Here is a 254,355-nt window from a genome sequence, read left to right as displayed (position 1 = left end):
GTGGTCCTCAAGTTCCTGATATTGCATTTAAAAAAAAAAAAAAAAAAAAAAAAAAAAAAAAAAAAAAAAAAAAACAATATGAAAAAATTCGAGCACAAAAAAAAAAAAAAAAGGCTTTACATGGCTCACGGATTGCAATGTTTTCAGAAAAAAAAATATTTTTCACAAGAATATCTGAATTAATGAAATTAAATTGCAACCATCTGATCAATTTTTTTGCATTAGTGTTTGTGAAAATTCAAATTAAAGCGAAATATAACGAACTGAGAAACTACTATAAATTAAAAATAAAAAAAAAACGATTAATACAAAAAGGACTAGTGATACACATGAAATAATTGCAGAGTTTTAACTTTAATAATTTGTTTACCTGGGGAATGTCCATTTATAAATCTAATTTTTTTCAAAAATATTTTTTGGATATTTCAACAAATCATACAAAATTTATAAATAGGTAAAAATTTATATGTAAAAAAATATATTTTTTTTTCTCAAAATATCTGATGTGTGATACACAATAATCTTTCAATCAATAAACATAATTGAAACGAAATTTCAATTACAAAATGATTTTCCAAAATAAAAGAAGCTGCAAACATGCAGTAAAAATTATGCAACTACTGGTGAACAGCGAAAGCTGACTTTTATTCAGCTTTTGTGTGTGTTAAAATTTTTTCAATAAAGAATTTTCTTAAATCTCCAACTTGCATTAATTTAGTAAATGCAAAAACTAAGTTTACAAAATTAACAAAATAATTAAAAAGGAAATAAAAATATAAAATGAATTTACTTAATGATTAACTAACCAGGTATGATCACCAAAATTTTATGCTCGGCTACAAATATTGAAAAAAAAAAAAAAAAAAAAAAAAAAAACCGTCTTCGTGATGTTCGAAACATTTCCTGACTTATTATCGTTTAAAAATTCCTGATTTTTGTATTCTATCGATGTCTTAAACGTTCTTACTTAAGTCAATTTTATTTTATAACAGCTTCATTAGATGAAGGCACTGATCAAAGTCAGTGATAATTTTTACGATTCTCTTGAATTGACTCAGATGTAAATGAGAATCGAATGGGAGCAGCAAAATTGGAAGTCTGCAAGTCCTCAACTACACAGTTAGACATATTAGAAGGTTTTGAAATGATGCTACACACAAAATTATAAATGAAAATAGAAAGATCTAATCAAGAAAAACGAGCGAGATCTTTTGAAAGCGGATGCATTCCGATCTTGAAACATGTGAAAAATTGGAAACTATGCGTAAAATTGAGAAGCGGCTGACGCGTAACTTATTTATTATTACACCTTATCTATAGAGTTCAACAACTATGCTGCCATGCTCAGAGCCGAATTAAGCTCCACGCTGCCCCTAGACAGATTTGATACCTGCCCCCCATCCCGCTTAAAATTAAAAACTTTTTTTAAATATGTTAGCTGAAGCTTCCTGATGTAGTGATTTTAAAATTCAAGCTTATGATAAATGATCAAGTTTAATTACTTTACTCAGACCATTCTTGCTAATACTAATGAATACTGATCCCGTGAACCCAAAATATAACCACCATTTTGTCACCCTCAATACCCCCGTTTTGAAAATTGCCTTCTCCCCCCGTTTTTGACACTCATAGCCATTATTTTTATTTGGAGAAAACAAGAACATTATATTTATGACTAATGTTCTTTTCAGGGGCAAAGGACGTGCTCCGTTCAGAAACATAAACATTCGGAGCAAGTTGGGAGACTCGTGGAGATACTTCTCCCTTAAATATTTTTTTAAATCATCAAAAGAAAAAAAAATTTTTTTTCTACAGGTTTGTTTTACAAATGTCCGAAAATCCCCATGTTCGTCTCATCGACCTCTCCGAATTATTTATATTTATTGAAGTTACGCTCGCATACATAATTAAGATTGCTAACGCAATTCAATATGCCTATTATTTAGTATTACTGTATACTTGTGAGGATGCACCGCTCCAATTACTTATCAGTTATAGTGATAAAGTTTAATAAATATGAAAATAATCTCAAAAATAAATAAAAAAATAAATAAAATAAAAAATACTGACATGTTATGAACAAGGATAGTAGAAAAAAAGTGATTAAAATTTTCCCACCCCTAAAAAACTGGCACCCTAGGCAGCTGCCTACTCTTCCTATTTGGAAATTCGGCTCTGGCCATGTTAAGGGTGCTCTTCACTGCGAGTCTGAAAGCTTCAGATCCAATGTTAACTTACGGGGAAAGTTGGATGGTTTTTTTTTTTTTACAAATTCCTTTGAAGTTTTCGGGTCAATTTTTTTCTGAGTATTTTTCAAGCATATGTCTGTGTCTTCTAGTTTTTACTTTTTTGATATGTCCATTCTCCGATTTTTTAAAATTCGAGAAAAAATGAATTTCTTCGAAAACGAGGTACTGTTGGACATTTCACTCTGTAAAAAATCTGAAAATCGTGCTATCGAAATTTTAAGAACATCTCAACACGCAAAACATTTCAAGCTCTCTTGTGAGACTTTGTTCGAAATAATGCGACCATTTCTTTAAAAAAATATCGGGGGTTCTAAGTACTGAAATTTTTTTCAAAAAAACGTTCTCTTTCTGCATTCGCCCCGCCTCCAATAGTAACCTCCCTTTTTTGATGGGTGTGTGCTAATGGGCTGTAAGATTTATTACCCTTTCATTAGCTCCCCTCAATGACCTTCGCTGGACGTTCGTTTCTTCTCCTTCGGGTCTTCAATCCGCGTAAATTCGCGACGCTACTGAGAGCGTAGCACCCTCCCTCAGCACTTTGATTGATGACCAGCGATAAGGTTCCCGCAGCTTATATTCAATCATTTCAAACGGCTTTTTGGTGTAACTTTTTGAGCGCTTGGTCACTGTTAGTGTCGCAAGTGGAGCTTGTCGGGGAGAGAGTTTCCTTTTAAAAACAGCTTATCTTTCTACACCAAACGCGCGACAAGCAACGACAGTAATGTCCACCGAGCTAATTTTTGACACCGAAAAATTTGCCTGTGCTGATTCTTATGTAAAATGACAATCTGAATCCAAATATGACCATCGTATCAAATGCAAACATGTAGGTAATAAACGGGAACTTAAACCTGAAACTATTAACAGGTGTTCCGCTGTTTCGTCTCAATTATTAGAAGCCAAGTGGTTATCAATCATGGCCGCTGCCTGCAAAACTACTCTAAATATCTTACCTCTAAGTCCGAGTAAGGTTCCAGAAGTCAAATTCAAGAAAGCCAAAATCACTCCAGCAGTCGAAAATATTAGCGTCACCAGTAAAATATTTTTTATAACTCACAAATCCAAAAATAAAAACAAAAATAAAATCAGTAATCTACAACATTTTCTCACGGTTATTTCATAAGCTTGAACAGTTATACGGTTTCAAGTGAAGCAAAATGTTTATTGGTCAAACTTAAGCAAATGTTTTTAACAAGATTGTAAGGGAAATTATTATCGAAAAGCTAATTTTTAAGCAATGAAATTTCTTGATCGAAAGCTGACTGTGTTATTAAATACTTTTGATTCTGATAGCTTGAGAAACAATAATACCTCTAAAAAACTCTTACAAAGGCAAGATAAAAAATCTTGTTCGAATTGGAATTTAAGACTTTTATCATAAGTCGTAGTATAGCATAAGGCAACAAACACTTTTAACGGGATGAAATTAACCACTAAATATATGATAATTGGGATATTGGAGGGCAATATATTATTTTATTTTGAATTTTAATTACAAAATTCAAACAATGATTGAACATTTGAAAAACTAAACAAACTAAAGTTGACGTGTTTCGGGATTTTTCAGAAATACTGTTTATAGGGCTAAATCTTCCCTCGTAGTCTTACCCTATCGCGGGGCTAGTTGCCTATGATCAATTCCATGTGAGAGAAATCACCTTCTTGACATAACCATTTCCGATTTTAATCAAGTTTGGCATGAAGGACACATATGACAAGATAAGTAATCCTGCCAATTTTTTTATTTCTATTTTGAAAATTGTTCAAAAGTGTGTCCTTACAAATGAATGTAACTTCTCTACTAATTATAGTAGAATTAAAATTCAAAAACCATTGGAAAGCTAAAAATAGAGCTTTCTCTTTATATGTTATGACTTTCTTATGATAGATTTAATTTTCAAGGTCATTCACTGTGACGGGGTAAAATTTCAAGGGATGGTTTACCCCTCAAAGAGTATTTTCAGTAAAACCATGAAACACGTCAACTTTAGTTTGTTTAGTAGTTTGCAAAATTTCAATCATTATTTGAATTTTTGTAGCTAAAATTTAAAATAAAATACAATAAATAAGATAAAATACAATAACAAAGGGTACAATATTCCAGTTGGATAATAGAGATATTGTATCCTCCAATGTTAAGGGGTAAATTTTACCCCGCTTTAAGTGTTAATTACCGATTAAAAGAAAATATGTGTTCAATATTTTTAAGTGTTCTATCAATGTGCGAAGTTTATTCAGATCGCGCGCGGTGATTCACGCTTGGGTAGGGTTACTTGTAAGTTCAAAAAAGTTTTAAAAATTAATATACATATATAATGACTTATGTTGCAGATACATAAGTCATTAATGTATCTCCGACAAAGAGGCGAAGAAGCCGGATATTCAATCGAAAACTTTTTTTCGCAGTACAACAGAAATTTTTTTGCCAATGTAGAGTTAAAATTAGCTCCCCTTGGCGTATCATTAATTTGTAGAAAGCATAAACTACCATTTTTGAAAAAAAAAAATATTAACGACACAAAATTTGAAAAAGATTAAGAAAAGAAACCTTATTCAAATTAAAGGGAATCATTGAGTTTTGAATCGCTGAATGAGTGCGCATCATATTCGTAGATAAACGAGAAAATTATGACCGTATCTCGTAGATTTCTTTCGTGGTATTGTTAAGCACTGCATTATCATGACTTTCAAAACACTTTTTATTTTTATTTGATATAGTCCAGTCAATGAACACATTGTACGTGCATTGGAATATGCGATAATTTTTGACTTAAGAATATTGTTAGGGGTAGTTAGTAAGTAAACATACCAAAAGTCCCCGACCCTGGGGGGGGGGGGTGAGCTAAAGGCGAGAGGGAGGGGGGAAGCAATGTTTTTTTTTTAAATATATGTCGGAAACGGTGGAAAAAATGCGTTCAAAATAAAAGTTCAAGCTAAATAAAGTTCCTATAGAACTGTTTCTACACATACTTGTCAAATTTCCAATAACTGTCAGGGTGTATGTTGTGAAAAATAGATGATTTTCGGAGAAATTCTCTCTTTTTGTCAGACATTTGCTTTTAGTGCCGCCCATGATCCGTATTCATAAAAATTGTCAACGACAAAGTTGTAGAGCTTTAAATTCCCTTCAATTTAATATGCTATTTTGTTACATTTTATTCAACCAAGAGTTATAGAATTTCTAACACGCACCTTCATGGCAAAAAAAAAAAAAAAAAAAAAAAATGGAACACTTGCCATTCACAAATTTCTAACTGACTTGAAAGGATCGCGCAGTTCCTCTTTCCTCAATGAATTCGACAATCCTGATTGACAGTGAAGAAGCATTTGTGGATTACTACAGCACAAATGATGTCACGTTTCCAGGGGGAGGGGGGTTCGTGAAATTGTGAGCTTGTGACAAGGGGGAAGGAAAGATTAAGAAGAAGAGTGACATCACAAGCATTTTTCAATACGAATATGTTTATGAAAAATAGCTTGTATAACGTACTTTGTGACAAAGGTGGCGAGCAGGGGGGAGGGGTCTTGAAATAAAATTGGACATCATTTATAGACAGCCCTTTACCAAGAAATCGGACGAAGCCTTCAGGATAACGTATATGCAGTATGAATTAGTGGACTGAGTGAGCGCAGAAGTCAGCTCTATATACTATTTAAGGACACTAATAACGACGTTGATTTAATTAAATTTGAATTTGTTGTAGCTGAGGATAAATAGCCTACAAAATTGTTTGGCAAAAAGAGACGACTGTATAAACCGACCATGTGGACATCAATGCCGGTTAGAAAATTGAAACAACGGTCAAACAAGAAGGTTTCTCTCCAACTTTCATAACAACAGTCAGCTGACAAATCCGCTAATGATGAAGCTGTAGAAAAAAGAGACAAATTAGCTTTAGGTGATGCTGATGTTGATATTGCGAAAACAGCTATCATCAGATGGAAAAGTTCTTCGGTGGTTATTATTTGAGAGGAAGTCCTCCTAGTTGTTCTCTTGATAGCCAAATCCTCAACTGATCACAACATTCTGCTGATGAAATCAGGAAGAGGAACTTAAGAATTGCAGTGTATCTTGTAAAAGGTTTGTCAAAATGTACCAGAAATCAAAATTCATGCAACATATATCTAAGGTATATATCAACAGTTCTTCTCCCCCTGAATCCATTGAGGCTGCTGGAGTCATATGGGTCATTCCATGTCAAGTGATCCAAAGTTTTTTCCCTCACCTTTTTGTATTTCTTTGAAATTTGGCTCATCGATTGTACCCTTTGAGGTAATCAAAAGTCCAAATTTTTAGATTCTTATCTCTATTATTTTTTTTATTTATAACACTTTGATTTTTCGAAAAACCCGCTTTTTTCATAGATGCTTGAACATAAAATGGACGATAACTCAGCACCATATATAGATAGAAAGATTTGGTAAAAAGCATTTTAAAGTACATTAGTTGCTGTTTAATGGGATATGCAACATGACTAATTTCAAAAAATTTTTAATTTAAAAAAAATAAAATTTAAATTTTAAATTTATATTTCTCAGAAAAGGTATAATGAATTTTTTTTAAAAAATTCTAAAAAATTTGTGTGCATTTTATCTTCATTTGTGCAAAGTTTCAAGTTGGGATCTCAATGGGATCATATTTTTATGAATTTTTAAATAAAATTTGACTTATAAAATAATGACGTTTTTCAGATTCTAACTAGTTAAATATGGGGTTCTTTTACTGGGGATGGTCTAGTAAGTAGTAATTGATCATGACTATGCTTGAAATGAACTGACATGACTTTGTAGATTAGTACCCCCCCCCCCCCCTCCGCCACACAACCACTTTTTATCTTTTTTTTTCAAAACTGTGTTTAAAAAAAAAGCCGGCACGTAAGAGTTATAACCATAATAAACTGGGACGCACGCAGCTAAACATCAGTAGTGATTAAAGCTTATAAATGGGGGGGGGGGGGGGGTCATAAAAACTAAAAGTCAGAAAAACTGAAGAGAACCACTCATTTGCAGCTTTTTTTCTTTCGGAAAGTGGAACGGTAGGGGGAGAGGGGGGGGGGCAATCTGGAATGAAACATAATAACAAAGAAAGTTATGCTCAAATTAGCAAAATTTGTTTGATCTATAACTGCTTTTAATATATGTATAAATAGATCTCGCTGCATTGCTCTCGTTTACAAGTGAAATAAAAAGAAAACTAGCATTAAAGAAAAGAAAAAAACAGCTGCACTGCAAATGTTGTAGAAAGACAGTTTTATGCGGACAGACATGTGACCTGATACTTAGATTTATTTTTAGTTTAGTGTAAAAAGAATGAAACAACATGGGGGGAAACACTCCTATTTTGCTGTGATTTTGGGGCAAACTATTTCTTTCCTCCATCCAAAATTGTAAGTTGGTGCAGGGGTAAGGGACGAAATGAATCATAACTTTCCTTATCAGATAGTGAAATAATCAAGTACACTTTGTGAAGTTCGGATTGAAAAAGAAAGGCTTGGTCTGAAAAAAAAGCATCAGGTAAAGCGTGATAATAGTATAGTGTTAATCGTATGTGTGAGTAAGTGAGGGGGGGGGGGTAATGTACTTTGTCTTGCTTTAAAGAAGAACATTTACCAGCTTTTAATATGTTTTCTATTCATTTTGTTTTATTTTACTCATTTATTTATTTTTTACATTTTGAAAATAGTTTTGAAAAAAAAATAATAAAAGTGGTGGCCCGGTGGGGGGGGGGGTCTTTTTCTTACTTTAAAGATGAACATTTACCAATGTTTAATAAGTTTACAATTCATTTTGGTTTTTTATTCATTTATTTATTTTTTACATTTTGAAAATAGTTTTGAAAAAAAATAAATAAAAGTGGCGGTGCGGGGGGGGGGGGGGGTGCTTGCAAATTTACCAATTCACGTCGGCTCATTTCAAGCATAGTTATGATCAATTACTACTTACTAGACCATCCCCAGTGAGAGAACCCCATTTTTAACTAGTTAGAATCTGAAAAATGTCATTATTTCATAAGTCAAATTTTATTTAAAAATTCATAAAAATATGATCCCATTGAGATCCCAACTTGAAACTTTGCACAAATAAAGATAAAATACACATAAATTTTTGAGAATTTTTAAAAAAAAATTCATTATACCTTTTTTGAGAAATTTAAATTTAAAATTTAAATTTCATTTTTTAAAAATTAAATTTTTTAAAAATTAGTCATGTTGCATATCCCATTAAACAGCAACTAATGTACTTTAAAATGCTTTTTACCAAATCTTTCTATCTATATTTGGTGCTGAGTTATCGTCCATTTTATGTTCAAGCATCCATGAAAAAAAGCGGGTTTTTCGAAAAATCAAAGTGTCATAAATAAAAAAATAATAGAGATAAAAATCTAAAAATTTGGACTTTTGATTACCTCAAAGGGTACAATCGATGAGCCAAATTTCAAAGAAATACAAAAGGGTGAGGGAAAAAATTTCCCAAATTTTGGATCACTTGACATGGAATGACCCATATGTATCTTTCATGGTATAGTGCTCCAGCCACAGAAAAGTCCCTCAACGTTCCGCTACAAATTATTTATTAAAGTAACTGCAGTAATAAAGACTGATCTCTAACTCTCTCGTACCACCAGGTTCAACTGTAGCCAGGAACCTAATGGTGAAGCACTGGATTTTGGTTTGGGAAACGAGAAATGACCAACTCGTGTCGAAGCTCTCGAAATAGGATATGTTGCTCCTGACGAAATCTTAAAGATGATTTTGACCGATGCACGAAAGGATGTGACACCAGAAGGTCACTTGAAGAAAATCATTGTTAAACTACTCTGCCGCATGCTTGCATTGAAATAGCAGTTGCAGCAACGGAATTAAAATATTTATCGAGGACGAAGGAGACGATGATGACATCAATACATTACCAATTTTTTAGAACAACTTTTCCTCTGCTGGTGGACATAAATGAGCTTCGACTTTTCCGCTTCAGAATAAAACCAAGACGTCCCCTTAAAGGATGATATTTTCATTTTCTAATTACTGTCAGTCCATATTCCATACAATCACTTTCAAAATATCAGTTGATTAGTGATAATGTAATATAAACTATAATTACAAAGAGGTGCTGCGTGTCAATTACATTTTCCTTATTTCTATTATTATTCATTATCATGCTATAGCGTCACATATTCATTTCAATAAGAATAATGAAATTGAGTGTACTTGTTAGAATTTAGTTTTTCATTGCATGTCAGCGGAGTGTCGCGGTGATTGGGCATTGGCTTCGTATTTCTTTGGTCAGGTTTGAATCCGCAGTTCAAGTGTTCAGCTGGTGGGTTTTTGAGACACAGAAAACCGTTAGGATCCATGTCACATGAATGCAGCATATTACAGTTCCCTTGAGTACCTGTTTGGCATAGACACTCTGAGACAAAAAGAATGAGGCAATTTTTTCTCTCTCCAAAATTATTGGTTTTCAAGAATGTATACCAAAAAAACATCGGAAATGTGACATACGAGTATATGTATAAAAACAATTAAACTATAAATTTAGTTAACTTTTACTTTTATTCGGAACACATTTTTTCTGACGTTTCCGCGAAAAAATCGAAAACTACAAAAATTGGCTTCCCCCTTCCCACCTTTTACTCCCCTTCTCCCCAGGGTCAGGAGCTTTCGGAATGTTTACCTACTAATTACTTGAAACAAGTTTCTTACTGCGGAAGTGCTGACTTTCTGCATTTCCTCAGTGTTCTTTTGTTAAATAATGCCATATGTATGGAGCTAATTCATATCGCATATACGTAATTGGGCAAATCGTCTGATTTCTTAGTAAGAGGCTGTCTATAAATGAGGTTACACTTTTTTTCAACATTTTTGACCCCCTCCACTTTAGACAAAACACTTTTCACAAGCTACTTTTCATCAACATATTTTTAGCGAAAGGATCGCGCACTTCCTCTTTCCTCACTTTTAAATTTGTGAATGGCAAATGTTGCATTTTTTTTTTTTTTTTTTTTTTTTTTTTTTGCCATGAAGGTGCGTGTTTGAAATTCTATAACTCTTAATTGGTTGAATAAAATGTAGCAAAGTAGAATATCAAATTGAAAGAAATTTAAAGCTCTACAACTTTGTCGCTGAAATTTTTTATGAATACTGATCCTGGGGGAACCTAAAAACAAATGTTTCACAAAAAGAGAGATTTTCGCCGAAAATCATCGATTTTTCATAACATATACCCTTAAATTAATGGAAATTTGACAAATATATGTGCAGAAACGGTTCTATAGAAACCTTATTTAGCTTGTATTTTTATTTTTAACGCATTTTTCCCCACTGTTTCCGGCATATATTTAAAACCCCTAAAATTTGCTTCCCCCTCTCCCTCCCGCCTTTAGCTCACCCCCCTCCAGGGTCGGGGACTTTTAGTGTGTTTACTTACTAACTATCCTGAACAATATTTTGAAGTCAAAAATTTTCGCATATTCCATGCACGCTACACCCTTCTTGTGAGAACTCATTAACGTGACCAATAAAGAGACGAATTTAACTAACAAATCAGAATTGAAACATATTCAAAAAATTAAGCCTCTCCAAAGCGTCTGAAGGACTCGCAATTCTGAATCCTTTCATCTATTTTTTTTAATCTTAATTATATGCACTGTAGGGTCGACTAGTTTCTTTCAAGGCGAAAAAGTTGAAAACTTTGGTTCTGTTTAAATGTGTAAGGGTTTGGCCGCGAGTAATTAATACACGACAATAAGTACATTAAATATTTAGCTACAAAAAAGAAGGGAAAAAAAAAAAACTAGTGCATGATTTACACACATTTAAATTCTAAAGAAAAGATAGTGTACCACCAGTAGCCTCTTTCAGTCACGACTATATTTCGTACATCCAGTTCCATACCGCGATAAGTGTAAAATTTTATTTTATGGCGATATTGCAGTGCTAAACATTTTGCACTTTGAAATGAATTGCAGTTAAACTTGGTTAAGTTTAATATATGTACAAAATTATTAAGTTTTATTGTATTTCATATCAAAGTCCAACGTGTTATCACTGCAATACCACCAAAAAATAAAAATTTGAGCTTATGGCGGTATTGAGCTGGATGTGCGATTTATAGCATTTACAAGTGTTACAGCCCGATTTTGAGTAGGTTGTGTGTTATGACTACTTTATAGAAATTGATCAGGGAAGGGAGGGGGGGGGGGTCAAGTGTACATATTTTGACTCTTTGGAAGCTTTCACCGGTAGCATTACTCAATTGGAAAAAATGGCTCTGAGCTTAATTCTTTATCTCAGCAGAATAATAAATACAAATATAACTACTGTATTAAATCCAAAATGCAAAATTTCGGTAAAAATTACAAAAGTATTCAATTTTAGAACAGTGGGAAGATAATTACTTTAAAGACTCTCATAGGGGCTAGGTAAAGGAGCAAAACTTGGTTAAGTTTTAATCTCAACATTTGGCGATAATGAAATGCAAAAACAAGAAAGTACTGAATTATTCTGCGAGTTGGAACTTTTCTAAGATGCTTTATCATTTTTTAAAAGCTGTTAACATCTATTATCACGTTTTTAAATCAGAACAAATATTAATTGCTTAAAAATGAGACGAAACCAAGCAAAATCATATGGAGGGTCATTGTCATTCCATGGATAAGCTACCATTTTGTCCGAAGTAGCAACTAGTATATTTATATAACAAATTTTGCTGCTTAAGAAATCACAAACCTATGTGTGATTTCTTAAGCAAAAAATTTCTTCTTTACCTTGTAAAATTATTATTGCAAACTGAAATACATTAGCTGTCACGTGCGGAATAAAATGGTCGCTTTTCAGCGCAATGGCCATAAAGCAAAAGTTTTTAATCGAAGATTTGACAGTTTCGACGAATACTTTGTGAAGAAGAAAACTGCCCTTCCAAACATCTAGCACTTTGCCATGTTGCCATTACGCGACAAGGGAAAATATGAATTATCGATTTCAGATAATTCATTTAACAGACGTGATTTTATCTTTTTGAATCGCTTAATGTATATCTAGTGGAAATTTCCGAAAGATTTGCGAACGGGAAGAGCTAATCGAGGGTAAAATTTTTAAATAACCTCCTTAAAAAAAAAAAACTTTGAATGATTTTTTTTCAGTAACAGTTTAATCTTAATTGAGTAATAATTAAATGTTGATAGAAATTTTTTGAAATTATTGCAGGAAATTCTGAGAAATTGCTCTGACGTAAAAACGCCATTTCTGCTTCTTCACGGCACTATGGATAAAGTTTGTCACGTATCTGGCGCAACGGAGTTGTTTGAAAATACTAGTACCGAAGACAAGTCCTTGAAGGTATGTCAAAAACTCCTTATCGTTTTACTGCAAAAAATGTAGTACGTGCACTTTGAGACACTTGATTAAAAAAAAATACTGCTATAAATTTAACTTCAGAATACAAACTTAAAAGATTAAAATTTTCGTTGTACTAGAAGAAATGTGTAGTGCTCAGTGACAAAATATACATTCCTTTTAGTTTTAAGTAGGCTTTATTCAAAACCGTTTAAGGACCGGGATAACAACAAAAATTCATCAAAACTCCTCAAGGACGGGAGTAACAGCAACAAAAATTCAGTCGCTGGTGCTCTGCCAATGCGCACTGCTTTTTATATTTCACATTTGCATAAAGTGCGCAGTCTCAAGCATTGAGCAACAGGTTTATTGCCACTTCGTGTCTGAATTCGGCATTTAAGCTATATTTGGGTACATAGGAATTGGACATGATGTGAATTCATGTTGTCAGCAATTATAGACTCGTACTTTGCAAGCTATAATTTGACTTTTTTGGTCATAGTATGACTATTTTTAACGCTTCAATTATCTTAATAAATTTGAATTAAACTGAGAGAGATGTATTTCCTTTATGTAAAAATTCTCATGAGATTGTATTCACAAAAAAAGTAAGCTTTGGAATATTAGCTGAATGATGAGTTTCATATTTTACACGTTTCCAATGACATTATTGTTGAAAGAATGAACACAAGTTTAATGTTTTGTCGCCACACTATCCTATTGCTTTGTTGAAAATGTGTCCTAAAATGAAATTTGATTCTATTGAAAAAAAAAGCCTTCAACTTTTAACAGATATTTTCAAGTTCATGATATATAAAAACCGTTAACGGTTAATGCTGCTGTCTGCAGGTAAAGTAACTGCAGATTTTCCATTTAAAAAAATTTTTTTTGTCTTCTATTTTACGTTAGCTTTACTGTACAAGATTGCTTGTTTGGTACCCGCTGAAAAAAAAAAATGCGAAAAAAAAAAACGTCTAGTTGCAACATTTCACTAGTGTTAGTATTGAATCCAAAACGCTTTTCTTCAAATATCTCAAAAACTCATTTCTGCAGGTACTGCCATTTCTTGCCCACGACAAAATAAGTAGGGGAATGTGAGGCAAAGTGAAATGGTTAAGATGACTGAGTTTTTTCAAAATGAACAAATCGGATATTTGTTTTGAAAATTACCGTGCATAAAGAATGAACATTGTATTTTATAATAAAACTTGCACTGAAACAGTATTTTTTATTTTTGGCAGTAAATTTGAGTCTTAAAATTAAGTGGAAAATTTTCACTTTTCTTTTCATGGGGCAAAGTGAAAAATAAAATATTTTTCTAAATGAAATATTTTCTATTAAATTATAAAACATATTTTTGATCAAAAGAATCAGTAAATAAAAGGCTGAATGAATAATTGAAGAGAGAATGAAACAATAAACGAATAATTAAACGAATAAATCAATTATTATATGAAAAAATAAATGAGCGAGTAAAAGAATAAATGAATAAGAAAATAAGTAAATGAATGAATAAATAAGTGAATTACTAAATGAAGGAATGTAAATGAATTAACTAATAAATGAAAACGTAAGTGATTTACATAAATGATTGAGTGAGTAATGAAATAAACTATTTCACTTTGCTCCATCCTCTTTCCCCCGTATGTACTTGATTAATTGTAAAATTTATTTAAAATATTAACTAAATTAATACTGCATTGAATATTAGGAGATCTCCATAACTATTGAAAACGTAAATAACAAGAACTTTCTCATTTTATAGTAACAAAAATGATTTTTGACTAACAACAAAATATTACAATATGAGTATTAATTTTTTGAAATTGCCTGTATTACCAAAAGCTTTGATCTTGGGCGGTATTTTTTCCCTGACTAGAATAAACTACATACGGTACTACATAGTTAAAATGATACCAGATAGGTGGAGCTAAAAGCAGATTAAATATTTCACCATTTCACTTTGCCCCGCTATTTCACTTTGCCCCATGTTCCCCTATTGATATTTTAAAATAAAGCTGAGTTCATCCTTTCGTTTAAAATATTAGTTTCGTAAGTTAGTATACATTCGTATTAGAGTATAGAAGTTTGATAAAAAAAGCCATTGATACCCGATAATGTTTTTTTTTTAATGCTTTATCACAGAAATTTGGGGTTGTGTTAAAAAAGCCTGAAATTTAAATTCATTTTAAACAACTAAATAAAAAAATAAGCTAATGGCATTTCAATAGTCCGAGAACGTAATTTTATCCGTGATGTTAGTTTTAATATTTTCTTTTTCGACAAATTGTACACACATGAATTTTTGCTCCACTTGCAATAATCATTTTTGAATATCTTGCTACTGATTTTGCATTCCAATATTTTTTAATTTTAGAATTTTTAAAATTGTTTTTCAGTTATATCCAAAAGCATATCACTGTCTCTTACATGAACCTGATGAAATCGCTAATGATGTATATTACCAAACTGTACATATATCATTAGCTCCAGTTGTAATAATTGTTTTTGAATCTTTTGCTACTAATTTTGCATTCTAATATGTTTTAATTTTATAATTTTTAAAATTGTTTTTCAGTTATATCCAAACGGATATCACTGTCTTTTGCATGAACCTGATGAAATCGCTAATGATGTATTTCACCGAACTGTACAATGGCTGGATTCAAGAGTGCAGTGACGGATGGTGGAAACTTAGCTGGCGTCGTCTTTTATTAATGATCATTTGGAACATTTGAATTATATTCATAGTAATGCATCGATTGTTACCTATTTTTACACTTCATGATATGTTGTCCCACTTGTATTTTTTTAATAAATATTTTTTTTTTACTAAATGTTTTCTGTATTTGTCATTAGTTTTTTACATTCTAGTATAAGAAACAGTAAGGTGTTGAGAACACTGATAGCTTTTTAAAGGGTTGCTGTAGAAAATGCAACCTGTATACTCTAAATTTTTTAACTTAAGATTTTTAAAAATTGTTTTCCATTTATATCCAAATGGGTATCACTGTCTCTTGCATGAGCCTGATGAAATCAGGCTAACGTTTAGTTTTTCATTTTAATTATTTTCTTATAAAAATACAAAAAAACATTGATTTCTTTTGTTATCAGTTCACAAACAGTATCTATATGAATAAAGTAATGATTTAGCTAAAAAAGGAGGTTACGTTTTTCCAATTCTCTTAGTGAAATTGATAGCAAAAAAATATTTATTCTGAGGCAAAAAAAAAAAAAGCAATTTAGGATTTTTGAACAACTCTCAACACTTTTTTAGGATTAAAATTTTCTTCAAATCATTATGCAATATTTTTTCCTTTCTGAACCTGGCAGGTCCCCTCTTCGTTCATTTAAAGGTGACGGTGAGTCCTTTTCTCTATTCTGAATCGCTTTTCAAAATAGTCATTTCACGATGAGCCATAATAAACAGTGCATGTAAACATTTTTTTTCAAAATTTGTAATCGAGATTACAAGATGAAATTTTAATTACAGTTTGACTTATAGCGATTTTGATCACATCAAAACTTAGAGAATCAAAATTTAAGATTAGAATTACATGGATTTAAATTATTATGATCATGATTATGATTAAGCAAAAAACGAAAGTACGGTTGATTACGACAACGATATTGCGATAACTCTAAGCCTGTTGTGTGTATGGACAGAGATATAGCGAGTTTTTTTTTTTTTTTCAAAAGCATGAAAAACAATCCTTGACACTTTTTGTTTTTATTTTTCTAACAGGGCTGCGGTAGAGGCACTGCATTTTGGTTTTTGCAGACCTAGTGCGATCCTCCGGCATGGCAACCACTCTTTCACGTGGCATCACATTCGATGGGATGCAACTGCCACGAGAATTTTGACGTCCAGTTTCCCCACTAGGTGGAGGCACCTGGGCTGTTTTTAATGCGAAACAGCATTAGGAATTAATTTTTGCCAAGAGATATAGGGTCTGGTGGGGGAAAGTGGTCAATGGGGTAAAGTGGTCATACGTCAAATAAATGGCTATAGCTTGAAAATAAATGCTTGAATGAATGTGAACATTTTATCTAAGGGTAAGGCAGTTTAAAACTACATTTTGAATACAAAATTTTACAACTGGCAGAATTTTTTCTGATAAAAATAAATATTTTGTGTGAATATGAAACTTTTTACAATCGAAACACCTCGTTTAACTTCCTTGGGGAAATTTTGTTTGTTTGAATTATTAACAGATTGACTGCACAGGAAGCTTCTACATGTCTCAAGAACTCGTACACATTAATAGTTAACTGAATCTGTTTTGGATATTTTTTTAGAACAATTTAAGTAAGATGGGGGTAAAGTGGTCATAATATTAGGCTTGACAAATATTGTTCTTCTACAATCACTTAATCTTTAAGCATAAGGCAGATATAAATTAAGTATTAATTTTACATAATATGCCTTGTTTTTATAGTAAACAGGGTTAAATATACGAGTATATACGTATACATACGCATATACTCGTATATGCGAGTATACATACGCATATACTCGTATATGCGAGTATACAGGAGTATAATACTCGTATATTCGTGTAGGCACGTATATATACGTCTTCAGATAAATGCACCATAAAACACATATGGGTATCTACAAGTATTTTTTATCTATACGGATATACATTCGACTCTATACGTATATACCCGCTTATACTCGTATATCTACAAACATTTATATATACTCAGGTAGACGCGTATATACGCGTACGTACGCGAGTGGACACTTACATACAAGCATAAGATATACATGTATACAGGGTAAGGTTAAACTCTTGGGGAAATTATTAAAAGGTGTTAGACGGGAGGATAAGAAGCAAGACTCATAAGAAACATATGGTCGCAAACACAACGATGACGCGCTACATGCACGAAGAGCCAGAAACTAATGGATACAAAACAGGTCACAAATTTATTACACAAAGACAATTTTACACAACATTTTTTAGGTCTTAAGAAAGTTCTAAAGCGTTTGATGAAATTTGCGGCCTGCAGCTGTAATACATGTGTCGCAACCACAAAGCACTCTCTGTTGCAATAACGAGACTTTTGAAACGAGACTTTTGAATTTTTTTTTTTCATCAGTCGCTGCGCCTTTGTTGCGAAGCGTGTATTAGATATACAACAGTCCGTAACTTTTAACAACTGTTCTAAATGCTTCTCAAAAACTAAAATGCTGAGTAAAATCACCATTGTGTAACAAATTTGTGACCTGTTTTGAATTCATCAGTTTCTGGCTATGTGTGCATGTAGCGCGTCAGCGACTATAAATTCCTTAAGATTCTTTGCTTCTTATCCTCAACTCTCACATCACTTAGATTTTTGCCCTAGAGCTTGGATTTCTGCTGTAAGCATACATGTATATTAGCGGATATACTCATGGATACATACATGTACTGGTGTATACACGTAAATGTGCGTATACGCGTCTATACAGGTATATAATCGTGTTTACACGTAAACATGCGTATATACTCGTGCTTCCATTTATACATACGTGAGTAAACACGTACAAACACGATTCGTATCCACGAATTAACTCGTGTATAAACGTATATTTATGTATATACACTTATACATGCGTTTATACGTCTACTACACACGTATATGCTCAGGTATGCACGTATATACTTGAGATACATGTGCATACACGCATATGATGTTCGTTTATACGCGTATATACACGTGTAAACACGTATACACTTCTGAAGGTAATCACGTATGCATGCTTAAATATTTTCAGTAAGTTACCGCCCTATAGCCAGGGCTAAGGCAGAAATGCATAAAATACACCGCCAGCTCAGTCACTCCATCCGGGGACTGCAGTTTCTTGCTTATTAGCACTCATCAGCCCGGAATAGAGAGTAATTGAGCTGGAAGTGGAAAACCACTTAAGGGAGCCAAGAGAGCCATACAAACTGGTAGCTAATATAGAAAAAGCACTGACCAGACGAGTGACTGAAGTCCACTTTCAGCTCAGTTACTTCCTATTCCAGACTGATGAGTGCTAATAAGCACGAAACTGCAGTCTTCGGATGGAATGACTGAGCTGGCGGTGTATTTTATGCTTATATACTCGTGTATACACGTATATACTTGAGTAGGCACGCTCATGCATGTATCTGATGTATACATGTGTGTACTCGTGCATGAACATGTTTACACGACACGTATATACTCGTGTATACCCCAGTGGCGGCTCGTGCCTTAATTTAGTGGGTGGGCCCGCAGTTATGTTTATGGGTCATTCTTCAAAAAGTGTAACTTTTCTGTCACATGGCTTTTACATTAAAAACTTTAGGGAACAATTAATTTAACAATGATTTTTAATTTCATCAAAAATATATCTATTTAAACCTGCCAACAATTTTTTAATAATATTTTTATTTTAGAAAATTTTTGGTTCACAACATGTGAATTCTCACCTTCGTGGCATGTCACACACCTTGTGTGACTGTTTTTGTTTTTTAATAATTTATTTAAAAGCAGTGATGTTCCCATCAATTTACTGAGGGTATACTCCACGTACACAAATTGTGAACATTTTCATAGTATGTCATAATATGAAAATTTATGATTTTTTTTTAATTTTATTTATGAGTAAAATAATTGGAACTTAGTTGGGCCAATGTTTATGGTTACTTCTAGAAGGTGACACTTTCATGTGAGAATGGAAAAAAAAAAAAGAAAACAAAAGGTTTCGAAATTGAAAAATATTTGCGTTCAAAAGTAAAGTTTTCCGGAGAATGACCCTTATATGTTTACACAGATAAAATGATGAAAACAATGGTTAGTGAACTAATGCTGAGGAACATAAAATGATATTTAAATCAGTTAATACAAACTTCAGACAGCCCTTCAAAATTATACCACTTGATTTAATACATCCAAACCTGTTTTTGTGCGGTGGATAGGGACCTCATAAAAACAAATTGTTCGTTTTAAAGATAACTTCGTTCATTTTAAAAACGCTTTGTCTGTTTCATAAATAATTTGACAATGGAGTCCCAATCTGATTGAAATTTTCACATACCGAGGAAAAAAAAAATAATGTACTAAAAGAAAGACCGCACAAGAACAGGTTTGTGTGTACATAGATTATACAGGGTGTTCCGTTTTAACCGACAAGACCTTCTTTTTTGCAACCGTTTGTCCAAGATGCATACTTCTAATTGCAAAAATGTTCAAAATTAGGTACAAGGTTAAGGAATTGAAAGTTTGAAGCAAAAGTAAAAATGAGCCAAATGATACAAAATTTAACTTTTTATACGGGCCCTAGGTTCTCCAACTTATATTCAGGGAAGTCATCACCATTAAAATATAATTCCAACACAAAACGTTTGACATTAGTACGACCAATGTTCACCGAGATATGAAACGCAGCGTTTCGTGACTTACACCACTTCATACTCACTGTCAATAACACCTTTAGGGGGAAAATACTGGGCCGATCCTAGGGTGTCGGCCGCCCGTGTGCAAAGACCTAATGTGCCGCCCCTGAAGAGCAATTTGTATGTTTTGATTATTACTTAACGCCCATATAAATCTTTCTTCAAATTTCTGTATCAAGTTCTAATTAAAAAAACGAAAAACAGAAGGATGAATTTATGTAAAAAGTTAGACCTCCTTAGGTACAATTAATGTCTTTGAAGAAAGTAATAGGTACCGAAATTTACTAGTCGTAAAAACGCATTTTATAGTCTGTAAATACATACGAAAAATTATATACGAAATTGGCGTATGAAAAATAGCTGTAATTAATCTTTGGTTGTGCTTGGTTGCAAGGACAAAAGAGTCGGGAACATTTAAGGTCCATGGAGAAATTTTCAATATTGACGTCAAAAATCGCAATTTTAGGAAATTTTTCGAGACTTGAGTTTAAAGTAATGTTGGAATTCTTTCCTGAAATTCTTTCAAAATTGATGTGAAATTGCAACTATTTTTTGTGACCTTAGTTTAGGAAGGATCGGTGCTATTACCGAAAATTTTCTGAAACAGTAGTTTTAAACACGCAATTTCGGGTTATCTTTGTTGAAATTGCTGGAGGGAGGAAGATTCGGTCGTCTCCTATCGAAAGTTTTCGAAATTGAAGTTTAAAACGCAAATTTAGGCTGTCTTTGGTGACGTTACACCCCGTTTGCACTGCGAGCTAAGCGCGCTCAACCCATCAATGCACTTACGTATTCACCAAATTCCAAGCCACGCTTACTCTTTTGAACACTAGGTGGCAGGGCTGCACGGGGTCACTCAAAACTTCCGGCGGAAGTCTTATTTGTATTGCTTCTTACGACGAATTGCTCTGTTTACGTATCTGTAATTTGATTGAATTTTTTAAATTAATCATGAATTTCAAAGGCGCAAAATTTTCGTAAAAAGAGAGGATGTTGTTCTGCTTTCGGGTACAGCATGAGGACAGGAGCAAATAAGATGTCAGAAATAAAGATGTTCAAATTTCTGAAGGTCCTGATCGTCGAATCAAAGCCAATGCTTTAAAGCGAAAGGATTGAATCTTAATGAATATTATGTAGTAAACACACTTTGTGCGAGGTATTTACGAGCTGGAAACATTCACCTTAATTTCATCAGCTTTGTATTTTTACTGTAATGTGTGAAGATCTATATTGATCTATATTAAATTGATTATTAGAAAAACTCAACCTGAACAATTTTTTATTTGCTTCCTGCAAAGCTGAAAGTTTCCAGTGTTTTGAAGGGTTTCAAACAGTTTGATTTGTGTGATTAAAATAAAGAACCACTATTCATTACCTCATGAGAAAAAAACTTCCCATAGCTCGAACTATCAATAACTCGAACCATTTAGCCCGACTCTTTGGACTTCGAGTTATTGACGGTACTTTAATATTAGGCGCTCTAATTGTAAACAAATTTAGATATTCGACAATCGGTAAACAAACTCATTAATTAAAGTTATAGTATAGTATCATAGTACAGCTATTGGTATTACATTCAAAGCAATTTTAACGCAGGAGAAAGCACTCGGAGTAAATTTAAATTTTGTTATCTTTCAATTTTTTTTATGCCTATCAATCTTGCTACAGAAGCAAGTTGATTAAACAAAAAAAAAAAAAAGTGATGAACAAATATGTAATAAAATATATTAAATATCAAACCTGAAAATTAGGTAGCAACTGTAATAAGTGTGTGTGAACTGAAAAGCTACAACAGGAGAATTGATTGAATATGACACCAAAACTCCCTGTCATAGCCATTCTGTGTGAACACTGCAGAAAAGCTTCCATCTTTGAAAAAATAGCTTCAACTTAAGAATAGGAATTACAATTCACAACGTACTTGCAATCCAGTAGATTTGTGATTCTTGAAAGCAGACTTTGTATCAACTTTATTTCTGTTTAGGAGGTATTCATAAATGCTTATCATTGAAATCGCGGTAATGATCGACAAACGAAGACTCGTTTTTTTTTTTTTTTTTTTTTTCTTATTTCTGTATTTAAAGGATCAGGAAAATCAGATCCGTTGATCGACAATTTTTGAGAATAGCAAAGCCTATTATACTCATTTCATGCATTAAAATACGCAAAAGACATGATTCTACTTAGAACTGAAAGAAAACAAAAGTGCCTGAACACTGTAAACATCAATCGTTAGTAATAGATTCGCCAACCATATACTAAAGGATCGGTAAGGTCACAGCCATTGAAAGATAATTTTTAACAATAACTAAGTTTGTCTTTCTTATTTAATGCATTGAAGTACGCAGAAAACATTATTCTGCTTTTTAAAGAAGCACAACAAAATCGCTTTCGCTATGAACACCTATCTCTAGCAATGGAGATTGGCGCTTAACCGGAAATAAGACTCGCTACTTCCGGTCTACGTCAGTGGTTTGTTTGTTTATTTAGGATATTTGGTGAATACCAGCCAACACTGGCTTGTTTCTAAACCATGACGTCATCGTTACTATTGTGGGTTGCCGTAAAAGTTCGGATCGTCTGCTCTCAAAGCAAATACTTGGTTTGCTAAAATAAGTTTTTATCTCTTCATGCGGGCTTTTTTTTTATTTGTTTCATCGCCGATAGTTTTAGTAAATAATGTTTGAAAAAAAGGACTTTATTTTGATACATTTTTTTTTTGTTCCGTATGCTATTTTTTAACTTCTTTCCTTTTTTCAATAAAAATCTTGTCATTGTTCTTTCAAGTAAAAAAAGGTGCTAAATTTTAACTGCATAAAAATTGTCTTTTTTGTCTTCATTTGTTTGGTTATTAATTTTTCCCTATGCAGATTCAAAATAATGCCTTATGAAAAATGGCTTTTATAATTTAGTTCCATGATTTTTTTTTCACCTCGTTTGTGCGCAGAAATGCAGAAGAAATTTATTGAATTTAAAATTTTCCTAAAAAAGTGCTATTAATGTAGGTTTAATTAACTAAAGACTAACAGCTGAAGTAAATTAATTTTATATCAATTTTATAATAACAAAAAGGCTTTTTTTCCCACAGAATACATTTAGAAATCTGCTGCCCCCCTCCCCCCCCACACATAACTTTTGAGTGAATAGTCAGATTTGAACAAACTTTCTGTTTGAATAATTTCAGCGAGCACACCTCATTTCCAGATTTTACTTTTTGATTTGAAATATATTTTGTTCCATTTTTTATGCATCAAAGGAATGTAACATTAGCCTCTAAGGGAAAATTTAAGGCAAAGATAAATCCCTAACTTAAAGGTGAATTTGCTTCAAACAAACAGTTGGAAAAAGTTCTTGGTGATGAACATGTATATAGACAAGGTATTTGTCAATTTAACTATTTTAAAAGTATTTTTTGAACAACAGAAAATTTTTTAACATTCAGAATGACCGAAAACATTATTTTTTATCACCTAAAAAAATTAGGGGGGGGGGGATTTGTGCAGAGATTTTGAATACATTCTCAATTTTTGGTATCAAGGAATAGATAAAAAAGCTATCACTAACATTGAAATGCCATATCTCGTAGACCTGAATATTGACACAAGAGATAAACATGACTGAACCAAAATGAAAGGAATATGAAATGCAAATGGTTTTACTAATGCTGCGGAATTGAAGGGAAATGCCTAGCTACCAATTCTGACTCCTGTACTATACAATTAGTCGTAATCCGACTCCCCAGCTGTGGCAGAAATTCATTACTTCCATCTTTTTTTTTTTTTTTTTACTTCATAAGTTAATTTATTATATTTTCCCTATTCAGATTAAAAATGTACATTATGAAAAATTGTTTGAATAATTTATTTCTATGATTTTCTTTCTCCATGCATGTACAAAGAAATGCTAGAGAAAATTTTAGGGCCTCCAACTCCGACTCCTGCACCCCCAAAATTAGTCGTACTCCCACTCTGCAGCTTCGGCAGAAATTCCATATTTTCATCCCTTTTGTCTTACTTTATTGAGTACCGGTACTGGCACGGCTTTGCCAGTAGTAGAAAAATAAAAGGTGGTTTGGTTTGCCTGTATATTTACAAATAATGGATGATGAATTTCTCGCCAATTTGCTGTGTTTATTTGCTCTCAAATGTTACGGTTCCATGTTATGATAAATTGGAAATTTATTTGTCCAGGTTATGATAATTTCCTTGGTAAAATATTCTTAACATTGGAATAGTAAAAGAACAAAATGGAATTTTCGAAAAATTTCTTCGAGGTGCTCACCCCTATGCTACAAACTAATTCTGCGCCAAATTTCATAAAAATCAGCCGAGCGGTCTAGGCGCTATGCGCGTAACAGACGTACAGAGATCCAGAGACAGACACAGACTTTCATCTTTATTATTAGTAAAAGATTATTTTTTCCCTATTCAGGTCAAAAATTTTACAAAATGAAAAAGTTTAAATTACTAATTCAATGATTTTCTTTCTCCATGCTTGTACACAGAATTTTTTGAAAACATTTTAGGTCCTCTGACTCCTGTATCCCAAAACTAATTGTACTCCGACACCAGTACGTAGTGTTTTCAACTCTAATACTACCCTAATATTAATATCTGTACCTCAGGTCAGAACAACGTAAGTCATATAATTGTAACTTTAGAGGCGAGAGGAAAAACTTTTGTCTGCTGCATGCAAAAGATTGAACATGCGCTCAACACAGACACAAATGCCTGCATACACACACACGAACTCCTACACACACAGCACTGCATACACAACACGCACACACATGCATACATACACATATACACGCACCCACATACATGCGCCTACACAAACACACACGCGCATTCATACACACACACGCTCGTGATTGCGAAAAACATAATTTGAATTCAAGATGCCAAAAATTCAAATTAATATAATTTTTTTCTAGAATTGCATTTACATGGCTCGATGCGGAATGAATAGGATTCTACGTACAATATAATAATGAACGAATTGAAAATCACAATTTTTGGACTTACATCAGTCTGGCTCTGAGGTACAGGTATTATGGAAGAGGTATGGAAAGTGTTCACATATGCAGGAAGATGTTATATTCACAAGTACCCCATCTTATCTACCTTACAGCTGACTTTCAAAAGAAGTTGATTCAATTTAAAAAGTTGTGTCATAAATTCACTTGCATGTTCATAGAATGGTTTGCAACAGCTAAGTTTAGCTCCGTAATTAGTTTAAAATATGTTTTTACAAGGAAAGGACATATTGGTAAAATTATATACAACACCCGCTAAAACAAAGATTATGTCACCAAGAGTAGGACTGGTACTGTCATATTTTGAGAATTTTAAATATTTTTTGCTTGAGGTTATCTTAGTAAAACATGCCATGTACACATGTGACCCATGTTCAAATGTGCCCCTTTTTCCCCTACATAGTCATAAAAAATGCAAATTAACATCTAAAATACATCATTAAGAGTTGTGCTAAAAATGTTTATTTTTTAAAAAAGAAATTAATAAACTCATAATTAAAAAATCAACTTTAAGAAATCTTACTGTGTTCAAAAAATTCAGGTAGAGTCTTAAAAAAATGCAAATTATTATCTTAACTACTAAAGGCAAAACTTGATGAAGGAAACATGAAAAGTTATTACATCATCCCATTTAATTGAAAATTTTCCATTAAACCCCACTTCATACCGGATAATCCCCCCATATCAATATCAGATTAACTGCTGGATATCCTGCAAAAATCTGTCAGATATCCCGTACGGTGTGGGCTGGCTGGATCAGATACCGGATTGTTAAAAAAAAAAAATAGCCGGAAACCGAATAGTTCCCAAATAATTGGTGCAACATTGTTAACATATTCGCAAAGTAATGACATGAACAGCAAGTACACCAAATTGAATAACAATGTTTATTTTAAATATAAAAACTATAGCAAATGTTCCAATCATGCTTTACTCAGGTAAAGAACTATTCGTTAAAAAAATAGCATAAACTATAATAAAAGAACAGAATAAAAAAAATACTATGAAATCGTAATAAAAATTGGTAGAGGGAATACATTTCTAGGTTTTTCAAAGTAATGATGCTTGGGTTCAAATCTTCATTTCTTCTTGGTTAAATGCAATGAATTCTCTTCAAATGGGAAAAACTTGTTTTTTTTTTCTTGAATTAAAACATAGCCATCACCAACTGATCTATTACAATTGTAAATGCCTCAGTGACTTGTGGTTTTCTTCAATTACTTTGGCACCGGAACTCAAAGGATGAAAAGATTAACCAGCAAGTTAACCAATATGACAGATAATTTAATTTATTTAACCTGTCAATATCGACAAACCAGCTAGCGTTTAATGGTAAGATTTCACTGAAAGGTCTTTCTCATATCCTTCTTCATTCGATTGCACAGATGAATGGCTGAAAGGGATCCTTGTAACTGAGAAGCAAAAATTATGTACAGCTCTCTTACAAAATGATTCAGAAACTCACTTTTAAATCATGATAAAGCAATAACATAGATTAATTATCTAAAACCTCTTTTCTTCGAGTGCATGTGAAACTCTACTACAAAAATGTTCAACAAAACACTAAAAGCAAGACAAAATGATAATCATTTGCAAGCAGGATTAATACTGATTTATTAGCACTGCAAAATGAAAAGTTGTTTTTGAATCTTATGAAATTAAGAATTATATTCTTTCAATTAAATCATTTTTTGAGATCTATACAAAGTCTGCCAATGAATTTCTCACCATTCTAGAACACCTCAAAAACTATTTTACAAACATTTAATATAAAAATTATATATCAAGCATCAGCCTACTTTTTATATGATACTGTTAAATGTAAACAGTTTTACATTTCGCACATACGCACTATGAGAAATAATACGGCAAATAATCAAATTAAGATTATTGTTATTTTTTCCAATAATTTGACAAGGATTCAGTAAAATGTAAACAATCATTTGGCGTCGATATGTACCGGTACTGTCGCCAATGTACCTTTATCCAAAACTACGAATTAATGTAAGAATTAGCCAAATTTACAGGCGAAATTTCAGCACGAACAAAAATAAAACTAAAGGTATCACAGCATTTACGATTTTTCTTTCACGCACTATATCAAGCATATAAATAAACATCGAAAAGGATATCTTTACCGTATGTAAGGAGTATGCATGCTTTCGGCAATCGCTGATTAATCAATTCCTTGAAAATACTCCCTCATTAACCATATCCTATAAATCTTCATGCAGTACAAGGGACTTTTAACATCCCATAGACATTTTTTCTCGCTAATAAAGTCCATTATTTAATAAATTTCTTAGTCTTTTACTTCGGATTCAAGCAGTCAGCCATGTTGGATTTGCCCGTGCACTCAGATGCTTTCCTATTGGTCGAAAGACCAACTCTACCCAACTTTATTGCTCGGAAGCTATAATCTTGGACTAAAGGCGGACAATAGAAATGATGACGTCTCACTTGGCCGAAGCATCTGAGGTATATTGGACTAGTCCGGTATTGGAGGGAATCGGGTGAAAAGTTGCATCGTGTGATAAGCGCTTTACTTTAAAAGCCGTTTGCACTAGAGAACGCACTTAAAGTTTAACTGCAAACCCAGGGAGGCTAAAAGAAGGAGCCTCATCTCCTTTGGCAGCGGGGCGAAAAAGTGACCGGATTATTCCATCGCCAATGGTGGCGCTAGTGGTCCATCTCTCGCAGTTCGCTCGCCTGATTTAACCGACCCCGAGTATTCGACTGGGTGGATGCCGGCAGTTAGCTAGTTTGGGGCCATTGATACGAAAAATTTGTTGGAACTCAATAATATCGCGCGGTCAGCACGATGGACCTAAAATTACTTTCTTTCTTATATTTGTTCTAGAATTTAGACATTAATTCTGTGTGTCCTCGATCTTCTTTCTCCTTAGTTCTTTTACTCCAATTAATTTATGCAGTAACTTCGATCAACCCTCTCCCCCCGCTCCCCCATAAATTTTGCATGATATAAGCTCATTTAAAATTAAATATTTCACAGTAATATGTGCAATAATATTTAGTTTCTTTTTTTGTTTACTTCTGCTGAAAAAGCCGTTTCCCCCCCCCCTTTTTTTTCTGGTGGATTAATCTTTAAAAACGATAAGAAAAAAAAATAATTAATACTTTGAACATTGAAAAAAAACTGCTTTTTCGTTAGTTAATTGTGAACAATTAAAAAAGAATCTTACAAGAAAGTGCTATTTAATTCAAGCGTTAATCTAGTTTATTGCTTATATTTATCAAGCTAAGTTTCGTTTTCACTTACCATAATTACTTGGTTCTTTTATTCCAATATTTGGTTCTGTTACACCGAGTTTCTTTATCCTGCACCACCCCCACACACACAAATTTCGTGCGATATTAGCTCATATAACTTAATATAGTTCACTGTATTATGTGCACCAATATTTAGTTTCGTTTTTGTTTAATTAATTACTTTTGCTGAAATAACTTTTTTTCTTTTTATTTCGTTGGATTTATCTTTAAAAACGATTAGAAAAAATATTAACACTCTGTATATTGAGGAAAAAAAAATTGTTTATCGTTAGTTATTAGTGAACAATTACAAATAATGTTACAAGAAAGTGCTATTTATTACAAGCGTTGATCTAGTTTATAGCTTATATTTATCACATTGTGTTTCGTTTTCACTTACCATAGTTACTTTCTTTCTCCTCCTCCCATACATAAATTTCGTGTGATATAAGCTTACATAAAACTTTATGTATTACGTTTAGATTGAAATTGTTGCTCTGCTCTGGATTTAAGTGAAATTTGAAGAAAAAAAAAGCAAAACATAAATATTTTGATGAAAATTATAAGTTAAACAGTTCAATCTTAATTTCAATTGAATTCTCTACATGAGTGCGTTATTGAGTTTTTCTACTACAGTGGAGTTTCTATTATTCAAGTTAAGCATATGTGAAATTTAATAAATAAGAAGAAAAAGGACATGGAAATATAACTAGAAGGAAACAAAATTAGTGATTTAAATTCCAAAACTTTAGTTGTTCATTGCTACTCTCTTTCTATTTTTTTAAATGAATAACTTTAAAATCAAGTCTTCTCGCTTACTCTTAAAATTAAATGCATAGTACTCAGAAAAATTATGAAAACCGGATCGTAATTTACGGGTTTTATTGGGAGAAAATGTTTTCAAAAGCCAGCTAAAATCATTTTTAGTTTCATGGCAAATGAGCAGAACAGCCATATCAAAAACAATATACAAAATAGAACACAAAATTGCACAACACATAACAAGAATGAATGCTCGCTAAAGTCGTAGCAGAAATACAAATTAAACACATCGAATGCAAAATATGCCAAAAACCTAGGGTGGAGTAAAGTATTCTATGCTTCTTTGAACAGCTTTCATGGCGAAAGTAGTTTAATACCTCCAAATATACAGGTGATAGTTTTTAAAACACACTTGTTTACAATGCTTCGCTACGAGCGAAAAGATATAAGTAGTGCGAGAGAGTAATGATACTCTAGCGGCCTCTGGCGGAAGTGGAATTTTGTTGCCAAACTGCTAACATGGAGATTCGTCTCCTTCCTTTTACTCCCTGGTCTTGTTGAGCGGCTTCCCAGTGTCGCTCAACTGAAGCGGCTTTGAGATGCGCTAAGTGAATGCGCAGTATGTTAGCTGAAAACTAAGCGGCTTAATTCCGCCAGTGCAAACGGGGTGTTAGGGGTTCTGGCATCTTTCCTCCGGTAATTTATCGGCACTATTGTTTCAAAAACACATTTTTGTCTCGATTTTGACACGATAGGGTAAAAGGGAAAATATTCCGAACTGAAATATTTTTTGGAATTAAAATCAATTTTAGGTTATTTTTGTGAAGGAAGGATTTTGGGCATCTAATCTCATCATCATTGGGGATTTTGGCTAAAAAAGCACAATTTTGTGCTATCTTTAGTGACGTTAAGGAAACCGGGAAGCTTCAGCGGGATCTTTCTGAATATTTTTCGATATTAATATCTGAAAAATACAACTAAACACTTTTCTCCACCTCACCTCGGCGATTGATGGAGGATGCCAGATGCCCTAGCGACGTGAAAATTTACGTAAGCCATCCAGAATTTTTTAGAAATAGAAGTCCCAAAATCATATTTTAGGCATTGTTTGATAACGATGGGACAAAGAGTGAGCGGGGGTTCAGTGTGCCCTCAAGAATTGTTTTTTGAAACTGATGTCAATTTCAGACTAGTTTAGGCAGGAAGGGTTTGGTAACTCCACGGAACCGTCTAAAAACGAAATTTTGAGCTATAGTGATTACGTTGGAGAAAAGGGGATCCGGGGCATTTCCCCCAAAGTTCTTCGAAACTGATGATTGAAAAACGCAACTTTAGTTTGTTTTTGAATACGTTAAGTGTGAGAAGGGGTGGGATCGGGGGCCTCTCTAGAGACGCTAATTCAGACTATCTTTGGTAGTAATGTTAGGAAATGGATTTCAGGGCAAACCATCACTCAGGGGTTTTACCGCAAACATTTCGAAAAATACCATTGAACAATTTTTGATGACGTTAGGGAGGGCTGTCTCCAGAAAAGACATTTTGGAGCCATCCTTTTTAGGCTATGTTTGATTACATTAAGGAAGAAAGGGTGAATAAGAGACTTAATTGGATCCTTAAAATCCGTGGTTCAACCAGCGAGATTTTCCAAAATGAAAGTCCTGAAAACGCAGTTTGAAGCCTTCTTTAGTCTCGTCAAGGCATCCTTTTGGATCTTCGTTTAGGAGCTACACTTAAAATTCGTAACCCGGGGCAAAGGCCCTGTCCTCCTACCTGATCTGAAACCGGAAAGTTCATTCGTGATTTTAATTAGAAAAAATTGCTGTAAAGGGGGGAAAATTAAAAATTTTAGTTCGTTGATTATATATGTTTGACTCTCAGGGGAGTCGCAATTTTCCATTGTCTCTCCTCTCTAGTCTCCACGCATCCACGACTGCTGAACACAGAATTTGTTAAGAAGACAAAACAACGTTAGATGAAGCACAAATTTGCAAATTACAGCAGACACGTGTTTCGGCGTTACAGGGAACGCCTTTTTCAATGCAAAAAATAATGAGCTTATGGATGAAAAGACATCCGACAGAAGCCAATCTTTTGTCGGATGTCTTTTCATCCATAAGCTCATTATTTTTTTCTTCTGTCGGATGTCTTTTCATCCATAAGCTCATTATTTTTTGCATTGAAAAAGGCGTTCCCTGTAACGCCGAAACACGTGTCTGCTGTAATTTGCAAATTTGTGCTTCATCTAACGTTGTTTTGTCTTCTTTACTGTTTAGCACAAAAGTATTTATTTATCTTACAGAATTTGTTGTTTGAAATACTTGCGAGAGTATCCTATCAGCATAATTTTTTTTTTACACAAAAAATGTCTTCATTGTTTAGGGTCAACAAAAACTTGGGAGGCTAGGTGAAGCATTAGTGGCCTTTAGAAGGCACCCTTTCATGCTTCGGGGGGGGGGAGGGATTTTTGTCATTGCCCCTCCCCTGTATCCATGCCTGATTACCAGTTCTGTCACAAATTTTGCAACTAAATGAAGCATGTGTTTAAAGAGTTGATATTTATGGATAATGGAGCAACACAATGTGCTTTAAACATTCCATTTTCTTAATATGCCATTCCGTTGGAAAATTGGCACTTACTTTGATAATTATAAAATTGGCACTTACTTTGATAATTGAACATTTAAAATTCAGCACATTTACTCGACTTATTATGTTATCTTGTGAGAAATTCTTGAGGAATTTTGCTTGATTAAAAGAACTATATGATGCGGCCTGAGACCGCCCCTTGCTTTGGCCTCCCTTGTGCTGTCCACACTCTGCACACCTGCTAGGATCGGCCCTGGGAAAATATAACAGTTTACAAAGGCTTAAAATTTTTGTGTGAATAGAGTGGTTTTTCAAATTGATTAATGTTTTGCAATGTTTTCGCGTATCACATTTGCATTTGTTTTTAAATAGCATTGAAAAACATAAATACTTTGTTTTTTTACTTTGACAACCTATCATTCTTCTGAAAGGAAGATAAGTTCCTATCTCAACTTGTATCTGGTCCCTTAAAACTTTAAACTCGAATATCTCCTTGAGTTTTGGTCGCATAAATGTCAAATTTTTTGTGTCAGTAATATATTTCAATGGGGATTATTTCCCTAAATATAAGCTAGGGGACCTAGGGCCCGTATAAAAAGTTATTTTTATTTTTTGACTCTTTTTTTTTTTTTTTTTTTCGCTTTAAACTTTTAGTATCTTAACTCTGCACCTGATTTTGAACATTTTTGCAATTGGAAGTATGCATCTTGGACAAACGGTTGCGAAAAAGAAGGTCTTGTTGGTTAAAACGGAACACCCCTGATTATTTTATATGAAACACTCGGCTTCCCTTAAACGATCAAATTAATAATAATATTAACAGCAGTAATAATATGTTGTAATAAAAATATTAATCTCATCAACTGTGCCATCCCCCTCCTTCCAAGAGGGGTGACACACCGTGAAACATTAAGGAACCAGACTCTCAAAAAAGAGAAAGACCCCTTACCACTAAAAACACCCCCGTAAAAAATGGTCTTGCTAGGTGAATTAAATTATTTTCAGGACAGGCATAAAAAGGTATTTAACAATATTTAAAAAATACTTTAATTACAGTATAAGCATCTTGACTTAATAATTCAAGCAACCTTAAAATTAAAACATGGATGACTGACAAATCGCGTCTAAAAGGTCCGTCCGAACAACAACAAAAGTAAGTAAATAAAATAAATAAACAGAATATTTCTATTGCTGCATTTTTTACTTATCGACTTTCAAATTTAACTTATGTTTTATCATCATTATTAAATAATAATTTTGAGTAAGAGTGGTTGAAAAATTAATTACGGTCACACATATACCCTTGACAAAACATTTAATCGACTAGTTATAGGCACATTAGCTAGAAAGGATCTTAAATATTTTAATAATTGTCAAAACTATACATATATGATAGAAAAAAAAGCAAAAGGTACGTACCAATAGAACTGCGATCTGATGAAAAACAGTAATGTCATTTCTCTCTCGACTTTTTTTGACACGCGGACCTGCAAAAGCTTTCCAAAAAAATTCACGCGGACCTGTGCTGTTTTTTTGTTAACTTGTAAAAAAAATGTTCGCGAACCGTTGGAAACTAGTGAAAAAAAAATTACGAACGGCTGAAGTTTTTTCCCCTTCCCTTTTTTACAAAGTATAATAAATGAATAAGTAAATACATAAATAAAGCTCTATTAAATAACTGTTACCCAAATATTTAAATGTTAAAACAAGAAGTGACTTTGATAAAAAAAATGGACACAATTTTTAAAAAAAGCTGCTGAGAAATCATAAAATTATGAAAATTAATCTCAAAACTGACGTAAAAGATTAAGTGATGTATAATATTATCATTAGGTATGATGGAGTTTTCTTTCTTTTCTTTTTTTTGCGTGGATGACCAAAAATTCTGAAGACCAGTCTTTTTTTTTTTTTTCTGCCGGTGCGTCAGACCACCGGGCTGCTCCACTATTCGAAAAGAAAGTCTTTACACCGAAATTTTGAGAATAAGCATCTCTAACCCCAAAAACAACAAATAACTGAAAATATTACGTATGCGTTGTAAAAGAAATGCACGGAATCTCATGAAACCGGCAATCTCCTTGCCCCTATAGTAATAGCTGTTGATGAGGGAAAAAAAAAAAAAACAGAAGCGGAACGGTATGATAAAAGTTTTCCCTGACACATGGGCAGGGAGCAGCCGATTCTCTGCCCTTTTACATGTTATTCTATTGAGCGAAGTTGCTAGATTCTTCCCCTCTGACCTCCAAACCGCTCTTGGTTGGTATTATTAGACATCTACGATTTCGTTCGGGCTCGACGAAATTTGCCCACTCTTGAGTTGCAATGAAATCCTTCGGGTGTTTATCACCCACCGTTTTTCGCTTTCTGATTCAGTCATTGCGATTGGCTAAGGGCAGAGGCGTGGCTCTTGGTTTCGGGGGCAGCTTCAAGCGAGCCCGCAGCTCCCAAAGCTATGCACAGCGCTAAAATTAATGGGATTTAAAAACTTTCTGGTTATGTTTAGAGATATGCGGGGAGGAGGGGCCTAGATGTTTGAAATCAGTTGTTCGCCTTACTTTTTGATTTTTTTAAACTGAAACACAAAAAGTTATTTTTGTTAATAATGTATTTTATTAATTACAACTTTTTTGGGTGAGCCGGGCCCACCCTGCCATAGCGACGAGCCGCCCCTGGTATACCCGCATATACCGTGCATATACTTGTAACTGTAAAAATAACCGAAATATACAAGTATTATGGTTATTTGTAACGGTTTTGCATCTAGTTTTAACTATGACCACTTTACCCCATGCTATGACCATTTTCCCCCTCCCCATGGGGTAAAGTGGCCATTAATACGTAGTTAAATGAAAGTGTTATAAAGCTACTTAAATCAATATTGTTTTTCCTGAAATTCAATGTACCGTGTTCTTTAATAATGCAATGTAAAATAACAACAGAAAAAGTTGAAGTGTTTGAAGAATTTAATGTATTTATCATCCACCTAAGCTAAAAACCTACGATTTTATGACCACTTTACCCCACCAGACCCTACTCTCCATGCCAAACGAGTATCGTGGACACTTTTTTCAAGAGTGAAATTCATTTTAGGGGAGTGAAATGTTCGAAATCAGCGTTAGTGATCAATTGTATAAGACAGAAATCGTTCAAAGGATTAAGTGGAAGGTAGCAGGGAAAAGAGATGTATGTCCTTTTTTTCAAAACATACACCATGTCTAACAAATTAACATTCGAAAATTCCAAATTACTTTTCTTCTATTCTCCACGATGAAATTTCTTGCAGCAACAAGCGTGAAAATACGCCGGGCTAATCTTTTAAGGCGTATTTTCCATTTTTAACGTGTGAAATACTCTTGTATAATTGTTTAAAATACCTCTATATAATAGAGGAAGTTGAGGCAAGTGAAATGGTAAAGTTTTTGAATCAGTACCCATCGACATCTATCTGGTAATGTTATTAAATATAGAGTTAATTCCTATCAAAAAATATAGTTATCTCTGAACATCAAGGAATATAATAATACGAGCCATTTTCAAAGTTTGATGTTCACATTGTAATATTTTCCGGTACATCAAAAATGATTTTTGCTACTACAAAATTTAAAAAAATAATTATTAAATAAAAGCAAAAAACCCGACTGCGTAAAAATCAAAAAGGAAAAAATATAAGCCCAGTAGTTTAGATTTTTATGAAGTACACTCCTGTTTGTGAAAATTGCAACACCACGAAGGACTTACGCAAGTGAGCTGAAAATTGCAGGAAATGTAAAGTAAGGCAGATATGCAAATGATTAGAATTGCAGCCCGGCAGCGCATGCGTATGCTGAGCAGCGCCCTCTGAACGGCGGATTGAACCGAATATAAATAGACGGCTGTAGCGAGGCGTGTATGATTATCGGTGTTTATATGCTAGAGTAAATGTTAACTGAATCTTTACTATGCCTCTTCGACGAAACAAAGCGAAATTTGAGCAAATTTCGGAGTATGAACGGGGCAGAGTTGCGGCCTTCGTGAAGCTGGATTGTCTTATCGTGCAGTGGTTGCTAGTGTGCAGCGTAACAGCAGCACAATCATGCGTGTTTGGAAGTAGTGGACGGACGACGGTCGGACAGCTCGGAAATCCGGGAGTGGACCACGAAATGTGACGTCAGCTCGCGATGAGAGACACCTGGTGCGTATGGCGCTGACGAACCGCACAGCTTCTTCCAGACAATTGACAGCACAGTGATGGTGTTTCATTGTGCGCTTCATCGATAGTGAAGTTGCAACCTATTAAATGTTCATATTTTGGCTATTGGATATTGTTAATTGACCCTCAAAACTAAAAAATTCACCATCGCCGAATTTTAAAACACCGTGATTGATTTTTAATACATTTTTAAATATTCACGCGCAAAAGTGCGCTTTTCTGAAACGTCACGAGCTTACGTCAAAGGGCATTAATGGGCAGCCTTCCGCCGAAGATCCCTTGTTTTCGCTAGGGACATTTTGAGCGCGCTGATATATTTATTTTTTTAGAAATTCAATAATCCTTTTGAACACACTATGGAGGCCGGATTTGTTAAAGCACAATCTAAATATTTTTCCTCTAGTAACATCAATGATGATATTCGAATATTTCTGAGAGGATGAGAGGTTTAATGTTCCAGAAACGCAAGGAGTTAAATGCGAGGAGACAAGCCTTTTACGTTTCATCTTCGAAGTCGAATGCACGTTCTTCGGTTTCTCCCCTATCGGAAGAGCGCATGATGTCACTTCCTATGCCATTTGACGTCACAAGCGCTTGAACTTTGAAAATTAATTTAAAAAATACTACTTATCGTACCGCAAAATTTTTTTCACCTATGATGTTCATACATGTTACTCTATCATATAAAAATAAAATTGAAAATTCGAAAACTTCCCTATTCGGAGACGTCTGCTGCAGCGTGGCTTGCGCGCTAGGATTCCTTTATACAGGTTTCCTCTCACGCAAAACCATCGTCACCTGCGGCTACAATGGGCCATTGTGCATAGGAGCTGGTTAGCTGATTGGCAGCAGGTCGTCTTTGCTGACGAATCCCGCTTCAATTTGTGGCACCATGATGGCCGAATTCGTGTCAGGCGCTATGCCGGTGAACGGCACATTCCGGAGTGCATTATAGAACGCCACAGTGGACGAACACCCGGAGTTATGGTCTGGGGTGCCACAGCATATCACGGACGATCACAATTGCTGCGAATTGTAGCCAATTTGAACAGTACCTGATACATAAACGTAGTTTTACAGCCCCAAGCTATTCCTTTCCTGCAAGGATTGCCAGGGGTTGTATTCCAGCAGGATAATGCCCGTCCACATGTCGCCAGGACTGTCAAATCCTACCTAGATTCGCGGCAGGTACAGCTTCTTCCTTGGCCTGCATATTTCCCGGATATGTCACCGATTGAACATGTGTGGGATTTCGTTGGGCGGTGTCTCGCTCGTGATCCTCGTCCTGTTGCTTCGACAGACAAACTTTGGTTGAGCATACAAACAATATGGAATACTCTTTCGCTGGCAGATATTTAAACTTTGTTTCACTTCATGCCGAGTCGTGTAGCAGCTCTTATTGCGGCGCGTGGTGGCCACACAAAATACTAATTTCTATCTCTTTTTGTTGTTTGTTTGGTTTGAAAATGTAATTATTTATCTGTACCATTACCACTGAAATGTGTATTAAATTTCATTTAACTATGATGCTTCCTTCATGGTGTTGCAAGTTTCACAAACAGGAGCAGGGTCGGATTTAGAGGAGGGCAGGCGGGGTTACTGCTCCGGGGCCCCCACATTCAATTTTTTACAGAATATCCTAACTTTCACGGGTCGAAAATATCGGATATATACATATATATATCTCAAAACATTTGGATATATATCAAAGTATCGGATATTTTCGAAAATATGATGATCTTTTCGAACGCTGATTAGGGGCCTCCACTCCTTCGTTGCCCCGGGGCCTCCACACTTCCAAATCCGGCCCTGAACAGTAGTGTATTACTGAATAACTACTGCATTGAAATAGTTTTATAATCGATACACACATAAGACAAATCATAAAATCAAAAGCAGATTGGAAGGATCAACAGTCGGGGCCCATTCAAAATCTTTGCGGTTCCTTGATTGGTCAAAAAAGAATGATCCCCGACTGTTGATCCTTCTATTTTGCTCTTGAATTTATGATTATGTTGTTGCTTCGGTTTACCCTTTCTTTAAAACAACTTTTTTTTCCTTTATCAGAACACGGTAACTTTAAATGCACTGATAACCTTTTGCATAAGTTTGAGATTTAACACATTTTTTAAAATCAAATTCTCATATGGATATTAGGTATCATTGAAACAAAATGACAAACAAATAAAGATTTTTAAGAAATCCTTTCAATCATAAATAGGTCTTTGAGCTTATTAATAGTCCTTGAAAAGTCTTTTCAATCATTGATAATGCTTACTAATAAAAAAAATAATTCCTAATGACAAGAATCAAAATAAATTTAAACCTATTAACATACTTTGTCAATTCGCATACGTGCCCTTCAGATCTCACTCGCTAACGTCATAATATCTTCAAAAATAATGATTTTTCAAAACTTCATAACTCGGCCAATTTTAGTCGTAGAAGAGTGATTTTTTTAGTTATAAATGTTAGTGTTCCGGAATGATTTACTAAATATCATTGCTAGGACTGGGGGACTGTATAAAAAGTTAAATTTTGTAACTTTTTCAAAATTTGAAATTTTGACAAAAATTTCATGAATTTCGAGTCCTTGCGCAATTTAAAGATTTTTTCAAAATGAAACTACGCGCTTATCTCTAACGGTTTAGGAATTAGCTATTTGTCCAATTTTAGGGTGGACACCCTGTATATGTATAAAAAAAAGAATAAAAGTAAAAAAAAGGATCCCCCTCCTTTTTTTTCTTTTATTCTTTTTTTTTCCCGGAGTGGAACACTTGGAAATTTTTTTTTTCGTAAAAAAAAAAAAAAAAAAAAAAAAAAAACCCCGCAGTGTTAAACAACTAAAAATTTGCATTCTAATGTTTGAGGATTTGAATTTATGAAAATTTATTTGATTTTATGTCATCTAGGGGGCAATTATTCCAATAATTCTTCAAACTTAAAAAAATAAACAAGTAAACAAAATAAAGTGAAACAAAGGAAAATAAAATATTATATTTACGTACTATAATTTAATCTCACTTCAGTATCGTATTTTCCAAAGACAGCAGAAAAATGTGTCTCTCATATATAAAACTTTATTGAAAAGCTTTTTCGAATTATATTGGAACGAAGAAAACGTTTCTTTGTAAAAAAAGCATTTCTCTCATCTTTCACATTTTTTTTTCGTTTGATTTATTTCAAGACAAATATCTTACTTGGCTCAATAGCCAAATGGTGCCTATCTACAAAATAGATTATCCTATTCCTGTCAATTACATGAGCACCATCAATTCCTACCAGGCTTTTTCATCAATCACAATCATGCGAGAACAGAAAAGTAGGAATTTATTGCGAAAATTCTGAAGAAAGCACATTTTCGATGTGAATCTGGATCTTGCTCCTTGCTCACATTTTGTGTCTTGATGTGTAACATTTTATTCCCGAACTTCTTTTGCAGAACTGAAAAATATAAGGATTTAAAAAAGGAATAGGAACTGATAGATAAACCATCGTAGAGGAATTCCATGACATGATTTCTTGCAGTTAAAACGTTCTGAAACAGTAATTATTATTATAAGTAAGTTTCGACAATTCTCGGGCTCTAATTCACCCGGGCGGCCAAGAAAAAATCTTGGCTACTATTTTTCTGAGAACGAGAGTTATAATAACTCTTGAAGTTGTTTTAAAGCTCTAAAAACAGTGATATTTTACAAGTCAAATAATATTGACACTTGTAAAATTTTGTGTTCAACATTTTCTATTTTTTTTCGAATAAAATATTATTAACATCCGATATCTGTGTAAAATTTTGTTTAATAAAACTGAAAAGCAAAAAATAATAAACCATTTTAATTAAACCTTAATAACTAAGTTCTTAAACTGATGTAAGTATACCTAAGTATATATTTTTGTAATAATTTAGAGTTTTTAATTAACCTTAATAACTCAGTTCTTAAATTAATGTAAGTATACCTAAGTAGTTTTGAGTCGGTGCCAAACAAGCAAATTAATTATTTTTGTAAAGCGTGAGGCGCAGCGGTGGCGTATGGCGACACGCCCCTTCGCCGGAAAATGCCGAGCGTTCACGAAGTTAAACCCGAACGTCGTCGAGTGGTCTCGAAGAAGCACGTGTCGAGTATTTGGCTGCTACTGAGCTTTTGCCTCATATACAACAGTCAAAATGTTTATATCACTGTTCATCATACTGAAGAAGGATTTCTCATCTTGTTAAAAGCTCAAATAAATGGTTTTGTGGGTCATAGTATTATTCAGCGTAAGTATGGCATAACAACTGTAGCCGTTAATTGCATACATGATCCTGAAGATTTTTCTCACTGGTTGTTTGCCTCTCTCGTACGAGGTCCCAAAGGTTTCAAAGCTCCAACGAGAGGTACTTTTTGTTGTATACGATCTACTAGTATTCATGATTTAATGATGGCGTGTGGAGGGAGCATTTTTTGAAACATTTATGTTTATCGCCGGACATTTCACATTACATTGCTAATTTTATTTGGTTATTTCTTTAAATTTAGGTAATTTAGGGATCTTTGTTTATTTATTGTTTGGCACCGACTCAAAACTACTTAGGTATACTTATATTAATTTAAGAACTGAGTTATTAAGGTTAATTAAAAACTCTAAATTATTACAAAAATATATACTTAGGTATACTTACATCAGTTTAAGAACTTAGTTATTAAGGTTTAATTAAAATGGTTTATTATTTTTTGCTTTTCAGTTTTTTCGGCGGTTCAATTTTTTTGTTAAAAAGTTTTTATTTTATAATTTTTTGTGGCTATAAGCTACTAATGTGGCTATAATCTGTATGCTTATATTTTTGATTACTTTTAAAATAGCTACCTACCTTACTTTAGCTATTAACACACACACACACACACATATATATATATATATATATATATATATATATATATATATATATATATATATATATATATATATATATAATCGTATTTTAACAATTATCTGTTGTGTTACATAAATAATTTTAAAAAAGCAGGCTTTATATACTAACATAGGTAGGCCTACAAAAAATGCTGCTCGGATGAGGAAAAGATGTTTAGAAGAATCTATTAATGAGAAAGAAAAGAGGTTGGAAGCAAACAGAAAGAGAATTACATTAACACGTTCACAGGAGAGTTTAGGTCAGCGCGAGGAAAGACTGTCCAGAATGAGAAGCTACAATAACGATAGGTTATTGCAAGAAAGTGATAAGCAGCGCGCTCGTCGTTTAGATATGATAAGAGAGCGACTTTCAAATGAGAGTGAAGAGCAACGCGCTCATCGTTTAGATCTGATAAGAGAGCGACTTTCAAATGAGAGTGAAGAGCAACGCGCTCATCGTTTAGATCTGATAAGAGAGCGAGTTTCAAATGAAATTGAGGACGAACGTATGCTGCGTTTGGATGCTGCTCGTAACCGTTCAGCAATGGTAGTACTTCACGAATCTTCCGAGGAGAGAACTAATCGTCTGAGCGCCATGCGACAAGCAGCTCGCGATCGAAGAAACCAGTGTAACGCAGAAAACTTTAAGAAATCAATTAATGTTTATGCTGACTTGTCGTGTTCAATATGCAAAAAAAATTTGTATCCTCAGCAACGTAGGAAATTGCAAACTAAAAATTTAGGCTCTATTTTGCCTAACGAACTGGTAGCTTTAGGTAATATAATTACTTGTTCACGATGCTCAAACAATATTAAAAAACATAAAACTCCACCCCAGGCCTATTGGAACAAAATGTCGGTAGCTGCAATACCTACAGAAATTGATGAGTTATCGGAAATTTAGAAACGTTTTATTTGCAGAGTTGTGCCATTTCTTAAAATAATAAAAGTTCAAAATCGTTTGAGCCAAGACTGGTGCAAAGGGCAGGCAATCCTTTTTGCTCAGGATGTGGTCGAGCTGGCGGAGCAACTTCCGCTTGAACCTAATCAAACTGGATTAGTGCTCGTAGTAGAAAGTCGTGAAAATTTAGAACATTCTAGGGAGTTTCAAATTGATATAGGTAAACTTCAAGTGGCATTGCAGTGGCTCTTAAAGAATAATGCACTGTATAAAGATGTTCGTGTGCATTTTCCTACTGTGATCGATATTTCTACGATAACACAAATTGCTGACGAATTTGCATTTTGTCATCTATTGTACGTTAGCTTTGTTGTACAAACTAACTTATTTGGTTTCCGCTGAAAAAAATATATAACTCCAACATTTTCTTATTGTTAGTACTACCAGGGGCGGCATTTCACCATTTCATTTGGGGGGTCGAGTTTCTTAAATATGTATAACCCCAAAGCAAAACCAAACACACATTAGCTAACAAGAAGTTGTCATAAAATCGGTTTAGTATGAATAAAATTAGTGTTTAGAAACAATTAAAATATTGATTCATTGATTAAAAAGTTATCATACAAAACACCTCGCTACTAAAGTTTTTACACCTTTTGGAAAAGTTATAATGCATGATTTTGGGAATTTGGAAGAGCAGGGAATCGTGTTACTAATCTATCAGTTCCCAGTGTCGTGCTGTTTTTCCATTTCAGCTAAATGGAAAAGTTTTTTTTTTTTCCCTTTGTGCTTCGAAAATATTTCTCTAACCTCCTGAGACAAAAAAAAAATCTCTTTCTACTACTCTACTAGCTGAATAGCTGAGCTGATTGTAATAGTTAAAAAATAATTGAAGTAACACAAAGTTATGTATGAAAACACTTTTTATATCTTTCTCTTCAAAAACACCCAGGCTGCTTCAAAAACTGTGAGGGGCTTAAACTTTTCATCATTGAATAATCTAGTCATGTCGGCGCTCTCAACTTCAATGAGATATCATATGCCTCCAGCTCTGTTATTCACTATTCCAGACTTATGAGTCCGTAACAAGGACGAAACTGCAGTCTCTGAATTGAAAACCATTCTGTCGGTATATTGCTTGTAATTTTTCTTACCTCATGCTAAAAATTTTACTCACAGTTGAAACATTTTACTTTTCGTTTTCAAAATCCAATCCAAATAACCATAATCCTAGCCAACCATACAGAAAAATAATTATCATCAAATCTTGTGTTAATTTCATTCGAAACTGAATCTATTACTTCATACAAAATATTCAAAAATTAATGTTAGACTTCACATCATCATGTGGATTTTTGTCACTTTTTTTTTTTTTTCGCCTGTTTAAAATTGGCTCGGAGGAAGATTTTTTTTTAAATTTCACGATTGATTGAAATATACATCTATAAAAAATCTATTTTCAGTTTCAATTGTAGGTTGAACTATGGTAGTATGGTGCACAGATCAATTGTAGATTGAACTGTGGTTTGAATAGTCGAGTAGTGGATTGAAGATATAGATTTTGATAGAGTAAAACATTTTTCAAAAACCTTTTCCCGATGCAAATAAATTGGATAAAAATTCAAACGAAGTCATACATGCTAAAGGGCTTGAGCTTTTCACCATTGAAAGAATCGTTTTGCAATAATTCTTCCAGTCGTCAAATCACTACTTTGAAATTATAGAGAGATATTTTTATCGTTTTAACTCTTGAAGATTATCTTGTGTCACTCCGCGATTGCATAATTATAGAGCCCCATAAAAGGTATTTGGTTGATATGTCTTTTTTAGAGACGTACCGAGTAGCACTTTGGCCGAGTAGCCGAGTACCGAGTACTCGGCCTTTCATTACTCGGCCGAGTATCGAGTTACCGAGTACTCGGCCTTTCACTACTCGGCCGAGTTACCAAGTACCAATTATGTTTTAAGAAGAACCACCGACACACATGTGATGAATTTTGAACTTATTGGAATAGTTGTATAGACCTCTTTGTCCATATAACAGATTTTAAAACTAAATTCCTGCTGAAATTTAATCACGCATTATTTAAAAAATTTTGTTTTTTGTCAAAAATTTTACAAAAGAATTGTTTTTAAAATTAAAAATAAATAAATAAAAGGTATGATTAATCAAGTTGGAATTAAAACAAATTATACCAATCTATTATAGTTCTAGTCCGCCAAACATAAATAATTTTTAAAAGCAAATAAAACAAATGTGCAGGAACACTGCAGACACGTGTTTCTGCATTACAAGGAACGTCTTTTTCAGCGCATAAAATGTGAGCTAAAGAATGTAAAGACATTCGACAGAAGAATCCGACTTTTGGCGGATGCCTTTAAATCCACGAGCTCACATTTTGTGCATTGAAAAAGGAATTCCTTGTATTGCTAAAACACGTGTCAGCACTGCTTTTAACATTGTTTTACTTCCAATTATTTTTTAAGCAAAGGTATTTTTATATTTCTTATAACTAATTTTTGTTTGTAGCAAAAATCCATTTTTAATATAAAAATTCCATATTTTCTACACTTACTTTTTTTGCACAATTTTTAATAAATAAGTTTTATTAACTTTGGGGACATTAAAATAAAGACTAATTCCATTGAAGCATTACAAACTTCATTATTCTCAAAATTTAAATTTGACTTGTAAATGATTGCAGAAAATAATATATGCTTGCGCTTTTTTATAAATTTTAATATCTGTCTTGGACAATATTCAATTTTTTGCAACTACTCGGTATTGGCCGAGTATCTGATCAAAATTGGGCCGAGTACCGAGTACTCGGCAAATTGGCCGAGTAGGCCGAGTACCGAGTAGTTACCGAGTACTCGGTACGTCTCTAGTCTTTTTTATTCAATAATCACATGCATTTTTAAGAAGTTTCTATGAATGCATTATAATGTATTGAGCAGCTGAAATGTGTTTCTAGCAGAAGAAAGCGATGAACACTCATTAAATAAATATACACTTAAAAAATGAGCGTAAAAGTGAATGTAAAATATCAATGAATTTTCTTGTGAAAACCATGCTGCCACACCACTTTTCATGAGCCTCTCATATTGGGCATACCATCGTTACACTGGGCATACAAGTGTGAAATATTTAGCCTATTTGAGGCAATGCCTTCTTTAGTTAAAATTAACCATGGTTCTCTATCAGTCTTCTATGTTCTGAAAAAGCCGAAAATACTTCATGAATTTCTAAGTCATCATCCAAATACCGAAAAACACTTTTTCTAGTCTGAGAATGTGTCGAGTTTCATCAAATAATTGCTGAGAACCAGCGAGATTTCCTTTAATGAACATTGATTCCCGACTTACATAAATTGAATTCACCCATTTTCTATCATTCTGCTCAAAAAATTTGGGGGTGCGACCGCCCCCTCTTGACCCCCCTATTTGCCGCCCCTGAGTACTACTGAATCCAACACACATTTCTTCAAATATCTCGAAAACTCATTTCTGCAGATACTGCCGCTTACCTGCCCACGGCAGTACACACGAGAGACATACAGGTCTAAAGCTCATTCATTGTGAGCTTTTTTTTTTTTGTAATACCCAACTCAGAATCAAAAAATCTTGGAGTAAACAACTAATCACCCCCTCTCCCCCCACTTAGGGTAGGAATTTTTCCCTCAAATTTATAGGGGAATTACTTCAGGCTATATCCTTTCTAATGAAAAAAGAATATTCAAAATCGGACTATTCTGTAAAAAGTTATGTGTGGTCATACATTAAAAAATATATATATACGTGTCGACTTGAGAACCTCCTCCGTTTTTTCGTCGGTTAAAAATATTATGTCACCATCACTAAACTTCGCCCTATTTTTTCATACAAATCCTGAATATAAAAAATGTTTGACGACTGGCACTGAAAACTAACCCTAATCACAAGTACCAGAGATTGAGAGGTCTACACTGCCGTGTGCAAGTAAAGGGCTATAACTGCAATTTTATCTTTTTTTTTTTTTTTTTTTTTTGCATTTTGTCATCATTGTTTGTACGTTAGCTTTGTTGTACAAATTAACTTATTTGGTTTCCGCTAAAAAAATATAATTCCAACATTTCCCAGTTGATAGTACTGAATCCAGCGCACAATTCTTCAAATATCTCGAAAACTCATTTCTGCAGATACTGTCGTTTACCTGCTCAAGAGAGTACACACGAGATACATACAAGTCTGCATCTCATTCATCGTGAGGGTTTTTTTTTTTTTTTTTGTTATACCCAATTCAGCATCAAAAAATCTTAGAGTGAATTACTAATCGCCCCCCTTTCCCCACCCTTAGGGAAGGATTTTTTCCCTCAAATTTATATAGGAACAACTTCAGGCTATACCCTTTCCAATAAAAAAAAGAATATTCTAAATCGGACTATTCTGTAAAAAGTTATGTGTGGTCATATATAAAAAAATCTGTGAGTGAACAACAAATCTCCCCCTTTTCCCACCCTTAGGGTAAAAATTTTTTCTCCAAATTTATATGAGACCAACTTCAGGGTATAACCTTTCCAATAAAAAAAGAATTATCAAAATCGGACTATTTTGTAAAAAGTTATGTGTGGTCATACATTAAAAATCTGTGAGTGAACAACAAATCAACCCCCTTTTACCACCCTTAGGGTAGGAATTTTTTTTCAAAATTTTTATGAGACCACCTTCGGGGTATACCCTTTCCAATAAAAAAAGAATTATCAAAATCAGACTGTTCTGTAAAAAGTTATGGGTGGTCATACATTTAAAAAAAAAAATATATACGTGTCGAATTGAGAACCTCCTCCGTTTTTTCGTCGGTTAAAAATAGTATATCACCATCACTAAACTTCGCCCTATTTTTTCATACAAATCCTGAATATAAAAAAATGTTTGACGACTGGCACTGAAAACTAACCCTAATCACAAGTACCAGAGATTGAGAGGTCTACACTACCGTGTGCAGGTAAAGGGCTATAACTGCAATTTTATCTTTTTTTTTTTTTGCATTTTGTCATCATTGTTTGTACGTTAGCTTTGTTGTACAAACTAACTTATTTGTTTTCCGCTAAAAAAAAATATAATTCCAACATTTCCCAGTTGATAGTACTGAATCCAGCGCACAATTCTTCAAATATCTCGAAAACTCATTTCTGCAGATACTGTCGTTTACCTGCTCAAGACAGTACACACGAGAGACATACAAGTCTGCATCTCATTCATCGTGAGTTTTTTTTTTTTTTTGTTATACCCAATTCAGCATCAAAAAATCTTAGAGTGAACTACTAATCGCCCCCCTTTCCCCGCCCTTAGGGTAGGATTTTTCCCCTCAAATTTATATAGGAACAACTTCAGGCTATACCCTTTCCAATAAAAAAAAGAATATTCTAAATCGGACTATTCTGTAAAAAGTTATGTGTGGTCATATATAAAAAAATTTGTGAGTGAACAACAAATCTCCCCCTTTTCCCACCCTTAGGATAGGAATTTTTTCTTCAAACTTATATGAGACCAACTTCAGGGTATAACCTTTCCAATAAAAAAAGAATTATCAAAATCGGACTATTTTGTAAAAAGTTATGTGTGGTCATACATTAAAAATCTGTGAGTGAACAACAAATCAACCCCCTTTTCCCACCCTTAGGGTAAGATTTTTTTTTCAAAATTTTTATGGGACCACCTTCGGGGTATACCCTTTCCAATAAAAAAAGAATTATCAAAATCAGACTGTTCTGTAAAAAGTTATGCGTGGTCATACATTAAAAAAAAAAAAAATATACGTGTCGAATTGAGAACCTCCTCCGTTTTTTCGTCGGTTAAAAATTAAGTTACTTTGTAGAAATTTCATTTAGAATTGAAAAATTTAGTTATTTAGTCTCAATCCAAGTTCAGAAAATTTTCGATTTTCAAGAAAACAGATTAGTGCCCACACATTTATACAGTTGTAGTAGGACATCTATATCTTTCAAATCATTCTTAACAAGTTTTAAATAGTAATAACAATAATAATTATGCATTGTATATATGAGGCAGTGAGAAGCAAATATATGTTAAGTGCCAAAATTTAAAAAAAAAATGGATATAATTAGTACACATTGTAGGAGAACCTCTCCTATGTTTTAAGGCAAGAGATGGTACCAGTAGCTCTGGTCGATGCAGCTATACAGCATGATTTCCAAAAAAAAAAAAAAAATCAATAAAACCCTACCTGGGATCTGAACTTTAAACGCGTTTACCCTTTAAAAAGTACTTACTTTCTTTTGCTTCTCACTGCCTCATATGCTTTTTTTCTTCTTCGAATTTTTTAAATACATAAGGTTTTGAAAGAAATTTGCCGTTAGCATAGTTCAGGGTAAGGACTTTTCCCCTCCTTTAGTGTTTAATTTGTCAAGCGCCAAAAATGTTTTATAGGAAACAAAGATTTTGCACTTTTGTCGAACTCTGATTATGAGCATAAAATTAGTGTTATTGTGCATAAAAAGCGCAGGCCTCAGTTTGCACAATAAAAATTCAGATTTTATTTCCAACTAGTATGGGTGTAGTCAGAAGAAAAGCTATGTAACGCACGAAAAAAAAATCGTTTTTTTTTTAAACTCACGCAATTGCAAATTTTACGAGCAAAAACTTGGGGTAAAAATAGACAAATAAAAAAATAAAAACAGGAATAAAAATAGTTGAAGCAAATTTATCATATAAATGCACGCATCTGTTTGAAATATGAGTGAAAAATGAAATTAAATAAAAAAAAGAAAAAAGTTGTGCAACGGAAAAAAGAACTTTTTTTTTTCGCTTTTAAACGAAAAGCGGAACGGTTTTCTGCTTTCCCACTTGAAAATGAACTCAAAAGTTCTCAAATAGGATAGAGACAGTTACATACAATCAATTATGTTATATTTGACTCATTGGATATAACAATTTTGATGCATTATGGGGTCATTCCATGTCAACTCACACATCTAAAAAGTGAGTGCTCACGGATTATAACAATATTTTGCACGTACATACTCATTTACTAAGTGGTACCAAAAAACCATTTTAACCCTCTAGTTGTTGTAATTTTTTATGTAGGGGAGGGTGGCCCAAAGCAGGTAGGTCGTCCAAAGCGGGTAGGCCTTCGTATGCCCCCCCTCCATGGTGTGTTAGCGGCGAAGAATACGTATGTCGTGTTAACTGAACACCCCCGAGTTATTATCAGTCCCAGCGAAGCAGCAGTGAAGCAGCATGGCGCAACCGGGCTGCATATAAGCTACCTTTACTCCTGTTCGGTCATAGGAAAATTTCAGGTCCTCTTATTGGCTTATTCGATTGTCAATCAAAGCTTCAAAGTGTGACGTACTGCAATGTTGCTAGTCCTCTCTCGCAGTGTTTCATGTTTGTAATCTGTTAAATACGAATAAGCACTTGCAAATGAGATCTTTAATTGAATGTTGCTGAAAAGAGCAGCATTATTATTCCAATGAACTTCATCCTTTGCAAAACAAATGAAAGCTTTTATTAAGAAGCTATGCTTCGAAATAAAAATAGGTGGCGCCATCTTTAAGCAAAAAATGTATGTTTTACGACATCGTTTTAATTTAAATCGAAGTTATTTTTAAAATAATTCTCACGATAAATCATTTTGCTGATGGAAAAGCAAATTCCGCAATTCTTCATATTCTAAATGATATTTAATGCAATTTAAACAGCTCTTCTTAAAGAAATGATTACCATTTAAGTTAATAATAAATACTTCTAGAGAATAATTTAATACATAATAATTTCTAATATAATTTTCTCTTGTGCCAGTTTATTTCCAGCTAATTTCTATTGAATATGAGTTAGCATCCTAGAATAAGACTTCCAATTGAATATTGAGCGAGTCTGGCGAACATATCCTTCTTTTCTCATATTAGTTTCATAACTCATAAAATAAAACAATGCCCTGCTTAAAAAAAACTTGTAAAATACATAATTAAACGAATAAATAGCGTTATCTTTAAGCAAAAAATGACGCTTTTGAAGAAGGTACTATTGTAGTTTAATTAAGCTCATTTATCAACTAATTCTTAATGTAAGTGTTTTAAATTAAGCAGCGAATTCCTTATCTTTTAATATTCTTCATAATATTTAAAGTTATGTAAAAAGGAATAGGTAATTTAAACCTTTGAATGAAATAATTGAAAATAACATTAAAAAGCAATGTTTCTTAATGTAAAATTATATATATGTTATTTCAAGTCAAATCACTTTCAAGTCAAACTTTCAGAAATCGCACCCTTTGACACCTTAAATTCATTTATTATTTTGAAAAAAATTTATCACGCACAGTTGATAAGGGAAATTCAAGAGAATTTCACGCAGTTTCATTTACTATTTAACTTAAAAAAATTTGGGAAAGAAAAGTTTCACAAAATTCTAAAACTTGAAAACTCAACCATTTTTGAGACAATTTTTAAAATTTTGAAATCAATATATGACTTTTAATGTATTGTAATAAATACAACTAAATATTTCAGACTGGGCCCATGAAGAGATCAGCAGCTGCTAAATATTTTCAGCAAAATTAGCAAAAAAGTTTTCCTTTTTTTGCTGTACTGCTGATACCGACCTTCGTGGTTTCATGAATAGTTCTGAAACAATTTAAATGTAATCATTCAAATACATTAAATATCATACATTGATTGAAAATTTTTTAAAATATTAAAAAAATTGAATTTAAAATCTTGTGAAAATATTTCTTTTTTTTTGAAAGTGTCGAAACTTAAGTTGTCTTTGAAACAAGCTGATTTACAACTCTGTGTTTCTCGTAGAGCTTGAGAAGTTGAAAATTAGGGTGAGCACACTTTCATAATTTGCATTATTTTCCTAGATGTACATATTTTATCAATAAAAGTGTTTGTGTGTGTGTGTGTGTTACAAAACTTCTTTGGTTCTGAATCGTTTTGCAACTGTTTTATGAAAATGTAATTTCTCTTCATATGATGTGGAAGAATTATTACTTTAATAACACTATGGCTTTCTAGTCCAGTCACATGTACTTGAAAACCAACAGGGAACTAATCATAATTTATTCATATTGAACTCACAAAAAAAATAAAGTAAATATTGTAAAACAGATGTACATAATCTATCAGCCAGATACAATGTGAAACAATAGATATAGCAATGAGAAAGAAAAGTTATACGATAAATAATTTATTTACTGGCACAAGAGCAAATTATATTAGAAATTAGCATGTATAAAATTATTCAAAATAAGTATTTGTTATTAACTTAAATGGTAATCATTTCTTTAAGAAGAGCTGTTTAAATTGCATTAAATATCAGTTAGAATATGAAAAATTGCGGAATTTGCTTTTCTATCACTAAAATAATTTATCGTGAGAATTATTTTAAAAATAACTTCGATTTAAATTAAAACAATGTCGTAAAACATACATTTTTTGCTTAAAGATGGCGCCACCTATTTTTATTTCGAAGCATAGCTTCTCAATAAAAGCTTTCATTTGTTTTGCAAAGGATGAAATTGACTGGAATAATAATGCTGTTTTTGTCAGCAACATTCAATTAAAGATCTCATTTGCAAATGCTTATTCGTATTTAACAGATTACAAACATGAAACACTGCGAGAGAGGACTAGCAACATTGCAGTACGTCACAGCTTTGAAGCTTTGATTGACACTCGAATAAGCCAATGAGAGGGCCTGAAATTTTCCTATGACCGAACAGGAGTAAAAGTAGCTTATATGCAACCGGGCTTAAAATAAAAAAATGGTACATTAAAAAAAATGAAGTTTTGTAACTTGTGATTAGTCGAAGACCAGCTTATTTTTTATTGTCAATAATATTAACTTATTTTGACACTATTCACCTATAAACAACGGTGGTCATTCCGTTTTTTTTTAAATTATTAATTTCAGGTTATAATTATTGAAATAAAAAACGTGCCTTTGGGCAAAGCGGGTCGGGCAAAGCGGATATAGGATTTAATCATATGGGGAATTCCAGGAAAAAGGAGACATGACACTTGAATTAAAAAATTAATACTCTGACACTTGACATATACCATTCCCTTCAGAAATAAATGAATTTCTTGAATCTTAACCTGTTTTTTCCAAATAGTTTGATGACTTTCAGAAAAATCAAGCGCAAAATCAAGTTTTTTCCTTATGTTTTTACAGAGCAAAAAATCTCTGTTTTGTTACATCCTGTAATTTGAATAAACTCATTATCAGCAAATAATATTGAGATTAACTTTTATCTTTTGACTGTCTAGTTAAACTTTTTGGTAAGTAATTTCAAATTTCTTTTATTTCAACCATGAAATAGGACCATTAATGAGGTGACAATTTGATGTTCTTCTGTTACCGAAATACTATATCTCAATTAGTTTACCAAAACCTATGAGGTATAGAAACTAATGTTTTTTTTTATGCAAAGCAGAATTTTGTCCCTTGTCAAGGAGGAATAGTTAAAATTTCAATAGATATTTAATTTATATGGTTTTTATTGGTAACGGAAGGACAAAAAAATAAGGTAACGGAAGAACATTTATCTATAAGCTGATACAAGGTAATATTTAAGAATGCTAGTAGAGAACAAACTATTGTTTAAAGTTAGTAGTCACATTTAAAACATATATAAGTAGTATTTGAACAAAAATTACAAGTGCCTTTATTTAAAAAATAAAATTTTATTTAATTTTTTAAAAAAATATTTTGTGATTTTATTTCTTCTATTTTATGTGATGAAAATCATGAAAATTACACTTAAAAATTCCTAAGCATGTGAAAATCATTTTGTATGACATGTTTGTGATATGACAAGCCAATTCAAGCAGAAACAATTGCTTACAAATTTGAAATTTATGTTTGAACAATACAATATTGAAACTGCTTTCAGATTTGTTGCCACAACAAGTCACATGAAAGGACTGTTGAGATCACTGATTTAACTGTTAAACGTACTAAGAAGATATCAGTAAATTCAGAGATCAACTTTCACAAAGATGGAGTAATATAGTAATATCCACTCTCATCCTGACACACAAAATATGCACTATTTAAACCCTGTAACAAGTTATGTTATTGAATATAGTAAGTACTCCAAACAATCTACTTCAACAAATCGAAGGAGATTTCACTTCAAAGGCAGGGACAGAGGACAGTTATAAATAATGTTAAAAAAGAAGATACAGCTGAATCAAAAACACCAAATCATAAAGGATATGCCAAATGATTGATTAACGTTTGGAGACGTTTTGTTAGTTGGATGGAAGGGAAAGAAACTAACAAAGGGCAATATTGGACAGGTACTTCATATAGAAGATAAAGGAGTGAAAAAAAGCTTGTTTGAGAATGCATAATAATGTGGGAATGATCTTTGTAATTAATGAGAAAGAAGATTTTAAGTTCGATGGATTCTGATAAAATTATTGAGTATTTAAAGAATTCAGAATTGTAACATATGGTTCATTAATTAGATATCATTGTTTCAGACTGCTGTATTAACTGAATAAATGTGTTTTAGTTCAAATTTACCAAGTTTAATTGCTTTGAACTTCTTGTCCTTCCGCTACAATTAACAAATGCATAATTTATTTGCTTAAAATAATTATTTTTTAAAACTAAAGGTGAAATGGTTATGACTGAACACTCCCGTACACTGTTAAAACTACAAGTTGCATTCGGCACCTTTCAGGGATGAAACGCTTGTTCACCAGCGGCACCTAATACGGAGCCGAAATGGCACCTCTAACTAGGGTGAAAAACAGGCACCTTTTAAAAAACAGGCAGCCGGGGTGAAAAGAATGAACCTTCGGAGAGAGAAATGGCACCCTTACTGTAGATCCTCTTCCCCCCTCCCCCGTATTGTGTGTGTTTTTGAATACAGTTGTGTAATATTTTTTTTAAATAGTTTTGTTTTGATTCATGATATTCTACGTTTTGGACACTTTTCACATTGCATGAATTCAGTACTGGAAATGCTTAAAACTTGTAATTACAGCATTTGATCATATTTCAGAGTTTTCAACATAGTTAAGAAGTGCTCATTGCTTTAATTCATCTGATCGGGCTCTAACTCAATGTTTCTCAACCTCTTTTGACCCACGGGTCAGTAAAAGCAAATGAAAAACATTGCGGACCTGTGAAATTTTATCCTTTTCTTAAAAATAAATAAAATAAATAATAATAATTATAATAACTCTTGGGCAGTTAAAAACCTGTGAAAAAATCCTGCGTTTCGGTTAATTTTTTTTCTTACAAAGTAACATTAAAAATGAACAAAACAGTAAATATCTACCTACTTTACTTGGTATCAAAGAGTTGTCACAAATATATTTAAAGTTAAAGACGAGTAATTATTTCAATAATCATAGTTAAGTTAATGATCGTTTATGAGAAATAACCGCACCGAAAGTAAAGTGTAGAGGTACTTATGTATTATTTACATAAAGAGTCAAAAATATTCTGGGATATTAAAGTTACGGAAAAACAAAATCATTTCTCAAACGTTCACAATTTCAATCAAAATAACAATAAAATAAAATGTGCATGAAATTTTTCGACAGTTTAAAAACCTAAAGTAATTCCTAACGCTATCGAAATATTAACCGCTAACAGGAAATGAATCAAATACTTGAATGAAAAAGCAAAAACAGACGGAGAGAGATTTCTTTTTTATTTTTTGCGCTTGCTGTTTTGTAGTAATCTACGAAGCACAAGAATCATTTTTATTTAGGTTCTGTTGATTATTGATAATCTTATTGCGGTTATTATTTTGGTGATTAAATGCTGCTTATCGAGTATTCAAGAAAATAATGATAGATATATTTAGTAGCGTTTTGAATGATGGAAATTTCACGACAGTAACGGTAAACTGAAACTAAACAACTAACGGTACTACGGTATCATAACGGACTAACGGTAACTGAAAAGCAGTAAACGTACTTTTAACTATGTTTGAAAGCCCTAAAAGCTACAAAGTGATCAAACGCTGTAATTACTTGTTATTTTTAAGAATTATCCTAGAAAAGTTGAGATTTAATCCAATAGTGTACTTCATTCAATGTAAAATACATAGAAGCCACGCATAGATGCAACCTATCATTCGTCCGCCATATTGAAGTGGTTTAATGGTGAATGTATGCCGGAAGCGCCAGCAATTCATTTTGCGATTGTCTGCTGTATTCGCACCCCTGTTCTATTTCCTGGCCAGAATGGCACCCTTGGACGCCATACTTTTACCTTAGGGGGAATATATTCACGTGTCTGGAAACCCTGGTTATAACAGTGTATGTGCTCTAATTTTTATACAATTTTCCCTTTTATAGTTTAGCTGAACTTTTGGGGAGAACATGATAGCGTGAAAATCATGTCCCAAAAATGTTCTTCCGTTACCGTTATTTAAATTTAATTTATAAAAAAGTTACTAACGAAAAATTCTTGGCTTTGGCTTTTTTAGCAACTTACTATGATGTGTATAAAAGTTCATGCATCAGTTTTTGAAAAAATATATATTTTTATATGCTCACAGACAGAAATTCATCGATTTTTTTTTTTTGTTAAAAACCGTCCTTCCGTTACCGCTGGAATTCACCATATATTTATTTAAAATTTCGTGACTCGTGTGCTGACTCGTGTGTAGATTTTCTCTTTCAATAGGATAAGTATAACTTTAAAAAAGTTATTTTTTAGGATGGAAATTATTTAGTCTATTAATTAACTCAGTTATTTCTTTGTTTTATAAACAAATGTACTGTTTACGAATGTACTGTACTACAACAGTTGGATAAGTACAACAGTTTTATATTTTTTATATAATCGCATGTAGCTAGTCAGGTATTTTAATCATTTAGGTGTAACTTCATATTTGATTGGGAAATGTACCAAACCACAATTAGTTGAGCTTATCCGCTTTGGGCTGAATAGTAGGGCAAAGCGGGTTTTTCACATGTTTGTTAGTAGGGGAAAAAAGAGAGTTCATCTGCAGGAGGATGATTTGAAGATCAGCTCTTCCTCCCAACTCACTCCGCATCCCCCATTGCGCCTCCCAACTCTTCCTCCTGCTATCACCTCCGGACTCGTAGAAGGTTACGAAGGTTTGGTTTCGTTTTCGGAACATTTTTGCGCCTTTTTTCTCGCGTTTTCGGACTTTGCCGTTTTACCATGAAAGATTACGGTGATATTTTCGCGCGTTTTGTCGTTTTCCCCGCGTTTTTGGACTTCTTCGTTTTACCGTGAAAGGCTACGGTGGTATTTTCCCAAGTTTTTGGACTTTGTCGTTTTTCACCAAAGGGTCATTTCACGGTATTTTTTGACATTTATGTAAAGTCCGTAACGTGACCTTTTTTTGCCATAACTTTCAAATTTAGTATTTCATTTGCAAATTATTTTAATTTGAGTTGGTGAATTGGTAGGAAAAGCTCAAAATAAAATAATATGCTAATCAAACAGTAAATTAAAATGTTATGGCAAAAAAAAAAAAAAAGGTCACGTTACGGACTCGACATAAATGTCTAAACTACCGTGAAATAACCCAAAAATAAATTTTTGTTTTAAGTTGATGCTCCCACCATCTAGCCGGGACCGCCGCGAATCTTTAGAGAGTAGGGGAGAAAATGTTGTGGGCCTGGGCCAAACCGGTTGAACGCCATCTTTACTAGAGCTAAGCGATGGGAATTTTCTTTCGTCCAGTATAGCACCACGTGTATTTCTTGTGATTTTCAATTTGCCTATCGGCCAAATTTTGATAAAATTATCACGTCGTCCATTTGATTTTTTTAAATGCCATAAGCTTTGCATTTTTAAACATTTTTTTGGATTTATGTATCTTTTATTTTTAATTTATTTGCCTTACTTTCAAGAAATATTGTACTTTTAAGCGAAATGATAAGTGCACGATAAATTGATTGAAATTCAAGGTAAGTGAATCAAATTGTTTTGAATGTTTTATATTTTCTTAGGTCCTCATCTTTTTATTTTTAGCGTATGAGGATAATTTGATTTAATGTTTTAATGAAATTGTAAATGGTTGAAGTATTTGTGTTTAAGAACTGTCTTGATTAAGCCTGCAGCATTTATATCAGAATACGTCTTCATATAAAGTAATTGAAATCCTTTCAAAATTTAGGAATGAAACCTAATTTTATCAAACAAAATTAAGTAGTAAAAATAATAACATTAAAATTTTTTTTTAACATTAATATTAAAATTCAAATATAGAGACTATAAAACAGCAATATTAAAAGTAATAATAGTATTTTTCTCTCAAGGACATTATGCCTTCATCCTGCTGTGTGCCGGGATGTACTTCCAACTACAAATTAAAGGAAAATGTCAGAGTTTTTAAATTTCCTAATGACAAAAGTCTTCTAGATCAATGGTTAAGAAAAATACCCCGAGAGAATTTTGAACCAGGCCCAAGAAGTGTAGTCTGCATAAACCATTTTAACGAAAACGATATTATTAAGAGTGACACTAAAATAAGATCAGACGGCACCATACAGGAAATTGAGAGAAAAAGATTCAAATTGAAACCAACTGCTGTTCCTATGGTTTTTCCCAATTTGCCATCATATTTATCGACCAAAAATTCTTCTGAAAAAAGGAAAGACCCCGAACAGAGAAGATTGCAACAGAATGCCGTATTAAAAGTTAAAAATGAAAATTTATCAAAAGCAGATGTCATTCCATCATTTGAAGAACTATTAAAGCATGAAGTTATTTTGGGGGAAGATTGGTTTAAATATTCTGATGACAGTAAAATTACTATTTTCAAAATTGAGAGCAACTCACTTCCGTTAAAAGTATTTGTCAGTGTTACAATTTATAACGACCTAAACATTGATTTATTTATTAAAGATGAAAAAATGAATCCCAAGGATATGACCAGTATTTTGAAAATGAATGATAAAAAAAGATTAATATTAACAAGATATTCTGAAATTGATAAGTTAATTGTATATTTTAACAGTATGGAATGTCCTCACACTAAAATAACTCTGGATAAAATTTTGGTGGACTTGGAGAATTTTTTAACTGATGATTCTCCCAAAACTGATGAAGAAATAGAATTTCAAAAAGCGATTGGCTTTCATTACGAGCAAATGAATCTTTTATGCAAAAAGACTAGAAGATATTCTCCTTTCATGCTCGCATGGGCTTTCTCAATTTTCATTAAATCTCCGGTTTGCTACAAAAATTTATATAGTTCAAGTACTTTAGCTCTTCCTCACGAAAGGTATTTAAGAAAAATTTCTTCAGTTTTGAGTTTTGATGGAAGCAAAGATGGATCGGAACATAAGAAATATTTAACAGAAAAATGTAAAAAATTAGAAGAAAGAGAGCGCACTGTAAATTTGCTATTAGATGAAATTATTGTTAGACCTCATGTAAATTTTCGCTCGAATACCATAAGTGGATTAAGTACAAACAAACAACATCAAAGAGCAACAAGTGTCCAAGCGTTTATGATAACGTCACTAAATTCAAAAAATAAAGATGTCGCCGGGTTATTTCCTGTTAAATTCATTAATACAGATGAATTACTAGATATGACCCAAAAGATGATTCATCTAATTCAAGATTGTGGTTACGTAATTTTATCAGTTATATCAGACAATAACAGAGTCAATCGCAATATGTTTACGTCTCTCTGCGGTGGAGAACTACAAACCTGTTTTCCCAATCCACAGCATGATGGTAAAAAAATATTTGTACTTTTTGATTCTGTGCATATATTGAAATGCATTAGAAACAACTGGCTGAACCAGAAAACGCCAGAAAATACATTCATGTTTCCCTCATTTAATGATGATACTGTGCTACGAAGTGCATCGTTGGGGCATTTAAGATATTTATTTTCTGAAGAAGAAAATTCCTTGATAAAATATGCCCCAAAATTGTCCAGAAAATCTCTATTTCCCTCTAACTTAGAAAGGCAAAATGTTGCCTTATGCCTAAAAGTCTTTGATGAGAGTAATGCGAGTGCTTTAAGAAGATTAAATGATAAAAAATATGAAGGAACAGCAGCATTCGTGGACATAATAGTTAAATGGTGGCGAATCATGAATATAAAGAACACTGCAAAGGGATTTGAAAAGTTTGATGACAATAGTAAGCCTTTTGAATGCTTGTCTGATGAAAGAATAGATTTCTTAAGAAGATTTGTTGAGTGGCTGGAAGTGTGGAAAAACCTGCAAATTAAGGACATCAAGAGCAAGAGAGCAGGCAAATTAACAGAAGAAACATTTTGTTCCTTGATACACACATCAAAAACAATGGTAGAAATTATAATTTATAATTTTACAGTTCTAAAATCTAACTTCGTTTTGACAGGAAAATACCAAACTGATGCATTGGAAGGGAGATTTGGTCAATATCGGCAACTCCATGGTGGAAACTATAATTTAACTATAGAAGAAGTTATAAGAGCAGAGAAGAAACTACGCCTAACCAATATCATCAACTTACATTCCATGAAATATGGATCGTTTCCACTCTCAGAATTCTTACTTGATTTCTCGGAAGAGAAAGATGAAAATGTGGAAGCAGAAATCAATTTTCACGGTGTGGATTTTGCTAACTACACCGAAGAAGAGGAAAATAATATACCCCTTTACATATATATTTCTGGATATGCGGTGTATAAAATTAAAAATCACTTGCAGTGTCACTCTTGTCATACATTTTTAGCCTCAGACAAATTAGTTTTGTTTGATATGACCGACGAAATGACGAAAAATTATCTGCTTGATATTGACAGGGGACGATTAACATATCCTAATCCAGAAATTGTGGAAGTTTTTGTAATTTGTTACAAAATATTCCAGTTTATTTTGAAAGACCTAGAGGAACTATTGTTTTTGCCAAATGTGAAAGGTGTTCTAAAAAGTGCAGTAAAACAAAAGCTTCAAGAATCTGACAGCATGAGTGATGAATGCGAAAGTTGTAATCGTCCTCGATTGGAACTTGTTTTGAAATGCGTTTCTGCCTTTTTGAATATATTCTTAAACAACTACGCGAAGATGAAAAATAACCCAACTCTGAACAGAGGCACGAAGCGTAAGTGCATGATTTTAACATCCAGTGCTGCAGAATAATAGTTTTGATGACAACTTAGCAGAAAAGCGATATGAAGAATTATTGGGAGTTATGAAGAGAGCATTATATTCGTTTGAGAAATGAAAGTCTCAGAAAAACTCATTTGGGGGGGGGGGGGTGAGAGAGCAAAGTCCAACCATACCTCCTCGTGGTGCCTCTCGGGAAACGCTGAATTTTTTTTTTCAGTAGGCAAACATGGCTCTGGCAAGTATTAACATAATTTAAAAAACGCTATTCGAAAGGTTAAAGTGGAATTAAAAATTCAGGTTTTCTGTTCAGAATTACATGTTAAAGTTTTGATTTAATTCTAAGAACACAAAGTTTACAATAACAACCATTGCTAAATATTTAACTTCAGAAATTATTCATAAAACAGCGAAACTTCATTGAAACGCCGCATAACGAAACGTTCAGTTCCATCGCTTAGCGAATCGCCCGTTTTGCGAGGACCAGGCCCACATCATTTTCTCCCCCTACTCTCTAAGATTCGCGGCGGTCCCGATCTAGCCCGATATATTAAAACACTACACCCCATCAACTCTTTTTTTCATTTAGGTCTTAAGCCATTTCATACATTTTGAACTAGGAATATTTTTCGCAATTTAGATTATTTTCCCGCCTTTTGTACTTGGAATATTTTTCGCGATTTTAATCATTTTCATGCATTTTAGAGTTCGAATAGTTTTTTGCATTATGGTCTCAGACTATTTTAACGTCTTTTGATTATTTTTCGTGATTTTTTTTATGAATTTGGATCTTTAACTATTTTTGCGTTTTTTATTTATTTACAAGTGTACCCGACTTTATCATTTTACCGACTTTAACTAATTTCATACATTTAGGAGTTCAATTGTATTTTTATGCATATTTCACTTGAAATATATTTCGAACTTTGATTTTTTCCATGCATTTAGATCTTTATCTTTTTTTTACAACTAAGATTATTTGCGCACTTTTCGAACTTCATAGTATTTTTGACTTCGTTTATTTTCAAGTATTTCGAACTTTATCATTGTTTCATACATTTTTGAACTTAAACGTTTTTTCCTGTCATTTGCCACTTTGACTATTTTTCACTATTTTCAGGTTTAGATTCTATTTATGAGTTGAATTATTTTCAAGTACTCTTAGTCTTTGACTTTTTTTTAAACATTTTAGAGCTTAGTTGTTTTTTCAAACATTTTAGGACTTAGTTGTTTTTTTTTCAACAATCAGTATTGGGAATCTAACCCTTAATTTTTCAAAACATTACCATACATGCCACTTCTTCAATTTTTATACAATCAAATTAATTTCAAAACTTACAATCACTTTACTCTTACTATTCATTACCTCATATAACTAATCACTTTAGTATTAGTATTAATTACCAAATCCCACAAATCAATTTACTGTTAGCATTAATTACCATGTATTTGCATCTTTAACTATTTTCATGTCTTTTATTTATGTACAAGTCCATTCGACTTCATCATTTTTCAGCCTTTAACTATTTTCATACATTTAGGAGTTCAATTGTTTTTATACATATTTGCACTTGAAATATGTTTTGAACCTTGATTTTTTTCATGCATTTCAAACTTTATCATTTCTTGCAAATTAGATTATTTGCGTGCCTTTCGAACTTCATAGTTTTTCTTACTTAGTTTATTTTCAATTATTTCGAACTTTATCATTCTTTCATACATTTTGTACTTTATCGTTTTTTCCCGTCACTAAGCACTTTGATTATTTTTCACTATTTTCGGGCTTTAACTCTATTTATGAGTTATCGTTTTTTTTTTCGCACATTTTAGAACTTAACAATTTTTTCAGAATCAGTGATAGGAATCAAACAATTTTTTATATTGCAAACATTATCCTACAGGCCGTGTCTTCAATTTTCAGCCAACCAATTTAAAAACTTGCAATCAATTTACTTTTAGTATTATGCATCACGTATCACTAATCCATTTACTCATAGTACTAATTTACACGTACCATTAACCGAATTTTAACATATATTTAAAACTACCATCATAATTATTTTCTACACATACAATTTTTTTTTTTACTCAAGATTTATTTAAATGCAACCCATTTACGATTTAGATTTAATTCATCGATTTATCAATTCAAAGTAATTAATTCTGATTACTATTTTTCATAAACATTTTACTTGTTCATTTAATCACGGACTTTATTATTTTCGTACATTTATGCATTAAATTTTCTAAATCAAGTGAATTTAATTATTTTTTCCCATGCTGAAATAAAACACATCACATAAAAGCTTTCATCCCACAAATGAACACTTTCATCATTTTGAATACACGTTTTTGAACAAAAAATTCAATATTAAAATAGTTAAATATCTCTTACGTCTTGCAATCTATACATTTTTTCAATGAAAAAGGGACCTAGTGTGAACTAATCCAACCTGCTTCAGGGACTGAAAGAAAAACACAATTTAATTTTTTTTTGTATAGAAGAGAAAATTCTGGTTATAGTTTTTGCCTCAGGTTTTAGCCTTTTGGAAAAGAGACGTTTACCATCAGCCACAGGTGCTGGCAAACAACAAATCTAATACTTGCAATAGAAAGAGTTTCGTTCTTTATTAGTAACGTGAGACTCGTTATTGTGCCAACTTTCCGAGCATGATTTGTGCGAGGAAAAAGTCTTCTAGCGTAAAAACCAATTACTGTTAGTAAAAAAATTCGAAATATATTTTTCTGGATGTGAAAAATTTCATTTCATTTATTTTCGATATCGCAATATTAAAATTTCCGAATTTAGAAGAAAAATGTTAAAATTTTTACCATTGATATATGGTATACACCATTGATTTCTAAAACCAACGAGTACATACATCATTAGGGCGATTCTCGAAAAAATGTCCCGTGCGTAACGCAAAGTTAATTTTTTCCAGCTAACCAAATCCATAAAAAAATATGCTGTTGGGGAAAAATACATGCTTTAATATACTATCAAAGCATTGCAGTTAATCCCATATTTAATGAATTGTTACATGAATAAAATAAAAATTTTAGCTTTACGCACGAGACATTTTGTCGAGAATCGCCCATTAATGCTTTGCAAGTATTGTCGTATTTGAGATTGAAATACAGTTGAACTCTGTTGATATGAAATGTCAAAAATCCATGCATTTATTCGTATTAGCCGTTATTCGTAACAACCGTGAATAAACGAAAAAATGCTTAATTCTATTTAAATTTTTTTACTACTAATACATTCAGGAAAAAAAACACTTATTTCTTTAAAAGAATGTGTTAGAAAAATATATAAAAAATGAAGCTGATAATCGGCAATCGCGGAATAGGTTGTAATCCACAATGGAATATGAACAGTTTTATCTCCAAGTAAATTGAAATGCCCACAGGTAAACATATGTACGGGCTTCGTTTTTTTTGTGCTAAATATTTAATATTTTCTTCTCGACACACAATAGAACTTCTATTATCCAACAAAATGATGAATAATTTCTCAAAAAGAGAGTTACAGTATTCAACCACGAACATTTTAAGCAAAAAGAGGTCAAAAATTTTTGTTAGTCTTATCTGATACTCTCAATTTCATGTATACGTATTATACGTGAAATTTTTCATGTAATTAGATAGCAAATCAAACTGGACGAACAAAACGTCCGTTTAAGCCGTGATTTCGTAATAAAGGTGATCGTATTAAGTGAGTTCAACTGTAATTAAATGTAGTATTGAGTAAAACCTTGATTTTATACGATGCTTTTTTTTATATAGAGTTATGTCGCTTCTGTTGCTGAGGGGCTTATGTGATGCCTGCATTAAAAATTTCTTAGTATTGTTTAGTCTTGTAAGTTTTTTTTCTTGCCGATCCACTGATTAGAACAAGCTACAGAACTTTAAATTTTGACAGTTAACAGAGTTATATAATTCGGAAAAAATATTTACTGTACAATTTTAACTGAACAGTATAGGTCAGTGATTTTCAACCATTTCACCACTGAGGACCACTTGTACCTTTCAGAATCCTTGGCGGACCACATAGATATTATTAATATAAAAAACAAAATAAAAAGACATAGATAGCGCCAAATTAACACGTTAATTAACCCTTGATCTTGCTTCTCACTTGAAAGTTTCTCAATATTTGGCTCAAAAGAAGTTAACGCCAGTCTCATAGGAGCATTCAAATTTAGCAACCTATTTCTGTGTTTATTCTTGATGAAACATAATGTTGAAAATGCTGCCTCACAGAGATAAGTGGAATGAAAAGGAAAAAGAGGTTCCAAAGCTTTTTCACTGAGCAGTGGACTTTTATCATGTAATCCTATCCAAAAATCTGTAACATTTTCCCAGTGATATTTTATCACTTTTAAATGATCATTGGATGAAATTTCAATAAGCTGTTCATTTTCCTGAATAGACAGATTATTATCGTGGGTAGCTAAAAAGGATCAAGCTTTAGTTGCATCTACGATACATGGTAAAACTAATTTTTCACCATCAGTAAAGGGTTTTTTGGTTTTTACGATTTTAAGTGAAAGTTGATACGACGCCTTCAAAGTAGCTTTATCATAAGTTGAGTATGATTTAAGGACATATTTTGACGATTTTAGTTCGGTCTCCTTCCGCTTAAAGAAATCTACATGGTTTCCGGCAAAATCTTTATGCTTTGTTTCAAAGTGTCTAGTTAATTTTGCCGGCTTCATTGCCTCATTACTTAAAACCTCCGCACAAATTACACATTGAGGCAACTAGACACCAAATTCTTCAATGAATGTAAATCCAAATGCTATGTAGTCGGGACTGTACTTACGGTTAGCAGCCTTTCTTTTAGGACCACTTTCAGTTAATATTGCGCTATCCCTGGCAATATTACTGGCAGAATATCCTGCTTTAGCGTTCTCACTGTCTTGTTAATAAAAACCTGAAAGTTTCATCTGTTTGCTCATTTTAGTAAACTACAATCACCAAGCAAAAGACACGCACGCTCGTCACTTGACAGTTGAGTCAGCACTGAGTCACTGAGCAGTGACGCGATCAAAGGCACCAGGTTCAGGCGCGTTTGGTTGTTCGGTCACCACAATACTGCAAACGTTTTGAGTTAAAAAAATCGGCAGACGCATTAATTTACGTCTCCAAACCATTTATTAACTATATATTGCAGTATCTTTTACGAAGAACCGACTTTTTCTGTATTTCAGAAAAAACTTTATTATTTGACATAAAATTCTGTAATTTAGCACAAAATCGATGATTAATGGGGGAGAGAAATTTAAAATAAAGCAGTAGTATGTACACTACAGCATTATTATAGCACTTAACAGTATAGATATAGTAAATATATTTATAATTTAAAAAATGAAGAAGGTTTATGCAAAGCAATCAGAATGTTATCAGAATGTATTTTATCAACGTACATATGTAAAATGAAAAAAAAAAAAAGTTAAGAATCGGAGCGGTTATTTGTATAAACTAAGGCAAAGCGTTGTTTAAACTAATACAGTGGGTGAACTTCCGCTTTCAGTGATGCTAAAGGGATGAAAGTCCATTCGCAAAACCAATATTTAGTGTCAACGAAGCCCATTCTAACTCTCCGCCGCTCTTTCCTGAAAAATTTCATGTTGCAGGCGAGTAATTTGTGTCCTCACTAAAAAAATTCATTACTCATGAAAAACTCGCGTTATAGCCATTTCGCGTAAGTCGGATCGCGTTGTAGCGGGATCCGACTGTACGTATATGTTTCATGTTGAAGAGTTTTTCGATGAAACAAGATGCTTGTTCTGCATTTCTCAATCGTGTTCATATTTGCCCCAGGCTTGTTCACATGTGCCCCCTATAGGGACATATGTGAATAATTGAAGACATTTTTTGAAAATTCCATAAAGAAAAAAAATAGTTTTTTTAAAAAGTCCAAAAAAAAAATCCAGGGTGCAAAGAAAAGACTATTAAATCATAGGGACACTTTTGCTCTGAGAAATGGATAATATTTTTTGAGAATTTAAGAAATGAAAAAAAAAAAAAGAAAGAAGTCCTCATTTGTCCCATTTTTCCCTAATAGATTTACAATTGAATAGACATCATACACACACAAATAAATCTCTTTAAATTTTTAGTTTAAAGACCTTTTCAAAACATGTTTCAGAAAATATATAGAAGAAAATTCTCTATATCATGTATGGATTCTATATTTCTTTTCCAGTGGCGGATCATGGGATTGTGAGGCCCCAGGCGCAGCCTGATCCCGAGGCCCTCACAACAAAAACAATAGTCTTACTAATATTAACAATGCAGGACATCATAACTTTTTTTTTTTTTTTTGGATAAACGAACAAGCATGGGGGGGGGGCAGTTACATTCTTATTTAAAAGAGGAAAAAAACATTTCTGACAAAAAAAAACACACACACACACACACACACACATTACAGTGAAAAATTTTGCCTCCTATATTTGTTCGTAATTTAGTCAATACAGGGGGAGAGATTCTCTGAGCCCCGCTTTCTGGCATTTACAGGTGTCGGAGTAGTGATTTCAAAAATTTTAAGACACAATTTTGATAAAAGCTTAGTAATTATTTGGACAACAAATTTCAAGTTTTTTTTTTTTTTTGTCTTAAACGCAATTTATAAGCTTGATTTTCGCATTGGATGATAAAACGTTTCAAATTCAATCTTGAAAATTACAATACAATGCATTCAATCTTTTATTCTTTAACACAGTGACCAGTATGAAGTAAAAATACATGTACATATGTCCAATTGTTGCTGAAAAAATGTCCTTAATAAGAAGGGATTAAAAGTAGAGTGCAAGGTGCAAGTCCAAAATTTGTTGCATACTTTTATTTTATCAGATAATCTGATACTTTTTAGTATCTCAGAATCATCAAAAATATCCCTGTAAATTCCAGATAAATCATTTAAAGATGCAAATGAATAATTGTTTTTTATGACAACTAAAACTATAAGAAAACCTCCGCTTACGAAATTTTATCTTGGAGTGAATTCGAAATAAAAACTTTGGATTGCTTCATCATAACCAATTTGTTTTCAGTAAAAGACAACGAACATAGAATTTAAAATGCAGCTTAATTTTTCAAGCTACTTGTCAACCTCTTATGTCTCGCCGCATCAACATGAGACAGTACCTGTGAAAATAAAATGCTTTAAATTCATCCCTTTCTGCATGGCACCATGTGCTAATTTTGCATCTATTTCTGCCTGCTTTTTCAACCACAAGAAGGAGAATTTTGTTTCCCATGGCATTTTAATAAAACAAATTACTATTTACATTTTAAAAACGAAGTTAGTGACTAAATTTAAAAATTATATGTGCAAGAAATTATGCAAACACTGAACAGAAACACAAAGCAAACTGACTCTTTGTATTGGAAGAACAAGCTAATGCTCAGACTACAACGCAAGATAAGCACTATAAAAATAAATATTACTTCCCAGTACACCTGGGGACAAACCATTTAGCTTTAGTTTTAAATATACTTTTTGAACCAAGTGCTTACATTTGAGTTCTTATTTTATTTTATAGCTTTTTTGTAGAAAAGGAATGACTGCAAGATTTAGAAAGTATAGATAAAACAGTTTTATATTGAGCATCTTTTTTTTTTTGTGAACTGCATCTCCCCCCCCCCTGCCTTTCTTTAGAAAAAAAGTAGCAGCAGCAAAGATTTTTCCCTCTTTCTTTAAAAAAATTTTTCTTAAGGTCTACGAAGTTAATTTTGGCCTAAAATACAGGCATATCATCATGAAAAGTTTCATTTTTCTACACAAGTTGGGAATATAGTGTGAGGACAAAACTCGAAATTTTAGAACAATTCCTACCCCTGTGCATTTAGCAAAATCCCAGCTTTCTCCAGTTTTCCAATGCAAGTATAATTTAGTGTTGCTATCAGAAAAAAGTCCAAGGAGGGTGAGGCATTTAGCAGAAAAAAAAAAAAGAGAAAACTTCTGATCTGCTAAAGAAAGGGGGGTTCGGGGGTTCTCCCCCGGAAAAATTTTGAAACTTGAAGGTTTAAAAACGCCATTTTAGACTTTCTTTGCTGATGTTTGGGAACAAAAAGATGCAGTTGTCTCAGCGGAAAATAGTAGAAATTGAAGAATTAAAAACACGATTATAGGCCATTTAACGTCAGGGGTAAGGGATGGAGCCCAGGGAATGCCCCCAATCATATATTAAAAAAAAATAGATCGAAATCACTTCTTTGCCCCTCCCCCCTTCCCAATTTCGAAATTGAAGTTTCAAAAACGTAATTGCAGACAAAATTTACAGGATAAAAAATTTTACGGGAAAGAGGTGCTGGGCTCTTCCGTGAACATTTTTTTTTCAAAACAGTGGTCCTAAAAACTTCAGTAATATTTTATATTCAGGGGCTATACCATTTAATTATTTTCTAATTGTAGTTTTAAAAACTTAATTTTTTATGATATTAAAGTAAAAGTCTGTTCGGGGACCCTTGCTCGAGTATTTTCTGAAATTCAGAGTTCATCGCCTTCGGAGCCCCCCGGATGGTAATCCTAAGGCGTACGCTAAGAAATGGGGTGATGAGGAGAAAAGTATGAGTTTGCGAACAACTATGATAAATCCAAGTGAAACTCTTTCTCTCATATTTTTACTTTTCCTGAAATATTTATATACTTCTGAAATTCAAAATTCATAATTTAATTTCCTTTAAGGCTTGAAAATCCTGATTCTTTGGAAGTTTTCAAGCAAATCTTAAAGCCTGTGTTTTTTTTCCTATAATCATTATCATTTTTTTTTCCTGTAATCATTATCATTTTTTTTTTTCTTTTTCCTTTTTTTTTTTTTTTTTTTGAAGTATTGAAACATACTCTTTAGCACAGGGCAAATATTAATGTACACTCCTAAAAATAAAACTGAAACATTTCAATAGTTGGGGAGAACCTAACCTGGCAGCATTAAGAAAGCTACGCAGATCTTAATTATTGCATTACGACCCTATCACGTTAGGTTTGCCCCAACTAGTTTTTATATAAAACGTTTGTCTTTAATAAGTAAATCAATCTTAATGAAGTTGAAATTGTAAAATATATTACAAACAAGTGGCACCAGTGAAAGAAGGAGAACACTCAAAATCAACTACTTTCGCTGCAAAGGCATTTAAAATTTTTATAGTAATTTTATAAAGCGTATTTGTAATGAATTGACAAATGGTCCTTTTCTCTGCAATGGAAATATAATTTAAAGAAGAATTAACAGTATATTCTTTTTTTCAAAAGCAATACCTTTATACCACTTTAGTTGTAGCCTATTATATTTCAAAATTTATCATTTAACACCAAGATTGCAGCATAATTCAAAAAATTAAATAGTTATTAAAACATATTAAACTCATCTCGAAAGGAATGGCATTGTCGTTGAATGAAGATACAGAGCAAAAGCACGTTCACGAGCACGATTGAATCAAAACAGCGAATAACATAGGTTCTTCGTTCTTCCTTCAAAAAAAAAAGAAAAAATTCTCGCCTTATTCAAATTACTTATTTAGTTAAATACGTCATAAAACTATCTTGTTACAGGTTGGTCACTGGCTGGTGGGAAAGTGGGAAACTTAGCAAAAAGTAAAGAAAGAAAACACAGCTGTGCCCGGCGTGTGAAAACGACTTCGATCTGGACCCCCCACAGATCTGTCTCTTCTCCCTTCAGTATTCTAGATAAGGAAAGGCAATATAATTGTTCGTCAAGAAAAGTGACCATTCCAAGGTCGAGTTTTACATCCCATGTTGTAAATCCTGCTGTCTGCTCCCCCTTATTTAGATAAACACTGACTCGGGCATAATCGCACAAATGACGACTGGTATATTTTGAGGACTGATATCCCAGTAAGCAAAATATCTTGCCTCAGTATTGCATAAAGGTTGACATGCAAGAAAAATCATCTTGCATTAATGCTGTCTCAATATTGTTATGTTACTCCATTTATGCTGTCAGCAGGCTGCCACAATATTGACTGACAAGGCGAATGCAGCATAATATCAGGAAAATATCAAGGTAGGCTGCTTTTGTAATATTGCATACGTATTGATATGACAGGATAATATCAAGATGTTGTCATGGCAGCATGAAATCAAGGTCTAGGCAAGATTATCTTGCTTTTGTAATCTTGCATAAGTATTGATATGACAGGATAATATCAAGATGTTGTCATGTCAGCATGAAATCAAGGTCTAGGCAAGATGATCTTGCTTTTGTAATATTGCATATGTACTGATATGACAGGAAAATGTCAGGATACATTGACATGATTGTATGAAATCAGCACGTTTGCAAGGTGTTTTATCCATTTATTTATTTGTTTTTCACTTTAAACTCGAGAATTAAATTTCATTCTTTAATTATTTCTGTTATTCTTCAAGATAGTTTTCTAGCCTAAGAATATTTTCAAAACTGACATCTGATCTGAAATTCATATAAAGGTATTAATATTACTCGCAATTTAATTTAAAAAATGAATGTTTCTTCGTTTTGCGTAATACTTGACTTATTTTTTAAACTCATGCTTCTAATTGTATTATAAAGACATAAAATGCCCAGTTAGGAATAATTGCGGAAGTTTTTATAGCACATTTAAGAGTAAAGATAGCAAAATAATAAATAAATAAATACAATAAAGTACATTTTCAAGTGGATGTCAGCATTGAAAATATCCCATGGACAAAACATATGAATTTATCTTAAAGAATAACATAAATAACCATTGAATAAAATTAATCTTACGTGATATTGAAGTGATAATACGAAGTTCTGGGCTTCATGTCCTTTGTTTCAAAGTCTAGGGACGAAAAAAGTTATTTTCGGCCATTTCTAACATTGATCGCACATCGTCTGCAATATGACTTGTTTAGTACCATATTAATAAACAAATGCAGTTATCCGTCATTCCATAAGCTTTTCCTAAAACAATACTATTCCACACTAATAACTAAGCAACCAACTTAACGAAGCCTAAAGAATGCAACGCCACGTGCAGCTCCTCTGAACCGACTGAATCGCAGGTCGAAGCAGGAACATGTGCCAGCAATGCGAGGGACGCTGGGTAGAAAACTGTGCGCATGCGCAAGTATCAACGAAGGTCCACCTGTTCTATTGTGTACTAATTACCTTGACGGCGACAGCATGAAATCAATATCATCTTGACGGCGTCAACATGTATGCAATGTTGTTATTTTAAGGTAATATCAATATTGATATTTTAAGATTAATGCAATGTTGCATACGTGTTGTTAGTGTAATATTGCATTTTAATCTTTATGCAAGCTTTATGCAGTATGAAACACGTCAATATTGACGCCGTCAGTATAATATCAAGATCTGTCAAGGTTGATGCAAGAAATTTTGCTAGTAGGGATAATACTGACACAAAAATGACGACTGGTTATCATTTGTTTGGGAGGGGGGGGTGCCTCACCCTTCTCGACACTTCCTAACTATATGACTACTCCAATTAAAGCAAATATCATCATGTGTATATCAATAGTGCTTTTCTAAAACAAGATGCATACTCCTTACTCAGACGATGCCGACTGGTAACTGGTCAAAGACCTACTTGAAACGGGAAAAGTTCTTCTAGGAAGCAGGCCCGGATCTATAAATTTTGGGGGCCCCTGCAAAAACTCTGTAGGCCACCCCAGAGACCAGCAGTGTACATTCGTACCGTTAATAAGAACTTAGTGCTAGTTTTTTAATTAATTTATTTATTTATTAATTTTTGTTTCAATTTCTTGGGACGTTGGGCCCTTTTAGGTCGTGTCCCCCCCTCTGCACTGCGGGGTGTGCGGGTACGCAGATCCGAGCCTGCTAGCAAGACTAACTGTGCATTTCATCAGAATAATTTTGTCGAGCATTTACAACACAATTTTATGCTGAAATTTTGAGAAGAAAGAGGAAAATCCAAACTCCAGGGAATATCCAAACAAAGGCACCTGAAGCCAGGGGCCCCCTAAGCCTAAGGGGGCCGTATTGGAAGCAATCAGTCCGCACCTAAAATTCATGATTAAATATCAATTTTCATGAGTTTTGAGCATTTTCCACATAAAATTATTGCTGTCAGCGGCAAATCCTCAAAACAAAAAATTTTGGTTTTGAGGATAGGCCACTTCGCAGCTCCGAGGCCCCCTGCTTTTCTGGAGGCCCCAGCTATCGCCTCATGCGCCTGTGCGGTGATCCGCCACTGTTCTTTTCAGCTTGCATGGTCTTTCTTAATTATCTCTGAAAATATGTCGTTTGTTTGCGTTTTATCCGGCATTTGAAAGATTCCGCATGATGTAAATTATCTGACATCATTTTTCGGGGACAAAGATTATTTTCCCCTTAAGCAGATTCTTCCGAAGTGAATCCTTATTAATGGTGTTTTCGACATTAATGCAGATAAGCATGATGCAATAAGAATTTTTCTGCTGAAATTGTTTCGCTATTTAATAGTTGATTCAATGCCTCAAATGTTATAAAGTGAAGCTGAAAACTGATGTAAAGGCATAAATTATGTGTAATTTACGTATATGTGGATGCGTATTCAGTAGAGGAACTTTAACTTTTTCTTCAGAAGTCTTGTTAGATTAAATTTTAGTCTGTTATTCAGATTTCTAAACAATGTGTTTTGAAAGGAAACTTTTCAAAGAAAAGACTTCCTTTAAGTTATTTTTTAGCAAGCTTTAAGGATATAGTTCGACTATCTTTTTTTTCTTTACAGTTCTTTGATTCGATAATCAGATTTTTATTGCATAACGATACATAAAAGAATTTTCAAAACATTTTACTAGCTAATCAAGCTGACTGTATTATTTTATAAGCAAAACCTTCAAATCTATCCAGATATTCCTCATGATATAACACTAAAAGACTGCCAGTTGTACAGAAACATTCACGAAATCTTTAAAACTGCTGTTAGTTTTATTCTATCGTAAAAATGCTTCTCACTTATTTGGGGGGGGGGGGGAAAGAGCGCGAGAAAGAGAGCTCGAGAGCGAGAGCGAGAAAAGAGAGAGAGTGAGAAGAGAGAGGGGGGAGGGAGGGAGAGAGAGAGAGGGGGGATCTGGCTAAAACACATATCATTCTAATTACAGAATTGAGTACAGTAAAACTTACAAAAAGTTTTGTTTTCAACTGATAATCAGTAATTTCTTTCCTGAAATAACTAGACAGGAATTCTTGTTTGATGGAATCTTGGTAATTATCTGTAAGTATCTCGACCAGACGATTTCAATTCGTTCGTGTGGGGTTTTTCTTAGCGAGGAAATCCCGGAATGAGTATTTAATCATACCTTCACTATTGCACTTAATGCTTGATTAGTCCTTTACTCTATCTTTAACCATTTGAGATTTTCTCTCGGGAGGAAAACTTTAATTTTGATTTATATAGCTTCTCTTCTCTCACGAAAACTTTCATCTAAATCTTCATCGACGGTACGGTTAGGTGAGTTTTCGCATTTAACCGGCAATTTACATTTCTAGAGCATAGATATATCTCAAGTAAATTGATGCACGTTGGGGAGTATTCTTGCATTCATGTTCACTTGCGTTAGAAAAGATTAACTCTTACTACTTCCGTCTCGCAAATTTATTTCAAATTTTCAAGTAATGTTTTCGACACACTTCAATGCCTAGACAAGCATAAGAACATTTAAAGTATGAATTTCAGTCGACTTAATAGTTATGCTCCTAAAAATTAATGTTTTCTCTTTTGTGAGCAAATTCAGCTGAAGAAAAGATAAATACCTTCGATTTGAAAAGCAAATGTAAATAAAATCAACAAAGAAACCAGGGGTTCGTTTTTATGGAAGTTGTTACTTGTCATGTGTATGCGAACTGAGAAAAAGGAAAAGAATTAATTATACTACTGCAGTGGCGCGGGACTTCCAGAACTAACTCCTCTCAGAGCCCTTGCTTTCAAAATACAGTTTAACTCGGATAATACGCTTCGTAACAACCTTGAATAAATAAAATTTCAAAAACTATGAAAATATGCATATCGACATTAAAAAAGTAATTTCTTTTTTATTTTTACTAATTCATACATTGTAGTCCAATTGCATTGAGAAAAATTTACCTTACTTCCCAAAATTTAACTATTTTGGGGGAAAACCCCTCCATTCTGCTTAGTTGTTTTTTAGGCTTACATTTCGCCCATTCACATTCTCGACTTAAAACTCCTAGTGCCATTTGCATATCGGCATTTTCTGGCCGAATCTCATAAAATTGTACTAAAGTGGTACAACAGTTCGCAATGAATGACACAATTTTATTTCAAAGCAAATTGAAATGCCCTCATGTAAACAGATGTATGGGCTATATTTTCAACATTAATTTTTTCTACAAACTTCTCGATACCTATTGGGTTTTCAACCACCAGATAAAATGCTGAATAATTTCTGGAAAAAGAATTGATATTCAATCGGGAACGAGTGACCAGCTTAGAATTTTTTTTTTTCACCTCAGACGAACGTATTGTGCACGAAATTTTGCTCGTAATAAAATCGCAAACCAAACTTTACTTACAAAACGTTTGTTTAAACTGTAATTTTGTATTAACCGTGGTCGTATTAAGAGAGATCAACCGTATATTACCAATCCTAATATGGTAATTCATTTATCTGTCAGAACTGTCATAACAACCCCTCTCCTCCAGACAATCAATTCAGGCTGTGTTAGTGTACTCTTTTATACTATAACAACCATTTCCATTATTAGGAATTCGTGAGCATAAGGGTCAAGAATTGTGTGTTCTGTTTCTTGAAAAAATAGTGGGAACCCTACGTAGCTCATAGCGGGACGGAGTGATAATAATTCTCAAAAACTATGTTAAATGGATTTACAATGCGAAAATCTATTCACAATCGACGTGAACGCTTTAAATGAACCGTATAAAAAGTACAAAAATAGTATTCCGTCTGTTACGCATTATTCGGTGTCCGCGCGTACCATTCAACGCCGTTTACAGTAGAAGGAAGTGTCCGCAACGCGTCTATTGCTTCGTTTACCTTTAAATGAAATCCACAGACGTTGGCGCCGCCAACGGCGCGATGAACGACGGGCATGGAAAACGGAATGCAACGACATTGTGTTTACTGACGAATTCCGCTTCTGCCTGCAACAACACGATGACCATATTTGAGTTTGGAGACACCGTGGTTTGCCGGTACACTGAACAGCCAGCGCTACATCTCTTAGGTGTTGAAGCCCATGTTACCATACATTCAGCGCTTGCCATAAAAAATATTTCAGCAGGATAATGCGCGACCACACGCGTTACGCAATGTTCAAGAGTTCTTCTTTACCCATCAGATTGAATAGCTTCCTTGGCGTGCTTGTTCTCCCAATCTATCGCCAATGGTTAACGGGTGATCCATGCCTGTACAACGACTGTCCCATGACACGCCACCCGCTGCTACATCAGATCAACTTTGGCAATATGTGGAAAAAAGGTGGACTACAATACTCCTAGCATACATCAAAAGTCTCTTTGCCGAGGCGTGTGGCAGTGTTCATAGCCAACAATGGCGGCTACACTAACTACTATAATTTTGTCATCATCCACACGTCACAAGAGGTTGTAATTTTAATCGTTTGACCTTTACACAACATGTTATCAGCGAAATAAATTTAACTGTGCTCTGCTCATTCTTGGTGTTGAATTTGTGTGGCCAGCAGTATGTATATATATCTATGTGTGTGTACATATAGAAAGAGTACACGGGCTTACTCCGGGGCAAAATTGGTAATTTTAGCTTTGCTAGAATTGTAAATGCGTGTATGTGTACTTAAATGAAAATTAAATAACATTAATTTCGTACTTCAATAATTACATTTTTTAGCTTGAAACTTTTTATAATGTAACTTCATTTTTTAAAAAGTGTCGAGACAAATATTTTTTTAAAGAAAATGATAGTTATAAGCTGCTTGCGGAAGACCTAAATATAATTTCACTTGGATAGTTTTTTGGCGGTACATGTTTTTATATTAAGGCCACTGTTTATCAACTTGAAGTTTTGAATTTTTAAAACACGTTTTTTTTTTCGATACACCCTGAATGTAGTTTCTATAATACTCGATTTCTATGAGATTTGTAGCATCCACAGCAATTTCAGGCTTTTAGAATTTTAAATTGATAAACTCAAATAACTTGGGAAATTTTATTTTATATCATTGAAAAATGAAAAATATTTTTTAAAATTCTTCAACGACCAGAATAATATTATTAAATTTGTTTTGTTCAAGTTGTAACAAATATTTATCATGGATATCTTGAAATATTTTGGTGATCATTTCTTAGATTTTCTTTCTATTTTTAAAAGTCAAAACGAGATTTATTTGAAATAATGTTTAGTAATTTCTTTTACTAATATAATAACATTGAAAAACTTCGGATTTCTGGGCAATAAACTCATAGAATGTTTACTGAATTTTCAAAAATTCCTAAGCTCTCATTTTGAGGAACACATGATCAAAACAGAGCAATTTTGTCAAATACGCTTATCAGATTTAATAAAAAAGGATTGTAGAAAATTCCTTTTTCTCAGATTTCCAACATGATAAAAATAAACATTAGAAACACAGTTCCTAAAAGCTAAAAATAGCAATTTCTACTTATGATGCCCAAATTTTATTGAAAGAAAAAATATTTTATACTGTTTCCTCGAAAAATAGGCGTTCTCGACAAATTTATTTCCATGACAATATCACTTCATTCACAATTGGACTTTTTCGACAAATGACTGCTTCAAAGCAGTTTATTTTTGAAAAGCTAAAATTAACTTCAGATATTACATTAGAAATGATCCGAAGTCATCGAATCAAAACCTAGTTAAGTAGTTTCTCAGTGTACTCTTTTCATTTATTTCAAAAAAAAAAAAAAAAAAAATAAAATAAAATAAAATAAAAAAAATAAAAAATGAAATAAAAAAAATTTTTCCTGGTTCGTCTAAAATACGGCAGATTTGATGACAATTCTTGTTGCAGTTTTGATTCCGAGGAATATTGATTTAGAAGTTATCAGGAGAATCGATTGAGAATTTATTAGAAATTTTACTGCATTAGAAATGCACCGAAGTCATTAAAATTAAAAACATAATTAAGTAATTTTAATGTACTTCTTTATTTACGTCAAAAATGTCTATTTCTTCCAGGTTCGTCTAAAGTACGGCAGATTTGATGACAATTCTTGTATTTTTGATTCCGAGGAATACAGATTTAGAATTTCTTGTTTGAGACTTAGGAAAATCTTCATTCAGAAATGGGAAAATTTTACATTTTGATGCAGGAAGCATTCTCTAATTACACTGTGCGGGAGAAAACCTCCCTTCAAAATGCTTCTGACATTTCGTTGGCTGATTATTATGTAAAATGTGTCCCTGAATCCGAATATGACCTCCGTTCCCTCCCTGTACGTACCATTTCTTTTTAAAAAGGGCCCCCAAGTTTTTTTTTTCAATTTTTCTTATTTTCAGAGCAATTATTTTTTTGGAGGTCAAAGGAGCTTTATATTAACTGCTAACATAGTTTTGGCGAGCAAGAGAGCTTCAAAGTTCAAGATCACGGACAGCGATAGCAAAAGGGGGAACTTGTGGGGTGTACTCCCCAAAATATTATAAAAACCACGAAAAAAGATCTTTTTATTCTGCTTTTTACTTCCTTTTACAAAAAAGGAAGTATAGTATTCGCAAAAAAATTTTCACTCAAAAATCGGCCTTAATTTCCATTTTGCTCACCCCCAAATGAATGTTTAGTTTTTTTTTCAACCCGACCACACGTACATATGTACCCAAGAACGTACAGACGCCCGAAATATCCATTTTGAAGTTTCCCGAGTTAATTACAACGAGTTTTCTCGTGACGTCTGTATGTACGTATGCATGTGCGTATGTGTGTCGCATAACTCAAGAACGGTATGTCCTAGAAAGTTGAAATTTGGTATGTAGACTCCTAGTGGGATCTAGTGCACCTCCTTTTTTGGTTGCATTCGGGTGTTTCTAAAGGCGTCTTTTGCACTTTTTTGGGGGGAATTCATTGTTAATTTCGATGTAAACTCAAGTGGTGTTACAATTTGACGGACACTAGCGATATATCGTTAGTCTTTTGTTCGCCAAGTTTTGTCGCCAACTTGGCGACAAATTTGGCGATTTAAAAAAAAAAAAATTTTTTTTTTTTAATCTGGTTTCAATGTGGCCATTGTTGGTGATATTTAGAGAGTTAGAGAGAGAATCACATTAAAATTTCAATTATAGGGAAATAACATTAAATTGGTGTAAAAGGAAGTCATGTGATGCACACATCAGCTCGTTTAAAAAGGATGTTTCAAAAAAAAAAAACGCGCCCCCCCCATGTCCAAAAAAATTTTCGCGATGTAAAAAAAAATATATATATATAAAAAAAAATTAAAAAAAAAACTATTTTGTGAATGTCGCACGTTGCATACGAGTTGAATCGCAGGTCTTCATTCAAAAAGACATTCTTCTGGCTGATTCTTATGTAAAATGACCCCTTGTTTAAAAATACGACCACCTCCCCCCCATAACGCCCCCTTTGTAGAACCCGCCTCCTCTAATTCAGAGCCATTTCTTTTAATTTGGAGGGCGAAAAGAGCATTACAATAACCGTAAACATTGTTCTGAATGTCTAGAGAAGTGCAAAGCTCAAAATCGTCTGCATATGTAGCAAAAAAGAAAACTTGGGGGACCCCCCCCCAAACACACTGTGCAGTAAAAAAAGTATCCACCTCCCAAATGATCTCCCTAAGTCTCCCTTTTTTTTTTTTATCAGTGTTCATGATTTTGAAGATTGAGCCTTTCTTGCCGTCCAAAACAATGTTAGCTGTTAATATAATGCTCTTTAGTCCCCGAAAGTAAAATAATAGATCTAAAACTAAGGAAAATTTAAAAAAAGGGGGAGGGGCTTTTCTACGAAAATCGTACGTGCAAGGAAAAAACGGATTATATTCGGATTCAGGGGGGGTCAATTTGCAGAAGAATCAGCCGGAATAGCTTCAGATGCATTTGAGTGCTTAGGGGTGGAAGGTGGGTTCCCCATTTGGAAGGGGTCACCCAAGTTTTCTTTTTTGCTACATATGCACAAGATTTTGAGCTTTGCACTCCTCTAGTCATTCAGAATAATGTTTACGGTTATTGTAATGCTCTTTTCCCCCTCCAAATTAAAAAAATGGCTCTGAATCAAAAGAGGTTTTAAAAAAGGGGGCGGGATGGGGGGAAAGGTGGTCATATTTGGAAACAAGGTGTCATTTTACATAAGAATCAGCCAGAAGAATATCTTTTTGAATGAAGACCTGCGATTCAACTCGTATGCAACGTGCGGCACATTCACAATATATTTTTTAAATTTTTTTTTACATCGCGAAATTTTTTTTGGACATGGGAGTCATAGAAGCGAGTCTTAAACTCTCATTCTGCACCGAATTTTTTTTTAAACATTCTTTTAAAAAAGCAGAATAAAAAGATCGTTTTTCGTGATTTTTATAATATATTTTTTTTTTTTTTGGGGGGGGGGGGTATACCCCCCAAGTCCCCCCGTTTGCTATCTGTGTCCATGATTTTGAACTTTGAACCTCTCTTGCCGCCAAAATTATGTTAGCAGTTAATATAAAAAAAATTATGTTAGCACTTAATATAAAACTCCTTTAACCTCCAAAAAATATAATTACTCTGAAACTAAGGAAAATTAAAAAGAACTTGCGGGGCTTAAAAAAAAATTGGTACTTAAAGGGTGCGGGACGGAGGTCATATTCAGATTCAGGGTGTCATTTTACATAAGAATCAGCCGACGAATTGCTATTTGCTATTTCAAAATTTATTTCAAAATAAATGCAAATGTTATGCCATGATACTCGAAAGCGCACTACAAAACCTCGAACAATTTGAAAAATCACACTATATGCACACATATAATTTTAAACCCTTGTTAACCACTATATTTCCCCCCAAAAGATGTTATTGACGGCGACTGAAAAGTGGAGTAAGTCACAAAACGCTGTGTTTCATATCTCGGTGAATATTGGTCGTACTAATTTCAAACTTTTTGTATTGGAATTATTTTTCAATGGAGATTATTTTCCTAAATAAAAGTTAGGGGACCAGGGGCCCGTATAAAAAGTTAAGTTTTGTATTTTTTGACTCATTTTTATTTTTACTTCAAACGTTCAATATCTTAACCCTGCATCTGATTTTGAACATTTTTGCAACTGGAAGTATACATCTAGAATAACGGTTGCAAAATTAAAGGTCTTGCAGGTTAAAACAGAGCACCCTGTATATAAGAGGGGAGGGAAATAATTCTTTACAATTATCCGGTTCAGACGGGAAAAACATTATTCAGAGTTCCATTATTTTACTCAAATAGTTCCTCCTTGCTTAAGGAGTGAAACGTGAAAAAGTAAGATGTCCCTACTTCCTGGCCATTGACCCTTAAACTTATTTATGGGTCAGCAAAACATGTGTCTATTTTTTCGCAGACCATTTTTCAACTGTAGCTCTGCAATAAAGTAACACAGTTTCATCAAACATATTTTGCATCGGTATTTTATAAATTTATGAGTATTCTGTTAGTTTTTTTTTTTCAGTATCATATTATTGTAAAATTCCTTCTGAAATTATGCAACATTGCGTGGTATATACTGCGTTGGGAAATGAGTTTTCAAGATATTTGAAGAAATGCGTTTTGCATTCAATACTAACAATGGGAAGATGCTGGAATTACTTTTTTTTCAAGCGGAAACCTAATAAGCTAGCTTGTACAATAAAGCTAAAGTACAATCGATGAAAAAATGCAAAAAAATAAAAATAAAATAAAAATAAAAATAAAATTTGCAGTTACTGCCCTTTATCTGCCCAACGCTAAGGTGGCTTCGTTGTAATCTAAAACTATCGATCTTATGGATGAAAAATTTTAGCTGCTAAAAGATTCAATGTATCATAACATTTTCAGAAACAGACGCCAAAAACAGAAGAAATGAAATAAAAGCGTTCATTATTTATTTTTCAAAATTTTTTTATACGTAAGAAGCTGCCGCATCAGCGTTTTTTGACCTCTTAGCCTTCCAGAACCATTTTACAATCTTAATTGTCATTCACCTCACTCTTAAAAAAAAAAAAATCTATAATCATGCATTTTGATTATTTTGACTCTAAATCTAGTTACACTATGACTAAAACTAAAAATCTGCATTACAACTATGAAAAACTTTGTTTCCTAAAATTATATGATTGATTCCCCCAGTTTTCTCTACATAGAAAAGTGGGTTCAACATGCGTGTAAACTCACTTATGCTCATGTCTCCTTTTAAAGTTAGCACGTCTCCCTTCGGGGCGTATCCCAGATGTCCAGAAGCGGGGATATAAGCGTAAAGACATATTAGTGTGAATTTTATAAAATAATGTTATGTATCAACCATTCATTTATGAATAACATTGATGAAGTACTTATAATGAGTCCACTGTCTCAGAATTGGTAAAAGCTATCTAAACTTTCAGATCATAAAGTTATAAAATTTCGTCTTCTCTGGCATAATTTCTTTCACATTTAGAGTTTCAGTCATTTTTACAGCAATATACAGGGCGAGTCTGAACTCTCGGACAAAACTTTAAGGGGTGTTGAAGGGAACGATAGAAGCAAAAATCATGAAAGAACATTGGTCGTGAATGCAATGCTGACGCGCTACATGCACGCAAACCAGAAGTTTATGTATGTAAAACAGGTCACAAATTTATTATACAAAGACGATTTTACACAACATTTTAGTTTTTAAGAAAGGTTTATAGCAGTTAAAAGTTACGGATCGTGTCACTCTAATACACGCGAAGCAACAAAGGATGAAAGTTTGACGAAATGGCTCGATACTGCAACGAGTACTTTGTCATTGCGACGCATGTACCTATTACAGCTGCAGTCGTAAAACTTCAACAAAAGCTTTAAACCTATCTTAAAAAGTAAAACATTTATAAAACCATCTTTGTGTAGTAAATTTGTGACCTGTTTTGCATTTATCAGTGTCTGACTTTGTGTGCATGTAGCGCGTCAGCATTGCGTTTGTGACCATATGTTTCGATATAATTATTACTTCTTATCTTCCTCTCTTACACCTCTTAAAGTTTTTGCCCAAGTGTTTAGACTCATCCTGTATCACTCATTAAGTAATTATCGGTTTTTAGGACAGTTTTTTGTTTCAAAAGATTCATTATTTCACAAATGAGCATCAAAAACTTTTTAACTAGTATAAATAATGCATGGTTTATGTTGCTAACTTTTGTGTTCACATTCTTTTAGCTATGTTTTATGCGATAAAAGAATGGGTAAACATTATACAAATATTTTTAATTGCAATTCATAGCCATAATTACGAAAACAATTCGTTGATAGATATTCTAGACAAGCGTTTTGAATAGTTAAATTGTGACTAATGGTTCAAAGCTGTAGCATTTACAGTCAATATCGCATTCGCTGGCTCCTTCAGACATTTAATATTGAAGATATTTCCAATACAGACACAGCACTTATGTTCGCTTTTTTCAAAACTATATTCTTAGCTAACCGCAATCATGATGCTGATCAAAGTAGAGCAAAGAAAAGAAAGAAAAAACGAACAATGAAATGCGAAACAAAATATCATAACTAAAAGATACATCAAGACAAAGTAATCCCCACATTGCTACAGGAATGATTGATCACCTAACATCACCACGCTTCCACAATTGTGTCATAACAGTAAAGACACCATCAGGACATTCGTTGTTGGATGCATTATGTATGGATCGACCAATAACGGAGTACTTAACTGAGAAACTTGAGCATATGCTCTCAACGGAGAACTAAAGAGCCTAAAAGCTTGCTTTGTTTGTCAAATTTAGCGAGACACCTTTCCTTTACAAACCTCAACAGGAGACTTACAAAGCTTGCTATGATGTGGCTTAAATGATTAGTAAAACATTTGTATTTCTTATTTTCACAATTTCATATTCTGGATTGAATTATTACCACGATGATCAATTTAATTGTATTCTTTTCAATTCAATGGTTGGGAAATTTTTGATATCATAGTTATTAGTTTATTGTAAATCAATGATTAAGTGAGCAATGGGTTCTATTTAGTATTTTTTTTATGACAGACACGTTGGAAAATGTCTTTTATTTGCACTTGAGACATGCAACGTATAAATTAGTTACTAATGCCTTTATACATACGCAAAAAGTTGAAAATGCCTCATCAAACTAAAAGGGTAGTTAAGTCTTGTGTTTTCAAACCAATATGAATGTTGATAAAATTGAAAATTCAACAGTAGACCAACAAAGCTTTGAAAATAAAGGTTTCTACGGAAAATTAAAATATTAAACTTTATCTTCTTACAAAAAAATTAACAAAAAAAAAAAAAAAAAAATTGTATTACATACATTTTCAGTTATAATCCTCTCACTTGTTATTTATTTCTCTAATTACTTTCAACGTATTGAAATTAATGCATAATTGATAAAAAAATGGTTTCAAAAAAACCCTGCAGTCAAAAGGAAACAAAAAGCATTACAATAAAATCTCTATATTAACTCCATAAAATGCGTAATAAAGCAAATATTTTGCTAAATATGGCTATGAGAAATCAAGAACGAATTTACTCGTGGCATTTAAACCAGTAAGCTTTTGGGGGAAGCGGAATATAATAAAAGTAGCCCAGCTTTTCATTGTAGGCTAATGTGTTATTATGCAAGCTACGAAATGCATCCCAAACTGCCGTGATAGATAATTTTTCGGCATTGGTAAATGTTCAAGACATAATAGGTGAAGAATATGTTAAACGATAATATGACAGTGTATCACACATCCCCTAAAACCCAGAAAGTTTTGCTGTAGTTGGGAAGCAGATCTCATTCGACTCCAACAGAATTCGATTGCATCGAATACGATCAATTGTACCTACCAATCGCGCATCCAGGAATTTCCTTTGCCTCACCCAAAAGGGAATTTTTTGCTACTAGTAGATAGAATTCGATCGAATCGAACAAAATAAAGTTGAATGAACCCTAAAATGTGAAACAGAAAAACAAGCAAACGAGCCATTAATTTCTCTTTAAAATAGTTTAGAGAAAAAAGTTCCAAAATGACACCAGTAACACAGTTATAGATGTAAATTGAAGACTTATAAAATACATACTCATTAAGTTCATGAGTAGTATGCGACCAGAGATGCCCTAAATCATTGAAGTATTAATTTTAAACTTAGTTATATAATTAACTTTAGCTCCACTGATACTTGAAATCAAATTAACTCACTACCCGCATAGAGTACCACTTTTGTCCTCCATCTTCAATTGAAATGATCTGTTTGCATTAAACAATTTTAATTAAACTAAACTTCTGATTATTCAAAAATGCGGAAGGACATTTATTTTATGTTTTACTTTATGTAGTATAATTTTTCTTCCAAATTTTTGAAATGACGTATTTAAAAATGTAAAAGATAGCAAAATGTATGAGTATTGAATAATTATCATTTATCATATAAATACTGGCAAATGTCAGCATTTACCAAGCTTTGATCTTTTAACTTGTAAGACCTCTATTTTTGCAACCGTTAGTCGTAGATACATAAATTCAACTGCAAAAATGGTCAGAATAAGGAATATAAGAATAGAATAAGGGAGATGCATAGAGTTTGAAGCAAAAAAGAAAATTAGTGAAAACATAAGAAATCTAATTTTTTATACGCATCCTAGGTCCGCTAGCTTGCTTTTAGGGAAATAATCTCCATTAAAAAAAAAAAAAAAAATTCAAACACAAAAATTTTAAAACATTTGCGACCAAAACCCAAAGAAATATTAGAGTTTGCAGTTTTAAGAGACTATGCAAAAGATGAGATTGGAACTTATCGTCCTTTCAGAATAATGACAGGTTGTCGAAGTAAAAAAACAAAATATTTATATTTTTCATTGCTAATGAAAATAAATGCAAACGCTATGATATGATGCACAAAAACACAGTATAAAACATATAATTTGAAAGAAAAAAAAACACTCTACGCATACACATAATTTTCACCATTGTTAGCCGCTATATTTCCCCACGAAAGGTGTTATTGACTGCGAGTGTAAACTGGTGTCGGTTCAAAAGCATTGCGTTTCATACTTCAGTGAATATTGGTTATACTGATTTAAAACTTTTTTGTACTCGAATTGATTTTTTCTTGCTTTTGATTTCACTAAATGCAATGTAGTGGATTTAGGGATCATATATAAAAAAGTTTCTTATTCTTTTACCAAATTATTTTTTCTCTTCAATCTTTGTACAAGAAAACTTACAAAGTAAAAAAACATTGGTTTATATTACATACATTATCAGTTGTAATCCTCTCATATGTTATTTATTTCCCTAATTAATTCTAACGTATTGAAAACTATGCAAGATTGGTAAAAAAAAGGGTTTCGAAAAAAATCTGCAATCAAAAGGGGGAAAAAACTGCATTACAATAAAAACTCGAAATTAACTTAAATGCGTAATAAAGCAAATATTTAAGCTAATTATGGTTATAAGAAATCAAGGACGTGGTATTTAAACCAGTAGGCTTTGGGGGAAGCGGAATATAATAAAAGTAGCCCAGCTTTTAATTGTAGGCAAATGTGTTATTATACAAGCTGCGGAATGCTTCCCAAACTGCCATGAAAGATAATTTTTCTGCATCGGTAAATGTTCAAGACATAATATGTGAAGAATATGTAAAACGATAATATGACAATGTGTCACACATTCCCTAAGAAATACACACACATATACATACATAACAGGACTAAGTTTTTGTTAATTGATTTGTGTTGCTAATTGTTAACTGGTTTTGTAGACCAGTGTATATGTTGGGTTATTAAATTATTAGTTTAATACATATTTGTTTCGTAGGATCACAGTATTAAGTTATAATCACACTGGAGCACATGGTCATAAATGCAATCCTGAGGCGCTACATGCACACAAAGACAGACGCTGAGGGATGCTGAATAGGTGACAGATATCATGGGTTCCTCCCCTTAGGAGCACAGACACCCCCCTAAATATTGCAAAAGGCCTTGCCGAAAAGCAAGAGTTCCCCAAAAAAGGAGAAAAATGCCCCTCAAAACACCCCCCCTAAAAATTTCAATGGTGCACTCTGCGCAATGACCCCTTCCCCCCATAAGTGGGCACCCCTGCTGATATTGACAATTCTTTACACAAATTCGATTTCACAAATCATTTCAGTTATCAAGCTGTTATTCAAACTTGCGACCTGTAGCTGCAATACACACGTCGCAAAAAGAACTCATTGATTGATGAAAGCTTGCTTAATGGCTGGATTTCAGTACGTTGTCGTTGAGACGCGTGTATTATAACTGTATGCTACAACATTTAGCAACTGCTTTAAATCTTTCTTTGAAACTAAAATGTTGTATAAAATGAAATTTGTGTAATAATTTATCACCATTTGTGACCCGTTTCGGTTCTTTCAGTCTCTGGCTTTATGTACGTACATATGCATTGCGTCCATATTGTGTTGGTAAACATGTGTTCCTGCATGACTTAGGTTTCTTATTTATAATTTATATATCAACACGTTAATTTTCAACAAGATTCTAGAATGAGATATGAAAATGTTTAGCATTTATAATATTATAATATGACCATATATAAATTATTTTTATCATGCATCAGCTAAGGTTAGAACTACTTTTTTTCGATTCGCTATGATCGACATGTAACCATTCTTTCAATCAACCTGATAATTGTCAGCATTTGACAGACACATCTTCTTTTTGCTTTTATTTTTATCACTTTCACATTTCAGCGCAAGTTATTTTTCCGTATTCATTTATTAATTGGTGAAAATGAAACATTTGCATGAAAGATTTACGTTCCGTTAACAAATTTTATCACCTATATAAATTAAATTTTTTAAAATTAGATAAAACTAATTTTGAGCAGGCATCAGCTAAGATTGGTGCATTTTTTTAAATTTAAATCGACGTATTATCAATGTGTCAACCAACACAATAATTTACGCAATTTAGCTTTTGAGAGTGAACTTTTTCAAATTTGTAATAATTTTATCACTTTTCAAATTTCAGCTTTAGTTATTTTTCCCTATACATTCATTAACTGCTGATGACAGTTAAACGTTTACAAGAAACATAAAACACTGTACTTATGTTCTCTTAAAATGTTTATCATACATATAAATTGAAAGCTATTTATGAAACAAAATAATTTTTCTCATTCATTAGCAAAGATTAGAGCAGTTATTTTTTTTTTTTTTTGTTTCATTCTAATCAAAGTTTGATTCAACACAATAATTTACCAAATTTAGCTTTTGACAAATATAACTTTCTTCATTCTTAATCATTTTGATCGTTTTACAAATTTCAGCGTTAGTTATTTTCCCATATAGATTCAACAACTGCTGACGACAGTGAAACGTTTTCACGAAGCGTATAAACACAGTTCTTATGCTATCTTAAAATGTTTATCATATGTATAAAATAAAAGCTATTTATGAAACAAAATCATTTTTCTTATAGCAAAGATTAGAGCAGATATTTTTTTTTTCATTCTAATCGTAACGATAGCGATGTTTCAATAAAAGCAATCATTTCCCAAATTTATTTTTTGATAAATATAGCTTTTTCCATCCAAAATAATTTTGATTGTTTTTCAAATTTCAGCTTCAGTTAATTTCCCCTATACATTCATTAACTGTCACATTAACTTTCACGAAGTGAAAGAACACCGTTCATATGTTCTTTTATATCGTTTATCATCAGTATAAATAAAAAACTATTTTTAAAACAAAAATAGTTTTTCTCATGAATCAGTAAAAATAAGAGCAGTTATTTTTTTTTCATTCTAATCGAAACGATAGCGATGCTTCAACCAATACAATCATTTCCCAAATTTAGCTTTTGATAAATATAATTTTTTCCATCCATAATCATTTTGATCGTTTTTTCAAATTTTAGCTTTAGTTATTTTCCCCTATACATTCATTAACTGCTGACAACAGTGAAACGTTTTCACGAAGCGCAAAAACATCGCATTTAAACCGCTTATCATCTGTACAAATTAAAAACTATTTTTAAAACAAAAATCATTTTTCTCATGAATCAGCAAAGATAAAAGCAACTTTTTTTTTTCCATTTTAAACGAAGCGATAGCTAATTTTCAATCAACACAATAATTTACCGAATTTAGCTTTTGAAAAATATAACTTTTTTTCATTCGTAATCATTTTGAATGTTTTTCAAATTTCAGCTTTAGTTATTTTCCCCTATACATTTATTAACCACTGACGACAATGAAACGTTTTCACGAAGCGTAAAAACACCATTCTTATGTTCTTTTAAACCGTTTATCATCAGTATAAATTAAGAACTATTTATGAAATAAAAACAATTCTCATGAATCAGCAAAAGATTAAAGCAACCTTTTTTTTTGTTTTTGTTTCATTCCAATCAGTGTGTTATCAATGTTCCAACCAACACAATAATTGACAGTTTATCGAAAAAGAAAAAGAGGAGCTATAATAAGATTATCAGGGAGAAATAAACTTTTTCTGCTTGGTTACCTTTTCCTCAGGATTTGAATTTCGGCTAGATCAACTTCGTCACTACCGTGATGTCATTTCCGTCTAGGACCTCCCCTAATTTCGGCTTCTGATTGGTGGCTGAAACTGTAAACAGACTGTAAACGTGGATTCTGCGATGCGCGAGTATCTTTGTGGAACACAGAAAGACGGAGTTTGCAAGTAAACGAAGAGGAAATTCCTCGTGGCTTTCATTTCTCCTCGCGTCTTCTAAGTTCTCTCTTGATGGTTGAACATGACTCCGCACGCTGTCTCCTCCGATGATATCAATAGTTTTTCAGGTACTATAATCAATAAAAAGGGTCATCGATTATTCTGCAAATACTGGGAACCTAAAGAAAATCCTAAGTAAGTTTTTTGTTTGCATTGAATAAAAGTTTATTTTTTAGTTTTAAATGCGGGTTTTTTGATTTCAGATTTTCATGAAGCTGGAATTAATTTTCGTTTCCTTTTTCTATTAATTTTGTGTATTTTGTGAGTTAAATTACTTTACATTAACGATTTTTTCATTTTAAGAAAACATTTTATTCTTCACTGTTATTGATAAATTAACTTCCCTCATAGATTTTTCTTTTCCTTTTTAGTAAGTTATTGACTATCTCTTTTTAGTGAACCTAGACTTACAATCTCGTCTTGCAAGAATGTTTGCTCTTTTCAATGTTTTGGTTTTAATTGAAGAAAAATGTTATCAGTTATTTTTTTAACCTGCGTGAAGAAACAGAAAAATGTTTTGATTGAACTGCGATTTGGAAAACAACATTCATTTTTTCTCTGTTGTCAACTTCGTAAACTTGTTTTTGCTTGTCTTGAAGTAGTTTACGTATTTTAAGTTTATAAGTTATTGATTGTTAAAAATAGCGTACTCTTCAGTGATGCCTTTGTAAACAATAACAAGTCAAGACTTTTCTCGATACATAAAATAATTTGCTTTTTAAAAAGATGTAGACATGACATTTTTTTAATGTAAGGAAACTCTTTTACGCTATCTAATCAGCTTGACAACGTATATTTATGCAGCGAATTTGAAAAAAATTCTGGCGGCGTCCTTTAGGATAGCAAAATATTTTGTTGAAATATATCTTTTAATATATTTTCATGTAAAGGCTGCGAATTTAATTTGCGATTCAAAGGTATCACTGTGAATTTTTAGAAAGAAAAGACGGATGTTAAATATACTAATGTATGCTACATTTCTTTAATGCACTTTAAAATTAAATATTTAGCTATAAATTTTATTAAAAACAAAAAGTTGATTGGAAGTTTGAATTTTTAAATTAAATCCTCTTTTTAATGTTAGAGAAGGTGATGAAAAGTTTTTTGTTAGTCGAATAACTAGTTTTAAAAACTTGTTTTTGGAAACCTTTTTTCTTCTGTAAATGAAAGATGTTCCTAAACTTTTGTCAAACGTAAATAGAATAAATTGAAAAATCTTCTTTAGAGAATTCCTACTTATATCATACATTAAATAAAAAAAGATTTAAAATGTTGAAGGCTCTAGCGAAATAATTTGAATTGATGCAAATCGATCGATGTTAAGAGCAAAAAAATGATACTTTCAATCGATTGTCAATTTTCTAAGTTATTCATTCAATGTACATAAAATTAAATAAAGGGGAAGAGAAATATATGGTTACTTCCGAGACGCTATAAGTAGTATGCAAGTTGTGTTATATTTAACCATCATACTGAAAACCGACTGATGCATTTTCAACCACAATTAACTGAACATCAACGTTTAGCGACATATGTCAGTCATAGAGTAGTTTTAGCGTATGCAATTTAAATTATTTAAATAAAGGTTTTTAAAGAAAATTTTCGTGCTTTAAACTCATTGGAGGTAAGTTTTTTAGGTCACTTTACTTTCATTTCATTTCTCACACTTTAATTGCTGTTTTTCATTCATAAATGAAGTTAAACGAAATGTTAAAAAAAAAAAAAAAAAAAAGGCAAGGAAGCGATTTTACAGAATTTTAAAAACGTTTCTTCATGATAAATATTCATTAATGTTTTTGTTATGAAAGTAGGTCAAATTATTTTTTTAAATGTATTTTAATGAGCATTGATTTTCTTTCTTTGAATGCCATATTTTGAAGACATTTTTTTTAATTTTTACAATATGAATCTAATATTAGCTTTTCTGAAACATTTTTTTAAAATTAATTTGATCTAGCCATAAATTTTATCAGATTATTGCGCATTGGATGAAAATTTTCAACTAAACATTAAACTATTCTAGATCACAGCTATTTGAACTGTTTATATCAGTACCTTAACTCCCTCTCCGTTACTTAAACCAGGTCTTAAATAAAATGGAAGCTGACGGGAGCTCAGCTACTGTACTTCCTTTCAATTCTATGAGAATATTCACATATTCTCATAGTTGTAAACATAATGCATGCTATTTACGTATGAAAATAAGTTTCGAAGACTATAGGGCTCCTACACTTTTTTCGTTAGAAATTAAGCGCTGGCTATAACTATAAATGCAAGTACAGTGAAACCTGTGTAAATTAACCACTTGCGGTGCACTACTTTAGTGGTCAACTTACAGAGGTTGATTTATATGGTAATGGCTAATTCTGTGCCTGATAAAAGCGGTCAACTTAGACAGGTGCTCAACTTACAAGGGTGGTAACTTCACAGGTTTTACTGTAATTCCTCTAGAAAGGTACAATTTCTTGTTAAAGGCTCATAGCAACCTTAAAAAAGCGTTTTCCATTTCTTATATTTTCATTACTTATTTATCACCTTCTAAAAAACAAAATAACAGGTATTTCACAGTGCTAAATAATACTTATTTATATGGAGGCTCAATATTAATACTATAAAATAAAGAGATTTTCACAGGGAATTTTCATTTCACCTTACTCTATCCAGGTTTGGTTACTTTACCCAAGCGTTATGAGATTATCCATAAATGGCGTTAGACATTTTAGCATATTTGAATCCCTTGCCCTTTTACAACAAAGTGTCACATTTCATCTCCCCCCCTTGTCACATGCTATATGCTATATTACATAAGCTTTTGGTAGAAAAAATGCGTGATGTCACACTTCTTATTACTCCCTCCCTCTTCTTTGCACAAAATGACATAGTTTCACTTACCCCTCCCCCTCTTAAATGGACCGTGGACCTTGAAAGATTTTTCTTTTGTTTATTAATTTTGAAATATGAAACTGGGCATAAAAGTTAGTAAGTTTATTAGCATGCAAAATATCAAGCAAAAAAATGCAATATAAAATTTTATTAAAATTAAAAATTTTGAAATTTAAAATAAAAATTTTAAAATGCTCCATGCGACTCAATTTTTGTTCTTTTCTCAAACAATTTGCATTTTATCAAAGAACAGAACACTGCCAAGAACTTTGGGCATCCATTTAAGGATTGGTCAATTTTTAAATGCACAGTATTTTTTTTCGCGTAAAGCAATAGTTTTTGTTGCAAACATTACATAAAAATCAAAACTTTAATATTTTTAAGCAACATAAAATTCTCTTAAACCTTAATGCATACCCAGTTTTATCAAACTACTATCAAAGTATCATATTCTGAAATTTGAAGCATATCGAACAAAAATTAAGTCGCATGGAGCTTTTTTCAATCTGTGTCGCATCGAATTCACCAGTCCGAGATAAATGAAGTTAAAGTCTAATTTCACCTACATTTCATGTTCTTCGTATTTTAATACCTCCCGAAAGATATTTTCACGATGACTAAATATTTGACATTAATACCAATGTAAGAATTTATTGAAACTTAGTTTACAAGTTTCACACTTAGTTTTTCAACTTTGTTTACATGTTTTACAGCCATTTTAATGGAAAATACGCTCTGTTTACTTTTTTTTAAACGCATATAACTTCGCGATAAAACATCAGATCAACAAGAGGTTTTTTCATACGATTCAGAACACTTCATATATTGTTACTTCCACTGAATAAAAAAATCATATTTTTGACCGATTTCAGCTACTTGGAAGGTCTACGGTCCCCTTAAAGCGTGACATCATTTGTGGACGACCCTTGTGGCCCTTATTAAAGATATGGGCATTGTAACTAAGTTTTAAGTGCAAAAATGGAGAAGCCAAGAAGAAGACCAGTTTTTTTAGATGGAGGTCACTTGAAACACTTTGACAGGGAGGAAGAAACGTGAATTTGGCCGTTTCAAGTGGTGATAAAAACTGCGGTTAATTTTTTCTTTTGTGAAACAAGTTTTGGTTACTTTGTCTTTGTTGTTGGTAGTGTTTTACTTTACATTGCAAACGTAAAAAGAAAGAAAGCAAAAATATGTTTGATGAAAAATGAAAGTTTTTTTATAATTTAAAAGAAGCATTTGAAACTATAAACTAATTGAAGTTTCCTCCCTCCAACACTGTGACATACTTTCCATAACAATTGAGAAAATAACGAAGTATATTTGAGATTATTTTGCCTCTAAATAAACCGTTGTTTGGCATCTAGTAGGCACATGAAGTGCAAATACTTTTGCGCATATTTAAATAATTTAAGAGGAAAACATGGCGGATTTGTAATAAATCAAAATGACACCCACAATTCGAACAATAAGGCATATTTTGATGCAAACTAAATTTAGTTCAAACGAAGAAGTTCTAAATCAAAGCAACTGGCACACAAGCGGTCATAAACACAAACCAATTGACGTATACCTAGATAATTCGAACCCTCATCCCAGTGCACTGATCATCAATTTTTTCGAACATGGACATCAACTTGAAACTGCCACTCATACCCATTTTGGTTTAAGTTTTTATATCGAGTATCGACGAAGAAAACCTTTATAAATAGGGTGAATTTGTTGCCTCCAAGACTTGCTCCCCCAAATCCGGCACTCCCACAAATCCTATTCCTTAAGTTTTATACATGACGGTCAAAAACTTTAAAGATGAGTGGTCTATAAGATTTATATCTAATCGACAATTGGATTTTGACATATTGGTTCTTAGATTTTTTACGTTTCAAACTTATCTAGAAACAATTAGGGTAAATTACTAGTTTTGGGCACCGAATCAATAATGGGCAGGTTTGTCTTGTATTATCAATATCAAGTACGTAATCGATATTCCATGAACACCAATAGTAGATTCTCAAAATAGCATCATTCAAGAACACCCCACCACATTTTTTACAAACAAAAGTTTTATGTATGATCGTATTCAATGTTTAAAAGGGAAAAAAAGGCAACTTTCTTTAATTTTTTAAAGGTTTTTTTTTCTTGAAGGATCTGACATTTCTATTTATTGTCAGATCGTAGTTTTATTTGTAAATACTAATTTCTTAGTTTTATTCTATCATATGGGTATATTTTTGCCATTAATAAAGATATTTAAGATCCTTTCAAGCTAATGTGCCTATAACTGGTCAAGTAAAATTAAGGTTTCAGTTACAGGAACATATGACTATAACCATAATTGATTTTTTGACCATTCTTACTCAAAATTATTATTTAGAATTGATGATAAAAAGTAAGCTAAATTTGACTGACGATAAATAAATTTAAAAAAAAACAGTAGAATAGTTTTGTTTGTTTTATTAAATATAACTATTCAACGATATCCATTCTTTCATAAATTTATCAAGATTGATGATTACAAAAATATCTATACAAGGTGAGAACCTGGTCAAGGTTCGTAAAGTTAAATCTTTCTGTTAGTGACCTTTGTGTTGTTAGATATTTGCTTATGAAGTTATTCATATTAATTAGAATAGTAAATGAATATTACGCTTTCGGACCAAAGAGAGAAATTTGTAACATGTTTTTGGACGGAGGAAGTACATGGAAGCATGCATTTTTTTACACACTGAGTATGACGTCAAAATTTTCTCTTAGACGGTAGGGTGGCGTAGAAGTTAGGCGTTGGTATCTTACTCATAAGGTCGGTAGTTGGAACTCTGTGAATTTTCAAGATGAAGAAAGTCGTCAGCGTTCATGTTGCATAATCATGCGACATGTTGAAGCTTCCTAGAGTATAGATTTGGCTTAGGCATTCTCGGTAAAATTGAATGCCTAGTAAAATTTCTCATCGTAAGAAATCGCGAGAACGTCCAAATTATCGTTACAATAGCATACGCTAATTGTGGCGCCACAAACAAGAAGGGTTAAAATCTATTATAATCCTTTTGGAAACCATTTAGAAAATTTTACGTATTTTCTCGATTACCACGGTTCGTTGCGATATAGTTCTTCTGGAATTTTTCCTGTACTCTAAGAGAGAAAAGTCTTACTGGAAAAACTATACTGGACATCAAACTACTGTGTCAAGATCCCGAAAAGAATGCTAGTCAGTGTGCTGCTTTGACTCTTCAAAGCTAATATACGAGAAAACATGAACAAAAATATTCGTTTCTGTCTTGAGCTTGATTAAGGTTACAAAATCATTAGGACGCTGGATGGAATCATATCAGAAAATATGACCTTTTTCAGTCATCTTTTAAAAATTTCAGCACAAGCAGTGAGTGTGAAGGTTAAGTTTTTCATATTAAATTAAAAAAATTCTTGAACTTTATTTAAAACAATTTTATTGCATGAGTTTACTGAAGTATTTAATATGCGAAAAATGTACTTAAAAGTTTGGACTTCAAGGGAAAAAAATCATACGAGATACGATAAAAATTAAATAAAAAGAAATCTTCACGTTTTGAAATTTCCAAAACATTTACTTTCCTCCAATAAATTGAAACAACATGCAGGAAAAATGACCTTTTCCGGCATGTTTTTTTCGTTTCGAAATAATCCAATATACTTGAAAATCAAGCCAATTCACAAATAGAAATGCTCAAAATAATTGAAAACGAAGGAATAAGATTCTAACTCAAAGTAAAAATTTCTGAGAATGGTTTAGATTCCAAATCACTTAAATTACTTTACGAAAAAGTTAGTAACTCTTCAAAAAAGACATGTTTAAAAATTCTGATAAAATTCCTCGAGAGGTCTTTCAATGGAAAATCTTCAACAGAAAAGCAAAGCAGCATACTTTACTTCACTTAATTTGATTTTTATTCGTATTCTCCCTTTCGCTCTATTCAGCTTCAGTAAAACATGTTAAGATAACGAGGAAATTTTAATCAAGAGGTGATTAGTTTTCGTCCTGCTCAACTTCAGTAGTTCTCATTTCAATGTGAAATACCAATTAAACCGAAATTCAAGAGCTTTTATTTTGTTCGGTTTCTAAATAAGCATTTGAACATTTTATAAGTGCTGGGAAAGAATATGTAGAATTAAATTTTGATGCTTTAAATCAGACGTTCTTGATTCAAAAGTTGTTAATTATCAAGTTATTTCATTGTTGTTTGTTCAAATGATAATTCAATGGCCGAACTTCTGATTGTTTTTTTATACTTCAGCGTAGTATTGAATTTTAGACAATGAATTTAACTACTGCATGTATTGATAGTCAAACCTTCAAGTTTGATTATTATGTCAAGGATCCTTAGATATTATTGTTTGCTACATTATAATTTCAAGATGTCTTTTTCTTGAATATACACCTCCACAGAAAAGGTATCAAAACTTTTTTTTTTTTCAAAACCGTCACGAAAGGGTTGGAAATATGTTAAATGTCTCTAGAATCAAATTCGGCAATTTCTAATTTGATTGCGATTTTTTCAAAGAATTTTCTGGCGCTATGAGTACATTCGTAATATCCACTCGAAATAAAATTATATGCTTTGACGATTTTTCCATCAATAATTCATAGAACTTTTTGCTTTATTGGAATGCCCGAGGTTTTCAGATAAATTAAAATACTGGATGTATTTCATAGTCAAACCATCATGCTTGTTAAATATGTTAAAGGTTCTTAGATGTTATTTTCATTTAATAAATTATGACACCTTTTGCTTGAATGAAGGCAAAACTTCCACAGAAAAAGTTTTAAAACATTTTGTTATGAAAGGGTTGGAAATATACGCACAGAGTCATAGAAAAAGACGAATACACTGGGTTGTCAAAAGCGGTTTGTTACACGTATGTAATTAAAAGTCAGTAAGATTTTAATTGTTGATAAAGTACACTATTATTGTAGCTATTAAGCGTTAATATAATCAGAATTTCAGTGAATGAAATTCTTAGACATTTTCATTTTACATGCATGCCATGGTCGATAAGGTCACTTTAAAAAAATCATAAAACATTTTCTGAGAAAAAATACGAGATGCGGTGTATATCCACTTGTTAAGCATTAAAAGGGGTTCGAATGAGCCAATTTTTAGATTTTTAGAAAAATGGGTTTTTTGAGTAAACTCACTTCAAAAATCGTTATTTTTTGAAAATTTTCAAAATTTCAAATTTTATTTCCAAGGCTGTATGCATTTAAGGATTATAATAAAATATGCTATGAAACTACCATATAAGGGCTTCAGATTGCCATCTCCGTTGAGTAAAATTTTTTTTTCATGGAGAAAAAAAAATAAAATTGGTAAAAATGCAGTTTTTTCCCCCACAAAAATAAATTGTTTTCTTTATCAAAAAACCTAACTAAATTTTCAAAAACGATGTCTAGAGGATATTGTAACTACTTAGTTGTAACTACTGTAATTTTTTCAAAAAAAATCGGTCATATGACACTTTTCATACCTGCCTGCCTGATTTCAAATGGAATGACTCTACTTTAAAACATGATAAAAAAATAACCACATTCGTAGTTAGTTTATTTATTACAAGGGGTAATTTTTTTTCTCTCTCAGGAATCGCGAACGTAAATGACTTTCAGTTCGTGAGCAATCTTAAGTGTGCATACATTGTTCAACAATGAAGAAAGGAATTCGACGTCAATTGGGACACAATTAGCTGATTCAGGACTGAGGCTTTAGGAGCTTCATTTTTTATTTAATTTTATGCAATATAATATTAATGTTTGGAACCATTCCAAAATCACTGCGAAGCCACATCCCATATTTGTTCATTCAACCCCCTATTCTATCACCAATGTTAAATAGTTTGATAAATATTCAATTATAATTTGTTTAATCCATTTACATAGGTGTGACATTTTCATGCATATATTTACTATTTATTCTTGGATTAAAAAAAAAAAAAAAAAAACTTTGGCTTTTAGTTGGTATACGGTGTGTCCGAAAAGTCTTTGACCTATTTCAAAAACTAATAGAAAAGCAACAAATTTTCGTAGGAATGTGCGGTTTGTGCTATAATGCTTCACAGACTTATGTGCACCTTATATTGCTTGTACCACATCTAAACGGTACTCATGTTCATCCAATGTCCAAACGGTACAAAAATTGAACTCAGGTAATGAAATGTTGCTTTCTGTTTACTAAAATGATTAAACACCTCACATGACGTTTTGCTTTTCTTTCTGTGATGATACAGTGATTAGTTATTATTACACTTTTATGTTGTTTTTTTCCATTTTTTACGATGTCATGAAAAATTTGTGAACCTGTGATGTATTACGGCGCAAACCACATATTCTTACAACAATTTCTTACTTTTCTATAAATTTTTAAAACGTGTCAAGGACTTTTCGGACACTTATGCTTCGTAACGTAAAGTACAACTTTTCGAAAAGTTTCTTTATACTTAAAAGTTGAAGTTTTAAAATTTCGGGAGTAAAAGAGCAAAAATGTCACATCCGTGAAATGTATTGACCAAATAACTCATTTTTGTGCAAATGGATTGAGTAAATTACTCATTTTTGAGCTCACTTTTAAGAAGCGTTTTCTTAAGAAACCAAGACAGAATGTCATTCATCAAGCCAAGCCACATGACTTTTCGGTCTTTTCCGGTTCTTATTAGATTAAGAAAGTTGAAGGAAGTGACTGGCATTAAACGTCTTTTCAAGAACGAGTGTCCTTGAAATCTATTGTTAATGGATACTTTTAATGGCGTTAATGCATTCAGTCTCACATCTTTATTCGTAAACGTGGAAACGTAGACGTAATTAGTTGCGAGAATTTCTGTGAACATTTTGAACGCTTTTCGAGAGATTAAAACTGTTTTAATGGATTATAAAACTTAATTTTTACAAAAGATTACATGAGAGGGGGAGAGGAAAAAGGGAAAATTTGTGGGTTTTTCCCTTTACCTCTCCACGGCAGAATAAATAACAATAATGTATTATTGTTTCTGAAACTGCAAATTAAGATATTTTAGTTATTTTCTGATGTAGTTTTTATTTTTTGGTGGAAATGATTTAGTATTTTTTGAAAAAGAAAAGAAAACCGTTTTTAATGCTAGTTGGTTTTTGTTAAATAAAAATTAAATACATGCTAGATACCAACTTTCTAAACGTAATATTATGCATAGAAACATTTCAAAACTTTAGACAAGGAACGAAATTGCTGTAGAGTAGAAAACTGCACACATGATTGAAGCTATTAAAGAATGAAAGTGCTGAGAAATAATATCCTTTAGGTGTTACTTCCGACGTCGAGTGCAACAGCGTTGTTTCCAATGTGATGACGTATTCACGGATTGATTTGAAAATGTGAGATTAACGATGGTGACACATTTAGATATATTTTAAAAACATTTACCTTTGATTTCAAAATTAAAATTTTTTAAATATATTTATCATAATTTAAGATTTATCTGTAATTTTGATAGATGTTTTCTGTTCTCGTGTCAGTAAGTTCTAAAATAGCGATATTTCATTTATTCTGCTGTAAATTTTCCGGGTCTGACCCTTCATAAAATTCTAGCTTTTAGCTGCGAAAAGTTTTAAGCTGTAATGGTGTTATCAGTGTAATTAACAAGACTAACTTATTTAGTGGCTTCTATAGTCTATTAAAGTTCATCATTAAACATTTTTTTCTTATAAAAAACCATTAATATAAATTTTTAAAAGTCAATTCCTACTTACATCAACAAAGAAAAATTGTATTTTAGTTACTTTTTATTAAATAATTATAATTATTGTAAATATATGCATAAGATATAATCACAATATTAAGTGGCAAAAAAAAAAAAAGAGCGAATTTCCTTGCAATTTTCCATTTTCCTTTCTATATAAGGTGTTGGACTTTTATGTCACGCTTAATATCTTATTAAAGAGACATTTAATCTTTATAAAACAAAAATTAATTAATTAAATTTAATTGATGAATTCATATTTGAAAAAACCGTGTTAACCTCAAGTGTCATCTACAACAAGTTAAAAAATATATTTGAACTTAAGTGAATGAATAAAAAGTATTTTATTCACGTTTTCAAAATTTGAACAGGATATATAAATATAAATAAGGCGAATGTAAACTAATAGTAGGAATCGAAAAATAAGTTTCTTCTGCTATCTAGAATGACAAGATATTAAAAGTATATTGACAAAGCATTTTCTAGAAAGTAATAACACCATTATTTTGTCAAGATTTGGCAAAAAATTGAGCATCGGAATAATATAAATATCCATTGCAACGGACTTTTTTTTTTCAGTTTTTTTCTGGTTATCGCCCTCTTTTAAGAATTAAAACTTGCTAAAGCTCTCTAACACAAATGAAACTTCATCATGGTCACATTTTATACACCATTTAACTCTAATGGAAAGTTTTAAGTACTATATGCGTCACTTATTATTACATTAAATATCAAACGAAAAGCTCATATGAGGCAGTATAAGAAGCAAAGGGATGTAAGTGGACATTTTCAAGTTTTGAGTAAAACGCGTTTAAAGATAACGACCTAGGCAGGTTTCCACTGAATTTTTTTTCTAGTTCATGCTATACAGCAGCACCTACCAGGGCTATTAGTACTATCTCTTGCCGTAAGACAAGAGGAGAGGTACACCTACCATTTGTACTGGTTATCTCAAAATTTTTAGTTTTGCACTTACATCCCTTTGGTTCTCATTGCTTCATATATTATAAGTTTATATTATCACTGTACACTGATCTTCAGTTACGTAGCTATTATTCTTATTTATTCCAATACCCCCTCTCTCGACTGAGAAGGTTTAAATTTGGATAGAGAGGTGAAAAAATGTAATCTGAAATAACCGGAGACCAACAAAAATTGTAAAAGTTTTTCAGCCAGGAAGAATATTAGGCACCGGAACTAGTTATCCCTCCGTGCTTATAGGGAAATTCAATGTAACACGAGTTCTAAAACATTCTTGCTCTGAAGGAATCAGTGGCCAAAGTATTTTTTAGTCGCCCCGGAAAGCCATTGCGACATTCCAAAGCTAATAAAATATGATAATTGAATCTATATTGCTATTCCAATGCAAATCCAATGTAGCGTATTCAGATTTATTTTATTTTAGACTAAAACCTCGAAAGCATTTGATGAAACATAAAAGAAAAGCAAATCCTTTCGAAATAACAAAATAAATATAAAACAAATACGCGAATACGATAAATAACAAAATTAATGCTCAATAAAAATATAAACAAATAGTCTGAGCGTCCTTATAGTGAAGTTTGATTGCATATAGCTTAAAAAGACACCAAGGATGTTAAATGTTTGCCGGAATCCATGTTCTACGACTTTGAGAGAATGTTTTCTCCATTGAAAGTTTCCCGGCAAAAAATTGTTTCTGAAAGTTTCGCCGAAGCTTCACTGCAAAAGATTTTCTACTGACTCCCCCTCCCTTTACCCAAAGGGTTTAGAAAAGCGAGGAAAAACCTTTCGAGATATCTGCTATATTAGCTTTTCTCGGAATCATTGAAGTGTTGGGAATACAATCCACCTATATATATCAACTGCAAAGAGCCGTATTTCATTTACAGTTGCAACGTCTTGCGGTTTCGAAAAATGTAACAATAATTACAGTGAAATGCAGAGGGAAATTTTTCTAGAAAATCTCAGCATTTTTCGACCAAACCTTGGAAAATTTATTGCACGTAAATGTTTCTACAGCTAATGAAACAAAATGGATATTAAGTAACATTAAATACTCTATAGTAGAATCAGAACTACTTACAGTGGCTCCTGAGAATAATCTTAGAAGGAAAAGGATATGATTTATCGCTATAAATTGGGTACTTTCATTGCTGTTAAAGCATCTGAATCAAGTTTTCCATCACCAGACACACACATGTACAAATACATACATATACTATATCGCTCTACTGGTGAAACTATTGCACATACAAACTGTATTGCAAAAATAGGCCGTGGGGTCTGATCAGTAGGAAGTCGGAATCGTTACCTAAGGGCCACGGGCTTGATCCAAGCCGGTGTAAGATCCTCCGAGGTCGTTAAGGGTGACTGGGGCACGTTAAGTCTGTCGTGGTCACAAAGTCCTCCAAATGAATCAATACCTCTGGAGGGGCTAAACCAGAGAATGCTCGACTTTTGGTCTTTATCAAGCAACCAGTGCTGTATTCAGGGTCCCATCCAACTGGTTAAACCACAAATGCATAGTGTTGGGTACTGGGGACCCTGGAGTGTGGAGTATTACAGAAAATCAACATTATTACACAAAACTTAGTTTCAACTGATTTATTGATTATTTTCAAATGTGTGCAAAGTATTAATGCTATTATGTTTACTGATTGGTTTTTATAGTCTAAAATAATAGTAAAAATAAAATAATAATAAATGTATGGGTGATTCTCAAACTAGGAGACTTTTCAAAAGTAAAATCTTAAAATATTATTAGTGGTAAAAGTTTTTAAATATGAAAAAAAAAAGGATTTGTTAATAAAGTGTCCTCTATACAATAACTGTTGCTAGCAGTGCTAGTTATTTAAAATTTCTTTTAAAAATGATCTTTGTTTTTCATAAACGATTGCCTGACTTAAGTAATAATTAGCTCTTTTGTTCATTTTGTGGCAAATATATTGCTACTCTTTGAAGTAGTAAATGTAGCGCCTAAATGTGCATCAAGATCAAGTTAAAATAATATTTATAAAGGATAGCAGTTAAGTGTTAATAACATTAATACGCATGGACGTCATTAGCATGTCTGTTTTGTCATTGGCATGATCAAAAAGCAAAAAATTTCATGTAAATGACACTATTATTTGTCCAAGCTAAGAATTAATTTCAACTTAAATTTGATTATAAACCAAGCAATAATTACAACACAATATTCTTTTCTATGGCAGTTAAAAATACAAGCGCTGTATGCAAATCAGTCAATTAAAAATTTTTAAATAAAAATTCTTCGCTAAAATTATTATTCATTCTAATGGCATAGAATTGACGTACTCATCTCGTATTTAACTCCTATTCCCAAAATATAGCAGATGCCACAATTTGCAAACTTATCTAAATACCTGTTGCCTAGGAGAAACATGTTTTCCTGTTTATTGTTTATAAAATGAAGTATTGATTTATAACCAGTTGTAGAAGTGTGCACTTCTTTAAAAATGAAACATGTAGGACAATTTTTCATTCTTTTGCTAAGCATTAAAATTTTTCGGTAAAAATTAATTTAGTGAAAAAGTAATTTCTTTAAAATCAAAGCGATTCATTTAGTTCAGAATAATTTGAAGAAAGAATGATATGTTTTTTATCTGAAATATGATTATAAATTTTCAAATGTGTAGACATTATGTAAGACATAGCTGCTGTGGACACCCACGCTAATGCATAACAAACATTTATTCTGTTACTTTAAAGTATATTTAACTCAGAAATGAATATATGTTTCGGTTTAAATAAAAAATAATATTAAATAAAACACAAATGAAGTTTAAAAAAAAAAAAAAACTAGACTACCTGCAGCATTATTTTGAATTTTAAAGGATAAAATTGCTACTCTTTTTTGAGAACAATAGGGGACTTTTGAGGTAAAAATAAGGTAAAAATTTGAAAAACTGTCTTCTATTTTTTTTTTTAAATTCTGATGAGATGCCACAACTGATTCCATCCATTATATGTCATTACGTACAAGTCATGTGAAAACAACTTTGTGTTGGAGAGCGATATATATATATATATATATATATATATATATATATATATATATATATATAGGAATGTGGGACAAAGTAAAATGGTTAAGATGACTGAGATTTTTCAAAATGAACAAATTGAAAATTTGTCTTGAAAACTACAGTACATAAAGAAACAACATTTTAAACCTTCATTGTAAACCAAACATGATAAAACCTTCATTGAAATAGTATTTTTTACTTTTGGCGGTGAATTTTCGCTTTAAAAAAATTTAAAAATTTTCACTTTAATTTTTCATGGAGCAAAGTGAAAAACAAAATATTTTTGTAATGAAATGTTTTCTATTCGATTAAAAAAATATTTTTGATCAAATGAATCAGTAAATAAAAGGTTGAATGAATAAATGAAAAGATGCTGAAAAAAATAAACGAATAATAAAATAAAAAATGAATTACTGTATGAGGAAAAATAAACGAGTGAGTAAAAAAGTGAATGAATAGGAAAATAAGTGAATAAATGAATAAATGAATTACTAAATTAAGGTATTTTAATACAGAAACTAATAAAAAATAAGTAAGAGATTTAATAAATTATTGAAAAATTAAACGAAATTAACTATTTCACTTTGCAACATCCACCTTGCCCCGCATGAACTTGTCTAATTGTACAAACAAGTTAAAATAAAAATAGACTTAATATCAACTAAATAAACGTTGCACCGAATATTAGAAGGTTTTAATTAATATTTAACATGTTAATTACAAGAAATTTATCATTTAATAATACCAAAAATAGTTTTCGACTTACAGCAAAATATTACAACATGAGTAACATTTTTTGAAAATTGCTTGTATTATCATGTTCTATGATTTTCAGAGTTAATTTTTTCTTGACTTGAATAGGTTACATGTGTTACTACATAGTTAAAATATTGCTATATAGGTGGCGCTAAAAGCAGAGTAAATATTTCATCATTTCACTTTGCCCCACATTCCCCTATATATATATATATATATATATATATATATATATATATATATATATATATATATATATATATATATATATATGTAATATGAAAAATCCTTTGCTAGGCCTTTTCCATATTAAGTTCTGTTCACTTATATGTTGACGCGTATGAGTCACAGACATTATTTATTACACACTTAAATGCTTCTCATACCATATATGGCTATGTTCTAGGCTCAGATGAGATTTCCTTTAAAGTACCTACCAGACAATTTTTTTCCCTCTAGACTTAAGCCAGGCTCTGTCTGCAGTGCAAAGCCCAATAATATTTCGTTATTGCAATCTGCTCCTTCTATATAGATCACGTGAGATCACATGATCGAGGGATAATTATCTGTAATCTTTTAATGATATTCCCTATATAAAAATCGTAGCACAACTAAACAAGGTGGTTAGTTAAGAGAAGTTCCTGCTGGTATATTCTATGTAAAAATAAAGATATTGTGAATGTAGCTTTGTCCTCTTCCTACGTGGTAGATTATCACGGCACAACACTGCAACTTGAGAAAATGAAGATTCGTAATAAGAACCGAGCGGCGGTTCTTACAAGCCGGTAGGATGATAAATGAGGGCAGAGCTGTAGCATTTTAAAATTTTACAGCATTGAGTGGTTTGCGTAAGAGGATTTTTTGCTTCAAGACATCGAAACAGTGTCTGTCGGAGTTAACCGCTAACAACATTGAAACCAATTCAGAATATCCGAAGAAAGAAAAAGAAAGTTTTAAGTGCAAGACAGAGACCTGAGACCATTTTAGTGGAACTCCAGCAAAGAATTTTCCGAGTGCTAGCATCTGCTGAGTGTGTGTGTGTGACCCATCCAGTGTGCGAAAGCATCATTAGGATCCACTTGCTGGTGATAAATTGTGCCCCCATATGGTTTACTGTGCTGATCATATGAAAGGGGCCTCGCTCGTTGAAAGTTCGATTTGCAAGGATCTCTTATGTGTTTTTTTTTTCTTTCGTTTAACTAAAATCTTGAGATCAAGCTGGTGATTGAGTTACATTTTTTTTTAGATTTCGGAATATGTTATTTTTACTTTCCTGAAATAGGTATTTTCGTTTATATTGTGATTTCTAGGGAAAGGTTTTCATGATCTCTTTGCATTAATTATGGCTAATATGTATAATATTTATCGGTCAAGCTCTTTAAAAGGCTCATGCCGTTATGGTAGTATTTTGTTTGGTTGCCAAAAATGTTTCATGTAATGTAAATGTGTTTTCGGTTCTGATTTAAAGTAAGATAGTCTCTTTTGTGGTACTATTTTTATATGTCTTTAATTTAGCACTTGTTAGAATTTTACTAAATGATTTGAATATGAATGTGGAAAGTAGAAGAAATGCTTTAAAGTTTGGTGAAATTAGAGATAAAGATATTGCGTAGTGGCAAAACTAGTCAAAACCTTGAAATAGAAAATGACCCAGAAATAGCCCCTTCTAATAAAAATAATTCGAAAATGGAAAACAAAGAGTCAAATCGAAAAGATGCTGAAACTCAAGCTGAGGTACCGCCTGAATTGAACGTAAATAACACAGATGCGGACAGATGCGGAATGCCAAACTGTTACTGAGGAAATGCAAGAACTAAATTTAGCCGGATTTCTGCTTCTGAAAATGAAGCAAAACAAACAAATACGGGTAGCAATCCAGAAATCTTATTGTTTGAGCCAGAGTTGGGAATAAATTTTTCAGCTTGGTTAGCTCATTTTAACCAACAAACGAACCTAAATAAATTAAACGATAGCTGGAAGTTAAAAAAAATTCCGAAATTTATTCGCGGATCCGCCTTAAAAATCTATATTAATCAATGTTTGTGTTGCACTTCTTTTCGCGAGATAATAGACATTTTTGAGGAACATTATTTCACCTCGATGAGTAGTTTCACAGATTTCCAGAACTTAAGATTCTCGGGAAACGCCAAAGAATTATTCTCTTATTTCACTGAAAAAGTAGAACTGGGGAGGAAAATAAATCTCAGTAACAAACATATTCTAGAAGGGCTCTCAGTTGGGTTGCCGCAACAAATTAAATCTTTTCTGCTAATTAAAGACCCGCAAACTCCCACAGAATGGCTTCAAGTGGTCACTAAGATAATTAACGAGGTACCACATGAAATGTCAAAAAATGAATGTAAGACCAAGACACAACAACCAAGTGCTTATAGGGGACCTACCCAATTTTATCAAAACTGGGTACCGCGAAACCAAATGCAAAACAATTTTCGGCAAAACCCTAATTACGCTCACCAAAGTAGAAATAATTTTCCACGAAATAATTTTAGTCAACCACAGAACAAACGTCGCGTTTTAAACCAAAACGAGGAAAAGAACGCCCGTAAAAAACAAAAAACACATTATACACTGGAGCTACCTCCTAATCCTTGTAAATTCTGTGCACGACGAGGAATTATTAACGCATATCATTGGGGATAAACCTGCATAAATAAACCAAATACCTCGACGGTTGAACCATTACTAGAATCCCCGAATAAGGATAAACAATTTAGGGAAGGAGAGGAAAATTCAAATGAAGCATGACAATTACTAGTGCCCGGGTATATAGAAGGCGAAATAATCTACAAAAGTGAAAAGAAATTATATAATGAAAATAAATTATATAATGAAGTGTACACTAAAAATAAAAGAAACTCGAGTTTATTGCAAAATATTTGTTTAAATTTAGATACAGGATCAACCTCAAACATTATTCCTAGTGTGATTGCAAAAACATTAAATGTCTCGATTGAAGAAAAAACAATCGTGAATGTTAAGCAAACCCAGGGAATTCTGACACTTAACCGAACATGCACGCTCCACCTTAAAGTTGGTAATATCGTTAGACCGGTGGAATTTTTTATTCTAGACACCGATTTACCATATGCCATATTAGGTTTAAAGAGTTGCATTCGATTTCATTTAGTCATTGACTGTATGAGACGGGTCGTTATGCAGGATCGGAAAAAACTGATCACTTTTTCTGAGTCCGCGCTAAATGATTTGTCTTTGCACATTTTGCCTGAAATCAAGGTTAAGGACGGTGAAAATAATGATGCTGGAAATGAAAATACTAAATTAAAGAAAAGTAAGCGTAGAAAAAAAGTTAACAAAACTAAAAAAAATTAAAAAAATAAGGAAAATCGAACTGAAAATAGCATAAAAAAGGCAATTAATAGCACCAGTAATCAAGAAGGAGAAAAAAAGAAAATTTGGAGAAGAGAAAAAAATGATTCTCTTCATTTTTCTAAGGTTTCCGTGTTGGATTGCGGGGGTGGAGGCCTACGCTCACGTCAGTCAATCAACGGGGATTCGGAAAACGGAGAAAATGCGGATCTGAAGGAAATGCTCCAAAATTATGACGATATATTTTCGATAAATAAGTATGATGTTGGAACTATTAGAATTGAACCACAACGGGTAAGGTTAACATCCGACTTACCTTACCCGTGGTAAGGTAAGTCGGTGACATTAAGGACATATAAAACGTCCCTTAAACAACAGGAAGAAATTGACAATCAAATTCGAGAATTGTTAAAAGCAAAAATAATAAAAGAGAGCTCAAGTCCTTATAGTGCGCCTGTTACACTAGTTTTTAAAAAAGACGAAAATAAAAAAAGTCGATTATGTATAAACTACAGGAAATTGAACCAAATTACAAAATCAGATGCAGAACCATTGTCCTTAATAGAAACACTCATAGATAAATTAGGAAAAAGCCGATATTTCTCAAAATTAGACATGGCGTCGAGATACTGGCATATACCCGTACATCCCCAAGATACAGAAAAGCTTGCATTTGTCACTAACAGTGGCCTATATGAGTGGAATAAATTACCGTTTGTTTGGAAAAATTCCGGAAGTATTTTCCAGAGAACTCTGCGCCGAATTCTGACAAAACAAAAAATTAAATTTGCAACTAACTATTTTGATGATATAATTATTTTTTCTGAAACTCTTACAGAACATTTAAATCACCTTAAACAAATCTTTGAAATGTGCAGGACAGAAAACATTAAGCTAAAAGCTTCTAAATGCTCTTTTTTACAGACAAAAATTGAATTTTTAGGTTATGAAATTTTTAATGGAATTGTTACCCCAGATAATAGTAATATTGAAGCTATTAAAAAATTGCAACCACCAACCAATGTCAAATCTCTTCAAAGATTTTTGGGGTCAATAAATGTGTATCACAAATTTATAAACAAGTATGCGACTATTAGAAATCCATTAAATCGTTTGCTGAAAAAAGACACAACCTGGCAATGGACAGATGAATGCCAGAAAGCCTTTGAAGTTTTGAAAAATTCATTGATTTGTAAACCTATTTTAAAAATATTTGATCCTAGCAAAGAATGTCATATTTGTGTTGACGCGAGTCAAACTGGTGTGGTAGCAGTACTAAAACAGCCTGATGATTCTGGTACCTTACATCCTATAGCTTTCCATTCCCGCTCTTTAAAGGATTATGATAAAAATTATGGAATTACGGAGCTGGAATGTCTGACTGTAGTCGATTCTTTGAACAAATTTCATCACTATCTTTTTGATCGAAAAATTACCATACATACTGATCACGCCTCGTTAGTTTGGCTCAAAAATGTAAAAAAATTTAAAAGGACGTTTGTTCCGATGGTCCTTGTTATTAAGCATGTATGACTATGATATTAGGTACACGAAAGGTACCAAGAATTTTGAGGCTGATATGCTCTCAAGAGACATACCTAAAAGTAATCTAAAAGAGGAAGATACAGTAACAGTTACTGGAACCTAAGCTTCACATCTACTGCAATTGGAGGAAATTAAAGAGGCTAAAAAAATGACAATTTAATGGGTAATTTCATTGAAATTAATAATATTTTATGCCTGCGCAGAAAGGGTTTTACGAGAATCGTTGTTCCATTCTCCTTAAGATATAAACTACTCAAAACTGTCCATGAAAAAATTGGACATCCTGGAATTCAAAAAACAATTAATTTACTTACGCCTGTTTACTATTGGCAAAATATAACAATAGACATAACTAATTTTAACAAGCATTGTCATACGTGTCAGGTAAATAAGAAACCTCGGCAAAATAGATTTGGCCTGCTACAATCCATGCCTCCGGTTGAAAAAGCATTTTATCTTGTTGCAGTAGATAGTGTGGCTGGTTTCAATTAAAACAATTCCACTAAAAAGTATATGACATTAATCATTGACCATCATTCAAGATATATGTGGTCTTTTGCGTCAAAGTCAATTACTTCTGAAACATACATTAACTTTCTTAAGCAAGTCTTCAGCGTACAAGTGCCTAAAAGTATTTTGAGTGATAAGAATCCGGCATTTACGTCTTCCCATTTTAAGAAGTTTCTAAAGCACAATAAAATTAAGCAATTGCTAACTACAGCACACAGGCCAGAATGTAATGGCAAAGTGGAAAGACTAAACCAAACAATTGTCACTCGATTAAAGTGTGAAGTAAATGAAACTTCTAAAAAAATTCCTTGGCCTAAATTACTGGAGCAGGTGACTCAAGAATACAATTTGACTCCACACTCAGTAACAAAGTTTCCTCCTTCATATTTCATGTATGGTATTGTATTTTTTAAAAATCCAATTAAAGAAGACATATATCCTCCGGTCGAACAAGCAAGGAAATTGGCAGTTGAAAGAACTAAAGAATATCACGAAAGAAATAAGATATACTACGATGCAAGATTTGCGGACAAAACTCTTAATACAAATGACACTGTCATATATGAAGAATTCAAATACCCTAATTCTCGAAAATTGTCTCAACCATTCAGTGGACCATATAAAATTCTTCAAAAAATTTCAGATGTTAATTATGAAATTAACAAACCGAATGCGCATACCAAAGAAAAAACACAAACAGTTCATGTATCTAAACTGAGGAAATATAATGTACCGAGCAACTTCAAGCTATCTCACGAGTGAAATAATATTATTGTTCATCTTTGAGCTAAAAGAAGAAAGAATATTGAGTACATATTTTGAATTATGTAGAGAACTTACAAAAAGTATTGAGTGTTACATAATTTTACCTCAAACTACAATGTCATTTTAATTGTACTGTGTTTTTATTAGTAACTGTAGTGTTATTGTATATGTAATGTGTATAATGTTATAACATTTCAGATTGAAGGAAAAAAAAAAGGAAAGAGGTTGCAGATAATTTCCCGTCTTCATTTTTTCCCCCTATTCAATCCTGTCGTATTCTTTGGGGGAGGGGGGATGTAATATGAAAAATCCTTTGCTAGGCCTTTTCCATATTAAGTTCTGTTCACTTATATGTTGACGCGTATCAGTCACAGACATTATTTATTACACACTTAAATGCTTCTCATACCATATATGGCTATGTTCTAGGCTCAGATGAGATTCCCCTTAAAGTACCTACCAGACACTTTTTTTCCTCCAGACTTAAGCCAGCCTCTGTCAGCGGTGCAAAGCCCAATAATATTTCGTTATTGCAATCTGCTCCTCCTATATAGATCACGCAGTGGCGGATCCAGAGGCCTGTTTTGGGGGGGGGGGGGGCGATTTTATCCATGGGCGATTGGTTCACCACAAAAAATTTGGGGGGGGGGGTCAGAGAAGTCACGGGAGGAGGGATGTGGGCAGCGCCTTTATTTATTTATTATTTTATTTTAAATTTTATAAAATTGGGCTATGGTATTTTTGTTGTTAGTTAATTGATCGTCTCAAAAAAAAAAAAAAAAAAAAAAAAAAAAAAAACTTAGGGACACGACCTGAAATTTCGAGACAAATATCAACAGTAGACTTCCTTCTTTCGATTCAAAGCTCCAATTTAATCTTCATCAAAAAACGTGACAAACATTTAAAGTACCCTTATTAAGTCAATTCTTCTTTCTTTAAACACGTGAATCGATCAGCACTAGCATTTTCCAGTCGATCTATAACTTCGAAGTTAGAAAAACGGAGGGGCAGTGCCCCTTTGTTTTTGAAAAGGAGGGGCAATTGCCCCCACGAGCCGCCTATGATTCCATCCCATCCGTTCTCAAATGCGCTCAAAAGTATCGGACGCACAAAAGCTATTTCGTTGCGAAGATCATTCATGAGCTTTTAAATTGAGTCTTACAAATAAAGGAAATACATTCCCTTATATCGCCATTTTTTATATATTTTCTCTCATCCTATTATGGAATGAAAAAAAAATACCATTCTAATGTAACGTGGGATTTTCAGAGATCGATATGACATGGATTTATGAGGCATTTCTATGAATCTCCTCGGTAATACATTTTTGAATAAAAATAATGTCTAATGATTGCAGAAAAAATGAAAACAAGCAACTACCAAAGTTCACTAATAGAATTTGTTTTATTCAATATTTATTCAGAAATTTTTATGTTTTAAAGATTGAAAAAAATATTTACTTTAATTTCAAATATCAAATTCTGCAAAGAGAGTTTTCTGTCGAAAAGGAAATATTTTGAAATTAATGAAAATTCAATTTATGACTGAATATAGAAAATAATTTAAATGTTAGAAAATGCAAATTTCTTAATCTATACAATATGAGTTGATTCTGAGATTTCACGTACTTATAAACACAGACTTGAAAAGTAAAAATAATACGTATATATTCCAAAAATTAAAACAGTTTTGAAAAAAAAATTAAAATAGTAATACAGCATTTAACTTCTATAATTTGAGCCTAGAATTTCGTTCAAAATATTTCAATTCATGATTTAAACAAAAATAATGTTTGCTTTTGTTTACCTTTTATAACATACAAAATAGAAAGCTGAGAAAAGTTCGATTGCATAGCGCATTCGAAGATATTTCAGTTTTGAAAATAAAAACATCAAAATAAAAAACACAGTAAATGAATAAATAAAAAATTTACAATTAATATACAAAATATACATACTTCATTTACAGTTTGCAGCAGTAATGGATTTATTTTTTAAGGTAAAATAAAAACGCTCACAACTAATTTTTAGTTTTCCCTTAGTCTAATATTTCATTTACTTATTTATGCAGAAGTAAGATATTAGCTGGAAATGTTATGTATATAAACTACAAAATTTAAAACAATTGATACAAAAATAAAATTAAGTCAGCATTTCAGCATTTAATGACATTTGACACTCTCAAAAGGCACGCAGCTTCGTTTTAAAATGTTTAAATTAGTTTTAATAATAAAAAAAAATGTCTCTTTATAAAATGCAGTAAACAAAACAGAAAAATCCTATTCCCATATCGGATGCAAAGAAATTGCCTTTTTTCTGAATGAGAGGCATTAAATGTTTAAAAACGGCAAATAAAAGAAATTTTAAATACAATATCAGAATTACTTTTTAAAACTGGTTTGTAAAATAAATACCCTTAATAGCTAAAGACATAATTTCCAACAATTTGGAGAAATATGAAATTTGTGTGGAAGGCAGGGATTGGATGCTGCTCTTGAGGTGGTAAAATAAACTGTGTCTCTATTCTCCTATTTGCATTCTACGATTCTTCGTTTTCATAAATCTTTCCACGACATTTACAGCCTTCAGCTCAATGTCCTGGTGAACATGGAGAAGTGCCAAGCCCACTAATCTTTCTTGAGACATAGAATTTCTTAGCCAAGTCTTAAGGCGTTTCAGGGCCGAAAAACTACGCTCAGCACTTGCGACACTTATTGGTAGTGTCAACAGAAGTTGATACAGGAATTTAATCATCGGAAAAACACTGTTGTCGCACTCATCAAAAGCTTCAGCTACTGTTGGTGTTCTGCTTTCATTTCTGGCCATCCTTCGCAACTTAGCTTGCCAGAGAGTGACTTCGGCAGCCAGAACTCTTCTCATCTCGTGCTCACTGCTGGCTTTAGCCAACTTCCAGTATCGACTACTCAGATTATTAATGGTACTTGATTTAACATCCTTCTTTATTAGGTGCTTTGGGAGAAGATATTTCAGCTCCAAGGCTTCCAAATTTGCGGCACTGAAGCGAGACTGTAGGAATGCGTTTCGCCGATAATACATCTCTGCGTTCTCAGCCGGAACATTCCCTCGCTGCGTTTGCTTGACTGTAATGCGCGGTATTTTTACTTCTAGACCTATGGTCTCACAAATTTCTATTACCTCTTGAAAAATACTGCTAAACTCTTCATCAGCATTTTCCCGGAGCTTGGTCAACACCTCCATAACATCCTCCACGGCTCCAGTAGCAGTTGCTATGTCTAAATCTTCTTGCTGGAGGTACCGGCTTAGCGCAACGGTTAAGCTTAATACTTTTGATAAGCTGAGCAAAGAAACAATGAATTCTGTGTTGCACAGCGACAGGGTTAGCGTTTTCGCTTTTGTGGAAGTACTTAAGTCCTGCCAATTTGATATTTCTTCCAACGCATCTACAATTCCAGCAAAGTGCTCGCGAAACTTCATGACACTGTCGTGCCGCTCAGCCCATTTTGTTTCTACGAGTGACATAAAGCTGGCTCCCTAATTTCCGCCGAATGACTTCTGTCCGCTTCGCTGAGCCGTTAAAAAATGACGCAACTTGTTTAATTACACCAATCGCATTCCTAATTGAAGCAACGGAACTTGATTTAGAAAGAGAAAGGTTTAGTTTGTGATTGTAACATGGGCTGTGAACAGCGGTTGATGCTGTCTTCTGAATTTGTTTTACTGTACCGCGTTGTTCGGATACCATAACGCTACAGGTGCCTGTTGATGTACCAATGCAGTTTTCTAGTGGAAGGCCATTCTCCTTCAGCAGCTTCACCACCTGCTTTCCCAATTCCTCTCCGGTCAGTCGAAGTTCGCTCTGTTCATCACTTTTTTCCATTGACTCATATAAATTCACAAAGGAAAAAAAGTCCTCCCACACCTCCACGTTGTCAGTTTCTTTGAATGTGTACCGGAGCACAAGGGACAACTGGGATGAATGACTAACATCCGTTGTTTCGTCAAAAATGATACTGTAGTATATTGATTTCTTCACTCGTTCAAGAATTGTCCTCTGAATTTCTTTGCCACAACATTCGATCAGTTCATTTTGGGTAGTTTTACTGATGTAGGAATTGCGGGAAGAAGATGTGCGCAAGTGTCGCTCCAAATTTTCATCGTCTGTCGAAACTCTGAACCGGAGTAACGCCCTAAAATTTCCTTCATTTTCTGTCACAGGCTCTTGCACTAGCACCCCGTCGTCACGATGACCACGAAAAGCGATATTCTGGCGGCCGCACAAAAGAACTGTTTCCGCTATTAATACCAAAGCTTTCTTGTTCTGGTCCATTTGCTCCTGTCTGTGCGTCAGCAGTTGATTCACTATCTCAGATGCAGGGTTTTCATATGTCTGTAAAAAATTAGCAGCGACTTCCAACGCTTCCTTATGGTAGATATTGCAGGCATGGACTGTGAGGTCTCCATCCTTTCCTGTCAATTTTGCGAAACTCTTCAGAGGTTTCTTCACGAGTTTAGATAACGGAACAGTTTTCTTAAATCCTCCACAAACAGCAAAGAGGGCACAGGCCTTACAAAAATAGCCCTTTTGTGAAGGAGAAAATACCAGCCAGTCGTATTGTTCGAGATACTTTGCACTTGCATACCTCTTCTCTACCCGACCATTCCTTTTGTGCTCTGAATATGGAAACTGAAATTTGATAGGAGGTTTCCAATGGTTAGTCAACAGTTCATGTTTTTGAAAATCGTTGAGTGTACTTTCGTTGATTAAGCCAATATCTGTACAGTTACCGTCAATACCAGCATTGTTACATAAAGATGTAGTTGCTTGTACCCCAGTTCCAGTAGTTGACGAAAAACTGCAACCATCAGCTGTTGCCTGTTGCCGGCTGGTAGCAACATTTGATGTCGTAGCATCTGAGCATGTAACAGATTCCTTTTCCTTAGCATTGTTTCGTGGCTTTTTTGCAAAGTACGAAATTAGAGTTCCACTACGTCGTTTCTGAGCACCAGCACGGTCACCGCCATCGCAGCCATCATCTCCAGAATCCATATTTAATAATAACAAAAGCGCTAAAGTTGAAAATATCCTCGAATCTAAGCCAGGAAAACTGGAGAGTTCGAATGACAACTCTTTACTAGCAAACGTTTCAATAAAGCACTAATTGTAGGATATGTGTTAGTGTTCCTCCCGCAAAAAATGATAGTTAGTCCAAACCACTGATAAGAACAAGACGACAATTGACACGAAAACCGGTAAAGAGCTCCTTTCCTCGAAATTGTCTTTGTCTTGATTTTTGGGGGAAAAGCGGCTTTCGAAACGAATGGTATAAAGCGGTACCCGCGTTGTTCCCTTGGGGTAAGAGTAGGAAGGATTCTTCTCGGACGATTGCCGTGCTTTCTCAGACTCCGGTGTAATTCTTTTCTTCGAAGAAAAAAGAATGAAAATGAAGTAGGAGAAAATAGGAAATTAAAAAAAAAAAAAAAACTAATAATAAGGAAAAAATGATAGCAATAGAAATAAGTCAAACATAAGGTGAATTTATTACCACTTGGGTAAAAATACATATTATTACACAATATTCTTGAAGGTTGAGAAAAAAAAATATTCGATTAAGAAAAAGCACAGTTTATTTATTCATCTCTATTCAAAGGAAAATCACGTTTACTCTCTATCTTATAAAAGCATTGAATAAAATAGAAAAAAATCACAAAAGCAAACGATTAAAAACTGCTGAGTTGGACTTATTTACTATTTACATAAAGTTATCTGAAATATAAAACATCTATGACGCGGAGATGACTGAAAGTTCTGACTATTGTTTATCGTGAAGTAACGCTTATTGTATTGTAAAAGTTTGTATTGTAAAGTATTGACTGAAGTTTCACAAATAAGTCAAAATAATAACAGTAATAACAACGATAATAATTTTATTATATTAGCAATAGTAACAATAATTTGTAAAGCGAAGAAATTAAAACTGATAGCGAGATATATAAAAACAATTAAACAAGATTAAGTTTAAAGAAGAAGAAAAAACTACAAATAGCGACAGTAAAAAATGCGAAACAAAAGTTTAAATAAAGATATATCGAAATAAATCTTGTAACAAAAATTGCTTTTATGATAGAACCAGAAGCAAATAAAGCGGTTAATTTTCGTTATACAAAACATAATTTTCTAATATTTAACCAGTATTGAAATAAATTTAGGATCAAAATAAAACGTTTTAAGTGTAGTTTACTTATGTTTGAATAAGATTTTACTAGGAAATGCGAAATACAAGAGACAGAAAAGATCTTTTAACAATTAAAAAAAAATTGATCTGTTAAAAAACCATATTCTGTTACAGCATTGTTAAATTACACTTAATCAGTGGCGTAGCAAACTTGGATGTCAACCGGGGTGGTAATCTGGGCTATCCCCCCTCCCCCCTCCCCATCAACCGAAGGGGGGAAAAAACCTTATTCAATGTTCGATGAAAGAAACGAAGTTCATACAATATTCATAAACAAAACGAAATTGTGTCCCCCCCCCCACGAGAGGGATATCATCCGAAATAAACGTTTCCCTCGTATTGATACCAATGCATTTGAGAGATTATAAAACATATACGAATTTCTGTTGGTATTTACATTTTTCAGGAACTCTTACATGCGTTTTGGGTGTCTCCGCTCCCCCCCCCCCTCGCCCCACTCCATATGAGTACCAGCCGCCTCAAATGCCCTCCAATATGTTTCATAGAAAAAAAATATTTTTTTTTCATGTTGGAAATAAAATTCAGAATTGAAACATCGAAATTTCTCATATTCAATTTAGTGTCACACTCTAGGGGGTGTCACCCGGCTTAGCCCCGCCCTGCAAAATAATTTTTAATATAAATTGAAATGTTGGGGAATTATTTTTAGAATTGAAGCATTTAAATTTTTCAAAAAAAGTTGAAGATCAATTTCGGGTGCCACCTGGGGCAAACCCATCCGCGCCACCGTAGCAATGCTACTGACTTCATCAACTCACATTTATATATAAAATAATTAAATTTATCAAATAGCTAAAGGAGAAAAAACCCCCCGTATTTTCATATCAATCAATGAAAAAACCGCAAATTAAGGGAATATGTAATACCCCCCCCCTGGAGCAAAAATAAAACGTATGTATGGCACCAGTTACAAATATGCAGGAATGATTACACCTTCGAACGATATAAAACAAGCGCTGAGAAGGAAATACGCTTTCAATTTTTAACATTTATCATTTAAATTTTGAGCATAAATGAAAAAAATTTAATGTATAAATTTTGAATTTGAAAAAAAATTAGATTATTCTTCAGAAAGTGTTCAAACAAAAACGATTTATTTTGGTATGCAACCTAATAGTAAATAAATAAAAAAAAAAAAAAAAAACACGAAGTCTGTTGGGGGGGGGGGGGCGATCGCCCCAATCGCCCCCCCCCCGTGGATCCGCCACTGAGATCACGTGAGATCACAAGATCGAGGGATAATTATCTGTAATCTTTTAATGATATTCCCTATATAAAAATCGTAGCACAACTAAACAAGGTGGTTAGCTAAGAGAAGTTCCTGCTGGTATATTCTATGTAAAAATAAAGATATTGTGAATGTAGCTTTGTCCTCTTCCTACGTGGTAGATTATCACGGCACAACACTGCAACTTGAGAAAATGAAGATTCGTAATAAGAACCGAGCGGCGGTTCTTACATATATATAAACAGAGAAAAATATTTAACCGTTTCTGAAAGCATATATTCAGGCTTTATGTTTTAAATTTTAAATAAAAATTTAGCATCGTAGAAAATGGGGTTACACCCCCCCCATACATGGGGTATTACATCTGATACATTTGCAATTAAGAATGATAATATCTAGCGATTATACCGGTTTTTAAAGCAACTAACGATGTAATAACTATGAGTAATACATTTTAAAATGCATTAACTTTCAAAAAACGGGTTTTTAAAACTCCTGTGCTTCATCTTTTTTTTACATTTTTAAATACATTAATTAATGTGACAAACTTAATTTAACTCATCTGAGCGAATTAACCGTCTTCTAAACAGTTATTAATGCTCTCAAAAGAGAGTTCATATTTTGTCACCTTCTGTATGTATAACTTAGTGGTTATTAAGTTAATTCAATGAATTTTGTTGGCATCCCCAAGTTAGCTCTTATATTATGTCACAGCTGGCGGTAAATCTTCGTATGCTTTCATGAAAATTGCTTAATCTCAACAAAGGTTACCGGATTTTGCGTAATAAAAAACAACAAGGTAGAAGCGTTGCTAATAGATACTGAGAATTATTTCCACAAGCTTTGTAAATACAGCTATTGTGACAAATTTTTACGTATTTCAGAATGTTTCACTCTCTTTGGAAAAATGCAATCATTTTCAGTGAATTTCTATTGCAACAAATGTCTTTCCTAAGACTTTCGCTGCCATGGAATTTTACAGTGAATATCTTTAGGATGAAATGAAGAATGACATAGTATTTATAGCAAAAATGCGAATAAGGGTAGAATTTTGGCAGTTAAATTCTTCAACGTAAATTAAAAAACACCCACAAAATAACTAATTTTCTAAATAAATACACGTTTATACTCAGAAATTGCATGATTTATTTGCCACTGACTGGCGAGCAAATCATGCAATTTTAATGTAAACCATGCATTTTTTTATTCGTGGAGTGAATTTTAATTGCATCAGTTTACTTTTTACATACTATTCGCGATAGACATATAAGTAACAACCACCATTTTCAACTGCGTAAAACAGAATTATTGACATTTGATCCATGTTGATTAATAAAGGAGAATGTAAATCAATTATAACTATCATAAAGTACTGAAACCATAATCAGGACCAACGAGAGGCCATGTCAGCTTTGTCGGAAACTAGGGGCCCGGACTGCCTATAGGCCCAACTTGGAATCGTAGTAGTATAAATTTTATAAGTTTTGTGGTGGTAGAGGGCTCGGTGACTAAATTGACAAGGGGCCTGCCTTAGCTCTCGGCGGCCCTGATCATAATCATTTGATCCAACTAAGTTTTCTGATATACGGTACTTAGAAGGGGATACTAAACATATTGAAAGATTTCGTAACGTTTAATTCTTGTTTTCATGACTTATGTATTTTAATGCTTTTTCTCTCTTAAAGCATATTTTGGGGTCTCCGGTTTTTTACTTTTATTTTTTATTTATTTACTTTCATTCCAGGGATTTTTTATAAAAACATTTAGAGCACTTTTTTAAATCTTATTCATTTATTCATTTATTTTTTTGCGCTTTAAGAATTTTTCCACATTCGTTTTTTTTTTTTTTTTTGTAGGAAAAGTTTCTAATATGTTTGTTGTTCATCATGTTTTCTCGAATATTGCAAACTTCAATAAAAATGGTAACTCAATTTCTGTTAATATACGTATGTATAGAAAATGTACTAAAATCAAGAAAAATAAAGATTTGGTTAAAAATTGTTTGAAATCATAATTATTTTTCTTGTTTTCATGGTATTTTCCTTAAATGTTTTAACTGGTATTTCCCTTTGACGATATCTAATAAAAATATGTTTTTCATTTTTATCAAATGGTTCACGTTTTTTAAACCCCAATTTTATCTTTATTAATGTGAGCAGGTTACATTATTTTATATCATGGAACGTCTTGTAACTTAAGACCACAAACTCTCTTTTTTTTTAATTTCAATTTTTTCAATCTGGTAGTCAAGGAAAAAAAAACGCATTTCGTTTGAAAGTACGGAGGCATATATTTCGCATACTAGCTTGGGAGTGCGCTACTTAAAATAAATATGCAATGAAAAAATTTTTCCCCCAAAAAGTTCTTAAGATGAAATTCTACTTCAAAGATCATTTATTTCTACCGTACCAAAGATGCATTTTTGTCGCTGTTGAGTCAAGGACCTGCAATTTATCTTAAAGTTTCTATTTCTTTTTCTTTTACATCGCTTTAAAGTTTTTGTAACAGCTTTTTAAAATACAGTTTTCATCTTCATGCCTTTTTATCAACAAAAATCTACTCATTCGAGTTAAATATCGTTACTATATCGCCAGCTAATAATAACTTCTTTCAAAGAACTATGTGCCTAACTTTTGTCAAATTTCTTGTAAACTGCTGTTGAAAATTTTAACTTAATGCTTGAGGTTTCAAACTAAAAAAGGTTATCCAATGAAAGTTACTTTTAAAACAGCTAACCTAATTATTTATTAGAAACAAATAAATACCTTTGTACGGAGAAGTAAATCGCATTCAATAACGTTTTGTCGCACAAAATTAGCATATTACTGCTGACGCGTGTTTCCGGTTGCAGGGAACCCCTTTTTGTCAATGCAAAATAGTGAGCTTTTGGATGCAAAGACATCCGCTAAAAGCTTTAATGTTGTTGAATGCCATTTAATTATTTATAGAATTTCCTAGGAACGTAGTTTATGTTATTCAAAGTTTTATGGATGGTTTTAAAATATTTAAGGATTAAAAAAAGTTAAAACTTTAATAAAGTTCAATCGTTGAAACATGGAACAAGTTTTAATCCTGCTTATGGAGAAAGAGTTATCTTTTACAGCCAATATTAATCATCAAATTTACTATAAATAATCCACAGACAAATAAATGTGACAATACATTGTAAAATAGTTTTGATATAAAAATACCTACAGTAAATGACGTAAATTGGAGTTTTTTTAACGAACCATTCGATATCGCTTTTTAAATGAACAAACTTTTAATGTGGAGAAAAATTAATGTTAGAAATTTAAAAGCTTCACCACAAACTTTAATCTCAGCTCTGGCTATACACTTCCGAAGTTAACTAAACGAGCACATAACCGAAAAAAATTCTGCCCCCATAGCAGGTCAAAATGCAGTAAAAATAATATTGACATTGAATCTATATTAATCTCAGCTCTGGCAGTACACTTCCGAAGTTAACTAAACGAGAACATAACCGAAGAAAATTCTGATTCCATAGCACAGCGTTTCTTAAATTGTGTTCCGCGGCGCCCAGGGTTTCCATAGAGATCAATCAAGGGTTCCACGAAACTCTCATCCTTTATTTTCCTTTCTTTTTAGAAAAAATGAAAGATCTATTAAAATGGTGAAATTTAAGAACTTCAACTTTATACTTTAAAATTTTGCTCTCAAAGTTGTTTTCAAATTTTGATAATTTTTGAAATTACTTTAAAAATTTTTATTTGAAATAAGTTTCACTTAGAACTTAAATAAAACATATCAAGAGTTGCTTCAAAATATACTATTTACGAAAAAACAGGGGTTCCACGAAAAACACTGGCTTTTTAAAGCGGTTCCACTCATTAAAAAAATTAAGAAACGCTGCCATAGCAGATCAAAATGCAGTAAATATAATATTGATCTTGAATGTCTCTCAAATCTCCGAATGCTTACAAAATATAGTTGTTAATCTTATAATGGCTCTAAAATGGCATTAGGAGATTAACTATTTCAACGCTCTACAGAAGTAAGGAAAATTGTTGCTCATTTAAGAAAAGGACAAAATTTTAATGGACAAACCTTTCTTCAAAGAAGCAATTTTTCTTTCATCTATTTCTAATGTAATTTAACTGTCGAATCTCCATATATCGAAGTAGAAAATTACCGGAAAAAAATCGATACATAGAAATTTCGATGTATAGAAGCAATTTTAGTTTATCATTAATTGCTCGTAAAACATTAAAATTAATGCTAATTTCAATAGAGAACCGGATTAAATGTAAGTTCATACTTAGAAAATGAATTAATGTGAAATATTTACATGCTATTTAGCTTCTAAAAAGCAACTGTATTGTAGCTTCATGTTTTTGAGTGAAAATTTTCTGTAAGTTTCAATACTTTCATTACGGCTTTTCGATTTCTTACAATAGCAGACACTCTGCTAGCAGAAATACTAAATTTACTAGAAATGACATTTTTGCGCCGTCAAATATTTTGATTCTTCGGCAATTCAACTTTATCTGCAACATTTAAGGTTTTCGTTTTGAAAATGTAATCGAGAGAAAAGTAAAAAAAAAACAAAAATAATTTATAAAATACTATTTGATTTGAGTAATTTTCACTGAAGCTAAACAGACGAGGAATGATAATTACCAGACAAAAAAAAAAAAAAAAGGGATAGCGTGAAACTAATTTTACCGTATTACTAGTTGCAACCAAGATTTCGAATAAACTTGAGAACTCCAGAACGGAACAACGACTTATCTGCACAACCCTCAACTCTAGCTTCCTTGTGAGTTTCGTAGCGACCCTTTACTAAACTTCACCCCTTCCCCCCCAATCTTTATTTTTTGTGAGGTAACTAGTATAAAGTGGAAAAAAAAATCTCCGAACAACTCAATTTTTTTTTGATACGTAGAATTTTTTTTTTTTTTTTTGATATATATAAACAATTTTTCTTTGTAATGGACATGGAAATTTGCTGGGAGCTCGATACATAGAACATTTCGATAAGTGGAAGTTCGATGTAAGGAAGTTCGACTGTATTTCATCCCCTACCAAAATGATGAAAATTAGCAGAAGGAAGAATTTGAAGAAACAAAAATTTCTTCAAACGCAAATTATTGGACGTCCGATTCTAGCATAATTTTAACCACTCTAGATTCCTACAAAAGAAAAGAAAATAGCTGAATATTTAAGTAAGTGATAGAAGTATAATAATAAAATATTTTCATCCAAAAAGAAATTCTCTTTCTCATCTGATTCTAATAGTTTTGACGATTTCACTGTCCAATAAAAGTAGTGAAAATCGTTGCACATTTGAGAAGAAAAGAAAACTTTGAAGAAAAAAGAACTTTTGATAGCGAAACAAATCGTTTAGATCCATTTCTAATAATAATTGACGAAACCTTCTATGGAAATAAATAAAATTGTCACGTATTTGAGAAAAGATTAAAATTTTAATAAACAAACGCCCTGCTCAAAGGAAAGAATACTTCTTAATCGTTTTTACCATAACTTTTACTATTGTACAAGTCCTACGACGGACTACTGGGAAAAAATATTTTAGAATGTACAATGTTGACCGAATTGGAACAAATCCTAAACATTCCTTACTAGCAGTAAAATTCTTCACGTAATAAATAGTCATTCCGTTTTTGCCCCCCACCCAACCTTCCCCATCAGTCCTCTGGCACTAACGAGTGCCTCAACCAATACAACCTGTCCTGTTTGACGTAACCTCGTATTTCCTCTTTCCTTGTAAATCAGTTTTTTTTTTCTTTGTTAACAGAAAAGTGATATTGGTTTCTTAAATAAGCATTTATTTCACATAAGTTACGTTTTGTGAGACACACAAAAGTTTAACTAAACTTAAGTTAATAATCTGAATTCTATCCGAGGTTTTTCGTCTATAGGGGCCATTGATCAATTACGTAAGGATGCTTTTGGCAATTTTTGACCCCCTCCCTCCATGTGAGGGTGCGTTAGATTTTGCAAACCCCTCCCTCCTATTCCTACGTAAGATTCCATTTCGTTTTTCCAAATAATAAAATAACGAATCTTAGATCACTGGAACCGGTACTAAATTCACTATTATTAAATTAAATCTTTTTGTGTAATGAAATATTTACTAAAAAGTTGGAATTTAGACTGAATATTTTTTTCGACATTTTTTTGTATATGATGCGATACTAATTAAAAACAAAACATGCCATACATAGTGCAATTCTTTTTTTTTTTCACCTCACACTGTTCATTCATTGTTAAACAAATAAAAAACAGCTTATCTTAATACGTTTTTACCTTCCTGACGCAAATTAAATATCATTCCTGCCAAACCACTTGACTGCGCGATTTCTAATGCAAAACATAGACTTGGAAAATCTTACGTACGAATGGGTTTGACCCCCTCCCCTCCTCAAGTAAGGGTATGTAGAGATTTTTCCAACTCCCCTCCCCCTCGGGACCCTTACGTAATTAATGAATGGTCCCTTTTATTTGTAACGTATATATATGCTTAGAAAAGCTGAAAAATAAATAAAATGAATAGAGGGTAAAAAGATACTATTAAAAAAAAGCAAAGTTGAATAGTTTATGAGAGAGCTTGATGCAAGATGTCAACATTTTTTTATGAATTTCACTTCACAGCAGGACTTAATTTGCACGGAATTCGCAGGTGCTGAGTTCCTGTATCTCTTTTCAATTTTATGTAAATTTTTGCATTTTCAACTAAATAGAGACCATTTAAATGAAAAAATTAAATATAAGGGCAAGAGCTCCTGTACTTCTTTCGCCAGAAATGAAGCCCAACTTCAGTGATTAGTTTACTGCCAAACATGCAAAAATTAACACTCTTAAATGTTCCAAAAAATAAAACACATTAGGAAAAATCAATGTGTTATCAAAATTTTCATCTAGTATATTCAAATAAGGTTATCTATGCAGATGCTTTTCTCGAGCTTAGATAAATGTAATAATCTAAATTTAAAACTCATCTACTGAAGTATGCAGCGGCTGAGCTGTAATTTTTCTGCTGGATATGATGTTGAAACTTTAATAACACAATGCAGTCGGCGAGAATGAAAATATAAAAATGTTTTTTCAATTTTAGCAGAACAGCTCTTTTTGGAATTAAATTTAGCTACCCCGAACTTGTGCAAATTAAATTTTATGACCGTAAACTTTCTGAAAAATTCAGATTTTTTTAAAGAGCCTCTCAAACTCTCAGTTCCTCAAACTCGATTTAAAAGTAGCAAAAGAAGAAAACGAAATTAGTCCTGTTGATTGAAAAGTGAAAAAAAAAAAAAGTTTCAAAATTAAAAAATGATGGGCGTTCAGCAGGAGACTAGTTCCTACTTTAGGCGTCGAATGCATAAAATTAGTTTTTAGCACATTCATTGCCTTTCTGTGGAACACTCCAAACATAAGGACTCGACCGATACATCGGCGCCGATGGTTCAACAATTTAGCCATCGGCATCAGCATCGGCGGCCGATGCTAACTTGCAGGAAACATCGGCCCATCGGCCTTAAAATGCATCGAAAAGCCGATGGAATTGGCCGATGTTTTTGAAAAAAAAGGACTTTTGCTGTTTTACTTTTTAATACATAGTAAAGGGAGGTATTGTTTTCTTATAAATTTTTTACTTAAATTTCAGTATGTATTTCTATTTTAGTCACCCCTGAAGGAATTTTTAATTTTGCATTCAGGTACAAACAAGTTAATTATTGCGTTGTTTCTTGCAGCTGGATGTACGTATATATCTCTCATAAGTCATAACTCATAAATGGTAAGCTGCAGAAGGTTTAATTTTCGCATGTGGGGTGTGCGTACGTTCCAGTTGTGTTCTTCCCTTTTTGTTTTCGATCGATTGTTCTGAAAAGCCTGTTTACTCATTTTTTGTAGCTATTAATTATTTATTTCAATGCAAAACTAATATATCCTCTCAGACATATTGCCGAATTGAAGACCATGGAAACAAATATGAGATGGCGAACTCGGTTTTTGTGTCATTTTGTCAAATACCCGTTGAACCGACCGTAATTTTTAATTTTTCGATATTTGTAATATGAATCACAGTAATGCAATCTTTTCTGTATCGCTTTGGCGGAGTTACAAGTTTTGGGGCCCGTCGAAATATATTTTGGGACCCTCTTTATCACGGAATTAGTAAAACATTTATCATAAACATTTTTGTAACTCCTACGGTGCTCCTATGGTTATGGGACCTCTCGCGCAATTGCAACATTTGCTATATTTTAAATCCGCCACTGCATGTCAAAACAAACTCGGGTGCAAGTTTTAAAAGGTTTTTTCTGCTCCATGTTTATGATTATTTTAAACTCTATTTTTTACGATTATTTTTTGAATTTCCGACAGCACTTGCGTGCCCCTCCTCCCACTCCCTCAATTTCTGAAATTAAACTCTAGTTGTACGTACTTCTGAATTGTTTAAAACTAACACCATTCATAAAATTAGAGATTTTGATTTCAAACTTTACCTATTGTTTAGAAATAATTTCGAGCATTAATGTAAGAAATTGATTAAAAACGTTTTGAATGGTGACATAATTCGAAAATCAAAGGGACTCTTGAATTTTTTCTTCGGAAGTGCTGAAGTAGATTCAGAAATTCTTCCGAGGCGTTGGTGCTAGCGGTTCTGTACTAAAAAAAATGAGGCCGAAGTTGGGGCCGAAGTGTGAGTTACTCCAAAATCAGAGGGTGACCCCCCTCCCCCCCCCAAACCCTCTCTCGTCGTTTCAAGCATTTCTTAAATATTTAGCGATTATTTACTTTGGTCAACAAATGTCATTTTGCGTATTTCTCATACTTGTTTCACCTATATTTCGTAATGCGCCATCTTTTTTGCATCATTAATAGCGATCGATTTTTTTCTGTTGTAAGTAACTATTTTTATGTTTTTATATAAAATCAATGAATAAATTATTTTCGTTTTCTATAGAAAGGTTTCAAGGATTTTCTACAATGCAATTTTCTTTTAATTTCAGAAAATTATTGTTAAATTGAAAAATTTAATTTGAACTTGTTTGTAAAGGTTCATAAAAAATAAACAATCAAATTGTTCAATATTATGTGTGCAAACAACAGATCAATTACTATATTTATTCAGTTAATACCTTGATGTAAATATTGAGTTTGTTTATTGTAGCTGCGTTTCAAGAGCCTCGCTCTTTTCATGACTATTTCTTTTTTCAGCAAAATTAATGTCACTGATATAGCTTTTATGAAGAATGCAAACTTTTATATTCATAAATTTTAAATAAGTACAAAAATATTCCTATTATGATTTAATATTGTAGTTTATCTGTTATCTATTTTGTTTAATTTGATGACTAAAAAATATCTACGTGCAATCTTTCCTCTTTAATTGCGTAGTTTGTTGACGATTTCATAGTTTTATTCTTTTTTTTTCTTTTTTTGAATGATTAAACAACATAATTTAATGATTTTTAACTATTTTTAGTGTACCTAAATCCATACATTATTAGAATATTACTGAAATCTTAGTTATATGTTCAATTAAAAAAAAAAAACAAATCACTTGGTTATTAAACAGTCTCTTTGTTTTTCTTCCTTTTTCTTTCTTTCTTTTTTTTTTTTTTTTTGACTGTTATTCTTTCTCTTTCATCATACAGCAGTCAAAAAAGGAGAAACATAACTCCATCCTATGCAAATTGTACGTAGTACGATCCAAAAGTAAGGGGACAAGCTGCATAAAACCTTACCCAGAATAGTTCACATTACCGAAGCACATCCACCTTCAAAAGGTCACCTTGAGGGACTATGTACTTCTGCCAGTGTTCATATAACTTTTGGAATCATTTCTGGAAGCCATTTTTCGCTACCTTCTATGATGCAGCTTTATCTTTTCCTGACGGAAAAAAGCGGTGTCCATGCAAATGTTTTTTTTTTTTTTGCTGGGAACAGGTAAGAGTCACACGGAGCTAAGTCCGTCATATCAGAGAATTGATCAATCACACCGTGCATTCTCAACATGAAAGTTGCCTGCTTCCCCACAATGAAGTTAAAGCAGCACCGCAAGAGCCCTTACAGGAGGTTGCGAATAATGTCTTCCAGGAGGGCTTATAAAAGCTATACGAACGTTGGCAGAAGTGCATAGTCGTCCAAGGCTATTTTGTAGATAGATGTGCTTCGGTAATGTGAACCATTCAAGATAAGGTTTTATACAACTTGTCCTCGAACTTTTAGATCACACTACGTACGTATGAGTTTTCAACTTACTATTTTCATAACGTTTTTGAGTGACGCAAGTTTACGCGCATGAAGACATCACAAGCGAATTTGCGATAATTAACTGAGGAGGCGTTCAAAATGGATATTTTGGTCATCTATGTGTTCTTGGGTACATATGCATGTACAGATGTGCCGAAAAAACTTGTGAAGTTTAAATTGGGTGATCGTAAAATAGAAATTTAGGTCGAGAAATCAGATTTTTTTGTTTTTTTTTGTGATTACGATTCCTTATTCGTAGAAAGGAAACAAAGTGAAATGAATCAATGATCCTTTAAATCCCTGATAAACTTATCAATTTATTTCAGTTTGATTTTTTTTTTTTTTTTGTTTTCGCCATCGGCCATTCGGAGGAAAACAATCGGCCAACAATCGGCATCGGCCCATCGGCCAAAAAATGCCATCGGTCGAGCCCTACCAAACATGAAGAAACAAATATCTTCATCGTAATGAAAACAAGTTCTTTTGGTGACTTCTGCATAGCACCGCAAGTTTTTTGTATTTAACATGGAGTTTCTTGTTATTCTTAAACACTTATATGAGACAAATTTTCATTTTTCATGCTTTAACCTCTTCCCTCTCGCCTCCCGTCAAAATCACGTGGTGAGCCTTCGTCTCGTATTTCTCGTGCCCATGATATTTCCGGGCTAGAGCGTTCAAAGGTAATGCACTAAAAAGGTTTATATATATATATATATATATATATATATATCCATCTTTTTTGTCCGGATGTTTTTTCATTTCTGATTTTACATATTATAGTTGCACCAGACTTCTTTGAATGTTACTGGATGCATTTCATTTTAAACTAGATGTAAAATCGATCCCAAAATAAGCATTTGGGATATGTATTTTGTATTCTTAGCTCAGCTACTAAAGCTCTTGGTACACGTGATTTTGCGCTTTATGATAAACTATTTTTAAATCTTAGGTACATCATGGCTTGAGAGTTGACAATGTACCTGGATTCTAATTTTAGTATAATTTTATTAATCTTCGATTTAACTAAGAAAAATAACTTTTTTAGACTTTCAAGCTGAAAAAAAACTGAATACATATACAGTGAAATCCCGTTAGAACGAATACCAATACATATAGCGAAATATCCCTTTCAATAGAATAAATTTTCAGCACAAAATGGGCCGTCTAAACTTCAAAAAACAAACTACAGCCTGGCCCTCCAAATGGTACTCAGTGTTATTGTCTGATGATAGAAAAGTTTAACCAGTATGGTCTTGATGGATTTCAATATTATTAGAGCGATTTACGAAGTCTCCTCATGTACTGAGTCGCCAAATGGGTGGAGGATCAGTAACAGTTTGAACTGGTTTTTTGGCTCAAAGGAAAACGGATATTGTTTTTGTGCATTCAAGAATGACTTCCGAAAAGTACAATAATTTTCTTGAACATCAACTAGCCGTATACGGTGAACTTCTTGTGGCGAAAACTACACTTTCCAGCACGATAACGCGCTGATTCATTTATCGCACGAAACAAAAAAGTTGCTTTTAGCGCAAAGTATCTATCTGTACTGAAATCGGTTTCCATGAGGAAAATATTGCTAAACTATGGTGAAAATTTTTGAGCACTCCCTCCTTAAAATTTTGCATATGGGCGCCCTTGGAAAGAACATAATCATGGAACAAACAAAAAGACCTACCTACTCTTTCATAAGCTTGTAAATGAGATTTTCGTTGAGATGAACTGGATATTGGTTCTCAGTTAAAGTTGCGGTTAAATTTTGAATCGCTGCCTTCAGATTTGTTTTATTGTTGCAGATTTTTTTACATCTATTAATTTGCGAGAGGATTACATTTCTGAACACTTTTTCTAACACAGCTGTGAAAATGAATTAATGAATGAACTTTAAAATCAAAATCAGAACGTTTATCATACAAAGCAACACTGGTACCTTTTTTATTTAGTTGAATGCTGAGATCCAAGAAATTACCTGAGTCATTCTTATTTGTCTGTTTCAGCAAAAGTTCATTAGGGTAGATTTCTTTACATAAATTGCGAAAACTTGTGTTGTTAAAAATATAGATGTCATCTATATATCTAAAAGCTTCTATACTGTTTGTTAAAAAATAGATTTATAATAATACAAGAAAACATTGGCAAATGCACTAGAAAACGATGTAACCATCGAGATTCCGTTGATCTGTCTGTAGTAATTTGAACCATTGTATAAGTAATTTTCGAAAATACAAAATTTAACCAGGTTTATCCAAGAGTGTTTATCTAGATTGATGGAATTTTCATATTTTTCAAAAATTCTGATGAAGCGCCGATTATGAGATTATGGGGAATGTTCGTCAAAAGATTTGTCAAGAGACAATGTCTTCTTGCATTATTACGAATCTAATTTTTTTTAGCAAACAACAGTATAAAAGCTTTTAGATATATAGATGACATCATCATTTTTAACAACATAAATTTTCACATTTTATATAAAGAAAATTTACCCTAATGAACTTTTGCTGAAACAGACAAATAAGAATGACTCAGTTAATTTCCTGGATCTCGACATTCAACTAAATAAAAAAGATACCAGTGTTTTTTTGTATGATAAACGTTCTGATTTTGATTTTAAAGTTCGTTCATTAATTCATTTCCACAGCTGTGTTAGAAAAAGTGTTCAGAAATGTAATCCTCTCTCAAATTACTAGATATAAAAAAATCTGCAACAATAAAATAAATCTGAAGACAGCGATTCAAAATTCAACTGCAACTAACTGAGAACCGATATCCAGTTAATCTCAACGAAAATCTCATGTACAAGCTTATGAAAGAGTAGGTAGGTCTTTTTGTTTGTTCCATATTTATGTTATTTCCAAGATCGCCCATATGCAAAATTTTAAAGGGGGAAGGCTCAAAAAATTTCCCCATGGTTTAGCAGAATATTTTCCTCCTGGAAACCGATTTCAATACAGATTAGAAATATTAAAATTTGACATTTTTAATAACTTATTCACTAATGGCTGGAAAAGAAATTTTTATACATTTTTGCAAAGAAAAAAGTACTAAAAGCAAGGAAATTCTCATTTCTAGGAAGGGGGACGACTTGAGCCCCCACTTGCACCCCTATATGGGCGCTCTTGTTTCGTTCCATGTTTTTCCTCTTGAAATTGAGTTCATTTGTGTTTTCTTGTAGTTTGAATTTGTTCTGAAGGTGTTTTAATTAATGTCTGTGATGATTGTATTTTTGGTTTGAAAATGTTCCAATTAATTAATTTCTGTCTTGCTTATATTTTTGACTTCCGGTATCCCCTTTGCCTGACTTGTGTATGTCGAGGTACTAGTGCTGTTTTTTAAACATTTCGTCTGCAGCACTCACAAAACATCTCAAGGTTTTTGTCCTACCCTGGGGGAGTACCCCCCTGATGAGGCCCCTGGGTGTTTTGGGTTTTTGATTCAATTTTACGTTCCTTCTTGTTCAATTTTTACATTGCTATTAAATTTATCGTCTACCAGTATCAAAGAGCTGTCTGTGGCGCCTATTGACTGAGTTGTGAAGCTCGATTCAATTTAATTTAAATTGTCCAGGTTTAAAATGCAGTTTATGTTAATATATATATATAATTTTTTTTTTAATCCCAAAAGAGCATTAGCATCTTCCTGCATGTTACCAATGATTAAATGTCACATGAATATGTAAGTAAAAGTTATGTTCCAGCGGAAAGCAAAATCCAATACCAAAAGTGTACTTCGTTTCGATCGGGAGTTTCCGATGAAAGATTTCTTGGGGCAAATGTTTCGTTTTTCTTCGTGATTTCTTTTAAAGTGAATCGATAAATTCTCAGCTTCTGAAATCCAATTTATCATTTCCATTAAATCGAAAAGGGTCTTTGTAATGCTCTGCTGCAAATCAACTCAGGAATGAACATTTTTGCTTGTATTTTTTTTTCTCGCCAGAACAATCCTTAGCTTTTTTGCAAACGCAGCAATTTTGTTTCTTTCCTGTAACTGGAGAAAAGCTTAAGGCTCCAGTAGTTTTTAGAAAGAATTATGGATGTCAATTTCTCTCTGAAGAGAGGAGAAGAGAGATGCTCAAGGTTCTTAAGAGGATCAGTAGCTTGATTAACGAGGCAACGTAAATTAAATAAGGTACGAAAACGTGTTGATTGCATTTGAATTAGGGATGTGTCGTTCATGAACGAACGGGTCAAAAAGAACGAATCCTTAAAATGAACGGATCCGTTCGTTCACCTAAAAAATGAACGACCGTTCTTTTGAACGGTGAGCATTTGGAACTTGATTTTGATGCACTTGTGATAAAATGTATTTTTTTTTCTTCAAATACATTCACCTTCAAATTTTTAACTCTCAAACAGTCTCAAATTTCCTCTGCCTCAGTGTAGTACAATATAATCATTCCGAACCTTTTTAATTTTTTGCTTCATCATTTTTTTAAAGCGCTGCAGTTTATTTGTAGTTTTCCAATGTATCCATTCGTAATGTTTTGTGTAACTTGTTTTTGCTAGTAACAAAATGTTTGGACTTGCTAAACCTTCGTCTATATTGATTTGGCTTTATTTTTAACCTGCTTGGCGACTTCCAATTTGCTTATTTTACATTCAATATCCAAAGATTTTTTAATACGGATAATCACTGTCTAATTTTTTCCCCTATTTAAAAGTGCTTACTACGTGCTTAATTTAGTTAGCTTACTACGTAAAATTATTTTACATACTTTCGAGACAGTATCACTGATATTCACGAAGATTGCCTTTCTTTCAAAATTACGATTTTTTTTAAAGGTTTTTTTTCTCATAACGAGCAGAGTTTGCCATCAAAGTTTACTAAACTTTCGGAAAACTTTACAGCATACAAGAGAAATATAATTCTATAATTTTAAATGCAAATGTTAAAACTTTGATAAATTATGGTCATTTAAAGCAATTTTTCACTAAGCTAATTTTTAAGCTAACTTTTCACTGCTCATGCGCGAAAGATAGCAATTTATAACTTCATAATCCAAAACCCAACTATAGGTTACTCAACTCATGATAAAATTGCAGTTGAATATCTTAAAAATTCAGAAAGTTATCTTGGATATAATGAGCTGAATTTGAATAACTCTTGGATAGGCGACAAATCGTGAGGGTCCTTAATACTTTTAGTCATAAAGTGTACGTATACAGCGCTGTAGCTAGGAAAAGATATTTGAAGGAACGCACACTCTTCTTTTGGGTAGATGTCATGGTTGACAGTCGTTTGTTTTAAGTTCAAATAAGTTTAGTTTCGACAATTTACGCAAGTTTTTATTTAAAAAGCAGATGTTTTATGATTATAATATCGTTAAGTTTATGTACATTTAACGTACATAGTTTTAATAAACATTTCTTTTTTATCATGTTTTATATTATAGCCTTTTTTTTTTGCAGTTCTCGCTTTATTTATTTTGTGATTTACATTTTTTTAAAAATGTAACCTAAAGTACACATTCAAAATTATTTTTTGTTTTATTTTCATCTGTGACCATACTACACTTGAAGATTTATTTCTATTTAGAATCAGTGCTCTTGACGTCAGATCAATTTTGCAAATTTTCTGACGTCACGAAGTTTGTTTTTTATGGAGTAACGTTTAATAACTTAATTTTGTGACATGCTGAAATGGAGCCTGTGATTTTTGAAATGGGAAACATATCTTACCATTCGGCAACTGAGAAATATCTTCAAAATGAACAACAATTGCTTTATACATCTAAACAAGAAAAAAGGTTTTTTCGATTCATTTTTCATAGACATATTTTCTTACTATTAAATAACTTTAATTATTTTTCTTTCAAAGAATATTACTGATCTAATGAATCATTTCGAACATAAGTAGGTATGTCGTGCAGAGAGATCTACAACTTTTTTAAATGAACGAAGTCGTTCAAATGAACGAGTTGAATGAACGGATCAAAAGAATGAACGATCCTTTGATGAACGGATCATTAAAAAGAACGACATTACCCACCTTTAATTTGAATACGTTTTTCAAATTTTTTTTTCCTTTGTTTGCAAGGAATTTACTTTTTTCCCTCCAAGGAAAAAGTACAAAATGTACTAGCTTTGTTTTTTTTTTTCCTGTGATAAAACATGTACTTAAAGTGTATGGTAGTAAATAAGATTTTCGTTATTAGGACTTTAACGGATTTGGCATTTGCATTTCAACTATTGTCAGTAAAAGAAAAGGAAAGTATATAAGGACAAATGGATTTGTTATCACGTGTAAGGGCTTACGAGTTTAAATATTTGCATTGCATTCTTAGTTTAAATTAGCTAAAAGAAAGAAATATGCATTTATATTTTTTAATTTACCACATGCATTTGTATGTACTAACGTGAAAAGAAGCAAAAGTACGCAATTGCATATGCACATATGAATTTGCTTGTAATGTGGGCTCTAACAACACAGGCCTGTGAAAGTAAATTTTTTGAAAAATACAAGGTAAACAGTCATTGATATTTATGGTTTTTGGTGTGCTGATTTAAAAAATGACCTCTATTTTCTCCACACGTCAGGATTTTTTTAAAAATTGATTTCCGATGTGTGGAGCATTTATATATTTTTAAAAGTGAAATAATTCTAAACGAAAGTGAAAAACGCTGTAATATGAATTTATATATATTTTGTAAATTGCTATTTTTATGCATTTACATACTAACGTGTAAAGAAGCAAAAGTAAGCGATTGATATGCACATATGAATCTGCTTATAATGTTGGTGCTAAAAACATAGGCCTGCAAAATTAAATGTTGTGAAAAATACAAAATAAGCTTTCACTGATATTTATGGTTTTTGGTGTGCTGATTTCTAAAATGACCACTATTTTCTCCACACATCAGTATTTTTTAAAAAACTGATTTCCAATGTGTGTAGTTAAACTTTTAAAATTTTGTACAGTGAAACAGTAATAACGTTTCCAATTTCTTTTCTCTGCAATTCATAGAATTCTGAATGATATTTTAAACTGGAAACTCGCTTTTAGTTTTACAAGTAACAACAAGAACAATAATCCTCATTTATATAATACCGAATTCACCGATCCAGACGTCACCCCCAATGAAACTCGCGCCATGTCATGATAATTTGGTAATATTTTTTGGTAATGTTTGAAATGCAGGAAATGTTTTATTTTGACAAGGCTGAACTGGATGCGGTAACTTAACTGATTTACTGATAGGACTGTCATTTTAGGAGAACGACAAAACGAAAAAGTGAGCGCTATCTACTGGAGTTTAGGGTTAATCCACAGGAGTTAGGGTTAAAACTTCAACTATTAAAATATCACCAAACATGCAATTGCTTCGTTCAAATGTAGAAGCAATTTTCACCCTCCACACCTTGACGGTCGATTTTCTAGTTTGTAATAATAATATTATTAAAAAAAAAAACTATCTCCGGAAGTGTATCACTGAAAATCGGAAAATATTCTGTGAACTCTTCAAAAAACATTTTAAGCAATTTTTGATGTACTTTAAAACTTATATTTTATATATATAAAAATATATATATATAAATATATAAAAGTTATATTTTCTTAGAATCTAAATTGTCCTAATACTTTCTGCAATAAATGCAAACAATTTAAACCATTTATTTGCTTTCTTTAAATCACCAACATCTACACATATGCGAATTCTTAATAAAATCTATAACTACAATATTCGACTGATATAAACAAACTTGTAAGAAAAATATCTTTTGCATCCTTGTTACCAAACAAAGAAGACAAAGAAAAGGAAAATACAAACAATTTTCAGACCTTCAAGGTTACTTTTTTGGCAGTCATCCAGCTATTTTCTTCCTAACGTATTCCATTACTGTTATCACAAATGTGGACCATGGCCAAAAGCTTATCAAAAACACATAATGTCTTTCCAAAGCTGTCAAAAAAGTCGCTGATAGAATAAAGGAGAAGAAGAAAAAAAAAAAGAAAGAAAAGAAACCCTCCGATTTTTCCTTCGTCAGCTGTTTCTCTTCGAAATATTTCTTGGTCACTTCTGCTGTGTCGTTGTTTCGGAAGTTTTATCCGCGATTTAATTTCATCGCTTTTCGAGGGGGAATTAAATAAAATATTGCAATTTCAGTTCGCAATACATAAAGGCAAAGTTGAAATGGGTGGAGCTTGAAAACAGAACGCGCAAAAGTACTGTTTCTTCATTTTTGAGGAAAAAAAATCAACTATAAAAATCAGAAATTTTAAAGTAGAAGCGGTTTATTTTAAAGGAAAAAAAACAGCGTTCATTATTTTCTCAGAAAACATCAAGTTATTATTATAGCGTACAATCCTGGTTGTAAATATAACTTTATGTTAAAAAAAAAAAAAAAAAAAAATGTAAAAAGCATAAATAGCAGATTACTGCCTATATTACTGCATATATTCCATATATAGCAGTAATCTGCAATTTGTGCTTTTTGACGTTCTTCTTTCTTTTTTTTTTAAATCACTTCAGATATTTTTATCGAACAGTTTACTACGCATTATGTTTACTTCTTAAAAAACAATCTAAATCAAAAATCTGTAAACTGATGTTTAGTATCTCATTGCTCAAGGTATAATTCCTAAGAAAAAAAAAGTGCAGGAGCCCTATATATTACAGATCATATATTAACACGAAAATTAATTGAATTCGGAAAACTATTTGCACTATCTGTTCATTCTGAGTCTGCATGAATAAATTGATCAGAGAGAAGAGCAGACTCTGTAAATTACGGCAAGAATTTCAGAATATATACTTGCTTCTTCGTACATGTTAATGTCTACAATTTTATCCGTACGTTTTTAGACAAAAAGCAGAAACTTGAATTCCGGTAAATTCAACAATTCTCTCTCATTTATAGATTCATTTTTGTCATTTTTGTCTGTGACGGTCCCTTAAACAGAATGTCCCTTTTTTAGCGTTAAATACATAGAGATCTCTATTCAAAAGGGCCTGGGAAATAAAAAGTCCTTTAAATAGAGGTATTAATTATATATAGGGGAATGTGGGACAAAATGAAAGAGCGGGGCAGAGTGAAATGGTGAACTATTTACGCTGTTTTTAGCATCACCTATTTGATAATATTTTAACTATCGAGTAACAGATATAAGGTATTCCAGTCGGGAAAAAATTACCTCTGAGGTTGAAGGCATAAAATACAATGCAAGCAATTTTCAAAAATTGAGAATCATATTCTAATATTTTGCTGTAAGTCAAAAATTATTTTTATTGTCACAAAATGATAAAATTTTTATTAACATTTTAAATATTGATTAACGCCTACTAATATTCAGTGCAGTATTCATTTAATTAATTGTAAGCTTACGCTAATTTAAATGTTTTGTACAATTAGTCAATTGCATGCGGGGCAAGTGGATGGGACAAAGTGAAATAGTTCATTTCGTTTACTTATTTTTTAAATAACTTACGCATTCATTTACTAATGATTTCATTTAATCTCCTTCTTTTAAAAATTCACTTATTTATTCACTCTTCGTCTATTTTCTTACTCATTTACTAATCCTCATATTTTGATCAATTAATTTGTTTATTTTAATTGTTTATTGTTTCCCTACCTATTCATTTTTTCATTCACTATTTTAGTTACTCATTCATTTAATCAATAATGCTTTTAATAATCAGATAGAAAATATTTCATTCGAAAAAGTTTTATTTTTCACTTTGCCCCATGAAGAAAAAAAGGGGAAAATTTCCACCTTTTTTTAATGTAAAGATTTACTACCAAAAATTAAAAATAATGTTTCAATAGAAGTTTTATTGAATAATACATTGTTCTTTCTTTCTGTACTGTATTTTTCAAAACAAATTTCCAATTTGTTCATTTGGAAAGAAGAAAGATATCTTAACTATTTCACTTTGCCCGACATTCCTTTACAATGTTTATAGATATTTTTTTCATTTTCAATCTAGGGTTTTAGATTTGTAATATCTAGTTTATTTTAATGTATGTTCATTATAGTTACTGATCAATGATTAACAAAACTGAGCACTAGGATTACGTTAAGGCTGTTTTAAGACGGTCAACATTAAAGTTTGTCTAACCACAATCACTTAACTACTTGGTGAGCTGAGCGATTTACCTTCCGTCCAGAGGTTTTTCATTTTAAATTTCAACTTTTAAGTTCCTGCAATATATTCAACGACATTCAGCATCATTTCAAATGACCTTTTTTTCATCCTAGCTAATGCTATTTTAATTACGGTAATTATCAGAATATAAAGAGAGTACAATTAATTAGCTTTCTCATTAGCTTATTTTTAGCGAAAAGGAAGTACGCGTTTTTAAATGTGAGTGGTGATAAATATTTTCTCAGAGCAGCGACGTTGTTGAAGTGAAGCTTCTCCGATCAATAAAAGTTTTGTCTTTGAAGTTGTAATTTTTGTTTTTTTGGGGAGAATTAAAATTCGGGAACATTAAATGTTAACTATTTATGTGTTTAAGTTTAAAATTCTGCATGTTTTTTTTTTAAATGTACATTATATAATTCTAGAATATGCTAAATACATTTTAAAAGAGAGTAAATGTAACAGAAAATTATTAACAAATACATTTCATTCAATAATACTTTGATTAGAAAATTTTGCGCATCGCTAATTTGTAAATTACGCTATTTTAGACATTCAGTAGAACGTTACGCTGTTTTTTATGTTGTTTTGTACAACATCACATTGCACATTGTTGACTTTTCCAAAAGCTGAGTCTCATTTTTGTTTAACATCCTAATTATCAAAATGTGCTAAAATGTTCCAATAGCAATGTGTTCCATAATTATGTTCAAAACGTTTTGTAACTGTTGTTTTTACCACAAGTGAACTTGAGGCAACATATGTTATAGAATTTCGTTATTCTGTAGAAATCTTCATTTTATTGAATATTAGGTGAGCTTTACTCATTTATATACATAGAACTCTTCTTTTAATTGCCTTTTTACTCATTATAAGTATTCAACTTATGCAATAACACGAACCAGTTATTCTCAAGCATGTGACCAAATATAGAAAGTGGAAAATAGATAAAAGATATTTTTTAATTTAAGAATGCTCATTTTTCATTAATTTCTTTATCAAAAAAGAAGTCTTCCTTCGCTCTTATAAATGAAGGGTAGAAAAAGTGACTTAAAACGCCACTAAAAGATCTGACTTCCTAGATCTTGTAAAAAACATGCTTGAATAATTCCATTCTAAAAACTGAATGTTACCTAATGGAAGAATGTTGTAAATGAAGTATCATCGAATAATTTTGTAAAATTTACTTAAGTCTGCTGCATGCTAATACAGTCAAACAGCGTTGCACTGAAAACAGTCGAAGAAGAATTCTTTCGAATCACTGCTGATTGTTTCCCAAAGAAAATCTGTAACAAAAGCAGAAAACTTGGTATGAACGCTATTAAAACAAATTTCTTGTAGTATTTCACTTGTATCTTCATCTATACTAATAATATAAAGCAGTAGAGTTTGTTTGTTTGAACGCGCTAATCTCAGGAACTACTGGTTCGAATTGAACAATTCTTTTTGTGTTGAATAGTCCATTCATTGAGGAAGGCTATAGGCTATATAATATCACGCTATGGCTAATAGGAGTGGAGCAGCAATAAAAAATATTATGAAAACGGGAAAATTTAATTACAATATAAAATCCTTGGAACGCAGGATATGCGTAGCCACGGTGGCTCGACCTGAAGATGTGGGCATCGCGATCCAGTGGGAGTAGGTTCGAGTCAGCCATGAATCAAACCTCGATGATACTTTGTCAGAGAAAAAGCAATAAATAACGTTATCAAAACGTGAAAATGTATGTCCATACTAATATTATAAAGCTGAAGAGTTTGTTTGTTCGAACGCGCTAATCTCAGGAACTACTGGTTCGAAGTGAAAAATTCTTTTTGTGCCCAATAGTCCATTTATTGAGGAAGGCTGTAGGCTATTTTTTTTTAAATCAGATTGACCGAAATATTTGTAATTGCAAATTAAATGTTTAATCAATTGTTTAGATCTATAATTTCCTAATAGATGGCAGGGTAAGTTTAATTCTATGAATTCCAAATAGATGGCCGGGGTAAGTTAACACTTCAAGGTTAATCGCTGGCCGACAATATCGATAGCTGCGAGGAACCATGCCCATGCTACGATGTTGCGATCAGCGAACAGATATTTGAATGCTTTTTTTTTTTCGATTTTCAAGTACATAATTTGATTCTGTAGGATTTTTCTATTGGGTTTTGTTTTCCTCATTTCTTCAACGTTTGTTTATGTTCTTATAGTTGAAGATAGTTACTTTTCTAAGTAAATTGATTTGTCGTATTATTCAATTGTGATTGTTCTCTATAACGTTTTTATTATAGCATTGTTTATTTGGCGAAACACTTTAAATTGCAGGGGGAAAAAACGCTTCATCGCTAAAGGAAAGGGTTACGGTAGCGAGGTTGCTTGGCACGTTAAGCGATGAACTATGTAGTTGAAAGATTATTTTCAGTTTTAAAGCTACTGTTAATATTTTTCTGTGTTTTGGCGAATAGCTTTAAATTCCAAAGATACTCTAATAGATCTTTGAAAAGGTGTGTACGCTTTTAAGTTTAAGAAAAATGATCATTGCACATCAGAAGGGGGCGGGGTGTGTGGATTTTTTTTGTTCAACGGACTTCCTTTAACTTCTTACCACGGGCATCGACTTGCGGGTACTGCTAGTCTAAGATAAAATTATCCGTTGGTGTTTTGGGATAATAAATCAATAATAGCAAACCTCTGATTTCGGGAAATGATTCCAGAAGTACTTGACCTTTTTCAAGTCAGAGCTCTCAAATCGTGCTCACTTGAACAGATAAGTTCTGTAAGGCTTCAGACAAAAGATGCAGATCCAGATGATATATAAATTTATCCGTTTTTAAGAACAAACACCATAGTATTGTCCGTTTTCTACAAGAAGGCACTTGAATCCTCCCTCGTCACGTGATATCCGATGATTCTATTTTCCTGTTTTCGGCAGAAGATATATTCGGATCATAGCATTTTGATGTAAAAGCAGCAGTTTTTAAAATGTAAGAATAACTAAAATGACAACAGACAAGTGAAGCAAGTGATGTAAAGGACACTAACACTTTTTTGCACATTAAAACGCACGGCCAAGTTAAGGATGTCTGGGTTTGTCTCCTTTAGAAGCGCATGGATTGCTTACCGATCACCCCCGCATAAAACGGAACTCTTCGTTCGAGGAGACGTGGTGAAGTACCTTCTCGTGAAAAACGGACAATATTTTTTATTAGTTGGTAAGTTAAAGCGATGTGAAAGTAAGCATGCACTCTTAAAAAAAGTGTTTTTGAAAAGCTGTAAATCATTACAAATTTTAATTCGCCTTCTCACCTTAGTAAAAGAAAAAACCCTTTTGGTTCAATACGTTTTATGTTTTAATTACTTTTTAAAATTCTATCTTGTATGTACTTTATATTCCTCTCAGCAAACTTAAAAAGCGGAAAATCATCCTTTAGTCACTAGCTATGCATTATTAAATAATCTTAGTTCTCGAAAGAAAGCATAGGCTCGAAGAGTGAAACTAAAATAGTGAAAAAAAAAAATCGGCGTTAGCATTCCTCTTTTCTAATAAGGATAGATTATTGTTTGACGTTTTCAGTGATTAATGTGTTTCTTGTAATTTTACGTTTAAATATGGAAAGAAAAAATTTCACTTCTCATTTCGAAGGGAAAAAAAAGGATTTCCTCTCAATTTTTGCTTAAAACTATTCTTTAAATCAATGAATAAGTAAACAAATATAGTTGAACGATAAAAGTCTGAACGTCGAAAATTCGAAACGTCAAAAATCCAAAAGCATTCCCCAGAAGTTTTAATAAACTCAAACGAATTTAAAAGCTCTCTCATCAGCGATTTTTTAAAATGAGTTCAAGTATTTCCCTTACGAAAATCGGACAACTTTTTTGAGTAAAGTCAGTATATTTTTCAGAAGTTCATTCAATTTTCTTTGTTTAGTTACTGTGTAATTGTTCTTCGCAAAGTACATACAGTACTGTAAATATCTTTCATTTTCTTTCTTTAGTGAACAATGAAATAAATTTTTGTTAAGAAATATAATTACATATTGTAGTGTTATGTACTGTATTGTATGTTATGTATAAGCATTTTTGTATAACCACCTTATTTGATTAAGTGACTTACTATTTTCTTAAACGGTATTTTCTTGGTTATTTCAAAAATCCGAACACTTTGAAAGTGTTCGGTCCCAATTAGTTCATATTTTTGATATTTTACTGTAATTAAAAATTCATAGTTTTTTTTTAGTATCAGTTCTGTTAAATATAAAACCTGAAAGTTGAATGCTTATGTAATATGTTTTTAGTAAGAAATGCATATGATTGGTATTGTTTTGAAGAACATTTATATGATTTAGGATCCTAAGTATTTTATGCAATATTACAAATTACTATTTTTATTTGCAGAGCTTTGATATTTATTGCTCATGGATATGCGGAGCATTGCCTGCCATACGATCCACTTGCCAGAACTCTTGCCTTAAACAATTTCTACGTTATTTCACATGATCACGGTAAAACGCTTGTCAAATTTATTGCAGATTTAAGGGGTCACAGTACCTTTTGAATCTCCTTTTTTAAATTTATGTATTTTTTTTTCTTAGAAACCATAACATGCACACTCATTTCGCAATCAATAATTTATTTTCAAAACCTTAAAATATTGCCCACATTTTCTAAAAATTCAAAAAATTCAGGAAAATTTCTTTTAAAATCCCTAAGGATTTTTTGTTTTTGCACTTATTTAAAAAAAGTTTTTTGCTAATGAATCACAATAATCATCTCTAAAAATCTGTGCACTCATTTGTTTACATATGTATTACAACATTTTCTGTGGTTAATTATGCAAAAAATCGTATTTTTTTAAAAAAAATTTGTTTTTAAAGGTGTAACATGCTCAAACATTTGAGTACTTCTTAATAGAAAAAAAATCTTTGGATTCTAATAACATGAAAACACACACACACACAAAAAAAAAAAAAAAAAAAGATCACCGAGAAAAAGCAATTTAAAGTTTTTCTTTTGCCTAAGAACACATAACGAGCATGATCTAAAATTACTCATAACTTTTTAAATATTTGAACCAAAGCGATGAAACTTTTTCCCTGTGTTTGGAATAATTTGTAGTTTTGAAATAAGCAATAAAATTTTTTTTGATCGTTTTATCTTTTTTGAGGTACTGTAACTCCTTAATGAGATGTGCTTTATTTATTTCTTTCAATCAAAATTAGTATTCTATATATGTATCTATTATACAGGAACTGATAAAAAAAAAATGTAAATTTTTCTTTTCGTGTTCAGTGGGGCTGTGAAAGAGGCCATTTGGCCTTTCCCAGACCTTGTGCGCTCCCGACAAGGCATTAGTCTTTCATGTGCCACCATTAAGGCACAAGTAGTTTTGACACCCAGTTTAAACCAGATGGAGGCTCTCTTTGATGAAAAACTGCACTAGAAATTTATTTTTTGCCTCGGGAGCTCAAAGCCAAACGAATACTCAATGAAACTTTTACATGCCACATAATCATATTACATGGGCGCTGGTAATTTTCTGCATTTCGAAAATCCCCCCAACTATCCACCTCATGTCAGAACCCGGGTCCAAGGCGTAGAAGGCCAACGCTTTACCATCACGCCACCAGCCGGCAAGAATTGTAATTAAGAGCCAGGAAAATTTTTTAGGTGTCAGATTTATGAAGTTTGGTGAATTATTGAGAAAGTCACGGTGATCTTACAGAATAACAAATTTTAGGAATATGAGCCAAACCATGGTAAAATGCGTTGCACCGGTGACGTTTCAATAATTTTAATTTTATCGTGGTTTGATACCACATACGGCGGAAATCAATGACTTCCACGTACTGTATATTTAGGGAAGAATTGGGAGGTAAGGGACAGCTGCATTTATATGCTGAAATAAAATGCAAAAAAAAAAATTATTCTAGCTTGACCGGTAGATTTATCACAGTCGAGTCAAATCCACTACACGTAATGGAAAAGCTAGACAATATTTTTCACATTTCATTTCGGATTTGAAATGCATGTGTCCCATTTCTCCCGACTCTCGATTACTGCTAGTTTTCGAATAAAATATGTACACCTATTTCGTTCACCAATTCTTGTTTCCGCAATGTTTCTAATCCATTTTTTTTTTTTTTTTAAAGAATTGACATCAATGGCACTCTATATGCATGTCCTCCAAAAGCGCTATTGAATGAATGTCTTCTTCTTTGTGAATCATCTGTTTTCCTATCCCCCCCCCCACACCCCTTCCTGAGAAAAAAAAACATTTTTTAAAAGTAATTAATGAATTCAATCTTAAGGCATTTGCTAAAAATGATAAGTTATAATGTTTTAGATCATAAGTTTAGTTTTTCGGCCTAATTTTAACTTAAAAAAGGAGTGAAGATCATAATAAAATGAGTGGTATGAATTGAATCATTATGTCATTAAACTTTAGATAATATTGGAGGTATGGCGTTTGAAATAAATAGAGAAGAAATACCGCTTTGTATGGTTCTCTATAAAAAATATTTTATTTTTGTAAGACATTTGTCTTAGTACTAAGATTATCTTAATAAAAGCACATTGCTGCCGATTTATAGCTACATCATTTTCTTAAAATTACCCCTTTTTACGAGCCGCTGTCCAAAAAGGTTTTACGGCTGCTGTAACAGAAATAAATGGACCGTGAAACTCTAGTTTTGATGAATTATGGTTTAAAGCAAGCATTCTCGGCGTTCTCACTCTTTGGCGAGGGACGGGCTTTAAATTCGAGAATATTGGCTAATAAATTGCGTAAAATGGACAAAGGGCAGGACAACTAATTTGAAATAGTAGTGGAAGACCTTAACAGCTTTTAATTTATTTTAATTTATCCTGTAGTGCCTTAGGTCCCAAGAAATTTATTTTTGATGTAAAGGGAGGTTGGAATGGGCTTTTATTACAGAAGTAAAGCAAGCACATGATTCTCCTGCGTGGTTTCAGGAAGGTTTAATTAAAAATTACTAAGAGGTATTTTGTGCTATTTATTCTAGTTCACTGAAGTTGATTTTCTTTACGGGGTGGATTGTGGTATATTTGAGAAAAATTAAGCTTTCAAGTGCTTGCCATGTGCTGCCCATGTATGACACCCCGGCGAAGAAGGTAACATGACTTAAATAAAAAAAAAAAAAAAAATCAGTATTGGAGAAAATTAAGGCTTTACGCTACAGTAGTTTTTAAGTGATTAAGTCTCCAATATTACAGCAAGTGAAAAATAAATATATTGTGATGTTTACTGGTTAATTTTTGTTCTCTAAATTAATAATGCATACTTAACAGTTGGAAAAATTTTCTTCTAAATCATGACATTTTAGTGATGCGTCACTATTGGTTATATCGTTTTAACGCCACCACGTACCAATTATTTAAGCTAACTTAACGAGTTTTGTGGCAAGAAAGAGCATTAAATTTAGATCTCATATCAATAGCTGGTACGTTTTCCCCAAATTTTGATTTGTGACACTTTCCTTGCCGGGCTGCGTAGGAGTGTGTATAGCGTATACTAGGGATGTGAAACCTGCGACCCCTTAAAGCTCATGCAGATTTTTAAAGTGTTATAAAGTGGCTTTACCAGTCATATAGGGTAAATGCTCCATGTAGTCGGCCATTTAAGAGCTTAGTTGTTGAGTTTTGTTAACCTATAAATTTCAGCTATAAATACAACAACAAAAACAATGTAAACCTTTAGACTGTATCTTTTTGATAATGATTCACTAACTTGTTTCTGGAATAAAATTTTTTTTATTTTAAAAACCAAGCTATTGTTAATACGAGAAAATGCTCCAGTAGTCGGCCATAGAACATGACATTTGCGGTAGGGTAAATCCGCCCCTGGAGTCGAGGTAGCAGCTCCTAATAGTCGTTACAGTTATGTACTATATCAACATAGTAAGATTGGCTATAAATTGAGAGGGCTAGGGATCCATGTAGTGTCCTCAAATTTCCCCCCAATGACATTTTTCGCGGTTATGCAGTTTTCTTTTTGTAAAGTAATTTTTGCACTTTTTTTTTGTATTTTCAATGAAACACAATATGTTAAATACAGAACAATGAACGATAAGATTATGCTACGTACCAAAAAAGGGGGAGGGGGCAAGAGATGACTAGTACAAATGTTAGAAGAAATTCCTATCTGTTTTCTTTTCGGGTAAGAATAGGTACAAGTAGCCTGATAGGTACAGCATAACTTGAGAGAAAATCAATAAAAGCCATCTAGGGTTTGATCTTCACAGGTTTTTCATTCAAAGCTTAAAAAAGTCTACTTAACATCCTTTTGCTCTTTTCTACCTCAATTATGCTTATAAGTACGTGGCGTGTATCGGTTTATAAGTGTTTTAAAAATGTATTCTTTGTACCGCATATGGCTTATTTTTATCTATGCGTGGCATGCATTATGCTCATAAATGTATGGGATATTCTGACTACCCATGTCTCGCAATAGCTTGTAGAAAGATTTCACGTACTACTATAATTCTCTCAAAGTGGCTTCTTTTTCTCTCTCAAGTGGCTTCTTTTTCTTCTCTCAAAGTTGATGTTGCTTAATCCCAATTAATGCAAAATAAGAAAGAAACCTCCTAAAATGTGAGGAAAGTTGCTTGCAGTCATTAAAGGTTGCATATTAAAAGAAATAGGGATAGGGGGATTTTTTTCCTGCTTCCTCTTCTTTTACTCGTATTTACTGCTCAAAGAAAAGGAAACCATGAAATTTCTTACAAGTCAGTTGATGTTTGAATCATGTTGCTTTGCGGTAAGGCAGCAGTTGCTATGGCAGTGTTTTACATTACGGCTAGAACTCCGTCGTCTGCTTTCCAGATAGATTTTGATGACCTCCAGCTTATCAATTTGTTCAAAATTTGACTCAGTGTTTAAAACTTTGAGGTTTTGTTTATATTTTTTTAAAGCAATTGGTGTCTTTCTAATTATAAACAACTTATATTTGTCCTAGTTAAAGAGACAATGAGAAGCAGTATGATGTGATTCATTTCTATTACGCATTAGATAGTACCAAACAATTTTTTACTGATAACATTTGATTTTTATATTTTACATACGAGGGATGTTTTTAAAGTAAGTACCGTTTTTAAATAAAAAAAAGGAACAAGTACATGAAGGGGGGGGGGATAGAACAAAAAAATTTAGTGCTCAAAAATCTGCCAGTCTTACGCTATATTTCGACAGTGCTCCTGTGATTTTCCAAGCATTTCTCATAGCGTGGTACATGTTTTTGTATACCTATTCTGTGTAATCAACCAAGGGGTAACGTGTTCTCTGAGCCAGGCTATGAAACATACTTGGAAAATCACGAGAGCAATGTCGAAAAATAGCGTAAGGGTGGTAGATTTTTGTGCAACAAATTTCTTTACTCTATCCCCTCCCCCTGTACTTGTTCCTTCTTTTTATTTCAAAACAGTACTTACTTTAAAAACATCCCTTGTACATTACATTGAAGAAGAAAACACCTTACTCGAGTTTCGTTCAAATTTGCAAAACACATTTCTGATGTTAATTTTATTATATTTCATAATTGTTTTGTACATTTTTTAGGTTTGTTTTATAATTGTTTATTTTTCGCCCATCTACAATCTACACTGTATAAGTTAAAAAAGTCATTAATTACATGTGTATTTAATTGGGAATGCAATATAAATGAAACATCAGTAAATATATGGTGCTTTTAAGCATATTTCAAAATGCATGCCAGTAAAACAACTATCATATCTGTTTGAATTTACTAATATCTGAGGAAAAAGTGTACAACAGCTATTTATAAACATTTTGAACATTTTACTATCAAGATAACATTTTATTGCGTTTTGTTGGAAAATTAGTCTTTCGCCAGAAAACAAGATATATCTGGAAAAATATTTCATATAATGTATCGAGAATCTACTCTTATTTAAATTTTTAATAAAGCTAAATAGCATACATTTTACACGATATTCTGCAATCTTTATTTGTAGTTTTCATATGACCGTCAGGAGAGGCCCCCAGGCTTAAGTTTTGAAGGGGGGGGGGGGTCTGGATTTACCGAATTCCACTGAATTTTACCGAATGATAAAATACAAATATCCACACACAGACAGAGCTTAATTTGCATGAGAGCTCCGGGAGCTAGGCTCCTAAACCGAATTTTACCTGATTTTTTACGTATTAGACGGATTTCCTACTATTTACGCATTAAAACAAGTTTGATAGACTATAGGGCTCCTACACTTTTGCAAGAAGTTATGCCCTGTCTACATTTAATTTTAAGAGACAGTATGAGTTCATAAACTCGCGCAATACTGTCTCCCCATTTTTCAAATCGTCACACAAAATTTACCGAATCAGACAATTTTTAGGAGATCACTGATCTCTCCTGACATCTCATTGGGATGTCACTGTTAACCGTATATCAGCGCTTTTTAACTTCAAGCCTTTTGCGCGGAGCGAGAGTGTGGTGGGTTTGGGGAACAATACCTCTAGAAACTTGAGTTTTTAACCAAATTACCAATCCTATTATGCTATTTTATATGCGTGTAAGGACCATTATGGCCAATCCTCCAGGCGGTAAATTTTGGCTCTGCTGACGCATCAAATGTTTTCGTATATCATATATACACACAGCTAAAATTTCCCTAGGTTAAGCCGTAATTTCAAAAACTAGAGTTAAAGCAGTTGCATTTCACAAGGCGGTATTTTAATTAAAATAGTATGGGAAAATAGTATGTTTTAAACTTTTTTTAAAAGCATTTTAAATAAAGAAAGCTACTTCCGATGACAGTTCATCGAGAAAAATTACCATTTATGTGAAATATTTCTTTTTTTTTCCCCTCCACGTAATCATGCGTGGTTTTCTGCTATCAAAATTTCTTTCCAAATACGTAAAACTACAGTTGAAAGATTTATTGACTCTTTATTTATATGTCGTTATCGTCGAACTACACAAGTATTTTTTTTTCTGTTCCATCAATTCTAAATCAGTGAGGCGTTCACTAAAGGATATGTCAGAAAATATATTACTAACTGTACTTTACTACACATGAAAACTAAATGTCTTCTATCCATCTGGGGAAAACTCTTTATCGAAAAAAAATGTTTCATGTCGATCAATATTACTAACTTTTTTCTCGACGCTTAGAGATACTAATAGCCCGAAAATAAATATATATATTTTATACTAATGTTTCAGTGTATCATTGTGGTACTTGAAGGTATGTAGGATGTAAGAGGGTGCTTAAGAAAACAATCCATTAGAAAATGGTGTAAAGAATATACTATATGTATAAAAAAAAACTAGCTAGAGGATAATTATCGGTCTGAGTTTTTACAATGTACACTTACGCACACATTCACCCTGCAAAAAGTTAAACATTGAAAGAAAATTTTAATTTCTGGAAGTCAATCTGAACTGGCTGCATATTGATCCGAAAGGGCTTGTTTCTCAAACTCTTATTTTAAAAATTTTAGATCCAACTCCCCTTCTTAAAGGCACTCACAGTTTTGCCAGATCATGTTGAAGCCCCCTCCCCCTTTGAAGTTTTGTGAATTTGCATTTAAAAATTAGTTTAATCTCACTTTTCACAGACCTGGCCCCAGTTACGGCTGACCCGTTCCGCTGTCGCACTCTAATTTTTCCCCTGTGGGGGGCCATGGGTCACTAAGAATTCATTGTGATGATCCCCCTAAATTCAAAATCCGCCCCTGATTAGAGAATCTGCAATTTGCTGGCGGCTCTAGCACCGGACAAACCGGACCCCTGTCTTCCGCTCCGAAAATTTTCGTGTTGCGAGTGAGGAATTCGCGTTAGCTGCAAAATTCGATAGTCAAGAAAAACTCGCTATACAGTCATTTCGCGTTAGTCGAATTGCGTTGTAGCGCAGTGTTGTTAAAAATTGCACATTGAAGTGAAGTAAGCAGTTTTAGTTACGTGTCATTTTTCGGATAATTATTAATATTTGATTATAAATAGTATGAATGTCCGGGATATTTTTCCTATTTCTTTTTTTTTTTTCTTTTTCACTGATCGAGTGTTGATATATTAATATAATAAAAGTCCATTAGTAAATGTTGTAAGATTTTTCAGGTTTTTCGGTAAAATTCAAAAATGCTTTTATTTCATTTTAGCTGGGGCGTAAGTAAAGAGATGGTGTCCAGGTTCGTACCCCTAGCTTGAAGCTCAAAATCAATTAATTAATTCCTACAAAATATAAGTTCCTATAAATTAACTACTATAATGAAAATTAAAGTTTTTCTCTTTTGCTTAAAAGATATGCTTTTCTTCATCTAAATCATTTTTTTTTTAAACTGTATGTCTGTGTAAAATTTAAATTAAATTGTAACTGGATCTATCTACATTTTCATGTAACCGAGTTGCACTTCTTGAATTAAATATTTATCGTTAGGAAAGGATTAATATTTGAAGGTGGAATTTCTTCCATTTTTAAATCCTTTCTTGCAGGGAATATTTGTAAAAATTGTAAAGAAAATATTTAGATTGACAAACCGGTTCAGTAAAGGAAAGAAAGAATAAGTAATTTTTGCTAATGTTCCATGTTCAAATGAGCCAATATATTAATCTAAACCATTTTTTCAATTTTTTCATCCAATCCTCGAACGCTGTGTATGCGTATGCTTTTTTTAAATTAATTTTTAAAAAGTAGCGAAGTATAGACTACATTTCAAAAGTAGTTTGTAGTTGCTACATTTTGAAAAAAGTAGTTGTAGTTAACTACATTTGTACTAAAGTAGTTGTAGTTCGCTACAAAAAAAATGTAGTTTTTCCAACCACTGGTTCAAATAGTAAAACTATGTAACAACAATAAAAAACAATGAAAATACAGAAAGGTTTTTTGAGTATAATAATTTGACAACCCTCTGTATGTCCACTGTTAGTGCATTTCGAACGCTGTTCATTCATCTCAAAGACAGGAAACCGGATTTCCTAATGAAATTTCAACCTTACGAGGTTTTCCAAAAACTAAATATTAAACTACTGTAGTCATAAACTATTTAAACTCATTTGAATGTTGACAAATCTGCTGTAAATATTTCGCGGAAAAATAATTTTGCGTTACGGAGGTGGTAAGTTAATGGAAAAACTTAAGGAAATGCAAAACAAATAAGTAAACAGAGATAGACTTTGAGGAGCTCCTGCAAGTTTCGAGCATATTTATCTATTAGCACACGTGATGTATTTCATAATATCCTCCTTCTCTCTCTCTTCTCTCTCTCTCTCTCTCTCTCTCTATATATATATATATATATATATATATATATATATATATATATATATATATATATATATATATATATATGTAAGAACCGCCGCTCGGTTCTTATTACGAATCTTGTTTTCGCAAGTTGCAGTGGTGTGGCGTGATAATCTACCACGTAGGAAGAGGACAGAGCTACATTCACTAATCACATCTTTATTTTTACATGGAATATGACAGCAGGAACTTCTCTTAACTAACCCCCTGTTTAGTTGTGCCACGATTTTTATATAGGGAATATCATTAAAAGATTACAGATAATTATCCCTCGATCATGTGATCTCACGTGATCTGTATAGGAGGAGCAAATTGCAATAACGAAATATTATTGGGCTTTGCACCGCAGACAGAGGCTGGCTTAAGTCTGGAGGGGAAAAAGTGTCTGGTAGGTACTTTAAGGGGAGTCTCATCTGAGCCTTGAACATAGCCATATATGGTGTGAGAAGCATTTAAGTGTGTAATAAATAATGTCAGTGACTCATACGCGCTGGCATATAAGTGAACAGAACTTAATATGGAAAAGGCCTAGCAAAGGATTTTTCATATTACATCCCCCCTCCCCCAAAGAATACGACAGGATTGAATAAGGGGGGAAAATGAAGACGGGAAATTATCTGCATCCTCTTCCTTTTTTTTTCTTCACTCTTCTGAAATGTTATAACATTATACACATTACCTATACAATAACACTACAGCTACTAATAAAAACACAGTACACTTAAAATGACATTGTAGTTTGAGGTAAAATTATGTAACACTCAATACTTTTTGTAAGTTCTCTACATAATTCAACATATGTACTCAACATTCTTTCTTCTTTTAGCTGAACGATGAACAACAATCTTATTTCACTCGTGAGATAGCTTGAAGTTGCTCGGTACATTATATTTCCTCAGTTTAGATATATGAACTGTTTGTGTTTTTTCTTTGGTATGCGCATTCGGTTTGTTAATTTCATAATTAACATCTGAAATTTTTTGAAGAATTTTATATGGTCCACTGAATGGTTGAGACAGTTTTCGAGAATTAGGGTATTTGAATTCTTCATATATGACAGTGTCATTTGTGTTAAAAGTTTTGTCCACAAATCTTGCATCGTAGTATATCTTATTTCTTTCGTGGTATTCTTTAGTTCTTTCAACTGCCAATTTCCTTGCTTGTTCGACCGGAGGATATATGTCTTCTTTTATTGGATTTTCAAAAGGTACAATACCATACATTAAATATGAAGGAGGAAACTTTGTTACTGAGTGTGGAGTCAAGTTGTATTCTTGAGTCACCTGCTCCAGCAATTTAGGCCAAGGAACTTTTTTAGAAGTTTCATTTACTTTACACTTTAATCGAGTGACAATTGTTTGGTTTAGTCTTTCCACTTTGCCATTACATTCTGGCCTGTGTGCTGTAGTCAACAATTGTTTAATTTTATTGTGCTTTAGAAACTTCTTAAAATGGGAAGACGTAAATGCCGGATTCTTATCACTCAAAATACTTTTAGGCACTTGTACGCTGAAGACTTGCTTAAGAAAGTTAATGTATGTTTCAGAAGTAATTGACTTTGACGCAAAAGACCACATATATCTTGAATGATGGTCAATGATTAATGTCATATACTTTTTAGTGGAATTGTAGTAATTGAAACCAGCTACACTATCTACTGCAACAAGATCAAATGCTTTTTCAACCGGAGGCATGGAGTGTAGCAGGCCAAATCTTTTTTGACGAGGTTTTTTATTTACCTGACACGTATGACAATGCTTGTTAAAATTAGTTATGTCTATTGTTATATTTTGCCAATAGTAAACAGGCGTAAGTAAATTAATTGTTTTTTGAATTCCAGGATGTCCAAATTTTTCATGGACAATTTTGAGTAGTTTATATCTTAAGGAGAATGGAACAACAATTCTTGTAAAACCCTTTCTACGCAGGCATAAAATATTATTAATTTCAATGAAATTACCCGTTAAATTGTCATTTTTTTGAGCCTCTTTAATTTCCTCCAATTGCAGTAGATGTGAAGCTTGGGTTCCAGTAACTGTTACTGCATCTTCCTCTTTTAGATTACTTTTAGGTATATCTCTAGAGAGCATATCAGCCTCAAAATTCATGGTACCTTTCGTGTACCTAATATCATAGTCATACATGCTTAATAACAAGGACCATCGGAACAAACGTCCTTTTAAATTTTTTACATTTTTGAGCCAAACTAACGAGGCGTGATCAGTGTGTATGGTAATTTTTCGACCAAAAAGATAGTGATGGAATTTGTTTAAAGAATCGACTACAGCCAGACATTCCAGCTCCGTAATTCCATAATTTTTTTCATAATCCTTTAAAGAGCGGGAATGGAAAGCTATAGGATGTAAGGTACCAGAATCATCAGGCTGTTTCAGTACTGCTCCCACACCAGTTTGACTCGCGTCAACACAAATATGACATTCTTTGCTAGGATCAAATATTTTTAAAATAGGTTTACAAATTAATGAATTTTTCAAAACTTCAAACGCTTCCTGGCACTCATCTGTCCATTGCCAAGTTGTGTCTTTTTTCAGCAAACGATTTAATGGATTTCTAATAGTCGCATACTTGTTTATAAATTTGTGATACACATTTATTGACCCCAAAAATCTTTGAAGAGATTTGATATTGGTTGGTGGTTGCAATTTTTTAATAGCTTCAATATTACTATTATCTGGGGTAACAATTCCGTTACAAATTTCATAACCTAAAAATTCGATTTTTGTCTGTAAAAAAGAGCATTTAGAAGCTTTTAGCTTAATGTTTTCTGTCCTGCACATTTCAAAGATTTGTTTAAGGTGATTTAAATGTTCTGTAAGAGTCTCGGAAAAAATAATTATGTCATCAAAATAGTTAGTTGCAAATTTAATTTTTTGTTTTGTCAGAATTCGGCGCAGAGTTCTCTGGAAAATACTTCCGGAATTTTTCCAACCAAACGGCAATTTATTCCACTCATATAGGCCACTGTTAGTGACAAATGCAAGCTTTTCTGTATCTTGGGGATGTACGGGTATATGCCAATATCCCGAAGCCATGTCTAATTTTGAGAAATATCGGCTTTTTCCTAATTTATCTATGAGTGTTTCTATTAAGGGCAATGGTTCTGCATCTGATTTTGTAATTTGGTTCAATTTCCTGTAGTCTATGCATAACCGACTTTTTTTATTTTCGTCTTTTTTAAAAACTAGGGTAACAGGTGCACTATAAGGACTTGAGCTCTCTTTTATTATTTTTGCTTTTAGCAATTCTCGAATTTGATTGTCAATTTCTTCCTGTTGTTTAGGGGACGTTTTATATGCCCTTAATGTCACCGGTAAGTCTGATGTTAACCTTACCCGTTGTGGTTCAATTCTAATTGTTCCAACATCATACTTATTTATCGAAAATATATCGTCATAATTTTGGAGCATTTCCTTCAGATCCGCATTTTCTCCGTTTTCCGATTCCCCGTTGATTGACTGACGTGAGCGTAGGCCTCCACCCCCGCAATCCAACACGGAACCCTTAGAAAAATGAAGAGGGTCATTTATTTCGCTTCTCCAAATTTTCTTTTTTTCTCCTTCTTGATTACTGGTGCTATTAATTGCCTTTTTTATGCTATTTTCAATTCGATTTTCCTCAAAACATTTTTTCTTTTTAGTTTTGTTAACTCTTTTTCTACGCTTACTTTTCTTCAATTTAGTATTTTCATTTCCAGGATCATTATTTTCACTGTCCTTAACCTTGATTTCAGGCAAAATGTGCAAAGACACATCATTTAGCGCGGACTCAGAAAAAGTGATCAGTTTTTTCCGATCCTGCATAACGACCCGTCTCATACAGTCAATGACTAAATGAAATCGAATGCAACTCTTTAAACCTAATATGGCATATGGTAAATCGGTGTCTAGAATAAAAAATTCCACCGGTCTAACGATATTACCAACTTTAAGGTGGAGCGTGCATGTTCGGTTAAGTGTCAGAATTCCTTGGGTTTGCTTAACATTCACGATTGTTTTTTCTTCAATCGAGACATTTAATGTTTTTGCAATCACACTAGGAATAATGTTTAAGGTTGATCCTGTATCTAAATTTAAACAAATCTTTTGTAATAAACTCGAGTTTCTTTTATTTTTAGTGTACACTTCATTATATAATTTATTTTCATTATATAATTTCTTTTCACTTTTGTAGATTATTTCGCCTTCTATATACCCGGGCACTAGTAATTGTCATGCTTCATTTGAATTTTCCTCTCCTTCCCTAAATTGTTTATCCTTATTCGGGGACTCTAGTAATGGTTCAACCGTTGAGGTATTTGGTTTATTTATGCAGGTTTGTCCCCAATGATATGCGTTAATAATTCCTCGTCGTGCGCAGAATTTACAAGGATTAGGAGGTAGCTCTAGTGTATAATGTATTGTTTGTTTTTTACGGGCGTTCTTTTCCTCGTTTTGGTTTAAAACACGACGTTTGTCTTGTGGTTGACTAAAATTATTTCGTGGAAAATTATTTCTACTTTGGTAAGCGTAATAAGGGTTTTGCCGAAAATTGTTTTGCATTTGGTTTCGCGGTACCCAGTTTTGATAAAATTGGGTAGGTCCCCTATAAGCACTTGGTTGTTGTGTCTTGGTCTCAAATTCATTTTTTAGCATTTCATGTGGTACCTCGTTAATTATCTTAGTGACCACTTGAAGCCATTCTGTAGGAGTTTGCGGGTCTTTAATTAGCAGAAAAGGTTTAATTTGTTGCGGTAACCCATCTGAGAGCCCTTCTAGAATATGTTTGTTACTGAGATTTATTTTCCTCCCCAGTTCTACTTTTTCAGTGAAATAAGAGAATAATTCTTTGGCGTTTCCCGAGAATCTCAAGTTCTGGAAATCTGTGAAACTACTCATCGGGGTGAAATAATGTTCCTCAAAAATGTCTATTATCTCGCGAAAAGAAGTGCAACACAAACATTGATTAATATAGATTTTTAAGGCGGATCCGCGAATAAATTTCTGAAAATTTTTTAATTTCCAGCTTTCGTTTAATTTATTTAGGTTCGTTTGTTGGTTAAAATGAGCTAACCAAGCTGAAAAATTTATTCCCAACTCTGGCTCAAACAATAAGATTTCTGGATTACTACCCGTATTTGTTTGTTTTGCTTCATTTTCAGAAGCAGAAATCCCGGCTAAATTTAGTTCTTGTATTCTCTCAGTCACAGTTTGGCATTCCGCATCTGTGTTATTTACGTTTAATTTAGGCGGTACCTCAGCTTGAGTTTCCGCATCTTTTAGATTTGACTCTTTGTTTTCCATTTTTGAATTATTTTTATTAGAAGGGACTATTTCTGGGTCATTTTCTATTTCAAGGTTTTGACTAGTTTTGCCACTACGCAATATCATTATCTCTAATTTCACCAAACTTTAAAGCATTTCTTCTACTTTCCACATTCATATTCAAATTATTTAGTAAAATTTTAACAAATGCTACAAATTACAGACATATAAAAATAGTACCACAAAAGAGACTATCTTACTTAAAATCAGAACAGAAAACACATTTACATTACATGAAACATTTTTGGCAACCAAACAAAATACTACCATAACGGCATGAGCCTTTTAAAGAGCTTGGCCGATAAATATTATACATATTAACCATAATTAATGCAAAGAGATCATGAAAACCTTTCCCTAAAAATCACAATATGGACGAAAATACGTATTTCAAGAAAGTAAAAGTATCATATTCCGAAATCTAAAAACAAATGTAACTCAATCACCAGCCTGATCTCAAGATTTCAATTGAACGAAAGGGAAAAGCACACACAAGAGATCCTTGCAAATCGAACTTTCAACGAGCGAGGCCCCTTTCATCTGATCATCACAGTAAACCATATGGTGGCACAATTTATCACCAGCAAGTGGATCCTAATGATGTTTTCGCACACTGGATGGGTCACACTCTCACATTCAACAGATGCGCTGAGCACCAACACTCGGAAAAATCTTCGCTGGAGTTCCACTGAAATGATCTCTGGTCTCCATCTCGCACTTAAAACTTTCTTTTTCTTTCTTAGGATATTCTGAAGTGGTTTCACTGTTGTTAGCGGTTAACTCCGAAAGACACTGTTTCGATGTCTTGAAGCAAAAAATCCTCTTGCGGATGAAGCATGGTATTTTCTTACGCAAATCACTCAATGCTGTAAAAATTTTAAAATGCTACAGCTCTGCCCTCATTTATCATCCTACCGGCTTGTAAGAACCGCCGCTCGGTTCTTATTACGAATCTTGTTTTCGCAAGTTGCAGTGGTGTGGCGTGATAATCTACCACGTAGGAAGAGGACAGAGCTACATTCACTAATCACATCTTTATTTTTACATGGAATATGACAGCAGGAACTTCTCTTAACTAACCCCCTGTTTAGTTGTGCCACGATTTTTATATAGGGAATATCATTAAAAGATTACAGATAATTATCCCTCGATCATGTGATCTCACGTGATCTGTATAGGAGGAGCAAATTGCAATAACGAAATATTATTGGGCTTTGCACCGCAGACAGAGGCTGGCTTAAGTCTGGAGGGGAAAAAGTGTCTGGTAGGTACTTTAAGGGGAGTCTCATCTGAGCCTTGAACATAGCCATATATGGTGTGAGAAGCATTTAAGTGTGTAATAAATAATGTCAGTGACTCATACGCGCTGGCATATAAGTGAACAGAACTTAATATGGAAAAGGCCTAGCAAAGGATTTTTCATATTACATATATATATATATATATATATATATATATATATATATATATATATATATATATAAAGAAGGCAGAAAGAGAAAACTGTGTATGTAAACCATAACACTATTAGAAAACTATTGCAGACATAATAAATTAAAAATGAACACAACTATAATAAGCATGAAAAGATACAATCACTTAAGCTGTTTCCTCATCAATGAGCAGTGCAACCTTTACAAAGCGAGCCTCAATCGTTTCGAGAACGTCACGAGTTAGCAAACTTTCTAATTAAAATAATTTAAAGACAGAAATCCCAGAAAAACCCAAGTTCTTGTGGCATAAAACATCTAGCTATAAATCTCGAAGTCAATAAATTAATCAGCTCAAGGAAGTTACAATCGCGTTTCTAACCCCCTAGTTGCTTACTAGGGCCCAAAGCAGGTAGGCCTTTGTATGCCCCTCATTGTGTGTTAGCGGCGATGAATACGTATATTGTGTTTACCCGAACACCCTGAAGTTATTATCAGTCCCAGCGAAGCAGCAGTGAAGCGGCATGGCGCAACAAGGTTTAAAAAAAATGATGCATTACAAAAAAAATTTTAAACTAATTTGTTGTAAAGTTTTGTAACTTGTGATTAGTCGAAGACCAGCTTATTTTTTTTTACTGTCAAAATTATTAACTTATTCTGACACTATCCACCCTGTAAACTACGATGGTCATTCTGCTTTTTTTTTTTGTTTTTGTTTTTTTTTTAAATTATTAATTTAAGGTTATAATTATTGAAATAAAAAAAAAACATGCCTTTGGGCAACGCGGGTCGGTCGGAGCGAGTATAGGATGTAATCATATATTTATTTAAAATTTCTTCACTCGTGTGCTGACTTAAATTTTCTTTTTCAATAGGATAGGTATAACTTTAAAAAGGTATTTTTTAGGATGGGAATTAATTAGTCTATTAACTAACTCAGTTATTTCTTTTTGTTTTATAAACAAATGTACTGACTTTAAATTGGATAAGTACAATTGTTTTACATTTTTTTTTTACATAATGAAAGGTAGCTGGTCATCTATTTTAATCATTTATAACTTCATATTTGATTGGAAAATGTACCAAACCACAATTAGTTAAGCTTACCCGCTTTGGGTTCAACGGTAGGGCAAAGCGGGATTCTCACATATTTGGTAAGTTTGATAATTAATAAATATCGGGTTTGAAATAATACAAAAATCACTTTTTATTTTGAAGTTCAAGAACCCTGCTAGGAAATGAAATCGAAATTGTTGCGATTAAAATCCAAAAACTACAATTTTCGAGCGTTCTTTGAAAACCTACCCGCTTTGGGCCACCCTTCCCTATGTGTTGTTTGAACAGACCTTTTTAAACACGTCTACATTGCCGATCATATTTTTTCCGAATTTCAGTGCTTCCTAGCGAAGATTTTCAGTATTTTTAAATTAAATGCTCAAAAACCGAGTAAGCAAATACGGTACGCGGAGGAGTCCCCCCCCCTCAGTTTCGCTTTTCAAAAGTCCTCAAAGAAAAACATTTTAATCTCTGATACATATTTTCCCTTTTACAATTTGTGATAATCTGCATAAATAAGACAATAAATGTGATTTCCAACATATACTGGTGTTTATAAAGTCTTGCACAGATCAACGAAATTAAGTAAAAACACTATCTGAGATTTTTACATGAATTGTTTTTGATAGCGCAAGACTTTATACACACTCTGAAGACTTCACATTTTAAAAAGCAGGGTTATTCCATATTAAATCAACAGATGGACCGTTCTGCACCATTTTTGACTTTGATGAAATTTGCAAGGTAATATGTATCAATATTCTGTACTCCCAATCTGTTATATTTTTCTTTTCTCGGAAAATCGTTATTACTGAGGAAAAAAAAAGGCTAAAACTCGGGAACAAAATTTTTCCAAGAAAAAATATAACAGTTAGGGAATAGAGAATATTGATGCTTATTGCCAAAAAATTCCATCAAAATCAAAAACGGTGCGGCATGAAAATTTCTGAAAATTTGATGATTTTAGAGGGAATGACCCAGCAAGAAAACGAATTTTATTAAGTGTCGAAAAGTTGAGCGATAATGGGCTGATGCTGTTAATACTAGAGTCAGCACTTAGTTCAAGCACAGTTTCCTTAAAAGCTAAATCGATTTCTCTCTTCTGATGCATCTAATTTCAACTCCATATGCTATTAGTGGAATTTGCTGTCAAGATTCGCTGTCATAGAATGTAGACTAATCCAGTAAGCAGGGTATTATCGAAGGACAGATGCTAATATCTAATGGAATTTACAGCCCGATAGATTCATACATGCCAGGTTTTGTCAGTGTGAGGATAAATACTGAGCAAAGCTTTACTAATAAGTGATTTATGAAGCTGCAGCAGTCACCATTATGTTTAACTTTAATTCCGCATTCGGAGCTTTGAATAAGTTAACCAAATGGAAACTAAATGTTAATGGCACGCTATTATGAATGATAGTGTGCCCGAAACTTCGATGGGGAATGTGTTTTTTTGAAATGCGTCGAATGGGTTTGGAAGTGAACATGGCGAAATTGATTTTCATTGCAACAAACTCTTTAACGCTTTACAGTGTTTAATCTTAGGTTATTAAATTGAAGTAACTTTATTTAAAACTCCCTCATATTTTTTGTGGCGGAGAAGTTTGTTTCTCGTATTTAAAAAGCAGTTTCCTAGAAGAAAACGATCTTAATTTTCCGAACATTAACATCGATTTCTTATCATCGGCCAAAGTTTTCTCGTTCAGTTTGCTTAGGCAAAATTTTTTATCAAATACAACTTTTTTAACGATTAAAACGATTTTGTGAAAAGCAAAGAAATCTTTTATGAAAAATAAAAATATAAATCAACATAAAACTATATCATTCAATCAAACTGTAATGTGTGATGTTTCAGCAAATTTCAACTACTAATGCAATTTTTTTTAATAGGAACATGTTGAATTCGAGCACTCCCCCCCCCCCCCCCAATACTTGCGAGTAGAAATTTAGGAGAAACAAATTAGAACTGAGTTACAACAAAAATTCACCCCACTCCCCTCCCCACCTAATGGAAAATAAATGAAAGAGAGAGAGAGAGAGAACGAACGTTTATAACGAATAACGAGAGAACTTTTAACATTGTTTGCATATTATTTTAATACCTAACATGTTGTTCAGATGAAAATTAGAAAATGTTGGTCGCGTTAAAAATCTAAATTTTTACACGTTTACATTTTACTTTGTTTACGAAATATCACCTTACTTAAAATTTTGAAGACAAAGCGAAAGTGAAAACATGCCCGATTAAATATGATTTTCGTTGTTATGTAACGGCTCAGTGCCTATTAGGATACTAAAATCGGCGTTTGCTCCCTTCTTCTCGATCCTAACTTAAAATAGATTTTTTCTCTCTCCTTCTGAAAGAACTAATCGCCAAGTTATTTTTTTAGCCGCCGGGCGACATAGTGCCCGGCATTTGTTGGACTCTAGACATGTGTACCAGACAGTGTTTGCAAATAAAATATATTTTTGAAGAATTATATTTATGAAATAAGTTTTTCAAAAGAAGGTTGAATCTTGAACCAGTACCAAGTTTCGAAGTTTTTTCAAAATGAGGAGCATACAGACAGGGTTAGTCATTAATCGGAAATACGCTTGCAAAAATTAGAGTAAAAATGAATGCGAATTTTATTTGCTATATCAATGAAATAGCACTAATTAGCTGCATTAATATATTAACTATTAATATAAAAAATGGATTTGGGTGATAGACTGGATAAAAAAACAGATAATGCTATTCAGGAAAAATCGGCGACATTTAGTTTTGATATCAATTTATCGTTAGTTCCAAAGGTGGAATGAAAATTAAATGGCAGATTGTCATAAGAACAGGATTTAATATTGATTTATTTCGATAAGCATACGTCAAACGTCCTTGATATGCAATCCATACGTATCAGTTTCTAAAGACATATCATATGGAGTGCTAGCTGATAAAGGAAATATAGGATTTAAGAAAGAGGGCCAAAAATATTAGTTTAAGGATAAGTTTGAGAAAAGCAAACGGATGAGATAATATAAGAAAATAGGTTAAGAAATTCGGACAACAAATTTGAGGTTAAATCAACCTCTGGTTGATTTAACCTCAAATAATTTAGAACTTCTTCGCACTTAGTAAAAATTAGACAATTGGCATCGATGACTAAGTATCGATATTACAAATTAAAATATTGATATTCAAATTAAACAAAAACTAATTTTTAGACAAAAAAGGAATTTGTGTTTTAGTAAATTTAATATTTCTCATTTATTTATAGATTCATATTATACAATATTTTTTCAATAATTTTCCTCTGTTACTGTCCCTCAAACCGAATGTCCTTTAATCAGAGGCAAATATATAGAAATCCCTATTCAAATGGGCTGGGACCAGAAAAATATCCCTTAAAGAAGGCTTACTACTGCAGTTATGACAAACTTAAACGGTTCATCTCTTCCATACTCTTCGAGCTACATATGGAATATGGGTTTCAAATAAGCTGACTTATGTTTTTAAAAACAGTTTCATCGATGCACAATTTATTAAATTACTAGCTGTATTTCTCGGCATTGCACGGTCTTTTTCAACAATAAAAGTTGTATCAAGTGACGCAGATTCAGCATGCAAGCAAAATAAAAAAAAAATTAAAAAAAAAAAATAAATTTAAATATCCCGCCTATATGCAGAAAAAAGCAATTTGCTGACTCAGAATTGAAATTTAGAACTCTTAGGATTTTGTTTTTTAAATCCCAAAACTTCAGTCATATTTATATATTAACTAGCATCAGGTGTGATCTCTCCACGTTGACACGACCGTTAGAATGATGTTTGTCAGTTTGATGAATTGGAATGTGTTAATGAATTATGTTCCGAAATTTTCAGACAAATATTTAAGTATTTAGACTAAACGTAATTATAAATCTAACGTGCATCAACTTAACTGAATTTTGCCAAACTATTGTGTTCCACAAAAGTTATTAAAACTGAAAGTGCCGACGATAGTTAAAAAAAAACATGAAAACTGAACCCATTGATCTTTTTGAATATGTAGAAAAAGTTTTCACTCATTTTTCCATAAATAACTATGATTACCAGATTACGGAACAGACGATATTTTATTGAGAAAGATAACTTTTTATTTTAGTTCCTCATGCTTGTTTTTTTATTAGTTTTCTTCACGAAAATATTGTCTGCTACGAATCAGAATTTTAACTTTAATATCAATTCCGTGACCAGAAACCGCAGACGATACTTTAAAAATGAATGTAAGCCTCGTTTTAGAATATGGTATCGACTCAAAATGAAGATTTAGAAGCTGTTCTAGTTATCCCTCAAACTTCGGGCAAGTTCATATTGGGCAGCTTTTAAAGGGCTTTAAAATGCTGAAAAAATAAAACAAATATGATTTTTTTTGCATGAGATATTTGCAAATTAATGATTTTCTAAAGAATTAATAAAAATCTTGGAATACTTTTTTTTTTGAATGAAAGGCAGCCTCTGTTCTATTCTGTACCCCTGACAATGTGTATACAAGATTTCATGATGATCGGTTGAGTAATTAAGGCTTGAAAGAGTTTCAAACAAACAAACTCACTTTCACATTTATTAAATTAGAAAGCATTATTACATTTTAATGGATAGGGTGTTGAAAAAATATCACCCATGTTTGTTTTAGTGTTGAAAAAATAAGTTTTCCTGCTTTCTCAAACCTTTATATACTTTTAGAATATAAGCTCTTTTTTCTCTTCTGACAATTATGCTCGCACTGGGATAGATAGTGCAATTTTCAAGCATTGAATAATGTTTAAAAAATTTTTTTTTACGTTGGATGATATTGTGTTATATTTTATGAAACCAATCAAAAGTTACAAAATTTCGAACACAAACTTTCATGGCAAAATATGAAACACTTGCCTTTCACAAATTTCAAACTGACTCGAAAGGATCGCCCACTTCCTCTTTCATCAGTGAATTCGACAATTCTGATGAACAATAAAGAAGTATTCGTGGATTACTACAACACAAATGATGTTTAAAGGGGGGGGGGGGGTTGTAAAATTGTGACAAGGGAGAAGGAAAGAGTAAGAAGTGTGACATCAAGCATTTTTTATTATGAATATGTTTATGAAAAGTAGCTTGCAAAACGAACTTTGTGACAAAGGAGAAGGGGGTTAAATTTGTTGAAAAAAAGTGAAACATCATTTATGGACAGCCCCTTACCAAGAAAACGGACGGAAATTTGCAGAACGACGTATATGCAGTTTGAATTAGCTACATAACCCATGGCATTGTTTGACGAAAGTGAACTGAGGAAGTGCAGAAAGCCAGCACTTCCTCAGTAATAGTCTGGGCGCCAAATGCTCAAAAATAGGGTAACCTTGTTTTGAGGTATGAATAAAATTTTTTCACTGTTTTTGAATGCTTATGTTGTGTAGATTTTATATCTAGTGGATGCCACTCTGCCAGATTTGAGCAATTTGAGTAATTCAAGATGGTGTCCAAGATGGCGCTCATAAGGCGAAAATTTAATTTTGGAGCGATTTTATCATGTGATATATCTTTTTATATGTTTTTTAGGTCGAGGAATCAGAATACAACGTCATTTTTGGTGAAAAATGCATGTAAGCGTGTTGAATTAAAGCTTTATTGAATCAAGTTGACAAAAATATATTGTAATGCTTTGAATAAGAAATCAAGAAATATATGTTTCAAATGTTAACATTAAGGATTAGTTTCTAAAGTAGCAGTTTAAAAGACAGTACTGAAGTTGATATAAAAAAATATATATATGATATTGTTACCTGAGCTCAAGGTTACATAGTTGTAAAGTACAAATTAAGCTGTAATTCTTCTTCAGAGTCACTTTCATTTACAATGCGAGCTATATTGGTATTTGGATTGCAGCACCTTTCCCCTTCATGTAATTATTGACACGTTATACTACATGAAATATTATTTATCCTACAGCTACATCTCATAGTTATACAGAATTGTTCAGATCGTCATGAACACTTCGTCATTGCTATAATGTAGTCTGGAGCAATTGGAGTATTTTTGTGGAATGGCAATGGGAAAAAAACTCTTTGTTGATTTCATCTTTTTGCGAACCAAATGATGTTGGATCTGGGTGAAGAAATAATGGACTGTTTGCAGATAACCACAAAATAGTTTGAAAGTGAGCCTGTTTTACATTTTCGGCAAAGGCAGTCCCTAGTGGGTGGTAATGAAGCAAATGAAGGAGCTCGTAGCTGTGCTTCTCGTAGCTGTGCTTGACCAATTTTTTTTTGCCAAAAGAGAAATTCTTACTTCTGTCATATCAGTAGCATCTTCAACACCATAACAAGAAGCAATAAATGCTGTGCATTCCTTAATTACCTCTGTCATACAACTCTCTTTATGGATCAATTTTCGTAACTGTTTACCAGTCTGGAGACACTTCAGAACTATTTTCTTTCCTATCCCATAGAATGGAGCAACGGAATCACAGCCAGACAGGACATGAGCAGCCGGCAAACTTAAAATTATATCCTTGTATTTTTAAACTGTTTCTTTGATAAAGTCAGAACAAACAACGTAAGTAGAAGCACAAATTTGTAAATTACAGCAGACACGTGTTTCGGCGTTACAGGGAACGCCTTTTTCAATGCAAAAAAATAATGAGCTTATGGATGAAAAGACATCCGACAAAAGCGACAAGGCTTTTGTCGGATGTCTTTTCATCCATAAGCTCATTATCGGCGTTACAGGGAACGCCTTTTTCAATGCAAAAAATAATGAGCTTATGGATGAAAAGACATCCGACAAAAGCGACAAGGCTTTTGTCGGATGTCTTTTCATCCATAAGCTCATTATTTTTTGCATTGAAAAAGGCGTTCCCTGTAACGCCGAAACACGTGTCTGCTGTAATTTACAAATTTGTGCTTCTACTTACGTTGTTTGTTCTGACTTTACTATTCAGCACAAAGGTATTTATTTATCTTATGTTTCTTTGATGTCTACTGATGCCCTTCCTGGTTTTAACGATACCATATAGACTTCAGTTTTCATACCTAGTCGATGGTAGAAGTATAAAAGTAACACGAATACATCAGTGTCATCACATTTAACATGAACAGTTTAATTATTTTTTCAGTATAGTTTCAGATGCTAGCTGCTGGAATCATTATAATGTCTGCCTCTTCGTGTTTTGTTTTTAAATCAGTTCTCTGACTGAGGTTGCCCCTATGTTCTTGAAATGGCTTAGTATTTTGTCCAGTAACAACCAAATGGTTCTCAAATGGGACATTACAAACATTTGTAGAAATGAAGTTACATAAAAGCTGTATATCAATTGGCGCTTGGAGTCGTAATTGGACAGCGTTATATTTTGTGAAGGAAGTGGAATCATTTCAGTTAGCACAAACTTCCTGGATACTTTCTTCCCACGACTGGCCCTTGTTGCACTATTGATGCTGTAGTCATAGTATCTGACAAATACCAGGTGGACATGAGCATCTTTCAACATGTCAGTGCTTTTTTTCAAGGAAATTTTTCAGGAAATCATACGCAGACCCTCCTACAGGCCAATTCACAACTCACAGTAAAGCACAACCGTCAACGATTTTTTAGCGTCGGTGGCTTACTTCTTCTATTAGATTGATGCACACTCACAATGTTCATTAAAGTAGACAAACCAACAACCTCTCTCATGTTTCCATCGTCTTTAAACATAGATGGAGGCACAGAAGAAAGTTCGTATTTTAAGACATCAGTCATTTTTATATCTCTGTTTGCTTCGAGAGCAATGATTTTGGAATAAAAATGAGAAGCGTCCATCTGTAACGCGATTGGAATTTTGCCACTCTCTTTATCCTCATCCATGCGTACAACAATTTTTTTTTTTTTTTTTTTGACATAAAATTCACTTGGGGGACTTTCTTGAAAATTATGTACTACTATCTTAGCCATTTCATAAGCCTTGTCCACATTAACTGATTTAGCTGCTACAATTTTTTCCAAATACAATGTTTACCAATCCTTGAAGATGCTTTGATGGATTTCAAGGCTGTATACACAGTTACAGTTTTTTCTCCTTAACTTGTCCCTATCTACAACATCACGACTGATTCTTCTGTTACTTTCTTCTTTGTGCAAAGGCAATTTGTCAGAACCCTTTTGTTCCCACAAATCAACCCTTAAAAATAGGAAAGTAGAACAGTCTATGAATTTCCCCGTTTTTACAGTAACACTCTTCATTATCTTAGAATCGATTTCAGACAACATATGTATAAATTTTGAATTCTGTAAAACGCAAAACATTTTCCATTCAGAATAAGGTTAGAATTATCAAATATATTGAAGATGGCAGCAGTCAGTCGAAAACTATGCAAGGAAATACTGATTTGGTTATAGTAAACCATCTGTTTTAGTTGACTTACTACTGGGTGCACATACGGCCGTCGGAAGAGATGGGCGAGCGGGGAGATGCCCACGGGCACTAAAATATGAGAAGAGGCCCGTAAACTAAATTTTTGATGCATTGTAATTTAGCTTCTAAAATATTATCATCATTATTATTTTTTTTAATCAAAAATAATTTTTAAATGCTCAAACATTAGATTTGCTTTCGTAAGATACACATATATTTAAGATTACTTGTTCAACTATATTTAAAAATTAAGTTATGATAACGTTCGGTACTTTTTCTATTACACGATTACAAGCTTGTACAATGCGATTTTCGGGGTTTCAAAAAAAAAAAAAAAGTCTTTAAATTTTTATCTTACTCTATAAAAAAAAAGTGTTTGGCGGGGGGGGGGGGGGGGTCGAGGAATATTCGCCCAGTCACAATCATTTTTTAAGACAACCCTGGGTACGCAGACGGTACGCTATAGCGGGTTCGACCGTATAATAATGTATTAAAAGTTAATGTTGCTTCATAACAAAATTTTCAATGTTTTGGGCGCCATCTTGGATGCCATCTTGAATTACTCAAAATGCTCAACTCTGGCAAAGTGGCATCAATCGGATCTGAAATGTACATAACATAAGCTATCAAAAACAGTCAAAACATTTTATTCATACCTCGGAACAAGCTTCTCGAAATGGCACCCTGACTATAAGGGGGACTTAAAGGTGGGAAGGGGGAGCCAAATTTTGTGGTTTTCGATTTATCTCGGAAACGGCAGGAAAAATGTGTTTCCGAATAAAAGTGAAAGTTAACTAAATTTATTGTGAAATTGTTTTAATACGTATATATGTCACATTTAAAGTGGTTTCTTAGGTATGCGTTCTTGAAAACCAATACTCTTCGCAAAAAAAAAATCTCATTCCGATTGTCTCAGAGTGTCTGTGTCAAGCAGGCGCTTGGGGGATTTTGTGCAGCAATCATGTGACAAGACCCTGGAGATTTTCTGTGTCTTGAAAATCCACCAGCTGAACATTTGAACTGCAGATTCAAACCTGATACCAAAGAAATACGAAACCTATGCCCACCGGCAGCGACACCCAGCTGACAAGCAATCAAAAGCTATGAAGTTTCTAGCATGCATTCAATTTCGTTATTCTTATTGAAATGAATGTGTGACGCTATGGCACGATAATAAAAATTTTAATAATAGAAATAAGGTAAATGTAGCTGACCGGCAGCACCTTTTTCTAATTTCAGTTTTTATTACATTATTACTAATCATATTTTGAAAATGTTTATATGGAATATGGACTGACAGTAATTAGGAAATGAAAATATCATCTTTAAGATGACATCTTGGTTTTACTCTGAAGCGGAAGGGTCATGTCACCAGCAGTGGAAAAATTGTTCTAAGAAATTGGTAAATGTATTGATGTCATCGTCGTCCCCTTCGTCCTGGATAAATATTTTGATTCCGTTGTTGCAACCGCCCTTGTAATGCAAGCTTGCGAGAGATTAGTTTCTCGATGATTTTCTACAAGTGACCTTCTGGTCACTATAGCAGTTTCCAGCTACTTTGATGAATGATCTGTAACGGAACTCGTTGAGGGGATTTTTTGGGCTAAAGCACCATACCATAAGAGTTTATATGACCCCAGCAGCCTCAATGGATTCAAGGGAAGAAGAACTGTTGATATATACCAGATACATGTTGTATGATTTTAGCTTTCTGGTGCATTTTGACAGCAGAATATGGTGATCAGTTGAGGATTTGGCTATCAAGAGAACAACCAGAAGGATCCTCTCTCAAATGATAGCTACCGAAGAATTTTGCCATCCGATGATAGCCGTCTTCGCAATATCAACGTCAACATCACCTAAAGCTGAGCATACCTCAACATACCGGAGCATATTTGTCTCGTTTTTCAACAGCTTCATCATTAGCGGATTTTTCAGCTGACTTATAATGAAAGTTGGAGAGAAACCCCCTTGCTTGACCGTCGTTAAAATTTTCTAACTGACATTGATGTCCATATGATTTATACAGGCGTTTCATTATGCCTAAACGTTTTGTAGACTAGGTATCCTTAGTAACAACAAATTTAAATTAAATTAAATCAATGTTTTTCCTTAAACAGTATGTATAGTGCTGACTTTCTGCACGTCCTCAGTCCACCAATTCATACTGCATATACGTAATTTTGCAAAATCTTCGCCCGATTAGTTGGTAAAGGGCTCTCCATAAATGATGTCAAACTTTTTTTCAAAATTTTTAACCCCCTACCTTTTCTTTGTCACAAAATTCGTTTTACAAGCTACTTTTCATAAACATATTCGTACTAAAAAATGATTGATGTCAAACTTCTTACTTTTTCCTTCCCCCTTGTCACAAAGTCACAATATCTCGACCCCCCCCCCCCTTAAGCACCATTTGTGTTGTAGTATCCACAAATACTTCTTTATTGTCCATTAGGATTGTCGAATTCACTGATGAAAGAGGAAGTGCGCGATCCTTTCGAGTCAGTTTGAAATTTGTAAATGGCAAGTGTTCCATTTTTTGCCATGATAGTGCGGGTTTGAAATTCTGTAACTTTTGATTGGTTGAATAAAATGTGACAAAATAGCATATCGAATTGAATTAAATTTAAAGCTCTACAACTCTGTTACTGACAATTTTCATGAATACTGATCCTGGTGTTGCACTCTAATCATATATTCAAATAGGTAAATCATTTCTGCATAGCGATACAATCTCAAAAGGTCAAGGCCACTCTGACGTCATACTTATCCTTCCCAAAATTCCCTTTTTCCCCCTTCAATAGTTTGTTTGTTCTTTGTTCTCTTGATATAGTGTGTGTGTATCTGTTTTGTGCCGTATTGAATTTATTTTATAATATGTGTATACATTTAGTTTTAGTCATTCCTAATTAAATCTTTACGTGTTGTTCGTCTACTCGTCTATTGACTGTTCTTCATGCGTTCAGAAAACTCAACCATCACACCGCTGCCTATCGAGATAAGAAAAGGTAAGCCAACCTTTCCTTACAACATTGATTATGAGACTGATATTCTCTAACAGTGTATATGTTGAAGTTCTGAACAAAGTTAGGACTGTATGAATAATTTTCTATTGAACTGTGTTTAATAAGAAAACATTAAATATGGCTCAAGCAAATTTTAAAGATTCCACTCAAATAACGAAACTGAATCCCGATAACTATGCCACTTGGAAATTCAAGATTCAAATGCTCTTAATGCGTGACGGGCTGGATGATCTTCTTGATACGCCCCCGCCCGCTGAACCTAATGTTGAATTTTTAAAGAAAGATAAACAAGCGCGAGCTATAATTAATTTATGTATAGACGACTCACATATTATTCACGTAAAAGATGAAACAACAACTGCCGGCGCATGGCAAAAATTAAAAACGATACACGAACGATCCAATTTAAGCAGTAAACTATATTTGTTGCGAAAATTATATTCTATAAAGATGCCTGAACTCCTGAACATGCTGATATGATCGAACACATAACTCACCTGACAGATTTAGTCGAAAAACTAAAAGCTATCGGTGAAAATATCCCGGATCAACATGTAGGAGCTCTTTTATTAGTTTTGATTCCCGAATCTTACTACAATCTCATCACTGCTTCAGAAGCAAGAGATGAAGCACTTATAACATCGGATTTAGTAAAAACGAAACTAACAGATGAATATAATTGAAGAATAGAGCAACAAGCGGATAGAAATACTAACGCTTCAACTACTTTTAAAACTGCAATTAATGCAAGAAATTATAATAATAAGAATTCGAATACATTATGTAGCTTTTGCAAGCGGTACGGTCACACACGCGATCGATGTTTTAAATTGCAAAACAAAAATAAAGCCGATTCCAATAATAAGAAATCGGAAATTCATGGAACCAAAAATGGCGGAAAACGTGCTCGACATTGCATGATCGGCGACTCTACAAAATCTCGAAAACCACAAGAAGATTTTTCGCGGCGCCTGTAGATCAAAACGTCTCAAGGTCAACCGAAAGAAACTTTATTGAGAATCCGATTCATTATTCCGAACAAAAAACAAATGAAATTGTTCTTTCTATGGACTCTGGTTCGAGCTCCCACATGTTTTCTGATGAGGTGTTATTTTCGGAATTAAATTATAACAAATCCTTAGCTGATATAGTTTTAGCGAATGGAAGAATTTTGAAGTCAAAGGCCATTGGAACTGTAAATCTCGATTTGAATCATAAATGCGGTTCTCAAAATCTCAGTTTGACCAATGTTTATTTTGTTCCAGCATTAAAAAGCAATTTAATATCCGTGAAGAAGATAACAAGCAAGGGATTCTCTGTACTTTTCGAAAAAGAACATTGTTTCGTGAAAAAGAATAATGAGATAATTATGCATGCGCATTCCGATAATGACAGTTTATACAAAATTGTTTTAAATAAACACTCAGAAAACGTTAATATTGCAGTTGAATGCAAAAATAAAAACTGTATCCGAATATGGCATTTATGATTAGGTCATAGGAGTTATGACGCAATCAAGCAACTCGTAAGCGAAGATCTTGCTGATGGAATTAAATTGGATAATTGTTGTCATAGTAACAATTGTCCAGAATGTATTAAAAATAAAATGCAGCAACTTCCATATCCAAAAGTTTCTAATGCGTGCGCAAGTAAAGCACTGGAACTCATACACAGTGACGTTTGCTCTATGCCGACTCCCAGTATTGGTGGAAAGCATCATTTTGTCACATTTATCAATGATTATACTAGATACACCGTCATATATTTACTTGCTAAAAAGAGTGAAGTTCTTTGTAAATTAAAGGACTATGTAGGCATGACAAAAAATAAATTTGGAAGAACTATACAAACTCTCCGAACTGATAACGGCGGTGAATACATAAATAGTGAAATGGAAGATTTTTTATCTAGTAACGGTATCAAGCATCAACTCAGCGTTCCGTTTTCACCAGCTCAAAACGGACTTAGTGCGCAAAAGAACAGAAGTCTTATAGAGATGACTAGATGCCTGCTGTCCCAATGCAAACTACCAAATCAATTTTGGGGTGAAGCTATTATTACTGCAAACTACATTCAGAAGAGACTTCCAACTAGAGCTTGCGAGAAGACGCCATATGAACTTTGGAGCGGAAGAAGGCCTAATTTAGCTCATATGAAACAATTCGGTTGCACAGCCTATGCTTACGTACACAAGGAAAACAGAAGAAAGTTGGATGAGAAAGCAATTGAAGGAACTTTCGTTGGTTATGATCAACGTTCTAAAGGATACAGAATATACACCGGTGGAAATCGTGTAATTGTCAGTAGAAGCGTAAAATTTATCGAAGACTGCTCGGTAACTGATAGCGTTGAAATTTCATCTCCTCCACCAGCCGAAGATTCACTCGAAGATGACGAATATGATGATAAATCTGTGGATGAATCCGAAATGACATCTGAAGAAGAGCGAATACCCAAAGAGAAGCCTAGACGATCAAAAAGAAAAACCAAAGGGAAACCACCACATCACTTAGGATTTCTTGCTGATGAAATTAAAAATGTTCCTGAAAATTTCGAAGATGTAGTTAAAATGAATCCAGCAGAAAAAGAAAATTGGCTTCAAGCAATAAATCAAGAAATCGAATCCTTGTCTCGGAATAAAACTTAGGAGTTGGTTGATCTTCCACCTGGAAAGAAAGCCATTGGAAATCGAGGGTATTTAAGTTGAAGAAGAATAAAAACGGTACAGTAACACGTTGCAAAGCGCGCCTTGTTGTAAAAGGTTACAGTGAAAAATTTGGAATTGATTATGAACACACTTTTGCCCCGACAGTGAAATATACAACAATCAGAACCTTTCTAGCATTCGCAGCATACGAAAAAAATGAAAGTGCGACACTGCATTACTTCATGGCGATTTATAAGAAGACTTGTACATGAAACAAACGGAAGGTTATGTCGATCCAAAGCATAAGGATAAGGTTTGCAAATTGAAGAAAGCAATATATGGATTGAAACAAGCAGCTAGAGTTTGGAATAAAAGAATTGAAGAAATTCTAAAGAATGAAGATTTTTCTCAAAGTATTGTAGATCCATGTCTATTTTTAAAAAAATGATGGAAACGACAGAATAATGATCATAATCTACGTCGACGATATACTTATAGCATGTAAAAATGAAGATAAAATTGCGAAATTAATCAGACAACTGAACAAATTCTTCGAACTAAAAGATTTAGGAGAAGTAAGAAATTACTTGGGAATCAACATTGAAAGAGATGGAGACAAATTTCTACTAAACCAAAAATCAAAAATCGAAAAATTGAAAAAGAAATTTAGTCCAGATATCAAAAAGCCTTCTTATACACCAATGGACACATCTTGTCCAAAAGAAGAGGATTCCTCTCTCCCACAAGTTGACAACACACAATACAGGCAAGCAATTGGAGCTTTACTTTATATAGCTACAGTAACCAGACCAGACATTACCTTCACTGTGAACATATTAAGCAGGAAGAATGAATCTCCCAATGAAAAGGATTGGAAAGCAGTTCTAAGAGTCATTGAATATTTCGACTCAACAAAGGACATTTATTTGCAAATTGACTCTAGCAGCCCACCAACTCTTACCTTTTACACAGATGCTGATTTCGCATCTGACCTTGCCACCAGAAAATCAACAGGGGACACTGTATTTTTCTTAGGGAACAATCCTATATTTTGGTCCACTAAGAGACAAAATTGTGTTTCATTATCTTCAACCGAGTCGGAGCTCATTTCTGCAGCCAACTGCTGTTCAAGAGCTGAAATGGATATTAGATCTACTTAATGATTTTGGCCTAATTCAAAAATTGCCTATTAAAATGTTTGAGGATAACAAATCAACAATTTCTTTAATTCAACATGGGAAAATGAATACTAGGTTGAAGCATCTTAACGTGAAATATTTCTTTTTGAGGGAAATGGAAGAAAATAAAATAATTAAGATTACCTATTGTAACACTAATTGTATGATTGCAGATATTTTTACTAAACCTTTGCCTAAGTCCAAGTTCATTGACTTTAGAAATAAGTTAAATTTAATTTAAGTTTTGTAATATGAATATACGATTAAGGGGGGAAATGTTGTACTCTAATCATATATTCAAATAGGTAAATCATTTCTGCATAGCGATACAATCTCGAAAGGCAAAGGCCACTCTGACGTCATACTCATCCTTCCCACAATTCCCTTTTTCCCCCTTCAATAGTTTGTTTGTTCCTTGTTCTCTTGATATAGTGTGTGCGTGTATGTTTTGTGCCGTATTGAATTTATTTTATAATATGTGTATACATTTAGTTTTAGTCATTCCTAATTAAATCTTTATGTGTTGTTCGTCCACTCGTCTATTGACTGTTCTTCATGCGTTCAGAAAACTCAACTATCACACCGCTGCCTATCGAGATAAGAAAAGGTAAGTCAACCTTTCCTTACAACAGCTGGGAGGACTAGGAGCAAATGTTTAACCAAAAAGAGAGAATTTTTCTGAAAATCATCGATTTTTCATAGCATATTCCCGGAAAATTATTGGAAATTTGACAAATATGGGTAGAAAGTTTTGTAGGAAGCTTATTTAGCTTGAATTTTTATTTTAAACGCATTTTTTCTACACATTCGACATTTTCTCGAAAAACCAAAAATTTTCTTCCCCCTCCCCCCTCACCTTTAGCTCGCTCACCCCTAGAGTCGGGGACTTTTTAGTATGTTTACTTACTAACTACTCCTAACAATATTCTGAAGTCAAAAATTATTGCATATTCCATGCACGCTACAATGTGTTCATTGACTGGACTAAGAGGACAGCAGTGTATATTTGCAACGTTAATAAGTCTTAGTGTTAATTTTTTTTTTTCAATTTATTGGGCCTTTGGGTCCTCTTAAGGACGTGGGCTCTTCCGCACTGAGGGGTCTGCGGATACGCAGATCTGGGCTTGGAAAATAGCATACTGAACGTAACCAACTTAATACAAGATTCAGGACAACCGTTGCATTTGATATGTTTGCAGTCAATAAAGATAAAAATTTTTAGCTTCATTGCTGGGATTTTTTTTTAATTATAAAATTAACTAAGATATTCTACATCGAGTCTCAAAACGCTTACTATCACAAAGCAAAGTATAACGTTAAATTTATTAATACTGGAAAAATGTTATTACTATTTGATCATTTTGAATACTAGATGGCGCCACCAAAAGTTTCAAACATTTATTTTTGGTTATCTGTGAAATTATGACATTCTAATCTGAAATAATTTTCCGACCACTCGCACCACAGTAATGCCAAAGATAACTGCTGTTGTTTAATTTGCGGCAAGTAGGAAAAAAATAAATGAAAAGATTGAGCTAAAATTAGAACTAGAGCTGCAATGATATTTTTAAAATTACAATAAACCTGACTTTTATTTTTAATTTAAAAAACATTTTAAGACTAATTCTGGAAATTCGGTCATTTGGAATACTTTTCAGCTTAGATGATAAAAGGAAAGTTCTTATGGATTTATTCCAATTTAAATTTTTGGTTGGAAACTTCAGCCTTGTTTTGCTCTTAAAATTTAAATAAAAAATAAAACAGTTTGACTGGTTTATATTTACCCAGTAAGCAAAATATCTTGCCTCAGTATTGCATAAAGGTTGACATGCAAGAAAAATCATCTTGCATTAATGCTGCCTCAATGTTGTTATGTTACTCCATTTATGCTGTCAGCAGGCTGCCACAATATTGACTGACAAGGTGTATGCAGCATAATATCAGGAAAATATCAAGGTAGGCTGCTTTTGTAATATTGCATACGTATTGATATGACAGGATAATATCAAGATGTTGTCATGACAGCATGAAATCAAGGTCTAGGCAAGATGATCTTGCTTTTGTAATCTTGCATACGTATTGATATGACAGGATAATATCAAGATGTTGTCATGACAGCATGAAATCAAGGTCTAGGCAAGATGATCTTGCTTTTGTAATCTTGCATACGTATTGATATGACAGGATAATATCAAGATGTTGTCATGACAGCATGAAATCAAGGTCTAGGCAAGATGATCTTGCTTTTGTAATATTGCATACGTATTGATATAACAGGAAAATGTCAGGATACATTGACATGACAGTATGAAATCAGCACGTTTGCAAGGTGTTTTATGTATTTATTTATTTGTATTATTTTCACTTTAACTCGAGAATTAAATTTCATTCTTTAATTATTTCTGTTATTCTTCAAGATAGTTTTCTAGCCTAAGAATATTTCCTTAAAGCTGACATCTGATCGGAAATTCATATAAAGGTATTAATAGCATTCGCAATTTAATTTAAAAAATGAAAGTTTCTTCGTTTTGCGTAATTATTGTTATTACTGTTTATTTTTTAAATTCATGCTTCTAATTGTATTATAAAGACATAAAATGCCTAGTTAGGAATAATTGAGGAAGTTTTTATAACACATTTAAGAGTAAAGAAAGCAAAATAATAAATAAGTAAATAAATACATTTCCAAATGGATGTCAGCATTGAAAATATCCTATGGACAAAACACATGAATTTATCTTAAAGAATAACATAAATAACCATTGAATAAAATTAATCTTACTCATGAGATTGAAGTGATAATACGAAATTCTGGGCTTCATGTCCTTTGTTTCAAAGTCTAGGGACGAAAAAAGTTATTTTCGGCCATTTCTAACATTGATCGCACATCGTCTGCGATATGACTTGTTTAGTACTATATTAATAAACAAATGCAGTTATCAGTCATTCATAAGTTATTCCTAAAACAATACTATTCCACACTAATAACTAAGCAACCAACTTAACGAAGCCTAAAGAACGCAACGCCAACGCCACGTGCAGCTCCTCTGAACCGACTGAATCGTAGGTCAGCATGCGAGGGACGCTGGGTAGAAAGAACTGTGCGCATGCGCAAGTATCAACGAAGGTCCACCTGTTCTACTGTGTACTAATTACCTTGACGGCGACAGCATGAAATCAATACATCTTGACGCCGTCAACATGTATGCAATGTTGTTATTGTAAGGTAATATCAATATTGATATTTTAAGATGAATGCAATGTTGCATACGTGTTGTTATTGTAATATTGCTTTTTAATCCTTATGCAATCTTTATGCAATATGAAACACGTCAATATTGACGCCGTCAGTATAATATCAAGATCTGTCAAGATTGATGTAAGAAATTTTGCTAGTAGGGTATGTATGTAAATAAATATGTGATTTGTTGAAAATTCGAAACTTAGCTCAATAAAGATTGAAATTCATCGCAAGAAAAATGCGTTTCAGTTGAGAAATAGAGATTAAATACAAATTTAATTCTTCACGTCATTGATAAAGTTATGTCCTTGAAACGAGCAGATATTTTGATGTTTTCATCTGGATTAAGTTCCTTTATAACATCTTGCCTGAAAGGAATGCTGTCAGCTAAAAAACGACTTCAAAAAAACTGCAGATGAAAAGAAATTTTCGCGTATATTTGAAAAATACTGCAGTTGTTTTGGTGAATGCAAAATGCTTTTATTTTATATTTTTTTGCAATTGCAGTTATTTTGCAGATTTTTACTATCGAAGCAAACTGGACCAACTATTTGGTGACTTTTTTAAAGTTTCAAACGCAACTTCATAAAAACTACACTTTTTTTTGTAAGTAAAAAAAAAAGTTATCTTTTTCTCGAGTATATGCTATATTGTTTCGGTGTTTTTAATTTTTTCCTTTTTGTAACATTATTTCATTTTTTAACTGAAAAAATAAATTGTAATTTTAACTATTTATTCCTTTGAGTTACGTGTTTCAAGGCAACCACCTTTCGAAATTCCAAAACTTGTATGTATGCAAGTAATGAATTTATCCATTTATATGAATACTGAACGCCCCAACCAAAACTATAGCAAACAACCAAGACTATGACAGATAGGCATACTGACGCCTAAACAATATTTTACTGAATTTACATATTGATTAAACTAATTAATAATTTGGTATTATTGATCAAATTCAACTAATGTAATTATGAATTATTTAAGGACAAGCTTAAAGTCGTAAGAAAAAAAAAACCTCTATTTTATTTTTATTTCCCCGTAAAACTTTCAGAAAGGTTTTTTTTTACTTGTTGAATAACAATTCAAACAATCGTACTTTTTACAAAGTTGATTTTTAAGTGAAGATATTCTAAAAGCTAATCCCTACCTTTCAAACTTAGAAGAACGTTGTCTTTTTTTTTGCTATAGTTAAAAGGTTTTGTGTATTTCTTGTAAATCTAATATGGGTCTCAAGAATGTTCTCCTTTTCCCATGAGAGAAACTTGCCAGGATTCCTATGGCTCTTCTGTTACTACTTCCTTAGTCCATTTTTTAAAACTCACGTGCTTTGCATTCCTATCTATTGTCCCTCATGTCAAACGTTAAAATCCGTTACGTGCAGAACTTACGTACCCGCCCCGCCATTCTACAGGCATAGGCTATACTAACACAGGTCTCTTATCGCTTCTGAGAAATTCCTGCAATCAACTTTTCCAGATGTTTTTATCGTTTTACTGAAAAGATTTCAATTGTGAAGAAAAATTAGATCTTGTCCAAGCAGCTCTAATGTCGTGCTAGCTGGAGTTTCATAATAAAACACTGCTGTTTAATCCGGCTCGACTTAGCGTTGAAATGATATGTTATGTGTTCGTCATTTTAAATAATTAACGTGATGTCTGGAATGTCGTGAAATCCGGGTGTTGCAAAACGAGGTCTGACTGTATGACTCCTTAAAAAAGTACTATTAAGCAAATTTCATTAAAAAAAAAGAAAGATGATAACATTGAAACTTTTAATCTTTATGTTTTTTATCTATTTTCTATTGTATTTATTTGTTCACACATTTTTATTATTTATTTATATATATATATATTCTTATTATTTATTTATACATTCTTATTATTTATTTATAAACTTTTGAGCAATCATGATTGATTTCATTTCAATTAATTTTTGTCGTATCGTGACCTTAGCTCTTTTTATGCACGGGATGATTCACAGATAGCGAGTCACACGGTCGATTGCTTTATATGACGAGTGGACCTTATGTGAGCTGTTGTGACGTTTGAGATATTTGATCTCTTTCATGTTCCTTGATCACACGCCGCACCCTAATGAAATTCATTAAAGCTAAATTATTGAGGATAAAATAAATGTGAATATCTGGCTCAAAACATAAATATATTACTTTTGGCATTGACACTTGTAAAGTTATGCCATATTTATTAGCTTTTGAATAATGTAGGTGGAAATATGGTTTTTAAAAATACCAATTTCAAGAAGGATTCGGATTTAAACAATGTCAAATTAGTCTCTTATGAAAAAAAAAAATAAGGAATTTAAAATTAAATAAGAACATATATCGCTTGAAACAGTGTCCCGGAACCTAAGTACAAACGCACTGGAACACCGCGGTCGGGGCCGAACTACTAGCCGCGCCGCGGGGTTCCCCAGCAAAGAACTACGAAGGAAGGTAACCACTTTAGCCCTGAATGCGCGCTGTTTTTTGCTGCGCTTCGAAATCAATTTATTAGTGCAATTTTAAGTTTCATCGTTCAAAATCCCATGCGAAAGGACTGAAATATGACTCCGGTTTACAAAAAGGTAAGACACTTGAAAATTCACCTGTTATTATTTGTGCAATTAACTTTTATTTAATTAGTGCATAGCAGATTAGGGTTAGCTTGAAAATTTAATACCTTATTGAAAGTTTTTAATTTTTGTAATTTTTATTTTTTCACCGATTGACTTAAAACTTTGAGCGAATATTCATGTTATCAATATCCAGCCATGAAAAAAATTGTGTTATGATATCTCAATATTAACCAGTCTAATTAACTTAATTACTTCGCACCACGTGGTCGATTTGGACAAATTTCATGATTTTTTTTTATTCTTACAAAGAGTTCTATTTGTTATTGTGTCTCGAAACTTTTTGTACTACTTTCATAATCATAGCAATGTATTTTCGTGCAAAATTAGGCTGCAAAATTTCAATTTTAATGTCCTCCAAATTAATAAAATCTTAATTTGTATTTCGGAGGAACAGTTCAAGTTTTAATTAGATGTTTTTTAAAACGCACGAGGCACATCTATCTGTAGTCAATGTCGGCATTTCTATTAAAGAATTGTCTAAGCTTTAATTCTGAAGTGGTTTTGGATTTCTATCGCAATTCTATTTGTTATTAATTGTTCACTAATATTTTTAATTTAGTGGGTAAAGTTTTTTCAGTCTTTTTTTTTAAACTCAAGAAAAACTGCAGTTTTCATTTTATGAAATTCTGGTGGTATTTGGAACCAGAGAACTGCAGTTAATCTGCAGATATATATCTTTTAAATTCTGGTGTTATTTGGAACTGAAAAACTGCAGTTCAGAAAAAATCAGTTAGACTGAAAAAAAACTGCTGTTTTTTTATTTTAAAATTCTGGTGGTATTTGGAACCGAAAAACTGCAGTTCAAAAAGTTCAGTCTTTTTGAACCTCCGTATTGCAGTTGAACTGTAGATAAATGCTTTGTTGAACTGCAGTTGCTCGGTTCCAAATACCACCAGTTTTTTGCAGTTTAACTGCAGTCGATTTTTGGCTGGGTTCTCCACCTTTTTTTTTTTTTTTTTGTATATCCAGGTATTGAACCTTATTTTGTAAATTTTCCTCACATATTCGTCATATGGTTTCGGTAGATGACTTTGGATACATAGAGTCGGTATGGTCCCCCCCCCCCCCCCCCCCAAGATCTTGAACAATGAAGTCGTTTCGAGCAAATGTCCTTGGAATTTGGGTATCTTTTGGGATTCTAAAATCTATGCTCTCTGTAGAAGTGGTCGACAACATAAACTCTTTTTCATTCTCTTTAATAGAATAAAAAGGTGTTTAAATCTTCACATGATGTGTGAATAGTTTCTTTCGTTTCTTTTTTCCTTTTCTTGTCTTAGACTTTTAAAATTTTTGGCCAAAACTTAGATTTATGCAGATTCATACACTAGTCATTCATGCAGGCACTAATGCAGCTACCATATATATATATATATAACAGACTTAAACATGACATGCATATAAGCTAACACTTAAGAATCGGCTAAAAACCCAAGCTTTTGTTTGGGTTTACACCCACCCTCGTTTGCGTACCTGCATACATATAATTTCATATACGAGGGATGTTTTTTAAGTAAGTACCGTTTTGAAATAAAAAAAAAGAACAAGTACAGCAAAGCAATTTATTGCACGAAAATCTAACAGCTTTACGCTAGTTTTCGACATTGCTCCCTTGATTTTCCAAGCATTTGTTATAGCGTGGTACAGGTTTTTGTATACCTATTCGTAGAAAGTTGCTGCTTGTGTAGTCAAAGTCAACCATGGGGTAACATGGTCTCTGAGCTCATTATTGATGTAGTGCCATCGACCGCCAAGGAAAGACTTTAGATGCCAAAACAAATGAAAGTTGCTTCGAGTGAGATCGGGGCAGCCTGGAGAACGTTCAAAAACGTTCCAGCCAAAGACATGTAAGAGTCCTCGTGGTTGACTACTAAAGCGGCATCTTTCTATGAATAAGTATACATAAACTTGTACCACGCTATGACAAATGCTTGGAAAATCACGGGAGCAATGTCGAAAAATAACATAAGGGTGGAAGATATTAATGCAATAAACTTCTTTGCTCTATCTGAACTTGTTCTTTTTTTATTTCAAAATGGTACTTACTTTAAAAGAGCCCTTGTATAACGGGAAAATATTGATGCATGGTCGAATGGGAAAGCAAAGACAATTCAGGGAATTAAATGTAATTACTGTCTGCATACAAAATTGTACGTTGACTGGAAATAAGCGTAACTATAGGGGATTGGAATAAATAATAACTTAAGGAGGGGGAAACCAGTTTTGGAGGCCGAAATTCTAGTGTTTTCCGTGAACTTTTTTTACAGGAAAGAAATAATCAGAATTTCTTTAAACATAGAGGATGTTTCATTCATCTTTTGGAGTACACTTTGTAAATGTTTTAAGTCATTTCCACCAGAAATAGTGAAGTTAGAAGCTGCTGTCCGTTGGCGGTCGCCATCAGAGCTCGTTGCTGATGGCCATAGTTTTAACCGGAAAAACCCAATTTTTATCTGTAATCATTACAATTTTTTCTCTCAACTAAACAGAATATTTCCGAAGAATATGAATCTAATTGTAATTAAAAACGTTGAAAATTGCATGTTTTTGGGGTATTTGATTACAATGTCATATGTTTCTACCATTTTTTTTTCACATTTCTTGCATTAAAAAAATATTTTTACTTTTAATACATCCAAAATTAGGTTCATATAAAGTATCTTCTATACATATAATAAAATAAGATGTTTGTGTGTGTGTGTGTGGCGCGCTTCCCGGGAAAACGGTAAGGCCTAGAAAGATGAAATTTGGTATACATATACAGTTTCTGCCGTAGATGTGCACCTCGGGCTTCGATTTTTGATATTTTAAGTAGAAAAAAAGTTATTTAATGTTTCATGTGTTTTTTTGCACATTTTAGTACTTTTTACCTCACAGACACCGAACCAACCGCACCACACAAATATCTTTTGTACTATAGTGTTGGAAATTTAATTTCCAATAAGATGAAAGAAAAATTTTTGAAGATAGAGCATTTTTTGTATTTTTTACGAATTTTTGAAAAAACCTTTAATTTGCAGTTTTTTCCGGGTTTTATTTTTTTCTAATATCATCCTGCGAGAAGTATCAAAGCCTCATTTCTAAAATTTAAGTTGGTAATAGTAGAAATATTTCACCCTCTTAAGAAGAAAAAAATTCTTTAAAATACGCAATAGTTTTTTTTTTTACAATTTTTTTTTAAATGCTGAACACATCATGTCTTTCCACGCATCGGTCGAAAAAAGGTTCTTCATTCCTTTATGCCTCTGACGTCACTACTTGGATTTCGATTCGATATTTACGACGGAATCTTAATCGCAAACAATGTTAATCATTTTTTTTTTTTTTTACTATATAGCTTACTTCTACATTTTATGACGTGATGACTACGGGTTTTTCCGGCAGCGCTTGCTTTTTTTCTTTCCTTTTTTTGTTTTATTTAGGGATTGCATTTATTTCTTTCTCCATCCCCCCCACCCCCAAGCTGGACGTTTTGCTGCATCTATAAAACGAAACATTTCATAGTTGTGCGCATTGAATTCAATAAAAACAGAAAGATTTTCTTTTCTTTGTCAAATGCTACTTTTTACACACTACGTGAAATTTTGGAGATAACTTTTTTTTTTTTGCTCAACTTAAATAAAAAAAGCAGTTTTTTGACTGATCTTTAATTTTATTATGAAATGGGCGGGGAGGTTAAAATAAATAGAGATGGATAAGAAAATTTAGAGATAGATCGTAAAGGTAGATAGCCGCCGAAGGCGGCAATCTTGGCGTAAAAATGTGAATGGCACAAAAAAAGATAGAGATGAATTGTTAATACTGCTGCCAAATTTATTTAAACAGCCGCCGAAGGCGTCAAACTTGAAGTAAAAAGGTAAATGACAAGTTAGCCAAATAGCCGCCGTAGGTGGATGCTTGCACAGAAAGGCGAATGGCGTAAGAAGGCGAACCAGCTGGTCGCCGCAGGCGGCTAGTAATTGAATAAAGAATATTCACACACATTTTCAGAACGATTGGTCACTAACTCTTTGAGCTACAATGCTCACCAGTTGAAAAATGTTGTTTCGAGAAAATCGCATTTGAAAATAACTACTGTGAACGTTTTGAAGTCTCCACGTGTTCATAACATCGGAACTAATCGTATTTGTTCACTGAAATTGAGCCAACATATTTTTGAATTAGTTTTACTAGCATTTTATGACATAAAAAAACTGGATTTTGTGACCCGTCATTGTCACTTTGTACACTTTTACAAACTGCCAGATGCGACATTTAGTGACGTCAAGAGGGCACAATTGCTACCCCCCTCCGGTTTCGAAACATTAATGTATTCATACATATAAGGGATTATTTTTTCTGTACAATATGCATTGATGACTCCGACTCCTGAAATTTTAAAGCCCCTGACTTCGACTCCTTTATCCGAAAATCAGTACTAACTCTGACTCCACTTCACAGCTTTGACCGAGCTCAGGACTCAGAGGGGAAATGACGCACTCGGAGCTATGGAATTTTAAGGACTCCGTCTTCCGACTAATTTACTCTAAAATCAGTCCAATTTCGATTCCACAACTGTTGTTTTTTGCGGGAAAAATTTGGAGTGTTGCATAAACTCATTTCGCATCTGTGCACGGATTTCATACTGAAAGAAAAACAGCGGCGGAATGGAATGGTTTTTCTAAACTGTGTGTCCCCGATGACGCAAAAATTGGAAGGAGAAATTAAAATTTAAAAAATCAATTTTAATGCAGCTTGGGAGTTTAAAATGGCATGGAATGCTACAGGGCTTATCAAAAGTCACAGTTGAGAATAGGGCTTATCAAGAATTGTCACAAAAAAGCCTTTCCCTGCATTTTAAACATTACCAAAACACAGTATCAAATTATCATGTCGTGGTGCATTGTTGATGACGTCATGAGCGTTACTCGATCATTGGCTATTTTATATATATATATATGTGTATATATATATATATATATATATATATATATATATATATATATATATATATATGTGTGTGTGTGTGTGTGTGTGTGTGTGTGTGTGTGATGATTTTTTTATTTAAAGAGAGTTGTATCAACTAAGACTCCAGGACAAGACAATATTATCTAAACATTTTAGCAGTGTGTAGAGAGTTAAAGTTAGTAGAAGTTATTATTTAAACTATTTTCAATATTTCTAAAAACCCAGAGCATAGAGATGCACCTTATAGGGACAGTACTACTGGATTAGAACCCGTCTACATCCAAATCATATAAAAAAAGATTTTTGAGTTTAACTTCGGTAGTTTGCAAAATTCTTTGAAACTTTTGTCAAAATCAAGATTAAGAGTTTTCTTCAGATAAAAGGACTGTTGACTGGTATGAGCTGTACCAAGCCATCATCCTTGAATGATATGTGAAATTCATTTTTCAAGGAAACTAATTTTGGGTCACAATTTTCAGTTGATATACAGTATTATACAGTTAATTCGTAAAGATATGTAAATAAATCTGTTTTCAATGATGTTCTTACTTTATTCATATAGTTGGCCATGGACAAAGTCAAGGACGAAGGGTACTTATTCACTCTTTCCATGAATTTGTTGATGATGTATTCAAGCACTTAGACATGATAAGGAAGAAACATCCAAATTTAGACTGCTTCATCTGTGGACATTCCATGGTATCCTTTTACTCAACTAATTGCTTGAATTTAGGAAGCAAACTATATCTATAAGATACGTCAATTCATTATTGAATTGACAAAATAAGTAAAATCACTTTGAAGTAATTAAGGAAAGGTTTGAAATTTTTTAACAATAAATGTTAATGTGTGAGAATCATTTGTTTTACAAACAGAATAAATGACACGTAAGTTGTAGTTTAAAGAGTTTTCATTATTGAACAAGAGCGCAAAATTTTAAGTAAAATATTTTGTCTAAAGATAAATACAGACAAGACTCAAATTTTAAATAATTTTGCTTGAAATTTAGGTATAATATTTCTCTCGTACGTTGTCGAGATTCCTGAAAGTTTGGTAAGGGTATAAGGAAAACTTTTGCGTTTTGAGTCGAAAATCTTAAAATAAAATTCGTATTTTTGAAAGAAATGCTTATATCTTCGTAAATACAAGTGATACTTACGCAAAAATCCATAAAATAATTATACATAGTAAGTACCCTAATTTCTGAAATGTCACATGAGGTATACATTTTATGTGATAAAAGCTAGAGAACAATTGGTTTCGTATGGTTCGCGAATTTCGTGCAAATGTGAATTTTTGAAAGTGTATATATTTTCAGCGTAAATAACGTGCAAAAACATTCTAAGTCATGATAAATGAAGTACTGCCTTATAAATAATTTCAAGCAGGAATAAATATAGAAACTAAGTCGATCTTTTTCAGTCGATAACTTTGTAAAAAGTAAAATGGCTCCATGTAAGGAAAAATAAATCAAGTATTAATCTTTTTATTATTTTTATTTCTACATTTAACTACGTTTCATTAATGCGTATTAAAATACGTATAGCGCGTTGATAAAATGTACTACGTAATACGATATTGCACTCATATTGTAATGACGTAGCGCATATTCTAGAAAAAATAAAGTTTAAGACATTAAAAATACGAAATATGATTGCATATTTGGTTCATTGAAATTTTTAAACATAAAATATCTTTAAAATTTGTGCAAGTAGAAAAAAGCAACTCACCTCTAGAATTATCATCATTCTTAAATATTTGTGCGATTACTGTATAAAAGTCACCAAATCATTAGAATTATAACTTTTGCATTTGTGATTTAAGTTTAAATAAAAGTTTTGAGTAGATTAATAGATTAGTTTTTGTAAATGTTTCTTGTAATGGTATTTTTCCTTAGGTATGTGGCAGCACTGTAAAGAAGACTTCATCTCTAATAAGTGAAATCATTTCACTTTCGAGCAAAATTTGTAACGTTTGGTTTTTGTGTTATGAATAAAATACGCCTTCAAGCCACTAAAAATGCATGACCTACAAATTGATCCTAATATATTTGAATAGTTTGTCTAATAAGAATTATGATTGAAGTAAATGTCAATTGGCACGTTTGGTGGTTCTGAACTGCTGTTTTGGGTAGAGGGTGTATAAATGAATGGAGGTAAAATTTGTAGGATAGTTTTGACTGTTTAAATGGCTTCTATGATGGCCCTTGTACACATCAACATATTCAAAATTCAGAATATTAGGTTTTTGAAAAAATCAGCACAGTTTTACTTCATCACAACCAAGCAATAATTAATTACAAGTGTGTCACGTGTAATGTTGACATCACGTTGATCTTTGCATGTTGATTTCAGCACTAGACTGAAACACTAGACTCAAATGTTTCTCGGAAATCAATTCTTTCGTAAAATATTTTCCTTTTAACTGGTAAATAGTTTTTGGAGCCTCACACAGGTCGAATTCATGTAATGTGTGTCGCATGCTATGCAGTATTCTATTTTTCCAAAATTAAAAAAAAAGGAATAGACAAAGTAAAATAAATAAAAAACAAAATAAATAAATAAATAAAATAAAAAGAAATAGAAAAAAAAATTGATGGTAAAACTCCTGGTATTCCTGTCTTTACTCTTTTCCCACTTTCGAAGTTAATTACTTCCCACCTCACCTTCGAGTCTTCAATTATACTTTTGTAAGTATAAAGAGAGATTAATATTAATTTCAGTTTATAAATAACAGTAAAAATGCATTCATTGTTTGAAAATAATTTCTTGCAATTCAATTTGTAAAAAGTTCACTTAAAGTGAGTACAAAGTTTTTTTCCTTAAGGCTGCTTCTTTATGCAATTGAAATTAATTATTTGAATAAAACTGAATGGAATAGTTTTATTGGCACACATTACTTGAAGTTTGAAAAAAAAAAGTTAAGAGAGATACTTTAGAGACAAGACTCTCCTTGTTTATATTATGCATACAAATATATGTTCAAACACTCAGACACTTAAAATATCCATTCCTACTTTGCGCATAAATGTATTATTTAAAAGTTTATTTACAGTAATTTGTATCTTTTTTTTCTCAAGGGTGGAGCAATTTCGATACTTTCTGCTTCAAGAAAACCTGAGTACTTTAAAGGAGTTGTTTTAATAGGACCATGCATTGCAACCAATCCAGATTTAGCAACACCTTTAAAAGTACGAACGTTGCATTTCATGTTTTTGAATTTTAAGCCAATTTTTATCAAATTTTCCTTAATTTTCGTAAATGTTTGTTTTGAATAAACTTTAAAAGTAAGTTTGTTCTATAGACTTGTGAGAAATATGTCAATAACTCGTTAAGTTGAAAATATGTTCAATGATGAATAAAAAATAATCTTCAACAATAAATGCATTAAAAGTGCTAAGCAAAACTAAGTGCATTGAAAAATAGTTATTGTCGTTATAAATTATTTTCATTTGTTTACTATTAAAAGTTTCTTACAATGTTTACTTTCTACACATTTAGTTAAACCTTGATACTCGATACTAAGTGACATTTTGTAATTCTTTTGACGTCATAATTTTGATTTCCTAAGTATCAAATAGTTAAACACGTAACATATTATGGAAAAGAAGTGGAATTGTGACATTTAATATTTAAGCAAATAAGGCAGCTGTTGCTCATGAGAAACTTAAAAACTGCTTCATTCTTTGAAGTGATTTAATTTTTGTTTCCAATTGTAGTGTAAAAAATGGGACAGCAGCAATGGCAGCAGCAGTAATAATAAAATATATGAGATTAACAATAGTATCTAGGAGGAAAAATTAATCACCTCACAATTTCGTTACAAGTAGGTAACTTTGTTTAGACAAACTTTATCAGAGAGACCTTTTGTTTAAGGATATGCAGATCAAGGATTCGTGAGTTGATTACTTCAAATTGTTCAAAATGATTTAAAATCAGTTCAAAGAATTTTTCAATTAGTTAAAAATTATATTTTTTAAAAAAATATAAAAAAAGTCATAATTTATTTCTACGGGCATAATTTTCATTTTATTTTAAAATCGATGTGGTAGCATTGAAATTCTAAAAAAGCTCAAGAAAAACTTAAAAGATTACGATTCCGAATGTATTCTTCTTTTTCCAAATCAAAACACCAAAAGTAATGATCCTAGTAAAATTTAAAATGGCTTCCAAGAAATTTAAAATAAATAAGAAGGAAAGAAGATACCCCAACTATTTTTAATAAAGAATGGTTACTAAAAGGTCAATTTTATTTTTCATAAATTTCAGTAATAGTGCATTGCAGTTTTATTGTTTTACATAGTAAAAGTAAATCATACGAGGGCTATTAAAGAAGGCCCTTATTATTAGTGATTTATAATGATATAAGAAAAATAAAAGTGCAGAATATTAATCTCCACATTACTGCCCTTGTTCCATTATGCAAAGTGAATTACCGAAACAGAATTCGGATCAAATGGAGGAAGTTTAAGGGTCGCGATGAATTAAAAGTTTTAGTTCGTAATATGTTTAAGCTAAACTATTTTTCCTCATGCGAAAGTTCACTGTTTACAGATTATTTTGAAATAAATAAATCAACTATTACGATGTACGTTAAGATGACAATAATCTTATTAAGTCAATTATTGTGTCACTTCTGATGGGTAAGTCATATTTCGCCCCAAGATAAGGTGACTCAAGGCTCTGTCTCCATTGTCTCCTATATACAGGGTGTTCCGTTTTAACCTGCAAGACCTTTATTTCGCAACCGTTGGTCCTAGATGCATACTTCCAATTGCAAAAATGTTCAAAATCAGATGCGGAGTTCAGATATTGAAAGTTTGTAGCAAAAATAAAAATGAATCAAAAAATAAAAAAATTAACTTTTTATAAGGGCCCCAGGTTCTCTAACTCATGTTGAGGGAAATTTTTTTTCATTCAAAAATAATTCCAACACAAAAAGTTTGAAATTAGTACGACCAATACTCACCGAGATATGAAACGCAGCGTTTTGTGACTTACACCACTTTACACTCGCCGTCAAGAACACCTTTTGGAGGAAAATATAACAGTTACCTAGTGTTTAAAATTATATTTGTGCATGGAGTGTTGTTTTTCAAATTGTTCTTGGTTTTTCAGTGTGTTTTTGCGTATCACGGCATAGCGTTTGCATTTATTTTTGAATAGCAATGAGAAATATAAATACTTTGTGTTTTTTACTTTGAAAACCTGTCATTTTTCTGAAATGGCGATAAATTCCAATCTCATCTTTTGTATGGTCTCTTAAAACTTTAAACTGTAATATCTCCTTGAATTTTGGTCGCACAAATGTCAAGTTTTTTGTGTCAATCTTTGTTTTTAATGGAGATTATTTCTCTAAATATAAGTTAGGGGACCTGGGGCCCGTATAAAAAGTTAAGTCTTTTATTTTTTGACTCATTTTTATTTTTGCTTCAAACTATCATTTATCTGAACTTCGCATCTGATTTTGAACATTTTTGCAATTGGAAGTATGAATAGGACTAATGGTTGCGGAAATAGAGGTCTTGCAGGTTAAAACGGAACATCCTGTATATATAAATCACTCTGTGCGTGTATGTGTCAAAATATTTTTTGCGCATTATATGAATGTAATGAAACTGTATTAACTCCATACAACGCGATGATTACTTAATTTACCTTTTAGGTAAAACTAGCTAAATTCATGAGGTGGTTGGCACCGAAATTTCCTGTAGGAGGTATTGACATGAACCAAGTTAGCAGTGATCCTAAAGTAGTGAAAAAGATGAAGCAAGATCCATTGAGATTTCATGGCTTTTGTACAGCGGGGTTGGGCGCATCTTTGTTAGATTCCTGTGAGGTGCGTTGTGTTATTTACATTGCTTCTCTTATTTGTGTTTATTACAGCGTGATATATGCGTGTATCTTATTTCAAAATAAACAGGTAGCGTTACATGAACTTTTGAAATCTGTTTATCCAACGACGAGAATTGATTTGATACATCTTTAGTACAAATATTTTTTCAAGCACACATGTTAAATATACACTGCAATCGTTTTCAAGAATTGTTCACAAAGCATTTATCATAAAATGCACTTTATTTCACTTTATAAGATACATACGTATCTTATTATAATATATAGTTGTACTAAATGGACAGAGGGTGGCCAAATTGTTATACTCAAACTTTTCTGTATTTTTATTTATTCATTCATTTTTTTTATTGTTGTTACATAGTTTTATTATTTGAACACATTTTAAAGTTTATTTAAAATATGAACTAAACATATTAAATTTAAAGTGCCTTCTGATCGATACTAGAAATTTGCTAAAAATAATTATTTAATATTTAGTAACTCCGCTTTTTGCTGCTACCACAGCTTGGATGCGGCGTGGTATACTTTCAATGCATGATATGACTATTTGTCAGTCTCGGAGTATTGTGACATGCGTTGATCATATTCTCAATCTCACTCACTAGAAGAAGCTTGTAACTTGAAATTTTAACGGAAACTGACACTGACATCTATCACATTTAAAATAAAAAAGAAAAAAGAAAGAAAAGTGTTGCTAGAATAAACCTTTAAAGTTTAAAATAAACTTTAAAATATGTTCAAATAATAAAATTATGCAAAAACAATACAAAACTAGCCGACCCGTGCGGAACTCCACACTGTGCTTTTAATCGTTTCATATGGCATTCCACTCTTTTAAAATTTCGAAGAAAGAACATTATGAAGAAGAATAGAAAAAAGTAAACGGATTAAACTAAACGGAGAAACGTACATGCACAAAGGAAGGCATGTAATTTGAAGACATCAGTAACAAAACTTCGTTAAATGAAATGTTGTGATGTGATCATCGCTCACTTTTTGGTTGTACGTATTTTCAATGCAAACAGAAATATCATTAAAAGTGTGACTGAGTGACGCGTGAGAAAGCAGTAATTCTGCATGTGAAAAAACGGGTGGTGGCAAATACAATCTTGCCTACGTGAGCCTCTGACAAAAAAAAAATATTAAACAGATATTTATTGGCACGGATTCGAACTCGCACTATTCCGGCTATCAGCATGACACTCCAACCAACCGAGCAAATGCGCTGAATTTCAAATGCTGCATGCAAATAATTCATTGAAGCAATACGTAAAAAAACAACAGAAAGCTGTTTGCCAAAAAAAAAAAAAAAAAGGCCATGGGTCTATGTTTTGTCATTAGCCAGCATGATAGGGGAAGCTGCTGGACGGTTGTACCTTCGGACGTTGGTCGGGAAATTCCGGGTATCGTCGAGAGAGATCCTAATTTGGATTCAACGTGTGTGTCACAGCCCTCTTCAGTACCCCAGGAAGTTTCAACGCTATCAAACTAACATTTCAGATTCATCACATTTTTTCGGTTTCAGTAGGATCTAAGTAAAAGAAAAACATGAGCAATTTCCTTTTTTTTTCGTTCGTCGTGGATTGTATAATTCATTTTTGTTGCGGGTATCATGATTCCCTGTATTTTGAAGGTTTTGTTTCTGATTTTTAATGTTGTAAAACTGTGGTCCTGTCGATGTGACTGGCTTGCAAAACCAAAATGGCGTACCTTTGTACCCACGGACAGGGGTGCCCATCCCCCCAAGCTCAATGGCGCAAATTCCCCCCAAAAATTTTCTCGCTTTCAAATCGGGTTAAACATAACAGTTTTTAGAGTGTTTAATTTCAGTCAAATTCACGGGGGGGGGGGGATAGCGCTAACAAATACCATTTGAACTGAGATATTGTTGGATTGTTGACTTGCCTTGCCTTCCCAAATATTACAATGTGGACCTTGAGTAAACAAGTTTAGGGTATCCCTGAATTTTGTTACATCTTCCTTTTTTTTTTCAAGCGTATGAATATTTACAGTGAGAGTGGATTCAACTTTCTGACTTAGGATGGAGTCATTACTAGATGTATACAATATGAATCTTGAAATGGAAATTTATTGTCACTAAGATTGGGGGTACGGGGGTCTCTCCCCCGGAAAATTTTCGAAGTTGTAGTTTTTAAACCAGTTTTAGACGATCTCTGGTGACGTTAGGGGGATAAAAGGTTTGGTGGCCCCTTCCAGATAATGTTTAAATATTGAAACTTTAAAAGTGCAATTGTAAATAGTCTAACGCTGTGTTAAAGAGGGCTGTCTTTAGTTTTCAAAATTGCAGTTCCAAACACGCAGTTTTAGACTATCTGTGGTAATGTTAGGGAAAGAAGAGATCCTAGGGCTCGCACCAGAAAGTTTTTCAAAATTTAAGTCTTAAAAACGCTATCTATGGTTGAGGGAAAAGCGACGAGAGTAAGGGGGGAGGGGGCGCTCCACTTAAATTTTCGAACTTGTCGCTTTAAAAACGCAGTTTTGATAGATCTTGATAATGTTAGTGGAAAGTGAATTTCGGTGCCTTTTCCCCGGCAATTTTTTTTAAAATTGATACTCCAAACACGCAGGCTATCATTCTAGGCTTATCTTTGATCGTGTTAAGGAAAGAGGGAGGAATTAGGGGCCCTCTCCTATATTTTTTTCAAAATTGCAGTACTAGAAAAGCAGTTTTAGATGACTCTCATCACTGTCACACGTATTCATCATTCAGAATTATGCTACTTCCAGAAAATTTATAAAAAATTGCAAAGAAGTCAAATCGTCTGATCCAGCTTTGAAACAGACACCAACTCCATGCCGTCTGTGATGTGTTCCCTTCATTGAAAAAGAGACAAGGTCATTAAATTCTGGAAAGAGGACCAGGGTCGTCGTTAGGTCAAAAAACTGCGGGAGGATGGGGGGGGGAGGGTACGCTTTGGCGGCCCCTTAATTGTTTCAAACGCTTATTCTAATATGCAGAGAGAGAGAGAGAGAAGATTTGGCTTCTGGTTTAGCAGGGATAGTAATATTGCTAGACCTTAGTACTAGTAATATAAATTTAATCGTAAGAAGGATAATATTCAATCAGAATTAGGGGGTGTCGGAGGGCTACCTTCTTGCATTATTTCGAAATTGAAGACATACAAACAGTTTTAAACTGTATTTTAAGTTTGGGAGGAAGGGGAGATGAGGTCCAGGATAGCATCTCCCGATATTTCTTCCAAATTTAAGTCTCCCACACAATCGTACGTTATATTTAATTTTGTTCAGAAGAGGGGGTCCAGGGGCTCTCTCCAATTTTCAAGATTGTTATTTGAAAAACACAGTTTTAGACGATCGGTGGTGGTGAATTTGGAAGGTTAAAGGTCCTTAGACCCCTTAAGGGAGGAAAAGACCCGGGGTCATCGGTCTTTATTTTTTCAAAATGCAAACTTCAAGCATGCATTCCCAATTGTAAATTATTTCTTACTGTGACGCGTAAAGAGAGGGGGGGTCCGGGGGGTTTTCCCCTGGAAAATTTCGAAAATTGTAGTTCGAAAAATGCAGTTTTAGACGATTTATGGTGATATTAAGGAGAAGAGAGATGCGTCCCACCACCCCGAAATTTTTTGAAATTTTGAAGCCTTAAAAACGCGATTGTTGATTTTTTTTCGTTAAAATTTAATGCAACACTAGTTTCTTAAAATTCAAGCTCCGAAAACGTAATTTAATCCAACCTTCTATGAAAAAGGGAAGAGGAGTTTTGAAGGGGCTCGCGACCAGAAATGTTCTGTAATTGAAGCCCTAAAAGCGAGATTTTAAGACATTTTTCGATGATGTTGGCGAAAGAGAGAGAGGGGGGGGGGGCATTCTCTCAAAAACATTTTGATCTGTTGAAACCGCAGTTTTAGAAGATTTTTGGTAATGTTAGTGGGTGGAGAGATTCGGACTCCTCTTATGGCAAATTTTCAAAATTGAAATTCAGTTAACGCAATTGAAGACGATTTTAAATACTCTTAGAGGGGTAGAAGGTTTTGGAGATCTCCCAGAAATATTTTCTGAATTGAAGCCTTAACCATGAAATTTTTGAGGATCTTCGGTAATATTTGGAGAACGACAGTTTCGGGACACCTCAGGGAGTTTTTTTTAAAAATTAAAGTAGAAAAGACAACATTTATTCGGCCTTGAATGATGATGAATGATTAATCGAGAGGGCGTTTCTCTCAGAGGTTACGTTGGGAGCATTCTCACGGCTTTTTGAAATTGCAGTCCTAAATACTCATGTGTAGGTCATCTTTGATGACCTTAGGGTGGGATGGGGTTTCAGAACGTTTTCCCTGGATTTTTTCAGAACCTAAGTTTTAAAAACTCACAGGCCAGCTTTGGGGACGTAAAAAGAAGAGTTTGGAATTCCCCACTCTTCCTTTCGGTTTTGCTACGTCCCGCCAATCTTCATTGTAAATTTTAATTATTGATAAACATATTGTGGCAATATTTTCTTTCAATTTTCCTTTGCCAAACACGGTTATTTGCTTGAATTTTCCATAGTAAAGTTTTCAATTTCCAGTCTAATATTTTTGTTTTCTGGCAGTACAAGCGTTTGCGGCCTTAGAAAAAAGACTTATAACATTTTGAACGGATGTGGTAATTTTCTGCGATACCTTAGGTTTCTATTCCACTTCATTTTATTTTAAACATGCCACTTCCCACTTGCATCAATTGTTCAAGCTTTGATTTACTTACGATTTTTACATTCAAAACAGTTAGAACTTTTGTTGCGAGTATTCATTACAATATTTTGAATTTCTCTTTGCATTTAACTGTGTTTTTTTTTCACTCTTTCTATTTCAAATTTATTTCGGTGACACATACATGACACATCATTTTTCTCCACTTAGCAATGATTTTCAGGACGACAACATTTTCGATCCAAAAAAAAAAGAGGAATGTTTCGCCGACCCCTATCCTTTGGGCTGCCCTAATGAAGCTATTTATTTATGTATTTTTTTTAACTGAAGAACCATGAAGCATGGTTTTGTATAACCAGTGCCGCCGAGAGACAAGACGTGTACCACGTCAGTTTGGTCGGCGGTCCTCCCTCCCATTATGCTAATTTTACTCTAGGCACAATACTTAAATTTGAGACTAGCCTATAATTTCCGACTAGGCACACATGCCCACTATGCAACCTAGTGAAGAATGTCTTGTTCTGAATACTGTTTTTTTTTTTTCTTTTTTTTTAAATAAAAATGTTTGAAGCGTACATTTCTGCGGCACATAGATACTCTTAATAAAAGAGAATAATGGATGTTCCTAAATTGTATTTTAAAATTACATTTTCTATTCAAATTTCACAGAAAAAGTACTTTGTCACACTTATTTCAATTGTTTATTTATAATTACTATTTTAATTTTTTAAAACAACGAAGAGTTTCCCTTTTCTTCGTTAGTTGCATCGCTAAAATTATATTGGAAGCCCCACTTCTGAAAACTGAATGGGAGGGGGGGGCGGGGGGTCCCTCAAGAGTACGTGAAAAAAGTTTTGGTAATGCATCTATTTCTTATTGAATGAGTTTAAATATTTTTTCTTTCCAAAATTCAAAAATTTCATGTTCTAAAGAAAAAAAAAGCCTTCTGGAAACCCCCCCCCCCAAAATATTGATGGCGCAACTTGCGCCATAATCCCCCCCTGTGGGCACCCCTGCCCACGGACGGCAATTTTTAGTCTCCTTGGGTCACACGTGAGTCTTCTTACCATGTGAAGCACCTTAAAATGGTGCCTTGTCATCAACGTCCGAAATTTGCTTTCAACAATGATGATAAATTTGAAGTAGGGGTTGAAGATATAGTGTTGAAATAACCCGCACTTGTTGTAGGATCTACAGACCGTCAATCCCACCTGTATTCATTTGAAGTCGACTTATAGATTTTCGTTGGGCTAATCTAAACTGAGTATTTTTGTAATGAGTTAATTTTGGTTAAAGGTTTCAATTTTCATATAAATTGAGGTTATTATGTAGGTACATAGAGAGCCGTAATATCATGAATCAAGTTATTTTTTTGTTTAAAAACATTAATTATTCATAACATCATTAACTCTCTTAAGAGTAATAACTTTTTTAAAGAGTTCACTGATGTTAAAAATTAAAGAAAATTTAAAAAAAAAGGGAAAAATCCTTCGATAATTTTCAAAGTTTAATTCCTGTTGGAAATTTTATTTAATGTTATTATAATGGATGTTTGAAGTATTTCACTATAAAATGACTTATGAAACTGTATTGAGTATAACTGAGTTCCCCTCAGATCTACACTCCTGTTTGTGAAAATTGCAACATTACGAAGGACTTACGCGAGTGAGCTGAAAATTGCAGGAAATGCAAAGTAGGGCATGATATGCAAATGATTAGAATTGCAGACTGGTAGCGCATGCATATGCTGAGCAGCGCCCTCTGAACGGCGGAGCGAATCAAATATAAATAGACGGCTGTTGCGATGCGTGTATGATTATCGGTGGTTATATGCTAAAGTAAACGTTAACTGAATCTTTACTATGCCTCTTCGACGAAAGAAAGCGAAATTTGAGCAAATTTCGGAGTTTGAACGGGGCAGAATCGTCAGCCTTCGTGAAACTGGATTGTTTTATCGTGCAGTAGCTGGGCTCGTGTGCAGCGTAACAGCAGCACAATCATGCGTGTTTGGAAGCAGTGGATGGACTGGACAAGGGTCGGACAGCTCGGAAATCCGGGAGTGGACCCCGAAATGTGACGTCAGTTCGCGATGACAGACACCTGGTGCGTATGGCGCTGACGGACCGCACAGCTTCTTCTAGACAATTGGCAGCACAGTGGTCAACAGCTACAGGTGTTTCATTGTGTGCTGCATAAAAAATATGCATAAGAACTACAGGCTGAATCAAGGTTTTGCAACAGCAAGGGGCGTTTCCGAAAAACTAATTTTAGTCCGTAAGTCTATTTTCTATCATTAGCCGGCCCGATAAGCTCTAAAATGAGGGGGGGAATTTCTTCAAGAAATAAGAAAGATCTCGCATACCGACAGAAAAATAATCCACAGAAATAATATAAAAGATAAGATATTGAAGAGAAGTGTTTTCATTTTTGAAAATTTATACAATTTTTTATCACAGGCTGCATAAACCGTTATGGCTTAGATGGCAGCTCGAGTTCATCATTTAACCGAACGGTTAAAATGCAAAATCAGTTGAACTAAGTTCGTTTTTTTTAGCGTAGTTTTTCGAATGTAGTAAAAATGTGGCTATCTATTTGTTTTTTTGCCGAAAGAAGAAAAAAAAATGATATTTTACCCATCAAGTTCTTTGTAATTTTAATGTTTTACTTCGTATTCTAATAAATATTCATAGTTTAATTAAATGAAAAGCGTAATTTCAATTTGTGGTAGAAATTTTTTTATTTGTAAAAAGAGTCAAAAACTATCATTAGTAGAATCTACATTTCAGTATTCGATTTTTTTTTATGAACAAAAAACTATTTCGTTGTAGTCTGAAATCTTAAACCTGATACTTACCCTAGTGAAAATGACCAGCTTTTACCGCCTTAAAGGCGGTTTTTGGACAGGCGGCAAAAGACGGTCAATGCCGGCTTTGACCGTCTTTATCTCAGATGGTAATGACCAGCTTTAACCGTCTTAAGACCAAGACGGTAGAGACCGGCTTCAGCCGGCTAAGGCAATGAAAGCCGGCATTGACCAACTGCTACCGCCTGCCCAAAAACCGCCAGCTTACTATACTAATGACAAGGATAAAGCTTATTATGCAAATAACACAAAAGGTTACAGTTTTAACGCATCTCACAAAACAATTCCTATTTTACTCTGCTTAAGTATATGATTTTTACTATTGTATTTTAAGATTTGAAGAAGATGGATTCAAATGCAGTACGGTTATATAATCCCAAATATCATAATAAAAAACAAGGTGGTGCTTAGGGTAATCTCATACAATTCTGAGATTACATGCAACATTGTGACATTTAGCAACAATAGATTAAAAAGCAACAACTAAATGCAAACAGGACACTTAGTTCCTCTAATTGGGGGAAAATATACTTTAATTTTAAAAAGAATGTAAAAAGAAAATATTTATATTAAGTTTAAAGAATACAATAAATACAATTTCAAAGCAATCAGATTAATATTACTTTTATACCAATAATGAAAACACTAAAGAGTTTAGCTTGCTGTTGTAAGCCAACAGGAATGTGCAACAGTTATTTCAGGACCTTCTAACAACGGTCGGAAAAATATTAACAAGACAGATTTAGACACTGCTGGTCGGTTGGTCGGTCTTTGAATTTGTTGGGGGCCTACAGAGCCGAGCTCTTTTACCCCGAAACTGAAGGAAGTAAGTCTCTTTGTATAACGTAAAACGCCAAAGCTACATTGCGTCCCCGCGAACGGGGCAGTAAGTTAGTGAGCATTTCTCACAGGAGGAGTGAGTCAAGCGCCCGAAGGGAGCAGCCAAGCTGCGTCAGTACCAAGTCATTCGTAGGGATAGGGGAGCTTTTCTTCCCAAGGTTTGTGTACAGAAGTCAGGCTGGAGCGCATCTTCATCTGGAGGGGGGGGGGGGGTCCGCCAAGGGCAGTCGATAGTTCTGGCGGGATGAGCCAATCCGCAGTTGGTGCAGAAGGGACCTTTTACTTTATTGGGGCAGTCTTGCAGTCGGTGAGGGCCGGCGCAGAAGACGCACCATTCGGTGATGTAGGTGTAGGAGCAGTGCCCCTACCTTTGGCAAGGGAAACAATGGAGTGGGCCACGACGGGGATGCAGCTTCTCCAGGTGGGTGATGAAATCCCCGACTTTAATTCTTTTTGTAAAAAAAATGTCCTCTTCTCTGCTTTCGAGTTTCCTGAGATGTAGGCAGAAGATGGGGAGAGGGCCTTTCCGGTTGGATGAATTGGAGTACGTGAATCAAGTCTTGCTGAAGTTGCCGGAATGCAGATTTGATATCCCCCTGGTCAATGTCAGATGGGAGTCCTTTAACTAGACACGGGTTGGAGGGATATAGCCGATGGTTGGGGCGTGGAAGTCGATAGCATGATCTTTAGCGTAGTTCTCCACTTCAACTTGGCCATTTTCGGAATAGGGGGTAATGATCCTCCTCCCTGATGAAAATCCTCTTCACTGTTCTTTTTCTTGATTTCCTCGATAACAGTCTTAGGATTGGCAGCGTTGATAAGCACAACTGGTTTTCTTTTCTTTTGGCTAGAAGCACCGCTCAGCTTTTAGTGAAGGATCTTATTTTCCTCTTCTAAATGGGCGACCTTCTTGAGCAGGATCTCTGCCTCCTGGTGCTGTTGTAGTAATATTTTCTGGGTTATGCAGTGGCCGTGTCTGAACATGACTCTCTTCAGTAGTACCGCATCTCTTTTGGAGATTTCGTCGTAAGAAACTTTGTCTATCCCTTTTCCTGCGGTTACGAGTTTTTGTTTTAAGTCCTTCAAAAATTGCATATCATGACTTGTTAATAGCGTCACCTATTCCTGACCATACGATGCCTAAATCCTTGCATGTGGCTTCGAGTGTTGGGTAGTCTTCCATCTCATTGTCGGAGTATGCTGATGTAAACGAGCAATGACTTTGCAAGTCATCATTCTTCCTCATGTCTTGGCTGGAATCACTGCCGGTGTGAAGGGGAAGGGACGCCGCGGTCATGGGGGGAACCCCGTTGGCCCCAAGCAGGGCCTTTTGGTTGTTCTGCCCCTTCGAGATTTTTCGTTTCGCCATCTCAGTAGAGCATGTCTTCCTCAGATCAATCCTGTCCCGAGTGTGTGTGTCGACTTCAAATGAATGGTGAGTAGACACTGCTGAACAGACCTTCTTTATGTGCAATAGAGCTCGAAGATCCAAGGTAATTGAGGCTCATTCCACCTCGGGTTACGTGGAAAATTCTTCCAAATTAATTTTTTACCCTTTTCTGATGACATAAGGAGTAGCCACTTTTACTTCCTCATAGAAAGAAAAGCAGTATTGCTGTCGTGAAAAATTATCACTGAAATTTCAACATAAATTTTGTTTTTAATTACCTCTAATTGAATTTGGGCTTTTTTCCACAAAGTCTGTATGTATGTATTTACCCGAGCATATTGGTAGGCAACCAAACATATATTTTGACCGAATCCATTTCAACGAGTTTTGTCATAACGCTTGTATCTGTGTGCTTGTGAGCATATATATCTCGCATATATATTTATAGACCGCAAACGTAACTGCACAGCATCAAATGTATCCGCGAACGGCGTGCGTCTATATTATTTAGCTATCATGCCTGTTCCCCATTGTAGGGATATGGGTGTGAAGAGATTGAATAAACACTAGCTAAAATATAACTTTACAATGTTCAATAACGATACAGTTAAAACAAGCCGTTCTGTGACTCTCACAAGTTGGAAATTCAAGTCTCCATGCCGGCATGCCGTAGACACAACATTCTATTTTTGCGGAAGAAGTAGAAGTAGTCAATTACCTGAAGGAGTACGAATACTCGGGAGAGTGTGGATACATCACCACAAATCTATAAATTTTAACTTTTTAAGGCTCTTCAACAAAATTGTTTCAAAGAAATGCTAATGATTTTCATGGAAAATAATTAAAATTTAAGTAAGAATAGATTTAAGTTTGAACACAAAATAAAATGTTGCAAAAGTTTTTATTTCTTTCGCCATCTTTTAACTCAAGAAAAACTTAAATGGCATCAGTTTATTAACGAATTTGTTTGTTTACGTTTGCTCTTCATAGTTGTTCGGCTCGTTTGTAGACAACAAGCAGCCCTGTAAAGAGAGCTGTGAAAATCATACTGCACTAATAACATTTAAAAATTAAAACTAAATGTTTTTTTGATTTACTTTTGTCCTACAATAATTTACATTGTTTTAAAATATAAATAAAAGTGTTCAAATGCTAACAAGCCTCCGTTTGGTCTTGTAGCCCTTCACTGCACTATCATATTTGATGCATAATTTGTTTTCTCAGTGTTTTGTCTTTTTCTAAATGCTGTGTTAAATTAGGAACATGAATGCATGCCAAAAAATCATTATTTGAACCACATTAAGTGTAGTTGACATCGATAGTCAGTTAATTTTTCCTGTTGCACATGTTGACACATTTACAAATTTTTTAGCATTTAGAGTCTTACTTTAATGGCTTCATAAACTGCTTATATGATTACATATCATGAACCTCTTCGATGAAATATATTACTAACTTTATAAACACAGTGAGTGATTTCAATTTCAGGTATCGAAAATGTGATAACATCCCTTCTTTAGAAAATGCTTTAAAAAAAATCCTACCCAAAAGGAACTAAACAATCACAATCTGACACTTTTTTGTTTATTTTGGGGAAAAAAAGTAATTTTATTTTTTATCCATTACTTATAATTGGCATCTTATTAGTTTAGTAAATAATATTTTATTATTATGTTTGCAGAATAGTGAAAAAACAAAGAAGTTATACGAACAAAAATTTTAATGTTATCGCTATCAATATTCTGCATGTATAATATCATAAAAAGTATGCAATCAAAGTTTAGTTGCCGGGTGCCTTTTGACAACTACTTCAATATTTTGTCTGATTTGATGGCACCGAATGGAAAAAAAATTTTTTTTTTTGTATCATTAACCAAATTAGTATTGCTTGCTTGATCTTTCAAATTGTCATCCGTACTTAAATGTAGATTTTCCTCTTTGGTACAAAGTGGTATTGAGCAATGTCAGCCTTCACCAATTGGGGTGAAAGTTGATACCGGCTTTGATCAAGATAGTCAAAGGCTGTAAAGGTGATAGAACCATCTTGCCTGAAGCTAGTACTGCCTTTGACAGTCTTCAAGTTAGGTGGTCAAAGACGGTACCAGCTTCAAGCTGAAGGCAGTACCGGCTTGCAGCAAGACGGCTGAAGGAGGTACCGGCTAGCAGCAAGACGGCTGAAGGCGGTACCGGCTTGCAGCAAGATGGCTGAAGGCGGTACTGGCTTGCAGCAAGACGGCTGAAGGCGGTACCGGCTTGCAGCAAGACGGCTGAAGGCGGGTACCGGCTTTTTTCTAAGGTAGCAGAAGCCGGTCATTTTTACTAGGGTATATTTTCGCTTACATTCTGCTTTAGCTTTCTGACCGGAGCCAAAGCTTAAAAAAAAATATATTAAGAATCGATACAGCTACATGTTGCATCACGTTTTCGTAACAGCAATGAGGATCCATTTCATATATTTTCTTACCTCACTTGGATTATTCATTGTTTTTATATGTTCATGTAATGCGATATATTCATCTCTATTTTTTATGCAGATCGTCTGGGCCGGACACGAGCATTTGTTCTTCTGGTTACCATTCGAACGCTCTGCCGATCGAGCTATTCAGCTCTGTCGGACACAGCGCAAGTTAAACTTAAACCTCAGTCCGGTGCTTTAAAACATGTTTTTTTAACAGAAAAAAACAAATTTTAGACCGTGGGTCTACTTTTCGTCATTAGCCTGCACGATTACCTTTAAAATGAGATGTAAATCAAAGAAATCGATCAAGAATTGAGGAAGATCTCGCGTAGGAACAAAAAGCAGGCTACAGAAATAATATATAAGGATAACAAAAATGCAGAAAAGTTTGAATATAATAATTTGGCCACCCTCTGTAGTAATCTGACATTTTTACTCTGTTGCTGAATATAATTTCCAAGTCTGTTGTTCAATTTAAGTACTACCGAGTTGAAATTTTACAAAATTCATCAAAAAGGAAAGGAAGGAAAGTGGCTTTTATATCCGTAGGATATTAGAAAAAAGGAGCCTTAATTGGGTGTTGAAAATGAACCGCAGCCTTACTTAATTTGGAAACTTTTAATAACTTCGGATAAAGACATGTTGAGCTTATTTGCGAAACATGATGTCAGTTAAATAACCTACGCACCTACACTGATGCATCCCGACATTTTACCATGTTTTTAAAGGTATTTTCCAAGTCTACTGCTCAATTTCAGTAATAATGCGTTGAATTTATGTTTTCATTTCAGGACTTTTCTTGTAATTTGCCAGCGTTGAACTTGGCTTTTACGTAATCCAACAAAAAGAAGGAAAAAAGGAATGGCGTCAAAGGTCAAAAAATCTCGACTATATTACCGAATGTTGAATGCGTACGCAAAGATTTACTGCCGACACATACTTTAGCTATTACAGCACAGATACACTACATAGTTAAATGTTAACATTTTGCTATCAAAACACAAAACATTATTATTTTCACGTGGAATTGACATTAACTACATTATTTGTATGCCCCACGTTTTCTAAATTATATAGCTCGGCCATTCTGTCCCGCACGTAACGTCTCATATATTTCATTAAAAATATTACTTTAAAATATTAATGAACACATTTTTTTCTACTTAACAACTTACAAACCTATGTGTGATTTCTTAAGCAAAAAATTCCGTCATTACCCTTTTAAATTTTTACAAATCAACGAAATATATGAACCGTCACGTGCGGGACAAATGATTTACTTTTTCGTGGAATGGCCTTATAGCATATTTAATTTTTTTTAATCCTCATTATTAATCATTATTAATCATCCGATGTAAATAACTTACTAATCCTAGTAAAATTTCATTGAGATTAATTCTTTAACTGTATTTTATCGTAACATCATCATTCTTAAAAATCATATAGTATGAAATCATTATTTCTCTAAGTTTCCACTATTTCACAGATGATGTAGTTGTTTTGTCCGCCGCTGTTTTTTGTAGACTTCTACGATTATTTTAACATCGTATCAAATTATTTGTTCTGCTCTTTTAGGAAATTCAAGGTAGCATACCAACAATAAGTTTTCCTTTTCTGATATGTCAAGGAGAAGAAGATAAACTTTGTATCCCAGAAGGTGCTCTTATGATGTACGAAAAGTCATCATCAAAAGACAAAACACTCAAAGTATGCAATATTTTCAGCATTTCTACTATTTTTAACAATTGGTAGTGCATGTTGTACGCAAGTTATTCCAGCAAAACGAGATAAACGCTGCACTGCAAATTTTATCCCTTGGATCATTCTAAAAAGTTCAAGGAAATTTTCTTGTAATTGAAAGAAAAGTGATATTGCATCCGATGTAAAAATACAGCTTTATTAGAAGTTTGATCATTGGTACTTGCATATCTTAACATATTATTAAAAAAAACCCCTTCAAAATGCGCCTGACACCATTCTTGCGATTCTTTTGTAAAAATGACCAACTATGATAAACGTTTTCCTCCAACAACCATTCAACATTTTGGAAATCGTGCCCATATTTTTTTCATTGACCGTTTCAAAGCTATTAGTAGTTTTATTTGGAATGGAAGGGAGCCTTATATTAACCATTAACATTCTTCTGAACGGCTAGAAAGGTAAGACGTTCAAAAGCATAAACATTTGTAGCAAGTTGGGAGTTTTAAAATATTTATAAAACCATTGTATCGGACTCACTTCTATGAGCCCCATGTCTGAAAAGTTTTTACATTGTAGTCTTTGAAACACAGCCTGTTGCTCAGCAGATCTTTGGTAAAACTACTATTTATATTTATTCAAACTAAATTCACAGATATAACTATGATTTTAAATAAAAGAAAGGATGCTTGTAATGTAACATTAAATGTATACTTATATTTTTGGGGATGCACCGCCCCATTGCCTATCACTTCTTGATAGAGTGATAAACAATTCCAGTGATGCAACCCCTAGAAATATAAATATAGAACACACTCCCGATTATCCGCGGAATTATGTGGCAGGGTTGTAGCGGATAACCCGAAAAACGCTTAAAATGTGGGTCAAATAAGTCAATGCTTAAAAACGATTGCATTGTAATCAGTGGCGGATCCACGGGGGGGGGGGGGCTAAGGGGGCTATAGCCCCCCCCCCATGAGGTCTGAACTTACACTACATAAAATCGAAATTTCAGAGATTTTTAATACTGCGATATTGTAACATGTTTAAGTTTGTATTATATTTAAATAAATATAGAAGCACTATATAGAGCGGCGTATACATGGGGGAGGGGAGAGGGCATAAGGGACTGTAGCTTCTTCTCTCATTTCGTCAAAACTTACGACAGATTAAATTGTGATCTGCAATGGCACGGAACGGCTCAGAGGGAATAATTTCATTCTGCGATCGAGGTATTTTTTAATCTGAAAGTTAGCCGTAATATATTTTACATCATTCCAAGGCTAAGGGAGCTATAGCCCGCCCCCTCCTCTCCCATAAGGTCAAAATTTACACTAGATAAAACCGAAATTTTGAAGATTTTAAATACGTCAATACTTCTGCGAATTACAAACATGCATTATATTTTATTAAATATGTACACTATATACGGTGGTTTATTAATGGCGAGTTTGGGGTGGGAGGGGGGGTAGTAAGGGGATTGTGACCCCTTCTCCCATTTGGCTAAAACTTACAACAGATTACAATGCGATTTGTAATTTCATGGAAAGTCTTCGAGACAATAACTTTGTTCTGCTATCGAGGTTTTTAATCTGAAGTTATTACTTTCCAATTAACGCCGTCAGTGGCGAATCTATGAGGGGGGAGGGCAAGGGAGTATAGCCCCCCCTACCTCTATGAGGTCAAAACTTATACTAGATAAAACTGAAATTTTATATTTTTTAATACTGCACTACTTATGGATATTTTATGTTTGTATTATATTAAATTAAATTTATACATTTCACTGGCGGATCTATGCGGGGGGGGGGGGGGCTAAGGGGGTCTATAGTATCCCCTTGAGGTCAGAACTTACACTCGATAAAATTTCAGTTTTAGATATTTTTAATACTGCAATATTTTTACTAAGTTTGTAATATTTCATAAAATTTATACAGCTTCAATGGTGGATCTGTAGAGCAGTGGGGAGGAGGGGGAGGTGCTAAGGATACTAGGGCTCGACCGATGGCATTTTTTGGCCGATGGGCCGATGCCGATTGTTGGCCGATTGTTCAAAGATGGCCGATGGCCGATTGTTTTCCTCCAAATGGCCGATTGCCGATGGCCGATGGCCGATGTTGTTGGCCAATGGCAAAGAAAAAAAAAATCTAACAGAAATAAATTGATAAAATTGTCAGGTTTAAAAGAATCTTTGATTCATTTCATTTTAATTTCTTTCGACGAATAACGAATTGTAATCACAAAATATATATATCAGATTTTGACCCAAATTTATATTTTACGATCACCCAATTTAAACTTCACAAGTTTTTTTGGCACATCTGTACATGCATATGTACCTAAGAACATATAGATGACCGAAATTTCCATTTTGAACTCATTCTTAGTTAATTATCGCAAAGTCACTTGTGATGTGATGTCTTCATCCGCGTAAACTTGCGTCACTCAAAAACGTTATGAAATAGTAAGTTGAAAACTCATACGTACGTAGTATGATCTAAAAGTTTGAGGCAAGCTGTACAAAACCTTACCCTGAATAGTTCACATTACCGAAGCACATCTATCTACAAAATTGTCACTTTGAACGACTATGCACTTCTGCCAACGTTCGTATAGCTTTTAGGAGTACTGGCAGCCTGTTTCGCAACTTCCTGTAAGGCTTTAACTTCATCGTGAGGAAGAAGGCGACTTTAAAGCTGAGGATGCACGGTTTGGTTTGTCAATACTCTGATATGACAAACAAATAACATAACGTTTCGTCGGACTTAGCTCCGTATGACTTTTACCTGTTCCCTGCAAAAAAGATTTGCATGGACGCCGCTTTCTTTCGTCAGGAGAAGATAAAGCTTCATCACAGAAGATAGCGAAAAATGGCTTCCATGAGTGTTTCCAAAAGTTATATGAACGCTGGAAGAAGTATCATAGTCCCTCATGGCGACCTTTTGAAGGTGGATGTGCTTTGGTTATGTGAATTATTCTTGGTAAGGTTTTATACAGCTTGTCCCCCGAACTTTTGGATCGTAGTACGTACAATCTGTATACGGTGTAGTTATGTTTTTCCTTTTTTGACTGCTGTATGATGGAAGACGTAGCACAACCAAAAAAAAAGAAAAGAATAAAATAAAGAAAGAAAGAAAGAAAAAAGGAAGAAAAACAAAGAGACTGTTTAATAACCAATTTATTTTTTTAAATTGAACATATAACTAAGATTTCAGTAATATTGTCAAAATGTATGGATTTAGGTACATTAAACATAGTTAAAAAACATTAAATTATGTTTTATCATTAAAATGAAAATTAAGAATAAAACTATAATACCGTCAACAAATAACGCAATTAAAGTGGAAAAATTGCACGTAGACATTTTTTAGTCATCAAATTAAACAAAAAAGGTAACAGATAAATTTCAATATTAAATCATATTAGGAATATTTTTATATTTATTTAAAATTTATGAATAGAAAAGTTTGCATTTTTCATAAAAGCTATAAGAGTGACATAAATTTTGCTGAAAAAAGAAATAGCCATGAAAAGAGCAAAGTTCTTAAAACGCAACTACAATAAACAAAATCAATATTTACACCAAGTTAATAACTGAATACATATACTACTTGATCTGATGTTTGCACACGTAATATTGAATAATTTGATTGTTTAATCTTTTATGAAGCACTACGAACAAGTTCAAATTAAATTTATTATTTTAACAATAATTTTCTGAAATTTAAAGAATTGCATAATAGAAAATCCTTTAAACTTTTCTATAACACATTATTAAAAATATTATGAAAGCGAAAATAACTCATTCATTGATTTTATATAAAACAATAAAAATAGTTACTTATAACAGAAAAAAAAATCGATCGCTATTCATGATGCAAAAAAGAATTCGCATTACGAAATATAGGTGAAACAAATATAAGAAATACGTAAAATGACATTTCATGACCAAAATATATAATCGTTAAATATGTAAGAAATGCTTGACACGACGAGGGTGGGTTAGGAGGGTCACCCTTTGATTTTGGGGTAACTCACAACATTAAACTTCTTGGCCTCATTTTTTTAGTACAGAACCGCTACCACCAACGCCTCGGAAGAGTTTCTGAATCTACTTCAGCACTTACGAAGAAAAAATTCGAAAGTCCCTTTGATTTCCGAATTATGTCACTATTCAAAACGTTTTTAATCAATTTTGTTAGATTAATTCTCTAAATTTTTCCTAAACAAAAAATAAAGCTTGAAAAAAAAAAAAAAAAAAAACTCTAATTTTATGAATGGTGTTACTTTTAAACAACTCAAAAGTAAACTACAGTTTAATTTCAGAAATTGAGGGGGTGGGAGGAGGGGCACGCAGGTGTTCTCGGAAATACAAAAAATAGTCGTAAAAAATAGAGTTTAAAGTAATCATAAACATTGAGCAGAAAAACTCTTTTAAAACTTGCACCCGAGTTTGTTTTGACGCGCAGGCGCGATTTAAAATATAGCAAATATTGCAATTGCACGAGAGGCCCCATAACCGTAGGGTCCCGAGTTACAAAAATGCTTATGATAAATGTTTTACATTTTCTATGATACAGAAATAGGGCCCCAAAATTTATTTCGACGGGCCCCAAACTTGTAGCTCCGCAGAAGCGATACAAAAAAGACTGCATTACTGTGATTCATATTACAAATATCGAAAAATTAAAAATTACCGTCGGTTCAACGAGAATCTAACAAAATGAAACAAAGCCAGTTTCGCCATCTCATATTTGTTTCCATGGTCTCCAATTCGGCAATATATCACCAAATGATCGTCAGTCTGAGGCGCTGTATTAGTTTTGCCTTGAAATAAGTAATTAATAGCCACAAAAAATGAGTAAATTGGCTTTTTAGAACATCCGATTGAAAACAAGAAGGGAATTGCACAACTGGACCGTATGCACATCCCACACGCGAAAATTTAGCCTTCTACAGCTTACCATTTTTGAGTTATGACTTATGAGAGATACTTACGTACATCCAACCGCAAGAAACAACGCAATAATTAACTTGTTTGGTACCTGAATGCAGTATTAAAAACTCTTTCAGGGGTGATTAAAATAAAAATTCATACTGAAATTTAAGTAAAAAATTTTATGTGAAAACAATAACTCACTTTACTTTGTATTAAAAAGTAAAACAACAAAGGTCCTTTTCTTTTTTTCCAAAAACATCGGCCAATTCCATCGGTTTTTCGATGTTTTTTAAGGCCGATGGGCCGATGTTTCCTGCAAGTTAGCATCGGCCGCCGATGCTGATGCCGATGGCTTAATTGTTGAACCATCGGCGCCGATGCATCGGTCGAGTCCTAAAGGATACTATAGCAACCCTTACCATTTGGTTAAAAATTACATTCATAGAAAATGAAATTTCAGCGATTTTCATTACTGCACCACTTTTGTAAACTTAAGCTACGATTATGTTTACTAAATTCTCTTCCTGTCAACGGACACCACTGTTCTTTCTTTGAAGCCCGCGACATCCAGAATGAAAACCTGTCGTTCACTAATCCTTTTCAAAACGTTTAGGCAGTAAATTAAGCAAGTGTACTAAGCAAGCCGGAGAGGACGATACATAATGGCTACTGACAGGTATCATCAGGAGCAGGTATGGTGCATCCCTATTTCCGCGGAAACCGATAATAGAGTCCCTCCCACTGAATTAGGAATATGCAGTCGGACTAGAAAAAAAGCAATAGTTCCTTTCTGTAATGTTGAATTGCTGACCATGTGTCTCGTTAGGACTTATGTTTATTGTAAATGAACTCTTAATAGGCTGTTTTTGCCCAGAGACAACATTGAGTACTCTTTTGAACAACCAGCAATAGCACAACGAAGTAGTAATGCTTATAATATGCTAAGGTTACTGATAAGGAAACACCAAGAGCGAAAATTTAGTTAAAATAATAAAAGGTGGAAAATTGTGGAAAAGTTTTTCTGGGACGCGGCATCGGTTGTCGCAGTATTGAACTGTTGTTTTAACGAATTGCTTGTATTAAAATTCATACTTGGATTCTTGGTTTTTTCACACTTGGAAGTTTTGTTAAGAAACAAATGTGGCGATTTTGTTGGACTGGCGCTTTAAACGGCGGGCGCTAAATTGGAGTTCGACTTGATTTATTTCGTAATTGTTTTGATATTTTAAAGTGAATATGAAGCGTCGACTTACAGATTATTTTAGTAAAAGCAATACGCATATAACTGATGATTTCCAAGAACACGATGGAGTTAGTATCGATAAAATACCATCAGATTACAAACAGCCGTATTCTAATAATGGACTACTACAACGCATGCCGACTACATCTAACGTTGAGAATGTGAACAACTGTACAGCTGGATGTGAGACTTCTAAAGAACAAGTAAATATATTTTCTTTAAAATTCAGCTATATTTTAAATATGTTATAACATACCAACTGTATATTGATATACAAAAATAAAATTAAAATTATCGTTTAAAGCATAAATAAGTAAAATAGTAATCATGATTGCTGGTACATGGGGGGGGGGTCATGTTAGCAGGAACCCCCTTTTTCAATGTAAAAAAAAGGTGTGAGATTATGGAGTCTAAGACGTTTAACGAATTTCTGCATCCATAAGCTTGCACTTTTTTTTTTTTGCATTGAAAAATCTTTTTTTTTTTTTTTTTACCCCAAAGCATGGGCAAAAGATGAGGTGATTTCAAAGCAATCTGATAAAAATCAGGTGCCTTTGTTCAATTTTTAATTCATTTATTTATTTTTCACATGTTAAGTTTCAACATTTTATACTGAGGGTTTTTTTTTTTTTTTTTTTGCAATACTACTATAGTGTTTTCTCTCTTCTACATTGGTACTCTAATAAGTTGAAAAAATAAAGGTGTGAATTTAGAATGTTTGCTAATGAATTAGACAAATTTTTTGATATTTACTAAAACTTTGAAAAGGAATCTTATTTGTTCATATATTATTAAATAACTATCTTTTTGCATGAGAAAGATAGTTTCGTTTTCAGAAAATTGGTTTAACCATAAAAAATAATGAAAAATTATAGTGCTTAAATTTAAGATTTTTAAATTTTTTTTCTAGAGAATAATTCTTAAAATCGTGAGTGTTCGTAAATAGAGTTTCGTAAAATTGAGTGTCAACTGCATTTTAAATGCATTTAAACCGTTTTGCACATTCAAGATTTTTTGTATCAGGTAAATTATTTCTATTTGAATGTATTTTTAAGATAGGAATATGTATTATAATTTGTAGGGAATGTATTAAATTACTTAACTTATAAATGTATTTTTTTTTAGAATCCTACTGATATAACATCTTTAACAAATTATCAATTATATGATATTGGATTAGCTGTTGGAAAGATTTTAGATGACGATAAAAAGCTGAAATATTTAAATGAAACATGGAAGCCTCCGGTGAGTTATAGCTTTCCAACAAGAGCTGAAGGAAAGCAGAACCGTAAATTTAGACGAGAATGGTTGGAGCAGTACAATTGGCTTGCTTACAGTGAGCTTTCGTCTGGTGGATTTTGTAAAATGTGCGTTCTGTTTGCACCAACTGGAGCTGGAATTGGAAATCAGGTGAGAAATTCCATCAGTTCATAAGTGGCATTTTTCAGAATTGAATTGAATTTTTTTTTTTAATAGTGTCAATATTCTTTATAGGCAAAATAATAGTTTAAGCGCTCTTCTCGATATTTTTTTTCTGTTTTTTTTTTTGGTTTATTTCTTAGATTCTTCCATAAAGTGGTGGTCAAAAGTTCTTTTCGGCTATTTCATTTATACTCACTGTCGTTATTAAATACATTTGAAAAATAGAAAATTCAAGATAAGAAAGACCGCGATCTTTTAAAAAACGGGAATCGCGCAACCCCGCGCCTTAGTGCGAACTCAGCTTTAGGTTTTACGCAAATCTCATGACCCACTGAATACATTTCACAATGTCAATATCGATCAAGCTTCCATCAGTCACAAGCCAAAGGAAGAAATAGACCAAAACAACCTCGTAGATAGAAAAATTATTATTAAAACAGTTCATTTAAATTAATTTTTAATTATTTTTGAAACATCAATGACAAAATATCTATGTTAACAGTTTTAACGTCGATGGCATCGATACATCATATTTTTTACATATGTTTAAGGCTTGTAAACTAAAAGTTATCATATTAGACAAGTAAATTCATAAGCTGTATTTATTTATAACAAATTTTTTTAATTGTCTAAGCAAAGTCCATAAAAATAGGAAGAATGGTAATTTTAATGAATTATTGAAATTACCTCAATTCGAAATCAAGTAATACAAAGGAATAAGCAACTCATGCATACTGTTAAAAGATAAAACCTCGAATATCAACATAAATTAGTTTGAATAATTTCGAAAGACTTTTGCTTCTAATGTTCCACCCGGTTCTTAACACCTAAATTGGGATATTAATTGAGCGTCAAATTTTTTTTTTATATTGCAGTTTAATAAGATGTTTATTTATTTTCAGGTGCTTAAAACATTCGTTAAGGAGCCGTTGATTAAGTTTAAGAAAGCTACAGAAGAACTAAAATATCACCAAACTACCCAATACCATCAATTTTCTGTGGAAAAAGCCCTGCATTTTAAACAATCCATGGAGCCTATTCCTGGAAGTTCAGTAAGTCATGTTGGCCTCCTGATAGACGCTAGAAAAGCCTCTATAATAGAGCAAAATTTAAAACGCTTGAAGCCTATAGTAAAAACCGTACTGTTTTGTGCCCATAACAATCTGCCTTTGAGATGTCATAGGGATGATGGCAATTTGAACAGCAGGGAAGAGCAAGAAAATGCATTAAGAGGAAACCAGGGTGTTTTCAAAAGTCTATTGGCTTTTAGAATTGATGCTGGTGATGAAGATTTGAAAACGCACCTTACCACTTGCAGAAAAAACATTACACATATCAGCAAAACAATCCAAAACGACATAATCGAATGCATTGGCGATTATATCCGTTCGGAGATTACGAGTAGTATACAAAAAGCCAAATACTTCTCAATAATATGTGATGAAACCACAGATGAAAGTAAGAAGGAGCAGCTTACGTTTTGTGTGCGATATGTCGACATAGACAGTTTCACAACCAGGGAAGATTTCCTTGGATTCGTGGAACTCAAAGCGACAACTGGTTTATCGATTAAATCCGCAATAGACGAAGAACTGACAATACTGAATTTGTCTTACAAATACCTCTGTGGACAAGGCTACGATGGAGCAAGCAACATGTCTGGGCCATTTAAGGGCGTTCAAGCTCTAATTTCCCCCCTCGGCCCCCCCTCGCCATTTATACTCATTGTTTCAGCCATTCCCTGAATTTGTGCATCACAAAAAGCTGCCAAATTCCTGTTATAAGAAACGTAATGGGAACAGTTGAGACTGTCTCTGTGTTTCTCTCGGCTTCTGCGCACAGAACAAATGCATTAATCGATGTTGTAGAAAAGCAAGACTTTTCGGAAACTAAAAAAAAGAGATTGAAAGCACTTTGCCCTACACGGTGGGTAGAAAGGCATGACAGCCTAATAACATTTAAGGAACTACTTGTTCCTGTTGTGACTGTGCTGGAAAGTTTACATACAACTGCCTCTTCCGAAGCGTCAACAAAAGCATATATGTTAAATGCTTCAATAAAAAGGAGTGAATTTATTGTTGGCGTCGAAATATCAGTGTACTGTCTCAGTTTGACACTGAGGCTAAGTCAGCAGTTGCAAAGCCCGAAGCAGGATTTGTCTTCTGCATTAGCTAATGTGTCTCAAGTTTTGGACACTTTTCGGAGTGTAAGACCAAACGCAGAACTCGAATTTCAAACTACAGTAGAACCTCTCAATAAGGGACACTAAAGGGACCGAAAATTCTGTCCCTTAAATGGAGGTTTCCCTTCTTCGGAGGTATATGAAATGATGCATGCAATATATTAACTCGGTATGATTTCGTACTAAACATAATCAATTAGCATTTAAGATAAAATGCTAAAAATGATTTATACTGAATGAAATTCAAATGTAATTAAATTTTTAATGTTATACTTTTAATTATTAAAATTTAATTAAAAATTTGTCAATGGTATGGATTTGTAACATACATGAATTATTTTGAAGCAATTCCATGAATGTGCATGAACTTGTTCGATTTCATCGAATTTAAAATTTAATATGACTTAAATTTCAATCATTGTTCACCTTTTAATTTTTTTACACGAAGCTATTCATTGGCCGTTGGTTATCCTTTGGCTGTTAGCCTACTTGAAAAAAATACTAGGAGGAGAAAATATGCATGCAAATTTTAGCAAGAACTTCACAATACGTCATATTTGTACAGGATAATAATGTCAACTTTCATTAGTTGAATTTTAGATTCTTAAATTCCAGTAAATTCGATATTTTGTATGATGCATTTATACACTAATTGTTTTAATTTTTCACTGTAACTGTCCCTTAAATAGAGTGTCCCTTATTGAGAGGCAAATACATGGAGGCCCCAATTCAAAGGGACTGGGACCAGAAAAAATGTCCCTTAAATAGAGGTGTCCCTTATTTGGAGGTGTCCCTTACAGGAGGTACTACTGTATTTACAAAAACTGCCTTGAAATTGCTGAAGAAATGGATCTGGAGTTAGAAATACCCAGATCAGGAAAGCGTAAAAGTGCTCGAGACTGTACACCTCCAGAAAATCCAGAAGTTTATTTCAGACGAACAGTCTTTCTTCCTCTGATAGATCACTTCATTTCCGAGATTGATTGCAGATTTAGCAGAGATTTTCTTGGAGTGCTTCTCCTCGAAGGTCTAATTCCATCGAACTTGTCGAGGTATACTGACAAAAATATTATAACTGCTGCAGACAAATACAGGAATTTTACAGATGAACTAGGAAGTTTGAGCTTGCTATTAGCAGAAATCAAGATGTGGAGGAATAAATGGCTGCCGATATGCGGTCCTCCTACAACAGCTATCGGGGCACTGAAAGAGCTAGACCCTTCATTTTTCCCATCTATTGCTGTTCTTCTCCAAATTTTCGCAACAATCCCAGTAACGACTTCAACAGCTGAACGTAGTTTTTCTACCTTAAAAAGGATAAAAACCTATTTAAGAAGCACAATGGGAGAAGTACGGTTAAATGGACTACTTGCTCTAGCAAATGTGGCAAGAGATAGAGATGTATCTGTCGACAAAATAATTGAACTCTTCTGCAAAAGTAAGAAGAGGAGAATGTGCTTGGAAAACTGGGAACATGTCAAATTATGTTTTTTAAACTAGAGTAACAAATTAAATAATTTTATTTTCTTACAACTAATGTGCCGACTGTGTTTTTGAAAAATTGTTTCATAATCATTTTAAAAAATAGACTCTTTTGACAATTTTTTAGTGTATTTCATGTTTTACAAGTTAAAAATAAACATATGCTTATTTTAAATAACAAATGTCGTAACATTCTCGTGAAAAGGATGCTGAACGATATTATACTGGATTTTTTTTTTTTTTTAACAGACCTAAGTTAGCCCCCCCCCCCCCCCCCCCTTGTCCAAGTTCTAGATCCGCCACTGATTGTAATAAAAAGTGATAAAAACAGTGACAATATATGCAGTACGTTCATTAAAAGTTAACTGTATTTTACATACCGAAGCACACAGAAGCAATAAAAAAAGGTGTATCTACGGCAACACACATTTGCACTAATTTATTGTTTTCACCTCTACGAAATGTAAAAGCAACAAGCTTTAAAATTTACAATTTTTTTGGAAAAATCAGTCATTTGTTTTTGTTATTTGCTGCGAAAAAATGTTTTCTTAGTTCTTGACTGCAAATATTTAGCAGCAGTATTTTAGCCGATTGTGCCCTATCTCGCTGCTCTAAATACGTTAACGTGTTACATAGTCGTTTTATTAGTCATTCACTCCTGTGCGCTGGGCTCTTTAGTTTCACTTGGCTCTTCTGTTTTTCAGTTTATGGAGTACATACAGTATTACATACAGTTTATTGTACATTGATGCTGTATTATAAGCACACTTAATTTCATTTTTAATCTTAATCATATCTGTAAAAGTAACTTAAATAACTATAAACAGTACGGGAAATTTCTTTACTGAAGATCTGCGGCTCGACCCGTATGCATCATGTACGGTGCTTGCAAATAATTTTTACACTGTTTTTTCCAAACTTCAAATTGTTTTCTCGGCATGAGGCTCGGAAGAGTGAGTCCGATAGTCTGTTTTAAAATTGAAAAAATAAGTAAACAAAATGGTGGAACAAACCCCTAGAAAGAAAAGGATCATTTTGATGATTTTTTACGTATTTTATGGGGGGGGGGATACTCCCAGAAGTCTCTCAACCTGCTACAAATGTAGGAACATTTGTACTTATCTCCTTGCTTGCCCCTCAAAAGAATATTAAAGGTTAATATGGAGTAAATCGCTGTATCATCAAATTATCGCATTAACCAACTTGTGGGTTACGATCCCAGGTGGGGTCGCGAAGCGCTTCCATGGGGACGCAACATTATTCATATTTTCCAGATATATAAGACAGTAATGCATCAAAGTTACGGTATAGGCGTAACCGAGAAAAAAACCTCTTAGTACGAATTCGTGTAAGCAGATACTTTTTTTTTGGGGTGGGGGGGGGGGGTAAAAGGGTGGACAGGATTCAGGTAGTCATTTTGCATAAGAATTAGCAAGAATGGTGTGAAAAGCATTTTGAAGGATTTTTTTTTTTTTTTGTTGCGCAGCTTAACTGGCTCTTTAAGGACATTAAGTCCATTATAATAAGGTTTTTAAGAATTCCGTGACAGGATTATTTATCTATAGTTGTTCGAACCTTTATACACCATTACTAATACATAGAGGCATCAAAAGTTGTTCTTAAGTTCAAAAAACACATAAACAAATAAATCTTTTTAAACATTCTCTATGCTCTAGTAAAGGACATACTAAATTGAACACGTATCGGTAATCGGCCCCCGAAAAATAAGACCATTCAGTTATGTATGCTTATTCCGAAAAACAGCTGATTTTTAAATATATTTAAATAATCAAAAAAGTTTATGCACTTTTTAAAGAGAACCGTTTGGTTATTTAGAATAAGACACAAGTGAACCAGAAATGAGACAAGTTTATCCGTAAATTTGTCAAATAGTTCATTAGTCATAAGTTCAAATGAAAGCATGCATAAAGTTTAATCAAAGCCGAAACTAAACAGCAATGCATCAAACTAAGAATTAATTAGTGGTCAACATACCCATTAATTTGTTATATGACACTATCTGATGATTGTCAGTAGAGAAATATATGACCCTCCCCCCTAAAATGGGCCACCATTTAAATATTATTACAAACTTATATCTTATTTTAAAAACCATCACTCGCAGAATATTCAATGTTTAGCGAAATACAAAAAATCATTCCAATAAAATGTATTACATATACTTTAAGCATTTTCAATAAAATAACTAGAAGAACGACTTACCCCTTAAAGTAGCGATCGACAACCTAAACTAACCGATGATCAATTATCCAACTTCGGTGAACACAAAGAACGACTTCTGGAGTGGGGGGAAGGTGGGATGCTTACAAGATAGATTTAAAGTTACACAGCTGTATTATACACGGCTAAACTGAGACTAAGGATTTGAAAATGATAAAATGAGTTACATTTTTTAAACTTTTTAACTCATTTAACTCGTGCCGTTACGTATTTCAAACTCGCGGAGGGGATAGTTAATGACGCAACCGACTTTTTCTCTTATTGGCGATTGGCGAGTCCATTTCAAAGCGCAATGTGTGTTGGCGACTTTTCGAACACTTTCTAGAGTTCTCGAACTTACAGTGGCAACAAGAACTCTTCACATTGATGAGCTAAAAATAAACTTTGCATGTGATTTAGCCCCTTAAGGAACTAATTTTTTTCGAAAAAACTAGCAAAAAAAAAAATCGAGGTTTTTTTTTTTTTTTGACAGAAAATGAATATGTAGGTATAGTGTAAGTATTTTTTTTTTTTCAATTTCAGTTGGGTGGGGAGTGGGGTGATTAGGGAGCCAGCAAATTTACTGAGACACAGTCATTCATTGTAAATGAAGACATAATTTAAAAAAAAAAAATGTCGTAACCTCACAGGACAGCATGGTTTCACTACGCAATAACTGTTTCAAGAAGCTCAACTGGGTGAACTATTTGCTACGTAGGTACCTATAGTTGCAACAAAAGTTACCTAGCAGCGTCGTAATACTGTGATAAGGATCAAGAGAGCATTCATTATGCAGTCAGGTTAGATTTGTTCCAACTATAGGTACTTAGCTCAGTTTCAGTGAATTAACTTATTTTTCATACTGCGGCTGTCATATTTTCCCACGTTACTGAATCCTTTTGTTTAGACGAAATTATTTTTGTACCAGTTTAGAAAAAATTATGTTTAAATTTATGAGACATTCGAGTTCAATACTGCTGAATACCAATAAACCAATGACACTATAGGGGTTTTAAGTGTTTTCATCAAGCAGTTACTCTTATTATGCACATTCATCTTGAATGGGGCCCCATTTTATGGGGTAAAACCCCGCAATTATGATTTTCAACTAAATTGTTAATTTCTGGATAATTACAAATCAGACAAAGTTTGAATTTGGAGGAGTTATAGGTAACAAACCGTTCTATGACCTTAACTAAAAAAACGGGAAAAGATATCCTTTCTTGACCATGATGTTATAAAAACTGTAAATCGCGGAGCTTAACCCCCACCTACCCTATATCCGAATGAGCGATGTAGTGATGCACAATATAACAAGGGGTTACTGTATTGCAGTTTCCACACGAAGCAACAGCTTTAAAACGAAGTATTCTTAACAAGCTTATAGATAATCATCAAAATGGGCGTGTGGTTTCACGAGAAGCATTAAAGGCTACGGCAAAAATGTCTAATTATAATATAGTCTGCTTCACTCGAACGAATCTTGGACGGGCATTAGAACTAAAACACACTCCTGTTTGTGAAAATTGCAACACCACGAAGAACTTACGCTAGTGATCTGAAAATTGCAGGAAATGTAAAGTAGGGGACGATATGCAAATGATTAGAAAGGCAGACCGGTAGCGCATGCGTATGCTGAACAGCGTCCTCTGAACGGAGGATAGAACCGAATATAAATAGACGGCTGTAGCGAAGCGTGTATGATTATTGGTGGTTATATGGTAGAGTAAACGTTAACTGAACCTTTACTATGCCTCTTCGACGAATGCGAAATTTGAGCAAATTTCGGAGTTTGAACGGGGCAGAATCGTCGGCCTTCGTAAAGCTGGATTGTCTAATCGTGCAGTAGCCGCTCGTGTGCAGCGTAACAGCAGTACAATCATGCGTGCTTGAAAGCAATGGACGGACGAGGGTCGGACAGCTCGGAAACCCGGGAGTGGACCACGAAATGTGACGTCAGCTCGCGATGACAGACACCAGTATCGTATGGCGCTGACGGACCGCACAGCTTCTTCTAGACAATTGGCAGCACAGTGGTCAACAGCTACAGGTGTTTAATTGTGTGCTCCATCAATTTGGAGACGTCTGCTGCAGCGTGGGCTGCGGGCAAGGATTCCTTCATACAGAATTCTTCCCTAGCAAAACCATCGCTGTCTGCGGCTACAATGGGCCAATATGCGTAGGAGCTGGCGTGCTGATTGGTAGCAGGTCGTCTTTTCTGACGAATTCCGCTTCAATTTGTGGCACTATGATGGCCGAATTCGTGTCAGGCACTATGCCGGTGAACGGCACATTCCGGCGTGCATTATCGAACGCCACAGTGGACGAATACCCGAAGTTGTCGTCTGGGGTGCCATAGCATATCATGGACGATCACAATTGCTACGAATTGTGGGCAATTTGAACAGTATCCGATACATAAATGAAGTTTTACAGCCCCAAGTTATTCCTTTCCTGCAAGGATTGCCAGGAGCTGTATTCCAGCAGGATAATGCCCGTCCACATGTCGCCAGGACTGTGAAATCCTACCTTGATTCGCAGCAGGTACAGCTTCTTCCTTGGCCTGCATACTCCCCGGATATATCACCGATCGAACATGTGTGGGATTTCGTTGGGCGGTGTCTCGCTCGTGATCCTCGTCCTGTTTCTTCGACAGACAAACTTTGGTTGCGCATACAAACAATATGGAATACTTTTCCGCAGGCAGATATTCAAACTTTGTTTCACTCCATGCCGAGTCGTGTAGCAGCTCTTATTGCGGCGTGTGGTGACCACACAAAATACTAATTTCTATCTCTTTTTATAGTTTGTTTGGTTTGAAAATGTAATCATTTATTTGTACCATTACCTCTCAACTGTGCATTAAATTTATTTTAACTATGATGCTTCCTTCATGGTGTTGCAATTTTCACAAACAGGAAGATAGATTGCCCGTGAGAATCTTGCATGTGCAAATTTGCCTGCAATTTCCGCCCGTGTCAGACCCGCTGGCTTTTGCTGCAGCTGACAGTACAGTTAATAAATATTTTCTGGATAAAAAAAGGTGAAATTCTAACTCAAACTTGTTTGATTCCCCCTCCCCTCCCCCAACTTTAAACTTTTTGATTTTGATACTAGATCCACAATTTTTAATACTTTAAAAACATGTTTACTATTTCTTAAATAAACATCCATTAACCTTATTACCCTTTTATATGATGGATTTACATTTATAGGTAACCCTTGATGTGGTTATTCAAGTGTTGGGTTATCGAAGTTCTACCTAACTTTTGCGAAATATAACCATTATTAACCAAGGATCTTAACCAACAATTACTGCAGTTGAAAATGCTAAATATGTTTTTACTATGTTTTGAAAGAAGTATAATAGCGTACCTATTTTGAAGATAATTGCCACTAGTCCCCTATTTTTAGATCTGGTTTTGGGGGTGTTCCCATAATCCAATTTTGTCCGATTTTCGATATGTTATTCAGTACCAACTACTTCCACGAAAACAGTCGATAAAGTTTCTGTTGCAATTTTGTCCACTTTCATAGGTATATTTTATGGACTATAAGATCGTAACTTCTTTTCGTGCTAGATAGAAAATATAACTTTTCATTCTTCGTATTTGAAAGTTTGTTTATGAATGTACCTTCATAATTTAAAAGGTATCAAAAGTTATATATTACAGAACTACTGAAAATTACTGAAATAAAAATTTATTTTACATGAGTTTTTGATTGTCATTTTGCGAGAAAATGCTCATTTTACCGGTTGTCGGGTGGGGTAACTTGATAATGCCCCCTCCCTCCTCCTTTACTTTTTACTGTTATTATATCTGTTGAAGAAAAAAATTATCAAGTGAATTATAGAGAATTAAATAACTTCGCTTTGAAAAGGTACCAAAGAACGTAACAAAAAGTCTGATTTCATCATTATTTTCTACCCAATGAAAAAAAAGCTCGAACTTCTGTTGTACTTTTAACCTTAACTGGAGAGGTGGGGTGTCTTGCACCTCATAAGAATTTGAAATTCGAATTCAAACGTTTTGTAATATTTACATGTATGACTTAATATGTATAATGCATATCATATATGGTACTGGTTCAGATACGTATTTATACGTATAAATCAATGATACAACACTTATTGTAAATTTTTCGATTTTAATTTGTTAAATTTTTTGGAGTGCAGAAAAAAAATCAGTTACACTCCAAAAAAAAAAAAAAAAAAAAAACCACCAGAAGGGATAAAAATTTTCACTTCCGTTTATAATTTTGAAATTTGTTGAAGTTTGGTTTTAGAATTAACTTGATTATGTGTGAAGAAAACATATTTAATGCTTTTAAATGTGGTAAATTTCAATTTTTTTTCACTCTGTGTGTTTTTCGTTTCAGATGTATCCTAAAGCGTATCATAACCTTTTATACGAACCAAATGGAATTGCTCAGCAGTGCACTTCAGACATTCTGGAATGGCTGTTGGCTCGCGTATAAAGTGATGATCAACTAATCAGCCTTTCATAGTATTTTCTAAATTACGAAAATACTATGAAATTATAAATGAAAATGTGAAGTCTCGTCCCAAGTTGCACAGAACTTCAAGTGGTACATCATTTGCTTTTAACTACGGCTTTTTTACCAACATTAATCAGAATAATGAATTCAAATCATTATTTCATGTTTGTTTATGATGAAAAACTATAATACCACAATTTTTCAATCTTATTGGAGCTAGGTCCGTAGCAAAACAAAATCAGAAGAGTCTGCAAACAGTTTCTTAAATCTAAAGATAATTTCCGAGGCTAGAAATGCTAATTTAAAGTTAATTAAAACAAGATTTTACCTCTCTTTGCCATCCTATTAGCATGCAAAATGCTTCTTGCATATATGTAGTTGAATACGCAAAAATTCGACTGATCTGTCTTGATATATTTCTATAGTTTCTGGCCTAGCTAAAACACATTGACTCATGCATTGATTTTGATTTCTCTGATTGTGACAGCAAAAAAAAAAAAAAAAGAGAAAAAAAAAAAGAAAGTCGTAATTTTCTGCACTCTTCATAAATTCTACATTTTTACTAACATGTTTTCGTGTTGCCAACAGTTTACTATATAACTGGCTTTTTTAAAATCTATCAATAAAACTACTTTCATCCAAAAAAAAAAAAAAACCCATAATAGAAGGTGATTCAAAAAGATGGACAGAATGTCAAATTGCAATAGTTCTTCCACTCTACGTTGTACCAGAATTTTGTCTGGTATATTTGAAAGAGGATGCTGTAAAGCTTCGAATACTACCACTAGAGTGAAATACGAAATAACAACGTCAAAAAGCACCATAACCATACTGTGTGCTGTAACTTCAGTTGTTATTGAACTACTAACTGCATCAGTTGTAAGCGACATGGCTTTCTCTTCTGGCCACCCTCACAAGAAAAATTTCCCACCTATCGATTTTTAAGAAAAATCTCACACCTTGCGATTTTATTGAGAGAGCTCGTGAGAGATTTTGTTTACATACCCACCTCTTCCCACATATTTAAATGACCTACGAAATCGTATCACAGCGTAGGTGAACTCAGTGTCGCACGACATACGTCATCGAGTGTGGGTTGAATTGAGCTGCTGTCTAGATGTTATCCGTGCAGCCGGAGGAAATAATATTGAACATCTGTAAACTTTCATACGTGTATAGTTACATATACTTTACTGAACTTAAGTACAATGTATAGTGCAGCAAAAGTAGCAATTGGAAATTGTGTGTCTTTTTGAATTACCCTGTATGCTGATATTGTAATGATGTTCATTCGGAAAAGAGGAACATTTGTTGGTAATTTGATACCTTTATGAACAGGCAAGCATAAAGACTTTTGCTGCTGTCGCAATGGATGCACACAATAATCATTCAACTATTTTCTTTTTAACAACTTCCCGTTTCATTGTATAGCGTAATGAGCTAGTTTTATGTTATTTCACTTTCATTGTTGCTGCACTGCAACAACTTGCTTTCAACATTAATACAGGCCGGTCTGTGATAACATCATTCCTGATAAAAGAGGAAAGTGTAGTAAAATAATTAGAAGTTGTTCATAACTTGTCTATTTGCATGTGTATAATTGCTGTACAGACATTATATACACAAATTTAACCAGAAAATTAAACTGCTGAGCAGTATGCAAAGTAACATCACTATTTGATTTCAATTTTTATCGTAGAAAGTACATTTTATTGCTATTTTTTGAGGATGAAATGTGTTCCTTTCACATTGCCTTATATTGTTATATACTTGTAGTATAGGTAGCCATTATTTTTTGCATGCATTATGTAATTTTGTTTTTTATTACATTAAATTGTATTGCTGAATTTATGTAAAATATAGATTACGCTTCTAAGCATGCCTTTTTTGTATGCTCATAAACAGAGAGTAAAGTAATACCTTTCACATAAAATGTTGTGTAGCAAAATTAATTACTGTAGGAATTGTTTTAAGGAGCAAGGTATGATTGTTTATTATCCAGAAAACGTGATTGAAACTTTCTTAGATATTACTCAACTTCATTTAAACACTAAATAATTTACGAAAACCTTTAATTTTACTTAAGATAAAATCGTAAATTATGAACTTTACTTCTTAACACTTAAATCCTCAGATCTAATTAAAATGATGTTTTCGAAAAAATATTTCTTGCTGTTAATGTTGGTCCTTTTTTAAATTATAAAATTCAACATTGAAATACTACAGGCTTCTTTACTCTGGGTAGGATTGCAAAATCTTCACTATCAAGTTCAAAGTAAAATGTCCTCTTGTAACTTTCAGAATGATTTGACCGGTGTATCATTGAAAGGCTATAGCTTTCTGTAAAAACATGTAGTAACAAATTCGCTAATTTTTAGTTTTTGCTTCTCCTTATTTGAGGAAAATTGCATATGTATACATTTTTTTTTAGAAACTGATTATGACACAATTTTTTGACCAACTAGTTTTTGATCCGTAAGTTTTTTTTTTTTTTTGAATAAATCAAGTGAAAAAATTCCTTGATGAAGTCACAACCAGGGCTGCGGAATCGGAAGAAAAATGACCGACTCGGGGAATTTTAGAACCCTTAACTCCAACTCCGACTGCTTTACCCCAAAATAAGTCTGACTCCGACTCCACAAGCACTGGCCCAGTTCCGGAATTTGGGGGGAAATGAACGACTCCGACTCCGACTCTTGAAGTTTGAAAACTTCAGCTCCTGACTCCGACTCCTTTGCCCCAAAATTAGCCCAACTCCGGCCCTTGAAGTTTTAAACCTTCGCCTCTCGACTCCGACTCCTTTACCCCAAAGCTAGTTCAACTCTGACTCTTCGACTCCACAGCCCTGGACACAACATAAATGCATTTCATGCAGTAGATGTAGATGAGATTTTGTAGAGAATAAGGTATATAACATTTTATAACGTAATAAGTGATTACGCTAAAACCAATGTATTACATATTGACCATTCTTCAGTAAAGTTATGTGCCTCACGTGTCACAAAGATAAGTGTGATGTACGTATAGTGATGTGGATCGGGTAAATACTCAGCGGGTAGGTAAATATTTTTTGGGTATTTACCCGGGTATTTACCCAAGGCCTGGGTAAATACCCAAAAACTGGGTATTTTACAAAAAAATGCAAAAAGTGAACGGGATTTTTTTTTTTAAATCTAAATATGAAATAATTGGTAAAACTGATACAAACATATGTATTACACAGTTTATAATATTTCTTATTGAAAGACTTGATGAAATTATGAAAGAAACATATCGTGAAACAAGGAATCTTTCTTTTCAATGTCATAATTGGAGAAGTATAAGCAATTCAATGATGAACTTCAGAATTTCAAAATCACAATCTAGGTTAGTCATATCGAAAATGAAAAAAAAAAGAAAAAGGAAGCATGAGGGATGTTTGGAAGAATATGCTGAGAAGTTATTAAGACTGTGATGTTATTAAATTGTTTTATTGGAAGTTTTCACATTAATAAGAAAAAAAAATCAAAATATTGTTTTCTGTTGCCTTGCTCATTTGCTCCCCAGTACTTCACGATGAAGATTTATTCAAACTATTTTTAATACACGCAATTAGTGACGTAGGGTGGGAAGGTAAATATTTTTTGTGGTATTCATCCGAAAGCAGGGTAAATCCCCTAGTAATTGCGCATTTTGCAAAAAAAAAATTGGGAGGTATCAAAAAATGATGATTTTCTTTTTAAAACATAAACAGTAAAATGAAAGATTAAAAATATAAAAATTAATGTATTATAATTTTTTTAATTAAAGGCTTAATGAAATCTTACCAAAAAAAAAAAAAAAAAAAACTGTCAGAATTTAGAATGAACTATTCTAAAACTTAAATGGGATGTTTGCTTTTTTTTGTAACAAGTTACGCTTTTCTTTTTTTATATATTAGCTTTTTATATCTGAAATTTGGCTATCAACATTGAGTACGCATATCCAACACATTTAATGTGTATATAAAATATAATTCTTTAAATTTGTTCTTAAAAAAAATTGCATATAAAAATAAAATTTTTGGGTAAAAATTTGTTGTTTTGTATACGGTTGGTTATATATACATAGTGGAATACATACAGAAAAGTATTTTAGTTGAATATAAAGTTTTGAAATAAATACCCGGGTAAATACCCATTTTGGGTATTTACCCAGGTATATACCCTGGGTATTTACCATTAAAAATAAATACCCGGGTATTTTACATCACTATGTACGTAACATTAATGTTTTTTATTTTAAACCGGCAAAGCATGACAGTGTCGTTTGATAGCTGCAATAATTGCATTAGAAACATAATTTTGTGTCCTTCGAAACATCAAATTATGAATTTCTGCCAGCATATGGTGCCACAAGATGGAAAAAAGAAAAATTAAGAAAACAAAAAATAATATTAAGTAAAGGCTTTAAATGCACGTTTATGGTCTTAATATTCAATAAAAATTCATGTGTCCCAAAAAATAATTCAAGTTTTGCCGAGTCGCTGAATTTAAGTGTTCATTTGTTCTATTCTTATTTGAGTGAGGACATATGGAAAAGGTTTGAGTTTTCAACTCACGTACGCAATTTGTGTTTAAATAGTTACAACTCTTGTAACGAATGATCTAGTTGCATATGTTTCTGAAATGTGAAACTTATCAATCGTGTTTTAGCTTAACAATGTATGGAAAAGAAAAACCTTAAAAAAATAAGTTATTTAATTTTTTAATTGCTTCGACGAAATAATTGAGGAGAAGGTTTTATTATGGAGCTTACTTGTGAAAGTCATGAGTTCAGTATTGAAGAAATGACTTTCATTTCTGGTATAAAAACCAAAGCCTTATCGTCCGATGCCAGTAAGAGAAATTTTGCGAGCTTATGGGACATGGTCCAGCTTGATTTATACTGGATAGCATTTCGCATTTAATCTCTCAATCTTTAAAGACTACAATCTATTGTGCTCAGAAGAGAACTGAGAGTCATGTCAAGTGAAACGCAAAAGAGCAAAACACTGGATGGACTGCGACCTTTAAGCTGCAAAGTTTTCTTTGTCAAAATGTCCATTGCTATTTCTTCAGAATCGATATCAATCAAATTTTTTTGTCACCGGGTAATGTCGCTTGAAAGACTTCGCTGACAATAACCTTTCAATATGTTAGAGTAACAGCTCCAGTAACAGACAAGGGTCCAGTAACAGACAGTTATAAGTTTGCATTTAAATAATGAGAATTTTAGGCGAGTAAAACTGATGTTGCTGTGGCCCATGAATACGGTGCAACCATCTAGTGTTATCGGAGTGAATTTCATGAGCCAGTTGGTATTTACAAGGCAGTGGTGGAAGGTTATGAACAGCCACCACAGAGTCAGCTGATATTTCATGTTCATTTGAATTTAATAAGGTTTTAGTTCTAAAAATAAAGAACTTTTGCACTTTGAAGAAAAAAAGGGAATTTTGTCTATTTCTTATCTTTTCCTCATCCTATCTGTTACTGTGTATCATCCAATTTTTCGATGTCTGTTACTGGGGGTTGAACCTTTTTTCGAAGTTGAGCAAATAAAAATGGAATTAACTTATTCAGGGGCTCCAGAAGCAAGCAAACGTTAGATGAGATGTAATTGCATGGGAGTAAATTAGTTTTAAAAGTCTAAATACATTAAAAATCTCAGAAAGTTGAGTTAACCTGAGAGCAGTGTCCTAAGCATGTCTCTTACTTGTGCCGTTACTCTACTGGAACTTTATGCACTGGAATTAATAGTAAATAGATTGCTATTCACAATTAATACAGCTTTTATTCCCCTTCTGACCTCAGTTTTGATTCCCCAACGAGTTTTAGAGATGAAAAAAGAAAAATTTTATGCACAAAGAAAAAATCTTGTATTACGGAAAGTGTAGTATTAGATATTTACCGATGCTTATTCTCTCTCTCTCACTTTTCTTTTTTTTTTTTTTTTTTTTTTGGCAAAGTTTGACTGTATTTGTTTGAGTCCAAAGAGTTAAGTCAGCTGAATTGTACTTCATAAAATTCGAATCTCTTATTATTATTTGTTTAGGTTTTCTTGCTATGTTTTAGTGTAATGTATTATACAATATATTTTTGATATAAATGTCGTGTTTCTTATCATATTTTGTGTTTCTTATTGTGATAAAAAATGATTGTCTGGTGTGCGAAAAATATATGAAATGGTAGCTTTTTGTGAAGATATTGGCGAATGCATAGTTGCAAAACAAAGCACTACTCAAAGTAACTGCGTATATTCCTCCTTTTTTTACTAATATTTATCATGCTTGTGTATGTGACACTGTATAATGCTATAAATTGTTCAAAGTTATGTTGTTTTATATATTAGGTATTACACAATGAAAAAGAAAACTAATTGTAAGGAGATGTTATGTTTAAATTTGAATGGAATAAAAGTCTTATACTAAATAGAATTCAACTTGTATTGTTAAATCACTAAATATTATTGATTTTTGTGCCCCAAATAGAAGTTTTTGACGAAATAATAAAATGATTCCAAACTAACTTAAAATAAAACCTTAATTAATGAAGTTTTAAACATTGAAGGGTTCGGAGCAAAAATGTGACAAGCCACAAAGAGTGACTTTTTGATCAAGATTTTTGTTTCCCATAACTAAAACTGAAATAAACATGACAATGGATTATGTCATTTGGAGAAAAACATATCTAGTTTCAGTATTGCAGAATATAGAATGAATAATACCTATGAGAAATTCTAGAAATGTTTTTTTATATTTGAAAATTTGCCTACTGAAAATTCACATCATGTGGCAGGTCACATTTTTTTGCCCCGAGCTCTTCAATTGCATTTAAAACGAAAACTTTCAAACGAAACTTTCAAGGAACAATTTTGTTATTTCTTTGGACAAATACTATTGAAATATTTTAATAGCATTTTAAGAATTTAACTTACTTTTCGAAAAAAAACCCCATAAATTTCATGAAGAAGTTCACACAAGAGATGCACTTTAGGCTCGTACTTCACTGTTGGAAAGAATTATTAAAAATTTAGGTGTTCATTCATAACAGGTTCATTAGGGTTATGACTTTGAAATTTTTCAGCCTGTAGTAGAAATCAATGAACTTTTTAATTCATAATCAGAAATTGACAGTAATTTTGTTCAATTCCGCAAAAATGTTCTGCACCAATGACACTGAAAATTCTTAAACGTTATACTTTCCGCTCTGTCAAAGTATAAGAAAAAGTGGGGCAAGTCGAGATATTTTTCATGCTTAATTTAAAACAAAAATGTTCACTTTGTTTTTTGGAATCGGCAAACATACATTAATATGCTTTTATACTTTGCAAATTTTACCATGCTACTTTTTACTTAAAAATATTATTCCTTTTAAAATTATTTTTCTAATGAAACCTTTAAGTGTATCAACCTTCCCAGGGCCGGACTGGCCAATCGGGCGGTCGGGCGATCGCCCGAAGGGCCTGTGGGTCGCGGGGCTGGTAGCGATTTGTGGTTCAGCACCCCACTTTTTTTTTACTTGCAGCACTCTCTTAAGAAATACAAATTTGAAGGAACATCAAATTTGGGGGTGCCGGTACCTGCCCTACGTTTAATAGAGCCTTGGGACCTTGAGAGGCAACCAGGCACTGAATATAGGTTTAATACCAGAAGTACCTACGATAAGGTATATTTTGAGTGTACTCAGGACCGCGGTGAGCAAAGGTGGGGGCCCCTGTCTGTTGATTTTCGAGCCTCCTATGCGATTCCGATGCAGGTTCCTATAGTTGCCGACTAGGCTGAGATGGCCTCTCGACGGGCCTCAGTGTACTTCAAGGCCGTCTTCAAAAGAATGTAGGGAGTGATACCCATCCCCTTTAGAATTCCATTCTAATTATACTTTAGTAATGCACAAAAAAAGAAGGCATTCACAGTGTTACGAAATTAAAATAGTAATAATAAATGAACTAATTGAATAAAAGAAACAAAAAATATTTATTCTGCAAAATTTTAAAATATAGTGTAATCTTAAACAGACTCATCCAAAACACTGTATTATTAAAATTACCTAATTAAAGGTTACCAAATGTACATTTAAAACTTTTCAATAATAATAATAATAAAAAAAAGGATATAGTGTAAACTCGCGGCAAGCTTCATTTAAAAAAAATGAATAGATAAATAAAATTGATGGCTTCATAGGGGCCTCTGAAATATTTACATGTTTAATAGTTTACATAAAATATTATCACGAAAATCACAGCTAAATGAAAAAAAAAAAAATCACAGGAGCCACCGAAATATATTTTAAATAGAAAAAAAAAAGTTCAAATACTGTGGGAGGGTTTTAAAATATTGTTTTAAGTATGCACCCCAGTCAGGGTTGCTATTTTGTCCACTTTTTTGTAAAAAGTCCGGGACGCCGGAAGAAACTGGACAAAATGAACGAAATAAAAAATAAACTGATTATACATACATAAATTCATTGTTATGGTGTAATAATATTAGTACATTATTCTAATACATTTTATATTATGAATTAATCATAAAATTAAAATAGAATCATTAGCTTTAGAATTTCATAAATCTAAAAATAACTTTAAATTAAACATTGATGCAGCAAATTTTAGATCATAATTTACATAAAAGTAATAAAATTTAACAATGTGAATAAGCTATTGGGCATGATTAGACTATTATATACAATAGTAGAAAATAAACTCAATGGGAAAGTCAAATAAAATGCTTGGAGACATACATACAAAACAAAGATTTATAGAACTAAAAATATTTTATAACTGCTATACTTTTCGAGTTTTTATTGATGTCACCCCGTAGTAAAATATTTATGTACTCAGCATATTTTATGGATATGTTAATGTCATACAATTTAAGAAAAATTACTACTTTCGAAGGGTTGTGGGTACTCTTGCAACTCAACAATAATGCATGCTATTGCATGCATTATAATATTTTAACGCTCACTTGATTTATTAACACACTTACATAAACTTCAACTGATCTTTCTTTTTTATTTTCACTTCAAACTATTTTATAATCAATTGTTTGTATACATATTTATGTATGCTATTTTTATATTAAAATATTAGTAGAATAGGAAAAATCTGTATAATTATTTATTATTTTCGAACTTCAAATTTTTAACTCAAAACTTCCAGTTTACTGATGAAGTGAACGAAATGGACAAAATGACATTTTGTCTGGGACAGTTTTTTCCGGGGTGGACAAAATAGGACGACCCTGACACCAGTTGATCTAAGTGTTTGAATGTTTAAAAAAACTAAATCGAGGTATGCTATTTAAAATTTAAAAAAAAAAGTGGATAAAAGACCTAAGGTATCATTTGCTAAATACGCCACGTCAGTCCAAAATGCTAAAAGTTCTTTAAATTGGGTTCACAGATAACTTTGTATTCCAAATAGATGCAAAGCAGTCCAATGGCTTTGAAGAGGAAAAACTGAGGGTGGGTTTTTTACAACAGTTTTAACCATAGTTTCTGGGGAAGAGCCCTTGAACCCCCTCGTGTCATAACATCATTGCAGATCATCTACAACTGGGTGATTCTCCAAAAACTTGATATTTTCAATCACAAATATTTTTTCAAAAAAATGATTAAAAAATCTGAAAAAAATTATACTCTTTGTTAGGAACTTATTAAGGGGAAAATAGAGGGAACTCACTTTAACTATGCTACACCCCTCAAAACTGAGGGTAAAATTTTCCCACACCAAGGAGCAAGAGTGACAAGCAGTAAGTTTCTTCGAAGGTTATCAAAAATTTAATTATAGTAATAGGAAAAAAATGTAACCTAAACCAAAAAGCATGTTATTGCATGACAAAACAAAATTTATGTAAAACCTCCTTTAACAGACACTCCCTAATAACGAACATGTCTTCGATTCCCGGTCCCTTTATATACGTTTTTCCATATATTTGCTCTGAATATCTTACATTCCTTATAATAGACAGTTATTTTAAGAAAAAAAAATTCAATTGCTATGCTAAAATTCTAAACCAGAAAATTAATAACTATTTTCACATTGAGTTCTAGTGTTAGTTATTTCGAATTCTCTAGTTTAGAAAAGTATTTACCAAATTCTAGAAAGTTGTATGCTAATTTATCGAAGTCAGAAATTTAAAGCAACTTCATTTACTTATTCGAGCAACATTAAAATTTTAAAAATGTATAACCAAGAAATCTATTTTTGAAAGGTTCGTCTTGCTACATTTTTTATTTATCGTTTGCTAAATTCAGTTTTTTAAATCATTACCTTATTTTCTAAATCATGGTTTTGAAATAAATTCTATTCTACTAAATGTACTACAAGTGCGTTATAAATAATGCTAGGAGAGTTTCTTTTTTTTTTCCTCCCAGGAGTATGACTTTTTTTTTTTGCTCCTGGACAATAATATTTTCCTTGTAATTTGCCTGTTACGTAAGCCCAGGATTATAATTAAGGTAAATAATATTATTCTTCTATTTTAACCTCTTAATTCAACTACACACTATGGGTAGATTTTTTTTTTTTTTTTTTCGTTTCTTAAACATAGAAATGTTGTCCACAAGAATGACAGCAAAAATGTGTTACATACCCATTTGTGAACTTTAAAGTTTTAGTAAGAACTACAGACAAATTATATTAACAAAATACTAAAAGAATCCAACGAAATAGCAAATAAAAAATTCCTTTTTTTAAATCTATAAGAATTGAACTTGTTCCTAGATTGGAGAAAGACATGAAAACCAGCAGACAAACTGAAAAATGATGTTCCTCAATTATTTAAATAATTAAATTTACTTAAAGAATGTTATTTTACACCTTTAAGTATGCGTAATTTAGTACTACAAATTAAGTTTGTGGAATGTTGATGTAAATTTTTAGATAATTTAAATGTATCGTAAAACCGTACAACTTTAGACCACTTTATATGTGTATTTTTCTTCATATTTTCATCATTCTTTGCCAAAAAAAGGTCGAGCATTTAATCAAGGGTGCCCAAATGAGGGGGGGGGGGCAAAGAGGGCTTAAGACCCCCCCCCCCTGAAATTAGAACTTCCTTGCTTTTAGTACTTTTTTCTTTGCGAAAATGGAAAATCATTTCTGCTCCAGCAATTAATGAATAAGTTATTAAAAATGTCAAATTTTAATAACTCTATTCTGTACTGAAATTGCTTTCTATGGGGGAAAATATCCTGCTAAAACATGAGGAAAATATCTGAGCCCCCCCCCCTCTTAAAATTTTGCATATGGGCGCCCTTGCATTTAACCGTACACTACCATACATTTCAGCTGTAGTGTGACGCTTCGAAAAAAATTCTAAATTACGCACAAAGAGAGGGGGAATATTTTGTATAGCGGTATAAAGTTTGCACATGGTGGTGACAACTTTAGACCACCTCATATTTTCCTTGATATGCACCGCTAAACCACTCCGGTCTAAAGTTACAATGCATAGTTCGTTCTGTTCCAATCCCGTACACTGCAAGAATTGTAAAAAAAAAAAATGTACTTACTTTTTCCGATTTATAAATTGTTTTATAATTTTTGAGTCAATTTCAGGTTCTCTTAAATAAAATCAATTGTGAAAAATAATATGGTTTATTCAGATACATAAATATGAACGTTAGATAGTATGAAAAGCAATTATTAGGTACCTACTGATGGATATTATTTTTTTTTTTACAAGGGCATCTTTGTTTATATTTTTTCATGAGGAATTGATACAAATTTTGTCTCAATTGTGTAGGTTTCTTCGTTGTTGCAATAATCTTTTTTTTTTTCCTTTTTTGTATCAAATGACATCCGGGGCGAATGAGGCCAACACCAAAATTTACCCTGTTTTGTTTTCCCTGTTGAAATTTGGTTGTTCCTATTTCGTGGATCACCTTTTCCATCAAATCAGGCGAATAGTTGAGGTAAGGACGGCCGCTTATATTCTTTCTTTTCGCTGGATTCATGTCTAAAACTAAAGAAAACCCAAAAACTAAAAAAACTGCTCAAGACAACACAAAATATTGACAAACGATAGTTAAAATGGGTGGTCTAAAGTTGTAACTCGAATTCCTGGATTTTATTTATTTCGAAACGACAGGTAAACGAAACAACATCAAGATTCGCCGATAAGGCTAAATCATCTTAGATATCTAAGTAATAAAGTAATAAACTTGCCTTTGGAAAATTCGATCGGCAAATATAGGTTTCGAAGGAGACTTTGAGAGCTGAAGCAAAAATTTCAGAAAACCTCCCAACACAAATGAATGTTGACACGAGAATGATAACACTGGAGCTTGGGGTAAACAACATGAACTTCTCTGGACAACACTTGCGAAACTACTGAACATTTTTAAAGACTTGAGCTTTGCTCCAACGATCACTATATAGCACATACTACCAGATTCCTTCAATGGTCTAAAGTTGCAGCCCTGGTCTAATGTTGTACGGTTTTACGGTATTTGAGAAACGAATGAGGGCACGCCAAAAGAGTGACTTTCTGGGTGTTAAAAAATTTTTGTTGGGAGAAATAAATGAGTTATTGTTTTAATAAGAATGGAATAACATCGCAAAAAATATTTCCAACTATTAAAAAAAAAAGAAAAAAAATTCTAGGTCAAGCAATCCTTGTGTTCGGCTCCTGGGACATAATATTATTAGGATTTTGGAGAATCACCCAACTGCGTGTTTGAAATTTCAGGTTCAAAAAATTGTCGGGCCCCCAAACCTTTCCCTCACGAACAGTACAAAGACATTCTAAAACTGCGCTTTTGAAACTACAATATCGGAAAATTTCCGGGAAGAGACTATCAGAAAATTCCTCCATTCAATTTCGAAATTCTTTCAGAATCCTATTTCAAAACATTTCCGGAGGAGGGCCTCCAAATCTCTTTTCCCCAAACACCGTCAAAGATTGTCTGAAACTGCGTTTTTAGAACTACAATTTCGAAAATTTTCCGACAGAGATCCCTAACTTTCAACTTAGTTTCAACTTCGAAAAAATACGAGCGAGGGCTCTCGAACTCACCACCCCCCTCCCCCCACTACACCCACACACACACAAACTAGTTTAAAGATTGTCCAAAACGGCGTTTATAAAACTACAATTTCGGAAAATTTCTGTGGGAGAAATCCCCTAGCTCCCTATGTCTGTGAGAATATTACACTTATGATTAGGTTTATATTGCTAACATTTCAGTCTTGCAATGACAACCTCTTAAACCAGAAGCTGAAATCTTTCTTGCTCTCTCTCTCTCTCTCTGTTAAAATTCGTTAAAAATTGAGGTACCACCAAACTCATACACTTCCCTAGTTTTTGACCTTGCGACCTGCATTCATTTTAGTGCTCTTTTTCCTACCATTTTCAAAAAACCCTTAAACTTGCAAGATTGTGTATATGGGGGGGGGGGGGGTAGATTTATCCCTGAGATATGGGCCGGATTAGTGCAAACGCCCGGGTCGTTTTAGCGATCCAGTCCGGCCCTGAACCTTCCCAACGTGAGGCAAAGTTGATACCAGTTTTTAACGTCTCATATAATGTAATTAAGGTAACTTAAGAGAGCATTGTACCAAGAATACATATGCATTTTATTTAGTTGGATGGCATTTTAAATGCAAAACATAAACTGGTAAATGAAAATACGAGGCTGAAAAGTTAGTTTTACAGAGCAAGTCAGAATCAAAAAGTTGAAAATCAGATGTACAGTGAATACATGCATACATTTTTGACACCTTTCCACAATCAATACGTGCACATTTTCTTTATGAAATACGCTGTATCATCATATGTCATACCTTTCTTTGGACTCATATTTAATTTTGACTCATTTCTTTGTAATTGAATTTTGCTTTCTTTCTCTTTTATCGCATTTGTTTTTCATTAAAACTTTGTAATACAACTATTTCCTACCTTTATACCTTAATAATCTTCTTCGCTAATTTTATGCCGCTGATTTTCTGCGATTTTTTCTTAACTGGTGTGCTGTGAGATACAGGTAGAGACTTCAAAGGCTTCTTTTCTTCCCATTATTTGATAGTTAATCCATGTATAAGTCATTTTAATAAGAAACATGTTTGCCATAGCCAGTTCATACGCCAAAAGTTTAATATTTATTCTAGTTATTCCGTATTAAATTTCAGAGGAATACATTATATATTCTTCAAACTCAAGTTTTAGGTTCTATGAAAAAATCTGTGTAGTACCTGTTGTGAAAATTTGGCCATTAAATTCCTTTCTTTTCTAATTTATCTAAAAGGTGCCATTCTATCGGTTCCGTAAGCGATAGCTGCCTCTCACAAAGTCATCGTTCGTGCTTTGACCCCATTTTCCTGTAATTAAATATGATGTGATATGCTGTTGTTGTTTTTTCCGGCAATTTGAGGTGCGCTGCTTCACTTTTCCAACTGTACTGTAATTAGATCTGAAATCCGACTTCCACAGTACACATATGCCATAAGGACCCGTTTATACGGTAGGCAACCATTCACAGCACATCAACACATTCGCACTTAGAAAGAACAAGGACAGGAGAAAGAAAGTACTTCCATGCTCGAGCCGGGATTCGAACCCGGGACCTCCCATCGCAGTCAGACTCCTTTGACTACTAGAGAAGGTGGCCGGAAGGAAAGTGATATGTTGCGATATATTGGGGTACATTGACATACCATATTAATAGACCCCCAACCAAATTAATTAACTTGCCCACACTGAACATATGACATTTAAGAATTTAACCTAACTACTACATTATGATAGCTATAAAATTTAAAACTATTGTATATTACTCTCCTTTAAATACACTTTTACAGACTCTAGGAATGAAATCCCTGCTTTGTCATCTTCCAATCAAACACATAGCTTGTAAAATACTTTTTACTAATAAATACAAACTTTTAGTTACAAAATTCGGATGAGTAGTTTACTCAATTCAGCCACTGACTTGAAGTAAACTCCAGCTCCTGAGTATACAAGATTGGTCACGCCTGTATAAACTTGCCCCTCTCTACCCTACTAGTTGAAATAAACTACAGATTGGAACAGTTATGTTTTACTTTTCTGGCGGAATTCTGCTGATAGTTCCACCTCCTCGAACGGCAAAAATATGCGTCCGTAATAATGTAAGTGCACTAGTAGTCGGCCAGTCTCCAGAAATCGGCTAATGCGACATAAAACTGCGTACAAACAGTAGTAGGGGAATATGGTGTAAAGTGAAATAGCGGTGCATTGTTTTTTTGGTGAAATACTTACACGTGTAGTCTATTCCAGTAAGAAAAAAGTAAGGACCTCTAAAAATCAAAGCATATGAGAAAACAAGCAAATTTCAAAAAATGATTCTCATATTGAATATTTTGTTGCTAATAAAAAAATATTTTTGCTGTTATAAAACGATAAAATTCTTGTGATTCACATTTTAAATATTAATCTATACCTACTTAGATTTGGTGCAGTACTTATTTATTTAGTGTTAAGCTTTTTTCTATTTTATTTCGCACAATTAGTGCATGCGGGGCAAAGTGAAAAAGCTCTTTTCGTTTACTTATTCTACACTTTATTAAATCTCTTAGGTTTTCTGTTTTTTTTTTTTTTTTTGTATATTCATTTACCTTTTTTCATTTAATAATTCACCTCTTTATCATTCACTCACTTATTTCCTTATTTATTCTCTCTTGAATTCACACAATAGTTTTTTTCTCATATATTGATTTATTGTTTAGTTATCTGTTACTTTAACCATTTTTTTTTATTAAAGCGTTCATTTGATCAAAAATATTTTTAGCAATCAAATAGAAAATATTTCACTCAAAAAATACTTTATTTTTCATTTTACTTCATTAAAAAAAAAAAAAAAAAGTGAAAAATTTTCGACTATTTTTTTTAAGTTGAAAATTTACTGCTAAAAATAATAATTAAAGTATTTAAGCCCACAAAATTAACACGACACCTGTTATCTTCGAGAGGGCACTCCAGTCGTCTCCGCCGGTGTCAACTGTGCAACGATATGCCCGGTCGGCATTTTGAGCCCTTGTTACGAATTTTTTACAAAACAATAAAATTGATTGCTCAACTTTTACTATCGTTCATTCGCTCTCCCAATACTGTTGTATCAGGTTGGAATTCTAATATTAATGTTTTCTGTCTTTTAGAGTGGAATGCGACCTGATGTTCCTGTGTAACTATTGTTCGTCTGGATGAGTACTACCACAATTATTAATTTGTAAAAAACACTTTAGAATCACCAAGTAGGGGAGGGTGGGGCACAGTGAGACGCGGGGGTACTGTGAGACAAAGCTATTTCTTTTATTTTTTAATTATAATCTGTAAATGATGCTAGGTACCCATGAGTCTGCAACAATTGACCTTGTGGATTCTGGGATATGAAGTTCTTGCTTGTGTTAGCAAGATCGTTTTTTTTTTTCTGATTTCAGGCAAGCAAAGTTTTTTTCTTCACTCTCGCATGCATCGATTTATAACATTTTCTTTTATGAATGAAAATTAGCCATTTGATCACGTTCATTGTTATACCTATTAGGACTCGACCGATGCATCGGCCTGGCCGATGCATAGGCGCCGATGGTTCAACAATTTAGCCATCGGCGGCCGATGCTAACTTGCAGGAAACATCGGCCCATCGGCCTTAAAAACATCGAAAAGCCGATGGAATTGGCCGATGTTTTCGAAAAAAAAAAGACCTTTGCTGTTTTACTTTTTAATGCAAACTAAAGGGAGTTATTGTTTTCATATAAAATTGTTTACTTAAACTTCAGTATGAATTTCTATTTTAGTCACCGCTGAAAGAGTTTTTAATACTGCATTCAGGTACCAAACAAGTTAATTATTGCGTTGTTTCTTGCGGCTGAATGTACGGATGTATCTCTCATTAGTCATAACTCAAAAATGGTATGCTGTAGAAGGTTAAAATTTCGCATGTGGGAAGTGCGTACGTTCCAGTCGTGCACTTCCCTTTCTGTTTTCGATCAGGTGTTCTAAAAAGCCTATTTACACAGTATTTTTTGGCTATTAATTACTTATTTCAATACAAAACTAATATATCAATCAGCGTCTCAGACTGACGATCATTTGGTGATACACTCTATAAGAAAAAAAATCGACACACCAGGAAGGAGTGATTCGATTGAGACGAAAATTGGTGGATAGAAAGACAATACACAGAATAATAAATGATTAAATTCTTAGAACAATTGAATAATTTATGTCAGAGTTGCAGTAACAAGTTCAATAAAGTATCGACCCGCCTCTAGCCTAGATACAAGCTGAAGCACGACGTTGGAAACACCGATAAAGCTCTGGAGGTTGTCCTGCGGTATTTCCAGCAAAATTCGCTCCAATTGTCGGACGAGGTTATTAACATTCCTTTGCTAATGCAATCGCCATCCCATCATATCCCAGACATGCTCGATGGGAGAGAGAACTGACAATCTGGCAGGCCACGGAAGAGCTTGAAAAGCTTGCAGACAGTTCATAGCAACACATGAACACATGCTGTATGTTATCTGGCATTGTCATGCTGAAAACCAGCCGAGGGTACTGCAAAAGGAACGGCAACAAAACACAGTTGGAAGCGGGATTCGTCGCTAAAGACTATACATCCCCACTCGGCACCATTCTAACCTGATCGAGTCATGCACCACTGTAATCTGGCTCGGCAGTGTGTAGGCGTCAGTGGCAAGTGCCGTAACGGTCGGCGCGAGCGTAGATTTCGTTGTCCCAACAATCTGTAAATGGTCATGATGAATACTGGTGTTTTGGGTTGAACGTCTGATGGTTCATAGAGTCGAAGAAAGCGCTGTGATAGCTGATCGGACAGTCACTCTGTCATCACGATCTGTTGTGACCCTAGGTCGACCGTTAACATCCTGACGATGAACTCTGCCATTTTTCACCTATCCTTGCCAGAATTTTCGAACCGCCAGCATCTTCGACTCAAATGACGAGCGATTCTCCGATTTGACCAACCGGCCTCTTTCAATCCAATATGACCTCGTCTAAACTCTGACAGTTGCTCGTAATGAGCACGAACCATGCGGTGAGGCATTTTTAAGTTATTGAAAGGTAATCTGAATCGCAATCAAACTGTAAGTTTTAACAACTGTTGAAAAACTGCTCTTTATATACATCTGCTGGATGCGCAGTTTCGATGCGCTGGAAATCAAACTATTTATTCATTGGACACCAAATTATAATCATTTGCAAATCAGGTCAAAACAATCATGCATACAAAATTTCAAAGCAATCGGATGATTACTTCTTGATGCATCGATTTTTTCTGTTATAGAGTGTATATTGCCGAGTTGGAGACCATGGAAACAAATATGAGATGGCGAAACCGGTTTTTGTGTCATTTTGTTCGATTCCGGTGGAACAGACGGTAATTTTTAGAACACTTGCATGCCCCCCCCCCCCCTCCCCTTCGGAAATGAAAGGGACTTTTGAATTTTTTCTGTGGAAGCGCTAAAGTCGACTCAGAAACTCTTCCGAGGCGATGGTGGTTGCGGTTCTGTACTAAACAAATGAGACCGAAGTTGGGAATAAAGTTTAATGTTGTGAGTTACTCCAAAATCAGCGGGTGATCCACCCCCCCTTGCCCCTCCCTCGTCGTTTCAAGCATTTCTTAAATATTTAGCGATTATTTATTTTGCTCAAGAAATGTCATTTTGCGTATTTCTCATTCTTGTTTCATCTTTATTTCGTAATGCGCCATTTTTTTGCATCATTTATAGCGATCGATTTTTTTTCTATTGTAACTATTTTCATGTATTTTTATTGAATCAATGATCCAGTTATTTTCGTTTTCATCATATTTTTAATAATATGTTATCGAAAAGTTTCAAGGATTTTCTATTAAGCATTTTTTTAAAATTTCAGCAAATTATTGTTAAATTGAAAAATGTAATTTGAACTTGTTTGTAGTGCTTCATAAAAGATTTTAAACAATCAAATTGTTTAATATTATGTGTGCAAACATCAGATTAAGTAGTATATGTATTCAGTTGGAGCATATGTATTCAACTTGGAGTAAATATCGAGTTTGTTTATTGTAGCTGCGTTTTAAGAACTTCACTCTTTTCATGGCTATTTCTTTTTTCAGAAAAATTTATGTCACTGTTAAAGTTTTTATAAAAAATGCAAATTTTTCTATTCATAAATTTTAAATAAGTATAAAAATATTCCTATTATGATTTAATAGTGTAATTTATCTGTTACCTTTTTTGTTTAATTTAATGACTAAAAAATGTCTACATGCAATCTTTCCACTTTAATTGCGTAATTTGTTAACGGTTTCATATTTTTATTCTTAGTTTTTTTTGAATGACTAAACAACATAATTTAAAATTTTTTAACTATGTATAGTGTACATAATCCATACATTATTACAATATTGCTGAAATCTTAGTTATATGTTCAATTAAAAAAACAAAAAACAAACAAACAAATCAGTTGGTTATTAAACAGTGTCTTTGTTTTTCTTCCTTTTTTTGTTTATTTATTTATTTATTTTTTGGCTGTTATTCTTTTTCTATCATCATACAACAGTCAAAAAAGAGAAGCATAACTGCATCCTATATAGATTGTACGTAGTACGATCCAAAATTTCGGGGACAAGCTGTATAAAACTGTACCCAGAATAGTTCACATTACCGAAGCACATCCACCTTCAAAGGGTCACCTTGAGGGACTATGTACTTCTGCCAGTGTTCGTATAACATTTGGAAACACTCCTGGAAGCCTTGTTCGCAACCTACTATGACGCAGCTTTATCTTCTCCCGACGGAAGAAAGCGGCGTCTATGCAATTTTTTTTTGCTGGGAACAGGTAAGAGTCACACGGAGCTAAGTCCGACGAAACGTTATGTTACTTGTTTGTCATATCATAGCATTGATCAATCAAACCGTGCATCCATGCTTCTAAAAGCTATACGAACGTTGGCAGAAGTGCATATTCGTTCAAGGTGATTATTTTGTAGATAGATGTGCTTCGATAATGTGAACTATTCAAGGTAAGGTTTTATACAGTTTGTCCTCGAACTTGTGGATCATACTATGTAGGTATGAATTTTCAACTTACTATTTCATAACGTTTCTGAGTGACGCAAGTTTACGCTTATGAAGATATCACAAGAGAACTTGCGATAATTAACTGAGGAGGTGTTCAAAATGGATATTTTGGTTATCTATATATTCTTTGGTACATATGCGTGTACAGATGTGCCGAAAAAACTTGTGAAGTTTAAATTGGGTGATCGTAAAATAGAAATTAGTTCGAAATTTGTTTTTTTTTTTTTTTTTTTTCTTGATTACAAGTTCTTATTCGTAGACAGGAAGTAAAGTGAAATGAATAAATGATCCTTTAAATCCCTGACAATCTTATCAATTTATTTCCGTTATTTTTTTTTTTTCGCCATCGGCCAACGGCATCGGCCATCGGCCATCGGCAATCGGCCATTTGGAGAAAAACAATCGGCAACCGGCCATCGGCCATCTTTGAACAATCGGCCAAAAAATGCCATCCGTCGAGCCCTAATACCTATGTAGCTAATTATCAATCAAAATATTCAGGATAGGCTTTGAACGAACTACTTAAAATGTTGAATTAAAAGAAAAAGGCGGAGTGGGGTACAGAGAGACAGTCGTAGTTGGGGGCAGGGTGAGACAGTCCCACTGTGCCCCATCTTGAATTTTGATTCGAAAGGCAAGGTTTTTAAAATTTATTTTATGATTTAAGAGGTTTCAACTTGTTGTTTAAGTACTTTACAGGTATTTTACTTCATCGAAGATGCGAATTAAACCACGTAAGTCAAAAGCACGGACATTTTCTGTCGATTCCATGCGAAATTCATTTGTAACTAACCTTTTGATTCCAAATGGCAATGCAGATAAAGTAGATCATACTAATCTGTAAATTTTAGATAAAACTGATACACAAAACAGCCCTCTTGCTCTTGTGTAGCAGTGAGAAGGGCTTCTTATGTTTTTAGAGTTTCAATGGATATCCAAAAACCGAAGAGAGAAAAGGTTGCAGATTGACGGAAAAGCATAAAAAGGGTAAAAGTATCACTGCAAGTGATTTTCCTGGAAAACAAATTTTAGAAGAAAAAAGCACAAAAATCATAGTAATTTTTAAAAAATGTCAAAAATATAGAAAAATGTAGACTTATTTGACACAACTGAGGAGATAGAAAAAGTTAAAAAGAGGATCTGATATTTTATCAGTTATGTTTGTTACTTGTAAATTACTGACCACTTGATCACATTTTTGCTAGAACACAACGAATTTAGATGAATTAATTTCAGTTCCTGTTTAAAACACATGCACAGATTTCACATAAAAAGTTACCTTCTCAAAAAACTCTTTTTTTTTAAGCAATAGCACTTGTACATATGAATTCATTGACTAGAAAGCACATAGATAGTGCACTCAGCTCACATGAAGAGAGGGTAAAATATATAAATGCAACAAAGTAAACTATAAAAATGTAAAATGTAACAACTAAAAAATGAAAAGGTAGAATCTACAAATGTAAAATGCAAAATGCAAAAATTGTAAAAATATAAAAACACAAAGGGATAAATGTTCAAATATAAACTGTAACAGTCCGGAAGGATAAAATGTAATACAAGTAAGAAGTTAATAGAGTGAATCAGTCTATAAGTCCTGTAGTTTTTCTCTGGCCTTCCAGTATCTGTCATATATCTATCTGAACACTACCGGACCGTCCCTGAGATGCACCGCATCCATAAGTGTCGCTGCCGCAAAATTACTCTTGAGAAGTACTTCAAAATAAAATAACATAAAATGCGGTCATTTATCCCTCTGTTTCAAAAAAAAAAAAAAAATATTTCGATTTAAAGGATTTAAGGGCAATAATTATGCTTTAGATATGCTTTGGGTATAAGTTTTACGAAAAAAAAATATATTCCAGTAGGTGATTGTCATTAAAAAAAAAAACATCAATGATCCTGCAGCAATATTTACCCAGTAACCTAAAGAACGTATTAAGTACAAGAAAAACGTTACGTAAGTCTTACACAGATTAGAGAGTAGTCATTAAAAGAGAAAAATAAATATCTAGCTTGTTAATGTGATATAAACTATTTTTTTTTACACAGTTAAAATATTTTTTCTTCATTGTAGATGTCTGTATTTATAGTCACTGTAAATATATTGCCCATATATATTCTTCGACATAATGTTTATATGGGCTGTTGATCTTTAATGGCTTTCCTCTTACGTTGGCAATCATAATCGAAATAAAATAAAAATTGTTCTACTTTCTTGGTCTTTAACATTTCTTTAAGTGTACAAAAAATTATTTCATGTCGCATTTTTTTAGTTAAATAAGTTTCATGATTAAAAAAAAAAAAAAAGAAAAGAAAAGCTTTCAATGAAATTTAATGAAATGCTACCATTTTGAAAATAACCATTATTACTTATACTAAGGTAATACTTGTTTTTATCTAGATATAGTAAGTAAGGTAATTGGTCATTTTCAAAAAAATAATGTTTATCTTCTCCTTACGTTTTGATATTTATTTATCAGTTTTAATAATTTATACTTACTGATCATATTTCCTTTTATTGATTCATCATTTATTTGTGCATGATAAGGTATCAATGATTTGTTCATAAACAATTTATGAAGGGTTTTAAAATATTTTTACAGCTTTGTAAAGTAACCTTTAAGAAATCATAAAGAATTAAATTTCAGAACAAGCGTAAAACGAAACGACACTTCGAAAACTTTTATTCTGTATGCAATTTCAAGACCCCCCCCCCCTTTTTATTAGTAATACAAATGGACATTCAACTGTTAAAATTAACTAATAGCGATTCCATTTCAAATCAGGCAGGCATTTCTTAAAAGTTTCACGTGTCCAACACTAATTATTTTGAAAAAAAAAAAAGTTATTACGACTAATGGACTCATAAAATATCTAAAACTTAATTTACAAGAAAACTTTCTTTTCTCCAGTTCCACCTTGATGAAATGTATTTCAAGAGAAGTCGTTTCAATAGCCTTTTTGGTTTTTCAACAATAAAATTACATTGTTGAATATTACCAGAGAACCAGGGAGTTATAACCCGGATCGACACTAGCAGTTCTACTGCCCTAGGAAGTGTTAAGCTTCTACCTCTCCCTACACCCCGAAAAAAAAAAAAAAAAAAAAAAAACCTAAGAACAAATGTGATAAACACATTCTCTAGAAAAACTGAAATACTTCATTGTATATATAATGATATAAAATATGATATAAAAAAATGACATGGAAAAACTGATGGAAAACATCCCTATCTCTCCTATTCTCGCATCCGTCGGTGATTTGCTCATTAATTACGTAAAACAACGCTGGTGGTGTGTTCGAGGTTTTGATAACTGATCTTAAACTACGAATTCTAAAATGACACTAATTTTTCTTATCAAATCAGTTTTTTGACAGTCTCAAATTAAAAATTAAAAAAAAAAGGAAAGAGAATTTACGATTTTGAAAGACTTTTGAATGCTTTTAATTGTTTTTATTCACTTTTATTTCGTACTATTTACAATTATGTCAAAACAGGTGAGGGATTGAAAAAAAAAAAAAGAAAAAAGATCGGGCGCTCACGTCTTAATTGCTAAGGAACGCCACAAAAGTAAGCTTTTGATGAGAAATTAAGAGGGTAAATATATGCAAATTGAACAGTCAATGTGCTTTTTTTTTTCTTTTTTCTTCCACATGCTTTATCTACTTCGATATACAAATGTATAGAATAGATCACAATGCAAACAAATTCACTAATTATGAATCTACGAAAATCCGAACATGGCAAAAAAAAAAAAAATAAATAAATAAAATAATAATAATAATATTTATGATTTTCCGATTCATTGCATGACAAAATCCAACTTTCTTAGACTTGTAATATTTACTTGATAGATTTTCAGCTTTCATTCAAGTCATAAAACTAAGCTTTATTTAAGAAATTAGGGGGATTAATATGCAAATTGTAGAGTCAATGAGCTGTTCGCTTTCTTCCTCCAAATGCTTTACCTACTTCGATGCACTAATTCATAGAACAGATCACAATACAAACAAATTTTAAGAAAAAATATAAATAAAAAAAAACGCTTCAAGTTTTCACCCTTTTCTTCTAGCTGTTTTACCTACTTCGATATACTAATACTTAGAGATCACAATACAAACAAATTTTAAGAAAATAAATCGCTGCAAGTTTATTTTAAAGTTGCAAATTTTCACTAGTTTTGAATCTCTGAAAAATCCAAGCAGAGCGAAAAGAAATTAATAGCAACTATGATTTTCAGATTCATTGCATGACGAAATCCAAGTTTCGTAGACTTGTAATATTCACTTGATAGGTTTTCAGCTTTTATTTTTGATTACTAAAAATGGCATTTTATGGCGGAAATAATTTCTGCGCAACAAAATTTGCGAAACTGTACGTAATAGTGATTCATTTTTTCTTTTTTTTTTAATATTACATTTATCTATAAATGTAGTACGCTCATTTACCAAAACATGTCATCAACTAATTATACTTTCAGAGCAAAGATCAATGTTTAACAATAGATATAAATATTTAAAAATAAAATAAACAATCCCTAGGAAAAATAATAATATAGTTCTCAAAAACGTTCATCAACTTTGTTGCACCTGCATACAGTAACTGCAAACAAAGATTCTTCCTGCATTCTTTACAACGCCCTAAAACCTAGTTTTGACAGGAAGCATAATACAGACACGAGATATTTCATCTTGACTTGAAATTGTGTTGGTTTATCTTACAATTTCGAGGTAAAAGCTCATCTAATGTGTTTCTAGCATACCTCATTGACAAAACGTCATTATGTATCAACAATGACATACATCCAGTTCATATCGCTCTTTCTTTTTGTCCTAATGGAAAAATCATGTCCAAATCTACATTGGAGGCTATTTAAGTGAAAATTGGAGGTTTTAACTGCGATTTAAAAACATATTTGTAAATCTGCTTGAATTTTATCGCAAGGTATAAGTTCATTATTCGAGAAAGCAATGCGGAGAATTTAGAAATTTTTGCGAAAGAAACGCCAGCTTTCAATCATAAATTTTTGCAAGATCTCTCATTTGCACATTAAGTATCGTTTCTTCCGAAATGTAATATTTCTTCATTCGTTACTTTTAAAGCTATTTCTCATTCATTGCGTTTTTGAAACAAATTTCTTCTCATATTGACACCGAGCTCTGTTAAATTAATTTTCAAAATGAGATCAACATCATTCATTGGCTTTTTAATTTTTTTTAAATTCTCCTGACTGTTTAGATAGGCTGGACGCGTTTTGTTTTCTTGTTCCTTCAAACTTTATTTTCTACTTTTTAAAAGGAATTCCGAGTAATATTTTTAACCCGAGACGCTTTAACGAAATTACTTTTTGAGCTATAATTGTTTTGCATAAAGCATTAAGGTTATTTAGAGACGATTTCGTGGAAGAATTAAAATATATAAATTTTAAATGAATCGATACAATAATTTGCAGAAATGCGAAGGGATAAAAACGGTTGAGAAACTATTTTTTTTTTCGTAATGATATACGCAGCAATCTCCGCTGAATGTGAACAAAGGCGCTGAAAGTTGATTTCATTATCACTCGTGCTACATTTTTTGTCGGAATCATATTTTTAAATACGGGTTAATAATTAACATTGCACTAACATCTTCTATAAAAAAAACCATATTTATTACATTAATGCCTTTCAATGAAAAATATCGTTAAAAGTCCTAATGACTAATTCATTTTTTGAAGTATTAGTTAAATTGGACACCTCAGTCCAATTCATGTAGTCTAGTAATTAGGACCAATCATCACTTTAGTGTTAAATGACCGGCCCCGCTTAACAGGCTGCAAACAGTGGTTACCAAGCGTAGTGAGCAGGGGATGGAGTCCACTAATTATTTATATTTTGAATATCTTTTTACTTTCTTTTTTTTCGAAAAAAACTTTATTTTTCTAATTTCCTTATTTTTGAATATTCTACTCCGTCTTCCTAAAACTTATACGTTTTCATCAACTTCAGGCAATCATTTCATATTTTCTAATCATACTACATATTATACGAAAAGAACACTAATAAATCGCAATATTTTTAGCATGATACCATAATACAATAAGCAATCGGCATAAAATAAATTATCTGTAGAGTAGGATAAGTGCGCTGTTTTAATATTAGAAAAAAAAAACCCTTTCTTGCTTTAAGTCAGACAAAATAAAAGTGAAAAACTCTTAAAATAAGTTCATTTGAATATATTGATACAAGATATTCTCAAGTTGGATACCATTTAAAAAACCATCATCATAGGAAATTTCAAAAAACATTACACAATTTTGGGAGAAGCAAAGGGACGTAGTGCAAAAAAAAAAAAAAAAAAAAAAAAAAAAAAAAAAAAATCGAGATAACTAGTGCAACAGTTAGGAGTACCCCTTCTCTGTTATAGGACAAGAGATAGGCTAAGAGATGGTGCTAGTAACTCTGATAAGTGCTGCTATACAGCAAAATTTAGGGAAAAAATGAAAGCCTACTTAGTATCTGAACTTTAAACGCGTTTGACTCAAAATTTGAAAAAATCCACTTACATCCCTTATGTTCTCACTACTTCATATGTTATAACATACTTATCATTTCTTTTATTGCTTATTTTAATTTATTTATTCTTCTGAATTCAAATTTTGTTCAATTGCAGTAAATTCAGTCTTTCTTACTTATTTGGAAGAGAGGAACCAGTTTGATCGCACTAGTCTAAAAAAAGAAAGATTCTTTTTCAAATTGTTTTACTTTTGAACACTGATTTGCTGATTCTGAAAATAAAATACCTTTTTTTCTGTCACGTAAAGTTATTTTCACAAAAAGGTTTAACTATTTTGCAAGAAATTAAAGAAATATGTTTAAAAATTTAACATTGCATATTAATTTTATAAGCATGAGGAATTACAAAAAAATAAATAAATAAATAAATAAATAAAAATCCTTACAATGACATTTTTCCGTCTAGTTTAATGAGTGATCGCTGTTTGTGATCGTCTCTAACATCCTATATTAATAATAAGGTCAGTTGGGGTAAGTGCGGTCTTGGGGCAAGTGCGGCTTAGGTTAATAATCAGAAACCAAGGAATATATGTAAGGGCTGCTGCCATCTGGGTAGCTTGGTAAACGTTATTACTTTGCACTGCGTGCGTTAGATCGCGCTACTTGAATAGTAACTCTACTCCCTCCCTCATTTCCTAACTTTTCTCCTTCCCACTTTTACAGTGCCATGTTGTTATGGTTCGAGAAATCAGCGTTTCTTCTGTTGTTGTTCTCACTTTCTCGTGCTTCCAAAACTTAAGTACAACTATTTCATGTCTACTTTTCGTATTTTTAAAACTGAGATTCATTATTTTTTACTTTAAAATCGATTAATTTTATGGCTGCACTTGCCCCAGAAAATTATACGACAGGGAAAGTGCGGCCCGAAAAGAAGAGGCAAGTGCAGCCTCGCATTTTTTGGGGCTGCACTTTCCCATTAATCTGGCAATGTTTTTTATGACAGATATAATTTGCTTTCAACGATTTAATGAAGCAATGTAATTAATTTTTAATCCCTGCATCTTTGTCAAAAAAGATGACTAAACATTTTGTAGGACAAATTACTAATATAAATGATGATAATTACCGTGAAATTAAATTTTTAAAGTTAAAAATGGCTGGAAATTATAACACTGTATTTAGTTATTCTTCAAGAGACGACGTTAGCGAGATCCAAGACGACGACATTGTATGAATCCTTACAAATCCCTCTTCAAATCGTAGAGGAAATTTGATATTCCAAGTAACGTTTTCAGAATATAATATAAATTAAATTGTTAATTGCTATACTAAGTGTACTTATACAAAAAACAATGTTCAAGTTCGCCAAAGACATGTTACCTTTTGTCAGTTGTATAGTTACCTTTTGTATTATTAAGTTAATATTTTATAAGTTCGTTGATATTCAAGTTTTAAAGATTATTGCTTGATATGCAAGTTTTTTTTTTTTTTTAAAGCTTATTAGCATAATAAAAGTTATCTTTCATGTTCCTTATTTAATTTAAAATAAAAACTTCAAAATTTTGTTTAATAATCCATTGTTCCTTGAACGGTATTCATTTTATATTGATAGGTTTCGTTAGGAAAAATGTAATAACTTCCCAATGAATAGGTGAAAATAAAAATAAAAAAATCGCTTTTAATCAGGAAAAAATACTCTTTTGATTGCACTTGCCCCTTATTTTCTCAAACGGTTTTTTAAAAAAAATTCAGATAGGTGATGCTCTTGCCCCACTTTTATTGAGAAAGTGCGGCCCTAGAGCACAATAGTTTAAAATTTTTTTTTTCAACTTTTTTATCTGCAATGATTTTAATAGGCTCATGTCTCGGAAAACACACTAAAACAGGTAACATACGAAATAAAAATTAAAAAATTTGTATCAAGTCTTGTAATGTCCAGGCCTTAATAAAGTCGAACTGCACAATAGGGAAGTTTTAGATTTTTCAATTTTATTTTTATATGATAGAGTAACATGTATGAACATCATAGGTGAAAAAAATTTTGCGATACGATAAGTAGTTTTTTTTAAATTAATTTTTAAAGTTCAAGCGCCAGTGACGTCAGATGGCATAGGAAGTGACGTCATGCGCCTTCCGGTAGGGAGAAGCCGAAGGTCACGCATTCGACTTCGAAGACGAAACGTAAAAGGCTTATCTCCTCGCATTTAACTCCTCGCGTTTCTGGAACATTAAACCTCTCATCCTCTCGGAAATATTCGAATAAAATCATTGATGTTACACGAGGAAGATTATTTAGATTGTGCTTTAACGAATCCGGCCTCCATAGTGTGTTCAAAAGGATTATTGAATTTCTAAAAAATAAAAATATCAGCGCGCTCAAAATGTTCCTAGCGAAAACAAGGGATCTTCGGCGGAAGGCTGCCCATTCGCGCCCTGTGACGTAGGCTCGTGACGTTTCAGAAGCGCGCACTTTCGCGCGTGGATTTTTAAAAATTCATTAAAAATCAACCACGGTGTTTTAAAATTCGGCGATGGTGAATTTTTTAGTTTTGAGGGTCAATTAACAATATCCAATAGCCAAAATATGAACATTTAATAGGTTGCAACTTCCCTATCTAAGGGCTGCACTTCCCCCAACTCACCTTATAGCATGCTAACACTCTTTCTTCCATGATAACGTCTTTCCGTTTCCTTATTTTTTTGTTAAAATATTTCACCCTGTTAACTTCTAACTGAGAAAAAGGTGATCAAATCACTATTTTTACTACTGGCTTATGGCGATTTTAATTACCTGATAATGTGGTTTAAAGATTGCTTAAAACCTTTATGCTATCACATTGGAGCTATAATATTTTAAAATCAGAATTATTTCTCCAACTTATAAAGAAAATTCCATTTGAATATTTGAGAAAATATTAGAAAGATATCACTATCTAATGAGCAGCATTCAAATAATTCTCGTACGCGCCATATGAATCACAAGGAATAGTTTCCAAGTAGTCAATTCGCGATAACTCGAATCTAAAGGGACCGGCGAAAAACTTTGACTTACCGGAAGTTCGACCTACCGCTAGTTTGGGTTTTCAATATTTTAATATGAAAAACCATCGAATATTTTAATTAATATGTACATGTAACAGACAAAATTACAGAACTTGAAAGTTCTTAAGCACAATATGCACAGTTTAATCAAAAATATTGAGAGAAAAAAATCAAAAGCATAATTTTGATTTCGATACTAATGGAATCACATGAATAGAGCTGATTCTGCTTCAGGAAAGGTGCCCATCTTCATTCGTTTCAAAATAAGACTCATGGATTTTACTGCTTTCGAAGTTTTACTTTTTATTTTAATAGCATTGACAGAGTACTTGCTTAGACATCTTTAACAGTGAAGAAAACTAACTCTGTCTCTCAGGAACTTATGAGCAAATGATCGAACTAAGTAATGAAAGGGAATGCATCTTAACTTAGGTCAGCCTTTGAATAAAGGGTCAATAAGTTGACTTGACAACTTGATAGCTTAAAAGCAAATTCGTAGTCCAGCAACATTGCAGTGTAAAAAGTACAGTATAACAAAAGAAAATAAACTAGATCATTTCTGCATGTGTAACTCCTTCATCGCACATCGGCTCAACAGGTGCTCTTCTTGCTTTAGAGGTCTATTGTGCAGGAATTGCGAGTGAAGGTGAATTAATTTTTCTCTCATAGTCACTTGTTTTTTCTTTTTTCGTTCTTTCGAAATTTTGAGTTATCTTTGGAAAAACTTCGAGTTAAAGGAAGTTAACTTTGCGATATTGAGAATAATTAGCATGGAATTAAAAACAAAAGAGTCGGGATATAAACTTCGAGTTACAGTAATATTTGAATTATCGGACTTTGAGTTATCGCGAATTGACTGTAATTTATTTTTAATACAAATCACTGTGCGCAACGCTGAACGATTGTAAGCAACTGCTGCCGATTTGTGAATAATACATTACGATTTGTCGTCTATCTGAGAATCATTGAAATATGGCCTATTAGTTTGCCGATATCTCTTTAAGGTTTAATGATTTTCTGCTGGATTTATTTTATAAGTTGCTACACATTCGAAATTTATCTGCAAATTTTTCACTTCTCTCTCTCTCTCTCTCTTTTACGTTTTCGTTTTTGTCATTTGTCTTTAATTTCCGCTGAAAACAACACAAAAATAAATTAAAAAAAAAAAAAAAACATGAAATCCAAAACGCGTTTCTTCAAATATATCAAAAACTCATTTCTGCAGATACTGCGCTTTACCTTCCTACTGAAAAGTTATACATAGAAATTAAATCAATTTTGGAAGTTTATAGCTTGTTCCAAACTATTTACGGAGAAAAATGACAAAAAAAAACTTATTTTCAATTCTTCATTTTGATTTTTTGTCCCCTTTATACAATCGAGGTTCAATTTTTGCTGCAAAATATCAGCCCTTATTTCTTGAGAAATTTTTTAAAATGTGACTTTTTGACGGTGTTCGGACACTTTTGGTTATAAAGGCGTCCCTCGTATAACACGGTACTTATACAACACGGTTTCGATATTACACGGTACCAAATTTGCGATTATTATTACACGGTTTCGATATTACATCTGTACGAAACGTGAACTTAATACTTCATGGTTTTGATATAACACGCAAGTTGTGTTTTAACAGGATGGAATTTCATTTTTGTTTAATATAGTCTGTTAATGTTTGGTATTAACTCAAATAAGTTTTTACTTTGTTTTTATGAAACTTGGTTTCGGTATAACACGGTATACATCACTTGATTCCCATTACTATTTCTAAGTCTCGTATATCACGGTTTCGATACAACACGACATACATTGACATGATTTCTGCTATGTACATGATTAATTAGTGTAAAAAATAAGTAAAAATGTTTTTTTAAAAAAAGTTTCGTATAATGCGGTTTCGATACTACATGGAACGAATTAACCGTGTTATACGAGGGACGCCTGTATAGTGTA

General features: G+C 33.1%; 2 protein-coding genes across 3 annotated transcripts in view; both read left to right on the top strand.

Moving 5' to 3' along the window:
* The window catches only part of LOC129218827 (monoglyceride lipase-like), a 112,797-nt gene extending 97,419 nt beyond the window's left edge, over positions 1-15,378 (top strand). Inside the window, exons 7-9 of the mRNA XM_054853148.1 lie at positions 4,968-4,986; positions 12,455-12,586; positions 15,162-15,378. Of these exons, the coding sequence (XP_054709123.1) occupies positions 4,968-4,986; positions 12,455-12,586; positions 15,162-15,263 (253 nt within the window). The 3' untranslated portion in view covers positions 15,264-15,378. The remainder of the gene's footprint in view (positions 1-4,967; positions 4,987-12,454; positions 12,587-15,161) is intronic.
* A 73,080-nt stretch (positions 15,379-88,458) lies between these two features.
* On the top strand, positions 88,459-223,450 carry LOC129218384 (monoglyceride lipase-like). 2 transcript variants are annotated; one of them, XM_054852628.1, is made up of 7 exons: positions 88,459-88,683; positions 142,282-142,388; positions 185,599-185,735; positions 188,116-188,226; positions 190,701-190,874; positions 204,685-204,816; positions 222,676-223,450. In XM_054852628.1, the coding sequence occupies exons 1-7, from the start codon at positions 88,571-88,573 to the stop codon at positions 222,772-222,774; spliced, it is 873 nt and encodes a 290-aa protein (XP_054708603.1). In that variant the 5' UTR covers positions 88,459-88,570; the 3' UTR covers positions 222,775-223,450. The 2 variants fall into 2 exon arrangements, with proteins under 2 accessions (XP_054708603.1, XP_054708604.1); XM_054852629.1 differs by lacking the exons at positions 88,459-88,683; positions 142,282-142,388 and adding an exon at positions 174,664-174,821.
* Positions 223,451-254,355: the final 30,905 nt, after the last annotated feature.

The sequence above is a fragment of the Uloborus diversus genome, chromosome 3 (assembly GCF_026930045.1).
Source record: "Uloborus diversus isolate 005 chromosome 3, Udiv.v.3.1, whole genome shotgun sequence".
Lineage (NCBI taxonomy): Eukaryota > Metazoa > Arthropoda > Arachnida > Araneae > Uloboridae > Uloborus > Uloborus diversus.
Note: the sequence above shows the minus strand (reverse complement) of the source record. Positions and strands in the feature narration are given on the sequence as shown.

Excerpts from the sequence above, each read along its gene's own strand:
- LOC129218384 (XM_054852628.1), top strand. The coding sequence starts at position 88,571 with ATGACTCCGCACGCTGTCTCCTCCGATGATATCAATAGTTTTTCAGGT. Across the intron at positions 88,684-142,281 it reads GAACCTAAAGAAAATCCTAA|AGCTTTGATATTTATTGCTC; the intron begins GTAAGTTTTTTG and ends TTTTATTTGCAG. Across the intron at positions 204,817-222,675 it reads CAAAAGACAAAACACTCAAA|ATGTATCCTAAAGCGTATCA; the intron begins GTATGCAATATT and ends TTTTCGTTTCAG.